The 288358-nt window shown below is 45.5% G+C and overlaps 5 protein-coding genes, 1 long non-coding RNA gene and 1 other non-coding gene across 13 annotated transcripts; 3 read left to right on the forward strand and 4 right to left on the reverse strand.

Moving 5' to 3' along the window:
* Nucleotides 1-4905: 4905 nt before the first annotated feature.
* Nucleotides 4906-28684, forward strand: LOC135375469 (ubiquitin carboxyl-terminal hydrolase 25-like). 3 transcript variants are annotated; one of them, XM_064608161.1, is made up of 18 exons: nt 4906-5292; nt 6639-6824; nt 8260-8406; nt 10149-10315; nt 11165-11449; nt 11557-11776; nt 12682-12809; nt 13420-13515; nt 14974-15087; nt 16035-16189; nt 17053-17123; nt 18839-19067; nt 20367-20545; nt 22120-22296; nt 24593-24816; nt 24883-25081; nt 26613-26805; nt 28314-28684. In XM_064608161.1, the coding sequence occupies exons 1-18, from the start codon at nt 5251-5253 to the stop codon at nt 28493-28495; spliced, it is 2994 nt and encodes a 997-aa protein (XP_064464231.1). In that variant the 5' UTR covers nt 4906-5250; the 3' UTR covers nt 28496-28684. The 3 variants fall into 3 exon arrangements, with proteins under 3 accessions (XP_064464231.1, XP_064464233.1, XP_064464232.1); XM_064608163.1 differs by having other exon boundaries at nt 4906-5284; XM_064608162.1 differs by lacking the exon at nt 4906-5292 and adding an exon at nt 5859-6073.
* A 1668-nt stretch (nt 28685-30352) lies between these two features.
* Nucleotides 30353-37120, forward strand: LOC135375467 (histone H4 transcription factor-like). The gene is made up of 5 exons (XM_064608159.1): nt 30353-30872; nt 30999-31160; nt 31854-32000; nt 32835-32966; nt 35358-37120. Exons 1-5 carry the CDS (start codon nt 30456-30458, stop codon nt 35676-35678), a joined length of 1179 nt encoding a protein of 392 aa, XP_064464229.1. The 5' UTR covers nt 30353-30455; the 3' UTR covers nt 35679-37120.
* Nucleotides 37121-45273: 8153 nt separating this feature from the next.
* Nucleotides 45274-153117, reverse strand: LOC135375477 (paired box protein Pax-6-like). 4 transcript variants are annotated; one of them, XM_064608176.1, is made up of 7 exons: nt 153001-153117; nt 92834-93060; nt 67798-67938; nt 64068-64223; nt 53124-53426; nt 49770-49969; nt 45274-48256 (listed from the first exon to the last, which is right to left on the reverse strand). In XM_064608176.1, exons 2-7 carry the CDS (start codon nt 93000-93002, stop codon nt 48017-48019), a joined length of 1209 nt encoding a protein of 402 aa, XP_064464246.1. In that variant the 5' UTR covers nt 93003-93060; nt 153001-153117; the 3' UTR covers nt 45274-48016. The 4 variants fall into 4 exon arrangements, with proteins under 4 accessions (XP_064464246.1, XP_064464245.1, XP_064464244.1 ...); XM_064608175.1 differs by having other exon boundaries at nt 53136-53426; nt 67777-67938; XM_064608174.1 differs by having other exon boundaries at nt 67777-67938.
* On the forward strand, nt 78251-237923 carry LOC135375479 (uncharacterized). The gene is made up of 3 exons (XR_010417252.1): nt 78251-78401; nt 151111-151182; nt 237836-237923. It is a non-coding gene; the product is annotated as an uncharacterized LOC135375479 (long non-coding RNA).
* Trnat-ugu (transfer RNA threonine (anticodon UGU)) lies at nt 212696-212767 on the reverse strand. Its single transcript has one exon. It is a non-coding gene; the product is annotated as a tRNA-Thr (tRNA).
* Nucleotides 237924-254996: 17073 nt separating the features above from the next.
* LOC135375475 (sodium-dependent phosphate transport protein 2B-like) lies at nt 254997-265992 on the reverse strand. Of its 2 annotated transcripts, none has more exons than XM_064608172.1 (11): nt 265904-265992; nt 264830-264911; nt 264399-264757; nt 263716-263778; nt 260864-261124; nt 260083-260274; nt 259128-259243; nt 258955-259063; nt 257074-257551; nt 256798-257014; nt 254997-255323 (listed from the first exon to the last, which is right to left on the reverse strand). In XM_064608172.1, exons 1-11 carry the CDS (start codon nt 265908-265910, stop codon nt 255180-255182), a joined length of 2028 nt encoding a protein of 675 aa, XP_064464242.1. In that variant the 5' UTR covers nt 265911-265992; the 3' UTR covers nt 254997-255179. The 2 variants fall into 2 exon arrangements, with proteins under 2 accessions (XP_064464242.1, XP_064464241.1); XM_064608171.1 differs by having other exon boundaries at nt 264399-264760.
* A 3576-nt stretch (nt 265993-269568) lies between these two features.
* On the reverse strand, nt 269569-281245 carry LOC135375462 (sodium-dependent phosphate transport protein 2B-like). The gene is made up of 7 exons (XM_064608155.1): nt 281165-281245; nt 280005-280143; nt 276636-276908; nt 275370-275561; nt 274016-274134; nt 271942-272050; nt 269569-271358 (listed from the first exon to the last, which is right to left on the reverse strand). The coding sequence occupies exons 1-7, from the start codon at nt 281243-281245 to the stop codon at nt 270352-270354; spliced, it is 1920 nt and encodes a 639-aa protein (XP_064464225.1). The 3' UTR covers nt 269569-270351.
* Between the last annotated feature and the right edge of the window lie 7113 nt (nt 281246-288358).

Below are 288358 nucleotides of genomic sequence, written 5' to 3' on the forward strand. Positions count from 1 at the left end.
TACTTTTCTTTTAGTAGGAGGCAGCGAACAAATGTCCATTCGTGGAACCCAGCTCTCCCCTTCCGACCTGTTTCGGTTTCAGTGTGTGTACCAACGTCATGATGACGTTTCTCGGATAGAGGTTTATAGGCTACGGGTCAACGTGCCGGTGCAAAGGAGGATCACTGGTCGAGAATAAAGCCGATGTGACTGGGAGGTACCCGGTTTCGAATCCCGGTGCCGGCTGTGAGTGTCTGGGGTTCTTCCCGGGTTTTCCTCAGACGCTTTCAGGCATAAGTCGGCACAGTTCCCTTAGAAGTCGGCCCAGGACGCACATTCCCCCAGGGCGTCAGTCGTGACTTTGCCTACGTCTGTGAGGCCGACATGCGGCTGCGATGAAAAACACGCCCAGTGGTCACCTTGCAGTATACATGCTAGGAAATGCGGTTGTCCACCGTTGTTGAACCTTGGCAGCCTAAATTTAGTGATGTTACACCAACTACCCCAACTTTGCGGATAAGGATAAAGACATTCAGGATAAGGATAATGGGACAGAAAAGACGCGGAAGGGGATTGTTAAGAACTGGAGACGGATGGACGAATGAAAAGGGGCAACAGAGAAGGAAGTGATCCATGGTCTCATCACACGGACAATGCGGGCAGCGAGGGGACAGCCGCGTACAGGTCCCAACAAAAGTTTACGGAATAGCGGAGTGGCGTATATCGTCATCGCAGCGACACACTTGCGGCAAACGGGAGCTGATAGACGTATACAGACAGATGACTGGGTATTCCATGCGCCTCTCGGTACATGTGTATCTACTCTAGTTCGCTGCTCGTGTGTCGCTCCGATCAAGAAATACGTCGCCCTGGTGTTCCGTAAACTTTTGTCGCGATCTGTACGCGCACGACGAAGATAGTTAAGGGGGAAACCGAAAGCGCGATGATTCTTCTTCCTTTTCCCACAGAGTATGGCCGTTGGCCACAAGTATACCACAAGGGCGATTCTTCTCCTTCTTAGAAGTCGGCCCAGGACTCACATTTCCCCAGGGCGTCAGTCGTGACGTTGCCTACCTCTGCGAGGCAGACAACGGCGAGCCCTCTCACCATCACCACCACCTTCTTCTTCGTCCCACTATGTCCCACTTAGTCCCACGAAGAATGGCCAAGATCGGCCAGGACTGAGGTTGTCTACCTGTGACATGACGATGACAATCTGGGTGGAGAATGTGGTGGTTGAAGTGATGGAGGTGGTGAATGTGGCTTGTTTTGGTTCTATGGCATAAGGGCAAGTATTGTCCATGTCCATATTATTTGCATAATTCACATGTAGAATCATTGTAGATGTATGTCTTTGTGTATTTGATGGTATAGTTTTACATTCTATGTAAGTAAGAGCTCTCAGAGTTAGATACTCTGCACTGAAATTGAGGCACCAAGTGATAGTTGGAGTAATCTAAAGCAAACAGATGCCACTGTATCCTTCGGCCACCCCTTTCAGACTTTTGCTGTTATTTCAGAGGTTCCCGAAGCTGCGGGACTCGCCTCGGGCGAGGGAGCCGCCGGAATTCCTCTGTCCTAATGAGCAGGGTTGTTAAAGTTACTTTTCATAAGTAACTAAGTTACAGTTACATATACTCAGCTTCAAAAGTAATTAAGTTACAGTTAGAGTTACTGACAGGAAAAAATACTGAGATACAGTTAAATACCTTGGAAAAGTGTATCTGAGTACGGGTGGAGTTACTTTTTGCAATTCTGTACGCTTCTTTGGATCATAATAGGTGTCACTCTAGAGCCACGGAGACACCCCACGGAGACAGGCCACGGAGACTAGTGGTTAATGGTACGTAATGGAAGGCAAAACATTGAAAGGAACGCCTAAACTGGGGGTAACCGAGACAGGGACAGGTGAGACGCTTAGAAACTTCGTCTTCGGCTCACAGTGGAGACATTTCAGCTCAAGATTCCCGTTCTCCTTCGTTCCAATGAATTTAAAGTGCTCTCGATATTGTGGCCACGGTACCTCTGACAGAACGGAGGCAACTTTGCTCGGGCGGCTCGTGTTACCTCACAGACGGCGTTCGCGCCCGAGGTGGCGTCAACGCCTTCAAACTCGGCCATTCTCGTCACTACGGCCAAGGCCGCCAAGAGAGTGGTGAGGAACAAGGAATGTCACGTGCGAGGGCGTGAGCACGTGCAGAAAGGGCGAAGCTCGTGCCTGGTGTCGGCAAAGGGGGCTAGACTAAACGCTCGACGGGTTACTGCACCTTCTCACGCGCATGAAGGATCCCAGTGTCGGCGCGCACTTCGCACGACCTCCTGCTCGGCGACGGTGTTTCGTCGTTTTTACAAAACAAAAATACAACAAAAAGACAGATACAAGTTACTGAAAAAGGTAATGAAGTTACAGTTAGAAGTGCGTGTTTGAAAATGTACCTAATATTTCCTCAAGATACACAAAAGGTATCTAAGTACACGTACTCAGATACTTTTACTAAGTTACTTAACAACCCTGCTAATGAGCTACTTCAGTGTGCGCGTGACTGTGGTGGTGCGATGACCTTCTCCTCCTTCTTCTTCTTCAAAAATGTGGCGCATAGGTAACTGGTACGGAACATGGATTGGATTTTCATTGGAAGAAGAAGAAGTAGTAGTTTCATTATAGAAGAAGAAGAAGAAGTTAAGAGGGGGTACGCGACAGCGGCAGCGTGTAAGCGCCATCCGACGCGAGCCCGAGAGGAGGGAGTCCTGGCTGCGCCAGGTGAGCTAGTTCTGGCCATGAAAGAAAGGTGGAGACCATAGACGTCCTATGACCTGTGAAGATGATCAGATCCATGGTACATCAAATAGAGCAAGTTCGTCAGCAGTTTCATTGGCGGGAATACCAGCGTGACCGGGAACCCAGGATAGAAAGATCTTACGGATGGAGGAGGGCAAAAACCGCACAATAAACGATGCTCGTAAGAATCAGGGCCGCAGTCTAGATTCGAAATTAGAGGAAGGCAGTCCCTAAAGAAGTATATACGGCAGCAAGATGATGATACAACCAGAAGGGCAGACAGAATTGCAAGTAGTCTCAGCAAAATCGATCGGGATATAATTAGGCAGACGGATACTACTACTACTACTACTTCCTCTTCTTCTTCATCGGACACTAGTGCGTATGCTAAGCACGCGCAGAATGTCCTCTTCCTCTGCGAGCGACACCAGCCCACGCCACCGGGAGAAGTGCCACTATACACTCTAAAAAGGAGTACTTTTACTCCTTTTGGGGACTAAATGCATTGCCACAAAAAATAGTCCCTTTCGGGAGTAAATGAATGTCACAGAGTGGAGGCTGCATTTCACGCGCTGTTGTAAGAGTCTCAAGTACACAATTCGTGTGCATGCATGGGAATACTTCGAAGCAAACCGCGTCAACCGTGATATATCGAGTGACATATAAAATCTTGCGCCATACATAGGGCACAACTTGCGAAGAAAGTACCGCTAACTGTTTCTTACTCTGTGTGGCTGGAAAATTGCTACGTTGGCTGAGTTATATACAGCCTTATGCCGTTCAGTTTGACCAAGGGCACATATTTACGTAGACTGTTGCATTCAGAAGGCCTTTCGCGAAGTTAAGTGACAATTTGCAGTCCTGGGGAGTAAATGCCGGGACTAAATGTCGGGTTAGGGGACTAAAATGGAGAGTAATTGCAGACTAGGGGAGTAGAAGCTGCAATTGCACCCCGTTTTACTCCTTTTTTCTTAGAGCGTAAGTAAAGTGGACAACGAAATGTACTATTTATTTTATTTCTTATTCTTAGTCAACCTCAGCTAGACTCAGTACGCAACATTCGAAATGTCGTCTGCGTGCTTTACGTGTCTCAAAGGAACCCGCAGAATTGCATAGTTGGCATAGAATTGCATAGAGTAGGCGACGTCGCCATGATGCGCTCTGGCGTATGTCCCCTAGAGACGGCCCTTGGATATCGCGTCACATATAGACAAACGATATTTTTGGGATAATATCATGTAAGGCACGTGGATCACACTGACACAAATTTCGTTTGAAGACGTAGCCATACATGTTACCTTATGTCATCACATGGGTTCCCGATGTCGTCTCGTAGAAAGATGTGCAATTTGCAGACGATGATTGCACGATCCCATATATGATGTGAATATTTTTGTGCTCGTCGCAAATACTATTTCAGGTCACATTCAAGGTATCCTGGCCTCGCGCCACAGACGTCTGTTGTGGAAAGTTTTGCTTTATTACCAGAGAGTCGGAGCAATCAGGCGATGAGCAAGCCTTGTCTGTTTGTATTGCACTAAAACCGTGATTCAGCGGCGGCTTACTAAAGCAAGCTATCGTTCTTGTAGTCGGAAGCCAAGCTCGCTTCAAGAGCTGGAACCGCGGGACGTTACGTCGATCGCTTCGGCGCCGTTTGCACCTGCGTGCACATTTTTCGTAAATTCCCTCGTGAGAAAATTGTTTGCCTCTCGCACGCATAACATTGATTGCACCGCAAAAATATCATAGTTGTTGAGTTGCAAAATTATTAACCAGATTATTCACAGTGGCGGATCCAGGGGGGGGGGGGGGAGCTGGGCGATCACTCCCCAGTTCCCCTCCTCCCCGACAAATACCTCCCCCTCAAAAAAAAAAAAAAAAAAGGGGGGGGGCTGGGTCCGCCCCTGGTTCTATGATAAATTGTATATTTTCAGAACCTTATCAATATAGCCGCGCGCGTTTACAAAGTTCCAAATTGCATGGATCATGCCACCCGCCCCTCGGATATCCAGATACATTGAGCATATTATGATATCCGTTTATTTTACTATTCTGCAGTAGCCAATGAGAAACTGGACTGTGGGCATTTCATTTGGCACTCTTGTAGGTGAAGTGCTCGAGAAAGTGTTCGATTCCCCGTCACGAAACGTGCCCACATTTGGTGCTGTTCTGGGGGCTGTTGGCAACAATTTATGTCGCGAGGATCGAAGTAACTGGTTCTCGGTTGCAGATAGTTTCGGTTCAAGAATTTGAACTGTTTCGACATGATGTATCGCGCTTCCTTCTGATTTCTGTGTGGTGATGGAACACGACGTGATTTCTGGCGTACTTCAACGTGTGGTCATTGCCGGCCGGACGCTCGGTCTCACCGCTGCCGAACTAGGTTGTACCGGTGGTCTGGAACTATGCCAGCGTTACAGCCTGTCTTAAACGCCGAATACTGGATGCACCTTAGCATATCGTGGCTGGTGAAGTGACTGACAGCCAATATCATGACCGTAGAACAGTCTCCTTTGGATAATCATTGTAAGCAGGTAAGCGTAACGGTTAGGCCTAGTGGAGGTCGGGCGAATGCATGCGATCGTAATCGATGCCCGTCGTATTTTTTCCCCCCACAAGGGTGAAGTTATGCTGAAGATTGTGAAAGACACGAAATATCACAACTAGCACTGATAAACATTAAGTTCGGTTGTCACGCTTCCAGTGCCAATAGCCACTAAATATATGAGGGATTCAGTCGAGCAACGAAATAGTGACGTTTTCCACTAGATAGGCACAGAAATTGACGATATTCCTTCCACAATGTCTTGTTTATCGCAAATGATGCAGAGTAAATAGACGATGTATTGATAAGGACGGAGAAACGCGGATTGAGTAACTGAAGTAGGTGCGGTTTCTGATGTGGAAGGGTTTGTCATTTATAGTTCCCCTCCCTCACTCTCCCCCCGATGTCATACCTGTCGCGGCATACCACAGCCGAAATAGGAAATAGCAATTATTCTCTTCCCGCACAAGAGATCACCTGACACAAAGCCTCGTGTTGACTCATCATGTCTTTAGACGCAGATGCGTTCGCTTTGGTGTGTCCGAAGAAACGACATTTAGATCTATCATCGTAGAACAGGAACTGGGGTCCGCAGCACTAGCCCCTGTACTCTAGCTTCCATACCGGTGTAGTTCCGGTAGTTCCGCGAACTGGGTCTGGTTTTTACGTAGTGGTTGTAAAGCGCTGAAACGTGAATGGAACGCGACGACGTGGTTGTAAAACACTAAAAGGTGAATGGAACGCTTTCAAAGAGACGACGTAAAAGGATGGTACGTGACACGTGTTTCAGGATACAAACTACGACTCACAAGTTGTCGGTGTCGCGTGTACGCTACCCGAGTAAACGCTGTAACATAGTTTGGGCTTTGGGAGAGGAAAATTATAATTACATTTGGCCCAATTCTTTACAATTCGGTAACAAGAACATGTGGACCTCAATATTGTGCTTCGCATAAAAATTTGCACTATTAGTTGTCTGAAGACAGTTCCTTTTCAACCAGTTTGATAGGGGATGTGACAGACCCAAAGAACCCTAGAATGACAGCTCGTGGAAGTTATAGAGCTATTCCATATTCCATGCTACCTCCAAAACTTCACATTCCAAGCATAAGAGTAGCATACACAAATGTTGCTTGTTTCTTTCTTTTTTTTTTCTTCAATGTGCGGCATTTCGAGGTAAAATGCAAGGAGAAAAGCTTCCAATGTTTCAGGTTGAATATGACCATAGTGTGTCACAGTGTGAAACAACTTGAGTAAATTTTTTTGTGGTCATAATAAACGCTGCACACACACACACACATTACCCATCACCCATCAACGGCGTTCTTCTCTTAGCCTCCTCTGGCTGAGCACGAGCAACGGCGTGGGGAAGAGCTAGTCCTGGAGCAGCTGAGAGAAATAACGGGTGTCAAGGATGAGCGGATATTAGGACAGGCTCTGGAAGCAAGTCGCACCCGGTCGGGACGTTATGATCTGTCGCATGCCATCTCTATGTTGGTGGACGAGGAGCCAGCCACCAGGGTGAGAATTGAAAAAGTTTTGAAGATGAAAGAATTAATTAATTAATTTCTTAGGCAACTTGAGGCCTTGTATGTGATTGTCCCCTCTATGTTGTTCCAGCCTCAGAACATCAGTTCTCTCATGAGAAAGTTTTGCTTTGTTGTTCTTACAAAATGCGATGAAAATCATTATGGTTATGGGGGCTGTAAAAGTCAGGTGCCACGGTATTGTACTGGTATACGTTTATTGTATCGTACATTATTGTACCTGAATTGATGGCCTAATTGATGCCAGGGACGGGTCACTCAGAGAGGGTGTCCCAACTGACATGAACGAAGATTTCAAAGAAGGCTGAACACTTTACGCTGATTAAAACAACTGAACGTTGTTAGCAGCCGTGTAGCCTAGTTGCCAGCACCTTTTTCATTGTGCCTAATTGATTAACTAGATAAGATTAATTAGCTAACTCCTAAAATATTGGTTTAATGGCTGAGGTGTCAATTCGAAAGTTGCCTCTGGAAACACCTAACCGAAGTGTTTTTAACAGGGTGTTTGTGTGGCATTTTTCTTATTTTTTATTTTTATTTTATTTTTTCAGTTTGGATATTGTGTATAAACTGTGTAAACGGGGTGGCTACCAACCTGGAAAACTGGGAATTGTCAGGGAATTTTTATGCTACTGGAAAAGTCGGGGAGTCAACTGGGAGTTTGCCAAAAAGGAGATGAAGTCAGGGAAGATTGTAGACAAGTGCTGTGACCATGCACAGCGAAGTGCGAATGCCGATCAGTGGTTGAGTGACCGCGCTGCAGCAGGCGTTGCCGCAAGTAGCAGTTCGCCAATTCGACAAGCTCAGAGGCGGAAAAGCGGGGCAGCCTCACTAATGCTCAACAAATTATCTGTTTTATGAGGGATCTGTATTAAAACATAGCAGCCGGCACCAAGTTCCCTTTTTTTTATTGGTCAGGGAATTTGCTCACAATCGTCAGTTAGAACCTGGAAAAGTCTGGGAATTTCAAGGCTGCAATTTGGTAGACACCCTGGCTTAAAGATACAACATTATGAAATAGTGTTAGAGAAACATAGATACAGAGGCATACAGGACAAGGTGTCCCCCTCTTTTCAATTCTACAATGTCTAAGGGTTCTTCTATTAGTCAGCTGACACGAGTGGTAATTGTGGCCTTTATAATGGAGAAATTAGGGTTGGTGTTGTGTGGTAAGCCTGTACTCTGTAACTTTACATGATAAGGAAGTCATGTTCCTGGACAGGTGTGACATGTGTTATGGTAATTGTGGCTGTTTTACCTTGTATTGAGTAGATCTTCCATTGGCGTCATCCTGCCTACTTCTGTGTCCATGTTTCTTTAGTGATTCTTTAGTTTCATCAGGTTGGATGTTCGCAGACTTGCTCAATTCATCACCTTCAGTGAAGGTAACTGCAGTATTTTTATTGTAGGCACCAGAGGGCTCTGGTGGTGATGCAGTGAATGGTAGTTCACCACAGAAAAGGCCCGCAAAGGTAATTGATTTGACCACTGAAGGAGATGACCTCCAGAAGGCAATTGCTCTCTCTCTTCAAGAGCAGCAGCAACAGCAGCAGCAGGTAGTGCTATCAGTATGTCACAGATTATGACTAGGGCCTGACCTTTTAGGATTATAGCCGATTATGCCCGATATTTACCCCCCCCCCCCCCGCCCCGCCCCGCCCCGCCCCGCCCCTTTTCACGAGGTCGTTAAAAAATATTTCCCGCAAAAGTCGGGCCCTAATTATGATAGGTGTAGCTGTCAGAACAGTGGAGGTTTTCTGGAAAGTAGTTCCAACAAAAATTGTTTTGTTCATTCGAACAGAAAGTCCGGTTAGAAAATCATTCATTGATGAATTTGAGGTTCCAGAAAAGCTTCACTGTCATGACGTATTCGAAAGCGCCACAAGATAGATGAGGGAAGAGACATACATGAGCACTCTTATTCATCTAGTGTGCTTTCAAATACGTATCTCATGTTATACTGACAAGACCAACCTTCGACATTATTCAACTCCACTATCATTTTATTTTGATAAATGAAAAATAGGAAATTGCTTAGCTTTCAAGTGTGTATGTGTCAAGAGTGTATGTGTCTGATGAATGTAGGTATTGTACCTTGTCCAAATAACAGATATTGTCTTTTGTTTCTGCCAATATCCTTCTACGTACTGGATGTTCGGCGAGGACACACTATTTAATTTTTAAAAATAGGCTCACTCACAAAAGTTTTTATCACGCAGTATCGTGGCTTGCGTTCGTGTCGCGCATTAAGTAAACTGACTTTGTTAATTGAAGAAAACTTGACAAATAAAAAAATTATTTGAAGTACCATAGTGTGTGGCAGGAACTTTTATGAGTTTCACCCAGGAGATTGCGAATGATTTGACATGCAACCCATTTGCAAGAACTAAATACCCTCTCTTGCCGTGGTTGTGTAGCTTGTTATTAGATTTGGTATACGTATTTCTGTAACTGAACAGCAACAATTGATTTAGTGATGAATTTACTACATGGATCAGGAACACTGTTTAAGAATGGAGGAAAAAATTTAAAACAAACAAGAAAACAGAGATGATTGTACACAAAACACCCCATGTGGAATCACATCATGAATGCCATTGTTGAACGTAGAAACAGCTGTCAGGTAACACAAGCCAGTGAAATTATAAAACAGAAATCATAACATACTCACTTAAAAAATGACTTTTGTAATGTTTACTGTGTGTTGTTACACAACATTTGTGATGTTCCACCTCTCAACTTTGCACCTGAACTCGTATGGAGTGATGTGTAGTTATGGGGCTGTACTTTTAATTTTAGCTTTTACTTTTAGATTAACCCTTAGATTTATTAGGTGTATTAGATTAGATAAACAGATACATAAATTAGATTAGAGTTATTGTTTATTAGATTTATTATTAGATATGTTCGGTTTGGGAGAAAGAGCTTTGATTCGAAATTTGAGTGCAGAATTTCATATTAGGTTTGGAATTCGATTCAAATTTTACACCTTGCTTCGGTATTCGAAAAATCCAAATATTTATACAATGGCCATTAAAAATGCGTGTAGCATGTTAACCTGGCACATAAACCATAGGATCCAATGCGCATACAGAAAATGACACGTTACCGCCTTTCTGGCATTACTCATATTTTCGATGGCCATTGGTTCGGATGATCACAGACGACTGCTGGTATAACAGCTCGGTATTATATGGCCCTAATTGTGGCCGTATTTCGATTTTTCTAGTATGTGCAGGAAGTTCCCTGGCTGAGCTACTACACTGGTTAATAAGCTAGCGGTGGCAATGTGTTTCAGGTTGTGGGAGTGTCCGTTGAGGAACAGGACATCAGTCGGGCCCTGGAACAGAGCTTGGGCACTAAGCGCAAACGGGGTGAGGCGTGGCAGGACCCTTTAGACCCCCACGAAAGGCGCCGTCAGGGGGACTGGCCCGTGGGGCTGAAAAATATCGGGAACACTTGTTGGTGAGTTATATACTGTGATTATGTAAAGGCCATATTCAAATAAAAGAAAATACCACTTAAGGAGTGCGACTTGTACTTCAAAGCCATATTTTGTGCGTGATGCCAGTAGTGTGATTTCTGCAAATCTTGGCCATCCTGAAAATTGATGGTGTTGGTGTACCCATTAAAAACATTTGACATTCGTTTGCTGTCATACGGCATTTCGCGCTACCTTAGAGTCTTGATTATAATTTAGTAGACCAGGTTTCCCGTCCGCCATGTTTGTTGTCAATGCCGCTGCCCTCCCTTTCCAGCATTCTCGCGCGTGGAGTGTGCTGATTGGTCCAGACCCGCAACTTTCCCGGCATCCTGGCAAAAGTAGAAGCAGTCTCAACCCTCGCGCCACGTTGTTTGACGCCTACGCGGCTTTCCCAGCTGTCGCGGATTGCTGTGTGGACATGAGAAGTTGCCCGGCATTTCCGTCGTCCGCGGCGTTCAGTGTCGTAGTGTGGACGTAGCATTAGCTAAGCAAGCACAACATGTTGGCACGATATTGGACCAATATTGGCCCAATATTGGACCAATATTGGGCCGGTATTGCCAATATTGGGACAACATGTTGCGCTGCTTGGGAGAGACAATGCTGTTACCATCTTAGATTGACTTAGACTTTCAGCCCACTTTGTGTGGAGCAAAGGTTGACCTCCATTCGTGGCTTTCAGAACCAGTTCGGATGCTGGCTCGAATTTGGTGGAAGGTGGCAGCAGTGCCTTTTGAAGCCTTCGTTGCCTGTGTAGTACAAATCAAGTGAAGTTGAGTTGAATTTAGAAATAGATTTGAAGGTGCACATCAATTGTACCACTCTCCTAGGTTCTCTGCAGTGATTCAGTCCCTGTTCCACCTGCGAGCTTTCCGTCGCCTTCTGCTGGCATTTGAACCAGGGGAAGGGGAAAGGCATGAGCTCATGATGGAGCTTCGTAGGCTGTTTGGGTTGCTGGGAGCTACGGAACGCAAGTACGTGGACCCATCTGGTGCCTTGGCTGTCCTGCGGGACGCCCTTCTACCCGGTGCGTCTCCAGACGGCCAGCAGGATGTCTCGGAATTCACGCATAAGCTTCTCGACTGGCTGGAAGACGCTTTTCAAACAGCTCATCGGTAGGGTTCTCGTCAGTGCCTGCGCAGATACTAAAAAACAAAAAAGAACTGCTTTTGCGGGTAGTGTGTAAAGCTTCCGGAACATGAAGTACATTCTTTTTTTGCAGTGAGAGTGAGCAGCAGGACAATCCAATGCTTAACCTTTTCTATGGACGTTACCGAAGCGAGGGCGAGAATGAAGGTCGCACTTTCAGCAATGAGGCAAAATTTGGCCAGTACCCCCTGCAGGTTAATGGCTTCAGCGACATCCACGAGAGTCTCGAGGCAGCTGTCACCCAGGAGTTTGAGTGTGCTGGTAATTCCAGGGGTGGCAAGTCAGGACAGCAGGTAACAAATGCTTACTTTCCTGCATAGTACCAGTAATTTATAGGGCCCTGTGTTTCAGGGTATATCCGGAAAAGCGCTCTTTTTTTATTTTCCACGCAATATCACCCAATTTTACCCTGTTTTACGGTTCCTGGGATCAGACCCGATTTTTACCCCCGATTTTCAAAAACACAACACAGGGCCCTTAACGGTTACGGCCGTAAATGAATACTGTCATTAATGTCTTGCCAGACGCTCAGCAATACGGCCTTTGGGACAAAACTGAGATAGAAGGCCAACAGCGTTCCCGCAAGACAGTTTATGGCATGCCATCGAAACTGCGCAAGCCTCATTACCAAGCGCCATAAGCAGGATTTTGCACATTTAATTCAATTCGAAATAAAACGTTTTTTACGCGACTTAATGTTCTGTCATCTTTTTTTTTTTTTTCAGCGCTTTTCTGATCATTTTTGCACTTTGCTTCGCTATTTATCTCGTCTGTTCAGGTGTTCAGTTTGTAGGGACCTTGAACCACAGCATGCGGCATCGCACTGTGGTGTCTGCACTCGAAAAGTAGGACGCCACTCAAAAAAACTATACAAAGCACTTCAAAGCAGATGTAGTTTGCTGTTGTATTTTCAAAATGCCACCTAAACGTTGTTTTCGTGTGTTTCTTAGTGAGAACGTGACTTCACTACATTACATTCAAGGTTCGCAGACGTGTTTACCAATGTTAACATCATCGGCAAAATGCCTTCAAGGATACTGTCTGGCAGCTTCCCAGAGCTTAAGGTCGCATCTAAGTTACGGCCATTTCTTAATGCCATAAACTTTGCCCGTCTGACATCGGTATAAGGTTAGCTTATAGTCATTAGATAAATGCGCACAGACTTTTTCCTAACATTTGTTACGTTTTTTTATCGTAGAGTTGGTTCACCCGTCTTCCCCCCGTGCTGGTATTTGAGCTGTCGAGGTTCCAGTTCAACCAGGCACTGGGAAAGCCTGAAAAAATTCACCACCGCCTGGACTTTCCTGAGCTCCTTTATATGGATCGGCAAGTGCCTACTTTGTCAGTAGCGGCCTGCAGATACTTGCATAATGTGGATGGCTCTTGCATTGCAACTTGCACCATTCATGGCTGGCTGCACTTTTGAAATGCATTTCTGGGAATGATCATGTTGCAAGCAGTCAAATGCACAATTTTTAAAAGAATGTTTGCGCAGTTCACATTGTAACGTTGGGAGAAATCAGGTTTTACCCAAATCCCTAAATCTGTGATTCGGGGAGTAAATTTGGGGAAGAATCAGGTAAAACACGAAAACGACAGACCCTCATTCTAAATTGATTATAGTAGTTGAATATGCAAATTTTGGGTATGCTCTAGCTTTGTTTTTGTACTATGCAATCTGGTGCTCGTCTGAATTTCAGCTGTGCAACACATTAGAGCTCTTGAGAATCGTACGAATTGTACACTGAATTGTACGAACAGTGGATTCCAGTGCATGTGAGATCAGACTGTCTTAACTTTGGATGGGTTGGCATGCCTCTTAGCAGCAACTGAAAGTGATTGTGACGTCACATTGTGGGAAGAGGTTTGTGTAGCTGGTTGGTGCAAATTATTTTTCGCACGTGCAGCATTCACCTTGCTTTGCTCCGACTTGCAGTTATATGGAATACAATAAGAACATCACACGTAGCAAGCGGGAGGAAGTGCGTCGTCTGCAACAGGAACGGGATCGTTTGCGGAAGCGGCTAGAAAAGTGAGTATTTTTTTGTATCCACGCCATAACACTGCCGTATAATGGAAACGTTTGTCCGTTCACATAACTGCCGGATATTTCTGGGTAAAACCCGGTTTACCCCCGATTGACGTGGCAAGTAATCTGGTTTGACCCAATTTCTACCGGTCAGTTTCGGGTTGGTGTTTTGCGTAGCTTCTGTGTGTGCTTCTGTGGTTACGCTTTGTGGTGGTCTTGTGTTGTCTGAACCACCTCGGCATCATCATGGGCTGAAAAAGGAATAATTTAGAAGAGTGGACGGCGGAACACAACGATCGGGCGATGGCGAAAACTTGCTTGCATGTCGTTTCATACTTCCCCATTGAAGAAGCCGTGTGATCGAATAAAGGCACCTCTCACCTTGGCAAGGCATGCTACGCTCAAGGAGAAGGCGAAAGGAGGGCAGTCATTATTTGACTCTTGATATTGTCAACTCGAAAGGGAGCAAAATGCAGGAAGTGCCATTCACGTCCGTGCTTGTGTTGACGAAAAGTGGAACAAGCCTCGAACAAGCCGATGTGCCCCTTGGAGATTCAGTGTGAAAGCTTTGCCCTGCTGCTAAGGCTATGCCTGGAGGGCATCCGCTTTGTCATAAGCAGCTACTGGATGTGTTAGACAAGCACATGGAGGAGATCCAAGGAAAGGTGCAAAACTAAGCCTTCTTGTCGATGAAGGAGACGACACTATGGGCTGTTCAACAGTAAATCCTGGATAAGTCTTACAGCTTCCATGACAAGTGATTTTAATGTCTGCAAAGAACAGTTTTCTATGGCCACATAATGCAGCGAGCAACTGAAATTGGAGTTTGGACAGCGCCGTGATGATCTTTTGTGCTTGACTACTGGAAAGCTGCATCCAGTACTTGCTTCTGCAGCATTGTCATTGACCCGCCTTCCAAATAGAAGTCCTGACTCAGAACAAAGTTTCAGCATATTGTCCACGAAGAACATCAGTGGATGATGAACACAGCTGAGGAACCCAGAGCACAGCTGATATTGCCAGTGATAGATTGTATACCAGTTATGTTTATACAACACCTTTCCTTTCTGCTTTTTTTTACCCATTTTGGTTGAGGGTGGGCTCCTTCCTTCAAAACCCAGATGAAAAAATTTTCACCTAATTACACCATGTTTTCCTGTCGACAACACCCAATTTCTACAATCTGAATTTTGACAAAAATAAAGCCCGTAAACATTTGGCTCTCATTATACGTTATTATTTTATTGCTGTTATGTTAATTAAACCACCTACAAACATGGCCACATGCAGGTCTTTTTCTTCTGTTTTGTTTTGTCTTATTGCATGCTTGTATTTTACTGTATTGTACTATTTGTTTCAATTGGTTTGAGTTGCCCCAAAGAGTATAATATGTGGAGGAGGACATCACCACTAGTCACTTCCATAACATTTTTGTCTTGAAGTTTGTGGTTATGCTTTCAGGTACATCAATTACGGCTCCGGACCTAAACACGTACCCCTACAAGACGTGCTCCAGTACACCCTCGAGTTCGTCGAGAGCCGAGCAGGTCAAGATGTGGAAATGGGCTCGTCCGTGTAAGATTTGTAGGCATTCTATCTCGAAATAAGATATAAATAGATGATAAAAAGATAAAATAAGAATGAAATAAGAGAAGGTACAGTCAACCCTCGATTTATGGACCTTCGATCTATGAATTTTCTCGTTTTATGAACACTAGCACGGGAAAACTTTTTACGTGCATTTTTCTCTCGTTTTGTGAACCTCGATATTGGAATAATGAACGGAATTTCTGGGAACCATCTAGGAGTTGCCCAGCGTTTTTTGCCCTCAATTTATGAACGGGTCGTTCCGAGGCTAACAAAAACCTTCATAGAGATTATTCGTGGTCTTTTGAATGACGCCTGAACAGACAAAACGTTTTCCGGGTATTGCACCCTCGGTTCTTAACCCCTCGAAATCCGAACAACAAACGGGTTTTTGCAGAAGTGTTCCTGACCTCAATTGATGAATAAGGTGTCTGCTGTCACTCGGAGATTAATAAACGTAGGTTAAAATTCCCAGAGGAAATCAGAGACCAGTTGAGAGCGAATGTGCTGACATCTCCTCTTTCCAAGATTGACACAGCGGAAGGCATGGTCCAAAGCAAAATTAAACTATTTAGTATTGCATGATAAACAGAGTGTGAATGCGCTAACATCTGTTCTTTGTGAGACTGACACAGCAGAAGGCATGGTCGAAAGCAAAATTACACGATATATTGCATTATAAACACAATCCCAACTCTGAAATACTGTTCCATTTGCTCGATAGTACTCACTTAACAGAATTTTCGATTTATGAATCCCTCGATTTATGAACGATTTTTCGGGGGAACCGAGGGTGTTCATAAATCGAGGGTTGACTGTACACGTACTAGTGACTGTACGGATAACCCCAGTATCTCTTGGTTTCTCCCTTGTTCCATTGTGAAAATGAAGGTGGTTTTCTGTCTCAACTGACATTCTACATTTTTTATGCCCAGGCTGCCGCGAGAGCCGCCCGAAAATGCAGCTGAGCCTCGCAGTGCCTCAGGAGACATGTTGCAGCCTACTCCGCGGCATGTGACAGATGCCGAGCTTCGTGTGCTCCAGAGCTGTCTCAGGAGGTGGCACCATGAGGTGGAGAATGACGTTAAAGGTGAAGTTACCTGGCGCATTCTCGTGCATATTCAAGTGGTCATTTCTGTTCTTTATGGGCTCTGCGAATGTCTAAATTCTGTGCAGTTCTGCGCATTAATTCAAACTCAAAGACGATTGAAGATTTGTTCGAATAAAAGCGTAGTTCAAACTAAATAGGCAGATGCTCGGAATAGGAACCTGAAGCGCTGGCAGCACTAGCAGAGCTAGCTGCATCGGAGACACGTCATGGCTCACTAGGCCCTGCTGTACGGTTTCGCGATGCCGGATATATCCTGAGGGTCATTGATGTTCAAAACAGCTCATGGCTAAAAATCTGTTGTACGCATTTGCATTCATATATGCAGTGGCGTCTGCATTTCTATGTTTGCAAAAGCAGCGCTGTATTTAATTAAATTTTAATTTAATTTAATCTAAATTTAATTAAGCAGTGCCAGAATTTAATTTGTGCAAGTTTGATATAAGAGTGAGTGGGCCCCAGCTGCCATGTTTTGCCATCAAGTTGCACTATAGCAAAGTGACGTAGGCAGACGTTAAAAATTAACTGTTTTCTTATTGGTCGGATACGTAAGAAGATGAGCTAAAAAATTTTGATCGTATGGTTAATGTGTACTTCATGCAGGGGCGGATTTAGTGGGGGAAGGAGGGGGTCCGAAATTTCCTGATCCCCCCTCAATTCCAGACTTGAACATAGGGTTCAGTGGTCCAATCCCAGCGTGCACCTGGCACTTGTCCATAGCGGACGCCCCCCCCCCCCCCCTCGGAAAAATCCTAGATCCGCCCCCAACTTCATGTTCACTTCATGTGAACTTGAGTAGCCTGCGTATAATTTCTTATGATGACTCACAATAACCTATGCTACAGAATTACAAGAGGGTGTGCGGCGACTGGATGTGACCATTAGGGAGATCTACAATGATGCCTCCTTGCGCAAGGTGAGCCAAAGGCTGGCTTAAATCTGCGTTTAAACATTACTGCTCAGAAGTTGAATTGCCAAAAAAGACTTGTTGCATGTTTTTGTCCAGTGTTTTTGTCGCCTGCATTTCTTGCTAAACTTTTATCTCTAAATGCCCCCCCCCCCCCCAAAAGTTAAAATATAATGCCCCAAGATATAGCTTATATTTTGCTGCGACCCTATTGGTCCCTATTATGCATGATCTATATTGACTTGTGTAACCACAAATCAATGAAGAGAGTGGGAGCTGCCAAGCATCTGCTCTGGCATCTGTGAACAACGCCATGTGACAACATGCCATTGTGCTGCGTTTGGAAAGTGTGTTGCCATGTGGGATCGTTCCATACTTCGCGGGCTTTCCTTCTAGGCTGGGTGTGTCTAGGCAGATGTTTTTCAAGGCGCTCTACAACTTTCCTATAACTTAAAGGAACTGTAAACTGAATGGCAAACCTGTAGAACCCTTCTAAGCACTCTAAACCCTTCACACTTCAGATGCATAATAGCTCTGCTGTCCATTGAGCATTCTTGCCGCAATCTAATTTCAAAGACAGCTGCGCCAAGCTGAGCTTGCGGACTTCTAGATGCGCCAACCCCGAGACAACAACTACGCCACCTATTGAAAACGCAAGCAACTAGGCAAGCCATCTAAGCGGGGTCCTGTGCATCCCAGAACACAAGGACATAAACTAGACATCTGTATAAATCGCCTGGCTGCGAGGTTTTGCAGACAGCAGCTAGCAAACGACACACTCTGTTTCCAAAAAAGGCCAACAGGTCGTGCAGATCGCACAGATATTTCTCACAGGTTACACCACTAACAGTTTAAGCCAAACTTCTCAAGAGTTGCTGCCGTTCTTCAAAACAGGTCTAATGGTAATTTGCTAAGTAGTAACCTGTCTCAAATGTGTTATGTAGTACTTCAATGTCATGTGATATCTATCCACCATTCCGTGGCCGGCTCCCACTTTGTCCTCTGCGAACATCAAGGATCACCACTGTTCAGTTTCTTGAAGTGTTCAAAATTAAATGGTACGAAAACTATAAAGAACTGAGGGGTGACGACTCGTGTGTGTGATCACACAAGTTCTACAAGATGGTGTCTTGAAACATGGTGGTGATATTCCACTTTACAGTTCCTTTAAGATATCTAGAGTGTCTTATTAATTATGTTTAGAGCCTGAAGGTTTAGGATTTTACCCGATTCTTCCCTGAATTTGCACCCCGAATTGCAGGTTGCCTCTTTAGGGTGAAACCCGATTTTTACCGGGCAAATTGCCCTCACTGGGATGTCTGTAGGAATGCATTAATTTACCTGTTTGACAGAAAAATTCAGTTACATCACCATTTGTACCAAACCACTACAGTTAGTTGAGTAACTGAGCCCGATTTCACCCCGAATTTAGCATACTGGAAGTTTTTTCACCCGAATTCACACGAATTTAGTGCACATGTTTATTTACCCGATTTTTACCCCCGAATTTAGAAAAAAATATTTCCCGAACACTTCAGGCTCTAATTTATGCTCGATTAAGAGACATGAGTGCTACGTACATTTGTTTGGTTCCACTTGTGTAGAGCGGTCCCTCATTTTCAAAACCTTTGTGCTTGTTAGTTTGGACACCCTGTAAATGGAATGGCTCTTTATGTTCCCTGCAATATTTTTTTGGGGGGGTCTTTTGTATCATGGTCCTGCAGGTCGCATACCGGCTTCATGCTGTCCTGGTACACGAAGGACAGGCCGCATCGGGCCACTACTGGGCATTCGTGTGGTGTCCCAAACGATCCGCGTGGCTAAAATTCAACGATGTCACGGTGTCGGAGACCTCCTGGAGCGACCTGCTCAAAGATTCCGTCGGGGGACGTCACTGTGCATCGGCGTATTGCCTCTTCTACGTGGATCGCAGCAACAAGGAACTGTTTGATGGTAATTTTCTAGCTAACATATCTGCATCATATTAGGTCTGGCCTCTGTAGCCTTAACTGTGCATTCACACGAGCGACGTTCCCCGCGGAAGCGGAAGACGCGAGAAACGAAAAGTCCTAGCTTTCTGGTCGCGAGCGCTCAACGTCCAGTGTTCATGTGCACTGCTAACCGCGGGGAATATCCTGCGACACAGCCACAAGATATTGCGTAGCAGACGACAGGAAAGACGCTGACGGTGTCGTCTGCTAAGCGCACAGTACGCCACTCCCGATATTCCGCGCCGTGTGAATGCTCAACACAACACGGGACGGAACTTAGTCTCTGTGAGCAGTTTTTTTTTTTTCCTTTTTCTTCCGCTAGAATCTTCCGTAAGGACGTTGCTCGTGTGAATACACAGTAAGGGTGTGGTGTCCTTTAGAAGTTGGTTCCAAACGTACACTTGAAGTGGGAAGGGGGTGCCCTTTCCTGAACGAATGTCACAAGCCTAGTTCTCACATACGACAACGGCGCACGGCAACGGCGAACGGCACGGCAAATTGCGTCGTTCCGACGCCGTAATGGCGCCGTTCTGGCCGCCGTCTCACGGCAAAAGGAAGTTGAGCCATGCTCAACTTCTGCCGTGCCGTGGTCCCGCCCACATCACATCCAACCAATGAACGGCCCGCACCAATGAAGATGGCGGCTTCTCAGCTTGATGCCGAGAAATTAATTGAACTTGTGAGAAGGTTTCCTTATTTGTATGATTTGTGGCATCCTGATTTTAAGGATACACAGAGAACACGTGCAAGGAGAACACGTGGAAATCCATCTTTGCTCGCCGCGGCTCGTGATGTTCGACATCACGTGAACACGGCAGCACGGCGAGGTGGGGCGACGGCGACACGCACAGCGGCGGCAGCGGCACGTCACCGTTGCTGTTGCCGTGCGCCGTTGTCGTATGTGAGAACTGGACTACAAGCTCCTCTTCAAGGCCACGCAGGTCTGCCGATGTGACGCAAGGAGATGAGGTCTGGTCATTGGCTGCTTCCTCCAGATATTTTTGTAAACATTATTGCGAGGCGCTCGAGGAATAAAACAGGATTATTGAGCCGTATTAAATGTCACTTCCTTGCTCCTTTAAAAATGGGTATTCACGTTACATAAAAGCTGGTGGCAAAATTGGGGTGTGCTGATGTTTGTTGTGGTGCAAAATCTGCAGGCTGTAATTTGAAATGTCATATCACTTTGTGTGTCTTTAGTTTCTTTGTAACTTTAGACAAGTCAGCATTGTAAGTGTGCATAATAATTTGTGGTCTGCAGAGGTGAAAGATGCAGAGCTGGAGCTCCCCGACGACCTTGCACGATACGTGGAGGAGGACAATGCACTGTTCCGCAGCGAAATGGAGCAGTGGGATAGAGAACAAAGGCGCGAGCAGGAACGGTCGCAGGAACAAGAGCACAGCCGAAGTACGAGATCTCATCATACCAGCATCGATACAGTAAGACTTTATTTGCACTTTATACAGTGTTTTCATAACTGGTCTTCTGCATGCCGAAGTTACAGCCCTTGCGATGGAGTGTTTTGAATTTTTTGAAAAATTTTGGGATGGTGCCATATTACCCCGTTAAGTAGAGAACAAAGTGCATAATTGAAAAAAACATTTATCTACTCTACTAGAGGCTCCTCTTTTGGTCTGCAAAATCACTCCAAACGGCCTGCAAATCTCTGCAGAAATGCATTCCTTCAAGACCTATCAAACATGTACATATCATGAAAAAGTTGCCTCACTTGTGATAAATTCTCCAGGATTCTGAAATTTCCTCTGAGGGAAACGGTGGAAATTTTAACCATGCCTTGAGCACTCCTTTAATGTGAAAAAAGGTAGATATTACATCCGATTGTATCCGTTGCATGAATTGAAGTGCATCATGGAAACCTGTAGCAGGAAAGCACATTGGGTACGCTCCCAATGCTTGTATACAGTGAAACCAGCGTATTACGATATTGACGGTAATCGCGAAATCCATCGTTATATGGGATACATCGTTAAACGAGGGATGACGAAAATAGCGTGTCCCGGAAAAGTCGCAAGTCACCCCGCGTGTAGCAAAAGAAACAAACTGATGCTAGAAAAAAACGCGAAGCTGTGTAACATCGCACTGGCTTAGGAAAACAACGATCAGAACTCGTGGAGGGAACCAGGGAGCATAGCAGGACAACTCCTGGCAACACTACACGTCACCATTCCGTAAGTCGGCTTCACCTAACGCCTGCGTGCTTTAGGAGAAGCTCGCTTTAGAACACTGTCGCGCAACTCGCGGGTGGAAAGCACGTGCTAGGCCTTTTGAATCATCTCGCGGATTTGAGCAGCATTGGCCAAATACGGAGACAAAAAAAAGCTTTACCACCTACCTCTTTCACTGACAGTATTGGAAAATGAACAGTTGCCATCTATTTTCTTGCCTCAATTTTTATTTTGGTTTAATTCTTTTGATGTGAATTTCGGATGATACGAATTTCTTCCGCAACCCCGTGAGATTCGTATCATCGAGATTCTACTGTATCTTATCGCGGCGAAAATCGCCGCGAGGTTACGCGCACGAGACAGCGTCCAACGTCGTTATACGAGTACTCGGAACTGCGGTCTCCATCGCTATACGCGGATCGTTTCCCCATAGAAACAGTGTATATTTTTACGGTAAAATCATGAATCATCGTTTTACGAGGGATATCGTTATATGTGATATCGCTATCCGCGGGTTTTACTGTACTTCTGCATGTGTATTTGACCCGGCCATTGGGACCATCATTGGAGTCTTCGCCACAGCCAGTGTTGCAAATCAGTTCCAACAGTTGGGTGCCTAATAAATTTTGCTTGTCTTGTCTGCTGTAACAAAGTTTTGTACACATGCATTTAAGTGCAACAACTGATGTGAGTGGTAGATTTTTAATGCCATATTGCAGTTGCTTTTTGCTGTTGTGGATGTTATCCATTGGTAATCACAGATCTTATAGAACTTGGTCTTAATTTGTCAGTTCTGAAATTGAAGATAGTCTCGTGCTCGTGCGCAGGAAGCTGGGGAGCTCTCTGGGCTAGAGCTGGAGCATGCCCATCTTGTGCTTGGAACTACCCAGAACCGGCTACAACAACTTGGTGGGGAGCCCAAGGCACTTGCTAAGGTTTTGGAACAGGAGGAAGCCCGTTTACAAAGGCTAGCTCGCATGCACAACACCCAACCTTTGTTGCAGGTTCGCCTTTCTTTGCATCAGAGACCTTTTGTTTGCACAACGAAATGCTGTTTATTAAATTATGTGCAGCCACGAAGGCGAGTCATGAATCGACAGGAAAGACCTCTACTGTCATTCCGTCTCATTCTCTGAGCTCTTGTTTCCCAAAGGGCCGGCCTGGAGCTGTCGACCGATTTTCAGACACATGACAAACCATGCGCAAAACCTCATTCAGCGCAGCATTTTAGTTCTTAAGAGAAACTGGAAAAATTCACACCTCTGGTTTTAGTTTTACGGCTACATACGCAATGTGCAATCACACCAGATGTCAGAAGGGTGCAGAACTGAGATGGTCACCGATCGCTGTTTCAGGAATGGTGAAATGTAATCAGCAAGCTTTCTTCTGGAATCTGTTGCTCAGTTGTTAGGAAACAAGGACCGGAATCTAGAGACAGTGACATCATATCAGTGAAAGTGCTGGCTATAAAAATTAGGGGTGTGCGAATCCGAATATTTTAAGTCGAATCGAATGGAGGAAAAAATTCCGAATACCGAATCGAATATTAGTGCAAAATTTACAATATGTGACTTTCGCACTAAAAGTTTCCATTTTGTAGCCCATGGCTTTAGTGCAATTTTTCTGGCATTAACTGTCACAAGAGAGGCATGCAATTCTTCTGCTAAAAGCCCCTACTCTTTAATTTTACATGAGAGTGCTTCCTGCTTTTCAGGTGAGCCTACACTTACTGTAGTACTGGAGTGGTTACCTTCATTTCAAAATTTTATATCAGGCAGTAGCATGTTATACAGATGATGTTGTAATGGTTTCAGACAACCGCAGGCCATTTGTGAAACAAACGAATTGGCATCCCGCCTCAGCTTTGCCATGAACATGAATTTCTTTGCACTCACCCTAGGAAGTTGCACTACTGAAATTTTAGACGTAAAGGACATCTTTAAGACACCCTTCTTGTTCGTGAGATGTAGTCATTATTCGAGAGTCCTAACTTTTTAAAGGCAACCTCACAGACATTAAATCAAAGTCACTCGTCGGCACCGCTAAACTGCATGTGGGAGGGGCGCCACCCCTCCCACAGACGATGTCTACAAAACTAACTTTGGATAATTTTATCTTAAACTAAACACTGTCCCGCAGGTGTTGGTCCTGCAGCAAGGGCAATTTCGTAAAGGAGGCTTCACCTCATGCACGGAGGCATCAGGTGAAGCCCACTTTCGGGTTGCATCGTTCATATTCGTGGAATAGTCGAATATTCGAAAAATCGAATATTGGATATTCGATTCGCGAATCGAATAGTTCGAGCGTTTGATATTCGATTCGAATTCGAGAACTCTAATATTCGCACACCCCTAATAAAATCAATGACCACGCCTTCAGTTCTGACCCCCCCCCCCCCAATGTAATGTGCAGGCTTACATAACTCCCTAAATAAAAAAAAAACAGACTCGTTGCTGATTCTGCCGCATGGATCACACACGCGCATCTCAGATGCCCAAGGCAAGCGACAACGCTCGATTCGCTTTCTGCCCACGCAGTCACCGTCCACTTAAAGTAGCACAGAAGTCATTTTTAACGCCCTGTTTTCTTCCTATAAAACTGTTAAGTAGGCCAGTAAGATGCACCATAGTAAGATGCACCATGCGAAGTAATTCGCACCACAGAGTCATAATTATCGCAAAAATTAAATTTAAAATACGCCGCAAAAAGCGACCGTGTGCGCAACGGTGGTGAAGAGCAGTACCAGCCCGTGATCTGCCTGGAACCTCGTGCTGACACTACAAGGAGAACGCTCACTGATTGGTCTAGAGAAATGTTGTCTGCTACTCCGCTGTCGTCTGCTACTCGGCTGTTCGGGGTTCCGAAAAAGCCTTTCTCCTTGTCGGTAATGCTTCAGCCGCTCCTCCTATCCCCAATTCTCCGGGAAAACTGGCAAAACTGGTTTACGGCGGCAAAGGGACAAGGCGCTGACCTCCACTGACTGGCGAATCAGAACGCGTTCTCCTTATAATATCATCGGTGACGTGGCATCATATATCCTCATCCTCGTTATACCTGGTGTGGCGAGTTAAGGGTGAACGCGTGGAGCCATATTTATGCGAGTTTTTTTTCTGGGAAACAAATTGCACACATCAAAACCTTTCGTGCTATTTGATAAAAATGAGACACACACTTTTATCAGACGTCTTAATCTGAAATTTTTTTGGATGGCCCTCTCTACTCCTTTAAAACCTGCCTTCCTAGTGAAACTACCTTTGTGTGCTTGAGAATAGTACAGTCACAGCAGAACATTGACTGCAGGACGTACGTCTGCAACATCCCGGTGTCTACCTACTCCTGAACGGAGCCAGTAGCGGCCACCTCAAAAGGTTGCTACTGGAGCAGTTCGCCCATCCGGCACTAGAGGACGACGGCCCCCAAGGTCACCACCTGCGGCAAGAGGCGCTCCAGTGCCTCGCCCACCTCAAGCGTCTCCACCCTCAGGATGACCACTACTACCACTGCTGGCACCAGGCTTATTCACGGTACTCCTCCTCCTCCTCCTCCTGTAAATATTACCAGTCCTGCATTTCCAGCCTTCCCTCTCACAGGTTCCGTAAAGTTGCTGCGACATTCGTGGCGGGAGTGGAAGAGCTCTGGGCGGGGCATGCTGCTGTGGCCCTCCCTCTGTTGGTGGACGCTTGGAACCTTAACTTGGAACTGCAGAAGAGCTCTGGGTCTCCCACTGAAAAGCGTCACCTCGCCGTGGACTCGAGGCTACTGACCCACTTCCGCAGGCAGTGCCTCTTGGTAAGTGCGTGGGCCTCTCCCGGTAGGCCGTGAGACTGCATGCCAGTTTTCTCCACCCAAAACACATATACTGAGGTGCAGGTTCTAGAAAGAGGAGAAAGAGAGATGTGCGCATATTTGCATGAGCCCCGTTGATGTACATCTCGGTTGCAATTGAATATATTTTTGTTATTGGCTCAGTTTCCAGCTACAAAAATGGCGGAGGCCCTGGATAAAAAACTACTACACTGTAGCTTGCAAGCATCAGTTTTCTCGCTTTCAAAGAGTAGCACAAGGCGCCCGCAGACAGTTCAAAGTATTTACTGCTGTGCGACAGTAAACTACTAGTGAAATTGTACAACGTAGGAAAACACTACAATTTGGGTACTATTAAAAGGGTTGTAACAGCACCCATACAAACACAGCTGTGTATTTTTGAATGAACATTGTCTTTGTAAAGATAGAAGATGGGCTGGTTCATGATTTAATAATGTTTGTAATCTGCCTGCTATTTGAGAACCTAACAAAATGGGCAGTAAACCATTTACAGTGATTAGTTCAGTCGGCTTTTTAATAGAGCTGTGTGAATTGCAAAATTTCCATTGCGAATAGTTTACGAATATTTCGCTTGCACTGCAAATCAAATTTGAATAATCAGAAAAAAAAACCAATTCGAATAATTTGGAATACCTCATGGTGAAATATTTTTTAGTGTTGTGCTCATTAGATGTTGTTCTGCTCCAAACATGTGAGCCTTTACAAACAGCAAAACATATCGTGAGAGAGATCTGTGCTGTGTATGGTAGACTGCATTGGTTGGATGAACTGCATTGAGAGTTGGTGAACATGTTCCATGCAGCCTTGCTTTGTGTGTATCTCCTCAGTTCTATGTTTAGATTGTGAATTTCCTGTATTTTTTCCTTATTTTCCTTTAATATTTATTTTCCCTTATTTTCCTTCCTTTAATTTCCTGTATTCCTGAATTTTTTGCGCTTAACGCGGCACATTCCATTTCCATCTGTTACTGAACACAGCTCTCAAAGTTACATGTACATGAGCACATTTACTGGAACCTTTAATGCCTAGAGTGTGGTGTTGACCGTGAGCTCACAAAATTTGTAGACTTTTGCGACAGAATATTGTAATCAGTGTAAAGCGTGCTTCACCTAACGCTCGAGAATGATGAGGTGAAGCCGACTTGCAGAATGGAGCTGCACACCAAACGAACAATGGCACTAATGTAAATGCTTCACCTAACTCTTGGATGTAATCAGGCGAAGCCCACTTGCAGAGTGTCGATAGCGATACCTCGTTCCAGCACTATTCGAAAAATATTCGAAAATTTATAATACTGAAAATAGGTTGCAAATACCGTTCGAATAGCATGAAATTTCGTTTCATATTCGAAATTTCGAATATTCACGCCGCTCAACTTTTTAACGAAAACCGTTGAGATACTTTGTTGAATGCAAGATATCTCAGTGTGCATGTAGATCTGCAAGGGGACGCACGTTTTGAATAGCTGTCTCTGTTTCATGCGTCTGTGTTGCAGGAGGTGAACCGGCGTTGTGTGCAGCAATTTGAGTCTGGAAACAGCGATTCACCTGATCCCCTGCAGCTGATGAGCCAGCTGGTGATCCCTTGCATGGCTCCCATGAGCGACCCCAATGCAGACTCTAGTGATGTTGCAGCTGTAGAGGAAGTACGGAATTCTTGGTGTTCAATGCTGGCCCTCAACATGCCTGGTATGACTACTGATTATGAGGAAATTCTTACTCTAGTTGGGTTGGCTAGAAGTTTTTAAAATAAGTGTTTCACTTACACAAGTGTGCATTTACACAACATTCACTTACACAAGTGCGAATTCTGTTGAAGTGTGCATATGATTTCAACGTAATGATCAATATCACACAGCATGGTGCATCACGTGAACTCAAGACGTAAGTTGGTTATAAATGGAGAAAAAGCAACAAATGTGCAACAGAAATTGATAAACTAAAAAATTTGAACTGGTTGAGAGATAAATAAAGTTGTTAAAATAACAGGAGAGTGTACTACAATTACAAAATGCCTGTGAAGTGAGTGCACCACACAAAACACTGATTGCATGCACATGTGTAGATGGAACTTTGTCCTTTAGGGTTAAACAAGTTTTTGCCTACCTGTTTTCACTGTCACACTGGGTTAAGACCAGGAAAGACCCGGAACACCCTGGTGACCAAAGTTTCCAGAGCGCAAACACAGCCATTTATGCAGGCAGGGATGAACGTTAAATATTGTATACAGTCTCCGTCGGATTTTTCGGACTCTGCGGAGATCGCGCAAAAGTCCGAATAATCGAGCAGTCCGAAAAAACAAATTTCGCTTCAAAATAAACGTTACTCAGCCCTAGTAGGCTGGAAAAACTTGTCGATGCCTTCCTAACGCACGTTCAGCTCTGCCTGATAACATCAGCTTCTATTTTCCGAAGCGACATTTCGTCAACGTACACTGTCAGAGGCACCGCCGTCATCAAGTCCGCAAGTTGGCTTCACCTAACGCATGCGTGCTTTAGGTGAAGCTCGCTTTACAGCGCTGTCACGTGACAGACCTCTTCTACTCAGAGGAATGGAAAATGAACAATCATCACTTCCTTTTTTTTTTTCCTCAATATTTTAGTTGATTGATTTCTTTTGATAGGAATTTCGGATGATACCAATGTTTTCCGTCACCCCGAGAGAGAAATGAGCTGGTTGGGCAAACAGAGTCCGAAATGTCGAGCGACTGAGCTGCACGGCGTCCGAAATTGTGGACGTTCTTATGCATCAACACTATGGGACCCGCGGGCCGTTCCGCGAACGAGTCAGAATAATCGAGCATGTCTGAAAAATCGGTCTGCAACTGTATTTACTTGGATAATCTGCACCATTGCAAGCGCCCCCCCTGCGGAGCTTGATGCCTGTGGTGCGGCCTCCGTGTGTGTCCCCCTCGCAACTAGTGGCAACGTCAGTGCATAGACGTGAGAGAATTGAGAGAACCGCTGCAAGCCGGCGGAGATCAATGGTGGGCAATTTTCCGGGTAAAAATCAGGTTTCACCCTAAAGAGGCAACCTTCAATTTGGGGCGCGAATTCGGGGAAGAATCTGGTTTGTCCCTAAAACTTCTGCCTCTATACGTGTATCATGTTCAGTATTCGTTGCACACTTTTTTTGTCAAGTATGCATCACACACATGCCCACATTTTAACCCTACATTCTACGCGTGTTTCCTCCAGCCGACAAGCAAAAGCAGTTGCAGGACTTCCTTAGTGCACTGTTGGAGCCCAATACGGCGGACACCCCCGCACGCCCCCTGGCGCCCGTCGTGCGTAATGCGGACCTCAGTGGAGCCTTTGAGAAAGTGATGCAACGGGTGGTAGCCAGCGGGCAGTGGATGGACAAGGGAACGCCGCTCTAGAGGCTCGTACGTGAGCTCTTATATAACAGTCTTGTGCAAGAAAACGTGCCTTCAGATGAATGGCTCCAATGTGGTGATGCCAAAGGAATCCAGGTTTTACTTTTTTTCTTAGTTTTTACTTTTTTACTTCTAAAGGACACCATGCAAATTCTGCTGTACAAATGTAAATAAAGATTATCTGCTGTTGGAGAGAGTTTAGATTGAAAGACTCAAGTTTTGTATTAGTCTCTTTCACGAACGTTCTACTCATCTACAGTACCCGGCAGAGTTCCTGCAGTGCTGCACCCCCTGCACGGGATAATTTTTTTAAAAATGCAGGCATCGTACAGGACTGTCGCTTCCTCGGCTGTCTGTGGCAGGTGAGTGCAGTATTAGTCGTTAATAGATGACATGGCAGCATGTTGTACCTCTCACTGCTGGAAAATCTTGTTTTAATGTGTGTATTTGGTGTTATGCTGTGGCAACACTGTTAGCCAAGGAATGCATTTCGTAGAAATCTTGTACTTTAGATGCATTATGAAGTAACGAGATGTGACATTTATTTCATGTTGAATCAAAATGTGTCCAGATGGCCTAATGGCAACGCTTCCGTGCAGTATCATTTTGAAAACTCGCCACGAAGTTCACCACGTTGCTATCAATGACAAATTTCCAACCTATCTGTGCATACACCTTTGCACAAAGTAGCAGAAGGCCTGCACTACAGAAGCACTTTTAGTGTTCCTGTTGTTACAGTGCACTTGCATCTGCAATGCAAGAATAGCACTACGATTTTGATCCTGCACCTTACACTGTTGGTGATAAATCACACTGGCATTGCTGTTCTGGCTGTGATAGTTCCTGTGGTTGATAGCTCTGAACATGAAAATGAATAGTGGCAGTTTAATAGTTGCCTAATTTACAACAACACTACATGACAATGAAATTGGCGCTACCAGGTGGGTACACTACAAAACTAGAAAATTCGACAAAGGAACTTAATTGAAAGCTTTGCTTCAGTCCAGTGCCAGAGTGGCAACAGCAATTCTCGGAGAGCTATGGTTTACTTATCGTATTTTTGAACTTTTTTTCGGACTAAATCGTCTTCAGCGTACTAAAGGTTTTCTAGTACACCGCTGAAAGTTCCTTTTGTTGCCGCTCCTGGTGTTCCTGTACTGCACGGAGCAACATTGGCTAACGTTGAAGGTGTCGGGACACTTCCATAGATGTGGTTCATTTCACTATGGACGCATTGTACCGCACGCCAGAATACGGAGGAAAAACGAACCATTCTTCTACGTGTCGTACTTATAGCGAGATGCAGGCCCTGGAACACACTCTCGAGCAAAGTGCAGACGTCACAGAGTTGCGGAGCCGTAGCCGGAGCTCCATTGGGTGCCGCAAACACGTGACTTCTCGTGCGCTGCCTCACTGACGGCAGGGGCGGCGACGAGGCCTGTGATGTCAGAGCCGCATTAGTTTCGATATTCGCTGTCTTTTACTGTACGTTTACCATATTTTACGTCTACATGGGGCAACGTATACATGGGTTTTTGCTGCAATGACATCTACATAGCAGTATGTACCTGCTAAAGGAAATTTAGGACGGCATTGCACTTTATTGGCCCTTTACAGGAGAGTAAGAAACGGGAAATGCCTGTGTGTGAATGGGACGGGCAATCAGATCAGGCCCGTTTTCTCGGTTTGGGATTTTTCGACTTATCCCCTTACTGCATACAGAGGTTCAATTTTCGACGTTTGCCAAACCGTAGGCCAAACGCAATGCCGTTTGTTCGTATGGTTTCGGTTACGATGTCTTCGGCTAAGGATCCGTGTCATATAAAATCCAATCCAAGCCAACGCGTTTCCTTATGTCATTTGCTGTGGTACGGAGTTTTGTGTCTTTCATATGTAGTGGAGTACAGTTAGAGAAATAAGCGATGGAGAATTGTTAAGCAATGTGCGTTGCCGAAAAAGGGGCATGGCATATTCCAAAGATGTTTGTGTGAGCAACGACGAAGTTTCATTGCAATGCGAGTGGGACAATTGTGAGCATGTCTCCAACGACGGCTCCGAGTACTATATGCATGTGAATGAACACCTGAAGGTAGTGCAATACACAGACAGGTGTTTATGGCGAGACTGCTGCGCATCAGTAGGAGCTCAACTGAAGCAACACGTTCTCTTCCATGCGTTTCATTGCAAACTAAAGTGCAACGGAAGGAACTGGATTCAGAAGACAGGCGCAAAATCCTGTCTCCTTGACAAGCAAACACGAAACGTCGTCCCTGACTTGCCCGAGAAATTTATCTGCCAGTGGGAAGGCTGTGACGACGATACTGAATTTCATAACCCCGAATGTTATTATGTTCACGTCTCGATCCACGCTGAAACGAAGGTAGGGTGAAAACCTTAACGTTATTTCGTCGAGTCTGAGCTAACGTGACATCACCTATATATGATGTGTGTTATCCCTTTTGTACTTTGTCTGAGGGTGAGCACATTCCCCTTTTGTTTGATGCAGGGCATACAATGCAAGTGGAAAGGATGTGACGTGGAGCTGCGCGGTGCCCCCAAGTTGCGCGAGCACTTGCGCTCGCACACGCAGGAAAAAAGGGTGGCATGTCCCACATGTGGGGGGCTCTTTGTGTCACGAACGAAGTTGGGAGACCATCTTTCCCGTCAGGTATGCCGGCTCGTCCCGTCGTTTGTGTTGTGTCAATTGGCGCACTTATAAAAGGCCCACCCCTTATTGCAAGTTATGCGAGTGGTCGTAAGTAGTATGCTTGAAGAGCTGGAGAAGTTTCCTTGCATCCCACAAGTTTCCAGTCGGGAGAACAAGCCTGACACCATGGTACCGGGATGCAAGAACATATACCTTCAGAACAGAGGCTGATGTGAAATCCTTGAGATGAACCAGAGCAACTGTAAGAGTCATATGTCGAGTTTCTTACTCATTTAATACTATTATTTTAACGCATTTTCTTTCAACTTCTGTTTTGAGGGTATGCTCAACTTCACTATATGAAGAAAATGCAAGTCTGTTAACACTGGTAAAAAAAAAATTACAACAATATACATGTATGAAAGTTATGGTGTCGGTCATTGTGCCCAACGTCAAGTGCCCAACGTCATGTTTCTTCAACTATGAAATTATTTCAATACAGTGCTTTTTCTCGGCAAATGCATGTTTTACTCAATGTGTGCACACGTATATGAAGTGCCTTTCAAACCAAAATCATTTGACACAATGTTAGCCACCCTTTTGAGGAATGTCTATTTAGTAGGTGTTAATTTTCTGGCAACAAGGGGATAACACTTAGTTGCGCCTTTCTATGTGAGCGGAAGAATTTAACATCGTTATCCTTTCCCCCATCAGCTTCCTCCAGCAGCCGAGCTTAGCTGCAGTTACTGCAGAAGAGGATTCAGCTCGGAGCGTCTTCTACGCGACCACATGCGCCATCACATCAACCACTACAAGTGCCCCAAGTGCGACATGACATGTCCTTCCCCTTCAGCTCTCAAGGTAACCAGCATGCTTTGAAAACGATTTGTCATGTGTGTGTGTGTGTGAACACTGCAGATTTTTTAATTTCTCGATGGGAGCACGTACATTTGCCTACCATGCGTGTACACTACAGGGTTATTCCAGCAAACGTTACACATTTCGATCGCATTGTAAAAACATAAGACTAGGTTTGGTCCAAACTTTGCAGACTGATAGCCATTTATCTGAAGTTTGGCCTCTATACGTCTTCCTTCTCTATTCTCTATTCTTCCTTGGAAAGGAAAGTTGGCCCAGACTTTGCAGACTGATAGCCATTTATCTGAAGTTTCATTCGAATTTTTTTGTAAGCGCTATGGTCATGCAGAAAGAAAACTTAAAGCAAAATCTCGCCCCATGCATTTTCAATGGCCTATCCCACACAAACACCGCCATTTTTTTCTTGTGTCTGCCTCACATTCACACAGGTAGCCTACAATGATGCCTGCAATGATGTGACATGCCGATTCTGATGTTATGCACCAGTCATCTTGTTCCAGTCTTGTTCTGTATGCTGGTGCCACCTGTGTGTGGCGAAATGAAAATGAAGCACACACGGTGCAGAAAATGGCGACTTCTGAGTGAGATAGGCCATAGAAAAATGCATAGAGTGATATTTTTGCTCGATTTTTAATTTTTCTTTTACGGGACCATAATGCTCACAAAAATTTCCGACAAAACTTCACACAAATGGCTACCGGTCGGCAAAGTTTGGTGTCGGATAAAACCCGTCTTCCATTTTTACGACGAGATCGAAATGTGTGACGTTTGCTAGACTAACCCCGTAGATAAACAATGAAACCTTCAATGGCGCAGTACCACATTCAGTGCCGCCACACTCAGCTGCGACCCTTTGTCTGCCAACTGTGTGACTATTCAACCAAACTGGTGGGCGACTTCCGCAAGCATCACGAATTGCACCACTCGGAGGAGGTCAAACAGTGCCAGGTGAGTTTGATACGATAGCCCAGTTCAGTAGCCAAACAAAGCTTCAGACTTCAGCTCATCCCCACTCATCATCATTTAAATAAAATTGTTGTCGTTGTTGGCATCAGCTCAGATTAGAGTGACACTACGAACTAAATCTTGTGTCTTCTGTATCCTATTTTATTACTCATGTTGTTTTCTCCTTAAACGTAATTTCTCTATGTGGTACGTAAGGATTATAAATTAATATGATAAATTTATATGATATGATGATTTATGATAATGATAATTTATGATAAATTTATATGATATGATGATTTATGATGATAATGATAATTTATGATATATTTATATGATATATATAACATGATATGATAAAATTAAGATGCTATAAAGTATGATATGATGCAGGACACTGTAAAGTTGTCTTGCAGAACGGCGTTGTCAAAATTAAAACCGAGAGACTGTTGCGCTGCTCTGCGACATTGTAAGGCCCTGGTTTTCAGCTGCGGCAAATTCAAAATTCTGCGGCACTGACTTGTAAATACTGCGATTTTCTGAGGCATGCAATCAACGGATGCTTGAAATGAGAAGCACTTATTTTCTCGAATAATGTGGAAACAAAAAGTATTTGATAACAGATAAAATTATAGATTCGAGGAACTCTTGTGACTCAGCATTACATACATGGTATTTTGTGTTCTGCTCTGACAAAGAATGCCGTCTGTCGCCTGCAATCATTTTATACTTGCTGAAAGATCTTTCGGCATCTACAGAATTTATAGGAACTTTATATGAAGATTATAGGAAGGAGCTTACAATACACGCCTTGTTGAAGTCACATCTTTAGGACACCCTTTTTGTTTCCGGGCTGTAGGCATTATTTAAGAGCCTTTAAAGGCAAACTCCCAAACATCAAATCAAAATCCCCAACTGCCACCGCTAAACTGCACACGGGAGGGACGCCGCCCCTTCCTCAGGAGGAGTATGCACAATGTTGGTCCCGCAACATGGGCAGTTCGTAAAGCATGCTTCACCTCATGCAGGGAAGCGTCAGGTGAAGCCCACCTTCTGGAGGTGTCGTTCATATTCTGCGAATAGTCGGATATTCGGAAATCCGAATATGGGGTATTCGATTCGCGAATTAAACACTTCGAATGATTGATATTTGATTCGAATTCACCCCCCCCCCCCCCGACAAAAAAAAAAAAAAAAAGGATTCCGTGAAATTCTGTCGCGGAAAACCGCGGAAATCGCGGAAAACCCGGGGCCTTACTCCTGTTCTATTCTTCTTAAACATAATTTCCCTATGTGATACGTAAGGATTATCAAATTAAGATGCAATAAAGTATGATATGATTAAGGCCCTTCGTTTTCCGCGATTGCGTGATTCCGCGAGATGTCGCGGTGTTCGGAATTAATCGCGGAATCCTTCGTTTGGCACAGAGTTTCACGGAATTCTTTATTTTTAAGGGTGTGTAGAAATTAGGGTTCTCAAATTCGAATCGAATATCAATCACTCGAAGTATCCGATTCGCGAATTGAAATACCCAATATTCTGGTTTCCGGATAATTTGACTATTCGCCGAATACGAACGACGCCTCCCGAAAGTGGGCTTCACCTGATGCTTCCCTGCATGAGGTGAAGCCGCCCCTACAAAATTGAAGCCTGCTTTACGAAATTGTTTATGCCGCAGGACAACACAGACAGATTGTAGTTTAGCTTTGGATAACATTAGCCCAAGTTTATTGTGTATACTTCACCTGAGGAAGGGGCGGCGTCCCTCCCTTGTGCAGTTTAACGGTAGCAGTGGCGGATTTTGATTTGATATCTGGGAGGTTGCCTTCAAGAAGTTAAGACCTTTAAATAATGGCTACAGTCCAAGAACAAAAAGGGGTGTACTAAAAATGTAACTTCCCCAGGGCATATATTATAAACTCCTTCCTATAAATTTCCGATGAACTCTGTACATTGCTGAAGGTTCTCTCAGCAGGTATAAAATGATTTCAGGCGACAGACCGCATCAGATGAGAACGCAAGATATCATGTATGTAATGCTGAGCCACAACAGTGCTTTGAATCTGTAATTTTATAACATATATTTTTGTTCCCACATTATCCAAGAAAATAAAGTGTCTCCCATTTCACGGGAGTCCGTCGACTGCTCGCCGTGGAAAATCGCGGAATTTACGAGTCACTGCCGCGGAATTTTGAATTTGCCGCAGCAGAAAACAGAGGGCCTTAGATATGATGCAGGACACTGTAAAGTTGTCCTGCAGAACGGCGGTGCCAAAATTAAAACAGAGAGACCGTTCGTTGCGCTCCTCTGCGACACGGACTGCAGGACAACCTTTCCGGAGGACCGCACTGGCCTTAGAGAGTTTCTGGGAATATTTCTTTCTTTATTGCAGAGCTGTCAGTACGTCGCCAGCAACGCTTCCGAACTACGCAAGCACTTGCGTTCGGTGCACACGGTGGATGCGGAGCGCAGTGTTTACGCGTGTCACCTTTGCTCGAAACAGTACTCCAAGGGCCACACGCTGTCTCGCCACCTAGTCTCCCAGCACCATTTCCAGTGGCCGTCCGGACACAAACGTTTCACGTACTGCCGTGGAAAGGACAACGTGTTCACATTGCAGACGGTCCGTTACGAGAGCCTCGAGCTCACCGAAGGTGTCGTGCGCGATGATGGCCCTGCCGTCGAGGAGCGAGAGATGGAAACTGTGTCTTGAGAATATTTAAGTTTGCAGATAAACCCGCGGTTCAGCTTTGTAGATATACATCTTCCATGGCGTTGAACGTACAGGTTCGTGGAATGCAAACAGGGTGGGGTAGGTGCGAATAAGGTTACAGTTCCTCGAGTTTCAGGTGAAACAGACGCATTGCAGTCTGTAGGATGAGACTGATATATATATACATGGTCTGTTTTGTAGTGATGGCCAGTAGTTAACTACATGTAGTTAAACTACCTGATTGTAGTTAAAAAGTAGTTATCAACTACTTGCAGAAATGTAGTGTGCAACTACTAGTTAAACTACTATTTCGAGTAGTTAACTACAGTAGTTAGGTTACTGCGGGTGCCAACCACTTCCGATTTTGCCGCAAGCTTCACGGCAGGATTGTGTTTCCGACTTTTACCTTGAGCTACTTGTCTGATGAGAATGGAGGTGCAGAGCAATTGTGCCGTGCATGTGTACTAAATCTTCACTTTTATCACTGCTTGTGATTCATATTTAGGTGCCCAAGAACACTATAGAATGGGATTGCTGTTGATGGACAATGTTAAGTAGTTATAGATGTAGTTAAAATACCGTACATTGCAGTAGTAAAAGAAGTAGTCTTAACAACCTCCCCTCAAAAGTAGTTGAACTACTAGTTAAACTACTCCATCGCGAAGTAGTTAGTAGTTATAGTTAAACTACTGTAGAAGTAGTTAGTGGCCATCACTGCTGTTTTGTGTCCCTCTTTTTCATGAAACTCACTGGAATGTTATTCCACATTACCTTATTCCATGTACGTGTTCAGTCACATTTTGTGAGTGTTTGGACATTTTGATCGTTGGGAAGAAACCTCTCAAGCGCTTGTCACCGTGACATTCTGGAAGTCACATTTGTCCAACACGTTGGTGCAGTTCCCTTTGCTGCGGCTATAGAGATATGATTAGAAGCACATATCTTCTAAGTTGTGACTGGTGAAATGAAAGGTGAGCTGTTATATCAGGCTATGACTTGCATAACCTTGCATTTAGATGCTACATGAACTTCTGGGCAAATGTAAGTGATACTGCCTTACTTCGTACCATTACAATCTGGGATGGCGCCCCGTGGGACCCAAGGCCTGTAGTAACCATATAAAGAAGTGCTTGGACTGTGTTATCAAGACGTGAGGAGGGGTCCAGGGCATGGCCCATCCCCGGGGGGTTCGAAGAATTTCCAGGGAAAATTGGCACTGTACATTGTTTTGCCACGGTCGAGATGAAAATATTCTTGTGTTTTAGACGAACAACCCAGAATCGCTAGCGATAGCGATAAGAACAAGTTTTCTTTCCTTTTTTTTCTTTCTTTCTACCGTGATTATTGTCCAGGTGAGCCAAGGGCTTAAATATGACATGACCCCATGTTTTGTAGGTGTGGAAAAGGCAGAAAATGATAGGTACGTAATAAAATATTAGAAAATTAAACGTCGTATTTCTTCAATGGGCAGCCATGACGTGCACAAAAAGAGGCATATGGCAACATCCAAATGCAAGGAAGTGATGAACACGTGCACTTTAGTGAAACCTGTTACGCTGTCACATACCTCTCTCTTTTGATGCTATTTACAGCACTTGACACACACTCTTGATTTTATAATCTCTGTGCCCTCAGCACTCTGGTACCTTAGCTGAAATTGCTGTTGGAGCCATGTCTCCCTTCCTTCAGCTGTACATGGCCTTCTCATGTCTTACGAAGTGGTGAGGATGGGAGAGGATCTGTTTCGATCTTTCACATATTTTGTCACAGCAAAGCCGTACACCATCATCATCATCATGACTTTCAATGTCTTTAATTGTTTGTGCACTAGCCTAATCTAACACACTATGTGGAATCTCGCTAAACAGAAATCGCTTAAATGGAACAGCAGCACAAGGTTGTTTGGATTCGTGTTTATGCAATGCAAAAATTTTCTCGTTAAACGGAACCAAAATTTTTACACCACTGGGTAAATGGAATAGAAAACGGGACTGGCTAAACATTTCAGAGCATCATCGCTACGCGCATCGCAACGTGAACTCTTCGCTTCCGGTACGGCATCGCAGAAGTGCACACATCATACTTCATCATCTTCAAAGCGAGGTCGAAGTTATCAACAATTTTGAGAGTGGTTGCTACGCTAAAATGCCGATTTGGATGAAGTAAGGGATGCCGAAAAGTCCACTAAGAAGAACTCTTATGGCGAATTCGGGTGGTCATTTCGGAGCAACTTTTTTTGCCAGATTTCGAGCAGTCATGTTCGCTTGGTCAAAATGAAGCAAATCTCGCATGTTCGCGTGGCGCTTTCCGAGCGCTCGGAATTTGCTAGCTAGCACTTTTTTTGCCCGGTCTCAAAACGGTCGAGCAGCAGATTGCTCAACTGTATCCGCGGTGTCGTCACATCCGCACTGCAACGGTGGCGAGTGCCCTCATTGGCCCGCATGTTGAAATCACGTGGTTTAGCAGACGACAGAACTCGAAGACTTGCGACCGCGACGCCCCTAGCGTGATCCAAGTACCTAAAACCGCTAGATTCCTAGCAATCATGTTCGGGTGGCAACGGTCACGTGATCCAGCTCGGTCCCCGACCTAGCAATTTCCGAGCGCTCGGCCGTTTTGCTACGAAATGACCACCCGAATTCGCTATTAGCGAAAAGTACAAGCTGCGCGACGCCTTTAGGGCTTCAAGATTTAGACCGCAAAGAAGACGGAGTTGAGGACGACGAGGAGGACGATGAGCCGAGCGGGGAACTCGCGTGCAGAGCGGAGCTACTCAGTCTGGAGCTCGGAGCTGCTGCAAGCGGATGTTCTCTGATGCGATCAGTCACGGGATGATGTATCCTGTCGATGGATCCTGGATGGATGTCAATGGATCCTGTCGAAGTGCGTTCCTGTCCTTCCGTTATGAATTCCTCCTTCTTGTGGATTCCGATCCACCCATCCTGTTGACCGCACCAGTCAAGATTCAAGGAGCCAGTCAAGATTCAGGGACCCAATCTGCAATAACAAGAACGCTTTATCATCAGAGAACATCCGCTCGCACCAGCTCCGAGCTCCAGACTGACGTTGCTCCGCTCTGCACGCGAGTTCCCCGCTCGGCTCCTGGTCCTCCTCGTCGTCCTCAACTGACTGCCTGGACTCGGTGACTACAGAGTGCTTGAAAAATGCTTGCTACTGTGGATAAAGCGTGCACAAAGTCTGAACATCCCATGAATGGGCCAATTGTTTGTGTGGAGGTGGAACATCTCAATGAGGACTGGAATAAAGTTAAAAATTGTGTGTGTATTCCTAGCCTTTGATGCAGTACTGTGCATAAAGAGTGCTTGCAGCTTCTGCACGCCTGGAAATTATGCCATTTAACATCTCGCACACAACCCAGTAAATGGAACTCCTGATAAATGGAACAGATTTTCCAGGTCCCTTGAGGTTCCAAAAATTTTCTAGTTTGTCAAATATTTTGGAGTTTGACAGTCAGTTGCAGCTGTGTACCTTCATCAGCCTATAGGGGCTACAGCATGGCTGTTACGCTCGCCCCTTGCCACGGAGGAAGGCAAGGTAAAGTTTGAAGGATTGGTATGTCCAGGACATTCTGTATAAAAATAAATAGATAAAATGAAAACACAAACAATCAAAACGTAGTAATGTGACGCGTGCTACACACAGTGCAGAATTACTCGAAATATGCTGCTGTGAAAAACAGCTTCACCTTACTGCATTCAGTTACTTAGGCAATGGCCAGTCTTTATATCTGATTCAGATGATTTGAACCAGATATATACATATTTGGTTTGGAATGTGCTTTGTGTCAGGTGTAGTGGTGCTACTTGTAAATATATTCGTGGCTAAGTAAAAAAAAAAAAAAAATCTCAATACAAGATGTTACCTGCAGTAATCAAAGTTTCTGGAGGTGAACATGCAACTCATGTAAAAATATACCTTATAAGGGTCTTACCCTTTAACCCGGGAGGACCACTTTAATAATGTACACCTAGCTTCATTCTCAAGCGGACTATAAGGAGCACAGTATTTTCGCTGAACGGCGGTGTCTTACCACAGCGCAGTTGACTGCGCAGAAGTGCCCTGAGAAAGCAGCCGCGAGCAATGCGGCTCCAACTTGGAGGCCCGGCCCCGCGTGCCCATCCCCAGGAAGACCATCGCCCTCTACATTTGGTGACCCAGACGAAGAACATCACGTCCGGGTCACCAAATGTAGAGGACGATGGTCTTCCTCTACATGAGTTCCACCGGCGCGGCCATGGAGATAGGCCACCGTCATCGCCTCTCCGTGGCATACCATCATCATCGGTTGGGACTCATGTAGAGGAAGACCATCGTCCTCTACATCGTAGCTTAGTAGCTGCGACGTCTCACTTCTCACTGAAAATTCGTCGGCTACGGGCACGGCGCGGCCTACTTGCGGGGGACTCTCTACGTCATAGAGTGACGTCGGCCCCACTCGGGCTTTCCGAAGGAGTTGAGAGATTTCCAGAGAGTGCACACATCAAAGACCTTGCGTGCGCTCTACAGGTCAGCCAGGATCGTTCTTGTGGAAGAACACGTTATTTGTTTCGCAATAAGGCACAAAAAAGAAAAAAAAAAAAAAAACCCGGCGGAGTCTCTTAATGCGTTTTAAAGATGTGTTTCCACGCTATTCAATCGTGATATCTGGCTGTATATAGCTGCCGACTTGATTGCGTGAATTTCGATCATTCTAAACGTGGCTACTCAACGTTCGTCTTAGCCTCAAGAGTTATGCGTGACTGCATTAGTCGTTCCTTTCCTCCTCTCTGCATCGCGTGCACGCTTTTGTGCTCTATGGAATCGAATTCCTCGACTGTTGTTGCATGATTGGGGTTTCTAAAACTAACTATACTAACAAAGTCAACAGCGTTATTCGAATTACCAAGAGGCAAACATTGCAGTCTCGAGCACTATTCTTCTCGCCAGGGTATACTCGTGAATTTCGAATACGAAACGCAGCAAACGCGTGCGCGCGCTGCGTGTGAGCAAACGCTTAGCTGTCGATACTACGACAGTCTATGGTGCTAACATGCTAGCCATCAAGATGTCCGACACAGACAAACATAGCGCGTGACAGATGACTTCCACCTACCTTTCTGCTACCAGGCGAGGTCGAATATGCAATAGACCTCTCTGTTTGTAAACAAATGACGTCATAGTGTTCGACAGCGCCACCGGTTTGGTAGAGCAGAACTATGCTCGAAGCTATGGGGCGAACAAGGTCGCGCCCGAAAACCGCGGTCTTGAGAGGATTACGATGATCCTTGAAAGGGGCGCGACCTTCGGTCCTACTTTTCTTTCAATAGGAGGCAGCGAACAAGTGTCCAGTCGTGGAACCGAGCTTTCCCCTTCCGATCTGCTTCGGTTCCAGTCTGTCTACCAACGTCATGATGACGTTTCTCGGGTAGAGGTCTCCCTGAATCCCAAGTTGGAAGTCGTGTACCTGCACCCGAGTGCCACACGAGCGGCAGGCGTGTTGTCGGACACTCGAGTGCGAAAGAGGGCAACGTCAGAGTTAGTTGGTGACACCAGCCGTCGCCCTGCGCCTCTGGAAGATTCTGTCCGCTCCATCACCAGAACAGTATTCCTTCCAGTGGCGTAGCCACACCTCCATGGGAGAGGGGGGGGGGGGGGGTTCATACGAAAACCCGCTTTCCGCCACGCACCTGCTGATTGAGCATTAATTAAGACTGAACCCATTACGGACTTAATGGCTTCAGTCTTAATACCTTTTTCAATAACTTGTACTCATTTTCAATGACACTTCTCTGTGCGTGACATGGAGGTCGAGCGAAACGTTCTATTTTTGTCTCGCTAGGTGTTCGAGGGGCTTCAGGCTACGGTTCCCTTGGGAAGGGGTAGCGTCTCGGGTTTGGGAGCATGCATGAGGCGATGTGTTGTCCTGAAAGGGGGTATGCAGGTAAACCATTGAGACCCCTCTCAGGCAGGATAGAAGACCCGTGGCGAAAGCCGTAGCGAGAGAGGGTACGTAAAATATTAATAACTCTTTGTGAGCTTAAGGCGGACTCATGCGGTCTAGTTAACGTTCGCTTGCGGAGAGAGTTGGCTGCACCGTCACAAAACTGTTTTATTCGCTTTGCTTTCCTCCCGCGCTTTAGGGAAGTAATGTAGTCGGAGCCAGCGTGTAGAACATGATAGCCAACGACAAAGCCATCATTTACATTCGCAGGGATCTCGAAAACTGCAGTAAGCTTGTTGAATTTGTTGAGTGCAATCAATTCCCCGAATGTTACTTTAGGTAATGAAATCATTTTGAACCAAATATCGCGAGCGGGCGTGCCGACAGAAGTGATTTTGTTGCATCTCCCATTGACTCCCATGTATTGAAAATTGGACAAGCTTTAATTCGCCAAAAATCGGTGGATCGCGGCAGGCCTTTAAAAATTATGTCATTCCCTATATAAACTCGAGGGGAACACGCCTGTACCTGTTTCGTGTAGAAATTTAGTGGGGTGCACGAGAACCCTACGAACAAAAATTCCCCGTAGATTTTCTTAAGAATTGAGTCCGCCTTAAAGCAACGATATAAAGAGAAAAACGGCAGAAAATTCTGTCGCTTCTGTAGAGCATCCGTTCCCATCTGTAGAGCGCCTGTTCAGTATTGGGGGTAATGTGTTAAAAAAAAAAAAGAACCGCGACAGGATATCGGATAGTAATTTTTAGAAGCAGTCGTTCCTGCGAGCTAATAAAGCGTTTTGGTAATGCAATTTTCAACTTCACGCTCCTCGTATTTCTTTGATAGCGAATTCCAACTCTGACGTCAAAGTATCTTGAAAGTAACGAGTTACTTTTAAGAGTATTTAATATTCTATCTTAAAATATTCTTCGAGATTGCACGAACGCAAGAAAAGTGCTACGCATCCGATCTTCTGTTTCAAATGTACGCGGATGTAGGAAGTGGTTTGTATGTAAATGCTTTTTGTGAGTATCTTGTAGGCGCCTAGCCCACACACACATAGTCGCTCATACAGCGATACGAGACATGAAAATGTGGAATATTTGAACTTTTAATAATGCGATTACATATGGTGTGTCATGACCCGGTGAGGCTAGTCACGAGATTGGAAGTAGCTCGAAGAGCTCATAATTTCAAAACTACTCAAGAATCCTGTTTGGGTAAACGCCGGCAACCACAAGAACTTTCGCGACCGTCACGCTGGACCCTTCATAATCCATACAGATGTGAATTTCTCCTCGGATTTGCACGATTTCTGGGGGTCTACCCGTGGCAGGTAAGAGGGGGGGGGGGCTTTACTTCAAAGAACGCAACGTGACAAGAACACGAGAGACAGCTGAGGATGAATTGAGTTAAGACGCTCTTGTATGTAAATTTTAAACACGCTCTTCTTAGAAGAGAACGAGGTTCGCTTCGCCCCAATTGTTGTATCAGAAATCGTTTTGAAATCATTTAATTTCCTTGTGCCCTGCACAGTGCTGGTGTCTGTCAGCCAGACGCTTCCTTTCAAGTGCTACATCCTCTTATAATGCTTCAACATTAAAGTAGCACAGAAGTCATTTTTAACACCCAGTTTTCTTCCTATAAAACTGTTAAGTAGGCCAGTAAGATGCACCATGCGCCGCTGTCGTCTGCTACTCGACTGTTCGGGGTTCTGATAAAGCCTTTCTCCTTGCTCGGTAATGCTTCGGCCGCTCCTTCTATCCCCAATTCTCCGGGAGATCAAGGCGCTGACCCCCACTGACCGGCGAACCAGAACGAGTTCTCCTTATACCGTCATCGGTGACGTAGCATCATACCTCCTCATCCTCGTTATAGATGGAGTGGCGAGTTAAGGGTGAACGCGCGGAGCCATGTTTATGTGAGTTTTTTTCTGGGAAACAAATTAACATCAAAACCTTTCGCGCTATTCGGTATAATGACGCACACACTTTCATCAGATGTCTTAATCTGAAATTTTTTTGATGGCCCTCTGTACTCCTTTAAGCTTCTCTCTCGCCCACATATGGAGGTCTCTATTATAGGTGTGGGAATTTGACTCCCCAGAACTCGATGCAAGTTGCCTATTCCCTTATCATGAATCAGGTACTGCAAGATTCTTGCTTCAGTTCGGCCACGCGTCAATAGATAGAAAAAAAGAAAAAAAAAGCGAGGTATACACTTTTCCCACTTGACGCCACCTATTAGACCCTCCAAAACATTGAAGAAAAAATATTTTGAACTGAGACCTGCAAAATTACGTACACCCTCTACTTGCACAATGCTTTATTTTGTTTAGAAATATTGACGGTAGACGAGCGCCCTGTTTGGATCACGTGGCATGGAATGACCCTCGTGCGAATTCCCGGTAATCTGGGCGTCGGGTGTGTGAGTCAGCAACCTTGCCAGATACAGCGCATTGCAGTCTTGGCAAGCGAGATAAGACGCTGCTTATCAAGTGTAGGTGGAAGAAGTAAAACGAAGAAATATACGTGGCGTTGCCCTGGTATCAAATGTATTGCGTAGTTTCGTCGGTGCGCGTCAAAATGTGTTTGTGGTGGTCCGTGTTTGCAATAACGTTAATTTTGTTTGTGCCCCGTGACTTACTTGTGTGAGGACGAGGTGACTCTTCGGTGAAGACGCACAGGCATCACGAGCTTTACTAGCGGTGAGTGCATGGTCCTTGATTCGCAGTCTGTTGTCTCTTCTCCTAACACTGGTCTCACATCCAACCCAATAATCTCGCCAATGCTCGCGGCCTAGTTTGAAATTTTAATATGAGAGGTTATGTTCCGAAGCACATTTCTAAGTGTGCGTCAACTAGCGTTTGCGGTCTGACATGATGATTATGGCGCGTCTTCAGTGCGAGTCTCCATTGGAGCTGATATGCGGTTCCAAACCTCTATGCCAGCAGGCAGATATGTGCATATATTAAGAACCTTGAGATGGGGAGACAGGAGGAGCACGGGATTGCCTAGGATGTTCGCAATAAGACACATTCGAAACGATTTTCATGTAACCTTCACAGCCGTGAAAGAATGAATACAACCCCAGCACAGAAGAGGTATTTCTGCATGGATGTTTTCAGACGCACACTGCCTTATCAAAGCACAGAATACAATCTTAACATTCCAACGAGTGTTAACTCGAAACAGGGAAAGACGTAATGTAGACGGTTTTAACAGGATTTTTGCGAAAACCATTGCAGAACGTATCTGGCACCTTCGAAACTCTACTTGGAAAGGTTATTGTCGTATTGTCGTAAAGGTTATTGTGTATGTTGCGTCGGGATGACACACTACCTGGGAGCCATTTTGACACGACTAGAAGCAGTCCCTACCCTTTTTGATAAGTTACGGGCAGTTGGAAGGTTATACATACCCCCGTCGCTCATTGAAACCAACTGCCATTGAATCAGAGCCGTGTATCTTGAATACCCATCGTGTACGCGCATGTGGAATGACAGGGGTATAACACCTATAAAAAAATTAGTAGTGACGTCACATGGCTGGATTCCAGTCTTACCTTGACCTTTTGGAAGAGTAGGGCACCTTCTGTCATTCCTTCATGCTGCGAGGGAAGGAACGCACATATCAAAAAACGGAGACAAAGTGATTGTCTGTGTAGCTTTATTGCCTCAAGTCATGTCACCGGAGATCATTGGAGGAGTATTTCCACACGTCGTCTTAACTGGCAAATATAACGATGCGAGTTCCTGCCGCAAGGTGGAGAACAAAATGGAATATAAAACAGGGAACTGTTGTGGAAGTATCTGAAACAGATCATATGCACTCCACATCTGACACTTTCAAGTTTCGCCGCGCTTGCCACTGCACCGACTGCGGTACAACATACATGTCACGTATACGCATACCGTCGTGATGAGAACGGGTTGTTGGAATTGGAAATGAGAGAAAAATATGGAGATGTTAGTCCCGACCCAGTCAGGACTGGCTGGCTACTCCAAAACGCGTTTGCGGGTGGGAAAAATAGAGCCAGAAAAAGGAGAAAAACAAACAAACAGGAAAGAGGTAGAGGAACGGGTTGTTAAGGACGGAAGGATGTTATTAGGACATTTTAGTAGATCGGAAACACTGTACAAAACAATACAACGGAGGAAGTCGTCAAAACATTCGACAGCAACGTGCTTTCAACCGCTGCGAAGCGATTGGCTTATCAAGAAACTCGGAGCCGTGTTCGTGAACACCTTCTGATCTACTAAAGCTCCTTAGTATTTCTATTTATTTTGACAGGAAAAGTCAGCCAGAAAGGACAGCTTGCTATTCCTCGTTAAATAATTCCTTCGTATTTCGAGGCATTGATGCGTTCCGTGGGCGATGCACTGTTCAGATTATACAGACGTTCGGTACGTACGGACTGTGAGAAACGCCATATAGTGAAGGTGGCAGTCCGGACGGAGTATATTAAATAAACAGTAAGCTATTATTTTTTTCGCAGTTAATTTATGAAAGCTTAACTCTGCGTGCAAGTTTTCTCCTTTTAAAGTTAAATGCCTATGGCTTGATCTCCGAATCCCGTTCTTTCCTGTTTCTTCTTTTTTGGACCAAGATGACATAACAGCCGTGAAATTGAGTGTCTGCTCCCAAGAGAGCCAAAGAGTAACATGATTAGTAATGCGGGAAATTAAAGCGAACACTTTCTAGTACTATTTCTGGGAAGTGTTCACGGGTTATTCCCATAGAGAACACGTGTCCTAATCAGCGTCAAAGGGACAGCCAGATGAGTCCGTGCTTAAAATAATGACGATTGCGAGTTCATTGCGAACCAATACTGACATGGAATTTCCCAGGCCTGCATGCTTAGAACAAATCTCCGCTTAGAGCCATAGTAAACTTTGTGAAATCTCAATTTCGGTGAATGCTGCGCACTTTTCACATAGAGATAGTGAACACAGCTCAGTCTTTAAGAGCCTCAGAAATTGTGGCAAGAGCAAAATTTGAAAAAACAAAAACAAAAACAAACGGTGTATTTTTAAAGACTCGTGACGTGTACAGCGCAGAACGTTTTTTTTTAAAGGGAAAGACATTCGTTTTACTATGCTTAAAGTACCACTCCGTACTAAGTCTAATTTATGCGATTGCAATTTCCGTGCCTCACGTTATGATTCTCGGTAATTTCGGTATTTTATATTATAATATTATGATTTAGTTAATATACATTTTATTAATTTATTTTGGTATTATTTCCCTATGTGGCGGGGAAGGAACATCAAATTAGTTGCAAATTTTGAGAAGTATGAGAAAAAAAAAAAAAAGACGTGTGAATTGTGTCTCCCACGTAATGACATTTCTGCCTCCAAGGCCAGAGACACGGATCGGGGAAATGCTTGCGCCGTTGCTAGGAGACGAACGCGCGGCGCATGATGACGTCATTTTCTCTTGCAGAAACTGAAACTACAGTTCCTTCAAAAATTTAGTGGAAATGCGCTCACTGACAGCATTTACGGAATCAAATGAATAAGAGACTTCAGTTCAGAGTGGCACTTTAATCAACATTCAAGTTCCTTTCCTTGACTCTGAGTTGCAGCCTAAGTTTTCCGCAGGAAATACATACCTACTATTTACACATATGAGGCGTGATAGTAAAGAATTAAAAAAAAGAACACGAACGCCTCATATAGTCACACATACTCACGCACACACATATAAAGACACTTCGGTGAGAAATATACGTCGGTGCAGTGGAGGGATGAAGGGATACCACGCAGATTGCGGATTGTAGATCACCGGTAACAGTGTCAACAACGGGTTTAAAAGAGTAATTAATAAATAGAGGAGCAACAATGTCTAGTCCTGTTCCAAAGCACGCACGAGCGTTTGCACCAGCACATCACACTCGATTCTTTGGTCTGTGTCTGTAGATGACGACACTGCTCTGTGGCGTTGCGGTTATTTAGCGAGTGTCCACGACAGAGTCAGTATTAGGTGGGGTCACTGCGTGTTGTGGTTCCTTAAATCCAAAAGGTGCAAAAGACGGCGCCACAGATTCGTAGCGTCATTAGCAGTTTCGGCCATTTCGAGTGTACACTGAAGATAGAGTCACTGGCTGTTGTCGCCGTTTAGCTGAAAACGAACGTCCACAAGGGATGCCTTCACAACTTCTGTTGGGTTGTAGTTCTGCCCAGCACTAGTGCCCGAAGCTTTTTAAAATGGTGAGCTTGTGGCTTTCTGGAAGCAGAGGTGTGTCAAAGACGGCGTCCCTGTGGCTTGTGGCTGTCCAGCACATGACGAATATCCACTGGATGGCACCACTGAAGACTGCGTAGCTGACTGTCCCAAAAACGAGAGTGCCTAGCTCCAGCTAGACGGCGCATACCTCTGCAGGGTTGTGCCCGGTTGTCCTAAGAAGTGTGACCAGTCTGCTGCCTGCAGTGTGAGAAGGCTGAGTTTTCGCCTCCCATCCGTATCGCTGGCGGCTGAACTGGTGTTGAAGCCGGCGGCGAGGGGCTAGCGCGGGGAAGCTCTGGCGAAGACGGGGGCGAACTGCTCAGGGGCGAGCAACTTGCCGCTGTTGGATCGGGCTTGAGGAGGTGCATGCGCTGATGGCGACGCCACTTGGCGCGTCTGTTGGAAAACCACACCTGTTGTCAAACAACCAAGCGTTGATCTCCACTCTGCGGAAGCACAGCCATCAGTACAGTGTCCCTCGAGCCAACGGTCCGAGATAAGACTGCTTGGCAAGAGGGACATCCAATATACAAGATGTAACACTAGAAGGTTCCAGGCCCCTTACCATTGATGTTCCTTTTTAAGTTTAAAGTGTGTGCCACACTTCGTCCCGAATTATTCCACCATGAATGTGAGAGACTATAATTTGTATCGATGTGAACCTGCACAAGTTGTACAGCAAAGGGGTAGTAGAAGCGCCGGAAATGGGCATCACGAACGCCAAAACTCATCAGACACTGACGTCATTGCAGGAGCACCCACTAGTGGGGGAGCCCCGATGAAATCACGTGCTTACGGCTACCAATGGGAGTGGCCATAGCTCTCGCTCTTCTTACATCAAAGCTTGTCGCGTACGCATGTTCGAGGGTTTATATCTCGCCAAGTACGACACGTAGAAAAATAACTGCCCCATTCTTAAACAATCCTGGACTCGACACTCCGCATCTACTCCAACGAGTGGAGGAAAGAAGCTTCCACTTGAGGAGCCATTGGGCTTCAAGGAAACGGCGGCGCAACCGAGCACTACTCGAGGAGAGCACGAAGGATTTCACGGAGGACACGTTTGAAGGAGGACACGTTTTGTGTCAAGTTCCAATTTTGAAGCACAATATCGGCCACCAGGTGCAGCCCGAGTGGAAGGCCTATAGTCGGGGGCCGTTTAAAAATACGACTCAAATTCTTTTTTCATCAGGGACTGTCACAACCCCTTTCACGTCTTTGATTGGCGGATGTTGGTTCTTTATAGCGTGATATCGTGTTTGGGAGAAGATCCAGCTAATGTAAAGGGATCGTTTCACTAATGAAGGGGCCGGGAACTTCCAAATGACACACCCTACATACAGAGTGAGAGAAACAGGGCTCGATGCGCATAATAGAATTTCCCCACTTGGAAATCAGTAGTTCTCTTTCAAGTGTTAAGAGCAAACTACTTCAACAGAAGGGACTACTTACACGTTAAATTAAACTGTTTTTTTTTTCATCCACGCAACGTGCGCAAGACACGAAGTCGTTATTGGCATCGGGGCAAAGCACGTGTTTCTGTCAACTCTTAAAGTTGCTGCTCGGTTAATGAGCACCATTAAGCATGTACAAGCAGTGCGATCTACCTCTTCTCGCATCACTTAAGTTCAGAGGCATCGTATAAACACAGGGTACAGCACTTTTTATGTGTACGTGGTTTCGTGTGACCCTCATGCATAGTTAGTAGTAACATCACGCTCATCATAGCTTCTTTGTGCTATCTCCTCCAAAGCTAGTGCATACTGACAAGCTGTAACAGCGCTGAACGAGATGTTCCCATAGCGTCACTTCATAAGGAAGCCGATCTTTCTTGCACCTTTGGCAAGTACCGCTATGAATGTACGGACGCCTCTGACCACGATGCACGAGCTCACCGGGCATGCGAAGACTAAACGTGAACCGTACCTGCACGCGTGCTTCCGACAAATTAGTCTTTGAAGCCAGCCGTTCTCTTGTGCTGACACAGGGGTAGTGGCTCTTTTCGAACTCTTCCTCCAGCACTTCCAGCTGTTCCGGACTGAAGGTGGTGCGGTTACGACGGAACTTGGGTCGGTCTCCTCCGACCGATTCTCCTTCATCACCAGGGTACACAGCGTCCTGTTCCACTGCAAAGTAAAAGCGGTGCACAATGAACAGGGCGTGTGGACAGCATAGGAAGCAGCACGAGAAAAGATCTCCGTGTAAAAGGGCAACCCGTACTATCCCGCGGGAGAGAGAGAGAGAGAGAAATACATGATGACAATGATATCCCGCGGGAGTTGCTTACCGTGACCTATGATTTCGAGAAACGTCCACATGTGGCGCCATGTTTGTGGTATGGCTGGTGTCTGTCCATTACTTCGCATGGTATTCAAGTACAAAAAGGCAGTTGTCTGAGTACGTTCGTATCTCGCGTTTCCTCGCATGTGGGTGCACCACGATGTGGAAATAATTGCGCGTAGAGGATTTGCTGCAAGCAGGTGGAGAAATTCCTATAAGCGTTACAATGCTGCTTTTACGAAGCGTCCCTTATGGGACAGCATGACACCTGCTGCCATGCTCCTCTCTGCTATCGTTCGTTCTATGAAGAACTGCGATGCAAGGAGATACGTTGTTAGTAAAGACACGTAAAAAGTGCTGAAGGTCCACCGTGATCTGCACCATAGAGTGGTTGGTCTGTGGATTAACTTTGACGAGGGTTCCTTAATGTGCGCCGAAATCTCGGGCCACCATATTTAAACGTCGAAATTTCAAAACTTGCGGAAAACGACGTGTCCGAGCCACGACCTACTAGATTATAACGACCATGTCGTGGGCACCCCTTCCCAGCGCCGCATTTTTGGAAGCTAGCGATGGCGCTTCTCATCGTCCCAGTTATTGCTTCCTCAACTTCTACAATACTTTGTACTTCAGCTTACCTTAGTATTTCTGTACAAGCGGTGGACGTTCCACGGATGTTTTATTCTGAGGTTGATTATCATCATCATTCTACGCGTTTTCATAGGAGCTATCGCTGTCGTCTGCTACGGTAGTCGTACATACGCTTCTACGCGTTCAGAATTCAAATTTCCGTCGTCCAATCGTGGCGTGCCGATGAGTAGCGCCCCTAGCGGATCGTGCGAACGGACTCCTGATAGGGGTTGCTGATTGTGACATGGTCGTTATAATCTAGTAGGTCGTGGTCCGAGCAACGTTTACCCTGGAACCAAGTTGCTAGCGTTCTTGGCCGAATTCGATCCCACAGCCTCGGAATCAATTGGTGGACGTCCCAGCGACTCATCTGTACCGAGGAAGGTGTCACGCTCGGTATACACAAGAGGAGAAGTTTGAACTACCCGTCCACCCCCGTGGCGTCGCACTTCCAGCACCTTGTGCTGACATCTACGGATAGAGGGGGCGAACAGCAGTGTATTTTAACTTTTCGTCTTTCTGCCGCCTCTTTCCCTCACCCATACATTCTGAGATCGTATGATCGTATATCTATCGCTCCGTAGTCAAACAATGAATGACCTTGGTACATCAAGACGGATGACAGTGCGACTTTCCTCGTGGGACCTGACGCAGTTGACATCGTATGACGGAGGATATTCCGTGAAATCGTATCGTACAGGAAATATTGGAACTGCGTGGAATTAACTAAGGAGTTTATTGATTACGCGAGGCAGGCGCGTTCTTTCCGTTTTTGCATGTATTGCGCGGGCTTAGCTTGGCGTTGGGGAAATACACGTAATAATGAATATGGCATGCAGATCGTTGAGATGAGCGGCATTCGCATCCTGCTCTGTGTGCGGTGCTGTAATCTCGTATGCTGTTGTCTGGTTGTTTTAGATGGCAAGCGTTCACGCGTAACGTGCTACACGGCGACTTGGTATGGATATAGGTTATCGTATAACAGGTGTTACCACGATGTGGATACTAGTGATCATCATGAGACACCTGCCGAGACCTGAGAATGTATACAGGGTGTTTCAGTTAAATCCCCGGGCTAAATAATTCGCGAACGGGTGCACCAATCCACGAGCTTTCTTTTTTACAAGTATCTGTCCGATACCACGTACAAGCTGCATACCGTGTGAATGAGTGGGAGGCGCTCATTATTAAAATAACAATGCAAATGAGTTTCGTAAAAAAGCGTAACTTCTAAAGCAGGGCGCTGTCGGCATTAAAATGGGTACTACCCCTTTTGGGACCTTCAGTGGACACCTTTTAGAGAAAAATCTGCCACCTAAGCGGGTCATTTGTTGCAGTAATTAATTGGTTTCGGTTTACGTATTTTTTTTTGCGGCTGGTCGTGGCGAAGCGCAAAAGGGCGTATTTCATTGGTGTAATTCATTGGTGTAAGTACGTAATTCATTGATGGATAAGGGAGTGAAAGAGCGTCCTTTTGCGCTTCGCAGCCACAAGCCGCGACAAAGATACGTAAACCGAAACTAATTAATTACTGCAACAAATGACCCGCTTCGGTGGCAGATTTTTCTCTAAAAGGTGTCCACTGAAGGTCCCCAAAGGGGTAGTACCCATTTTAATACCGACAGCGCCCTGCTTTAGAAGTTACGCTTTTTTACTTAACTCATTTGCATTTTTATCTTAATAATGAGCGCCTCCCACTAATCCACACGGTGTGCAGCTTGTAGGTGGTATCGGACAGATACTTGTAAAAAAGAAAGCTCGTGGATTGGTGCACCCGTTCGCGAATTATTTAGCCCGGGGATTTAACTGAAACACCCGGTATATAGGTTGCTAGATGCGGCAGATGTCCATGGCCAAATCTAAAACCGTTCTGTATATGACTGTAGATTGCTACTGATTGTAGGTTGCTATTGTAGTATTCAGAAGCCGTCTTGTGCAGACATTCGTCTAGAGTTCCTCTGAACAGTCCCTGTTGAGAAGAACGGTCTCTGTTGGAAATATCGGCGGTTCCCAACCTGAGTCTCTTACTTTAATCTACCTTTGCTGGATAGCTGGACTTTCCAGCGAAAATCTAGTTTGTGGGGTTCACCCCTCTGTTGGTTCTCATCTCATGCAGTGCCTTCGTCACTCCGCAAAGCAGAACTACTTCGCTCCCTCAGCTTTCTGTTACAGTTGGGATGCTAAGTGACTTACTATATGTATATCCACGACACAAGACATACGATAAGTTTAACTGGGTTATTGTGTATTTGGAGCTAGGTGGCTGTCCTAAAAGCGCCTGCATGCTACAAGACCATGCTGCAAGTCAACGACTGGGCACGTGATCGTTAGGTATGGGCTCGAGCCCTGTCAGAGCTCGAGAATACTAACCGTCTAACTTACGTTCTTCGCTGGCTGGTCGAGGCTCCCTGAGGGCTGCCAACGTCGGGTCCAGCGCCGGGTTGACGGCAGGTCCCGGTGCTGTGGCCAGAAACGGGGACCAGATGTGAGGGGTGCCCGGGGTCACCGTCGGGGGAGGAGGGGCACCGGCACCCCAGGGAAAGGCGTATGGGTGGTAGATGCCGGCGTAGCCCGCAGCACGAGCGAATTCGGCGGCTGCACGTTCGGCGGCGCGGTTTCGCAGGATGCGGTTGATGGAGGACACGCTGGGTGCAGTACTGTTGCTACATACTCCTGCGCGGTGAACAGAAATAACACGATGTTGGTTAAATGGTTTCACATATTCCATTTCTACAGGCTATCGCGTTTCGTATGTGAAAGACATGCGAAGTGAAACAAGTTTTATTGAAGAGCAATGGGGCAGACAAGGAATATTTCACGACCTTCCCGTTTGACTTCGCAAGCAGAACTTGTCATGTTTTCTGGCGACTTTGGTGATCGGCGCACTGCTTGTCTTTCTCTATGACGCTTAAAGGGACAGTCTGCTGCTGCCAACTGATTGTAACATTACAATTTCATTTGACTGCAAGTTACGTGTAGATATGTCATATGTCAAACTTGGTTCAACAGAGCGTTGCAGTCTTTGAGACAAAAGAGAAAAAAGGGGATTGAGGACTGCTTTGAGGAACCGTTCCTCAAAGCAATCCTCAATCCCCTTTTTTCTTGTTTGGCGTTTTTTTTTTCGTGTTTGGAAAAAGAGAAATTGGAAGCTATTTAAAGTGACGTCACGACAGGTAAAGTGATTTCTATAAATTCCACTAAAATTCCAAATTCTATAGATCCCAAAATTCTATTCCACTATAAATAACTGACTGCGAATTTAATTGAAATATATATATATATATATATATATATATATATATATATTTTTGCGCGGTGAATCTGAGCATCATAAGAAAGCCTGTGGTAGTGTTTGCTTAGCTTTTGGTCTGGGCTATCAGTTTAACTCTATACTACAACTACATCCAAGAAGCTGCTGAGGTATCCTTGAATCCTCCACCAAATCTTGCTGCCATGTCCACAACACCCCCAACCCGGGATTCCGCTTTCCTCTCGATATTTATCTTATCTTTCACTCTTTTTGAGACTGCACTGAAAACCGGTTAACAGAAAGCGCAACCGTACTTTCGTCAGTTAATCGCGAGCGTTAATTGAGAAATTTCGCAACTCTGATACGTCTTCGGTACCACCTTCCAATTAGCACGGCTTAGATCCCAAGCAGATAGAGGGTGTACGGAGCGAATGGGCGGAAGAGATCTGAGTTTGTTCGCACAATGGAACACTTTGGCACATCGATGCATGAGGAGATTGAGATCGAATTTAGATGTTTTCACTTATCGTCGCTTGACGCTAACTCTGTGACGTTAAACGACGCAAGGTTGACGCAAACTTCGGCGTATGGGACACCTTTGTGATAAACACAGATTATATCTGTGACGTTTTTTTTGTTTTTTTTTTTTCAGCAACAGGCATGCCTTCGTCGGAACGGGAAATGAAGTGCTGCATGTGATTAAAAAAAAAAGAAAAAGAAAATTAGTGTAGGGGAAAAGTGGGTGACTAGATGTACGCAGGTTGTCATCAGTATAGAGAGCGACTGACGCAGATGTGAATCACATGTGTGAATCGGTTATCAGAAGAGATAGATCACACAATGGTAATTAGCACTCGCGCCTATCTGCTTCTTCTTCAGCCTATCTTTTAGCGATTGATCAATCGAAACAAAACAAAAAAAGTTACAAAGTGGCACAATATGGAGATTAAATAGGTTGCAGTTTGCAAGGGTGAGTCTTAATACATAGTCTGACCAATCCCCAAAGAAGAAAGGATGGAATGGAAATAGGAATTGCGAGCTACACGCTTGGATGGCATTTCAATTCAAGATGAAGACGAATTTGTACTCCAAAACGGTTTTATGTTCGTTTTAGACTACAATATTAGAAAATCGAAGTAATATTACCGATCTTATTGCCGCTATACTAGGAAGATGTGCGTCTTTGCAGAATTCCAGATCTGCCTCTCAGATCTTTCGCGAGGATCGTAGCTTTATTCATTCTCTATTATCTGTTCATTAATTCCGGTAACTGAACTGCACAGGCATAACGGAAATAGCGTTAGCAAAATGTTTGCTAGATGCGTCGTATCCAGCGCGGTCTATCCACAGTCAGAATCTTGGGGAAGCCGTCCCTATTAAAAATATATTTTGGACGTCGCTGGAGCGGCTAAACCTTCTACAATCATCTGTCACAAGATTTCAGTTTCTCGCGTCTCAGAGCCAATGATTTATCCAGACACCCCTTACATCCCACCAACACGCCCCTCCCCCCTCCCCCCCAAACACACACAAATGTTCAGCGATACCTCCTTCCTTTCTTTTCAGTGCGCCTCTACAGGGGGATCTTTGCTGTTTCAGCTTTGGACGCATGGCGGCAGCACATACATAAAGCTGGTGCAGCCTAACTGCAATAATGACATCCCACGTGCTTATAGGGTGTAGATAAACTACAACGGAGAGCTCACCAGTTCCATGAAAGAATTCGCGACCCGTATCTTGACTATACGTGCTCACGACTAAAGACTAATACCTAAATAATCTCCATATCCTACACCATTCAAGTAAATACCGAGCAACGATAATTTTTAGCGAGAAAATGCAAGGTAAAACGCGCTTCGAAATCGGCATCTTTCTTTCGCTATCCTGCCATTTCGCAAAGGGACAGAAACAAAGAAACGAACAGGACAACGCAAGGACTGCCTACGTCAAATACACGCTATAACTCACTCGCGTACTATACTTCATTGCTGAACGTAAATCATTTGCAGAGCTTCACACATCACGAGCAAGTACACCGTAAACTTTTTCACACCTTTAAAGGTGTGCGCTATGCACATTCAACCTGGTTGCGTAACATTGCATCTCCAGGATGATATTTTACAAAATTAGGAAAGCATTACTAAAGATCAAATGTTAGTGCAAATCTTGCTTTCAATATGTCTTGGATATTGTCAGTACGTGCTATTGCATACATGCATCGCTACCGATAATCGAGCACGCGCAAGTGTCTACAATACTGTTCAACAATGTTGAGATGTTGCAAGACTGCATTTTTGGAGGACAGACAACACTCGAGTAAAGAAAATTTGTGCGAAACCGTGCTCCATTATGATGTTACCAAAATTACACCTAAAAAGGCGTGCGCCATGCACGTTATTACACCTTTAAAGGTGTGAAAAGATTTAGAGTGTAGAGCATGAACAGAAAACAGGAACATGCCTTTCGTGGTTTAAATATCGGTATACGGCAACGTACTCGCAAATGTTCTCCCCAAGTTGAACGTGCCTCCAGATAAATGACTTGGTTGCGCCAATGCGGCTGACACGTTTACTTGGGACAGGCAGGACGAAGTTAACGTGCCAAGGGTGTCGCGTTGCGGGCGCGTGCACGACTCGCTGCTGGTGATGGCGGATGTTTGGCAAGGGAGTAGGTGCCACTCATTGGGCCGTAGCTGCGAAGACGCCCAGTAGCAACACAGCCACCGGGGACGAGGACCGCTGGATCGAACCCTTCATAAAGAATATACCGAGCAATTCCGGTTGGTAAACAGCTCCTGTATAGACGACGAGCAGGAAAACAGTTCAGTGGGCAATAAAAATGTTTGTGCTTGGGCTTCACGAGCAGTCGTATGGTGTGTGCGTGGCTGATGCCGTGACGTGGCGCAAGGCCTCTACACGCAGTAATTCTTTAGCACGAGTCTCCTATATATACCCCTAAAATCGTTGATAAGCACGCTGGCAATGTTCGCCGGTATAGCACAACGTACTTATCGGTTTAGTCCTAATATATAGTGCGACCTTGATCAATATATCTTCCGTCACTACGGGTATGGGTGCAGTGCTTGCTCGCGTAGGATTTGAAGCTTATAAAAGAACTTGACTGAAACAAACCACAACGGCGTTTTTCTTTATAGCGTAGTTCCGCTTGTTATGGCTATGTTGTTTTTTTTATCAAGATATCGATCATGTGAACCTTCACATGGAGATGCACTGAAAAGAGGGAGACACCCCGCCATCAATCGAACTTTACCGAGAGCTCAAGCGAACTCATTTCGCTGCCAAGTCTGGTTGGATGTTGTACTTGCTCTCACGGTTCAGTTATGTAAAAAGGGTGCTGGTTCGTATCTCGTCTGCGGAGCTTTATGTCAGCGAGCTCTGTTTCGCAAACCTTGCGCTCTGAATCCATGGAACTGTAACAGAGCACCGCTGAAATGTGCACTGGCTAAACTCTAGGTTGCTTCTTCCTGCTCGTGCAACATATTATTATATATATATAGCGCGCTCGATCTGACGAGTAATGGAACGTCGATGTCATGAACGACGGACCCGTGGTGCCGTTAGGTGGCTCACTGGCATTTACACCAAGTATCCAAATCCTACCGAGTACAGGTGTAAACGGAGAGGTAGCTTTCTATCGCCACTTACTTTATAGGAACGGCAAAGAGTGCCTGTATCCAGCCGGCTAGATCAGAAAGTCTGGTCGAATTCGGTTGGCACCTGGACGAACGCCGACATTAGCTTATACTTAATGGTTACCCACGCCCATCTTAATATGTATAAGAGGTCGACACTTCTGAGTCGTGCTCAGTCATGCTCGCTCACTCCCTGCTGAGATAGCATGAGTGAGCATGACTGAGCATGCTCTTGAGTGAGTTTTGCTGAGGTATGATTATGACACCATAGTACACTCTTAAAAAAAAGGGTGTACTTTACCTCCTTTTCTTGCCACATATATAACACCCTTTTGGAGAGTACAATTACGCTCAAAAGGGTGTCTCCTCACTCCCTCAAGGGAGTTGCATAACACCTTCTCCCTGCCGGGGAGTAATATCACGCTCCAGTAGGGAGAAAGGTGTTATGCTACTCCCTTGAGGGAGTGAGGAAACACCCTTTTGAGCGTAACTATACTCTCAAAAGGGTGTTATATATGTGGCAAAAAAATGAGGTAAAGTACACCCTTTTTTAGAAGTGTAGGCGAGGCAACATGGCGACCACCGCGAGTTTCGAATTGGATTTTTAATTCGACAAAAATGAGTAAGGCCACGTGCGGTAAATAATTTGTTTCTGATACAGTTTTGTATAATCTCCCGAAATATCGCACTATAGCCTCGAAGTTTCAGAATAATGGCGGATCGGAGCGCCGGACAAGGACCCTGGTTACGCGGATGTCCGTGCTGTAGGGAGATGCTTCACTATATAGTAGCGGAAAGCGCTCCAAACAATCCGGCGGTGTCCGCCTCACCCAGGGTACGAGTAAGCTGAAGTAATGGGACGCCTTTGGTGTGACTTTCCGTCAAGTGTGTCTTGTCGGGTGTGTCGTTTCCTGTCGCAATTACACAGACTGCCGACGACGCGAGCAAACACGTGCACCCAGCCATAGAACAGCAGCCGTGTTTCCTGTCTCACCCCGCGCGCCCAGCGAAGCGGTCAGCTGTGCATGGTGTCATTTCGGCACTCACAAATCGCCCTTTGTGCGCCATTGAGATAAAGAAACCATTTGGGCTCGCCCCAGACTTAGTGAATCTGGGCATCTCAGCTATCGTAAAGCTTTGTCTCTGCGCTGTAAGAGAGACCGCGGGGTCATGATCTCTATTGAGAAGTGATTCTGCGGGACGAGTCGGTTGATGGTGTCGACCCAGAAAGACTGCGCATGTGGGAAATGTAACGGGATACAACATTGATGCGGTATTGTTGCGTATTACGGAGGTGTACGTATGTATCAAGAGGTTTTCAATTTGAAGGCGGTAATCTGTGAGAAGAAACGGAATGATTTTGGACTTTATGGGAACCGCAGTTGCATTGCCGCAACCATTATAGTCACATACTAGGTAGCGCAATCAACGAAATGCATGGAGTTACATGAACTGGACTACATTTCACGATTTGTCATGACAGTGCTACGTACCTCATCAATGTACATTAATAAAAATACTTTGGCTTTGAATCAAACTGCTATGCCAGTTTTATTCAGAGATTTGATTCAGATTCACTTCTGGTGACTGTTGCATTCAGGGGACATTTTGTGAAGTTTAGAGAATATTTGCAGCAGTGGGCAGTAAATTTCAAATTTAGGGAAACTGCAATCTGTAAATGAGATCCTCTATTACGCATAATTGCGCACACAAGTCAGTACGCTGAGTTACACAAATGGGTTCTCCGTTTCCGTAAATGGTGTATTAATTCACCGAATATTGTAATATAAATAAATTCGTTAGTTACTATTATGAATTAAGGAAACAGCTTTTTCTTTGGGCAGAATGAGGCGAACGAGCTGGTGTGTAGACGAAGCGAACATCATTTCTTTGAGTCTGGGACAGGATGAGGGACGGACAACGGACAAATAAGTCTCCGTGTCAACTTATATTTGTCCGTTGTCCCTCGTACTGTCCTCGAACTGGAGGACATGCTGTTCGCCTATATCTTACTGAGCCTGACACAGTATGCACGATTTGGATTCCGCATTATATGTGATTTCTCATGTCACATAACTTTATTTCGTAAGCGATGTCAGCAAATTACTGCATTACAGAAGCAGTTTTCCTAATTCAGTTGATTAGTTCCCTAGCTCCGACCTGTCGTCTCTTCAATCTCACCATAATTCATCCTCTCATATTAACCACTGTGAAGTGGGGTAGGGTCCTATGGCTACCACGGGGAAACATCCCATGTCATCATCACTTCTTCATTTATTGTTGTTGTTGTTGTTGTCCTAGCTCCGTATGTTCAGCAAACAAGGGACTGAAACGCCGCAGTACAGACTAACCTCGTTATAACGAAGTTCCTGGGGAATTACGAATTTGTTCGTTATATCCGAATTTCGTTGTAAGAGAAGAGCCAAAAGAAAAACGCACACTTTATTGTGGCACTTGCGATAGCGATGGTTATACATGACGTCAATATGCGCGAAGGCCCTTACAAACACGCTTATGTAAAAAAAAGTCCGTGTATTACGAACTCTCGGCGTAATATACCATTCGGAATCGTACCCGCCGGCGCAGCAACACGTGGTCGGTCTCTGCAGCGGCAGAAATCAATCGTCCCCCCGAAAAAGGATCCATGGGGCTCACCGGAGCGCGTCCACCCATCCCGGGACAAAGCGACTCTCTTACGGCGCGTACACATGCGCTCCGCATGAATGAACCGTCGTAAGCTGATCATCACAATGTCCTTCTATTCCTTCCTCTAATGAACCCCAACAGCGCAGACGAAGAAAAAGAAAAGAACTTCATTGTTACCGTCGATACGAGACCATCGTGGAGTTACGGAGGATAGCCACACTGACAACCGTCTGCAAAGTATCCGCGGTCGAGTTAGATGGGCGGGAGGGCTTTTTTTCCCCCTTCTCTTCGGTGTAACCGCAATAAAGTAAGCGGGCGGTGCGAGATTTTTTTTATGGTAGTGGTCGTACTTGGGCAAACTCACGCTGCTCCTTTCCTCATGTTTTTTTTCTTTATTGTGTACCTTATACAGGTACATTTCTACGTAGTGGCCGTAGTGCTTCGTTTGGCGTTCGTTATACGGGAGCTCTACACTCTTAAAGCATAATTTGAGGACACAGCAACGCTGAAGGCAAACTATTCTAGATAATGATACCATTATCATCTTCTTACTTGTAGAAAACGCGGTGCGTACGCTCTTCCATGACAGTCAACGTAAATACGTAAGTATCACAAAAAGACGTGCGCTTCTCGTTTTCAACGAATTGGGGGAGAGAACGATGACCTTCGGGATGATGGTCGGCTACGAGCGCGTCACTCGGTTACAGCCTTAACCGGTGTAGCCTAAATCGGCTTGTACGTTGTTTTATCTGACAATGACTTGCAGAAAATCACACACGTTTTTTGCTCACGTGGGTGGCGAACTATGCTAGGACCGAGGCCTGTTCTCAGTGAGTAAAATATCGTATTTCCTCGTAAAATATTTTTCTAATTCAAGCCATATGCTTCCTACGTGCGTGTTGTAAACTAATGAAGCCCTCGTGTTTCCGAAAAGTGTGCCAAGACGTTTTTTTTAAATAAATAAATATGTATATATAATCCTCAACTCAAACCCGTGTCGAGACGTCTGATGTGTTGGAGACTCCCTAAATAGGTTCAAAACTCTTCGCAAGCTTGGTAAGGTAACCTGAAGAAGTGCAGTCTCGTGCACGGAAGTCTCGTTACTATGTGTAAATAAATAAGTTGCTCCTACCGTTTAATATCACTCCAAGAGCTTTATGACTAAGATTTTCGTTATTCGTTATACACGAACACGGCTTATAACGGCTAGAGACTCGTACAAAGTCGTGGTAGTGTGCGTGTCTCGCTTGTATGTGTGAGTGCTGGGGGTGGAGGGGGTGTCGAAATTTGCAAAGTCTAGAAGTTGTTACTGCGCAGATACGAATACGTTTAGCATCCATGCATTACGCAACAAAATATAAGTTTCGTATTTAAAAAGGAAGCGGACCGAAACGTCACATATATGCTTTTGTCACTTTTGGAAAATGTTCCAAAACTACAAACTTTGTGTTCCAAGTTGAGTGTCTGGCCTGTCTAGGTTTTTATGCTGCACACTTTCGAGCTTTTTAGATAAAGGAATACCATCCTGAAATCGAGCTTTCGCTCACGAGTATATCGGAGTGCGAAGTGCATGCCTCGCGAATTAATCCGTTGTAAAAACACTGCACAGGGTTGTACAAACACTCCTCCGGCGTGTAATGCTCGGTGAGAGGACGCCATGTTCGATAAGGATCTTTCATTAGCGGCGCGAGTTAATCGGCTGAGGAGCGATGACCGCGCCAGTTAATTGGCCGGTGTGCGCATCGCTCATAAACACACACTGCCGACAACGGGCATGAAGCAATTATCAAACTGGGGCTGCGCCATCCACTGACGACATGCGAGTATATGTATAGAACTTATTTTTTTGCAGCAAGTACGGATTATAAATGAGCAATCTCGAGCGAGGTTCACTCTGAAATTTTTTTATCGCCCTTCTGACATGTTGATGGAGTTCGCGGCAGAAGTCATAAATTACTAGAAATTCGAATATGGAGATAATTTTTGTGGACGGGTGATACTGTCGGTAGCCCAAAGTAACGGTGAGATATTGCAGAAGCTATCTGGAGTTTCACTAGAGCGTAGAGTGCTCTACGACAACGATATACGATAAAGGAAACTTCAGCGAGTTTGAGCCAAAAGTCAGCCATTTCAAGGGATTAAAGCGATTGGCTTATGTTATCGGAATCGTTACTTTCCGATCTACTAAAACTCGACACTTTCTTCGACGTTGATGTGCTCGGCGAGAATGGTCTGCCCGAAATGAACAGCTCGGTGGCGCAGCTTGTCAACAAATACGGGCATGATTTGCAAAGTTTAAACTGTCCTAGCTATTTCTTGCAATCAATCGACAGAGTTACGATACATTTTCAGGAAATGTCCAAATTGAAGTCTGTTGAGGAAGGTCTAACGACGCCTCCTGAAGAGTTACTTCAAAGGCATACGAAATACTATTAGTGTTTATTTATAGTTTATGCCAGACAAAGTTTACAGCGGCACTTTCTTTTACCTTAGCGTTTCAAATGTGACCCTATAGGTGTAGACAGGCTGCATCCTGGTGCGTATCGTATCAAGCACCTTCAAACGTGTGTGAAGGACATTCAGGAGTGACGGTCAGAAATATTTCTTGAAGGACTCAATACGTGTTGGACTCCAAATAAGCGGAGTTGCAATGAAACTAGCAAAAATAAAGGGGGGTATTGTTCCCGTGTGAATATTTTTGTCTGTTAAAGGAGAATTTGTTAACACTCTAAAACATCAATTGGCTAGTTATGCTATTGTGACTGCAATGACTACTAACACATATAATATGCAGTACAAATATGTATAAACATATGTGTACATTATCTACAAGACTAGATATATACACAAGGTATTACGTATGTATGTACACTAGATATTCTGTACAGTCAATATCTGCAGCCATGTTGGTGACTGTCTACAAATGAAAAGAGAGAAGACATATGAGAAGAAACGGGTTTCTTCACTGCAGCACCAGAGTGCTGTCCCTCTTTTTGGCATCGATAATATTTGACACATTCCATATGTAGGTTAGAGATATACGGACAAGAAAGACACTAGTAGTTTTTCATTTCTGTCATTTAAACGCGAAAAAAGGAAGTACAAGAACGCGAAAAAGAAGAATAAAAAAAAGTAGAGGAGTAGAAAATCCAGTGAGCCGGCAAGGAAATGTTAAGGAAAGTGCCTCAGGACGAGCGCCGCCGTTATTTCGAACAGCCGATATTTCGAACTGTTCGAAATATCTGCGTCTCTCGTCCTGAGGCACTTCCTTTAGTAACAATGCGAAAAAGTAATGGGAAAATTGTGGGTTCAAGACAGGAGGGGTCCCCCATTGATGCTGCACTTAAATGCGCAGTATCTCTGCGACAACAACAAAAATTGTCTGTCGGGTTTGTTGGTAAGGTATACTTGTGACTATAAGGGGCGACCATAACCAGAACACACTACACACAAGCAGCACAACGCCTTGGGCCAATGTTGGCAATACCGGCACAATATTGGCCCAATCTTGGATCAGTATTGACCCAATCTTGAGTGAATATTGGCCCAATCCTGGATGAATATTGGTCCAATCTTGGATCAATATTGGGCCGGTATTGGCAATATTGGGCCAAGATGTTGTGCTGCGTGGGTCAGAGATAAACACAGAGACACGAAACGCTTCGTGCCTCGGTGTTTGTTTCTCTCTTCTGTTGCGTTCCTGGTTGCGGCTTAGTTAGAAGTATGTCTGAGGAAATAGTTATGGAGTATTCCACGAGCATCATACCTTCCGAGATGAGCCGCTCACGTATCTCCCAGGCGAAGATGGTTGGATTTTCTCTCTTGTACTGCTCGATCTTGGCGACGACGACCGGCGTTGCCACCTTGGGTTTACTACCGCCAATAACTCCGGGTCGAAGCGATCCGGTCTCGTAGTAACGCCCTGAAAAGCCAGTACGACACAGTGCGAAACAACGTCATACAAGGATATGTCTGCTGGTTGCTGTCTCGAAACGAGGACAGAAATAGAATATTGTCAAGTGTGACGAACGTTCGCCGTCTTCTGATACAACGATCAAAACTACAACCAAGGCTAGGCTAAGTTAGGCTACAGGTGGTCGAACACAATTACCATTGTCTAGGAACAACAAATTTCTCGTCTCGCAATACATTTCCCTGCAAAATTTCTTTGCCGTATGACTTCCTTCTTCTCGATGGTGTCTTCAAATGACATGTGATTTATAGAACACACACCCTATTATTAAGCGTCCAGTTTGTGCAAGAGTTCTTCAGTACACACGAGGATCGACTTTCGCATGCGTTACGGCCATGACTTGCACTAAAAAATTCTCACTTTGGGGGATTCAGGAGTTTAACTATTTGTGACACTTTTGCCCGAGTTATAGCAGTTATAACCGACCAAATACAAAACATTGTTAATTGCATGGATGTGAACCTGCATTCTAAGTCTTACAGCAAAGCGGGGAATAGACGCTGAGAAAATCGGCGCCACGAATACTGAAACCCATCCGGCTCACGAATACTGAAACTCATCACTGCAGGCGCTTCCGCCAGTGACGCGGCGCGAAACAGGTCACGTGTCTACGAGAACCAATGAGAATGGGCGCAGCTCTCGCTCCTTTGACATCCGCGTATGTGTTCACAGGGCACGTGTTCGAGGGTCTGCTTCTCACCAACCACGACGGGAAGAAGAATTCTTTCTTCCCAATAACTGTGGCGCGTATTACAATGCGTGCATAATATAATATACCACACGTACGAAAATGTCACAGCCATCTCTTTAATAATCTATGCGTCCAAAAGTTTCTGCTAAGAAGGCTTCCATTCCATTCCTCGTTTCTGATTCAGCGCAATAAAACCCTCAAAACACTACGCAGTAAAGGAGTGCTGTCGCCCAAATCGTCGAAGGCGTTAAACCCATCAGGGCTCGTTATTACCTCTTCACACTCAACCTATCATCCCGGCACCCATATAATCACACCGCAATAAAGTCTTTCACCTTTTTGGTAGACCTAAACACACCGTCCACCGAATAGGCCTCAACCCATCGCATAGATCACGGACGCTCTCCGAAAGCTCGCCGCCGAAGAAAATATGCGCCCTTCAATATTACCGTATCAAGTAGCCGACAACGAAATAAGTCTTCTTCTTTTAAATGTGCGAGCATCCGTCGAGGGCTCCACCCACCGTATCACAGATACGGGTCTACCGGGAGCCTGCACAAAGTAGCCCATTCATTGCCCTGCACGGGGGAGACGGATATGAATGACAGCTTTTAAAAAGGAGTCGACCGTGAATTGAGACGTTTCTTTCTGGCCAAACTGAAGAGCTGGAAGGTGTCTATTAGGAGGGGCTTCACGGAGATGAGCACAGGCAGCTTTGCGAAGATAATATCACGTGCAAGGAACCGTCCCTTTGTTGTGTAACTCGTTCCGGGTGGATGGTGGTACACATTCGTGATTTCTTTTTTTTTTTTACGTTGTGTTTGAAAATGAGGCAAGATTATGATGTAACTGAAACGCACCATGGTTAGCTAATTGCATTCGTGCGTATTCACCTGCATTTGGAGGTCTACTAGAACGCATATTCCACAGTAAATATCATTTCAGGAGGGGGGGAGGGGGGCGTATACTGTAAACGTATTTTTATTCGCGATGCATCAATTTTCGCGAATCGCGCGCTCCGTCATTTGGGAAGTTATTCGCGTGTATTTAATTTCGCGATTAAAGGGCCTGTGTCCGTTCGTGGGATAAACATCAAGCTATGTTCGCGAGTACAATTTTTCGCGATTTTTTTTCAGAGGTCGCGAAATTCACGAAAATTATTACATAGCGAATACGTTTGCAGTATTCTGTTTAGAGACAATGCTGCAGAGGGGTGTTTTTCAAGCGCCGTTTTTCTTTTTTTTTTTTCAAAACTGTTATGGGACCTTTCAGCTGAGCCTGACAAATAAAAAAGAGGGCTATTCGAAGAAAAAAAAAAAAAAAGAAAACACCCTTTTACATGCTGAACGGTGTAAAAAAAAAATCATGACTGCGCATCCATAGCTTGATCGAGGCATTTCGGAAAGTGGTTGCATTCAGTGCTTCTTTTCACTGCTCCGAAAGAGAGTCATCAAAGGCGACGTGGACGGTTTCGCCCAATGCCGCGACATGCATTCGGTATATGTTTCACGTGAGTGCTCTCTAAATGATGTTCGTTTTTAATATAAAGCATTGCTCCTGCGATCTGTGGTGATAAAGCGTGCTTCAGAGTCCAACTGTGGTGGCATCGATTCACTCTCGCAATCGGTTGCGCGGTCAGATGACAGAATTCATCAATCTCATGCCAGCGCTGTCGATTTACTGACTCTATAGGGTCAGATACGACGGGAGAGCCGAGTGATAACTGAGATACGACTTGTGATCTATATAGTGTGCAGCAAAGCTGCGTCTATCTTCAGTCTACCTGGAATCTATCCTTAATAGATGCATGCGAAAAACAGTCGACACACAAATGCAGGCTGACTCAATACGTGTAAATCTGCTCCCAGTTAGTATTATTAGGGAAAAAAAAGGGAAGCCGGAGCCCTTTGTCTGCACGTCATATGCAAGTTCATAACTCAGACGTCACCATATACCAGCACTGGACAGCTGTTTCGGACTTATTGGACCATCGTCAGCAGTAGGCTGGTGACGTTTGGGGTCGGGCGAGTCGGGCCGTCAGAAGGTCACGTCGAATGTGATGTCCTGCCGTCGGGGCGAGAACATGGGAAACTGAAGGCCCCAGTACAAATCCAGAGAAGTACACGAGGAAAAAGAAACCGAAACTATTTGGCTGCACCTGTTGCAGCATGCGATTCACTGCCTTTGCACTATGGCTTTCAGCTGGGTAGACTCTCACCCTAACGAGAGGAAATCACGTTCCACGTGATCTATACTGACGCCACCTCCTCAACGTCATCAACGCATTAGAATATGAGACGACGTTATTGTTTATGACGGGTGGCCAGAAGAGTGTAACCAGGTGGATCTATCTTTTAGCACGCCCGTGAAGACACTAGCTGTATAATCTCTCCCACTGCGGAATGTACCATGGTTCCCGCAGCTACATGCGACTGCTATCTTTCTAAGGTCTCTGGAGATAAACGATTTGGTTGCTACACGCAGTTGAGCACACTGATGGGTCACGCGGCTTCTAACAGGTAAACGCTTTCGAAATCCGCATTCTCATGGTGGCCCGCAACAATAGGGTCGTCGATGAAGCGTTGCTATCGGCACGGATGCTCAGTGGGCTTTGCCAGTACATCGCAGGTACGCTTGTACGGGAAGCTCCTGGTTTCCGGGCTCTGTTTTCTCTCTTCAGGAAGCGCTGTGTCTTGGCGTGTCACGGGCAAAAACTGATCGAGACTGACGCTACCCGGATTCTACCTTCCGTTTGGTTGTATGTCTAACTTAACGCTCTACTGAAGGACAAGTTCTCAAGTTATAGCGTACCCAATGAATCTGGAGACGTACCGAGTATCTTGCTGACTGCGCTCTGGGACGAGAGTAGGTGCCTGGCGAAGTCGTACGGCCTGAGTGCGTACGGAGACAGGTCGGCGCCTCCGAGGCGTGGAGGGCTCAGGTACAAGGGGCTTGTCTGCTGACCTCCGCGACCTGCAACAATGCACGCAATGTCAGCAATGACGATAGACACATATTTTAGTGGACACGAGTCAATCTATACCGTCCAGGAATTGTGCAGTATTAGGCAGTGACATCTGGCGAAGATTTACGAATCCCGGACAATATTCGCTGGACAAGATCCTTGTCGGTTAACATCTTCTAAGAACCACCAGAACGTAACGTCTGGTTAACATGAGCGTGGACGATAAAGTTCCTCCTGTTTAGGACGTAGGCCCATATAGGTCTCACAACCCCATAACGCCCTAAAGAAAGTGCAAAAGGTAATGGCGCATATATTTGCAATGCAAAGCCAAATAGCATCCATCCCAGAAAAGCCCACTCACTATAAATGTCGATAAACATTCAAGATCTCGGACTCGATACATTCTACTCATTTCGGGAATTTCCCAGCTACTTTAAGCAAGAATTTCGGGGGGATAAGAAGACTGCATCATTATGCATGATGATGATGATGATGATGATACAATTCAGTTATCAACTGGGAACTCAAGTCCACGCAAGTTATCAACCGGGGTATATGGGAATCCGCGAAATCCACGTGTATCCGCGTGTGTCTTCCCTCTAACTTTAGGTAGGTAGTCTTAAAGCACAGCAGTTGTAAAAACAAAAAAAAAAAAAAAAAAACTGAACTGCCTCTTGTAAGTCTGGTGAGTATGCTTGGACGTACAAACACTGAGTGCTCATCCGATCCGTGGATCCGTAACATTTTGTTATTCCGTTGTTGATATTCCATTACTACAATTCCGCAGCTTATTCAGAAAGTGTCTTGCGCCATAAACGTCAACAATTGTGAAACGGAAGTAGTTAAAAAGGTGCGGAGTAGTGGAATCGAAGTAATAACCGTCAGCTTGTTCAATATCTAATGTCCATTATGTCGCACCGACCAGCTCTTCATTTAAGATAATAGTATACTATAGAGTATCCAGTCCCGATCTTCCAGGACTAACATCTCCAATTCAGATTCCTCACTATTCCTTGGAATGTTCATTCCCACCCCAGTATAGGACCACTGAAACGCTGCCTTATCGCATCCGCAGAGCATTACAAAAAAGAACACTTTCTTTCCTTCGCAAAGACTACCTTTAAAGCAGGGATAAATCAACCGGATACGTCAATGACACAGGAGCGACTCTATTGTCAATCAGGCACAAATACCAGCAAAAAAAAGAAAAAAACTGCATGAAATCGCCGTAGAATAAAACAAAGTCGATCACCTCATGTTTGACGAAGCAGAGCACAACACTATTCGGACGACTCAATACTGTAAGGAGAAAAAAAAAAAAGAAAGCAGGAGTTGAGAGTTTTTTTTGCGGAAGACGAGGTCCTTAAGGAGGAACATTTGGTCGTCGAAGAATCAATTGTGGTCCGCAACGGAAGTGGCAAATGATCGGCCGCCGAAAACTCTTTGATGAGGCGGAAACGCTGCCACTGGTTGGGCGTGGTTCAGGGGAGACGCTAAGGTACTGCTTAGTTCTGCTTGATGCGTGATGAAAATGTGGTGAAGCTGCTCTCGGTACAGAGATCACCCGCGCTTCACTGACCATGTGGTTGGTCACTGGTGGACATTATAGTTGTGCGTATGATGGGACGAGGTCACGCGCCGGCCGTCGTCTGTATATACGAGGAGCCGAGAATGGGTCGTTAAGCGCGACTTCTGCAGGGACCTGCTTCAGAGCGGGAAGAGACTTCGGAAAGTGTGCGAGGATCCGTATTCTGATTGTACGGACTACGGAGTGATGCGGGAATGCTTTTGAATACATTGTACTGGGGAGCAGTGTAGGGCAACAACAACAACAACATAGATGAATGGATGATGATGATGTGGGATATTTCCCTGCGTTGGGTGCAGGACCCTACCCCATTCCAAAAAGGTTCATATGAGAGGATGACGAGGGAAGGAAATCCCTACAGTTCGTGAAGGAGGCCGGTGGCCCTCAGAAAGGAAAGAAAAGCGCCAAGTGCCCGGCACTGATGTCCAGGGTTACTCCATGGGCCGAGAACTTTGCAGATGTTGATTGGCCTCTGATCGAGCATTTCAAGTTGACATTTAAAGGCCCGTCGCTCGCATGCGTACTGGCTGCAGTCTTCTAAAATGTGTCTGTGTGTGTCGGCAGTGTAGGAACACATGCTGATTGGACTGAGAAAATAAGTAACGAAGCATGATACTAATTTTCGGTTTGGTTTAACTGTCTTTCAACCTTTGGGGAACAATTTCTGTACTAAGAGTAGTCGGGAGGTACGATCTTACTGGGTTGAGGACTACGTTGAAGAAACTGGCAGTTGCCGGGGGAAGACACTGCCCTTTGCTCAGGTACGACATTTCAGACGCCCACATTATTCGACAGATCGACAATTGTGATTTCGCAAATGATCATTGTTGTTTCACAACGAGTAAAGTATCAGTATTCGTACTATTAGTTAGCATGAGTCTAAGCCCCTCATGTGACTCTTGAGGCTGAGGCGAACACGAAAACACATACACGAAAAAAAAAAAATATATATATCGGTAAAATTATTAGGACTGCGGAAGACAATGTAGATATATTTCTTCTATAACTATACCGCCGTTGCACATAAATGTAGAGTAGCTTGCACTGGTTCTGACTGTTCTAATGTTTTTGTGAGATGAGGTTGTGACCAACATCTCTGCATAACCTTCTTTACATATTCTCCCATTTGCCCCTCGTTTTCTTCAACCAAAATTTTTGGGGTGTATCTTTGTATGTGTGTAAGAGACAGTTACTTGCACAGTACAGTGACGGTACTGTGGTAGTAACTCCCCATTCATCCCAATTAATCCCCAATAAAGTTGTTGTTGTTACTTGCACAGACATCAACCTGAATTCCAGGCTTTACAGCAGATGAGTCGCGTAGAAAATCGACACCGCGAATACTGAAGCTTATCCGGCTGTGATATCGCGGCAAACATCTCCGCCAGTGAGGCGGCTACAGGACAGGTCACGTGCTTGCACGAACCAATAGCGTGCGCGGCCCGTAAAACGGTCGTCGGGGCAACATCGCTTGCGGTGTTGTTTCCGGGAAGATTTTTTCTAAAGACCAATAGGAAGGTAAAGGGGTCTACCTCCATAGGTAGATGCTTGATGACAATACACAATAGGATTGTGCTTGTACGTAGGAATGGCCGAGGCTGTCTCTTCTCTGAGGTCAGAGTTCAAACGGGAAGTTTGTTCGAGGGTTAATTTGTATCTAGCCATTTAGGCCATGTGGAAAAAGTAATTCTCTTGCCCTCAACACCAGTGCGTACATTTACAGTGTCAATACGTCACAACTCTTTAAGCTTGGCATAAGGATGACGAACACCGCTGCAGCTCCAGACGCCACCCGACCCATATACTGTCCAGACCCATAGGGTTGGTACTACCCCCCCCCCCCCCTTCACAATCCCATCAAAGCGTTCCTAACCTTGTAGGCTTTCGCAACATCTATGTACTCGGTTCGCAGTGCATATATTTCAACGAAACTCCGCACCTTTGCATTTTGACGGTCAGTATCTGGTGCCGACCTAATACAATCATGTATAGCCAATTGCGTGGCTGGTCTTAATTGATCGTTTAATTAACAAAATTGGTGATCGTCGACAGACTGAGGCCACGGACACCTTTCGACCACTTTCCGTTTGCTAAGTGACTGAAATCTAATTAAGCGGCTCGGGGTGCGGCTGCCGGTCTCTATGGACGAGTCCAATCTGTTTTTAAGTCAGCAGCGATGTTCGCCAATAAAGCTCGTGGTAATTTATTGGCGACGACATGGTTCACTTAGTGGGGCGAAGGGGAAGTGCAATGGAACAGGGGAATAAATTGAGAGAAGGCAATGATTTCCGAATAAGATACAGTACAAGTCTTTAACTGTGCCACATCATGTCGATGCCGGCGCAGTGTATTTTGGTTGTATCACACCAACCCAACACCACTGCTTTCATTTTTGTAGCGCCTGGCCTATTTGCTACAGATAACAGCCCATGAATGCAGAATGGCACGTCCTAACCTTTTGTGACCAACCTCTCTGCGTAACCATCTTTACATATTCCTCCAATTCGTTTGCAGAGCTAAATTAACTGCGTGCTCTGTATACTGTAACTGCTCAATACAGAACAGCTTTACTTTTGCAGTGTTGTCTCCAACCCTTCACCCTCCATCCCGCCATTCCCATGTGGCCAACAGCGGCGAACCAGTATTGATGTCCTCCCCAGTGTTGTTGTTTGTGGGTTGGGTACCCCCCTTTTCCCCCGTCTTCCTATACTATATAACCCATATTGTCTTACCCATACAATTGTACGCTTATGTTTGTTTTAAGTGCGTTTTTTTCGAAATGAATAATTAGCAAAAAGAAGGGACTGCTTGTGCTCTTTTGGCCTGAATGAACGAATTTTGCTGAAATAGACATGCTTGTTGGTGATAACGTATAATTGAGAACGGTAAAGACGTGAAAGTTGACGAAGAGCATTGATAGGACCACATACGTGCAAAATTTCAAGAAGCATATACTGGTGGGTTTTTTCGAGCAATGTGAGCTCAAAAACTTTCTGGCAGATTAAGTATATTTCACGTCACTTCGGCAGAGTTCAGTTATACACGGTGTTTGCTCTAACGTGTCCAGAAATTATATTTAAAGCGAGCGATAAAAGAAAAGCAAGTGGTACTTTTCTGCTACTTGAGTAAGAAACAGGTACTGCTTCACTAGTAGCACCTGTTTCTTAGTCAAGTAGCTCAAAAGTAGCGCTCGTTTCTCTTTTATCGCTCGCTTTAAATACAATTTCTGGACACGTTAGAGCAAACACCCTGTATAGTGGACCATGAATCGTACATCAGCTTATAGAGCATTCTTTTCTGTACACGTTGATATCACTTTTGCGTTGCTGGCTCGAACAGAAGCCTTGCGACAGCGTCGGAAGTGCAAGCGAAAACTGCCGTGAACGCCGATGTTTGCCAATTTTTATCAACCAAACAAAAATACGCACCGCGATTCAACTCAGCTACGATAGAAGCCTGTATACTCGACATCTTGAAAAAAATAAGTTAATGTTGCCTGGACGCGTTGATGAGAAATAAAATCTAAAAATCGATGTTGCGGAAAATGTAGCGCTGCTCAGCGCCACGCTCAGTGTTTTCTCGATTTTTTTTTTCTCGACAGCCATGGCACCTAGAATAAACATAATTCCTGTTCCGTTCTAAGCTGGTGGCAGGCTGCAGCATATATGTTTTCAGAAAAAAATCGTCGATGACGTCCCGACGACCTTGCCTGAGTTGAGATGGAATCACCCAACAGGACTATAGGTCTCCGAACACGGTGCACATCGTCAACTGCTCGCCCCCCTCATTTAGCAACCGTTCAGAGGACGGTACAATATGCAGGGGTACACGAAGGTCTTGTTTCCCCTTAATGGTATGTACGGCGATTGGAAGGTTGCGAATGCGTCTACCACGCCTCTTCGTGCGGCACAAATGGCCTGAGTATATACTCGCCCCACCGCAATCAATCGCACACCGACTCGCTTCCCGTTTGAGCACCTCTAACGATCATGCTGCATTACGTCTATTAAGGCCCGACGCACTGTATGGCTCGATGAATAGGTATACGTAACTTTTATTGAGGGCTGGAGTATATGGGACAAAGCGCAGTGCTTCAGCACATCGCGCATACACGCTATACCGTGTTCGCCACGAACGGTTAACCGTATACACGTAAATGCCGAGTTTACTAGGAAGCCGGAACCGAAGCTGACGGGCGTTGTAGCATCGAACATAAGTGAACTATACCTCTAAGGACTAATCGTATTGCAGTTACTCTGGTGAAAATAGTAATTTATATGACAGAGTTGAGAAGCTATGAATGAGAGAAGACGGTTGCTGCGGTCTATACTCCACAAAACACTAAGTTGCAGTGATCGTTACTCGTTGCCTGGCCGCAGTGACAACAGAGAGAGAACATGCATGGGCCACATGTTCGCGGCTCAACGTCGAAACATAAGCTTATGACGTTAACCGCATAGATCGAGTATGGTTCAATATATTCCTATGATACTCCGGGAAGTGTCTGTCCTCCTACAGTTCGCAATACAATACAAATTTCTACGGATAGCAAGGGGTACCCATGATAATTTTTCTTTATTATCATATATTATTATTATTATTATTATTTTTAAATCCTAGTAAGCACACTAGAACAGTACTGCCCTCCGTAGCGACTCTTCCGGAGTCTCAGGATTGTTCGCGTCGTATATGGCACCTACAAAAAAACAATCTCCCCTTGGGAGCGTTGTTATCTGGTATACTTAAGACAGTGTTTTCGTCTGCGTGAAGGAGACTATACCTCCATAGGCAGTTCTCCTACATGATGACAATACACACGCGATAATTTTTGGGAGCTGAACTGCCGGGGAGTCGATACGGGACCATTGCATCATTTGACGTGGAACGATCCAACACGGAGAGCAAATTTCGAGCACAGGTGGCTGCCAAAAGTTACGCTCATGACATGTACACACAATGAGACCCTCGGAGACCGCACGTGCTCTCGACGGGGGCCCGGTGAAGGCGCAGCAGGGACCCAGAGAGCAAACATTCGGTCTGACTCCCGGAGTTCCGCTCTCCGAAGCCATCACAGACCACTCCTGCAGCTTCCTTAGCACGTGCTACAAGTCTACCAGCCGTCTCCGTCAAGTGGACCGCTCGATGCACGGCGCCCTCTCAACGGGAGTTTGGCAAATACTCGTCGACGTGGTTGCAAGAAGACTGCCCTCGCTATTGACCACGACTTTGGCTACGACCTTGGCTAAGAGAATGGAATGGTAACAGGCATCGCGTGTTGTGACAGCGCGATAAACATCATTCAGGGTCCTCAAAGATCACTTCGAGAAAGAAACTGTGTAATGAATGATAGAGAAGGAAAGTATACTGAGAGATTGAGGAATGCATAGACGTGAACTCTGGAAAGTTGACTGTGAGGCCCTTAATGTCTCCGCAGGCCAGCGCCAGTATAGTTTTTAAACGATCTATTACGTATGGTAAAGAAAAAAAGTAAAGTAAATGAAGTAAAAAGAAACGAGGCAACGGAAAAGATGGAAAAGATGGAGTGACCTGTAGGTTCTGTTATGAAGTCTGACAATGCCTCCCGACGGTACAACTTCAATCAGAACTCTTTGGCTGTCCGCAGATTTATATTATACAAAATGGATCTTAAATACGATGCTATGAGCTTTAAGGTTATGAAACGAGTGTTAAAATATTAAATATAATATAACGGTACAATAAAATGGAAAGCGTTGACGCTCATTAAGAGGGCCGGCTACTCCAGTTCTCGTAACTGGAAGAGGAAAAAAGTAAATGAAAGAAGATAAAGGCAAGTGTGGACCTCAGAAATGCAAGTTTGAAAGCTAAAAAGTGGGCATATATCGACGTAGCCGCATGGAAGCACATTGACAAGAAAACAGCACAAAAAATATGTCACTATATAATTTATTCTGTTCCTTGCAATTCTTTTTTCTATTACGTACGGTTTTGACTAGAACAGTGCTTTGAGAACACGTCGTGAGGCCAACTGGGCGTGAGGGCTCTGTAAGTTAGAAGCTGTAAAACAAGGATGAAAATCGGCACTTTTCGAGGTGTTGCACGTTCTTTTCGCTCTATAAGCATTCAGTGTCCCCCCAAAATTACACGAAGAACGGCTCCGAACCGTTCGAACTGCTTCTGGAATGCTTCACTTGTCCAACCACCACATCAAGTCCTACTAACGACATTTAGTGGCTCAATGGCGAATGGGTCACTTATCCGACGTTGCGGCTTGCCGGAGACTTCATGGAGTGGTACAAATTGTGCATGTACACCGCCAGCCGAGAGGCACATTAAAGGGACACTGTGGGGCTGTTGACTGATCTTGACGTAAGAGGTTGTATTCGATTGTAAGTTACGTGCGGATGCCAAATGTGAACATTCACCCAGCAAATGGTCGAAGTTCTAAGATTCAGCTTTAATTTCAACGGTGATGTGAGCATGGACCGTCGCACCATGGCGGACATGACAATGGTGTGCGACCGAGATAAAGGTGACGGAGGACTGCTTTGGGACATGGTAAAACGTAACCCGGCTAAGCTTTGTCTGGAATCGGTTGCTTGACTGCCGGAAGTTACTGACAATGACGTCACGGCTACGTCACTGCACGGTTGTACTATTCCATCGTAAATAACTGGTTGCGAAGTTAATTGAAATATTTTGCGCGGTGCACATTGAGCATCAGAAGGAACCTTGAGACAGCGTATGTTTAGCTATATGGCTTGGGAACGTACTGTTGCCTGAAAATGTACTTGCTGTGTGGACGAACCAACCACATGAGTGTTTATGGTACACAGTGCACTTTATTCTGTCCAACAAGCAGCTGTCAAACTATTACTTCTGAGACAGCCTCAACGGGATGGCATTTCATGTAATATCCCAGTCACACGGAAAACTGGACGTCATTCCCAGCGAAAGACATTCGCACTGAATGACATTCGTTCTGTGTCACACGTTGAAACCAAATGACAATACGTGCGAATGGCATTCGCTGAGCAAATGAGTTCGGGGAACTCATTCGCTTTTTCCTCTCGCACCGACTGCGTACCCTACCAGGAGAGATGTAGCAAAAACAACGACGGTAAACCGTTTGAAGAAATCAAACACGAATGAAAACTTGTAATCCACTATTTTATCACGAATTTTATAACTTTCGACACGAAGGAAGGAAGGCTTAACACTGTTTCTCGGAGAACTACCCTCGTTTCCAGTCACCATGTTGTTAAGTACGGTGCAGATGGGCTTCTTACTTGTCTTGGCTTCTGATACTTAGCCAACAAACGCTCGGTTGCCGATTAACATTTGAACCGAGATCAACCGTGTCCTTTAACTTGAATTTAACGCCAAACTCTGCTTTACTAAAGGGAGTTATTGGCACTGAAACATTCATCACGTCACGAACTAATGGCCGGGCCTTAGTGTCGTCGGAAGAGCAACGATTTTGCGAAATAATCTAATGTTCCGTTAGTTTCGAGGAAAATATACATAAAAACACAACTAATGTACCTTTATCATGCTTCGTGTGTTCGGCCCTGGGGTCTCAATCACCGACATTGACATCATTTGCGAATGACCTTCTGTTTCTTCGTGTATTGGCGCCGAGAAGTTTGGGTGACGCCCCCTGGTGTTCACTGAACGAACCTTGTCGTGGGGATGTCCCCGGGCAGTATTCGCATATTGCATTGCGTATCAAGGCATTGCACGTGTAAGAGGCTGTCCAGCGTTGATATTTCCTGGTGATTCATGACGAAAACGACATATGTGTTCCAAGTAAGTCGCATTTTCGTTCCAATATGCCAGTTTTTACTGTGAGTAACAGAAACGAAACCGAAACGGGGATCCCCACCAAGAGGCGGCACAGTGGCGCCCCTAGTGAGGGTCTCGCCGCCAATAGCTCGAATGAAGACAAGCGAATGGCATTCGTTTTCGACTGCCATTCCCTGGGAATGCCGTTCAGTTTGCCGTGTAAAGCGCGGACCCCATAACAAGCGACACGCGACGCGCTGCAGAATTTGTCGCTGTCGCGTCTGGTCATGGCGCGACTTCCTGGTCCATTTGAGCAGCGACATTTCGTCACCGAGAAATGATGTTTTTGGAGAAGCAATGCTTATTTTATTCGAGCTAAGCTCTAAATTGCCATAAATATACCAAAAATAGTATTTCATTCGTCAAAACGAGGAGAAATTGTAATGAAGTTGCTATGTAATATTCGCCGTAACGCAGTGGCGCTGCGGTTGAAGTACCCAACGCCCCGCCCACTTCTTCGTCTGCTAGTTTTGTTGGTTGCCCTCTCCACCCTCTCCCTTGCCCACGCGTTCAGTTCTTGTTTCACGCCGCCAAATCTAGCTGGTTTTGTCAAACAACAGGCAACGAACTCAGCGACATGCTACAAATATCTACTGGGAGTAGATGCAGAAATATTGAGCCGCGACAAAGCTTTTTTGACGCTCGTGTGGCGGCAGTGACGTCGATTTTGTCGCTTCTCGCGTGTATCTGCCGCGTGTCGCTTGTTATGGGATTCGGGCTTAACAGAGGTATAACTCGACGCAGGTGAGTCGACCCGTTGACAGGAAAGTCGTTCTGAAACAGAGAACCTCTGTTGTCGTACACGGAAGCCTTCTCTCGCCGCGGTCGAGGTCGCTCCGCAGCAGGGGACACACCAGTTGTCCGATAAGGCGTCGCCAGAAACGCATGTCGGTGTGTCTGTGCACGGAGGGACGAATCTTATCTGTTCCCCGGAGGTGCCGTGCTTAATCTCGAATGGCCAGAAACTGAAGAAGCGCACATTTATTGGACAGCGCACATTCTGCTGCTCATGAATCTAGATAGATCTGCCTGGAAGTGATATCCGTTCGGACGAAACCAGTAAGTCGACATTTTCTATCGCTGGCCCGTGTTTTTGTAGGCACGACCGAGTGAGTATATAAAGTGTTTCTTCTAGCAGGTAAAAAAAAAAAATGAAGTCTTTAAGGAAGAAGATACAGCAGGCGCGATCAATCTAGAGCAGGTTACAGAAGTACTTGAATGCGTGGATTAAAGAAGAAAAAAAACAAGTTGAGATTAATTATGCGTGGCGCAAAATGAGATAGAAGGAAAGATAGCAAAGCAGAACAGAGGAGACAGGTTTACAAAGAATAGAAGGTAGGTCTTTTTTTTTCTTGCTCGTGACAACGTATCACACACTCACACACACACGGATTTATTGCTGCAGGTGGACTTTACGAAAAAAAAAAAAGAATTACATAGTCTGCTTTTCCTTAAGCGATAACGAGGAAGATGAACTTCGCTTGTGCCAATATCTGATTACGGAAGCGGTTCAGGACTTTGTTCCGCAACGGGGCTAAACACGTATACGTAACATACGTAGGCTTATGACTAAAACTAGTCTCTCAAACTAACCAGCAGGACAACAGCGTTAAGAGGAGTGATTGAGAACTCTTCAAGGTCTCGATCTAAACTTGCTCGTCGTCCTAGTTTTTTTATTTATTATTGCGTGTTAGCGCCGCGAAGCAACTGTGGCTATGAGCTGCGTACAGATGTGGACAGATGGAGAGAGGACAGCAGGAAGGAGTGGGGGACAGGGGGATTAGTATGCGTCCTGGGCCGACTTCAGGGGGAACTGTGCCGACATTCACCTGGAAACTCTACCGGAAAACCCAGGGAAAACCTCAGACAGCGCTGCCGGAGGTAGATTCGAACCCATCACCTCACAGTCTTCAGCACGACGTCCTTCTAGTCCTTCAATGATTGGTTGGCTGCTTGCCTGTCGATATGGCAGGTATGTTGCTCAGAGGGGAATCTACTGTCCTTGGCCGACTTCGTAGTGAAGTATTTGCCTTACAGCGTCCGAGGGAAACCCATAGTGTAACCCAGGGAAAAACCAGGGTTGTACTGGAGAAACACCCATATCAAGCATGATAGCAGTCGGGATTCGAATACGGGTCACCTCTCGGTCTCGGCGTGGAAGGCAGTCATCTTTGCTGTGTGACAGCAATGACGACAGGTGGCACGAGTGTCCTCTGCATTTTGTGGCGTTCATGGCATTACTACGTAGAAGCATGTGCGTAACAAACTGCGGACTGCAGATTACGAGGCGAGTCATGTGTATTGGTGTCAAAGTAAATATAAAAAAGCGTCAGACGACCAGTCGGCGTCCTACTACATAAAGTAGTTCACCTTGCATGACAAAATGACACATCTGAGCTTATCTAAAACCAAACTTCCGTGCAATAATTTATATCCGGCCAAGAAAAAAAAAAGTAGTGCACGTGATAGCCATAGAAAGGCTACAGTCCATAGCTACAGAAAGTTGATACGGGATGACAGCTCCAGCTCCAGAACTGCATGAAAGTGGACCGACTGCGCACAATGAGCAGTCACCTCAGCACGTTGAACTCTACTTTGGAGCGTCTCCGTTCGAAATGAAGATACTAGGCACTTTAAAAGTAGCTCTAAGCCACGCAACCTGCAAGCAACGGTATACAGTGCAAGAGAAAAAAAAAGACTGCCCATCCTATCCACCTATCAACAATCTATCACACACGCTATATATCTATACCTGTAACTCCACGCTTGGATGGAGTGTACAGCACGAACAATACCACAAGCAACAATAGTACGAAACATGCAGCCAAAGAATCTCATTCGAAGAATCACATCGTCGAAGATGTGCTGTACAATCTGTCAAAACGCGAAAACGAAGAAGGGTGCCACGTAGAAATATTAAGGTAGAATTGTAAGGGACATTGAAACTCTTTCGGCACATATGCGACAGTGTGAAGTACCGTTGACAGCGCAATTATCTACAATGTACTTCGCTCCATTGTGATCCGTTGACAGGCTAGGCGTTGAGCAGCTCGCACTGACTCCACGTCATTGGTCAATGCTTCTACGCGAGGGAACTGTGATGCCTTGGTATAGCTGTCATTCGGAGGAGCTGTTCCCACGCCTAAGTGCTCCAGTCCCTTTCTGTCTTCTCTCAGGCACCTGCCAGTTATAGGAAGTGCTATACTTATGAAGAAAGGGCGGCGCAAATGTGAACATGACCACATGCGGTTGTGGGAGGTTCGCGCGCATACAAGTTTGCGCAACATGGTACATCAGTAACAGCAGGTTTAAAGTCTCCAACTTCGTATAATATTTCGGACGGAGATACTAGCAGAGCAACCTCTCCTTGTGAACCAATAGGCAAACAGCAAATAAAGGTATATACTGGATAATTCAGGCGCATCATGATGTTTTTTGAAAAATGTTCTCAACATTTTCTTTCTCCCGGCGGCAGCAGTACGTGGGGAAACGCTTAAAAAGGGTGGGGAGTTCCTTTTTCCTAGAGGAAAGTTCGGTGATTCGCATTGTTGAGATATTGTCCTAGTTCATGCGTACTCTCATAACAATCAGGATTACGCGAAACAAACTACGGTAAATTGCCTTTTTTGTTTTTCATATCGTTTGCGAATGAAAGGGAACTTCCAGCAGAAACTGAACAAATAATTAAATCGTTTGTAGATCTCTAATACTTACTACTCAGTAATGCACGCGTTTCTTATCCGTTCATTCCTCACGAGGCTTTTCAACCGGGAACCTTCTGCTCCATCCACCCAATCATAATGTATATTTTTAGCACAAATAAACGTGCTCTTTCTCACTCTCAAAAAAAGAAGAAAAGCCAGGGTTCCGAATGGTATTGTACAGGTACGTTGAAACTATAGTGACAACAGAGACTGGACCCTGTCAGCTTTTCCATGGACATCATTTGTCGCACAAGGACGCGCACCCTGCTTTCCCAGAAAATCTGAAGACATTCTCTAGTCAATTTTTCTGTGCTCCAGGGAGCAGGATATGTCATTAGACGAAGGATTGTCCCAACGAACGCGCTTCGACCCCGGCTGATTGATGCTAACCCTGTGGACGACGTCTTCCATACGGCAGCGCCGCAGAGTGAGGCGACTTGAGTTCCGATCGGCAAGTGGTGGCTTCTTCGGTGATCGTGAGTCCTGCGGCGGTTCCATCTGCCACCGGCGCGTTCGTGCGGTTCAATTAGCGCTGGCCGACGTTGCGTGAGGCATTCCATCGAAGCGGGGGATGTCTTCACGACCTCGCAGGTCGCGACCCGAGCACCCGGCGACTGACTGCACCTGCAGTCATTGAGGTATGCCGACGCATGCTCACTCAAGTCACTTTATATCCATTGTCTTTTTTTTTTCTTTGCTTTTCTTGCAACCTTTCCGCGTTAATCGCCATGGTGTTTAGCTCCTATTGAGGGGGATCTCTGTGCGGTTGCTTTTAAAACGGTTAACGTGTGCTGTTTGGTTGGATGCACGGGCTTTCGCCTATTAAAGTGTAGGAGTACGGCAGGTGCACCGCTTTGATACAGGCTTTTTCTTCCCTGCCGGGTTAGGCTTCTAGATGATACAACCGTGACACAAGGATCCACAAAAGTGTGTTTTCATCCGTTGTATATGTCATTGGGCCACAGGGTACCGTATTCGCCATACTTCTTAGAGGTAAGTATTAGATATACATGTATTGAACAATTTGGGCAATAGGGAAGACATATAGCTCCAGAACCCTTCTAACTACCCCGAAATGGACTACGCAACGCGCGTCTTCCGGCGGGGTGATCATGCTAGCCTCTCCTTATCATGTGTGGAGAACGTCACAGCGTCTCTTCTCTATTCTCTGACGCGTTGCAACGAAGATGGACCACGGACACTGAAACTCTCCTGAGGCGACAGCTGTTGCAGCGGATGCCTTTCAATTCATCAAGACCTGCTGGACACGATGATGTGTGGACACGATTCTGGCGTTCACCTTTAAACAATATGAAACTGCTTGTTACACTGAAAATTAGTTTACGTAGGTACCACAAGGGGTACATGACCTATGTGGAATCGCAAATTTTGGGAAAATCTTGTAAAATATACGACCCCAGAAGATGGCTCCAGGGTCTGCAGATTTGCGGGACATGACTTACTTTGCAGGTTTTTGTGAATTTCAGTGTAAAGATTGTTGGCTCAATGTCCCAACTTACAGCCAGTATCCTGTGACAGGAGCGGTTTGAATGTCTTCGAGTGGTAATATTGGAATTCAGGTCTCGCATGTCGATACATTCTCTTTCTCCTTTCTTTTTTTTTTCTTCTTACAAACAACAACAATAAATGAAAAAGTGATGACGACATGGGATGTTTCCACATGGGACGTGGTAGCCATAGGACCCTACCCCACTTCAATGTGGTTAACATGAGAGGATGAATTATGGTGAGAGTGAAGCGACGACAGGTCGGAGTTCTGTTTAGAGCTCTTCGAGGAGTCCAGTGGCTTGCATGAAAGCATAAAGGGAGCGAAGAGCCCGGCACTGATGCGCAGGGGAGCTCCATGGGCCAAGTACTTTGGACAGGCTGAATGGTCTATGGTCGAGGAGTTCAAGTTGGCATCGAAGTACCCGGCGTTCACACGTGTACCGCTCACAGTCCTCGATGATATGGAGGATCGTAGCTGATCGTAGGGGAGGATCTTACAAACAAACAAACAAACATTCTCTTGTTTTACAAGCAAGGAAGTGCCTCGTAGAAGAAGGTCGAGGCATTTTGACTCTTTTTGTTCTTGAGTTGAGCTTTAGGGTTCTCTCTTCCTTAAGTGACTTTTCGTCACTCTTTTCGCTCTCAGTTTGTCTCCAGGGTCGCATAAGTATATCTTTCTACACTTATTTTTTTTTATATTCTCTTTGCTCCACTACACTTCATTAGCATGCAGCGCGCGCAGCTGCGAGTGATACGGAGCTGCTGGCATCCACGTTCATGAATCCTACATGTCAATGTTTTTCTTTTTAAAATTTCCAATACAATATAATATAGAGATAATAAACGAGAAGGACCTCCATCTACCGGCATTTGAGACGGACACCTGCACGTGCAAAGAAAGCAATCATTTTTAGTTCGCTTTGCGCCACTCCGCTCAAATGACCGACGCAAACCGCTTTCGATGCCAAACCGAACCGCATATACAGTGGCTGAACGCTACAACGTCCATATCATTTTTGCCCGCACCGGAAAGGTCTGCATATGAAAGGCCGAGGCGTCCGTGCCGCGACTGCTCATGAAGTCCATCAGGTATGCATGAAGAGAATGCGCATGCGCGGTCGTGGCCGCACATCGGTCGGCTAACGAGACGCTCTCTTTTGTTGTGCTAATCAATTGTCGTTGGCCATCCGACGTCGCTGCGGCGTTAATGAGCGGTCGCGTGTGCGCACATCTAACGAGCTGACGCCGCCCCGTTCGCCGCTGGCGCGTGACGCGCACGCGGACGGACGCTGCTGCGTCTTTTGCGAATGCGCGCGCGGACAAAAACAACGCCATGAATAATTATCGATACAAGAAGCGGCTCTTTCTCGATATGCGCGTGCATGTGTGTGTGTGTGGTTGTGTCACAGAAACCCGGATGCGGATGGTTAAAGATTTCCGGTACGATTGTCGTTGTTTGAAACGCGCGCTGCATGCGCTCAAATTGGGATGAAGGAGATATTTCGGAAGGCGGTGTTGGAGTTCAGTGCTTTCTGCGAGTTCCGCCGAGTATAAGCCACGTAGACAGAAAGAGCTTCCAGAAAAAATAAAAAAAAAAAAATAAAAAAAAGAGAATAAGAAAAAGAGCGAACGACAAGAAAGGAGCAACAACACAAACTAATTCGTGCATTATCGTAACGAAGGTCGTGCTGCACGGTCGCCGAGAATAAAACCCGAATAAATTTTTATCCCGAGCGTGATTTCGGTCCGAAAACCTCTGAAATACGACTTTATATTTCGCAGCATATGCAGGCATTTTTATCTATGGCTGCGGAAGACACTTATATGCGTATACGGACAACATTATGAAACGTGATATCACATCGAATATTCACCAAATTAATACGACTTAGTAGTACTTATTTAGACCGTACAAGCTAGTACAAGCAAGCTCTCACCAAATGAACGCCAGATTATCAACTCGAAGCTACCAGCAAACTATACAACCGAAACATTTTTTATAGATAGGCTACAGGCTATACACCAAGAACCTAACACGCGGAGAGACGTACCTTTATGCTCCGGAAGAAAGAACCTCGAAGAATCGAGGTGACAACACGTTACCTCCATAGCCACTCTTTTTTTTTCTCGCTCACCGACTTATTCATGCGGATGCCAGCTTCGTAATTGAAACGACAGAAGCTCGACACGAATACATATAGAAGAGTTTGTCTGTCTGCTTGCCTTTCTACCGAATGTGTCTTGCCTTGACAGAAGTGAATCCGGGGGGCCGTTATCGCGTTTTCAATCTACGCCTATCTCATTTCAATAAGATCACGAATATTTGATGATTCCTGCGCGAAAGCTCTCGCATATCATGTCGCGCTCTGAATTTATCGCTCCCTCACTCGCGGCGTTCTCATTGTACGTTAAAGACGGACGCGACGTTCTCGCTTAAGACGTTAAGGTTGACGTCGTAATTTTTGGTGGGGCGAGGGGAGTTTTAATAGAGTCGCGAAGATTTAAATCGATTTGACTTTTATTCACCTTTTGGTATAGCTGTTCAATGTGGTAGCGAGCTTTCCCTGTGCCGTTATTTATGACGGCTACTGGCATGTGTTTCTATTTTGTCTTTTATCTTGATAGGCTCGATTGGAAGTTTGCTGTGATTGGACGATTCAGATTCGTTCGGGTCGTTACATAGTGGGGAAATGAGAGAGAGAGAGAGATGGGAGGGGCAAGAAGAAAAGAAGAGAAAACGAACGTACAGGCAAGCGGCAGAAAATACTTGACTACTACTACCACTACTACTAATAATAATAATAAACCAGCTCCCGTGGCATAGTGGTTAGGATGATCGCTTCCCACGCCGAGACTGGGAGGTGACACGGGTTCGAATCCTGTCACCGCCTGTGGTCTCCGAGGTTTTCCCTGGGTTTTCCCGAAGACTTTCCAGAAGAACGTCGGCATAGTTCCCCCTGAGGTCGGCCCAGGGCGCATACTAACACCCCTGTCCCCCGCACTCCTTCCTGCTGTACTCTCTCCATCTGTCCACGTCTGTACGTCGCTCATAGCCAAAGTTGCTTCGCGGCGCTAACACGGAGTTTAAACAAAAATAATAATAAAAATTCGGGGGCTTTACGTCGCGAGACAACCGCGAATACCTGACTAAACGGTTACTGGAATAAGACAGAAGCTAGAGACAATAGGAACTCTAAATTTAGATTCACGGGACAACCTGCAACAGCGCGCGATGTTCGTTCGCGCCACAACCTGTTTGAAGCTTTAGCGCCGATGCAATCGCACGCCTCTTAAATACGGAACGAGGCAGTCAGTTGTTTGAGCATAAAAACGAATTAAAGAGAACGTATTGTACGTAATTGAACCTCCTTCCGCAGATATTCATTTTCCCCAAGCAGGCACGGTCGAACCGAAATGGTTTGAAGGGAGGGGAGGTGGGGGGGGGGGAGAGGGAGACGTTTCGACCCCAACGGCGCCATATTCCGGTTTCCATTGATGCGCGAAAATGATGGTAGCAATAGAGCTCCCGTCGAGGGAGATATAGGCCTATAAAAATCCGACGACCGGTTGCGTCGGAATGCGGGACACGTCCGAAACGGGAGCTCTCCTCAACCTTGTCACGGCGCGGGGACCTGACATCCAGCATGCCGTAAAAGTTTTCACACCGCGTGCTCCCTGATTTCGACAGGGCCGCTCAGTTGAGCAGGGTCGTGTGAAAGTGTCGTCGAGAAGTTCATCGTGTGCAGATATAAGTTGGGAGTCGGGTGACTCTTGAGGAGATGCAATCGATTAGTATTTTATATACCTGGTATCGATAAAAAAAAGGAGGACTTCGTCGAATGAGAAATCGTGACGAAACGGCACGGTATGGTTATCTTTCCACGAAAGCCAACGAATGTTTTGGCATTGAAGAAAATTGATGGGTCTTTCTCATTTTTTTTATGTTGTTGTTGTTGTTTTATGGAAAAGAGATGAAACGGCACGGAGCATACCTACATTTATATGAAATAAGCTTTCGTGCATGAAGCTGCACTTCTTCCGCGTTTCTGTCACCTTCAGACGCGCAGTTTCATGCGCGTGAGCTTGGGTTAAATAAGCGCAGATGCTCCTGACCGTTTAATCGCTTTTTTAACCTTACTCACCTTCGTGATCATTTGTTGAGCATTTGTTCTTTTTATGAATATAAAATATTCAAAAATCACGCCAGAATTTTCTTCGAGTGCCTCTCTCTCAGTGCTAAGTTACGTAAATGATGTAACATGCCCGCTTTCAAACTCTGCAGGGTGGGACCTCGTAAAACCCGCCCTTATTCCTCTTCCATCGCGTTATGGAGCATCTCCAGTACACCATGGTTGTTTGCGGTTCGGGTCTTATTCGTATTGTGCACTCAAGAATGCACTTATGTACTTTATTTGATAAACAATAAGTAAGAGAGCGATACTGGGATTATCAATTAATTATTTTTTTATTGCTGCGACTATACGAAACCAATGCCTGTGTCACTAACGTAATATATTTCTGCCACAAACAGTAAACATTCCATAGATGGGGCGCATATGTACGCCCGTCATATAAGTGATATAAAAATATCAGCGCGATCAAGCAAGGACAAGAAGAAACGCTGCAGCGATTCTTGTCCTTTGATTGTGGGAATAGTTTATATCACGGATGCTTTCCAATAACCTCTCATCGACCCAGTATATGACACGCCTTTTACTTGCAGTAATAAAGTTGTTGTTTTTTTGTCGCTGATATAGACGCAGGTAATGTGGTCTGCGAAACGTCGTGAATTGCGGGCATCTTTGTGCATTTTGGCGTTCTACTAAATATTTATCGAAAGCCTTTAAATGTTTTGTGATCGTATAACTCTCTTTGCATTGTTTCTATGGTAGTTCCATTAATCGACCCCTTATCCGTTCCCAATGTGCAATATGGCAGTGAATCTCCCACCTCATTATCATCCAATGTATGTGTATGTGTCAGTAATCACGTGGTGTAGACAGTGTCACGTGACCCCGTAAAGCTACAGACGGACCTACACAGTGGTTGGCGCAATCAAGCTGTCACTTTAAAGCGAAAGAAAGACGGGACCATCAGGGCCATAACGCACCGTTCACGACATTTTCATGGCCAATCAAACCTTGTTCTACTATTCATTCCGTGCACTATCGAAAATAGCGCACAAATAACAGTAAGATTGCGGTGAATAGCAATAAAATTAAAGGGACGAACTTTTTAAGATGAAGATAACACGCAGTATGTGGTGGAATTTGCGACACTTCAAGCATGGTGATATGAAGACAGGACTCGAGAATTCAGATCTTATCGACACCCATGCGGGTTTGGATGTGCATAATCTGTCGCTGCAAATGATTGCCGGCATTCCGCTCCTTCCTCGTTGCACGCACACGCAAAAGAGCATCCATACACTACAATTAAAGGTGACGATGAGGAGACATCGTGTTAGCAGGTGGCAACAGAAAAGTGTTCGGGAATGGCAGACGTGAAGATAATGTTCCAGCTAATGTAACACTCTTTGCGTTGTAAGTGCGGAAAATTATCCCCGCGGGATACCAGACTGATTTGGGATCTAATGAGTGCATAGTTGTCGCCTAGGTAACGAGATAGCGTTCTGTGCCCGTGAAGACGGCGGCGAGCCTGCGGACTGCATGGATGTATGGGGAAAAAAAGAAATCTGGTTGTTTATTTCGGCTTGCAAAGTCATCCGTAGAAATTCGGCGGAAGGATTAGACCTTCAGCATGCTTAAGAAAACCGAGGAATGGGGGGGGGGTATATTTATTAGAAAAAAGAAAGAAAAAAAAAGAAAGGTCAGCCAAACGGTATGTCGGCTTGCTACTCCGGAAGAAAATAGAAATAAAAGAGAAGAATTAGGAAATAAAGGATAAGCTAACAAAAGGTGAAACAAGGATGAATATATTAAAGACAAATATTTTTTTTATAAAAAAAGATGAGGGTAATAGGTGTGAGGGCGAGAGGTGAGGGTGGGGCACTGACGAATGAGATGACAAGACTTGAGCTCACAGGATGTGCATGAGGTCTGTGTCGCTGAGGAAAACTGCTCGGCTGAGAGAGTCTAGCTGTACTAAGCAAGGCCATGTAGGGGCAAGGAGCACGGAAAGGAGTTCCGTTAACCGTAACACCAACACCGTAAAAGGAGTAATTTTAGTCATTTGGGAGAGTAGACATTGCGACAAGCATTAGATGCTTGCGGGATTAAATGCTTTAAAAAAAAATATTTGTAGTGCGTAAGAGTAAATATCAGTGTCAGGGCAATAAAATGGGGTGTATCAGGGGCACTAAACGCTTTAATCGCTCCCCAGTTGACTCCCCCGTTTTGTTGTTGAAGTGTCCTAATTATGTCAGTAATCATTTTGCCCCCAAAATACATTATATGATACTTTAACGGTGGAATATCCGTTTACTTGAATGAATGAATACTTGTCAAAGGTGTGGTGTGCCATTTGTTCATGAAGTGGTCCATGTTTGCTGGTGGTCTGCAGCGGTAAGTTGCTTGTTCCTAACATACTACCACTCCGTTCATAAATGGGTAGAAATCCAGCAGAACCGGTAGAATGTAGGAAGGGAGTTGTCTCAGGACAGAAGCCGCCGATATTTCGAACAGAGACTGGCCCAGAAGAAGAACAGTCTCTGTTCGAAATTTCGGCGGCTTCTGTCCTGAGTCAACTCCCTTCCTACCACTCCGTTCAGTAAGCTCTCCTTACGGTTCTCTTTAGAGGTACCTCGATGAGATGCGGGTCTCCGGTAATACAGTGCAAATTTGCAAGTACCCACATCTATGAAAATTTGCTCCCAAAATACTACGAATTATAATTTGGGTACAGTTTTTCGCATTACATAAAGCCAGATACGTAGTGAAATTGTTAGGCACACTTCCGTAAGAGTGTATTCACATTCCGATTTCACGAAGCACGAAATAGGTGACGGAGACCAGTTTCTGTTAAAGTGGCTTCTCCGCAATGTGTTGCAAGCGTGCTAAATGATGCCCACAGGTCGGACTTCCCAGATTAATGGTTTTGACGCGTCGCGGTGACGAGGGTAATGAAACCTGTGTACAGCCGCTGCGTGGATCTCGTGTAGCAGCTTGACAGGAAAACATAAAAGCTGCATCCATCCTTGGTTGGCTCAACTTCTTTAAAAATACACGCTACTCGCATCCTCTTTAAGCTTCAGTGTCGAACCGTCAGATGGCACAAAAGAGGCGTGTCCACCGAAGTGTTTCAACGGCGATAATCGGGAAGCCTACTAAATCATCCCGTGGATAACATCCACCGAGGCTAGGGTGTCCCGGGGGAAGATGATGTTCTTTCAACGCTACAAGTAATATTTCTGCCTCTGTCCGCAGATGGCGCTTTCTGCGTACGTTCGTGTCGTCTGCTAACGCTCTCGCCTCCAATTGTGACTTGCTTAGGAAGGAATACATTCAAGTTCATACAGTGAAGGTCTTGCAACGTGCACAAAGACACTGACGCCATTAATGCTATAGCAACAGCTCACGATCTTTCAGAGTTAATTTGCCTCTTTTAGATTCCTGCCGATTGAACTGTTTGTTTTGCGCCGTAATGTTTGACGTGTTTACATTGTATCTGCCAAACATAGTCCCGGAAGGAACGGAGTGCCGTTTTAATCATGAGCAATGTTAAATTCACATCGATTGAAAGACTCGTGCGAACGCGACGCCTGAAAATTGCATGGGCACAGAGCGATCGCGCAGTCAATGTCCCTCCTCAACCTTCCTCCTCGCCCTTCTCGTATAAGTCGCATTTTGTCACGCGATACTTCCACTGAGATATAGAGGAGCTATTAAAGCCGACGAATTAGTAGGCTGGAGAGAGACACGCTAAAAATTAACGACCTGCGCTTGGTCATCCCAGGGTTATTGGCTGATTCCAGCTTGCACAAGTCAACTGCCCCTGGCCTTTAAGTTTTTTTTTTTTCAATGAGCGCTGTGAAATTTGTGCAGCCGTTGCAAAAAGCAGAAGTAGACTTCTTGCTTCACAAACGCTAACATACGTTCACGAAATACTTAGAAAATATTGAGCGGATATCGGAAACGAACGAGGATAATGCGGTAAGCCGTGTCACGTGAACAACAGTGAACCTTTAAAGTGAAATAAGGACGTTTCGGGGTACTCTCTAGGTATACAGGAAATTGAACTGCATTTTTCACTGCACACGTTATACCCATTCCTCAATTAAGTTATCTTTCGACGAGCACGGACGGCGTCAAACTAACGTTTTAAAGTTCAGGGTTTCGACACCAAGGGGTCACTGTCATCGTATAGGTGTGGACCGTGTGAAGGCGCATCAGCAGAATGCTTCCATAAACTAAAGGGCTCATTTGTTTTTTGCGCAGCGATTTGTACTCTTCGGGCCGTTATCTGTTCTCCAATAACGTATATGTGCATATCTGCATGAACATCGCGACTACATGGCGCTTTCGGTTGGATGGTTAGGCTTAGGCTCTTGCCTATTATGACGTTTTTGGATATGTCTTAGAGAATCACACCACTTGCGATGAGCGTGAACGAGTTGTGAGGTTTAGTGCCGTAAATTAACTGTCATTTTCGAAATTCTGAACAATAACCACAACGACAACAATAATAATTAAATGATGAATGATGATGCCATCAGATTTTGAAAGTCACATATTATCTGAGCACCACTGCTCATCCACGGTAAAACAAAAACAACGCATCAGGAGCAGACGAGCGCGGGAGTGATTGTCTTCGACTTTTTTTAACTTATTCTCCAACTTCTGAATATAATTTTCAAGGGCCAAATATAGTGCCAAAACTCGAAGTTGAAAAAATATTCCAACCTTTACCAAGTGAGTGAAACATCGCCTGGTGCAATTGAAAATTCACTGGCGGTGACAAAACATTAAAATCCCGTGGTCAGAAAACTGCGTTGCTAGGAGACCCTTATTACTTAAATACTTCGTAGTTCAAAAAAGTTTCCTATGCTGTCCGGAATATATACATAATACAAATGCGGACACACCACGATACATCGTTCTCGTGCGTTACATTACGATACGAGCAGCACTAATGCTAGTCCAACACAACAAGGAATAGTTAGAGAATGCTAAGTTCAAGGCGCAGAACAACACCACTAACGGAAACCAATTCGGAAATGTATCGCGTAGAGACCAACGCCGCAGAAGCTGTCTCTCTGCGAGAAGCACCAGTTGTGTCGTCAAATGAATGATGAATTGCTTCTCTTATCACACTTTTTTGGACACTGTATGTACACTTAATTTCATATTATCTTATAGTTGTAGCGTTGAAGCAATTCTACAAACGTGCTAATTCACTATATTACTAACAAGGAATGCTCAGTCTCTCTTACCGATGCACCGCATGTTTTTGTGGAGGGAGCTTTATTTTTTATTTCTTTTTGTTGTCGTTGACTGTTTAGATAAGACACGAAAAAAGTGAGCGATCTTCCTTTAATGTGTTAGCAAACCACGTCCTAGATTTAGCTCATTCAGACCGTACAGCTTCGTGTGTATTGTCATCAAGTTTGGGAACTACCTGTGGAGGTAGTCCACAGCTTCCCCAGTCTACACGAATGTATTGGCATCTGAGCGGAAGACCAGTAGCACAGACTGTGCGTGTTGTCATCAAGTAAGAGAACTACCTATGGAGCTAGCCAGACTGGTGCACTGTAGAGCATTTCCACGACGACACCACAACCGTTGCATTCACCGTTGCTCCTTCATTGACTGCAGTATTTTTTTCATGGTGCGCTTGACTTTTGTACCTACCTCCATAGGTAGGTTCCCTGCTTGATGACAGTACACCCGTTACCTCAAATATACCTCCGGATAGGTAATTCTTCTTTATGATGATAATACACATAATGTTCGCATGTGTCCTTTTTTTTTGTATGGACAGTGCTCGCAGAGTCGGTGGTCAACACATTGAGCCTGCGAGGGAAGTATGTTCGAAACACGATGAGGTCACACAGGCGTTTGGGAGCGAATGTCATCCGGTATGCGAGATAAATTTTCTTTTCTGTTCTGCTCCCTAGTTCTCCTATACCTGATGACTGTACACACTGCCATACCCCTAGACACTTGGTCCTTCACAGGTCCTTGATAACAATACACTCTCGTAGGTATAGGTTCTCTATACTTGATGACCACACATACCCTAATAAGCGCTACTCCGTGACAACCATCTACCGAGAATCAACGTCACGATCACTGCAACGTACACGAAAACACTTCTTACCTTGAAGAGGCGTAGTCTCCGGCCCGAACGTAACCTGCGGAGGCGACGGAGGCAACATCGCGACGGCTGCGGCGGCGGCTGTGCTAGCTGGAACCACGGGGGCAAACGGACGGGCTGTCGTGGTCGGTGCAGCCGGCTGCGCCGCTCGCTTGGCCACACTCAGGTCCATGCGAGCAGCATCCCGTCACGGCTGCTGCTGCTGCTCCTGCCTGCCTGCCTTCCACAGTCTGCGTAAGAAACGTCACCGCTCACGTCATCCAGGGAGGCGGACCAATAGCTGCTCATGCCTGCCCTTTTTCAGCGACTCCTTCGGTAAACGGTGTGCTGGCAAAAGCGCTTGTTTTGCGCGGCGGCGCTTACTGATTGTTTTGTGCGAGCGACACATAGTGAGGAAAGTTCGCTAAAGTGAGACGCTTTTAAAAAGGCAGACAGGTGCATTATATGAAAACTAACAAACATGATGGTGAAGAAACGAGCAATTTGTGTACGATCGGAATGTTTTGTCGCCACAGGTGATATTCTTGCCCATTGGATGTGGTAATTTTGTGGAGCAATAATGATGAGCCTTATAATGAGGACAAAAAGTCCTTCGTTTACCAGAAATGTCACTTAGTGCTCCTAGGGCAGAGTGCTAGCGGGCTTGATTTGACCGTGGATATAATTTTGTTACCTACATGCCATGGTCAGGCATGTATCAATTGTTGTCGTTGTTGTTCCACTAGGTAACTACAAAAATAACCACATTGCAACGCAACTCACGAATGTTTAATTTGATTATAATTATAATTACCAAGTATATATTATAGGTTACCATCGTAGCCGACAGTATAACTGGCACAATCTTGTGGAAGCGGTAAATTGTGGAAAGGAAAAAGAGCATCTCCATTGGCGTACACTCTAAGAAAAAACTGAGTACTTTTACTCCTTTTGGAGACTAAACGCATTGCCACAAAAAATAGTCCCTTTCGGGAGTAAATGAATGTCACAGAGTGGAAACTGCAATTCACGCGCTGTTGTAAGGGTCTCAAGCACTTTGCAAACACTTTGAATCAAATCATCAACCGTGATATAACGAGTGATATAAAGTCTTGCGCCATACATAGGGCACAATTTGCGAAGAAAGATGCGCTAACTGTTTCTTACTCTGTGTGGCTGGAAAATTGCTACGTTGGCTGAGTTATATAGCCTTATGCCCTTCAAATTGACCAAGGGCACATATTTACGTAGACTGTTACATTCAGGAGACCATTCGCGAAGTTCAGTGACAATTTGCAGTCCTGGGGAGTAAATGTCGGGACTAAATGTCGGGTTAGGGGACTAAAATGGGGAGTAATTGCAGACTAGGGGAGTAGAAGCTGCAATTACTCCCCGTTTTACTCCGTTTTTTCTTAGAGTGTATACGCAACCATCTCAACGACGCTGCTTTGATCAGGCTAACATCTACTACTAGCTTTCAAACATCTATTGGCATCAAAGTGGAAGTTCATAGTCACACGGACTGGCTCCGTCTAACATTTCAAACTGACTTGACTACAACTAGCCGAGTTCCAAGTACTATATAAGGACGTCAAGGATTAAGGCTTTCAGAACTGTGCCGTAACTGTATTTTTAGCATATTAGTTTTTGTTTTATACTAATTTCTATCATACTCTAATAGGTGCTGTGTGTGACACAGGTTTAACTGTGTCTCTTTCCTGATGAGGAAATGTGGACCGAATTTTAAAATCTTTTCGTTTTTCATTTTAGCTTCCTCGGTTTGATCTATTTACAGTTTTGCATAAGGTAATCCTGACTAATGACCCCCGCCGGCTGCTCTGATACAAGTTGAACAGTTTTGCATAGAGAGAGGATTTCTATTTTGTTTGTTTTTTTGTTCTGCAAAGTGCCGTCAGACTGGAAATCGTGGCTTCTCATTCAAGAGAATGCAAAATAGGGCAGGTAAATTTCAAAATTACATTTCCTTTGTGGAGCGGGAGACAGCTGTACTCAATTGTGCTGCATAACAAACCTTCAGGGATATGATATGCATTGTCCTATTATTGTCAGGTCCCTAACTGTGCAGGCATAACGGTGCCGGATAACTGGGGAATAACTGTACACGAAGTTTACAATCTCGAACAATACCGAATATCCTCTGGATGCACGAATTATGTCCCAACAGGTCTGTGCATCCAGAGGATATCCGGTGTTGTTGATGATGAAGACAATACATTCAGGCCGACTATCGCACCACGAGTCCACGACCAATGGACGCATGAAATCCTTAATCCCTCCACCAGCTGTATTTGGTTCGTGTTTTCCTGCAAATGTTCCGATGGTCTCCTCAAACAATCTTTCCCCGGACGCCGTTGTATAGGACCACACAATGACGGCCTGTGTAACCCATCACAGTAAATTTTCGACATCTTTCGGGTGCTATTTGTCGAGAGATATGGAACACAACTTTTTGGTGTATAGGTTTCACACCCCAGGAAGGAGTTTCTGAAATACTTCTCTAAATAGCGCGCACCACGAAAACACAATTTCATGGGGATGTATTATGCTCAAGACACTATTTCAAGACACTATCGAGGGTGTTCTAATAACACCTTTTTCAGCTTTCAGTTGAGTCTATACGGAATAAAAAAACGAGCGTTTACTTTGCAGAACGCATTTTTTACGCGCCGAATGTTGTACGAAATTACTAAACCGCGCGTAGCCACAGTTACATGGCTGTGCAATCCAGAATGTAAACCTTATTTAGTTGCATATTATTTTATGTAACAGTTAGCGCTATTACAAACACCATACCGAAGTCCCAACATAGTTTCTTGTCACGTGGTAACAAACGCGAAGACACGCGTTTCTTCTCGTTCGTTAATGTTACGTAACCAACACGCTCTACGTCTTCTCGCACTTCAATAGATTCTTGTTTGTGTCGACTCTATGCTCTGCTCTCGCTGTACTGTTTTGGCGGATACCAAGCATGTGCTCCTCGACTGCCATCTTTACACTTCCCAAAGAGCGCTCTGCAGTGCCGCCTGCAGTCCATCACGGCCGCTCCATTCACATTGGCAACCATTCTCGCGGCTCCTGGTCTATAACCAGATCGACCATGGCCAAGCTCTTGAGTATTTCAAGATTTTTCTCCGGGACACTGGTCTCCTCTCTGCCCTATGATGTGCCTGCGTATACCTGTGTGCTCTGTGTGTGTTTTTGTGTGCTGCGGTTTTGCCTATACCGTTCTGATGTCGTACTGAGTCCACTGACTATCAACCCTATTTAGCATCGTTCATCACCTCATCATCAGGACACCCCAAGCAGCACAACATGTTGGCCCAATATTGGACCAATATTGGCAATACCGGCCCAATATTGGCCCAATCTTGTGCCAATATTGGGCCAACATGCTGTGCTGCTTGGGATATCTGGTCCTGCCCCATCGTGCCTTGGGGTAGTGGGCCGCACCTTATGTGGCGAATTTCCCCATTCATTATCATTAATTTATTTGTTGGTGAGCGGAAGTCATCCCCATATCATCGTCATCATGTATATATCTCTCTCTCTCTTCCTTATTCGTTGTTGTACTCTAACGATACGTAACCGTGGCTTGCACTCTACGAAAGTGCTCAACCTTTAACACGGATAGCTCTCGACGAGAGTGTGTGGCAAGGAGGAATTCCCACGTGATGTGTGGGAACTCGGTAACATATAGTGCGTCCCTTTTGTCCATCGCGAGGGATACCTCGTTTTGTGGAGCATCGTGAGAAGTACCTGCCACCCTTGACTGGGAACGGATGAGCATAGTCACCGAATATAAGACGAGCAAGTGCGTGATACCTGCCGACGGTGCAACAATGGCGCTCCCCCACAAGAGGATGGCGCCTCAATCAGTGCTTCTCACATTCTATGCATACAGTAATATGACAGCATCGTGAACGGAGGTACATGCTCGTGCGTGGGCTTGACTCGTCGGTGCTTGGACTGCTGATTGAAACTGTCTTTTTTTCATTTCGTGGAGACCTTTGTGGAACACAGGAGGGCGTATCCGGTTTTCGAAACGCACAAGCTATGGATGAAGCGTCGTATGTCTTAAAGTACCTTAAGAATCTTGAGGTTCACGCTAGGAAGTTTTCGTGGATACCAGCCTGTGACGGTACTAGTGTTTAAACCAGTAACCGGGTGTACAAGATTATGGCTAGTGGCACAGCTTTGTGCGCAGCAATGCGACTAAGAAGTCCAGTTGAGGAACAGTGCCTGTCTGAAATGTCGGCGTATCACAACCTAAGGATTTTGCCTCAAAGTAATGGTGATGGTGATGTAGTAAAAATAAAAAAGGATGCGCGTCACGACAAAGTCGAACTGGCTACCCCAGGACGCCTATACACATGGTAAATACAAGCAGATGAACGGGTTAAAGTGATGGAGTGCAGCATGGCAGTTAAAAAGTTTCAAACGAGTGAGTGTAAAATGACAAACAAGAAGAGGAAACACTGGGAGCACACACAGCACACAGTTAGCAAGTCATAGAGCATCCATGAGCCCAGTTGTACGTATAGAAAATCTTCAAGTGCCCTCAGCGCCTTCTCGGACGACTGAGGACCTAACAGTTTCGCGATGTCGAAGGCTCGGGAGTCCACACGAGACAGGCTTGCATCTAAAACCGTTCGAGTGTTGTCAACATATTTTCGACACCTGAGAAGGGTGTGTTCTGCGTCCTCTGTACAACGCCACACTCACTGCAGTTCGGAGAGTGACGCTTGCCCAGTTTGAAGAGAAGACGTGCGGTGTACCGCACATTGAGTCGTATATAGCCTATGTGGGACACCGTTTGCCTCAAAGTACCTTCCTTTTCCATCCAACTAGTCAGTCAAGTTATGTTGCTGTGTATTAGGGTCGTATTTTTACACAAATGTAGTAACCTTTACAACCTCTGTCTGCGCCTTCACCCGGTTATATGTGTTATATGTTGTGTTTCCTCCTATTTATTTATGTGTGCTTATACAGGGTGTTTCAGTTAAATCCCCGGGCTAAATAATTCGCGAACCGGTGCACCAATCGAATAACTTTCTTTTTTACAAGTATCTGTCCAATACCGCCTACAAGATGCGCACCGCGTGAATGAGCGGGAGGCGCTCATTATTTAAATAAAAATGCAAATGAGTTTCGTAAAAAAGCGTAACTTCTAAAGCAGGGCGCTGTCGGTATTAAAATGGGTACTACCCCTTTTGGGACCTTCAGTGGACACCTTTCAGAGAAAAATCTGCCACCGAAGCGGGTCATTTGTTGCAGTAATTAATTGGTTTCGGTTTACGCATTTTTGTCGCGGCTGGTCGCGGCGAAGCGCAAAAAGACGCTCTTTCACTCCCTTATCCATCAATGAATTACGTCCTTACACCAATGAATTACACCAATGAATTACACCAATGAATTACGTCCTTTTGCGCTTCGCCGCGACCAGCCGCGACAAAAATACGTAAACCGAAACCAATTAATTACTGCAACAAATGACCCGCTTCGGTGGCAGATTTTTCTCTGAAAGGTGTCCACTGAAGGTCCCAAAAGGGGTAGTACCCATTTTAATACCGACAGCGCCCTGCTTTAGAAGTTACGCTTTTTTACGAAACTCATTTGCATTTTTATTTAAATAATGAGCGCCTGCCGCTCATTCACGCGGTGCGCATCTTGTAGGCGGTATTGGACAGATACTTGTAAAAAAGAAAGTTATTCGATTGGTGCACCGGTTCGCGAATTATTTAGCCCGGGGATTTAACTGAAACACCCTGTATAGACTGGGCATGGAAGCGAACTAATGTTAAGGTCACCAAAATCCTCACATTACGCCCTCCACCCACTTGAATACTTCACGTGGAAAGATGTGGAAACACTGGTGTACCACGCATCATTACGCTTCTCACGCGTGACTTTTCTCGTAAGGAAGCATCTTTATTTATAACAGTTCTTCCGTAAAAAGATAAATTACTACGTGCTGTCACCACTCGTCCCCAGTAAAGCACAACACGTAAGGCGATACCCAGGGCGATAAGAATATCGCATTAGCATATAACATCGAGAAATATTCCCGAAACGCAACAAGCATGCAAGATGGAATCCTCCAAATTCTTCGCAGTTAAATTTATGCTATTGGGTGCATACGTGCACGATCATAAGCGATAGAGCTTGTACGGGAACGATTATATCGAAGCACCTCGACCTTCTACCTCGGGGCTTCTTTTTCGGCTTTGTCCAAGAGTCCACGAGCTATATTCCGGAAAAGGAGAAACTTACTGTTCAGGATATTTAATACGACCAAGTAAACTGTGCACAAGCTGGAACTGACATCAGTTTGTTTCGCAGTGATGGATTCGGTGCTTTTACTGTAGCGGTTTTCGGAACTGAAAATATTTTATACTATATACTGACAGTAATTATATAATAGAGAAATTAATTCGGTAACGCTGCTATTTATGTGATACGAAATTGAATACTGAGCATGACAAATAACTTATTTTCTATTTCGTCAAATAGTCAAAAATTCATCATCGTGTAAGAGCACATTGGAGGTGACGGTGTTGCCAGTGTTGCTCGCATAGCGGAAGTTTCCGTCAATTTTGGAGTCTTCGAAAATCTTAACTCTTGGAGGAGGGGAGGGATATGTAAAATATTCATAGAGGGCTTCGCGCCAAGTGGAAATTGTGTCCCTGGCGAGGTCGCACGAGTGAGGTCCTTTGAATGGGTCCTCGGAAAAGACTTAACTTATGGAAGTTATACTTGGAGCAGTTTCAAAGAACCAAACAGTGCAAATCGACCAAAATTAAAATCCACCCACATACTTCCGTGACAGTCGTTGTCCAGTCTTGTGCAGAACGATTTAAAAATGAATTTTTTAAATAGTTTAAATGTCTTATTTTCTTTCTTGTTATGCTAATTTACTTGTTAGGCGCTACGACTGGCGGACCCAAGGGGCTGGGGCGGTTCCTTCACGACGGGGAAAAAAAAAAAAAAAAAGAAAAGTTTTTCTAGTCGAATTTTCATCTCTCAGTGTAATCTCACTACTGAGACACGTGGTCGAAAACATCACGAGGCGTTACAATACGTAGGGGTAAGCAAATTTTGCTTTCAGTTCAACGTCCAAGGGTTATGACTAGAGCCTGAAGTTTTAGGGTTTTACCCGATTCTTCCCCGAATTTGCACCCCGAATTGAAGGTAGTCTCTTTAGGGTGAAACCCGATATTTACCAGGCAAATTGCCCTCACTGGGATGTCTGCAGGATGCAATAATTTACATGTTTGGCAGAAAAATTCAGTTAGATCACCGTTTGTACCAAACCACTACAGTTAGTTTGAGCAACTGAGCCTGATTTCACCCCGAATTTAGCATACTGGCAGTTTTTTTCACCCGAATCCACATGAATTTAGTGCACATGTTTATTTACCCGATTTTTACCCCCCGAATTTAGAAAAAAATATTTCCCGAAAACTTCAGGCTCTAGTTATGACGTGGCGATGTCGTCGCTTTTGCTCTAAACGTATATGGGCTCCACACTGTTTTAATGTGCCCTTATGTATTGCTTTGCTAATTAACTGACGTACATCTTTGAATTTTCTGCCAATAATCACCAATGCGCGGTTGCAATCGGATGATTTGCGCATTTTGGAAAAATAATTTTGTGTACACGGAATCGGCCGTCCGCACACCCTCAAAGAAGTTTCCTATAGGAATGCTGTACTGGACACCATTTACAAAGCGACATCACGTTCTCAAATATTTTTCATCCGCCTGTGTTCAGTACCCCACGAAAAGTTTTTGAGAGTATATATGCCTTCCGCGTACGTGGCAAACACAGCTGTTTCTGCGAGCCATTGTGCAAAATTGCTTCCACCATTAACAAAATGTCTCTCTCTCTCTCCGTGGAACTGTGGAAGTGGCACGTGCGCTAAATGCTGTTCGTGCTCGTGTTGGCGCGAGATCCTTATCTCTGTTTGGTTGAACTGCGTGACAGCTCGCGAAACACAGGAAGTGGTTCTCCGCGGGAGCGGCACGCGACCGAAACCATATAACTGCGGGGGCAGTTCTATCGAGGCTTTAATGAGTTTATAGGAAAAAAAAAAAGCTTAGCTATATGGATTGTTGGTCCCGTTATACCGCGCACCCTGCGCCGTACAACGCCATTTATTGGAGCACTGTCTCGTCCGTCTTTTTTAGGCGCCATCGGTCACACCCCCTATACGGCCTTGGGTATCTAAGTTACAATACTGTAAGGAAAAAAAGAAGAAGAAGAAGAAGAAGAAAAAAGAAGCTATTGGGGTCCAGATGCATTGCCACGACAATTAATCCCTTTCGGGACAAAATGACTGAGACTGTGAGGGAATTTGTGGAGTAATTGCAGGGGGCTACTACACTGCTGAAGAGCAGACTTAAAGCACACGGGTCAAAACTAGGGTGTAATTGCAATCTAGACAACTAGACGCAGTAATTGCTGCTCAATTTACTCCTTTTTTTTCTTCTTAAACTGTATATACCGCACTTTTCTGTGTTGTTCATATAGTTTTATAGTTTATATAGTTGCTATATAGTTTTGGCAATGGAGCAGGTAGGACCCCTGGTGGGTTGCTGAAAGCTCCAAGGTTTACTTTATTTGTCTAATTTATTAACTAACTAACTACTACGGTTGCGTATAACACTACCTTGTTTAGAACGAGACTGTATAGTGTTACTAGACCGTGTAGACTGCCTTATTCTGCGGCGAGTTGCACCCGCACGACTTCACCTATACGAACGAAACACAAATTGCAAACGAAATACCACGAAATCTCCGCTGCCCCAAATTTGACAAAAACAGTGAACTCACAAAAGTAGAGTCCCATATCCCTACCACGCTCCAGCTAGCACACCTTCTTCCAATGAAACAGCCCCCTTCTCCAAGTCCTCACGACACACACACACACACGCAAAAAAAGTTCTATAGTTGAGGTAATAATTTGTGCCTATGCATAGCATACACTATGTAACATCAGTCGGTTCGCGCTTTGATAAAAGACGGAAGGTGTGTGTGTCCCGCGACACAACGTGACGTACCTTGCAATCAAGGAGGCGTTTGGCACTTCGATCGGAGAAATCCGATCGGAGTCCCCCTCGTTAGAGGCGACAGCCGCCCGTCACAATCGATGTGGGCGGTCAAGATTCGGCGGCGACGCTGTTTTTAATAACCGACCGCGCTTGACACGAGAACATCTTTGTATTGGCAGGCGTGCGGTCATGCCAGCCTCCGTGCGATGTATCTCTATTATGGGTAGCCTTGCACGCCAAGTGGGATCTGGGGGGATCCGAGCAAAAAGCAGGTAGTAATATAGCTGTATAGTTGTACGGACCGTCTCTGTTCGAGCATTGACGGTTGTTGTTGCGTCTTCTCATGGTGGCGGTTGTGTTGGAGAGATTCTTTTGAAACGAATGCTGGGCAAACATTGGATGGGTCGAAGCCAGTTTCTCTGACGGCAAAATGATAAACGTAGTGGAAAGTAAGGGGTCTGTGGATGAGTGTTTTCGAGAACATGCGAAACAACATTTTTTTTTCACATTCTTTTGTTGCTACGGGTCAGTTGTTAGTCAGTTGAAGTAATTAATTAATTAACTAACTAGTAAGTTAAATTAATTCGTGGCTGTACGTCGCGAGACAACTCGAAAGACGGAAGCGAAACAGAACAGCAACAAATACATCAATCTGTTGATACGAGGTGTCTCTAACCTGCTGGGTAGTAGTGGACAGTTATTGTTGTTTTTAAGTGCTGAGAGAGGTCAGCCACTATTTGGCTTGCTACTCTTCAAAAAAGAAAAAAAAAACAAAGAAAAGAAAAGGTTCACCCGGACAAAACAGTGGACAGTGTAGGTAGCCAAGGACGATGGTATTAAATCTGCAGCAAAACGACCTGTGCAGCCTATATATATACTATTTAGTCGTCTTATTGTGTCTATATAATCAGTGTTTTTCTTTTTCACCTTGCATGATCAGCCAGTACTATTTTTTATTTTTCAGTGTTACACACTCAGTACTTACAATAACAGTAGGTCACAATTCCCGTGACCCCCCCCCCCCCTTTAAAACGCGCCTTATGTGTGTTAAAATCGCAGAAATGTGCCTTCCGCCTCTAGTACTTTCATGTCTCTTGTTTTTCCCATTCATTAATTACGCATGACTACTAACTGCACCACCTAGTTGCTTCGCAGCGCTAACACGGAACTAACAAAAAAAAAGTAATAACTACACCACCTGCTCACTTTGGTGTGGTTCCCTCTTCTCAGCTAGAGGTCACTGCCAGTACTTCCGATTGCAACACCGCCAAGTTGCGATAAGAAATTATATCAGACAACCCGCAATCTTCGTCTTTGCGGCACAGCATCCTCCTTTTATCAATGTATCTCCACATGAGGGCTGCTCTGATAAGGTATTTCACTTCATTACGATGAAAAATGGTGACGGACTGCATACATATGGAACATACAAATGGCGCCACTCACCTCGACCGGCGCTGCGCGATTTTATCTATAAGGCATACGTTCCAAATAGTCTATTGAGCACGGCACAGAAAAAAAAAGTTATCGAAAAGAAAGCGCGATTGTGGGCATCAGCACTCGGACAGCTTGTGGACCCGTTATCGTCTTAAAACTAATCCGACAGGTATGCAAAAATATGCCATTCTATAAAGAACATCTTAGTTTCCGGCTTTAGATCCATAAATAGAAGCTTTGGGGCTGTTTCACTGCCTTATGGGAATTGAGCAGTCTTTATAAAAAAAAAAAAAAAAGGAAGATATATCGGTTGTTTAGATATCTGGGTAGAGTTGAACAGCAACTGACGCAAAGAAGAATACAGGGTTGCCCGATTCTTCACGGACTGATTTCGGGGTTACACCGCTTGCTTTGCCTTGCATATTGGTGTCACCTGCATATAGGCGCTGGAGAAAAGAGCGACTTATGATACAGACGCCTTTACGTAAGTTGTCTTGCAAAGTATTATCATGATTCTGACCAATCTGACCACGCCTCGTATGTTGTTCAGATAATAACGCTTTATAGCCTATCTGACGCCATGTTCATCGTCCAGGAATCGAACCTCCGAAACGGTTTGGTCCCCTCTTGTAACGTGATGGGATGTGTTAAAGAAAAAATGGGGATGGTCTCCTCTTAACGATTGCAGATTGATTGATTGGTAAAAGAAAAAAAAATGGGGAAAATAGACGATTGGAGAAGTAGATACCGAACAGTCTTCTCCTACCTATCACCTGGGGCACTGCAGATAAATCTGAGCATTTGTAGTCCAGATGACGCGAGATTTGACCGCTGTGTGGTGGGTGTACTTAGTCTGGGCCACATGGGGTCTATCGCGGCGTAATTTACGGTGCGTGCACGCTTGTCTTATACAGTGAACCCTCGTTATTATGACCATGGTCGTTGCCGAAAATTTTGGTCATAACGCGGAATTGTCATATTAACGGGGGGGGGGGGATTTGCAGAGGTTTCACTGCATTGTTCCCGAGGAGTATGGTCGTAAAGCGCGTATGTCAGATTATCGGGGGTCATATTAACGAGGGTTCACTGTACAGTGAACCCTGGTTATTATGACCATGGTCGTTGCCGAAAATTTTGGTCATAACCCGGAATAGTCATATTAACGGGGGGGGGGGATTTGCAGAGGTTTCACTGCATTGTTCCCGAGGAGTATGGTCGTAAAGCGCGTATGTCAGATTATCGGGGGTCATATTAACGAGGGTTCACTGTATTGGGGACACTGAGGTACAGTCTTCCTGCGCTACGCAGGATCGTCCGGACGAGCGAAAGAGAGCTAAGGTCCTATACCACCAGCCTCGGGGTCTGTTTGGGCGCCCTTTAAGATGGCGGAGACTAACGCTGTTATTGCTGAAGGTAACGAGTAGGCAGCACCTGTTCTCCGTATCACCGATACTTTTCGTGTCCATCTCCTAAATGATGAGCACTGCCTGTCCTTCCTACTGCCTGTCCTTCTCCGCATGTCACTATATGGTCTAAGGTGCTGGGCGGTTCCAATATAATAACACTCCCAAAAATACTGATACGTGCACTCTAAAAAAAAAAAGGGAGTAACGGGGGAGTAACTGCTCACTTTTGCTCCCCCTTCAAGTTACTCCATTTAATTTCTGTTACTCCCGACATTCGAAATTCACTCCGTCGCCCAGAATTCTTACTCCTTGCCCTTATTCCATTTTGCGGTGTTACTCCGCACACTTAGAACTTACTCCTTTGCCTAGGATTCTGATGGCTACTCCATTTTGTGCCTGTTACCCTCCCCACTTGGAAGTCACTCCCATGCACTATATATTCCCACTCCCCTGTACTCCGACTCTGAACTGCAATGGGTGTTACCGTTACACCCCCACACAAATGAAGTAGCGTGTTACTCCCCTTAGGGGGTGTAACTTTTTCTCCAAAAGGGACTGTTGCTTGGGACAAGCTATTTACTCCCTTAAGGGAGCTGTGACGCCAACCTTTGTTTTTTCCACAGTGTAGCGCCACGGGGACCTCTTGGACTAACTTGTTGGTCCCTTCTTATCCCACGTTGAGGAGTGATAACAAATGTCAAAGTGCAAAGTGAAGAGCACCTCAACTCTTTCTAGAACCGAAGAAATTGCTGTAGTCTCTTCAATTGCATATTCGTCTGCCTTCTGAATGTGCGCTCAATGACTCGCACGTTCCAGGTAAAGGTTTGATAGAACATTGCAACCCGACCGAAGAGGCGTCTCAAACCACCTCGTTGTTGCTTCCGCTCTTTGCTTTCGACGACATTGAAAGGAGGGTATCTCCTTCAACGTGTACGCTGCGCCCGTCCGGCAGTTGCGTGGGCGCTGGTGGTTCCGTTGGTCGCACCTGGCCGCTGCGCCCATGGGTGTTCAACAATAACCGTCATGACATTCTAGTCCAACAGAGAGAAATGCACGCGTGTTCGCACCGTAGTCATCAGCACAGCTGATGCGGAAACGCGATAAAGTGGCAAGTCCGGCCACAGCTGTCGATTGGTATGCACGCTCCACTGCGGCCACCTTCTGCTTGTGACCACAGTGGGGCTGCCTGCCCATCGTGTATCGTAGCGTACCCGACACTTAAATATGTCGCCGGGCATGTAGACAATGTGTTGCAGTGAGAAGGCAGAAAAGAGGCTCAAAGTCAACTTCCGGAGTAGTCTTGAGGTGCTTATATGGGAGTAGGTGTAGTGTCGGTGTCATTGTTGCTCGTTCTGGGCCTCGAGGCACATCCTGTACCCTTTCTCGCCTTCGCGCTCATGGCTCCTGTATAGGCGGCTGCGGCTTTTATAAATATGAATACGCAATAAAACGTCATCAACACAAAAACAGTATGCCTTGTATATAGTCACACGGCGATGTCCCACGTCAATAGTTCGCTCGTTCTAAACAGTGAGACAAGACGAGTGTGTGTGTGCGGGATGTAAGTGGAATTTCATGCCCACTTGTGTCTCGTACCTGCATCTTGAGCTTTTTGCGAGCACCGTGAAACTTCGTCACAATATTCTTCGCGCCTGAACTCACGTGCAACATCACATGAACCTCGAGCCGCAGCCCGCACGGCGTCGTTCTCTGTTGCTGTACCGCATAGAAGGAACGAGCTGTGAGGTGAGACAACATATATGTGCCTTCAAAGGCGTTCTTCACATCTCCTATCACATCACATTGTCCCTCCCCTCCCCCACACCCCCCTGCTACACAGAGCGAGAGCAGGGGGAGAGAGAGAGAGAGAGAGAACGGAGTTGTTAGTCTGTATACGTAATTGAGAACGGCTACTGTGGTACACTTGCAGTCTGAGGATAGTGTCCAAAACTAGTCCAGAAGGACTAGAAGCCCAGAAATGATTGACTAATACACAGAAGCAACTTAGAGCTATCCATGAAGCGCCGGTGGGAATAGACCTTTCCCTGTTTGTAAACAAATGACGTCATAGTGTTCGACAGCGCCACCAATTTGGTAGAGTTGAACTACGCTCGAAGCTAGCGGCGAACAAGGTGGCGTCCGAAAGCCACGGTCTTGAGGGGATTACGATGGTCTCTGAAAGGGACGCGACCTTCGGTCCTACTTTTCTTTCAGTAGGAGGCAGCGAGCAAGTGCCCATTCGTGGAACCCAGGCCTCCCCTTCGACTTGTTTCGGTATCAGTCTGTCCACCAACGTCATGATGACGTTTCTCGGGTAGAGGTCTATTGATCTAAACATTGACAGCGTGAACGTAATCAAGTAATTTGCAGTTATACAGGTGTCTACATGTATGTGTAAAGTACGTATGTGTCTACATGTGTAAAGAAAATGTATTACGTTAACCTGATGATATGTGCAGTGTAAGCAGTGAATAACAGTGGTATATACAGTGAAACCAGTTAATAACATACAACGAATGACAGTGGTATATACAGAGAAACCAGTGGATAACATAGAATGAATAACAGTGGTATATACGGAAAAAGCAGTTAATGACACACAATGAATAACATGATTGGTACATATGATAGGGCAGGAATATCCGGCGATTTTGGCCTCCCTACGTCAGAATGCGTCATTTCGACGAGCGTTTCGATTTTCGTCGATAGTAAACTGTGCAGCGTAGGCTGCTTTGAGCATGCCTGAGCAAACAGCGTCGGTGCAACATTGGAAAGCTTTCTGTCCTTCCGTGCTCCGGGTCAATTTGCATGGGCCAAGCTCATTGGCGCTCTCGCGTGCTGCCAGCGTTTGCTTGCTTCACACAGCGCATACAGGATCGATGGCCTGCCGTTCCAAGAATCATTGCCAGCAATGGTTTGGATGTGTTTGCCACCGCACTTAGCGTCTGCAGTCGCAGGTCCTCCATCACCCGCGATACCCTCAAAGATGAGAGGTGACCACAGAGTTATCGCTGTTTCTAGAAACACAGCGACCATGGACCGGCTTCACTTTTTGTTTCTGTAAGGTTCTTATAGGAAGTTCGTCGTTTGCTCATCTTAGAGTGCTCCCATAGGGAGTGACGCTGCTGGTGTGAACACCACTTGCGGGGGAATGCGAAAGGACGCGCTGCTTGCACGGTAGTGGGGTAGGAATGGTGCAAGCAACATTCACCTCACGTATACTACCCTCCAGAACGTGCTTTCTACACTATAGTCTGTATACGATCAGAACTTCAAAATAAACGCCAAGACATGCGCTCCTTAAACAGCATCAATCTGAAGTTTTTTTTTAATTGAACACCATGTAACATCTTAAAGAAATGATCTCTTCACATTGATCAATCGATAAGTTCCTCAGAGTGCACGACACTGAACTGCACTTGATTGATTAGTTATGGTGTAAACATTATAGACAGAAATCGGTCATGTCACATCGCGCCACGTCACTGAGCCAGAAACCTTTCATCGAGCCCCTCTTGCGCGTGAGAAAACTTCTATTCTTACAAAAGTTTAAATAGTGTACCTGGTCTCCGTGGACCTGGTGCGCACTGGCTGCGCCGACGAGTGGCAGCCAGACACTTGACTTTTCTCTGTTTTTGCTTTCATGCCTGTCTATATTGGCGTAAGCGTCACGAGGTACAGCGACCTGCGTCTTCGTCGAAGGCATTGTTTGTGCTTTGACAGCCCGGAGAAATCCCGTGCGATGTACATGTAGGAGACGACACTTCTTTTTGAAGGCAAAACCATTCAAAGGCGGTTTTCAGCACATTATAGGTTTATGCATAAGTAAATTATGTCTCAGGCTGATATCCATCAAAGTGCGTCTTGCATTCTTGGACTTTTGGAATTGCAAATTTGGCGGAACTGATAGAGAACAAGGCTAGGAATAAAGGTCTTGAACTCTTCATTTATTTATTTAATTTTCTATCTGTGGTTTTCAGAAGGTTTGGTGTTCAAGCTATCTTTCTTGTATTTTCCTGTCTGTGTACATTTTCCCAGTCCACGAGTATTGGAGCAGCCAGTCCCCGTCCACACCACCAACTTCTTTCTTGTGCTTATATTTTTTTTTTCTGTTTGTACGCTTCCCAGTTTTTGTTTTCCTTTTTCACTTACGCTAGGTTTTAATTATAATCCTTCCTTAAATAATCCGTAATCGGCAAAGTAGTGGACACGAAAGCTCCTTGAAGACATACTCGTCTTTTACGATGGTTTTGTATCATCGGCGGACTTGGAACGCGTGACTAGCGTGATCGCATGAAGTCCCAGACGATCAAGAAGTGCAAGCTTGCGACGGTGTTAGAAAATATTGTACACGCAAAAAAAAAAAAAAAAAAAAACGAAGAAAGGAAAAATAAAAAACCTCCTAAGGACACACAACTCTGTAACGGACGTGTATGGCACAAACACTTCCACTTCTCACACAGTCACACTGAAAGCCTTAAGGCCGAACCCGGAAATCTTACTCCGACATACTTTTACATAGTTCGACAGAGAAACAAGAAACCAATGACGTCAAGTGACGACAAACTCATCGCTTCGTTTCCCTTGTATCTGTCAACGCAGCAACAGGACTCAGTGTGACAGGGACCGGCATGTTGGTTGAAGAAGGCGAGCCATCGTCGAGCGCCGACAAATTTGGCACGGCGTAGTACTTAACCGTTTATTTCTTTTTTGAGTTGCAAAGACAAGATACGGTACGTGTTGACGTACAAAGTCCCGACGATACGTTGGGAAGGACAAGAAAATCTGCAAGCTTCTGTCTTTCCACCCTTTGTTGCTCGTGGTGATACACGGAACTCAACACTGTCAATAATTACCATCGTTTACCACGAGCGAGCGCTGTACATCATGTCTTTTCTTGCACTGCTAACCGTGGAGGATATCTTGCGGAGCGTCTACACGATATTCCGTTGCAGACGACAGGTGAGGACGCAGAAGACGGCGTCTGCGAAGAGCGCAAAGCGCCACATTCCGGTGTGGATGCACAAAATGACACGTGGCCCAGTGGTCTTCGGAGCAGTACTTTGCCGCTATAGAACGATAACGATCTCTGTGTGAAAATCGAAGATCGGGGTCCGTCCCCGGTCTTCAACTTTCACATAGCGATCGTTATCGTTATACTTAAACTTCGCGCGCTCCAAAGCCGCTGTGGTAGGCTCGCTCAAGAGCTCCTGGCGAATCACAGACCGAAGTCTTGCATTTAACGCGCGTTATGGAATATACCGCCTCCCGTGGCTCAGTGGTTAGCGTGCTGGCCACATCACGGCGAGACTGGGAGGTACCCGGGTTCGAATGCCGGTGCCGGCTGTGCTGTCTGGGGGTTTTCCTGGGTTGTCCTCAGACGCTTTGAGACATATGTCTGCACAGTTCCCCTAGAAGTCGGCCCATGACGCACATTCCCCCAGGGCATCAGTCATGATGTTACCCACCTCTCTGAGGCCGACAGTGGCGAGCCTTTTCACCACCACCACTGATTTTACTCGGAGATAATTTGCAGTCCAGCGCAGGGATCGTCTATCTATAGTGCACCTGCGCTTACCAAATCCAGACATAAATTTTGCAAACAATGTGTCTCTCTCTACGACCCAGGGTATTGAACGTTTCCCACGTAATTGCTTACGCAGCTCGATAGGCCCATCGAATGAGTACAGTATTCGCAACTAAAAGAGTATTTGAAAACATTCGATTCGAAAATTGATTCACTTTGGAAACGACACGAAGTTCGAAAGCTCAGAGACCTCAGTGAAGCAACGTGAAACTTATCCAACTTCCTCGCTTTATAGTCTCTTACGCTCCCGTGACAGTAATTTCACTCTGTCTTTATGTTTTCTGATTTGTTCTTCACATCTCAATTTTCCTCATTCGTTTCTCCATCAATCCCACGCGGTTGCTTAACAAATCTGATGAAGTGGCAGAATGCACATATATGGAACGACGTGCTGCTTGCGACACCGCTGTCTGAAATCAGCACCTCGTGATTTAAACCATATCAGATCTCTAGGTGATGCAAGGTCATTTATTTTGAGCGAGAAACACGTGCAGCATACGGTCCACCTTTAAATAGAATATTGGAACAATATAAGCTGCATAACTACTGACAGGCGATTTCACACACACAACCGTGTCGCGTGCAGTACCTTCTGCTTATTTTTCTTTATAGATCCATTCAATCGCTTTTAAAATTTCGAAGTTCTCGGATTATCCCGATTTTTTTTTTTACTACGAGTGAAGCATTATGAGAGCATATCACATTAAAGCATCACATGTTCTATGGTGCGTGCTCACTTTGTAGAACACTTCTAACTCGCTAAATTTAGCAACACTGGCGCTTATATAGTTCTAAGCACAGCTGTACCCACAGCAACGCGGTGGGAATGTCACGTACTACGAAAGGTGTTGAGGAGAGCAAATAGGTCGCTAAGTGTCCTTATTTACACCTTGTTACTCCAATCTTCGACGCTTTCCAGCGTACGCTGAGGCCCGTCGCTTCCTGGAGCAGGTTTCCCTACCTTTCAGCACGAGGAAATTAGTCAGGTGAGGCGTTCAAATGACGATGATGATGTGCTAGAGTACGTGTTAACTGCCTTAACGAGATTTCGCTGTGTGGGCCACAGGCAATGGTCGCACCTTATCTCCTCAACATATTTATGCGCATATATTAGCGGACGACAGTACATCATGCAAAGTGATGCGCTGCCCTTCATACGCAAAGGTATGTCTTGTTCGACATTTTCGACGTCGGACGTTCTTTGTCGCATTCGGATGATGTCCTCAGTAAGCATGTGATGTGCGCTGATTATAGTATCGCATGTTAGCGGCAGTGGGAAGAGAAAAGTTCTAAGTCCGAGAAGGCTTGGATATCAGGTCGTATTCGACACGACCCCAAGTCCGTTAGGTGTATATGATAGCACGGCTTTATCCAGCACTGTCACCACAGTGAGAAACGACTGCAGTGATCATGCCCGTGGTCGACAGTCAATACCGCGGTATCGATGACTATCGCGATCGGGATCAGCAGTACCGTAAGTGCGTCAACCGATCGATAGACTGTCACCGTGATCCGAAGCAAGGTGTCAACCGTAAAGAACAGCGTGACGACGCCCGACATCTAGTTGGAGAAGTGGGATCTTCCAGCACTTCCTTTCCTGTGAGACAAAATAGCATAAGTGCAGGTAGGCTGGTGGACTATATCCATGATTGGGGAAGCCTGAGCTTATAGGCACAGAAGGGGCACGTTAAGTGTCGTGACTTGTCCTTTTATGTGACCAAGCTCTTGCTTCCCCCGAACCGTAAGCAAGCTAGGCCCAATACTTCGATCATCATCATCGTCGTCGTCATCATCATCATTATGGCAATAATTTAGATTGATTTGATTCTGTGCTAGCGCCGCGAAGCAGCTGTGGCTATGGGAAACGTGAACCGATGGAGAGCAGGAAGGAGGAGGAGGAGGAGGAGGAAGAGTCATGGATGTTAGTGTGCGTCTTACGAGCGGATCCTGCTGGTCACCATGGCAATGGCTGTGCTGGATCATTGTATCTTGGCCATTACGATGACCTGTACGAAGCCATTGAGCTTGCCAGCGTATAGTGCCAAGGTGAATCCTGGAGAATATATAACAGCGCGTGCGTTCTACAGCCTCATGTGCTACGACGCAGACATTGCGTTGCTGTTGTTTATGCTGTATCTGTCAGGTTGTTTGAGATCCCGAAAGCTGACGTTTCGCGCTCGTGCTTCCAGGCTCGCTTTGGATAAACGCTTGTCCGTCCGCTGCATCAGTCTTCCCGTCATTGTGCTTCCTAAAAGAATTCAGTCAATGTACATGTCAATAGGGGTGTCCAGTCCCATATGTCATCCATTCGATATCTCTCAAGTGTATGCGCATTTGAAGATGCGCTGGGTGGAAGCATTCGGAACTCTCGAGGGGGACATCCAGCCGAATGAGCAGGACGCAGTGAAGCAGGTCGTTCGTGGACAGCGACCACGACAGTGGCAGTCGTCGAGGTGTCGCCCGGGGCATAGGGATGCAGTCCGATCGGAGCTGCTGATAGGCGACGCATTCCGCCTGTTTAATTGCCTGCCTGACCGCGATCGCCCTTGCCAAGGTTATCATTAGCGACTGCTTTTTTTCAGCCCCCCCTCCCTGTGCGTTTCAAGTGCCTTCGTCGCCTCGCTGACGACACTGCGCCTTTTTTCACGGCTCCGTTTGATGAACGTCTTTTATGACCGACCGTCTAGTTCACTCTCTGGTGTGCGCTTGAGTGGAGGTAATCGACAAACACGTTTGCGTGCCACGACCATTGCTATCGGGCTAGTAACATGTTATGGGCTCTCCGCGCGAAAATGCGACTGGTCTTTTTTAAGTCGTTTTTTTCCCGGATTTAAAAAAGGGACAGAGTTAAAAAGATGAGCCTCATTGTAAGAGTAATTAGATCATAATATTTATGTTATAAAGGAATCTAATTAGAATACTTTTTTCTCGGACATGATGGCATATTAGAACTATAGACGAAGTCAGCCATTCGTGCTGACTGACCGCCTTCGGGAGCAATGTTTGCTTCTTTACGTGTAAGTTTTAAATTCAGGAAATATTTAGAAAAAGTGTTTTCTTACGTCGCTTTGTTCTAACTTGGTGGAGACGAAAATGCAATAGAGAGTCTAGGGAGTCCGCCTTGCTGAGTCTGCTGTTGCTGTAGGGCACAACGTCGTGATGCCGGTCAACCCGGTGCAGAAGAGAAAACCGAACCACGCCAGCGAGCAGCTGTTCCTTAGAGTTGTTCCTTATAACCACTCGTTCCTTATAGTCACTTGGTGACACAGAACTAGGGACACTCTTATGCGGCTCCTGGCTCTACCTACATGGTATTTACCAATCGCTGACTGTTGTCACATTGGGCATAGGGGCATTGGGCATTGGGCACCGATTGGGCATTGGGCAAAAGCACCGATGCACGCGCTGAAACACACATTGGGCATTGGGACTGTTGGCACAATGAGAAACGATATATACTGGACAGGGTTTGATCGTGCGAAGACAAAGCTATAGACTGATTTATTGATTATTTAATAGAAAACCAGGGAGAAAACAAAGCTATAGAGTTACTTGTGTCTTAACTTACTTTGTCGTTAAATACATTAGCAGTAAAGGCATTAATTCGTACTTTTTCTTCATCTAGCTGAATGTGCATAACATTCATTATCATATTAAGCTTTATTTTATGTTACATTAACCTTTGTGTTTGGATAAACTCTGTAGCCGTGAAGCGCCGTTCTTTATGGTCGACTGGATATACAGCTTTCGCTCCTCTGCAATAGCTCCAAGGTCACGCTGAAGATCTGGAGGTAGTGGGTTCGAATCCTTCCACCGTTTTTAGCGTCTGAGGCTGTGCAGCACGCTTTCCAGATGGGAGTTGGCACGGCTCTCTCTGAAGTCTGCCCATGACGCATAATATAACCCCTGCGTGCTATCCATTCTTTCTGTCCTCTCTCCACATGACGTCTGTATGCCGCTGATAGCCACAGGTGCTTCGCGGTGCTAGTGCCGAATAAAAGATAAGTACTTATCTACGCAATGAGTTGATCTGGTCCCAGCTGAACCAACTGCGAACACTGACCGGATATTATTGACAAAACACTGCACGGTTTACCCGTATGTTCACCTCCTTGCTTCCGCGATGAGACAGTTCGCCGGCGATAATCTTGAAAAGGTCCCTTGCCCCAGCTTTGTGGAAGGACGTAGAAAACCGGTTGTCCTCCTCATTGAAATTAATCACTGGACACGCTCAAATTGGTTAGCGCTAAAATTAATTGACCAATTATGTGCAAGGAAAGGGTTGCTCTTTTAGGGCTTCCGTGGAATCTGTAAAGTCGTGGTCTTTTACCGCAACCTATATAAATAAATAGAAATGAAAGGGAGTGTCCGGAGTGAGATCTGTAGATAAGCCACTGCTGAGCCCATGCAGCAGGAAATCAAAGACTGGACGCTGCTTCGCGGTTACCGTGATAGTAGGTTGTCTTACGGGGGTTGAGACGGCAAGCCGGTCTCGTCACCACTAACACCACCACCACGACCACCACGACCACCACCACCACCACCACCAGGTAGTCTTTATCATAATAGTCCATCCCACTGTTGCAGAGGAAAGAAGATAGCAGTGTCACAAGGACGCAATGACATCACAGGTGAACTCCAGGGAGGGAATGTAAGAGAGGTACACCAAAATGGAGGAGTCGACTTCTTGTCGTCCCTCCAGAGTCTGTTCTGGAAACCGTCCTCGTAAAGGAACGGATCCTGAACATCCTTATCGATTAACCCTAAGAACGGGTTCCATTTTTTAATCTTGTGATATTTGAACCTTTCGAATCTCTCTTTTGTGTCGTCTCTGGGATGTCAGTGTCCTTCGTGATGTCGGACTCATTTCTACGCCCATTCTCTTCGACAATGCCATCGGGCCTATTTCCAACAACTCTTCCAATTCACGGTTCGCTAGCGATTAGAGAAGTTATGCTGGACACCTGATTCCTGAGGTCTAGGCAGCGGAAACAGCAACATTGATACGTACATTACGGTGATGACGTAATAATTACGTAACGTAATAGGCGCGAACCAGTTTGTGTGTGGTAAGATTCCGTGCGCGCAGTGGATCTCATATGCGCTTCTTAAAGGGGCACTAAAATGCAAAAACTACTTGCTCTCAAATGAAAGTCTGCGTTTCAGTTAGAACAATGCAAGCAAAATTGGTTCACACAGCGCTACCACTTAGAAGAAAACGCAATGAAAACAGAGTCTTCTTTTGCGGCAACGAATGGTATCCCCAGGAGGCAAAGATTGGCAGCATCCAATGAGACAGCAGGAGAAGCGCCCGAATACCTATCGTGGGCATCGTGGTTTGGAACGGGTCCCATCGTAGTGTTCCGTATATGCGCGGCATGATACGCACTACTGCATTTTTGAATACCGATTCACTCAATCGTAGCCCACGACAGTTCTCGCGAATGTTCCACTGACAACATTTATCTTCACGTCCATCGGACAGTGACGCCAGTCTGCTTCGCAACGCGCACTATGTTTTGCAGCGGGACTGCTTCATGGCGTGGCACGCGCAGTATGGATTAAAAGCACCGATGCACGCGCTGAAACGACGTTCTTCGCTTAGCGCCGAAGCAAGAAAGAGTCCGGTATAATTTCGATTTTGGCTCCGTAACGGAATCAAAGTTTCAAATTATGATAACAAGTACGAAATTATTAACATAGCGTGTAACGTAATTTGAAGTGAACTTGTTTTTGCATTTTAGTGCTCCTTTAAGCTCCTATTTGGGACTCAATGCAGACTTTTACGTCACACAGTGGAGGTGAGGAAGCGCGCCGAAATGAGTGGGCGTGTATTGTAGTATTTTGCGTGTAAATCTCATTATGTAAATATCATGCTCGGTCAGCTACCGCAGTTGAACACAAGGTAAGGGAGCGGACGACAATGCTGTTTAGCCGGGAAATCCCCCCCTTACAGAGAGAGTGATAATAAGGGTACAGCTTTCACCCAAGGAAACTTCCACGATAAACAGTCCGACATAAACACAAACTGGACGCTTTAGAGACACTGATCTTTTTTCCGGGTATATATACGCCTACATGCAACGCTATCTCCTCTGGAAACATGCAGAGGAGCGCTCGAACTACAAATTACGCAGATACGAGCGCTGTGGCGCCGGCGGCAAGGTGCGGACGGCAAACGCATTACACAACCTCTGGTCCGTGTTGCATTGACGGAAACACGTCAATACGAAAGGAGCCGCGGGTGCTAGGCAGAGCCACCCTGGTTAAGCACCTCTGGTCATGAAAGTTTCATATAGCTCTCCTGCCTGACGCTTTACTTTATCCTCACTCAAAATGCGCTACTTCGCATTAGGGGTGTGATGGCGTGTGCCGGATAATTGCCTTTGAATAATAAATAGTGGGCCCTCACGCAACCGCCTCTACACCACGTCCGCGTATTATGTATTGGAAAGGCTACCTGTTTAGTAAAAAGAATGGAAGTGGCCGCCCGGCGCATTCAAATTATTTTGCCGGGTCATTAATGCGGTCAATCGTGGAAAGAGAAGCAATGTGTTCTGTGGTTACTTCGCTGTGACATTTCGAACCGTTCTTCGTGCTATACACTTGGGAAAATATTTGTAGGGTGCGTGCTAAGCAGGGTGCATGTAAAAGGAACAAGGTGGTCAGAGGTGGTGGACAAAGGAACAACATTAGGCTGCAGTACCTTTGTGAGAGTCCTGGTCCAGACTCGAAAAAGAGGCGAGGGTTCTCGAGGGATTCCACTGCTGCTGCCTCTTCGTTGACTATACTATCCTTTCGTCACAATTAAATTCATTTCGGAACTCTTTTCTCGAGGTAAGACTCGAGATAGAGGTGCTGTCCTGTGTGTGTCGTACGCGTCTGTTCTTTCGTGCTCCTCAAAGCCCAGATCGAGACTTCGTTGAGTGCAGTAGTAGCAGAGTAGTAGTAATAATAATAATCATAATGTGGGGAGGAAGATGTACTGGCGACAACCGCGTCATCATCGTCATCAAGAGTCCCGCTTCTGTTTGAAATAGTCCGAACACAATAAATCCTCCGCTTCAGTCTGGTATTTGGTCTGCGTCGCAATTCTTTACATTAGGTAGAGATGCCATACTTCCGCATCCTGTCAGTCAGCAGCCCCTAGTGCCTTGGCCCTGGCCCTGGAACTTCGCTCCGGACTATTATTCCTAGCAACACCGATGTTCAAGCATCTACCCCGTGGCCGACAGCGCCAACCCCTCTGCACCCTCTTTCATACCTGCATTCACGCTTCGTCCAACGGGACCCTCTTCTTTTGTGGGACCGACTCTAACGACATCGATAACTGGCTCCCTGCACTTGAACGCGTATGCAAACATAGCACCTGGGACGATAACCTGAACGTCAACAATGTCTCATTTTACCTTACGGATCTCGCTGAAAACCTGGTACCTCAACCACGAGGCTGACCTTAGTACCTGGCCAGTGTTTTGCCAACGTGCTCAGGAGCTCTTCGGACGACCAGCGTACAAGAAGTCCCATGCTCAGCACAAACTGTCCCAACGTGTCCAACACACCAGCGAGACCTATACGTCGTACATCTAAGGCGTACTAAGCCTCTGTGCTAAAGTCCATCCGTATATGACCGATACCCCGACAAGTTCAAGCACATCCTGCGCGGCATCGCTGATGACTCGTGTCAGCTCCTCATCACGAAGTCCCCTGTTCGCGTTGAGGATGCCGTGCAGCTCTGTCGCAACCTGCAGCATGCCCGGACGTCCACATATACGTCATGTCCATTCCACCTGTGCTCGTGGAATCACTTCGCTGAACGACACCGCTACTATTGATACTCTCCGGGCAATGATTTGTGACACGATCCGCGAAGAATTGGCTCAAGCTCACAGTCTGTCCTACATGACATCTCCCGCTACAGTTCCATCACCTCCTGCGCTTTCAATGCCTGCACTGAGGGACCTCGTCCAATACCATTCGAATTCAAATTTTATTTGAATTCACTATTGCCAAATAAAAGCGACAAAAGGCTAGGCCGCCTAAGCCAGAACGAACTTGTGGCCTACAGGCCCGACAGTCAGTAGGCACAACACTGATTGTCCGGCAAAGTAACCATAAATAATAGATCCAAGTGCAACAAAAAACAAACAAAAAAAAAACGTAGGGAATAAGTCATATACTCATATCACTCGCTCACTACTGACCTTTTGTAAGTTGGTAGCAAGGTACTTGGTATTCAAAAACTACATCGACAGTATAGTTGGTAGCTTTCTTGGTAGTGCTTGACTTGGGAGTTCGTTGGAAGTTCTGACTACGCAGTACAAAACGGAGGAGAATCAAGAAGCTCTTTGCTAGCATTGTTGCCTCGAGGTCATTGCGAAGGCATTGTTACCCCTCGTTCAATAACGTACTTACGCATGCAACGCCTTAGAGCTGATTCGCACGGAAACTGCCTGGAAATTGGCTTTATTCGTTTGTGTGTCTGTCTGAATTTCGGTGTACTGGGCTGGTTGTTGAGAGGAAGAATAGCAAACGCCGGTTTTCAGCGAACAGCTGGGTACCTACAGGTGTTGGCTTCAGTGCATTTGAAAAGTTACCCAGCTCGCTTTTCATATTGCGCGGCAGGCGCACAAACGGAATTCTAGAGTGATGTTTTCCCAATTAAGCGGTGAAGCGACTAAGCTTCTTCGTGGTATGGCCATGCGTTTAATGATTTTAACCCCATCCATCGAAAGGTTTCTGGATGTTAAACAGATTATGGAACTGTTTCCAGGGTGCTTATCTATACACCGGAAAAAGCTGTGCATTTGAAGGCTGTGCATTTTTGTGCATTTAGCACCTGCCTTCGGTGCGTCTCCCCATCGTCTGTGCCGTATAGTAATACAGCACTGACGTCAGCTTGATACAACGCTATCATAACGTTACCCCTCGACGTTACCAACGACGACGCGATGACAGAAAGTAAAACATGGAGAGCACAACTAGGAACTCGATAACACACTCCTGGCACACGAGCCTATATAATAGACTGTCTGCATAGCGCAAGTCACTATGAAGTACTCCCACACTGGTTTGTTTGTTGTCGTTTGGTGGAATATAAAATGGAGCGAACAATGGTGCTCATTGTCAACTATATAGACAAGCTTTTATTCGTATAGTGCACACGATGAAAGAATGCGGTTTTCCTAACTGAATCAGATACATTCTATACGCGAACTACATTATTTCCAGCTACCTTCAGTTTCAACTAACCAGCTACGCAAACTGCAGAGGTCGAACGAACAATTGTCGTGACCACGGGATCCGATCCCTAGTACTGAATCAATCGCTACATGCGAATCATTAATCGTACCATTAATCAGTCCCACTTTAAGAGCACCAGGCAATCCTACCCTGTGGCACGTGGAGGATGTCGCCACACAAGTGTTGGATGACTCATCTTACGTGTAAAATCTGCTCCTGATTATCTCCAACACATTCGCCTATGCGGTAATGGCAAAGGAAGACGACCCATAAGCTGTTTTCGTGGCTTTCGTTGAATTCGATGCGAACTAGATAACCTTGGCAAGTGCTTGCCCTTGATGATTTAGGAAACACCCTATTGGCATCCTCGGCAAGTTGCGTCATATTTCTGCATATTTCTCATGGAAATTTTCGGCTTATCTGCAAAATTATCTGTTTTATCCGGGGAGCGCTAGGTATCGGCTGCGCTTCGGAAGCTGTCCTCTTTTGATCCGCCTACAGGCTGCGACGGGAAAAATACATAGCACGGGGGGTAAAATCTGATGTAGGTACCAGTCAGATAACAGCATGGCTGTACTCGTTGCTCTGGTGGGATGACCAATTGAACGTGCCATCATGGGGAGGAGGGGGGATATGTTTATTTTAAAAAAAAGAACGCAAAAGTCAGCCCAGACAGAGGTCGGCTTACCTGTTTCTTCTTGAACTTTTTTTTTATTATTCAATTTGATCTTGTTTTGCCACAAAAATGTTTCAGGATCTATATGTTACCCGCGTGAACTTTTCGTTGAGTAATTCACGAAAAAATGTCAAGGACCCGATTTTTGGTCATAGTTGCTACCGTATAGAATAGAATAGAAATAGAAAGAAGAAATCGAAACTTAGGTCGCACTGCTGCGACCAGCTGTTTTGAATTTGAATTTATTTAAACTTTACAATGCTTGAAATGTTCCATGACGGTTGATGTTCATCGTGTTGTATCGTATCGTATCGTATCTGCATCCGTTTTCCATCCTTCTGTTGTCCAAATAGACGGAGCTTGTTAAAGCTCTGGATTGACTCAAGGGGCTTTACTACGTATCCTTCGTTGCAATAATGTTTTGCTGCCGCAAAGATTATACACTGCTAACTGATAATAACGTCTTTCGAACATTAGGCTAAAGACCACTTTGTCGAATGCGTAAACTTTTTTGAATTATAAGGAACAGACGCGCGACTATATTACGTGAGAATATTCGAGTCTGTGCCACGTGTGCAGACGTTGAGGCTCACAGACATCAGGGTCTTACAGCCATCTCAAGCAACTTCACTGCGATGACAGTTTGTAATATTACCGCTAAGGAATATTACGCTTGTATTATACCTCACGGCCTCATTTGGCCCCCCCTATCATGCCTGCATAATCAAGGTCCTGTCGAACGCGAACGCAATTAATCAATCACTCCGCGAGCAACCACGCACCAGGCGAGCAAATGGAATCTCAGACAGGGTCCTTATTGTCTGACTACAACACAAAACCAGATCGTGGCCTTTTTATCCGCAGCCGTGATGCAGTTACATGGGCAATTGTGGACGGTCCATTGGTTGCGCTTGTCGAGGGAGCACAATAGGGACCGCTGCTCCCGGATTTGGCATGTTTCGCACGCCAACGGATTTGTCCAATTTGGCCACCGCACAAGGCACTGGTGCTTGTCACGACGTTACATATTCAGCGCCTGAGATGCACTCAACTGGCATGGGAAAATTCCTTCCGGCCTCGTAGGTTTCACGCGACAGCTCTCTTTGCCGAATTGGGGGGGGGGGGGGATATGTTTAATAGAGTGCAAGAAAAAAGGAAGAAAAGACAAAAAAGGAAATGTCAGCCATGCTATTGCCAGCTTGCTATTCCGAAATAGATAAATAAAGCAAAAGATAAAGCAAAAGATAAAGAAAGAAACTGAAAATAAACAAAAACAAAGAAGGAAAATGAAAGAAGAACAGGTGGTGGTGGTGGTGGTGGTGATAGGGCTTGCCGTTGTCGGCCTCACGTATGTGGGCAACGTCACGACTCACGCCCTGGGGGAATGTGCGTCCTGGGCCGACTTCTAAGGGAACTGTGCCGACATATGTCTGAAAGCGTCTGAGGAAAACCCAGGAAAAACCCCAGACAGCAGAAAAAACCCAGAAAGAAGAACAGGCGTGGCAGTGCAGTACAGCACGAATGTCCAGTCAGAGGGCAGACGCAAGGCCCGAGTCTTTCAAGAAGCGGAGCAGGGGGGGGGGGGGGGGGGAATTATTTATTAGACGAAAAGGAAAAAAAAAACGGGGGAAAGGTCAGCCAAACGAGACGTCGGCTTGCTATTCCAGAAATAAATAAATAAATAAATAAAGAAAGAAAATGAAGAAATAAGAAATAAATAAAAAGAATTAGTAAATAAAGGATAAACTAACAAATGATGAAAGAACGATGAGGTAGATTAAAGACAAAGATGACAAAAAGAAAGATGACTAACAAACGGTGAAAGAATAATGATGAGATGGATCACAGAAGATGACTTTAAAAGGAAAGCATGAGGTTAATGCGTTGAGGGTGAGAGTGGGGCACAGAAGAATGAGATTGCACGACTGACTTCACAGGGCCACCCCCATTGCACTCGACTTTCAGTACATTGTGCTGCTTGGGGTATTTATAAAAGGGACACCGGGCTCTATTGAAAACAGTTGGTACTTTTCGGAGATACTCTTGTTACGATGAATCTTAAACGAGAATTAAAACGGTGTAAGACCCATGGTACTGTAAGGCATAGAGCAAATCCTTATTGTGAATGGGCTCATTATTTCATTCCCCACAATCACGAGCAGCATTGGGGTAGAGTATCGCCCCTGGGGATGAAACTCCCCACTCATTAGCTCAAAATAAAGTTGTTGTTGTTGTTGTAGAGCAATTCCTCAGTAAAACTACATCACAAGGGCAATATATGACCGTTTCGTGTAGTTTCTTATCGATTTAGCGGACGAAGACACGATAAATGGCAGTCACCAAGCACTATATCAGGATAGATATTATCAACGAATATCAGCTATAGCTCAGCGCTTGTACGTCACCCGTCTAAAACATGCTATACGGGTGACGTTTGTATTTAGCTTTTATAAGTGGTATTCGTTGATTAAATCTTTGTGGGTAATTAGAGCTTTGTACTTGTCGTATATCATTTCTTTTTCCCTGTTCTTTCGCTCCAGCCTGAGAGATTGCAAAAAATACACGTACACGATTCAACGGATACTAAGTATAACGCCGTATATATACGCACACGTGACTTAAATCGCCGAATGATCCGATCATTATAGTCCAACGAAGCGCGGCGATACTTAATGGGAACCGATTACGAAGGAAGGAGCCGTAATTTGCCAAATCGAAATAATTTCCCTTGGCAAGGATATAGTTTGTTTTTCCCACTTTCAGGGCACATAGACATATAAATTTGTTTTGCACGTCGCGGCTCTATCTTTGGGTGGAAGTCGATCGGCGATAGATAAGGCATCGAAGGTGAACCGCTAGATGGGAATCAATTAATTGCGTAAGTGCAAGCTGCTCATAGACTATACGAAGTTGTCGCACGTGTCACGTTCTGTCCGGTGTCTGTAATCCATGCATGTCAAGTGCCAAGTGCAGCACGCCGCTTGTGCTCGCCTTGGTCGCGTCGGTACACGAAAACCCAGACAGTACAAGATACTCAAAAATGTATTTACAATAAGATAAGAAATGCTGACGTTAGAATGTAATTAACGTAGAGTATAAATACATGAAAATTACAGTAATTAAGATAGAGTACGAAATACTTCAAAAAGTATTTGAAATACTGGTCAATGCGTCGAGTCGCCGCAATGTGACATGAATCACCTAAAAACCCCGCATACTATCACGGCACACATAGTAGAACCCTCACTCACCAAGGAGTAGTACACACGGGGCAAGATCTCTAAATGGAGACTTCCAAGAAGGGCCAATGTCCGGGTCAAGTCCGAGGGACTCAGGAAATTTCCACTGAACAAGCAAGATAGTGGAAAGACGAGACACAGAAGGTTTGAGAGGGAGATTCAAAATATGTAATTGGAGTATTGAGTAGAAAATACAATAAAATTTATTTAAAAAGAGTACACAAAACAAAAAGTATTGAGTAGAGTACCAAAATCCCGCAAATTGTATTTAAACTATAGTAATTTAAATACAATACTGTAAATACGTACAAGACTGCGAAAGACATACGATGTAAAGTTGTATTGGTCCCAGTGAACTCACGAGCACATTCTACGAATGAACCATTTACGACAACTCCGTATGAAATTCGTGTCAGTCGCTAAAGAGGCCCCAGGGCCTACGTATCCTTTGCCTTCCAAAGGTGTCAAAGGACGATTTTGCTGCCGCCTTGCGACCAGTGTGGGCAATTTTGGTCGAAATTGCCCACAATCCTCGGAGAATCCTCGATCGAAAGTCCTAGGTTGATGTGACCCTGGAATTCAGGTTTCACAGAAACAGAAGGAAACGAAGGGAACTTCCGGGAGAAGAAAAGAATCCGGCAGCACGGGGATTGAGAGACACGGTGCACAGGACGAAGGCAGAAAGCACCGGTAGGCAATGGCAGAAGAAGCACTGCAAGTAAGCAACCTCTCCGTATTATTTTTAGTCCGTCCAACTCCAACTCCAAGAAGCACTGAACTGAACTTTTCCCGTGAATCCTTCAGGTAACCTTTCCATGTAGTTTCAGTACATGATGTAGCGTGCCTTCGTTCCACGAATTTCGGCAGAGGATTCGGGACCACAGGGTGAGAGTTTTGCCACAAACCGCGTAGAAGACCTGCACCGGGAATACCGACTCTCGTCTCGCTGCGACATCTTCACGGCAATGAGGCAGCCGCTGGAGAGGTCACGTGGTTACGAGAACCAGTGGAAGATGCCGAGGCGTTCGCTCCTCTGACGTCAGACTCCGACGCGCAAGTAGGTTCAAGGCAACGCCACCAGGATGCAGAAAGCCCGCTTAATGTCTCCTCTCACTCCTTCGTACGTAGACATATAAGATCAGTCAATCGTCGCAGCCAGCCAAGAGGTCAGCCAATCACCGTAGACAATTTTGAAACACAGGCTTTCTCTGGCTACCAGTGGCTACCCATGTGACTGATGGTGGCTCGTTTCCATAGCCACTGCCGCTGAAAGCACAGACGTGATTGGCGGACTCTTAATCGTTACGTCACGGCCGCTCAAGCGATCAGGCTTTGTATAGGTGGTGTTGGTTCAAGGACATCAACTACGACACGTAGAAAAACAATTTCCTCGACATTCTCTGGTGCAGTACAATGCGTACATGATGCAGTATACGGAACCACATGCAACCCCTTTCAGCTACCGTTTGAAGACCCGTAATTAAAAAGAAAAAAAAAGGAAAGGGAAATGAAGTAACAATGAAGCCAAATAGCCCCACACGCGTAAAATCAAAAAGAGGGAAATTTAGTTTCAATTAAGGGGCCGTATACTTTACAATCTCCCTTCACATAGCGTATTTTCATGGACCTCCGGAGAGCACGCAGCCGTGCACACAGTGCAGGAAGCACTTTCGCATCTTTCTCAGTCGACACAAGCATACACAATACACTTGTACTGTATAGTCATCATAATCATAATCTTTATGTCCACAAGCATTGCAATTATAGCCATTGAAGGAGCATTAATTATAGTGATTCTATAATGATCATCACAAACGCGGGCATTAGCTTGCATAAAATCGTATGCAGATACCTTGTCTAAAGGCAGCTTCTGAGTTGTCGCTTTGTTTGCTATAATTACGTGGTGGCTGTTATACGACGCTGATATATTCGTACTCACGTTTCATGTCCTGTATAGGAGGAGGAAGAGGAGGAGGAGGGGGAAGGGGAAGGAGAAGGAGAAGGAGGGGAAAGAGGGGAAATGACGTTAAAGGGACTATCGCATCCATCGCTATCGATTCCGAAACTACAGTGCCATTCTGGTCCTCGTTCATCACCGACAATGACGCCGAAAATCCGACGCGGATTAGTGGAGTTGTTCCTGTGCAATATGATGTAACGCACGACAAGGGCAGACGACGGATATTGAGAGCATTCCGGAATTCCCTCTCTGCAAACGTCACTTGGAAAAAAAGCCAATGAGTGTGCGCCCTTTGACGCGGACTAGGCCAATCAGGGAGCGGCAGAGAGACCTTGGCGTCCGACCGCGGGGTGGAAGTGATGGATGGCGGCCGCGGGTCGTGGAGAGGTCAGGGATCGGTTCGTGGAATGCTGTTTCTGTTTAGCGTCGTACGTGTTCGCGCTGCGCTCCTATTCGTGTGCCCGGCTGACGTCATTCTGGCTTAGCTGCAGAGGGAGTACGAATCTTTAAAGCTCGTTTACTTAATAAGTACGCTGCTTTCGGAAGAGAAACTTGGTCAAGTAGACTGTGAAACCATGCCGAACATTACCGCAAGGCTCTCACACACACCTTTCCGGACGCTCTAGTCCCTTTCATAAAACAGAAAAAAGGAGTCCTATGACGTGATTGTTTTAAACCTTGCTTTGTGCAGCATTTGATTGCGTACTGCGCTTATCTGTGCTTGCCAAGAGAGCGCGCTGATTTCTGATTTGCACGAAGTATACGTATACGAAATAAAAAAAAGAAAGAAAAGAGAGAGAGAGAGAGAGAAAGAACTGTAAATGCAGTAGTTTCGTATGACCATCTTTCGGACCTGCGGACGTCCGCACCCGTTCCAGTGGAATTGTATAACCTATTTCTCTCTTTTTTATTTTGTCTTCCTTCTTTCAGCATCTGTTACGGACGGACCTACACGGTGGCAGACGTTGACAGATCCTATAAAGCTACCGCTTTAAAACGTCATTGTATATTGGTTAATAAACGTAACTACAACACAGCATAATAGCCCTTGACTTATCCCAACGGCGTCTTTCATTAGGGAGTTTTAGAGAATCGCAAGCGCCCTCAATTCCGACTCCGTATTGCTCTCAGTCAATCAGATATCAGCAACGTGACGGCAGCCACTCCAAAGGAATCCGGCGATTGGCTTGTCAGGTTTTCGGAAACGTTATCGTAAAACTTATAGACCACTTTACTGTTCACAAACAAGAGGCACCACCTGCGCATGCGCGGGGTTGGTGTGGGCAAAACACACTGAACGCAACCGTGCGAATGCTTTCCACAGGTGCGACGTCGACTGTGTTGCACTGCTACACCGCTTTCGACCGTCTCTTTCTACAACACCCGAAATAATTTAGAGCTCTGAAGAAATGAGACAAGTCTTGCTACAAGACAAAGTTGTTTATGAACGGTATGCAACATGACGATGACACTTTGCGCTCAACATCGACAACTGGACAGCCCGATAGACCTGCCTGGACAGAAACTGATGAAAAATGATTTCGCCACCCTTTCCTAATCAAGTTGTGTACCCGAAGGGTACACAGCTTTGCGGCATGCCCACTTTGGATGAAAACGATCACTCCAATCACTCCAATTGATTGCTGTTTTGCCCACACCAAGCAGACGATCTGCTGATTGCAGCGCCGCCGCAAGCAGTGACGTCACGCGCGCAAATTGGGCTATACGTCCTCCTAAAACCCGGTACTGAAGCAGTCATAAACGTGAACTATTCAGTCTACCAATACGCGACAAAGCAAGCGGTTCAAAAATAGATTTGTAAGTGACTAAGGCCATATTGCTTTCACTGATGTTTTAAACGTGCTCGAGAATTAGTTTCGATTTCGCTCCCCGTCCGGGTCACGCGATAGAAGGCAGCCTCTCGTCTCATGCAGTTATGGACAGCGCGCAGGAAAGATGCAGGGGAGGGGAGTCGTGACGTCACGTTTTCCCTCCACTCGATGCCGGGCGAAAGCGGCGACGACGCTGAAGTACAAAGAGCTTTTGCTTTCTTATTAATTCCATGTGTTCTGCGTGAAGATAGCGATGTTTAGCGTTTCTTATGAACTCAATTACAAACAAAGGTTACAGTTTTCCGGAGTAACTGCAACTGAATATGCGATAACTCATATATTCTGCTGACCACTCCTTATATTTAATTCAATTCAGCGTTTTTATGTGACAGTGTGAGTGTTACTTTGAGTGAGTGAACTTTTAGCTTCGCGAAATAACAAAACTTCGCAAAAACTACCGCTAGCAGTGTGGGACCACAATAAACCTAATAAAGGCAACGGCCATTGAATTGAGTACAATAGAAATGAAATCGGTACATGTAATAGCGCAAATTAGGATATAAGGAGACAAATATATCAGATAAATACAAGGAAGAAATTGTTACCATGATATGGAGGATGGGAGATAGAAGAAAAGCGAAAGGTATGGCAATAATACGTATATACGACAGGAAACAATAGCGAGTTTTTGTTTCTTCGGCTAACGGTTCCGAGAACATGATAAGCGAATCAGTATGCGTCCTGGGCAGACTTCAAGGGGAACTGTACGGACATTAGTCTCGTAACGTTTTCGTGGATTGCTCACGATCTGCTGAACACGTAACCAATAACATTACGTGCGTATAGCTACGGTGAGCACACACTTGCGATATAGGATGCGACTTCATTTAAATTCCCTTTCTTTCCCTTTCTTAATAGCGCGTCCTGGAGTAGCCAGTCCCGAGTGGCTCGAGACTAACATCTCCATTTTCTTTCTTTTAAAAATCTAATCAATCAATCAATCCACGAAACAACTTCTTCGTTAAGGCGTCTCGCTCGTTGGCGTCGTGCTGAGTGGGAGGTGGTGGGTTAGAAATTCTGGTTCGACACTTTCGATTACTACATGTAAGTTCATTTAATTAACCTTTCATTAGCCTCAATTACCCTTTAATTACCGACGGTCACCGCAGGATACCAGAGGTAACACTGAATTTCATTTAGTTGCCTTGAATTTCTCGCTTACTTGCTCTAATTACTCTCAATTCCTCTTTAATTGGCGTTAATTACGTTTAATCACATTTAATTACCTTCGGTAATCTTTTTATTTCATTTCATCTTTCTCCTAATTACATATATCTTACATTCATTACCTTTCGACTCAACTTTCTCGCTTTAATTGCCTTTAATTACCTCTAATTACTGTCAGCTACTCTTACCTCTTAATGTTAATTACCTTCGACTGCTTCAATTTCAAATCACTTACCTCCACGGGTTTTCCGAAGACTTTCCAGCCGAATGTCGGCACAGTTCTCCCTGAAGTCGGCCCAGGACGCACACTAACCCCCCTTCCCTGTCCCCCACTCCTTCCTATACTGTCCTCTCTCCACCTGTCCTCATCTGTACTCCACTCACATAGCCACAGTTGCTTCGAGGCGCTAACACGGAATTTCTCTCACGGATCTCTCATGCAGTTTTGCACTGATGATGTCTGTCGCATAACGGACGAAACGTCCGAGTAAACCTTGTTATTTTGTTAGTTTAAGTTTGAAGTTACTCTACGACGATAAAACCGGAGACACGGAATAAACAAAAAAAACGACAACACGACACATTCTGTTCCGTGTCTCCGGTTTTATCGTCGTTTTACAATGTACCAGCTCGCCTGCACCCTTGCACCGTTTCTTTACCTTCTTTCCTTCACCCTCTACCATCGTTTCTATACTTATTTTGTCCAGTTATGTCGTCTCCCGGCTTTTGGAGTATTTTTTGCGCGGAATTAAAATAAAATTATTATCCTTCATATCAAACATCGTTCTTCGAATCAACGTATATTTTGAGTTCGTTGCATAGTAAAAAAAACAATGCCCGTTCTGCGAATATTCCCCCTTTACCGCGAACAAATCCCTCCTGTGACGTCCTCCATTGTATAAACCACCAGAGAAACTCTTTTTTTTTTCGTGCCGCAGCAGATGAGCGCATCAAGATCCCGATGGAGCTTTAACTTAAGCTAGTGTAGATGATTGGTGCAATATGGCTTGTCTCCTTGGTGCGCACGCTCACCGACGCGGGGGTGTTCTTACACCTGTCGAAGGGGGGGTCACGCACAAGCGCGGCACGACGATCACGACGACCGCCCAAGACCACGCATCGCCGGAACCCTCGGCGATTAAGCGCTCAATTCTCCCTCTTTCGTATATATAGGTTCGCCAATGATCCAGTTGTGGGACGCGATATATTGGAAGATGGTTAAAACAAACAGCGTTGCGCTGTCGCCGAGTTTGGAGCCCACCAATGCGCATGCGTCGTTCGCGAAGACGATGACGCGAATGCAGTGTAGCCGTTATACTGCCGGATAATTGCCGTGACTCGAACCCGGATCTTCGAATGTGTGTGTGTGTCGTGCTGTTGTATATCGGATGCGATGGTATATAGAGAGAGATTCGGTGGAACGACAGATATACGCAACTAAGATATATAATTAGTATAAAACTTCATATAAAATTTAGTCGGTATAAAATTTACGGAAAGACTGACAAGATTTCCATGAAACGAGGTTAGCATTTAACTAACCGACTACTACTACTAAATCATGGCTATGGCCTGGGGTGACTCACCGCTTGAGAGCAGTACACTACCCCATTACACGAGAAGAGTGAGATGTGAAATATGAAAATGAAGTTATGTGTGTAACTAACCGAAACTTACGAGCTCGTTGGTGTTTTCTGATCACGTGACACGCGATGACACTGGTCGGCCATTTTCAACGTGCGATTTCTTTCCCAATGACAGATCACTGCTTTGAAGTGAACCATGAATATTTTTTACAGTCCTATACTTAGAGCCTATATATACAGCCCTGCGGCTGTAATTCCGTAAGTGAGCGATACGACTAGCCACACTGGCCATATCGCTTCAGGAAACCGCCTGGAGCCAGGAGCCAGGAAACAGCCTCGGAGATGCAGGTGTGCACCCCTTGTAACGATGTTCGCCACGTTCCCCTACAGCGTCAACAATCGATGACCGCAGAAAAACAAAAAAAGAGACCAGTTTTTAAAACAGGAAATGATACGATATAGCTCAAACCGTGCCATTGAAACTAGATTCTCCGCACTGATGATAGTAATCGGCAGAGTGGCAACAACCTGCCATATTAGGCAGGAACGTGTCACGTATAGGGTGAGGTCTCTCTTGGATAATCGCTCTTCTCCTAATGGGGTATTGCCACTGAGAGCCGCGTTGGCGAAATAGCACCGCACAAATCCCGTATACGATCTTAAAGGCACAGTAGGTGCACGAACAAATGTTTAAAAGACGCTGCCAACACGCATTGCACACACACACACATGTGTCTTATAGGGTACTCAGTCACCGCGCGACGTGTTTCCATGAAATTCGCTTATTTATAATTGAATTAATTTGATAGCGAACGTCTTCGATGCCGTGCCGTCCTGAACTCCGGATTTTCTCATGGTGCAGGTTTTCCAGAGAGTTGTTACCCTCGAAGTTACCCTCGAAGTCCTCCCAGGACGCTTAGCAACCCCCCTGCTTCCTTCTCGTTGCCCTCCCTATATTTAGCCACGTCCTTATGTCACTCCTTAGCCACAGTTAGTCCACAGTGTCAGTACCTTAGCACTTGGAAAGTATTACTATGGTAACCATATAGTAATACACATGGTATATTACACAGCGAAGATGCGGCATTACAAAACCTGCCTTCGCATCCTATAATGTACTATAAGGAGAACAAGGATGCTTTTCCACACGTCTCTTCTGCAGCAGTGCCACGTCAGATAAAGTAGCGTTAACCGCAGGCAAGCTGGCGGTGGACAAGATGGAAAGTAATTGTTCTGAGGCTGGAACACTAAAAGGAACAAACACAACATAAGCCTCAAGTTGCCTGGGGACAGAATAGTTGAAATACGGTAGCCGCCGAGAAAGTCACACGGCGGTCGGATTGTGAGCAAGATCCATGAAGTCTCATGCTCATGAAAGCTCATGAAGTCAAGTCAACGCTCAAGAAGTTGGACAGCATTGACACAACTTTAAAACGCGAAATTTTGACCTTCCCAGGCACAACCGCCTGCAAGGGGCTTCTGAGTCCGAATTTTCCCGTCAAACTTGATGCCTTCTCAAACAGTCCCACATCATCGTCATCATCATCTCTGCGTGTCCTGCTCCCGCACTTTTTCAAATAATCATAACATCTAAATAAGTCACCCACGCAACTTTCTCATCGACAGCGAGAGCGTCCCAGAGTGCCGGACGCACGAAGGGACAGCGCAGGCGTCAAGACGCCGCGATAAGAGAATGCGTATAAGGGGTGTATAGTATATGGACGGCATGAATGGATTCTTCTCCCCCCTTTCGAGGGGTCACGATCGCGGATCTGTCGGCATGCGGCAGGATACCAGGTGCGCGCGGGACAAGCGTAAACCACGAAGCAAGTAATCAATTGGCGCGCTCAAAGAGGATCTCCCTCCTTTGTCTTCAGGTTGGCTAGCGTTCGCCTCTTGGCACTAATATTGTGACGTTAAACGATTTACATGATTCTTCATTGAACTGGTAACCGTGTGCTCTCTCTTCATCCGTGACCGAACCAATATTTGTTTATTTCCTGCCTTTTTTCGTCACTTATCTAAGGACATTTAGAAGAAAAAGGAAGGGGCTAACGGGATAGTGATGAAATCTTGGATTCTGCGGTCTGAATATAGTGTATGAGTCTGTTGGTGTTTGGTGCGGCCGGTGGTCTTTGTTTCTGTTCTGCGTCCTCTAGGCTCTGTCAAGCTTAATAAAGGGGATGTGACGCCTTAATAGATGTGGTTCACTGCATCATGCACCAATTATAAATGCACGTCAACGTATTGAGGAAATCTCGGACATCACGCAGGAACAAAAGGTCACTCTTATTGACTCTCGTAATCACGTGACCACTGCTTCGGTGACATCATCCGCGAAGATGCCTTACGATTAAATTGGGAGCAGATTTACACCAAAAGTGAGTGAGCAAGATGGCTTCCGTGGTATCAGAGAAAGATGAGTTTCGACATTGGCGATGCCCATGCCCTTTACATTTATGGGGCATACCTCGGGGGCGAATGTGTCGTGATCCATTAAATAAATTTCATTTCAGATCAGACATATCTTGGAACATAATGCGTTTTTACCAATATTTTCATAGATGGTGTCAGCTGTGCATGGATACTGGATATCTCCAGGAAACTCCCGCGACAAAGTACTTTAGGGTAAAAGCCTTTGTTTTCTACAGATTGTAGTCTTGCTCCGGGAATGGTGCTCTATTCTTCGTCGTCTGCGTCGCTTCTAGGTATAACAAATTATACGGGTTGTTACGTACGTGTGAAACTTAAAAGAAGGTCTGAGAAAGCTCCGCGGAGCTTTAAAATGCCTTTAAAATATGCCTTAAAATATATATATACAGGGTGTTCAAAATTAAGCTTTCACTAGCACTTTATAAATAGGCGAACAAAAGAAAACTGGCTGCATTTTTTTCTGTTCCTTGAGTAAGAAACAGGTGTTACATAATTAGCAGCACCTGTTTCTTACACAAGCAGCGTAAAGTTATCATCCGGTTTCCTGTCATCGCTGTGTTTGCGTAGCGCTCGTGAAAGCTTAATTTTGAACACCCTGTATATGTATACCTTAAAATATGCCTTTAAAATATGGCAGTTACGCTGTATCAAGTATACTTGATACAACGTAACTGCCATATATTTAAGGCATGCTCGCCATTCGTCATTGTCAATGTCCTGACGTTCTTATTGGGCAGACGTACAAACGTGTACCTATACGCTCATTGGCTGTTGAATTTTCGCTCCATCAGCTTTCCACCTTTTCCAACAATACAGCGACATTTATCTCCCGCCGTGCATATACGCGAAATATAAGGGAAGAAAATCTGCCGAACGCGCCCATAGTGCCAATCAAGCTCGTGTCCCATTGTTGGACAGGGCTGGGACCGCGCGGAAAGACGAGAGCTGTCAGTGGGGGTCGACAGCTTCTCGTGCGCACTTGCGCCTCGCGCATTTGCATGTCAGCATCTCGTATATCACCGTATGCGTATAGCGAGAGTCAAAATCGGCGCATATGTCCAGACATTGAAGAGGAAACGTCGCCCCTTCCGACCGATGATCGACGAGTTATCCAAGCGCCCGGGTATTATTATGCGAACGTATACGGTTCGCTATAACACGGTGACCTATACAACCGATTTGAATCGCGCGAGCTCAAATCGCAAACATATTCATCCCCCCCCCTCCCTTGCTTTCGTATACGCACGAGCCAATCAGGTATTTAATGTTAGTCAAAGGTCAGCCATGTCTGGGCTGCTCGCAGTCGAGGCACGGGAGAAACATGACGATGGAACTGCATATTGTTATATGATGTGTGCAACGTAGTTTTTAAAGTGTAAACTGATAATGGAAGGTCATCACCGGAGCGCGAGTTAGAAAACTGAATGTTAAGTGCCATCCTTTATTCCTTAGCTTTATTTCTTTATTTTTTTAAATAAAATTTGCATGGATTTCGCAGTACATGTTAATAAGGAACACGCGCGCATATGTGGAGCATGAACTTTCAGCGGATGCAAAGTTGCATAAAAGTTCATTTTACGTGCCATTGTTTGCAGACGCATACTCACGTACCCTCTGATGAATACAAAATGTCGAATTAATTTGAGAGAAAGGGCAGTTAGTTTGGAAGCAGCTTTGCTTGCGACATTCGCACGTGCCGGAAGAGATACTCGAGAAAATGTTAGCCGAGATCTGTCGGAGCAGGTGGCTTGCCTATACTGATGAACATATATATAGCGAGGGTATCTCGTTGTCGTTCTAAAATACGTAATGTTCGTGTTATCGCGGTCATTTAAGTTAAATTGTCGAGCATTGTGCCAACCTTTAGGCAGCGTTCACACGGGGCAACTTTTTGCAGCAACTATGAGCAACTTTGGAGTTGCTGTCAGCCGGCAACCTCCAGCAACTCGAGTTGCTCCGAGTTGCTGCGAATCGCTCCCGGACCGAAAACTTGAGAAGTTGCTCGTGCATCGGCCAATCAGAGAGGGAAGCATTGCCACGTGACTCCCGATGGCGTTGTCGATTTCGTTCGTGGGTTCATAGGTTCAAATCCTGGAGGTGCAGCTAAAAAATAACTTTTTCTTTTTTACGAACTTCACGGAAACATATCAGTTGCCACTTCTGGACGGCAATAATGATCTATTGGAGCAATAAAACTGACTGAAAGTTGATAAACAGCAGCTAAAGAAAAGATTCCACCAGTTCGATTCGAACCCACATTGTCCGGTCGCCATAAGGTTGCTTGTGGGTGGAGCTACAGAGTTGCTGCGTGTGAACGCGGACTAGAAATTGCTCAAAAGACGTTGGTTTGAGTTGCTTCGAGTTGCTGGGAAAAGTTGCCCCGTGTGAACGCCGGCTTAGCCTTAAATGGAACTTACGTTTCAATTTGTTTTTCCTATAAGCCGTTGAAGGAAGATCTGAAAACCGGTAAGGCTTTTCTAATAACCTTGTCACACGGGCAGTCTTCAACGACCATTGAAACCAATGACCATTGGAAATGCACGTAGCGCCACCAAGCGTGTAACGCGTCAACTTATCCAAGAGCATTGGATCGAATGTTTCCTGACTGGTTAACACATTACACGCTAGGTGGTGCCACCTGCATTTTCAATGGTAATTGATCTCAATGGTCCTTGAAGACTGCCCGTGTGACAAGGGTATAAGACAGTGTTGTCGAGCACTGATCGGGGATAGGTCCCATTCTCCAGACGTCAGCTGTACACTCTAAGAAAAAAAAAGGTAGAATTTTCTACCCAAAGTTGCAGCAGGACGGTACTTCTACCATTTCGTGCCAATCCTCACGTGACTTCTCCCTCGTGGGTATATGCGGTGGCGTCCCTTTCCCTTCCTCCTCTCTCTCACGTTTGCTCTATAAAATAAAATGGTAGAATTTCCTAACCCAAGCTGGTGGACCGACAGTTTCTACTCTGCAGTTATACCCAAAAGGTAAAACATGTTGGAATAGAAATGTGGTTGCAATGCAGCTCTACCGAAACGGGTAGAAAATCGTACCTTTTTCTCTTATAGAGTGTAGACGTTATGTTGTCGAGGCACTGCGCATTCGCACATGCTCCACAAGTTGTGGTGCGCTGAAAATCTTACATTTCAGAACGAATTTTTTTAGAACGTGTTGATGAGTTCGCAGTGTGCCATAGAAAATGCGTCAAAAAGTTTGAGCACACCGGAAGCGCTCTACAAAAATCTTGCGATAAAACAAGCCATCACGCGCCATCATCAAAGAACAGCAACATGATGTCAACACGTCGAACACCATCACATCAAAGGATTAGGGCGATCGGCTTATCATGATTACGGAAAGGTTGTCGTGATATGCAAACACTCTACTACTACTACAAGATAATGCCAGGAGCACACTGTTGCATTTTCATGCATAACGGCTGCGGCGCGGTTGTCACGGCAACGGAGCACGGCGAACCAAAAAGCCTACGCATACTGCAAGAGTTATAGGCTCGACCGAGCTCAGTGGCGTTCCCGGTTGCGGCATGTCGACTCTCCCGGATGCTGTCACTGCGGTGCTCCAGAAGATCTAGAGCACATTCCTCTTCTTTGCCCACACTACCAACCTCCCCACACCGCACTCTCCGGGTCTCTTAATCCGCTGCACATTCGCGCCCTCTCTCTCTCAAAATTGCTTGGTCCCTGGCCACATCCAGCCCACCAATGCTCTGCCCTCAAAGCTCTTTTGACATTTTTTTTGGACACCATCGGACTTGGATCCTAATAGACGATTTTAAAAAGATGCGCGCGCCACCAAGCGCGCGCGTAAAGCAGCATGGGAACTTTGAGGGACACTGCTCCATCGACTGCTTCGGTTATGGTTTACACCAGCAGACGCTTCCGCTGTGCACACCGGGAATGTTGTTGTTCTTCTTCTACCTCCGCCTCTGGTCATCTCGTAATGCTCTAGGACGCTCCAAGTTCCCATGAGCCCTTGCGTGCCACAGGTGGCGCTTGCTTTTTTAAAAAGGTCTATTGTGAAGGGGCTCGTTATTTCATACCCCACATCACCACCAGCATTGGGGGTAGCGCATCGCCGCTGGCGATGAAACTCCCTGTTCATTATCTCAAAATAAAGTTGCTGTTGTTGTTGTTGTTGTTGTTGGACTCGGCCGCACTCCATGCGGTACGGATTACTGGGAGGTGATGCAGGTTCGAATCCCGACACCGCTGTCTGAGGTTTTCTCCAGGTTTTCCGGCAGATTACCCAGACGAATGTCGGCACAGTTCCCCCTGAAGTCGGCCCAGGACGCATACTAACCTCCCCGCCCCCTGTCTCCCACTCCTTCCTGCTGTCCTCTCTTTGCATCTGTCCACCTCTGTACGCTGCTCATAGGCACAGTTGCTACGCGGTGCTAACACGGAATGAAAAAGAAAAAAAAAAGCAACGGGTTACCTTCGGCTATATATACGCAGCTGACCAAAGAGCGAAGGCGCACCAGAGAGTGGAAATAGATCGCTAGATAAATAGACGTAAAGCAAGAGTGGAGTGTCATGGTGGAGGGGAGAGGAGGAATTATTACTCAAACACAGGCGTTTTTCGTATCAAAAACCCATGTGTCTGAAAAGATTATCGTAAAACACAACAACCGCATCGGCACTCGATTCGAGTTGCAGTGTAAACTACACTGTAAAAAAAAATAATAAAAATAAAAGAAAGAAAAAGATGTACAGTAACTCCTTTTTGGGGTGTACACCCTTGCCACATATATTACTCCCTTTGCAGCGTACAATTACTCTCCAGTAGGAAGTCAAAGGGTCTCCTCGCTCCCTGAAGGGAGTGAGGAAACTACGTTTTGAGAGTATAATTGTACTTCTCCATAAGAGAGTGATATACTCGTATGTGGCAAGGAAAAGGAGTTAAAGGACACCCTTTCTTTTAATAGTGTAGGCATAATACTTCATGATTAGTACCGTGACGATTCACACAGATTTTGGTCAATCATTTTGTTATATGGCTGTTATCAGGGTAACCCGGGCCAAAGGCTGCGTGTCGTCGAGAACCGCGACGAACGTAAGCATGACGTCACGTCGCAGTATATGCGCGTCATGCGAGCACACGAGACGACAATTTGAACTAATTTCGCTGCAGTCACGTGGTGTTTGGCTGCCGAGGTGAATGTCCCCGCACCTGCACTTCCTGAGCTCTGGTAAATAATGACATGACAAGCTTGTGTACAGCTGGAGAATACATGGTCTCTCGATTACAGTGTACCTCAAACGCCTCTCCCATGCGTTTATGTGGTACCGATACGTGTACTTTTAGCCGCAGCCTTAAAGCACGTGCGCATGTTATGTCACAATGGGCAAACAGTACATATTCGACATAAGTTGTAAAAGCGGGATCTATGTACAGGGTGCGTCATTAAAAACTGACCGCAATTTTTAAAAATACAAGCCGCACTTTTTCCTGCGCAAATTGTGGTGCCTGTATCTATTTCTTGCATGGCCTACTCAATATTCGTTTTAATTCGGCTCATATAGTGCCGTCATTAATGAGTTACCATAATTAATTAGCTTAATTAATGGGAATTGGTGCCTAGTGTAAATTACAGTGTTGTAGCGCATAGTCATGCGATGTGCTTTCCATCAAAGTTCAACTTCCAGAGACATTCTGTAAGGCAATAAAAATTATTGAAAAAAACGAGCCTATGACGTGCGGCCGCTTTTTCGGGTTCCTCTCGCATTGCTCCCTCTCTCAGTTCTTCTGGCTGGCGTGTGTTATTTGGTGAAACGATTGATTGATTGATTGATTGATTATTTAAAAGAAAACCAGGGAGAAATTGAACTTGGTGAAACGTATATCCACGATAAGACTAAACTATATAATTTAGTTTGACTCCTAAGGTTTATGGTTATAGTTTGCTGCACTTTGCATGCATAACATTTACACAACCTGCATAGGAACAGCCCAAGACAGGTCTGGGACAAACCTCAACCAGTCTCAGGTTCTGTTCAATGCTTAACGTAATATGTTATATTCAATTAAATGCGAACAATATTTTTTTAAAGATGAGACGTGAGGCTTAGACGCAGAAATGCGAACTTGAATTTTTGATGTTCTGCAGGCAACTTCGTAACGGCGTCAATAAACTGTTCGCAGAACCCTTCGTTTGTTTATTATTATTATTTTTTTAATGATGCATGTTTAAAAAAAATCAAGTTTACGTAAAAAAGAAAGAAAGAAAAGCATACCACTCTTGTGGCGTTTGATCAGTGATGGTGATAACAGTAACACTTTAGTACCTGATTAACAGCTTGTGGGAACCGCTGCCTTACCCTGGGGCCCGTTGGCAGTGTATAGCTGTATACTTTATAAGTAAGTGGCGTCTCAACGCTCCGCGTCCTATTAATTGCATGGTAATGAAACGGGGTGGCCTTCCCCGCAGAAAGTGCACTGATAAGGGATGAACGTTTTGCTGTAAACAGTTAATATCGGCTTACTGATAACTGGGGCGGGTTAAAATTCGCGAAAAGCTCGCTGCATCTTGTATGAGAAGTGACCGTGCTTGAACCTCCCATGAAACCTCCTTAGGGTATATAATGTAAGCGCAGAGAAGTGTCAAAAACAAAGAAAAGTATCTGTGCATAACGACTAGTAGAAAGCTGCAACAAAAAAAAAGAAAAAAGAAAAAAAAGATTCAATTTTATGTCGCATCTTGATAGTCAAGATAATTTTTTTTACGCTATAGTAAGCGTTGTAGAGATGTTTTTTCTGCCTTCTCTGGCAGCAGAAGGTCTGTTAGGTGTGTTTTCCTGTTTTTGACGTCTGAAAATTTCTACCACTGCTTTTATTAGCCATGCAGAGGCGCAAATGGACGATAGACGAGCCTCGTCAACATGACGCCATTGACTATGACGCCGCCGCCAGACGGCAGCAGCGTATAGCGCGGTATTTGTGTATGTAACACGCTGCGCTCCGCGAAGAAACGTCAGTGAAGTTTCGACACTTTCGTGCAGACTGCGCTCACTTTACGGAATATGACGCGAGAAAAAAAGAATAAATAAAAAAAATGAATAAAAAGACGAGTGTCTAAGAAAGAACACAACCCAGAAAACCTGCCTGCCTCTTCACGGCTTCTTGTATATGCGAACTGATTCAATTAAGAGGGAGCCGTCGTTCATCAAAAACCTAAACACAATATTTTACGCGATAGATTCAACTTGTCTTTGAGCGCAATATCCTCGCACCCGGCGCAACTCCTGTTGGCGCCAATAAAAACTTATTAAACGGTGAATGGTCGTGACGCGCGAGTGCCGCTACCCCTGCCGCCGTATATCTTCTCCAGTGTGACAAGACAAGCGAGCTTCAAAAGTTGTTTGCCCCCCACTTTTTTTCTTTCTTTCTTTTTTTTCTTGCACGCGTTCTTCCTCAGTGGCAAAAAGTGAGACCGCTTCACGAAGCTGTTATTCATCGGGTGGATCCGCAGAATAGGAGTCTCGCTCTTGCTGATTCATAGATGGCTGTTAAAGTCACCATTCTGGAGCAACGCAGTTATGAATTATAGCTACCTTTCTTACAAGGAGGTAATTAAGTTAGGCGGGAGAATGTTTTGCCCTGAGCGCGTGCGCGAAGCATTTGGAAGTGAGACAGGGAACCATCTTGTTTGTTACCGGCGTGAAAGAAAGAGAACGACTCGTGGCATATACGACGACGCAACGAGAACTTATCATATAGTGTTGTCTGCCGCTAATCAGCAAGCTCAAAAGCAGGCGATATTGGTGTCGAAGAAGTGACGATCAGGAGAGCGGCGGTAACTCTTCTGAAAGTTAGGACCCAACAGATCCTACGACCCAAGCGAATCTCGACTACCTTCTATAATAGCTGTTTAAAAGCGAGCAACGCGTGCAATAGACGAGTTCAGAAAATCTCAGTGCTCTTTGCGCACGCATTGCATCCTGGGCGCTTGCTGAGCGAGGAACGAAGAATAATCCTTCACATTTCGCTTTCGCTGACATTGACACGTCGTGGACAATGGACTGGTAGGGGAGAAATCGGGACAGTTTGGAGGCCACCCGTTTTTCGTATTAGTAAACTCCCACAGTTCAAAGCGGTGCTAAGCACTCTGGGATTTTCTGAACTCGTCTATTGGTAACATTACACTTTGCGAAAACTGTACACCGTACTTTCCAACCCACGGCGTATACTGGATGCAAGACAGCTATTTACGTGTAAACTGACCTTGGGAATCCTGCGTGTGTATATAAATTAAATCATTCTCCCTGTTTGGCAAAGCATTGCACGAATGTTGTAATCAATTTGAACTGCAGCATAGACTGCATTCTCGCACGAATTGTTGCCAACAATGAACTCTAAATAATGGAACAGTGTGCACTATACTGTTGACGTTCAATCAATTTCCTCAAACAATGCCTACGATGGAAAATACCAGAATTGTTGAATGAATACCCAATTATTTTTGAGCTTTTGCAAAGCAATGCTTCCAGACACAAAGCTTTTTTTGTGTGTGTCCGTGTTATCACCGTGAAGCAGCTGTGGCTATGAGCGGAATACAGACGTGGACAGAGGGAGAGAGGACAGCCAGGAAGAAGTTGGGGACAGGGGGTTAGTATGCGCGCCTTGGGCCGACTTCAGAGGTAATTATATGCCGACATTCGTCTGGAAAGTCTTCGGAAAGCCCCAGACAGGGGGTCTTAAGAAACAACAAGGGGGGGGGGGGGGAGGGGTCTTAAGAAAATTTCGTGCATTGCGGCACAGCAAATTCCAGAAGACAGGGTTTTTACCTCGGACACAAAGTAATTAAAACGACTAAAGCTGCTTTAGTAGACGTAACGTAGTAAACTAAAGCAAAGAATGGGAGAAGTCTAGCACTCGCAAGTGAATGAAATAAGTATTTAATGAGATTGAAACATTTATTTTACTGAAAAACACGTCCTTCATCAGGTGCGATGCATTGACCACTTGGTAGAGATATTTATACTAATGTGCATCAGAGAAAGGGGACAAAGGAGGTGGTGGAGGAAATACAAATTCTTATCAGGACTGAAGGCGCGAAAAAGAAAATACAAAAGAAGACGATGTACACTAGGAGTGTTACAGGAGACAAAAACCGTTGAGAGACCTCAGGTGAGCGAACATGGTAAAGAAGACCGCTGGGAGCAATATTACACTGCTGGGGTTTCAGAAAAGATGAACAACGGCAGCACTCTTGTTCTGCTTCTCGTAGCATGCATTCTAACGTAAAGAAGCTGAGAAAAGGCTATAGGTTATTAGGAGTTTTGCAGAAGTAGTGCATTCTTAAAATGGGTAAAAAAAAGATAAAAAAGTATTAAGCGAAGGAAAATACAATCTGGAGGAATTGTAACATGTCTCTTGAGAACCGGTAGTACCATAATTTCCAGTAATGTGGTGTAGAGATGGTATGCCACTTATGGTCTCATTGATTCATTGTCACCTCCTAGAGAAGTTCATGTTGTTACATGTTCATGTTCATATTGTTACATGTTGTTACATGCATAATGTAAAAACCCGAAACTATAGGGAACACGAAGGGACAGACACAACACGAAGTCTCACCCTTCGTGTTGCCTAGTCTTCGGGTTCTACATTGTGCATCAACGTCACCAGCTCACTTGCTTCTTAGCCATCTTTTCATTGTAATTGTTAAACTGACATGTATTAGTACTGTAAATTGCTCTATATGATACAACTATTAATCTGCGGGTGTGTATTTTTATTCAATGTTTTGATATGTTGATTCCTGTTTTGTACTGCTATTTGCATTTTTTAGGGTGGCACATGGCCTCGTCAGGCACCCTGTGCCCTTTGCAGTGCCCTCCAAGACAAAACCGTCTTCGACAAATAAATACAAACTAAAATTGTTAGTACAAGTAATGGTGGACAGTAATATATTTTACACTTTTCAGCGTGTGTCAGGAGCTGTTTCTTTTGTTTTTGTTTTTTGGTCTTTTGAAAAAAGAAAAAGAAAAAACAGTCTCTTTTGTATTCCGTAGGGGCAGCCGAAAGGTGTAATGACGGCGTTGGAAAATGTGTCTATATGTGGAAACCTACATGAAATATTGTTTTAAGCACAATACATCTCCTGAAATGGTGTTTTCCGTAATATAATTAGGGCCTGACTTTTTAGGGTTAAACCCGTATCCGCCCGATATTTACCCCCCGAACAAAATCTGTAAAATTCGGGTTTAACCTGAATCTACCCGAAAACATCCGGGTCGCGTGGCACACTCATAAGCGTGCATTAAAATAAAGTTTGATAACATTGCTAAACATTAGTTCCATGTTACGACAAATTTTTATTAAACAAAAAAAAATCACCCGAATGCACCCGAATTCCTGACGACAGAATATGCCGTAACGGGATTTAACCCGAATACACCCGAATTTTCGAATGAAAAATATCACCCGATATTTACCCCCCGAATTTGGCCAAAAATAAAACCCGAAAAAGTCAAGCCCTAAATATAATCTGTCATACAGCTTGTGCTTTGTGTATAGAATGCGCTGTTTAGAAAAGCTTTACACAAACGCCGTTTCGTATGACGTGAACTGAGAAGGTATGTACATTATTAGACGAGACATTTACTCCGAAAATGTGTTTAAAAAAACACACAAAACTCAGTGTGGATATTGAGAGAATCCGCACATTCCCTTTAAGGCTTTGAGGAGAATGCACGTAGAAAAGAAACACAAAGAATGTGATTCAAAAACATTATCCGCCTCCGCATGACGCCGCACACACAAGGAGTACCATGCCGTGCGGTGTCTTTATGACACGAGAGATAATTTGATAATTTGAAGTTAATGGCACATGTACGGCTCGCTTCAACGTTAACTTGAACACAGCTCGAGCCTGTGCTGGAGGGGGGGGGGGGAGGGCACTCCAGCCTGCGAAGCGGGAAAAGGTCCATCCTGGAAGCGCCTAGCAGAAAACAACGTCTTCATATAACGACGGTCACACCTCTAAGTGTAAACAGATGAACAAAAAACACCCCTCCGACGTTACTTCTACTAAACACCACCAGGGTCCGCAGGGCCGGAATGACGTTCAAGTTAACACTGATGCGAGCTGTACCGCTGTGTTAGGGCTGAAGAGTGAGATATAGTGTTCATCATTAACACGTATATAGAAGCAGTTAGAAAAGTGGTATTCGAAGGGTCATGATAGACCCACGAAATTCAAACAGTATATTGGCAGGGCCTCTGTTCTGGTTGTGTGTGTGTGTGCGGGGGGCGGGATATGTTTATGAAAAGAGAAAACAGTAGAGGTTAGCCATGCAAAGAACCGGCTGGCTATTAAAAAAAGGCATCCAAGCAATGTCGTCACAATGTTTCACAGGCTATTCATGAGTCTGCTCTGGTTGTGATGGAATTGTCGATCGCTGTAGGTAACGTTCTCACACAAGAGATACGAGCGCAGAACAAGAGCACCCTGAACAGTAGACGTTTGCTCTCCACGCGCACGCTCTCCTTCCTTCCTAGAGGTCGCGTCACAGGTCACGAGTGTGTATACGTCACGATGTGAAGGAAGAGGTGAACGCAGCAGCAAGCGCGTGCCGAGCAGCCTACGTCATGGAGGTGACGTAGAGAGAACTCCGTGAGAGAACCGTGACATATCGCACGCCGTACAAGTCCGTTACTTTAGCGGCAGCAGTTTATCGTTAGATAACGCCCTGATAATCTTTAATATCCGAGAGTTTTACTGCATTATACACTATAGCCTTTGCATACATAAGGGGTAGTGTTTGTGGTTCTGCGCACGCGCAAAACAAGCTTCGTACATTGCGCATGAATCACGACGTTATCGCTCCTAAATAGGTATGCAAAGGCGATAGCGTACGTTGTACTAAAACTCACTGATCTCGGATAATACAGGCTACCCAAGTGCCTTTAAGCCCCAAAGAGATGAGTCGTCACTGCGCATTCTGCACACACACACACACACACACACACAAAAAAAAAAAAAAAAACTTTTGGGATCCAACGAGTCAAGAGATCCATCGATGGATCTCTTGACTCGGTGGATCTCTTGAACAGGAATCTTTGGATTCCGGGCAGGCGGAATGACGACCCTTGTTTCTTTAGGAGCACCTAAAGAGCTTACATTAATAACTATACCCGATAGAGAGTTTTAGCAAACCGTTGATAACGTGGCTTGCGTCGAACCGTATCAACCGGAACCAATCAGTGGATAAGAACCTGAGTCACACACGACTGCGATTGGTTCGGATAGGCACGATAACCTTGCCAACGCTTTGCTAAACCTGCATTAGCCAGTTTTGAGTGAATCGTTTTCTCGCAAGCGGTTCGCGATCGGTTTTGCCACGAACCAATCAGATGATTACGTTTTGAGTCACTCCGCCACAACCATTGGCCATTCGCGAAATCGTTCGCGAACCGTTTGAAGAAAAACGATTCACTAAAACTGGCTAATATCTCGCGCGGAATGTCGCGATATGCGCGTATGTGATTCGGTATTGATGTTTTTGACTGGAAATTAGAATCCGCCACACAGCTCCTTCAATTGAGTCTTCGAAAAAGACTCGGGTTTTCATTGCTCAATTTCACTGAAGAACGAAATGGTGAAAAAACATGCGATACACCATTGGAGGTGGTTAATAGCGGTGTATAGCTCAGCAAGCCTTCCGAGGATATATACTTACGTTAACGCTCAATGCAGATACCATGGAAACATGTTTCCCACTGAACTTTCAATTTTTTAATTACTAACGTTATCGGCTCGATTGCAGAGAAGAAAGATGACATGCATGACATGATGCGACAAATGAACTATAGAAACATTTCAATAAAAAGGTCTGCATTGCAATGGCTATGAAAGCGAAAGTATATTAGTCTATAGCTCTTGCAGCGCATCTGGATGCAACGCTGTCCATTGCACAGCCGCTGCTATACAGAATAATGGAGGACACCAGGGCATGAGTAATGAAAATCTAACGAAACTTAATGTTGATCCATAGTAAGTAAAAAAAAAAACAAAAAAAAACCGAATACGTGACGGGCAAGTTGTGTAATTCTATTGTCCCCTTACAGATGTCTCCTGCTTAACGTCTTTTTTAAAGACTTTATGAGCTTGCGAAGATGCCTTCATCATCTTGATATTCGTTGGACCGTCATTATCGAGACCCTTGACAGATTTTCAGTAGCGATTCATTAGAAAAGAACATGCTCGCGCACGTCTCGCTTGTGGATGTACGGCATAGTTGTTCGAACGTTGCAATTGCTTATTACCGGCTCTAACCTGATGAAACTGCGTGATGCAACATTGATTGGCCAGATTCTTCGTTTTCTACCTATGTATGATGCGCACTTCTGGTGTTGTTCCCTATTGTTGTTGTCAGCGACACGACTCCCATAATTAAACATCTCCAGACTGCCCCTCACGACTTCCAGCCGAGAAATTCTATTTTGGTTATCCTTCCAGTTAATTTCGACATATAGGGTAGAGGCAACCCTACTGGCCGTCATGAGTCAAGCACGTACTCGTTCTCGTAAAAAAATTAACTCTTGCCTCTAAACGTGGCAAACGGCAGGGAAACAGTACAGCTGTACTGGCCTATGTAAACGTGCACTAAAAGGATTCTCATGGCGCTTTTACATGTTAGTGTCCCTCTATAAGACGAATGTTGCCGTAAGGTCGCATTCTTTTTGGAGCATCTTGCTGGTTTTGTATTCTTTGAAGAGGCTCTGCTATATTGAGGCAGAGGAAATAACATCAAATTCGCGCGGCAATTCACTCGCGGCCAGAAATAAAAGGCACTATGTAGGAGAGGCCGACAACTAACGTTTTGACGTAATGTGTCTTTAGCGACTGCGGCCACTCATATGATGGTGATGATAATAAGCGTCTTTTAAAGCAACATCAGTTTCGCTACAGACATCCCTTCCGCTACATAGACGTCCTGAGCGCACTGGAAAACCTATCTACATAGAACATAACCATATAACGTACGCCGTGGCTAGCAACGTTGTTTAAGGACATTTCTACATTATTGACGCTGTATTCGATATGCAACCAAGCATCCGCTAAGAAGTTCATTTCATTTACCATCACTGTAAACTGAAAAACACCCTTATGGGTGTAAAATGGCTTGTCCTATAACTCACACCACTTTTTACAACCGTATGGTCCTGGAACACACTCTGTAGATGGTGCATTCTGTGTTAACAACACCCTTTGAAAAGATGTGTTTTCGTCGAAAATGCCTTCTTTAGCACCCCTTAAAAGCCCATTCAGGAGGGTGTATAAGATTGTTAAACACCATCCTAAAAGGGTGTATAAAAGGGTGCAAAAGACAGCGCTTTCAAGGAAAAGCACCCCTCTCAAATGGTGTTTTACACAGAGTACATCCCTCTAAAAAGTGTGTTCCAGACCATACGGTGTAAAAAGTTGGTGTGAGATTATAGGACAAGCCATTAACACCCATAAGGGTGTTTTTCAGTTTACAGTGATGGTTGGAACCATGAAACGGTCTGTGTGAGTCGGACAGCTCCGCTGCGAAGTCGGACTTCGGATGCACTATACCCTGCCAGAATGTCGTCATGTCGACAAGCAAACTCTTCGCACTCGCTTCAAACTCCTCTAAAGTTTCAACTAACTTCGGTTGATAAAAATCCAAAGGTCGCGGGTTCGAAGCGTGTCGACACGACGCCCAATTTGGTTGGGCATCCTGTTCTAAAGCTCTGTTTTGTCTCACGACGTATATAAAGCCACGGGTTATGATCATCTTTATTATCACACCTCAAATCAGCGTGTATCTCGCAAAAGGAATGACGCAGTATATACTTAACGTACCCCCCCAACTCGGAACACCCAACGTCCACTCAAACACCGCACAAGAGTTACAGCGTTTTTTGCAGACCACAATCTTCACTCAAGTGAAACCTTCGATTTCTATATGCACGGACCCGCAATCTGTTTACATCAACCACGTGCGGGCACCAACTACTCTAATGAATCATCGCACGCTTAACGCAGTTTCCGAGCAGGGCTTTTTTTCTTTTTCTTCCTACTTTTCCCCTATATATTCCAATGTGACTGCTGTCTCTATATAGAGTGTCTCGTTATTGGAGAGCTGGCAAGCATTGGAAACCCTTATCAAAGCTAGTGCAGGTCATGAATCGATGCCTGCCCCCCACAAATCGTGATCTTAGGATAACCCGAGATCGAAGAACAGAGCGCGCAGCCTCACCTGTCTGCCCCCTGTATATTTGTCGATGTGGGAAACAGATAACAGCGACGACGAGCGGACAAATGAGAGAGGGCACGTGCACTTTCAACTGCGTCGCATTAAACTGTCGATACGCACGCGTGGTATACGACAGGCTTTTTGGGGGAAGTGTTCCCATTAATGAGTGCCCATTTTGTGCGGGAGTAATATGTCTTCGCGTGCGCGTTGGAGTGGTTTCGTATTCCCGAGATGTCGATTGTGTTAGAAAAGGTCCCGAAAGTATAAGCAGTCTCCTTTTGTTTTTCTGATTGTCCCGTGTGCAAAACAGAAGTTCACTGCATAATATACACCCAAGAATCCTGGATATTATACCTGAAAGCTGTCAATGTGATCTCGATGGGACAGGTCTTCCGAGAAATATTCCTCAACGCTCACCCAACGCGTCCTGAGGGATATTGAGCACACCAGGATGATGTGATGTGATAAAGGAAAAAAAAAGAAAGGAAAAAGAAAAATGGGGATGTGAGGGGAAGAACGAAATGCGCGTGCCAGCCCAGAATCTCGTGAAAGGGGTCTGCATGGAAACCTTGTGATGTTTCCAGGGGACAAGGTTGATTGATTGATTGATTGATTTTTTAAAAGAAAAAAAATGGAGATGTTAGTCTCTGAGCCACTCGGGACTGGCTACTCCAGTACGCGTTATAAAGAAAAGAAAAGGGGAAGACTACACGAAAAACTCGACGCTTTTGAAACGGGAATGAAAGGTTGAAATTTGACATATACTCGGTAGTATTGGTCAACCGTCGATCCTAATCCCCTATATACAACATCATCCTATAGTCTAAAGACTGGGGTGTTACTCCACGTAAGGAGCAGTATACCATGGAAAAGGAAGAGAAGGGAAAGGATATGCTAAGAAGCGAAAGGTATAGAAATGATTCATCGTAACAGATATAAACTGCGTCCCAGCTATAGGGCCAATCTCTATACGCATTGTCCTCCACTTGCGTTTCGAAACCGTCACTGAAGTGTGAATTCGCTTTCACGAATATTTCGTTTGTGTACCAATGCGCCGACGACTTCTTTCGTGCTTTCCTATAGTTATTTGAGAAAACTGTCCTAAGTGCTAGTGCAACTAGCTGCTGATCAGTTTAGAGATGCGGAGAGGTTTCGGTTGCTCCATGGTAAAAACCCTGAGTTTGGGCAAAGAAGAACGAACGACTCAGAGACGTCTCAAAACGAGCAACAACATTTATGTCGTCCGTTCTCCTTAGCCCGAACTGAGGCTCGTTTTATTTTGGAGTTCCCTCGTCCGCATTTATGCTATGCAGTCACTCCTTTACAACGGAACTCAGGGGACAGCAAAAAAAAAATTGCAGTAAAGGTATTTTCGCTAAAAAGGATGTTCATTATTGGACCTATAGGGCTCCAGCGGGACCGCAAAAAAAAAAAAAAAATTGCTGTAGTGGTATTTTCGTTAAAAAGGTGTTCGCTATAAAGGAGTTTGACTGTATTTGATATAGATTTCGGTTCTTCTTTTTGCATTCTGTGGTGGTTCTCGTGAAAGAGTTCACCGTTGTCGGCCTCACAGAGGTGGGTGACGTCACGACTAACGCTCCGCGCGGAATGCGCGTCCTGGGCCGACTTCTAAAGGAACTGTGCCGACGTATCTCTGACAGCGTCTGTCGAAAACTCGGGAAAAACACCACAGACAGCACAGCTGGCACCAGGATTTCTTTTTCCATTCCGTGCTATATAGCGACGCCGAGCAACTGTACTTATCAGCAGGGTGCAGATGTGAACAGGGTGGAAAGAGGACAGAAGTGGTATAGACGAGGGGGGAGGGGTCAGAACGCCTCCTGGGCGCCGGCTTCATCATGGGACTGTCCGTATAACCCACCTTGAAAATCTGCCGGTTCCAGTATATATATATATATTCTGGATATATAAATCAATGTATATAATGTATGTAATGTAATGTAATGTAATGTAATGTATGTTCTTCACTGGTTCATTGTATGCGCTGTTCTTCTCGCTGTCTCTTTTTATCTACCACTGTTTATTCATTGTATGTTATCAACTGGTTTTCTACAGGTATATACCACTGTCCATCCGTTGCATGTTATTAACCGGCTTCACTGTTATATTGCCACTGTTATTTACTACTTGCACTGTACATATCATCAGGTTAATGTAATAAATTTTCTTTATATAAATAAATATTGCACGGTATAGCGACGGAACGAATGAAACAATGAGGCAAAATAGAGAGTTTTAGTATACCGATACGCTATCGCCTTTACGTACGTATAAGGGATAGCGTACGATGTACTAAAACCCTATATCAAGTCGTACATCTTATACCGTTGGGTTTTACAGCGGTCACAACCGAATCGTTCGAGCAACAACTTGAAGGGACAGGTGTACCTCGCCGCATTGCGCCATTTAACTATAATGTTTGTTCCTGCGTGTAACAGGCACACTCCAAATTTTCCGACGTTGAAATTCGGAATATGGTGCACACAGAAACAATTTTACACTTTTTAGCGTGTAAACACGGAGTTTTTTTTAAATTATAACCGCTTTTTTCTTGCCCACACTTTATCCGTAATAACAGCGCTGAAAAAAAAACCGATCTGAAAGCCTGTTTTAAACAATATACAGCATTGCATTACCAATATGGCTTATGCTGTGCGCGCCAATATACTATGGCCCTTGTGGCCGTTCTTGAGCAGCAATAAAACTTATTATTATTATGAAACTACGTAATTTGTAGAATGTGTCATTTGAAACAGTGCTTTACGTATACAGGGTGTCCCAGAAAACGTGTCATTGAATTATAATTAAAAAACTACGCCACCTAGAATCATGCGGTCAACGACATTTGTTCTTATTAGGTTTTTGCCACCTTCTAAAGTTAATGTCATGCACCCCAAGTTTAATATGTAAATATTTGCGAACTGAACTCGGAAATTTGCCAAGTAAAGGTCACTTTTTTACCCCACCAATATGAAGAGCGTGCCAAATTCACTCAAATTCATGATAATTGACAGTGATATTCACGAGCTATCCCATCCGAAAGAATAGCCGAATATCATGCTTTTCGGAGCACCGGACCATAACGCGCGATGACTTTTTGAGCCCCAGCAAGAACAAATGCCATTGACCGCATGACTCTAGGTGGTGTAGTTTTTTTATTATAATTCAATGGCACGTTTTTTGCCATTTGCCAGATTTGCCATTGAACTCCGTTTTGGATGATGTGAAACCTATACACCAGGGAGACACCGTGTAACCTGGGAACCTACACCGCACAGGACAAGACATTACACTCGAAATGTGTAACAATATTCACTGTGTATCTGTCTCTCGCAGGATCGCGCGGGAAACCAGAACTGCCTCATCCCTTCTGCGTACTTCAGTGACATATATGGAACTGCATCAGAGGTATGTGAATTCCCGATGCATTGGATTCTGAACTGTTATATATTCAGCCACTTGCAGGCAACAATGTCGTATATAGCTCTGCTTGGAATAGCCAATGTAGGGTGCACGTTTGATTTTGGATTGTATACTATACAATATACATCTATACACACTACAAAAAAAAAAAAAAACAAAAAAAAACCAGTCATTTGGGAAGTAGATAGATGACAGTTTATACGCAGTTTATAGACTATCTTGCAGTGCTGGGGAGTTAATTTCAAAGTCCGAAGTGTATAAATGGACCATCGTCTTATATAAGCTGTAATTAATTCCTAATTTACTTCCTTTTTTTTTCTTTTTAGAGCGAGGGAAAGCTATAACGACACGTTATATTGCTGTCTATAGTTTCAGTTGAGACGACTTAATTTAGACGACAAAATTTTACAACTTGTGGATGCTGCCATCTCGTGGTGACCGCGCGATTCGAAATATACACAACAATACTTCGAAGTACAGATACTTTCGATTCGAGATATCTCGAACTGTCGTCGAAGCCAAAGTGGTGCTTACGGGTATATATAATGGGTAATGCTCTTTGTCAGTACTAATCGTCCACCATCGCTTTTAAATAGCAGGTCCCTTTTCCTATATATAGTCATTTGGCAACGCGTGAAAAGTGACGAGATTGTGTCTGTTGAGGGTGTTTTCAAACCGCTTCTCTGTTGTATTGCCCTATATATAGCAAGCCGCGCCACTGGTCAGTGGTGGGGATACAATGTTAGAACGACCGGGCCTATACAGCCGAACGCGCGACATTTTAGCCGGTCGCTAATGCGTCCACTTCATTTCTTCGGTTAAAATAATATGTATCGTGCAGGACAACACACCGGCACGATACGGGCGTTTGGCGGTCAAAGGTACAGCGTAAAATAAGGACGTGCACCTTCTTAGGTACCCCTTCAGCTGTTGGTTACATAAATCCTTATTATGAATTAAAAATACAAATCACCGTAAGGTCCCGAATTATGAATGAACGGAACAAAATTACGAAGGAACGGGTGGAGATTATGAATAGAAAGGAGTCCATAAATAAGACCCGAATCTTCGGAAAAAAATAATTACGTCGAAGGAGTTAAAGCACGCTTATCCGTGTTATGATCAGGTTATATCACACACTTCCGAACTTACGAGAACGAATCGTTCCGTAATATACGTTCCAGTAAATCATCAATTTAGATTCTTTCAGGCCTTGCGGCGACACGCCTATACATTCTGCACAACGCCTGTCTGCAGAGGCGATAACATCGCGCTCATGATCCCGGGAGCACATACGTTTCAAGAAAGGCAGAAAAGCCATTTCTCTCATCGACAGTCGAAACACACGTTCGGCCTTCTCGGCCGGGGAGCGCGGCGGCACCGCTAAAAAACACTCCCGTCAAACATGCGGAAGTATATACACACTCTGAGAGTTCACACACTTTAAACGGGAACGTGTTGGCCATTTTCCACACATAAGACGATTGTCGAACACACGCGAAATGTGACGGTACAGCAGCAGCGCTGAAACGAGGAGACGTTTTGCGCTCTCGACGTTGACTGAAACGCTCAGGAAAATATTGAGTTGACCACAAGACGAGAAACATATAGTCGATCACGCTAACAGTTTCTGCGGGCGTATACAATGCCTCGCTATAACAGAGCCTGCACTTAAAACGAGCTTCAAGCGACGCGACCGCAACGACAAACTTGTTTTCTCGCCGAAGCTCAGATGACATTGAAACCAGGGCGTAGTCCCTAAACTCCGGCGGAGCAATTCGTCACAAGGTTACAATGTCTTACCTCAAGAGCACACACACACTGTCCGGTGTCGTCCGAGTCTCAGTCGCGCCGGTCACTGTTGGGTCAGCGGTCGTCCAGACTCTTGGTGAACGGTCGAATGCGTGCGATCGGGGCAGTGCGCGCGGACGCAGTGAACTGCGCGACTGTGTGCGCGCATTGACCGCGCGACGCGCGTGCGCGCTCATTGGACGCCCGCGGGCCAATGGCCGCTGTAGGGTAACGCCTTCGGGGCAGAGGGCGGAGCCAAGCAATTTGGTTTCGGTTTTGAGTGTGGTGAGTGACGCGTATCTGCCGGCGGCGGATTACTTTTTTTTTTCTTCTCTGCGTTGCCTTCTCCCCTCTCGTCTCGCGGAGGAAGGAACCGTTGTGTGGAATATCGTTAGGAATGGTGCAGGCGGTTCTCAATGGTTGTCTGGTGTGATTTTTCGAACGGTGGTTCCCTTCTTTCTATTTGTTTTTCTTTTTCTGTGGCGCGTTTTGACAGCGGCTGTTTAACATAAATGACTGTGTCTCCTTCTGCACCGGTTTTAACGGTATAACGAATCTGGTCTCGCTGCCATGATTGCTTTTCGGAATTCTGCCCAACACATGTGTGAGTTCTGTTCTTTGATGCCAGTGTTCATTGCCGCGCCTACCCGGTGCTAAGAAAGAAGGTTTCGGACGCGAAAATATCCGAAATATCGACTGATTTGTCAATTTCTTTGTGGTGTAGAAGAACACAATTACAACACATTCGTAGCTTATTGAATAATTCACGGCACAGTGGAAACCTTTGTCCTTTCCGTGACGTATTCGTTGGATACGTGAGTTCGTAGGGAAATGGTGCATTTACTTTTATGGTTCGCTGTGTGTTAAAGCTAGAAGTCTTATTTTTTGTGTTGCCTTTCGAAACCCTTATTTCGCTCTCATTTTGTTATCGAAGCATTTAGTTACACGAAATGCTCGCGCTGTCCTTATCGGGTTTATTCACGTGCTGTCACCCGCAGGAGAGCGGGTTTTAGCGAAGCTGACTGACTGTTCCAGCCCCAGAACATCGATTTTCCATCCTGTAGACTTTCTGTTGCGTCATGTTACGTGTTGACGGGAGCACAATGTCAACGCCTTCTCCATAGCAGTGGTGAAAAAGAAACATTTGCATGGTGCAGTTGGTATAGTGCAGTCGACGGCAGAGATGTACGTGGGTTCGAGTCACATACGACTACGATACGTTTCCAATTCGTCCACTGACATATTTACATTCTACGTGACAGGGGGATATGTAACGAGAAATACTTTCATTTAAGATACATTTAAAGCTAACCTATAGTGTAGTTTAACTCAATCTAGACTTGTGGTGGGTGTAAGGTTTCCGAGATTCCCAATTCACACCCCACGCGAAGAGTATATAGCGTAGTAGTATATATATTTTAATAGTGTATTTAGTGTACGGATAAGCCTGCATAAATCGCCCGCAAATAAACGTGCGTAAATTACACCACACGAATTCTCTGGGACACGGTCTTTTGTCCATCACACACTGCGCAGTATAGCGTTATGCTTCTCTACAGCTGCGAAGAACTTCAACACAATTCTGGATATCGAGAAACGATTCTATAACATGCCGCGATTTGTCAGCGATATCATCAAAGCAATCGCTTTCACAGTATAGATGGAAACACGATACTCCATCCTCTTCGACCGGCTTAAACTTCCTCATCATACACAGTGGACGCTTATTACGCGGGAAAACGAACCCCCCCCCCCCCCACAAAAAAACAAAAAACAAAAAAAGAAACAGCAAAACAGAAAAAAAATCTGCCTTCGAGTGATGTTATGGAGCGCGTGCATCACATCGTAGTGTCATGTAAACGCTAAAACAAAGCCCCATTGCATCTTGCGCTCGGAGTCTGCAGCGCTGGACACACTGTAAACGTATCTGTATTCGCGATGTATTAATTTTCGCGAATTGCGTTTAGGAAGTTATTCGCGTATATTTAATTTCGCGATTCCAGATCTGTTTCCTTTCCGCGGGATCAACGTGAAGCTGCGTTCGCGAGTTCAATTTTTCGAGATTTTTTTTTTTAGCGGTCGCGATAGTCGCGAAAATTAATTCGTCGCGAATAAAAATACGTTTACAGGATAGGCCTTGCAGTGCCCTTAATACGGCAATACGGCACGGCACGTACTATAGGAAGTGTTTTTGTTTTTTCGCCTGGAAAATATTTTCGCGTTTTCGAACAAAGCTGGTTTGAGGAGTGATTCGCGAGAACTTCGCGACACAGGATTCCGGGAGTGCTTTGCTCTTGCCTATCGTGCCGCGGTCAATCCTCGGGCATATTTCTTGACGTACCAAGACATCCGTTGTTCACGGGGATGGCAGCGTCAATTCCTTTCCTCCCTAAGATGACACTGTATACAATGGCCCTTAGGGACCATGCACAGGAGGCCATATGCAGGAGGCTGTGTGCAGATGAGCCAATTCATTTTAGCAGTTCTCGTTCAATACCGTTCGGGGCAGTATGAATTACAGGTCGGTTGAGATGTCGTACTATCATACAAGCAGGTTTTGAGAAGGCGGGGAAAGGCATAATTCGTAGGCAATGGCTTCGTGGTATAGTGCTATATATATGTACAGTGGAATGCGTTTGCAGGAGTAACAAAAACGTGATCAATTTTCATTTCTTTACATCTTGCATGATGCATGGGATAAGACAGTCTTCTGCGGTTTGCTTAAACTACCTATATACGCTGTATGGAGTATAGAAAGGGTCAAGGTATAGTCACGGCATATAGCGTCGAGCGCCGTACGATTTTTGCCCTCATATGGCCAGACTTATTCGCGGGAACTTAAATTCGCGACTTCGGAGGAATGCGCGAGAAACGCGAAAAATAATTCCACGCGAAAAAAACAAACAAAAAAAAAACACTTCTACAGTATACTCGAGTAGAGCATATGAGAAGTATTTTTAAGAAAAGGTGGGTGGGTGGGTGGGGGGGGGGGTGAGAATTTATGTTAGGAGTAGCAGAACAAGTCGAGAGACGAGTTCAATCTCTCCTCCCTTTTTTTCGGTACAAACAAACAAACAATTGCGCCGTTTTAAACTATTTCCGAGTTATCCAAGAGGACATCATATTTTGACGCATATAGCGAGATATCACGAAGAAGGTGTAACTTATAATAGCTATATAGCGGTACGTTAGTAGTCTCGCACACGCATGAAATATCCCAGCTCTTTTCTCTTTTTCATTCGTTCATTTTCTTTCCAAACACTAATTCTTCATTAACCCCACAGATCCCTATATATACTGGTGTTGCACAATCAGCTGCAAGCGATTCCGCTGGGGTATATAGTCTGGTTCACATTCGTTGAACCACGCATCTACATATAATGTTTTTGTTTCTTCCCAATGGCGATGCAATAATAAAAAATATTGGGTTGTGTCCATGCAGGTGAACAAGAGTAATGTTGAGTTGGTATGGGAAAATTTCTTATGAACGTGATGCATAAGCTGTACTCAACGCAAATGAATTCCATAGTAGCAGTAAAGGACTATAATATACGGCACGCAGAAACACAGGCACTGTACACACTATGCAATTATATAACTATATGCACACTATATACATATAAAATTTTTTGTCATATAGTCTGTAGGCTATATGTCCAGGTCTGAATGTACGAAGTGAAATAATTATACACTATGTACACTATGTACAATGTGCAATGTATACTATGTTGTTGAGTTTCTAGCACGGCATGTTCTACAATGCACCTGTGAAACGGGATTACATTTACTGCATGTCTGTCTACGTGCCAAGGACATATACTGTGCGTGTGCATAAATATGGTCCTTGTATATGGAGTATATCTATGTATCACTGTAAAATGACAGCAGCATATCTGTATGTGTTATGCCTCAACTGTGCAAATAGCACAATACAAGTTCAAGTTGTTCTTCTAAAATCGATAAGACTCCGGTGCGGCTGAGGTAAAAAATGGACAAATGACGGCACAAGTAACGAGAAACAACGACTGCGTTACGTCGCTGGTACAACGTCCTTTGACCCTTTGTTATCCAGCACTGGGGTTTTATCGATTTTAAAGTGAAAACCAGGGATCGGAACCGAAACTGAACCCGAACCGAAAACCGAAAAAAAACCCCGTTATTTTCTGACGAACCCGAACCGAACCCGAACGATTTTTTTACTTGTCCTGAGCCGAACCGGAACTGAACCAAAAAAAATTGATACGGTTACCGGTTCGGGAATCGGTTCAGAGGTGAATTAATTGTACTACTGACCGACCTTTTTTTTGCTCACCTGAACGGTTATCTCACACCTTTCTCTTACAATCGTGTACGGTGAGCGTAAGCTTGCTTGCATGTAGCGAAATTACTGCCCGTGGTCCGGTTAAATCGATGCCGAAAAAAGTAACTGTTCCAATCCCTGTAAATGCCCCGACCGCTGACAGATTTTTTTTTTGTCTGTGTATGTGCGGGGGTGGGGTGGGTGGGGGGTTCTCCCTGAGCCGAACCCGAACCGAACTGAACCGATATACCTGAACCGGTTCAAGCTGATAATTTCGGTTCAGCGGAGCTAAACCCGAACCGAACCAATATGCCTGAACCTGAACCTGAACCCGAACCGGACCGAAAAAAATACCGGTTCCGATCCCTGGTGAAAACCAACCTTCCCAGATATTGACCTTGTTCAGGTTGTTGTGGCTTGGATTATAGTGTTCGTAGCGTACGTTTTTCGAGTGTTTCAAGTGTTTCCTTCTGCACAATATAGGCACCCAGTAATTTTTTTAAGCATCTTTAGGATCTAAAATATCTGATCCTATATATAACACACACGTTTCTGGTGGAGCTTTCAAACCACGCAGAAGGCAGCTTTTATTTTCGAAATACGGCACTTTTTTTTCTTCTTTTCTCTGTCTCAGATGAGTGATGGCTTGCAATTTTTTCGTGACACTCTTTCCAACACCCTTTTCCCAACACTTTTCAGTTCAGTGTGAGAGATAATGGAGAGGATGGCGTTTATTCGCAAATTCACCTCCTTTTACACGAAAGAAAATGTAAACAGAATTACCGTGCATTCCACAGAGTTTTCCTCACAAGGCACTACAATACGCTTTACAGTCTGCCAAACCGCAAGTATTCTCGAGTGGAGACGCAGGATATATGCGGCTTTTCCATCGAATACAGTGAACTCTCGTTATTATGACCATGGTCGTTCCCGAAAAATTTGGTCATAATGCGGAATTGTCATATTAACGGGGGGATTTGCAGAGGTTTCACTGCATTGTTCCCCAGGAGTATGGTCGTAAAGCGCGCATATGTCAGATTATCGGGGGTCATATCAGCGAGGGTTTACTACTCGGAGAATTTGCAAAAAGGCTATCAGTGCTTGTTGAATACAGAGCACAGGAAGCATTATGTCCGTCACCGGCGTCCGACGTGTTTAGATAATAATTGATCGAATTGATTAAAAAATATAAATAATCTAGTTATTTCGATTAAGCTCTTACCCTCCGTTCGAGTTTGTCCAAAATCAACGGAACGTCTGTCCGGAAATATTGTTCCGTTAACCATCCCCCGTTTCTTTTCCGTAACACTTCTATAGTGAATTAACGAGAAGAAGCGTTAATTTAGCAACGATGGAAGCAAAAGCACAGGCATTTGCGATCCTCGTGACCTCGTTTGAGCGAGCCTCATTCACGTTCTCGTTCGATCGAGTTGTAGTTGAACTTAAATTGACATCCTTGACGTCTTCTATACAGTCACATTAAGCAAGTATCGTTAAATAATTCCTTTCCTTTATCCTTAAAAATAATTGCCTCGGCTATACTACTGCGTCCTTTTTTATTGCCGTCTTTCGTTGTATAACGACCTCCTCCTTTAGACTTCTGTGAATGTCATCATATATTTTCTAGAATCGGTCGAAAACTCGATGAATTCGCTGCAAGAAGCGCTGACACACGAAGTGTCTTTGATGTTTAGACGAAAGAAGTATAGAAAATGGCTCTTGGAGGCAAACTGCATGGATACACCGTTCTAGAGATTAAATGCAGGAGTGCTGAGTCTTCCGCGATCACAAGTCAGCTGAGGTGGTAAAAAGTAAGCCTCGAATCACCCTGCACGGTGACGTCATTCATGATTATAGTTGTCAAACGGCGTCCAATCCCGAATAAGTCTTTGAATGAGGTCTTCTTGCTGAATATTTTCCTTTATACGTATAGTTCATTGAATCGAATTAAATTTTATTTAACCGTTGACATTGATGCGGAAAATGGGAGAAAAAGCTGCAAAAAACAACTTGACACGCTGTCCCCCCCCCCCCCCCCCCCCTCCCCATGACCAGAAGCAGCATATATGAAATACGAACATTGTAACTATACACATATACATATATAACAGCCAAAATCTAAACTCTGATTGCTACCCAAAAAAATTATTGGCTTCAAGTTTAATGCGATTGTTACAGAATTTATTTAAAAGCGAAGGCATACTAATAAGAAAGAGATTGTTCATCTTTAAGTTCATGTTTTGGATGAACGCTCCACGTCTGCAGTATACAGTCAACCCTCGATTTATGAACCTTCGATTTATGAATTCCCTCGTTTTATGAACACGAGCACCGGGAACCAAACTTTTTCCATTCATTTTTCCCTCGTTTTATGAACCTCGATGTTCGAATAATGAACGGAATTTCTGGGAACCAACTAGGAGTTGCCAGCGTTTTTGCCCTCAATTTATGAACGGATCGTTCCGAGGTCAACAGAAACCTTCAAAGGGATAATTCCGTGGTCTTATGAATGACGCCTGAACGGACAAAACGCTTTCCAGGTATTGCACCCTCGGTTCTTAAACCCTCGAAATCCGAACAACAAACGGGTTTTCCGGGGTCGCACAAGGTGCGACCAAGTGTTCCTGACCTCAGTTGATGAATAAGGTGGTCGCTGTCACCCGGATATTAATAAACGGAGGTTAAAAATCCCGGAGGAAATCCGAGACCAGTCCAGTGCGAATGTGGTGACATCTCTTATTTCCAAGATTGACACAGCGAAAGGCATGGTCCAAAGCAAAATTAAACAATTTAGTATTGCATAATAAACAGAGTGTGAATGCGCAAACGTCTGTTCTTTGTGAGATTGATACAGCGGAAGGCATGGTCAAAAGCAAAATTACACAATATATGGCATTATAAACACAATCCCAACTCGGAAATACTGTTGCATTTGCTCGATAGTACTCAGTTAACTGAATTTTCGATTTATGAATCCCTCGATTTATGAACGATTTTTCGGGGAACCGAGGGTGTTCATAAATCGAGGGTTGACTGTATACACTTAGTCAGTTCACGTTTGCACACACACACACACACACACACAGCGTGTTGTATATACACACAGCGCTCACTGATTATAACATGCGACTCAAAGACAGCAGGGTAGCATTCTGTGTCATGTGCGCTGCCATGTCCCCCGTAGTGCACATAACACCTGCATATATAGGATTGTATACAGTGGCGGCAGCGGCAACGATATTAAGCGCGTTGACGCCGTCCGTGAACTAGCTCGCGCGGACGGACGCGTGTCGTTTCACACGTCGTTGATCACAGCTGGGACCGACTGAAGCCTGCGCTTGGCAGTCGCTGCGCTTGTAACCCTACGAGCACGTCCTCCATGTACATAGCGTATGGAGTCAAAGAGAGGGAAGTCGACAGAAGTCTCGGCCATGAATTGCGATGTCGCACGCTGAATTTTGCTTGCATGGAAAAAGTATATGGCCCGTAATCGCTTGTGTAGGATTGGTTAAGGAGGTGACGTGGAAATGTTTGTACGTATATAAGGGGGCTCCCAGCTGGCACGACGTAATTGCTATTGTTGACTGTGAGTTATGTGGTGAAGTATGTATATGAGTCGTGGTGAAGTAAAATGAGGTTTGCCTGTGAGGATGTATGAAATGCCTTTTCGGTTCCGTCGTTTATTTCATCCGAGATGAAGTTTTGTTTCTCCCGCTGCAAATTACCTGTCAGAAGTTTAGAGACATTTTCACTACGCAGGGACAGCTTGTTATTGAGTGCTATGGAATTGCTACCGCTCACCATACAGTATGGATCTGAGAAATGGCGACAAATGCTATAGACTGATTCCTAAATATATGCTCAATATAAAATACGAGTATACCAGGATTTGTAATATTAACTGTAAGAGCAAGAAATCGCATTACGTGTAATGAAAGTGTCGTATAATTGTATGCAAGGATTTATTGCACAGGAGCACATGTTCAAAATGGGTTACAATCTATAAGCATTCATGGCGGTAAATAGTTGAAGCTGCAATAGCAGAGGCGAATAAGCGGAGATTACAGACTTTCACTGGAAAGCCTGCTGCACTCTAAAAAAAAAGGGTGTACTTCAACTCCTTTCCTTGCCACATATATAACACCCTTTTGGGGAGTACAATTACGCTCAAAAGGGTGTCTCCTCACTCCCTCAAGGGAGCAGTATAACACCTTCTCCCTGCCGGGGAGTTTATATTACTCTCCAGTAGGGAGAAAGATGTTATGCTACTCCCTTAAGGGAGTGAGGAGACACCCTTTTGAGCGCAATTGTACTCTCCAAAAGGGTGTTATATATGTGGCAAAAGAAGGAGTTAAAGTACACCCTTTTTTTAACAGTGTGGGGTATACTTCCAACAAAAGATCGGCTGGTCAAATGGGAAACTATACAATGAATTCTACTTACCCTAACTGTGGTGGAAATGAAACAAATGCGCATGTTTTACATGAATGCGTTGTAGTGTCGACATTGTGGACCTTAGTGCGCCGCCGCTTTGCTGTAAGGCGTGACGTCGCAGTGAGTGTCCGAAGACCGTCCGTTTCCGAAGACTGTCCGTTTGACCATCTAATCATATTAATTGAGTCATATATACGTACTCTGGAAGCTCCGATGTCGGGCTGTAGCTCAGAATCGCCGTATTCGAGCAATGCACCCGATACTTACTCTTGTTATGTGTTTGCTCCGTGACTATACCTTGAGCACAGTCTCTTTTCGTAGGTGTGAGCAGGAACTCCTGCGTCAATGGTTTATAATCGGTACATATCGGTGAAGCATGGGCACGTTGCTCTGAGGAACCTCGTTTTCTAACAAGGGATTCGGACTATGTAAATAGTGTAAATAATCGCAACCAAATTTTCAGTCGAATTTTACTCTGATATGTGTACATACGAATAGATTGTACATATTTTTAGCAGTTGACATATACTTGTAACGATAGTTTGCACGCAGAGAGAGAGAGAGAAATACATGATGACGATGATATGGGGATGACTGCACGCAGAACACTTACGTTGTTATAGTGTTAGCGAAAAGCAAAGTGTATAATCCGGGCAGTTACTTGTGCAATTAGATAATTATGTTAATTAAATATTCTGAACAGCTTCTACGAAGCGGTTACACTATTTTGAAGTACATCAACAGGGTTCAGAACGCCGTGGCTTATGCAGGAGACCTAAACAGGCTCCAGGTATATTTCGCCATCAATAATAACAATAATGGCCGGTTGGTTGCGTGTTACTGTCGAGCGATCTGCCTGCCTGTGTGACCGCATATTGCATGGGGGAGGGGGAAAGTGCGTCCTGGGCCGACTTCATAGGGAACTGTGCCGACATTTTGCCTTAAAGCGTATTTGGAAAACCCAGTGAAATCACTCAGACAGCAGGATTCCGTGTTGTGTGTGTTCATGCGATATCTCAACGCATTATAACATATGTTTTTTTTATATATATATTCCGTATTACGGTGTTAGCACCGCGAAGCGACTGTGGCTATGAGCAGCGCGTACAGATGTTGACAGATGGAGAGAGGACAGCAGGAAGGAGTTGGGGACAGGGGGTTATTGTGCGTCCTGGGCCGACTTCGGGGGTAACTGTGCCGCCATGCGTCTGGAAAGTCTTCGGAAAACCCAGGGAAAAACCTGAGACAGCACAGCCGGCGGTAGGATTCGAACCCACCACCTTCCAGTCTTCAGCGCGACCTTGGCTAACCACTAACGAGAGGGACGTCTTAACCAGCTCGGCAATGCCGGCCATGCCGCTGGTATATATATATATATATATAAATAACATTAGCACTCTTAGAATTAGAAAAATTCGGTGTAATATGTTTAATGTCGCTGATGATGATGATGATGGTGGTGCTGGTGTTGCTAGGTGCAAATATGGAAATGCACACTCTTAAAAATGAACTTCATCTCATAGCACGCTCCTAGCCAACCACTATCTCGAATGATATCGTTATCTGCCCTGATTTGTTAAAAACGGGAGGCGTACGCCTTTTTTGTGACACTTGTGCGGTTCATAATTGTCACAAAAAAGGCGTACGCCTCCCGTTTTCAACGAACCGGGGCAGATAACGATATCATTTGAGATTATGCTTGGCTAGGAGCGTGCTATGCGGTGAAGTTCATTTTTAAGAGTGCAGGGCCCCACTTAGCCTGACACTGGCTGTTCGAGAACGATGATGTTCAAACACGCGGCTATAATACAGTGCTACAGGTCGATGTGTCTCCCTGTATATGACACCCAGAAAATATACTGGGCGTTTTTTTAGCCCTTACAGATTTTTACCTTTACATATTTTTTTATAGAAGCTATGAGAGTAGGATAGAGTAGTGTATATATAAGATAGATAATATAGATGTAAAATAGATAGATAACATAGATGTAAGATAGATAAGAATATATATATATAACATAGAGTAGTTGTTATACGGCCATATAGGCGGACATCCTCGCGAAGGGAGTACACGACTATATACAAGGTGATTAATTACCTAAAGTTCATGAATTAACTATTTAATTAGCGGTTATCGGACAAAAGCGAGATAGCAGAGTGGGAGGCAATCCTTGTTCAAAGCCGTTCCATGTTTAAGAAATCCTGAAACGCGCACGTGCGTTGAAATATCCATCGCCGAATTTTGATACGGTGAACCCTCTTTATTATGACCATGGTCGTTCCCGAAAATTTTGGTCACAATGCGGAATTGTCATATCAACAGGGGGGGAGGGGGGGACTTGGAGAGGTTTCACTGCATTGTTCTCCAGGAGTATAGTCGTAAAACGCGTATGTCAGATTATCGGGGGTCATATTAACGAGGGTTCACTGTATGTACAAATGAACCGAAACCGCGTCGATCGGGAACGCACCAGGGAGCGCAGCGCTTCATTCTAGAGCGCTAGAAAAAACAAGTTTCAAACTTTCAACAAGTTCAAAACTTATTTTTCTAGTGTCCTATACTTTGTTCCACATCAGAGGGCCACGCGCTTTGGAGCAGCAGGGATGACTGTCAGAGTAGGTGCTGATCTGCTGGCCATATAAAACGCTATCCGGCACAGATAAGCCTCCGTCGGTGAAGGTGATGCGCTCCTGAGGCGCTCTGTTTTGGTTTCGGTCATTTGCATAGCGAACGCTCGTTTCAGGATTTTTAAAAGGGAGAATGGCTTTCAACAAGATTTTTCCCCTCTTCTGGAGCAGCCTGTCTCGACTTTGTCGGGACTGATATGTCCATGTTTTTTTCCCAATCAATCAATCAATCAATCTGCTATCTCGCTTCCCCAAAAATTTCGTAATTAAAGAGTGATTAATGAATTTTATGCAATTTTTCATCTCGTATTTACGTAAGTACTCACTTCGAGCGGATGGCCGTATATAAACTCAGTTGCAAAAACGACATCTATTAGAACCTTCGCAGTTTTTAAAGAACAATTTTGTAAAGGATAAAAAAATAACGATCTGTGTATACCACATATCTGAATGCTAAGTGTGCGGTCTGTCGATGGACAGCTGCCAATCACCCAACACTTTCACCTCATCACGAGGTCAATTCTGCTGCATCTTGTCCAGTCACTGTTGGGATGGTGTGCGGGTATTCCAACAACAGTCCTGCTAGGAAGCTATTCTTAAAAAGAAAAGTAAAAAGAAATGAAGTATTTGAAAGTGTGCACTTCGCTACTTTCCACGTTATGTATTATTCGCTTTCGATGGATTTACAATTTTTTCTTCGTTCTTTCTGTAGCCACATTGAGTATGAGGAACTCCATGCGCAAGCGACTTTTGAATTTTGATAACAGGTAATTGGAGCAGATTTACAACGTTTAGTGTGTAGGTATTTTTGAAATTACGCACCCTCTTTTCTATTAACCGAGAAAGAGAGAGAGAGAGAGAGAAGTAAAAAGGAGTGAGGTGCTATTTCCGAGCGATCTCCCTGCCTGTCGATGTGACGGCATATTGCTGGGGGAGGACCTTACGTCCTGGGCCGGCTTCAAAGGGAACTGCGTCGACATTTCTCTGAAACTGCGACTCAGGAAAAACTCGGGAAAAACACCCAATCAGCGCAGCCGGCGTCCGGATTCTAACCCGGGTTCACCTCCGGGTCTCGGCGTGGAAAAAAAGAAGTGAAAGCACGCAAGTAAGTAAGTAAGTATTATCTAAAAAAAGAAAAAAAGAAAATAAAAATAAAGGAGTGAAAGGAAACTACATATACACACGCAGTACGCGGGAAGGTAAGGTGCAGGCAGTGCACTGTTCGGTAGCCAAGGTCGTGCTCAAGACTGTGAGGTAGTGCGTTCGAATCCTATATACCACCGGCTGTGCTGTCTCAGGCTTTTCCCTGGGCTTTCCTGCTGTCCTCTCTCCATCTGTCCACATCTGTGCGCCGCTCATATAGCCACAGTTGCTTCGCGGCGTTAACACGGAATGTAAAACAGTGCAATGTTCACGCGTGTTTGGTTGGTTTATGATCTTAAGTCGATCACCGTTTAGTTGACTGTGTGCGAATTTTCCCGTCGCCTCTCGGGGACTTCTATGAGGTCCCCTTATGAAGTCTGTCCCCATTTTTTTCTTTCAATAATAATAATAATCATCATCATCATCATCTATCCTCTATAGTGTCGTCTGCGTGACGTAGAGCTGCTCTATATAGCAGGGAAAAGCGCGCAAATGTTAATGACAAATTACAAGAATACACTATCCACTCGCAATTATCGGTTCTAGGGTTAAGCTGACGCCAACGACCTTGGAGTCGTTTCGCAGTAAGGGAAGGGCGGTGCTCATTTGGGAGACTCGACCCAGCGGAACGACGCATCGTCATTTCCTGAGCTAACCGATGGACCGAAAACAATGCAACCTCTATGGTTATGAATCACTGCCTCAAGCCACTCACGGATCATCGACAGCACGATTATGAGCAGACGATATGCCACGCAATAGTCAGACGGTGCAGCCTTTCATGCGTATTGCCTATATATCCGTTGCTCCTTTGTCAGTGAACTGGCACCTGAAAGTGCGTAGCCCTGAAACAACACACTCTCATATATATACAGGGTGTTTCACCTTACGCGTCACAAAAATATACTTAAAAATGGACTTCTCTGAAAATTATGGGGCAAACGGAGTTTATCCTCGGCGAACTTTTGCCATGACGTACGAGCACTTTGATCCATTTTCAGCCGCGAGAAATTGAATTTTCTGGATTGAACTCAGAAATTTGCCAAATTAATGTGACTTTTTGCTTTAATGCAAGAAGGGGTGGAAGAAAAAGGTGACCCCCACCCCCTTTAGTTTCCTTTTCCAGGCTTCTGCTGATAACAGCAGAGAGGAGGTGAAGAGAAGAGGCACAGAAGAGAGAGCAGGAGAGAGAGAGAGAGAGAGAGAGAAAGAGAGGAGAGAGAGAAGAGGTCCACCTCTTCCTATTTCCTCCTCGCTCTTGTCTCAGATAACGGTAGTGCTTCGAACCTTGTTGCTGATAGCAGAAGCATGGAAAAGGAAACTGAAGAGGGGGGGGGGGGGGGGGGTCACCTTATTCTTCCACCGCCTCTTGCGTTAATTTGACGGAAAACTGAGCAAGGCAGACAATATGCGCGTCTCGAAATGCGTTTTCGCAGTTTTTTTAAACACTACCATTGCAGTAGGGAATGTATCTGGTGATGGCGTGGGCTGCAACGTGCAAAATCTAACATGCGCTTTCTGTTTCTCGCAAAGGGGAAAAAAAAGAAAAAAAGAAAAAAACGCGTGACATTAGCTTGGAAAATTTCGGACTTCAATTCAGAAAATTCTGTTTCTCGAAATTTTACCGTTTCAAATCTCAAAATTTCAGGAAATTCATCAAAGTCTTCGTACGTCATGGCAGGAGTTCGCCGAAGTTAATCGGCGTTGGTCCCATAATTTTCAGACGAGTCGATTTTTAAATTTATTTTTGTGACACGTTAGGTGAAACACCCTGTATAGCATATCCACGCAACCTGGTAAGGAGACGACTTATATTTGCTGTCGTTGCCAGAATGCTGCTGCTGCTGATGATGATGATGGCGGTGGTGATCTATCATCATCCCCATGTTCTTTGCTATCATTGCTATTAGTAAAGAGAAATATCAAGGTGGAGGCCTCTTTTTGCCAGAAAACTTGTCGCGCAAAAGACATATGGGACACTCTTCGTCGAATCACAACGAATTTATTGTCATTTTCACAAAGTCAACCGTAATAAACAAAAGTAAGCAAGTGGGAGGCATTTCTTCTGCGTGCAACACCATTAACAAAATATGCAGAAACGCGCATTTCAAGTTCAAAATATCAAAGTGCATTCACATGCGTAAGCTCGCTCAAAACATATCGCAATGCAGCTTTGTGTACGCCGGATGCGAAATCCCGTTTTGATTTAATGGCAGAAGAAGTTGAAAGACAATGGCCCGGTTTCATCATCAACGCTGGCTAACCTTTAACCGTGATAAGGCGTTGCTAAAACTTGAAGTTAACGCTCAATTCTTTTTGGCAAACGTTAGTTGGTAACGTGGTGAATGTTTCAGTAACAGTAACTCCCTTTAGTGAAGCACAGTTAAGCGTTATATTCAAGTTAAGGGACCGTTGATCTCGGTTCAAGTGTTATCGGCGTCCGTGAAACCGGGCCAATGAGGATCGGATCGGATCGGATCGGATCGGATTGGATCGGATTGGATTGGCTGTGAATCTTGGAATCTTCGAATCCTTGGCAGGCGGTATTCGGGAATCCGAATCCCAGTGCCCAAAAAGGCGAATCGAAACTTTCGAATCCACTAACCGCGTTTGTTTGTTTCTTTCTAAAATGAACAAAAATATGCATTGATTTAAAACTTTCACTGCGTTTTCCCTCTTTGTTAGTTTACATTGCTCTGGACTGAAAGAGTTCAAGCAGGAACTCTTACATTACAAGTTTAAAAGTAACATGGTTTCGCTTTTGATTGTTTGTTAGTTTTATGGAAAGAATTGAGACTCGAGAGTTTATGTATTTCTCGTAGTCGATGAACAACTCGTTAAATAAATTGCATTTGAGAACTTTATCGGTATGTTTTCTCCTGAAAGTGAACTATTATTTAATTTTCGGTTTTCATTAAACAAAGATATCAAATTTTGCTTCAAAACACCTTTCAGCAGGGGCTTTTTAAACTCCTTTTTTTTAAGAAAAGGAGTTTAGGGAGGAGTTTTTTTATGAAGTTCTTCCTTTAAAGTTCTTTTAAAAAGGAGTTTTTTTAAAAGGAGTTTAAAAAAGTAGGACTTTAGAAAAAAAAGAAAAGAAATGATTCGTAAGATTCGTGGATTCGCAGAACCCTCATTGAATTCGGATTCGGAAAATTCTGGATTTGTCCAATTTCTAATAATTATAATTCGTGATCATAAGCGACGGCTCCTCAAAAAAAGAAAAAAAATGTTATGCCAGGTTACCTTTATACTATACCCCTTTACCTTGCGCCGTATAGTATATACGTTAGATCCATGGCACAACTCACCACGAAGGTTATATACTTTCAGTTCACAAATGCTGAATGCACAGCCACCCTGGCTCCCAGACTCATCGCACCTTGTTCTCCCCACTATAACCTCGTACCCGACTAACCTTTTGTGGTTTTTCTAATATAAAGTACCATTGCTGGTTCTCAGTTTGTCTCGTGTCCCTTCCGTGTTTTTCGTGTTCCCCTATAGTCTGTGTCCCTGCGCTGGCTCCTCAAACTCAAGGAGACGTTTTCCTCATCGCATCCGCACCAGCTAGCTTGCCTTCTATTTCGCTGTTCCAGCTTCGCGATATCGAAATTTCAGCAACCCTGGCGGTCGAGAGAACGACGACAATAATTAAACGGGGAATGATAATGTCATGAGGTGTGGTCGAGAAAACAACAACAACTTTATTTTTTTAAGATGATGAATGGGGAGTTTCATCGCCAGGGGGCGATACTCTACCCCATTGCTGGTGGTGATGTGGGGAATGGAATAATGAGCTCCTTCAGAGAAAGATTTCAAGTCGTCGAGAAAAGATTTCAAACTACTCCTTTGGTATGCGTGTCCTGTGCTGTGCAAAACAATCAGCTATAAAATAGCCAATGTGATGCAAGTGCCAGGAAAAGTAACCCTTGGCACCTATACTTGACTGTATGACCAATATTGAACGAAGACAACAACAACAACATAGATGAATGGATGATGATGATGATATGGGATGAACGAAGACGCAAGTGAATAACCGGCTTGGAAATAACGTTCTACGTGCGTTTCGACAGGCGAGCTACAACGCAAGAAGAGACGAAAATAATGTTTATAAGGGGAGGGGAATTTATTGGCAGAAAAAAATAAGAAAAAAAAAAGAAAGAGGGAAAGGTCAGCCATACAGCACGCCGGCTTCCTATTCCCTAAAAAAAAGAAAGGAGGGAAAAATATAAACATGAGAAAAGGAAATAACAAAAAGCTAAATAAATAAATGAAAACAAGTTTATAGGATTCAAGCTGGGACCACGACGTTGACGCTATCTCCATGTTGTATCGCTCAGACCACTTCTGATGTGTCGAGCATCATATTAGTATACATGCATTGCCTCTTTCGACTGTTTTCGTGTTGCGTGTTTGCGCGTTCTGTGACATATCAGTGTGTGTGTGCAATTGTTTTCTGTCGAACTTAACACCACTCATCATCATCATCATCATCATTGCAGGAGTTTTCCACCGAAGTAACTCGTGCAAGTGATGTGGAGTTGCGGGCCTCGCACTATAGTGAAGCCAAAATCTCCATTTTATTTTTTCTCAAAACCAAGCAACCAAGCATTGCCTCTATAATTTGTTCCATACACTCTTAAAAATGAACTTCACCGCATAGCACGCTCCTAGCCAACCATTATCTCGAATGATAACGTTATCTGCCCTGATTTGTTGAAAAACGGGGCGTACGCCTTTTCTGTGACAATTATGAACAGCATAAGTGTCACAGAAATGGCGTACGCCCCCCGTTTTCAACAAATCAGGGCAGATAACCATATCATTCGAGATAATGGTTGGCTAAGAGCGTGCTATGAGGTGAAGTTCATTTTTAAGAGTGTATCATTCCTTTCTATCGCGGCATTATATACAGTGTGCACGTCTCTTCGCAGGTTATATCATTAGATCTTAACTTAATAATTAATAACAAAAATAAGTTGCGGATATATAACTTCAGCGCTGTATAGTATAAAGGTTGCCTCTGTGAAAGCAGAAGGTGCACACTGTAGCAGTAAAGCTGCCGCAAGGCAGATTGGCAAGATGGATTCTACGCGTAATACATAATCGGGCGCAGTACAGGTCGTGTATATAGTGGAACGAAGAATGTCCGCAGCTGAAAGTGGCTGGATCTCCTCCAAGACGATGGAGCAGGTGAATAGAACAGCGGGCCCCTAACGGAACCTGCGCGGCAGGCGAAGGCCAAGGAGACATCGTCTTCTCCGTATCGGTTTCGCATCTGACCGCACCCAGCTGCTCAAGCATGGACTAAATCACGTGACGTCACCTAACGTCATGTTTATAGCTCTCCCATCCTGAGCGACCTTCTATATATCGATGTAACTGCGGCGCGCGTGGCTGGTTACTGTTTATCGGGGCTGGTGATCGGCTGATTGCGTATATATCGGAGACCACCTGTCTCTTCCCCTGAACTTGATCTTGAAAGAGTTCAACTGTGTGGCTGCTTGAATCGCGGGTCTTTAGCCACTGCAGTTTCTGCGGCGGGGAGAGGAGGAGGAGGAAAGAAAATGGTGTCTCTTTCCATTGGGAAGGTCTGTAAGGTTTTGGACGTAGAATTTACATAATTTCGTTCCACTAACTAAATTAGTTCGTGATTAACTAGATAAATTTGAGGACATTAATTTCGTTAATTTAACCGAACATCCAAGCGAAACGCCAAAACGTTACATGTAATTTCTCCAGTGTCAGCCAATAAACGGTCGGAAAGAAATCAATTCTACGTAAAAAGAGCCGAATTTATTGCGATTTCACAAATGTGCGTACTTTGCATAAATGCCCGAATCAAAAATACGCACGTTCGTTCTGTAGGCTGGTTCCAGGAACAACGAGCTATGCCTGGGCACTTGGAATTGTTTATTAACGTTCGCTTGCACGATGATCGGGCGTATTGTTCAGTTTTTTCTTGTTTTGTGTGTGTACGAGTCATCGTCGTATTGCCATTGTGAACGCCAATAAGAATAATAAACAGTAAGAATCCCAAAGCGTTCAACGCTTACAATGCCCGCCAGAGGGACTTCTTGGGGCCCGTTCTCCCCTACAGAGCCTTGCTTCAGAGTGCTGGAAAACAGCGTGCTGGCAACCAAGCGCTGTTTTCTACCCTCGTGTTCTGACAGAGCGCACAGCGCTGGGCAGGGTTGGCAGCTCAGTTCTCACGAAACCTCATTGGCGACGCGATGCTGCGCCGTTTCGTCTTGTGTTGATTCTTGTAAGCTACGCGGACGCACATGCCCAATTATAGTTGGACAAACGGGAAATTCGACGCCATGTTCAGTTGCCAATCGTAATCGAATCGTAATCATAAAGTTCTTTGTTTGTTACCACGACACCAACACAGCGCCGCAAAACCAGGAAGCAAAACAGTCTCACAGCTTCCGTGACGTCATGGGTAAAACAGCCACTTGATTGGCCAGTCACAAATCAGCGCTAGAAATGAGCGCTGAAAAGTTTACAGGAACTGAACTCTGACAAGCGCTGTTTTCCAGTGGTTCATAGCAGTGCGAGAAGGAAGAAATAGCGTTGTTTCGTATCAGCTTATCGCAACAAATCGTTTCCGACAGGGCCACATCAACCAGTCCACTGATCGGGACAGGTGCGAGGAGGTGCGATAACTCGACACGATGCGCTTCTGTCACAATAGCTGCGATTACGTAAATGCGACAGAAACTCATCGTATCGAGTTATCGCAACCCTATCTCGACAGTTGCATTGGTCGACTTGGCCCTGTCTGGGAGGAGGAGGTCTGCCTGTAGTCTTTGTCAGTGATGGCCAGTAGTTAACTACATGTAGTTAAACTACCTGATTGTAGTTAAAAAGTAGTTATCAACTACTTGCTGAAATGTAGTGTGCAACTACTAGTTAACTAGTGCTAACTAGTTAGTGCAACTACTATTTCGAGTAGTTAACTACAGTAGTTAGGTTACTGCAGGCGCCAACTACTTCCGATTTTGCCGCAAGCTTTACAGCACGATTGTGCTTCCTTGAGCTATACTTGTTTGATGAGAACGGAAGTGCAGAGCAATTGTGCCGTCCATGTGTACTAAATCTTCTCGTTTATCACTGCTTGTGATTCATATTTAGGTGTTCAAGAACACTATAGAATGGGATTGGTGTTGATGGACAACGTTAAGTAGTTAGAGATGTAGTTAAAATACATTGCAGTAGTTATCGAAGTAGTTCTAACTACCTCCCCTGAAAAGTAGTTGAACTACTAGTTAAACTACTCCATCACGAAGTAGTTAGTAGTTATAGTTAAACTACACTCTTAGAAATGAACTTCACCGCATAGCACGCTCCTAGCCAACCGTCATCTCGAATGATATCGTTATCTGTCCTGATTTGGTGAAAACGGGAGGCGTACGCCTTCTTTGTGACACTTATGCTGTTCATAATTGTCACAAAAAAGGCGTACGCCTCCCGTTTTCAACAAATGAGAGCACATAACGATATCATTCGAGATGATGGTTGGCTAGGAGCATGCTATGCGGTGAAGTTCATTTTTAAGAGTGTACTGTAGAAGTAGTTAGTGGCATCACTGGTATTTGTTGCGATAAGTCGATACGATATGCTATTTGTCGCATTCATGTAAACGCAGCTATTGTAACCACGGCTAGTCTATGTCGCTCAAAGTTTTTTATGCCCCTGTGTGCCCCCCCCCCCCCCCAACACGCGAATTCCATTTCTATGCAATGTCCTCGTCTCTGAGCCATGTGGTCCAGCAGCCCACGTTGCCATATACGAGAGAGGCGGCAGACGCGGAGCGAACAACAACTAAGAGATCAAATTAACAACTTGCCTTATCTGTAAAGTGGGGGGAAGTGGCTGGCACGTGTGCCCTGGGTGCAGGTATTGGAATGGGCGTGCTTCGGGACAGGTGCCCCGAGCCACCTGCACGCGGTATACGGCCGCAATCTCTCGCTCCCGTAACGGGTCTCTGCCATTAGGGCCTGTATTAGGGATCATCGTGCATTCCGCTCGCATTGCCACCGACCAGCGTTTCCAATCGCGGCCCCTGATTACGAGGCTCATTACGAGGACGCTGCTTCCGATCTACTCCGGGGGAATAGGAAGCAGACCCCCACTTGTTTGACGATCCTCCAGATGCATGAGGAATTGGTATCTTTTTATTCCTTGCCGTCTCTGCGGGAAGAAGCGTAGACCTGGAAACTGTCTCCACAAAAACATGTGCCGCGTGAAATGCGACAGTGCAGATGATCGTTGATTGATTGATTTTTAGTCGTTAGTCGTTGATGAGTTGTTGAGCAGATGATCGTTGTTTGGTATCGTTTCCTCCCGACACACCATTATGCGACAACTCCGAACACCAGCGTTGAGGTTTTCGGTCACTCTTCGACCAGGGGCGGTGGCGGAAGGGGGGGTATACAGGGGCTACTGTAGACCCCCTGAATTTGTAAAGGGGGCGCGAAATTGCCATGGTGGTGAGGCGCCAAAGTGTTATCTCAGGTGCCGCGTGCGAATAAAATGCCGTAACCCCTTTTCCTGAATCGATCAAACAAGACAAAAACAATAAAGCATTTCCCAGTTTTTGTCATTCAGACTGCCTCGAATTTTTGGGACCAGGGCATGAATTGGTGGTGCCGGGGGGGGGGGGGTAGCTGGGGGCGCCGGTGGTCCCCCTGAATTCTGGACGTTGCGCCGCCACAGCTTACGACCTTTCCATCAGGCACTGGCCTATTGGGTGAACTGTAAGCCTTTGCCGTGCTATACAGGGTGGGTGCAGATAAAGTAACCCCACAACGCCATACGTGCGTAATGTCGGGCTACTTCTCCTGCACCCACCCTGTACATTCGCGTGCCTGTCATGCTTACTCATACAATAGGGGTAGGGCGCCATAGGGGTATTACAGGGGTAGGGTTTTTTTTCTTACAAACAAACAAACAAACAGGGCTAGGGTCGCGCAGCGTAAGCGTGGAAACACCCCATGACATCACCGTTCCTCATTCAATTGTTGTTGTTGCTTACAACGTACACACCTACACATTTAGCGCTGTAGGATTCCGAAATTAAATTGACAGCAAAGACGCATTTGTGATAACTGGCGGTTTTACGTCGCGAGACAGCGCCCTTCATAATCGATGCCACAGTGGCCGGTTCGTGAATTAATTTTGCCACTTCAGGGTGGAGTCCGAGCATCCCGTGTTTCACGGAGAATGATGATTTTTTTAAGCGAGTGGTAGCATGCAACCGAGTTATTGCCGGCCTCGGCCGGGGGGGGGGGGATATGTTTATTACAAAAAACAAAACAAAGAGAGAGGCAAAAAGGAAAGGTCAGCCTCGGCCGGGTTCTAACTCTCGACCATCAGTTCCGTCGGCGGACACGTTGTCAACAGATCCAGTAAGAACGCTTCAACTGATTATACCATAACATATATCAGTTTTCCAAATCCACATAAAACCGGTTTCAATTCTATACTTAATATTATATGTACTAAATAATAATAATATTGTAATTGTAATATCTAATAATAATAATATTGTATGTACTTAACATTATCCAGAAATGTTATAAATTACCCTTGGCGTACTATTTTATTGAGTGGCTGACTTCGTGCTACAGCAGGGATAGATCTTTCATATCCTGCACATTAATGTATAACGTTCACTTGGACGAAATGATGATGTTGATGAGGTGCACACGAAAAAAACAGGTTGGGTGGGGGGAGCTTGACTCGGACCTTTTGGCTACGCTGTGGGAATCCCCGAGGGCACCCATGCACCAATGGCTTTCATGAAGCAGCCTCCCATGTCACCACAAGTGTCACGGACGGCTGCGGATGCCGTTTCCGACTTTTCGTCCTGGGTTAGACAATGGCAGTCATTATCGCCAGTTTCCCCTCATTAAAAGGCAAAACATCGATATCGCTTCATCAGCAATACCGCGTTAATGAACGCTGCGATGGGGGAGTCCGTCCGAGACCAAAATGCCTGGACCGGAAGTGCTCCTTTTAACGGTAAGAGGTCGCCGGTTAAAATGACAAACACGCACGCGTCACACTCCGCGTATTGTGAAGATAAGTGGGCGGCAAGTAACTTTAAATGGTAAAACTTAATTCTCCGGCTTGTTATTGCTCCTTAGACTGCAGAACAACACGGAGAGTACACAGGGTGTCCCAGAAAACGTTTCATTGAATTCAAAAAAAAAAAAAAAAACTACGCCACCTAGAATCATGCGGTCAAGGGCATTTCTTCTTACTAGGTTTTTTTCCACCTCCTGATGTGCATGTCATGTAACCTAAGTTTAATTATGTAAATTTTTGCAAACGAAACTCGGAAATTTGCCAAGTAAAGGTCACTTTTTTACCCCACCAACATGAAGAGCGTGCCGAATTTACTCAAATTCATGATAATTGACAGTGATATTCAGGATCTATCCTATCGGGAAAACTAGGCGAACATCATGCTTCTCGGGGCACTTGAGTATAACGCGCGAGGATATTTTTAACGCAATCGGTGTCAGTCCGACGAAAGGAGGTTTGAAACCCAGCCCACAGAGTGATAGTATAGAAAAAGTGGCAGTTCCTGAAATTGGTAGAGGGAAGTTATGGTCTCATCCGAGGCCGGACGCGATAAGCTATGTCTGTGTTACCTCTTTCTACCATGCCGGTGTGGGCTGGGTTTCCAACCTCCTTTCGCCGGACTGACAATAATTTCGCTGAAAAATTCGTCGCGCGCTATCCTCTGCGAGCACACTAGAGCATGATTTTCGGCAATTTTTTTCGTTACGATAGCTCCTCAATATTCCTGTCAATTATCATAAATCTGAGTAAATTGTGCACGCTCTTCACATTGGTGAGGTAAAAAAGTGACCTTTACTTGGCAGATTTCCGAGTTCAGTTAGCAAAAATTTACATAATTAAACTTATGTTACATGACATGTACATCTTGAGGTGGCAAAAACCTAGTGAGAACAAATGCCGTTGACCGCATGATTGTAGGTGGCGTATAGTTTCTTTTATTAAAATTCAATGACACGTTTTCTGGGACACCTTGTATAGTCGACCGGCTGAAAAGGGATGCGACACGTCGCCCAAAGTTACGCCGCGGATAAATGTGAAAGACAGTTACGCGCATCTAATAGGTGTGAAACTACAATCCAACAACTACAACAACAACACAAACAACTACAATCCAGAAGTTTTACAGCAAAGGGTGTATAATAGACGCGTTAAAAATGGGCACCGCGTATAGACGACCGGCGCATCCTACGTCATTGATTACGTAACGCCACCGCGCAAAGCATGCTGGTAGGCAATACCAGCTTAATCAGCCTATCAGCCGACGCGTTTTTCCCGCTTCTTGCCCACCACAGCAAAATATAACCTCGAACCGGTCTTCTCGTGACGTGTGACGTGAATCGTGACGGATAGCAGCGCCGCCGCATCGCTATGACGTCACGCACTGAAGGGAGTCTACAAGGAAACTCATGTTGCTCCGACATCACTGAAGGCATATCCCCACAAGTGAGGCAGCGCGGGAGAGGTCACGTGCTTAATTATGAGGTGAGCCCGGGTGCGGTTACACCCGCGGCTACCCACAAGTTCCCGCACAGTTTCGCTACATTGCGGGTAAAAATTAAGCGTCGCTGCAGGTCGCGGGTAATGCGGGTGCAAAGGGCGTTCGCGCGCGTAGTGCAGGTAGACAATTTGCCACCTTAACTTGCTCATAAAACATGACATTGTCCCAGTTTCCATCACGAAAAATACATGAAAAAGAAAACTTCTTTTTTTTTTCACATATCCCATGGTCATTCGACTTATCGGTGGAGCCCCTGTGGCTTTCACTCGAATAATTGACAAAGTCGACATCGAACGCTGTGCGAAACTGCGCGCGTGCGTGGAAATACCCATGGTTCCTTTCAACTCAACTCTATCCGCCAACGCACGAGCTGATCATCTTACAATTTACTTAGCTGTACTGACCTCTATACTTAAGAGCGCCATTGAGAAAGGCTACAGCCCTCGTTCCTGGTGCTATGACTCGTAATGAAACAGCTTCTTTTTTTGTTTTTTTTTTAAATCTTAGTACACTGGCAACCACATGATGTGGTGATTAAAAGAACGAAAAACCGAGAGACACGGGACACGTTTTTCGTTCTTTTTAACCATCATGCACCAGTTAGTCTGCGCCCTCTCCCTTTTGATGATGTAATGAACCACACATATGAACAGTGCCACAATCCCTTCAATATCGCATTGTATAATATCACAAACCCGCAAACGAGTACAACGGGCGAAAAAGGTAAGATATATCAGTTCGTTTTTTAAAAGAATAATTTTAGTTACAAAAAGAAAATAGATCAAGAAATTTCGGTAGCGTTTTAGCAACATTCCGTTGATGCAATTGGATGGAAATAATATCCTTTACAAGATAGAGGATGTGATATGTTGAATACCACGGCATGGAAAAATCATGTGTTTGTCCTTTCTATGTTGTTCCAGCCTCAGAACATCAGTTCTCCCTTGTTAACGACGATGCTTTCATTTGTTCGAAACATTCACATGCTTATGTGAATGTTTCGAACAAATTCACATGCTTATGTGAATGTTTCGAACAAATGAAAGCATCGTCGTTAACAAGGGAGAACTGATGTTCTGAGGCTGGAACAACATAGAAAGGACAAACACATACAATTCAGATGACGCACCCTGGAAGTCGCTGAGAAGGCGTGTTAGCTTAGCTCAATTGGTAAAGCTCTGGACCGGCAATCCAGAAGATGGGGGTTCGAGTCCTACAGCTGGCTAACCTTTTCAGTGACTTTCATGTTTCATCGTCGTTAAACTGGAAATTTGGGCGAGTCGGTGAGGCATATTTGCAACATAAGACACACACGAACGGGACTAGTTGTTAGCTCAAAGCAGCATGATGCAAGAATTTGAAATAGCGACGACTAAAAACATTGACTTTATGCGACGCGTCGCTAAATACGGAGTGACTATAAACGACTGCACGGTTGTCTTCCATTGCATTGTATCTGCTCGTCTGACTGTATATGGCTGCCAATAAGTGTGCCCTCAATGCATGGGCCGTTTCTGTTTTCAAGGAGTCTTTTGTCTAGGTAGAGATAAGGCTTAATTACGGGTGGATAATCATCAGGGATGTAGGTATGTGTTGTCATGGTGTCTTTGTGCCGCGATTGTTGCATTTACTGTATGCATAGCACCTGTATCAATGATGCAATCAACGCCTCGCGTATTAACAATAAGTTGTCATTTAACACTTCAGGTACAACATATCGCTTGCAATCACACGTGCCTGAGCCGATGAGCCGCCTTGTCCTCTCCCATAATACTCATGCTACAAGAGAAAGGGATGGTCAAAGAGATGATTAGCAGTTCCTTATGATTTTATCATGCTCAAGGAACAGCTACATATGAATAATAATGCGCTTCATGATAACTCATTTTCCCTCAACTTGCTATGAAACAGAGATGGGCATAACTACATTTTTTGAGTATTTAAATATAAATACAAAATATTTTATAAAAGGGGTATTTAATTACTCTTCATCAATACTTTACAGTATGAGTATTTAAATACAAAATATAAATACAGTATTTAAATACCGTAACTACTACCATAAATACTGTGAGGAGGATGTCATCTGGAATTACAGAAATAACGATGATCATAACAACAAATCAGCAAAGGACAAGAACATTTATTTGTTAGCTTATCATGGCAGCCTTTAATATTAGACGTTTCTCGAAGACTGCATCTTTTAGACATCTTTTATTCTGCCGTATACAGTCAGATTTGCAGAGGAGAACGGTATCTCCACAGGATCCGATGAACAAAGGCTCGTATTAAATTCGAAGATGATGTCTGGTACAAGAAGGTAATCGGCCGTGACCATTGTCACAACAACAGCGAGAAACTTGCCGTCTAAAATGGTTTGTCGCATGCATGCAAACACTGCGCCCCAAACTCTCCCTTCTTCCCGAAAGATCAAATGCACAGCAACTTTAAGATACGAGTCAGTATATTCGGTATTTAGAAGGATTTACAAAGTATATACAAAAATAAATACCCAAAAATTCGTATTTAAATACATTTATAAGTATATTTTTCGACCAGCGGCATGGCCGAGTGGGCTAAGGCGTCCGCTCGTTGGTGATAACCAAGGTCGTGCTGTAGACTGGGAGGTGGTGGGTTCGAATCCTACCGCCGGCTGTGCTGTCTGAGGTTTTCCCTGGGTTTTCCGAAGACTTTCCAGACGAATGTCGGCACAGTTCCCCCTGAAGTCGGCCCAGGACGCATACTAATCCCCCTGTCCCCCACTCCTTCCTGCTGTCCTCTCTCCGTCTGTCCACATCTGTACGTCGCTCATAGCCACAGTTGCTTCGCGGCGCTAACACGCAATAAAAAAAAATATTTTTCGAGTCTGCATTTAAATACAGAATATAAATACATGTATTGTCGCAACAACAGCGAGAAACTTGCTGTCTAAAATGGTTTGTCGCATGCATGCAAAGACTGCGCCCCAAACTCTCCCTTCTTCCCGAAAGATCAAATGCAGAGCAACTTTAAGACACGAGTCAATATATTCGGTATTTAGAAGGATTTACAAAGTATATACAAAAATAAATACCCAAAAATTGGTATTTAAATATATTTATAAGTATATTTTTCGAGTCTGTATTTAAATACAGGATATAAATACATGTATTTATATTTTAAATAGTATTTGAATTACAAGGTATCTAAATACTGCCCATCCCAGCCATGGAACGCCCACACTGACTGCAATGACGTCAGAGATAATGGCATTAACCACCGAGCTTCAACAATGCGTAAAACATCCTCCTTCCACTGGGGAAGAGGGAGGCTGAGCTAGGGTTGCCACCAGGCCGGTATTATACCGGCACGGCCGGTTATTTGCGCGATCTGCCGGTTGGAAGGTGATACCGGCAGCCTTTTGCCGGTATTTGTGGCTCAAGACCTTTCATAGGGGCTTTTACGGGGTTTTCCCTTCAACATTCCACTGCAGCTTGAATAAATCTGGAGCACAGACCCAACTCCACAGTCACCAGTCGTTTTCTTAGTTATTCATTATTATGATTATTCATTGTTATTATTATTTTTCATTGTTATTCATTACATCTTGTGTTCGGAGGGGACAAGAGCAGTGGTTGTGCAAAGCTGTTGGTGGTGTGTCGAGCCAGCTAGAACGTCCCTCACCCACTTTTCCTTTCCCACGAGCCTTTCCTCCTTTCCATCTATTCCACCTCCTCTCCCCCAGCTGGTATTTTTCACTCCGAAAGGTGGCAACCCTAGGCTGAGCACGTCTTTTGCTTTGGTCAGTTGTTTCAAGTAACTGCTTCTGCTGTTCTGCTGGTAATAGTCCTGATATGCTGCGAAAGAACGGCAAAGCGCGACTTACCATCTGCTTTTGGTCCCAGTTAGACAGCCCTATGATTCTGTCCTTTTAAAGCGTCCCGAAATATTTTGAGCGGTGTACGAGGCATGAAAACAACACAGTACAAGTCCAGTAAGGTTTGGAAGCGGGGTAGGTGGTATGCCATCCTATAGAGGTGCTCAACGCAGCAAGGGGTAAAACAAGGGACAGAGAGGAATTGTGTGGTGTTTCTAATCTTTCTGTACCTTGTTTGGCCCCTTGCTGCGTTTAACATCTCAGGAACACAAGTCCCCGAGGAGAAGGAGGAGGAGGAGGAGTGTCGTTGGGAGGAACCCGAGAGGTCTGCCTGCCTGATTAGGCGGCATGTTTCTCGGGAAGGGAAAGGTGGTGGAGAGGAGGAGAGGAAAGGGTGAAGTGGAAGACCGAGCGGAATCCGCTCGGGGGGAGGATAGCTGCGTCCATGGGCCGACTTCAGGGGAACTGTGCCGGCATACGCCTATTACACATCTGAGGGAAACCCAGGAAAAACCCCAGACGGCACAGCCGGCCCGCGGATTCGAACCGCGGACCTCCCAGTCTCCAAGCGCACGCGTTACCGCTGCGCCACCGGAGCTGGTAACACAAGTCCCCCCGTACAATAATGGAAGCATTTTTTCTTTCAGAGCCAGAAAGTTACTTAGCCTACTTCATGAAACCCTCCCATGTCACTGAAAAAGTCGGCATTGCGCCCTTTTCGTGACGTGTGCAAAACAGGAAGTGTCTGAGATCATGTATATCTCCAACGAACGAAACTATTACAACAGGCAGAATTGGAAGTACACTCTTAAAAAAAAAAAGTGTACTTTAATGATGATGATAATTGGGGGCTTACGTCGCGAGACAACTGAGATCATGAGCGACGGGTGTACTTTAACTCGTTTTTCTTGCCACACATATCACTCCCTCTTGGTGAGTACAGTTACTCTCAAAAAGGAGTTTCCTCACTCCCTCAAGGGAGTAACATTACTCCTTACTCCCTAAAGAGAGTTAGACGCCTTTTTGAGAGTAATTGTACTCTCCAAAACGGCGTGATATATGTGGCAAGAAAAGGGAGTTAAAGTACACCGTTTTTTTTTTAAAGAGTGTAGATTTACAGCGAAACTATTACAGCCAAAGAGACTAAGGAGTGCTACGCTTTTGTTGCCTTTGTTGCGTTCTGTCCACATGAACGCCTAGAACAACTAATGCCATAACCGGTGTATAGGCAAGGGAGAAAGGACATCAGCCAGAAGTGAAAGATAAGGGCGCTGATATGCTTCCATGGTCAATTTCCGTGGAACTATGCTGACGCTAGCCTATCACACTAAATTTCAAAACACCCTTTTTGGTGTAATTCGGCGGTATCATAACTGACTCCCTTTTTGGTGTATATCAACACCCTTTGGAAAAGTTACACCCCTCAGAAAAGGTGTATTCCTTACACCCAAATTGGTGTATTTCAACGGTATCATAACTGACTCCCTTTTTGGTGTAATCCTACACCCAGTGGAATTTGTACACCCTTCTGGAAAGGGTGTAAATGGAGTGCACCATGTGTCGTATATGAGACACGGCGAAATGAAGTCCGCGAACGCGTCTGAGGAATGTACCATACATACCATTTACGTACCATTTACACCATATTTACACCAAAATGTGATAACACGTTGGAAAGAGGGTGTTTCGAAACACTAACACCCCATTAACACCACTTCTGGTGACTGTTTTTTCCATACAAGGTGTAATAGGGGAGTATATGCAATGTTACACCCTAATTACACCTCAAACACACCAAAAAAGGTGTTCTGAAATTTACAGTGTAGGAAGGCAGACTGCTGGTCTGCCCAACGTTATCCCCGCTATGCTGACGTCGAAAATCTAGACGGCACTGCAATGGTGGGATTTGATCTGGTGCTGTAGGCACTGAGCTTCGTCGTTGTTATGTTTCCTACGTGATAACAATAAGTAACAATCAACTGCGTGTTCATATCTATATATGAGGGAGGGGGCAAGGTAGTCAGCCTTCGAATTGCAGCGTAAAAGCCGAGGACAACTGGAGCAAGATGAGCCCGTCCAATCTGAACGCAAGGTCAATGCCACTGTTACATTCTCAATAGTTCTCCTTCGATGAGTTCTGTGGAACTTTGTGTAACTCAACGCAAACCTATATCGCGGAGACTACTTTTATAAGACCACTAACTGCTGCGATCTTGAGCAGCGCTACAGTTGTGCATAATTTTGGAATAATGTGGATTAACGTTAATTTGTACGTATACTCTGTGCGCAAATCGATGCACAAACTCTTTTGTAGCTCTACAGCACGAGGCGATGGTACCCTTGACGGGATTCGAATCCACAAGCTCCGTGCAACCAGACTTGTACGTATTTGGAGTATTGTATTTAAAATACTGTATTTTAAATACAATTTGCGGTATTTTGGTACTCTACTCAATACTTTTTGTTTTGTGTATTTGTACTTTATTTAAAATACATTTTATGGTATTTTCTACTCAATACTCTAATTACATATTTTGGATCTCCTTCTCAAATTTCTGTGTCTCGTCTTTCCATTATCTTGCTTGTTCAGTGGAAACTCTAGAAATTTCCTGAGTCCCTCGGACTTGATCTGAACATTTGCCCTTCTTGGAAGTCTCCATTTAGAGATCTTGCTCCGTGTGTACTAATCCTTGGCCAGTGAGGGTTCTATTATGTGTGCCCTGACGCGGTGACGCCGAATTCTGACCTCGCCGAGGAGGGACCTGCTAGAAGTTTGCTGTGTTCTGGGTCACATATACTTAGTGGAGTTATGTGGTATCTCTTTGTCATCTTTTTGGGACTTGTGTTTAGATGACTCCTATCACACAGCGGCTGCTAGCGTAGTGCGCGGGGTTTCGGTGATTCATGTGACATAGCGGCGACTTGCCGCATTGACCAGTGACCGGTGACTTTTTGCGTTCAAGGATAAATAGTATCTTAATTGTATTTCAAATACTTTTTGAAGTATTTTGTACTCTATCTTAATTACATTCTAACGTTAGTATTTATTATCTTATCTTAAATACATTTTTGAGTATCTTGTACATGTCTGCGTGCAACCATGTCCATTACGCCACAGAAGGTGAGATCTATTCCGCCTCAACTATAGCTCCGGCAACACACTGGCTTATCGATCCCTTCAGAAACTCTATCCTTACATATATTTTGTCAACTTGACACAACCATCGCGAATCACATTTTTAATCTCCTCCGCTCTCTCCCTCTCTATAAAAAAAGAAGTAAGTAAATAAATAAAAGGGAGAAGAAAACTTCCTTCATGTCCATCCGAGAAGATGCCACTGGAATTCGCAATCGAAGCCCAAGTCGGAAAGCAGCGACAGAGCTGGTAAAGCGGTAGCGTGCGCGGTCTTGGGATCGAAAAAACCTGTCGTTGTGGGAAGATTTATAACTGGAGCGCGTAACGATCGCTGCTATCGGGTCTCTTCTGCTCGCCTCTTATCGTTCGAAGCGCGCTTTTAACGCGACCCGGTCCTCGCCCTTCATGCGTTCCGTGCCTCGGGCGAGAGATGCCACAAGTGGATTAGCTCGTCTTCGTCGACCTTGCGCATTCGCCTGTCGAGGAGGTCTCCGCTGAGCGTCGCGGTGATTTGTTTAAAGGGATTCTAGTTTTTTTTATGCCCGATGTATTTGTTATCGGTGACTTGATGGGAGGCTGTAATGTTTACCGCGTTCTGCAAGAAAGAAAGAAGAAAAGAGAGAGGGAGAGATGCCTGAAGAAGTCGTGGTTATGTTCTTCGTGAAAAATTGCAGTGCGCCCCGTATTTTGGGACATTTAAAAGAGCTTATAGGCATTGAATATATGTCTTAGAAGATTAGCGAAGTCGTGAATATCAAGTCGAAAGGCGCCGTCGGTTCGTTATATCCGTCCAAAAGGGTTACGTGTGCGGGGCCTTTCTTCGGATATTCCTTGTCAGGCGAGTCTTCACACGCTCTGGAGCGTTTTTGTAGGGAACTGTTTTGGGGACACAAGAATAGGACATGAATGGGATTGACGAATTAATAGGAATAATAAGGAAAACAAGGGGAGGGCATCGGGGGCATTAACCGTGCTACGGAGAATAATATGTGGCACATTTTCTTCACAATCAAGCATAGCTGATGGTTAGGCCGTCCGTCTCCCCTGTTTCTGATGAGTGCATAGTTTATTTCAGTCGTGTTTACGTGTATATTTGCACGCAGTACCATTGTTCCGTCCCAAGCAGCACAATGTACTGAAAGTCGAGTGCAATAGGGGTGAACGGTATGTGTCTTATCAATGTCCTTTAGTTTCACGAGTGTGTTCAAGGCCTTTCACCTACCCGTCCACCCCTGTTGCACTCGACTTTCAGTACATTGTGCTGCCTGGGGTAACAAACCCTAATATAAAATACAATTAAAGGCCTAAGAAATCGGTAAGACTTATCAGTATTAGTAGATCACAATCAGACCGAAATCGGTACGATAAAAGCAGCTCCAAACCAAAGATCAGCAAGGGAATGAAGCGATTGACTTATCATGCTTTCGGAACCGTTATGGTGAACACCTTCCGATAATAAACCGATGGTGCAGCGAGGAGGAAATCCCGCGGAAGGAACACCGCGGAAGCAGATCGCTCTTCCGTTTTTTTTTTTCGCACGAGGAAGATTGTAAAAAAAACCGTGGCTCTCACAACGCAGTTGTTAACTTGTTATTGGCAGCGCTAATTGGCGTGGTTGTCGTTTTGTTACCGCTCGATAGGAATCTTGTTAACGGCGGTTCGCAACCCGCCGTGTAGCCGTGAGGAGTTGCGGGTCTCTCCCGTGTGTAGTCGAACACCACCGCGCGAGGTGGGGTGATGGATGACCAACGCTTGCGCCCCACTGGGCATGTCGCCGCCTTCCCAGCCGCATGGGCTCGTGTATATATTGTTTAGGTGCGGAAGACAAAACCGTAGGAATCTCACCGCTGTTGACGGGCGCGTACAGGGCTTACTTATTTCACTATATAGCTTTCAGGGGTGTAATGTGTAGAGAAACACACGATCGCTGCTCCATTGTTTCGTTCACGCGAGGGCGACAAACGAGAGGAAGGAACCCGTGATTACATGTTGGTGACGATAACTGGCCACGTCACAAGGCTGCTTAACGAGCCTTTTGTGCTTCTTTCGTGTGTGTTTTTTTTTCTTCTTTTCTTCTTTTTCTTCTCCTTCCTTTTTGTGGCGTAGCGCAGCGCACTGTAAACTGAAAAACACCATTATGGGTGTAAATATATATAAAGAAAATTTATTACATTAACCTGATGATATGTACAGTGCAAGCAGTAAATAACAGTGGTATATACAGTGAAGCCGGTTAATAACATGCAACGGATGACAGTGGTATATACAGAGAAACCAGTTGATAACATAGAATGAATAACGGGTGAATGAATGGGTGTAAATGGCTTGTCCTATAGCTGACACCACGTTTTACACCGTCAAGGTCTGGAACACCCTTTTTAGAGGGCGTATTATGTGTAAAACACCCTTTGAAAGGGTGCTTTTCCTTAAAAATGCCGTCTTTTGCACCCTTTAAACACCCTATTAGGAGGGTGTAAGATTGTTAAACACCCTCCTAAAAGGGTGTATAAAGGGTGCAAAAGAAGGCATTTTTCAAGAAAAAAGCGTCCTTTCTAAAAGTTGTTTTACACAGAATACACCCTCTAATATGGGTGTTCCAGACCATATGGTGTAAAAAGAGGTGTCAGTTATAGGACAAGTCATTTACACTCATAAGGGTGTTTTTCAGTTTACAGTGTGCAGACAGTGGAGGAGAGCTCAATCGTTGTCCTTGCACATAACTTTAACTTTTATTCTGATATCTCACATCTAATGTTTCGCGTGTAATGGGGTAGTGTAATGCTCTCCAGTGGTGAATCAAAGAGTGACAGAGAGAACACCAGCCGAACACGTTGTACCATCAAGAAGGAAATAAATAGTAATTAAACAACTATATCATACATTAATAGAGCTTGGACTTCGGAAGCTGGCTTGTTTTTATTTTCCTCTCAATCAGGCCGTTTCAGTGCGTTTTAGCGCAATGTCGTACACGCTACTTAATAGAAAGTAACTGTTCTGAGGCTGAAATACAAACAGACGAACACGACGACTGCCCTATTTCACGTTGCCTACTAATGATCTCCCATCGCTCGTAAATGATTTCGAGAGGAAATGAATATTTTTTTGTGCACTAAGAGCTTTTTTTTTTTTACGGAGTGATTGACTTTCATAATTATAGTGGTAAGAGGCTAAGACTCAGAAAAGACTCAGATACTATGCCGATTTAATGGGCCACCGAGGTTACCAAGATGATGCAAAGACCATGCTCCCAAAACAAAGATAATATGGTTCTCGAAAGGGTGATGGCGATGGATCGTCCTCACAACTTTGTTAAGGAAAATGGGGAGATAAAAATTAATATATATATTTATTTACAAAATCTATAGACGAGCGATGAGGAAGCAATATTCAGTCTGTATGGTCGCAATTTACCAATTGTAATATAGATTCAATTATTTTACAATTTTACAGTTAAATGGAGAATTCACTTTTTAGTTTGCACTTTTATACCCAAAGCTCTAATAACACACACAAGGGTTGCGGAGTTGCCACTCCGGAGTTGGAATGATTCCGGAATCATTCCAGATTTATCAGAGCCCGGAATGGAATTTGAATGGAATGACGGAAACTGTCCTGGGAATGGAATGGGAATGGAATTAGGCATTTTTTTCGCAGACTGAATGGAATTGGAATGTAATGGTCTGGGTACCACACGGTCAAGGGCGCTGGTTTGGTTTGGTTTTAAGAAAAAATAAAATGGGGATTTTTGGCTTCACTAGTGTGAGGCCAGCAAACCCCACATCACTTGCACCAGTTATTTTAGTGGGAAAACTCCTGTAATGATGATGCCAATGAAGAGGAGGAGGAGGAGGAGAGGAGGAGGGCGAAATAACCTTGTCTTTGTGCTTTTTCCGTGCTGGGTAATGTCAGTCTCTCTATAGCACTGCTGGGCTAGCTAGTACGGTTACCGGTCCTAATTCTTTTACTGGTGGAATTAGAGGAATGGAATGGGGTTGCCAAGCCCATTCCAGGAGTGGGAATTGACCGTACCTTTTCATTCCGAGGAATTGAAAGGAATGGGATTATTACAAATCTTCATTCCTCGGAATGGAATGGAATGGGTGATTCCATTCCGCAACCCTGACACACACACACACACGTTCCCACTTGAAAAGACACCCCAGGCGTTCGGTCACTTTAAAGGTGTCCCATTACGATGCAATAGCGTGCGCATCCTATAGCACGCACCTATAAAATCGATTAATGCTCACGCAATTGGCATTCTACAAATAAAATCGTAATAACGTAACAAAAGGTGATGCACGCAAAACTCCAACGCCGACAAGCGATTGGAAAAGGAGAAAGCAGAAAAGTATTATGCCAGCGAGGTGGTGTAAACTTGACGTATGCAACATACACCTGAGTTAGAGAGAGAGAGTACTTTTTATTTCCATAACAAATTTGCACAGTGCCGAAAATACTCAGAAGTAAAGGAAAAATAATTGACGTAGGGCTTTAAGATAAAGAGATCAAACGCTATTCGCGTGTAATTGATCCGACTAAATCTGAATAAGAGTTACTAACATACGGCATAATAACAGAACAGCAGGTAACCGACACAACTTCCTGCAGATCACTGTCAAAAATACAAGAAAACAAGACCGGAACGATTAAAGAACGGCAGCAATGCAACGACCTCAGCATACAGAACGAACTACACTCTTAAAAATGAACTTCACCGCATAGCGCGCTCCTAGCCAACCATCATCTCGAATGATATCGTTATCTGCCCCGATTTGCTGAAAACGGGAGGCGTACGCCTTTTTTGTGACAATTATGAACAGCATAAGTGTCACAAAAAGGCGTACGCCTCCCGTTTGCAACAAATCGGGTCAGATAACGATATCATTCGAGATGATGGTTGGCTAGGAGCGTGCTATGCGGTGAAGTTCATTTTTAAGAGTGTACAGTAAATAAACAATGTAACATACGAGATGAAGACGACGAACAAACAAACGTTGTCCCCGTGTTGTGCTTTTCCTTGTCTTCACCGCAAGCTTAGGGATATGTTGCCTATATATATACCAATCGCTTAAAGTGCCACCTGCGAGCTGTCTTCATGGATGTATGGAAGGAAAATTACGATCAGTAGAGCGCATCCCTTTTTTTTTAAAGCGAGCTAGGCCTGAAAAATGGTTGGAAGGAAGAAATCGATCAGTGAGACCACAGGCATCGTGCCAGGAACCGCAGGAAGCCCGCCGCGGGAATGCAGGTGAAAACGACCAGACGAACGGTGTTGCCTGTTTGTCGTATATTATTGCTAGACGTGAAACAAGCACGTGCGTCTGCCGACCGAAGGGATTGTAAACGGCTTCGTGCAGCCATTTGCATAATTGCTTTCGGATTAAATGCATGCTGGCAGTAAATAAATGTGCGCTAAATTTCGTGCGTCGGATTACGGCGTCTATGTGATCCCCAAAACTTGCTAATGCTTCGTAAATAATGTCCTTCCAGCATTACCGTTTCCTGCTATACTCTCGGACTGAAATTTGTATCGCTCCGATATTTATCACGATTCAATTTACTATATATACAGAATTTCAGGCGCGTACGTAAGTTACGAGAGTAAAAAGTGCAGAGCCGTATATACGAAACAGTCTGAATTTCGTAGAGCTGTTTGTAGACCAGTTTGTACGCGGACGACGAAGACTGCCGTTTTTTTTTTTCTGTTGACGAGCAAGTGGCACAGACAAGCCGGCGGAAGTGGTTGGTGGTGCTTCTCGTCCGGGAGGTTGCTTGCGCTTTTTGCGTTCGTACACTCTTGAAGCAGAACTTCACCGCGTAGCGCGCCCCTATCAAACGTCACCCCGAATGATGACACCGTCCTCTCCTTTGAGTGTCTATATCAGCTGGGTAGACTTCCCGAAGCCCCCCCCCCTCCCCGGGAAAGTTTCGAGAGGGCTCAGGCCCCCCTCCCCGCTCCCCTTTCCCAGAGTCGGCGCCTCTGAGTGACATCATTCTGCGGAGTAGTTGACTTTGAGCGTGTTATATGGTGCAGCTCTCTTTTTAAGCATAGAAATCATAAGTAGAAAGGCTAGAAGAAAAGCTGGGAGAGAGAGAGAGTGATGTGGGAGAGCAAAGGAGTTGTACCGAGGCAATACCCTCTCCCAATGTCTAAGTCCGTGAGGCGCCATGATCGATATTTTGGATTGGGTCGGATTCCGCCACAGCCTTTCCTCGTGTGAAGACCAGGCACGTTCGGCGCAATAGTATCCAATCCAATGCAAGTCGTTTCCGCTTCCGCTCTGCTCCGCGTGCCATGCCGTGTGCGAAGTGTGTTTTTTTGTCTACCATCATCTGTGCGCTTGGATTCTCTACGGAACGAGTATCGTACGGTTTAAACCTTGTGCTCTAACATGAAACAACAGCGCAGGGAACTCGTAGGTTCCACCGTTCGTAACACGCTAGGCCTACCGTCTCGATCACGGCGGCTCACATGTTGAGATGCTCATCTTCGCTGGCTTGGTTTCTGGTTATTATGAGAGTTCTATACTTTTAAGCAGGGATGGGCAGTATTTAAATACATTGTATTTAAAATAGTATTTAAAATATAAATACCTGTATTTAAAATACGTATTTAAATACAGGCAAGAAAAATGTATTTATATTTATATTGAAATACCGTTTTAGGCGTATGTATATTTAAAATACGCTTAAATACACATATCTCATCCTCCCGTCTTTGTGGGCTTTTCTGGAGTTCCACATTGTTAGCCTCCAGCGATGAAGGGTATTTTGGTTAGAGGCTACAGGTCACTCATCCCATGTGTTCGGGGATTTCCGTCCTTCTAGAAAACTGCACAATGTGCGAATGAGGGCATCGCCACCACAGTTGCTTCAGCCCTGGAAGCTGGGAGAGAAATGAGAATACCAATTTGGGAGAGATGTCATTCGTAACTCTCTTGCGTTACTTCATAATGCCTGGTGTCTAAACCGTTAGCGGCAATTCTACTCGGCCAATCACTGGGAACTCAGGGCAATGGCTGCAGCGCACCAGACAGTTTTTGACGGGGAGTTTTTCACTGTCGTCGCTGAAGATGGAAAGTCGAAGGAGGCAGGCAAGCTGGTGTATACGATTGAACGGAAACATCTCCTTGAGTCCTTGGAGCAGTCGGGGGGGGGGGGGGGGGGCTGGACAGGACAGACAGGAGACAAGAACCGCCAATGGCGACTCACAACCAGCAAATGAACAAATTAACACTTTATTCAACATAGAGAAAGTGGAAGAAGCGATAACGAGTTCATTAGCTGGTTTTGAGTCGTCGTCGGTTCTTGTCCCGTTACCGTCCTGTCTAGACCCCCCTCTCTGCTCCTGAGACTCAAGGAGACGTTTCCGTTCAATGGAAAGTCTGTCCACGCAAGATGCTGAAATAATCACACTGCATCACGGAAAAATAAGTAAATATGTGGGCATCGTGTGCAGCAGAGATGCATCCACAAGCGGCTCCATTTATTATATAATTTAAAAGAATAATGTGCCTGGACGGCTCAAAGTATTTACAGAAGTAGTTACAGTATTTAAATACTGTCTTAATGTATTTATATTTTGTATTTAATTACTTTCATCATAAAGTATTTATAGGCAGTATTTAAATACATGAAAACATGCAGTATTTTGTATTTATATTTAAATACCCGAAAAGTGTATTTATGCCCATCCCTGCTTTTAAGGGTGTTCTATTTCAAATAGCGTTGAAACCGAGGCCGTTTGTATGTGAGCCATCGGTCATCGTACGGGCGTGGAAAATTTCACACTTGCCTGTTTCGTAATCGCTGTACCGGATTACCCGGTACCCAGGGCTCAGAGTACCCGGTGCCATGAATCGCACCTTGTATATTTGTTACCCTTGCGTACTCGAACGAGTTCAACAACAGTTCCCCTTGTATAGTCGGCAGCATACTAACGCAAGTAAAAATAAATAAAATTCCCTCTCTCTCCCACTCCTTTCTGCTGGCCTCTCTCATCAGGCAGAATCTGTCCACTGCTCGTATAGTCGCAGTTGCTTCGCGGTGTCAACACGGAATAAAAAGAACTGCAGAGTACGCAATCGGACTCCAGAATGGTGCCGCAGCACGACAACGAAATATTCATTGACGTGGGGAGTCTTCATATTTGCTTGAAATTCCCGTGTCATGTGTAACAATAAAGTACCGTTGGGGATACGGTTGTCTAAAATCTCCAGCCCGTGGCGGAGCGATCCCCTATCGGCGATGTAGCGCACGAAGGAACTAGACCAATACCCTCCCCGAGGGGAGGCCGCGCTGAACTGCTCTCCCTAGCAGACGACGCTAAGAATGCGATGGTACTCTCTACCGACAGGCGGCGCTGGGTGGCCTTACCTCGGAGACTGTAATGGTATAGTTCCTTCGTGCACGACATCACCGATAGGGGACTGGTCGGGCACGGGCTGGAGATTTTAGACAACCGTGTCCCCAACAGTACATACGGTGCAGATATATGTAGTTACGAGATATTCGCGAGATTGACAAGCTGACATAGTAATTTTTTGCACCTTTCGGGTGCAAATGCTCAGTCCTGTGAGACACTTTTTGTAAACTGTTATTACACATTTCAGTTGAGTCCGCGGAATAAAAAGGAGCATTTATTTACAAACAACACGCTGAAAGGTATATAAAATCTTTCTGTGTACAAGCATACACGTAAATAAGAATCGCAGGCTTAATATTGTTTGAAACTGCAATGCGGGAACGGCAACAGCTGAGGTCAGGTATACCAAGCATGAACGATAATCAAGAAGCTCATACCATCATATTGCCGCCTGTTGTACTACGAATCGCAAGAACAGGATATTCGTAACTGATTAGGGCTACGATAGTTGATCTATTACGAAAGCACAGATGAGCGAACGATTAACCTTCCGTAATTTCCTGAACATGTTGAGCACGTGGCAACCTCCGGCAATCCTCGATGCAACATTAGCGTATACAAACCGCTTGCTCGACTGGTTCTGCTTACGTATCTGCAGTGATGGCCACTAACTACTTCTACAGTAGTTTAACTATAACTACTAACTACTTCGTGATGGAGTAGTTTAACTAGTAGTTCAACTACTTTTCAGGGGAGTAGTTAAAACTACTTCTTTAACTACTGCATTGTAGTTTCACTACACCTATAACTACTTAACGTTGTCCATCAACACCAATCCCTTGTAGTGTTCTTGGACTCCTAAATATGAATCACAAGCAATGATAAGCTTTGGCTCAAGCCACTGCTACGACCGTGAAATACAAAGCTTGCGGCGGGATTCTTTCTGTGCCTACGCGATAAACTGAGTTGCGTAATTTTTCACAGCAAATGAGGCTTCACTGGACAACGGTGTTGCGGATTTAAATCCGGGGATTTGATTTAAATCCATCAAAGGGCTTGTGAATTTGATTTGGGATTTGGTTTACGGAGAAAATATGGCGACGATTTGAATTCGGATTGAATCACATTTTTGACAGATGATTTGGATCTGGAGTGAATAACAATTTTGGCAGATGATTTGGATTTGGAGTTTTTGTTGTTGTTTTTTTTCGACAGAATTGGATGTGTATTTGGTCAAGCTCCTGAATGGAAATGGTTGGATTTTGACTGCTACGAAACTTGACGTTGACGGGCGGGCAGATTCTTTGTCAGTCGTAACTGAGGCCGTCTCTGTAATTACGTTTTTACAAGACATTTGGCTGAATTGCATTTCACATATGTTTACACATGATGCAATGCAACTCTTAATCAGGAGAAGGTCTAAAAAGTGTTTGGATTTGAGATGGCTTGCCTTGCATCCCGCCATCTCGGTTCCCAGTGTCCCGCTAAAAGTTGTGTTTCGTTTAAAAAGAAATGCCACGACTTTTTGATTGCGTGAAGCAGTCTACGGACACTGTTTGTAGACTGTTTCAAGTTTAAGAGGTGGTTTGTCTGTCAGACAGACCACCTCTAAGGCCTATAGCCATCTTCCCTTCCGAGCAAGGTACGTCATGCAATACTCTCACACATAATCACATGGGCAGTTCGACGTCTAATTCACAACGGTATCACAGCTTTCTATGATTTCTTAGAAATGGAACGCATTGGAGAAAGCGCACCACTGGTCCACTGAGCTCAGACAATGTACGTTCGAGAAAAGGACTACCATACACGTATTTTGTCTGTTTTATTGGCTCTGAACTGCGACTGATGTCGCGTTCTGGTGTCCCAGAGATTGCTAAAATAAGTCCCAAAATGTCCACATGAGAACCAGTCGTATGAGGTCATTGTGTCCAGGAACAGGAATGTGAATGTTGGTTGCCCTTTTTCATAGAGGCTTGCTTATGGTCAACTTGGTGCCACCGCAGAACTCGTACCGCAAAAACGAACGACGAAATCCTCTATTTAAGCGAGTGTACAGTAAAGGATGATGTTGTTTCGCCTCTCTGCTATTGGATGTCCGCAGTGGCCCGCTACCCGCTGCTTTCGGAAGGAGCGAAACATGTATTTGCAGTACCTGCAAGTTCTGGAGCAGTTGTACGAGTGCTCTCTGCAGCCAGCCTGATCAAGACCACGAAAAGAAACAGGCTGCACCAAGCTACATTGGAGTAAAGCTGGTCTTTCTAAACAAGAACTTGAGAGAATACTTAGACTGCTTAGGCGTGTTGGGCGGATGTACTACTGAGTTTGTTATAACACAACTGCGGTGTGCAGCACGCAGCCGTCACATTTAACACAACATAATTCCCGGCAGTATTTGACAAATATGTTACTCCGATATCCACGTGAAAATAAAATGTCAGTGTCAACCTTTGCATCGCTATGTGGGCTGTTCATACTCTTCGCTGCAGGTGAGATTTATATGTGTTTATACCATGTCACGGGTCTTATCCAGCGAATGCATTCAGTAATTGTACCTTGTAGACATGGTCAGCTGCATGCTACAGTTATTCCGGGAACTTTAGCCCCCGGATTCGTTGACGGATTTGATGAATCCTGATTTAAAACCGGATTTGATTTAGCACACCAAAAACAAATCCGGATTTAAAATGATATTTGTCGCCTCAAGTTTAAATCCGGACTTGATTTGGATTTGATTTGCAGTGTTCCGAAAAACATGGATTCGATTTAAATCCGATTTGACTCGTTAAATCCGCAACACTGCTGGACAAGCATTAAAAGCGAAGATTTAGTACACATGCACGACACAATTGCTCTGCACCTCCGTTCTCATCAAACAAGTAACTCAAGGTAAAAGTCGGAAGCACAAGCTTGCGGCAAAATCGGAAGTAGTTCGCGCCTTCAGTAACCTAACTACTGTAGTTAACTACTTAAAATAGTAGTTTAACTAGTAGTTGCCACTACATTTCTGCAAGTAGTTGGTAACTACTTTTTAACTACAATCTGGTAGTTTAACTAGTAGTTTAACTACATGTAGTTAACTACTGGCCATCACTGCGTATCTGTGACTGCAACTCTTTACGACCGCTATCTCTCTCATTTCTCAAACGACTGTATACAGATCCCATGAAGCGGTAATAATAGAGAGTTTTAGTGTTCCGTTACCGGAATCCCCGTAGCATACCGTATCTACCGCACCCAATCAAGAGGTAAGATTCTGAGTCACGCACGCTGTCATCGGTTACGGTATAGGTGCGGTAACTTGACGGTACGTTACCAACGGTATACCTTATTCGTTAAGAAGTTTTAGAAGAACGTAGACGTTTAAAGAGAACGTTTTCGAAAATATGATAAGCCAATCACCCGCTTCCTTTGGAGTGGCTGACATCACCTTGCCGATATCTGATTAACTGACAGCGATATGTACTCTGAATCGTAGGGCGCTTACGATTTCATAAAACTCCCTATTGATTGGGTGTGGTAAATATAGTGCTTCGAAGGCCACGTTGTCTGCGGTCTACCAACACTTGATAACGTGGCTTCCGAAGTACCGTATCTACCGCACCCAACCAACGAATAATAAAGAGTTTTAGCAGATCGTTGATACCATGGCTTGCGTCGAACCGTATCAGCCGGAACCAATCGGGGGATAAGATTCTGAGTCACGAATCACTGCGATTGGTTCCGATAGGCACGATAACCTTATCAACGGTATACTAAAACTCACAAATAGTAAGTTTTAGTATATCTTACGCTATCGCCTTTGCGTACGTAAGGGATAGCGTGGTGGTTCTGCGCAATGCGCAAAGCTCTGTTTATGCATTGCGCGTGCGCAGAACCACCAACGCTATCCCTTACGTACGCAAAGACGATAGCGCACGATATACTAAAACTCACTATTATTCCGAGTCGTGAAGACTATCATTGGTTTCTGTATTGGGAACGTACCTTGAGATATAAATTCCCGAATTTTGCTACGTAAAGGAACCGAAACCAGAACTATACGCACTATTCGAGCGCGGAAAGAGCGACAGGCATTCCACGCGAGAGGGCCACGCGTGCTTCGAAGCGATAGGGCTGACCGTAATAGGCGGTAGAGTCAATAAATAAGCTTATTTAGGGACTCTAGTATACATGCGCTAATCTGTTGGCCAGATAGACCGCTCTCCGGCCAAGATAAGGCCGAGGTTGTGTCGTTTCTGCGCTAGAGAAGTGCGTAGTTCTGGTTTCGGCTCATTTGCATAGCGAAAATCGGGAATTAATATCTCAAGGTACGTTCACTTCTCAGGGTGTTTAATAAGGACGGTCGATTTGAATAATGACTAGCTCCAATTCTGCTATCTCGAAATTCGCAGAAAACATATAATTAATAAGTTAAGTAATCAATTTCAGCTAATTAGTCGTCCAGTAGTTGCGTACGCTGTCCTACAGGATGTCCGCCTGGCCGTATAACCCACACGAGAAAACGAAATATATGTAGCTCTAATAGCTTATCGTTTTAAAAATATAAAATCTGGGTCGAATAAAAAAATAAATAAAAAAACTGTGTAAGGTGTACTTCTTTTCGTCTACCTGATGGAATGCCTGGCCGCGATATGTCGCTCCCTTGCCTTGTTTACCCTGGAAACCAGGAATCACAACTGTCATTAGAACTGTCAACCTGAAGACGCTGAACATATTCTGTCACAAGGCGTTACAGCGCTATCACTATGGCTGATTCGCAAGCGTTCTTCCAATACTAGCCATATTTTAATTCCATACATTAGCACCGCGAAGCAACTGCAGCCACTGGGGGTGTAAAGACGCGCGTGAACAGATGGAAAAGGGTACAACAGGAAGTGGAGAGAGACAGGAGGGTTAGTGTGTGTTCCTCTGAGCCGATTTCAGGAAGAATTGTGCCGACAAACGACAGGCAAATAATACGCCGGAAAACCCGGAGAAACCCTAAGACGCGCAGTCAGGATTCGAACCCCCACACTTCTCAGTCTCTAGCACGTTCTTGGAGGTAGCACCAACGAACGGTTGCTGTATCCGCTCGACTGCGCCGCCTGCGTTCAAAAAGTGTAATGATGTAAATGAACGGAATGGATATTATCTTGAACTTTAGTGTTGTTCTCCTTCAATACGTTCATGAACTGGGGCCATCAAAATCTTAGATTGATTGTGTTCTTATGCGCCAAATTCATACTAATAAGAGCCCGGGCGTGGGCACACAAAACAGTTGAGCTTGTATATACAGGGTGTTTGCTCTAACGTGTCCAGAAATTATATTTAAAGCGAGCCATAAAAGAAAAGCGAGATTTACTGTTCTGCTACTTGAGTAAGAAACAGGTACTACTTCACTATAGTAGCACCTGTTTCTTAGTCAAGTACCTGAAAAGTAGCGCTTGTTTCTCTTTTATCGCTGGCTTTAAATAAAATTTCTGGACACGTTAGAGCAAATACCCTGTATACTAAAAAAAAAGCAACATATTTTTAGTAATGCGTAGGTTGTACACAAACTAGCTCACAAATACGCCGTTTCATATAGGCTTGAACTTACTGGAAAACAATGAGTAAGCATACTTCCAACGCATAGAGAATGACGAACGCAGAAACCCCTGCATCAAAGCGGGATACATACCAAATAAGGGAACGTAACACATATACACATTTGATTGAAACGCAACCACGAGACAAGTGATTCTCTTCCTGAGGCAGGATTGTCGATATGGGCGCTTCCTCCAGAAGCCAGTCGTAACGCACTGCATGAAGCAATTTGCTGTTGGCTCAGTTGACGTCTCCTCATCCATCTTTTCTCGGTGGCAGCAGCTCTGATGAAGTGCGACCAGGTCCCCGCTGTTGCTCTTAAGATGAAGTCGTCCTTTGCTCTTGCACAGCGAGACATAAACGTAAATAGAAAAGGGGAGGGTATGCTCACAGATTTGTTCACAAGGGCGTAAGCTACTTAGCAATGTGCATGCATGCCACTGCAAGCGGTTTTGTCGGCTGATTAATTTTTTCGCTTTATCTTCCCGCCTGGTATGCACGTACGAACACTGTGTACAGAACAGTCCACAGTGCACCTAAAGTCTCAAATATTCTACAAGTGTGGTTCTCGTATTCCGCACAGTGTGCCGGTTTAACCTGTGCGAAATTGAAGCTAGAAGCAGGTACCTTATACCAACTGGTTTATCGAGGCTTGTGAGCGTAATTGAAACGTGTCGATGTACAATGAAAAACAAACAAACAAAGAAAAAGGTCAAGAAGTATCCTGAAATGGAACGTGCACGGGGCAGGAATTTTGCAAGGGCGTCTGAGGTATTCAGGCTTCAGTGCACTTCTTAGTGCATGATATGAACCTGGCTGAAAGTATCAGGAAGCAGTCCAAATGTCTTCCAAACATAAACTCGATGTCGCCTACTCTCGTCCTGCATCGATTTTTCTACAGGTCGGTATCACGTTTTGAAATACTTTCGCAAATCTCAAGAATGCATCAACAACTCTATCACTCCATTTTCTGCATATTATTGAATGTCTCTGTGACACCACAGCGATTTATCGTATACAGAATTAGAGCATGACCTTCGCTGCCAAAGGTGTGAGTAAGAATGGGGAGGGACGTTTGCATGATCGCATAGAAATATACTTTTCAGTCATGTATGACTACCGATGTTAAACTGCTACTTATAAGGCTGCTACTGCTGCTTACACTGCACATATCATCAGGTTAATGTAATAAATTTTCTTTATATATAGTTATAAGGAGACACACATAGATCTTAATTTTGGCTGAGCAAGGAAGCATAATTACACAATCACTACCTGTGTCGAAGCAACGCAGTGCCCCCTTGTGCCCAAGTACACTCTAAAAAAAAAAAGGACTAATAAAACGGGGAGTAATTGCAGCTTCTACTCCCCTAGTCTGCCAATTACTCCCCATTTTAGTCCCCTAACCCAACATTTAGTCCCGACATTTACTCCCCGTGACTGCAAATTATCACTTAACTTCGCGAATGGTCTCCTGAATGCAACAGTCTACGTAAATATGTGCCCTTGGTCAATTTGAACGACATAAGGCTGCATAACTCAGCCAACGCAGCAATTTTCCAACCACACAGAGTAAGAAACAGTTAGCGCATCTTTCTTCGCAAATTGTGTCCTAGTATGGCGCAAGATTTTATATCACTCGATATATTACGGTTGACGGTTTGCTTCAAAGTATTTTCATGCACCAATTATGTACCTGGGACTCTTACAACAACGCGTGAAATGCGGTCTTCACTCTGTGACATTCATTTACTCCCGAAAGGGACTATTTTTTGTGGCAATGCAATTACTCCCCAAAAGGAGTAAAAATACTCCTTTTTTTTCTTAGAGTGTATAGCCCTCTTGCTTCTCCCCTATTAGTTACTCTCTCTTATCTGTTTAGAGCTTGCGCTACCACACTTTCATTGAATCTAATCTAATCGAACCCACCGGACATGGTGAAAGTCGTATTCAGTGTCCTGCTTCTACATCAACAACAACAACATAGATGAATGGATGATGATGATGATGCTTCTACAGAGAGTAGCAGAATCTCTGGTTTTTCTGCTCCTTCCTCTGTCGCGATGATATATATATATCTATATATATATTTTTTAAACTCTTGCTCACCCTCTCTCTCTTGTAAATGCCACGTATGACAACAAACACTAGTGCGTCACAAGTGTTGTCAAGCTACCGCCAGTCGAGGCTATGTGCTACCACTCAAAGGAAAACATGGCCAGGAAAACAACGCTGACTCACGGGGGGCGTGACTCGACAGAAAGTCCCAGACCTTCCGTGTCGTGGCACGCGAGTTAAGAGGTTACTCCGTTCACACCATTTTCACAGAGCATCACTCTCACCGCTTCATTGATTTCCTTTCACGCACAGCCGTGTGTACCTTCCTCATGAATGAACGGCGAACGTATATATCGCGTTTTAATGTGACAAGCAGACCTTTTGACACTGACCACTATCCACTACTAAACAGGGCATGTGCGCTTTTTTTTTTCTTGCCGGTTCCTCCTGTGATCGGGAGGTGCGTCGCTTTCCGTTGGGAATAGCCAGTTCCTCCCGCGTCCTTGAATGCGATTCCCACGAGATCGTGGCTTCCAGAGTCGCTTCCGCTGAAGTGAGCAACCTGACTGCTGCCCACTATGTCTGCCCCGGGGCCGTTTCTCCAGTGACCAGGGATTCGTTTAGCGTGCGATTTACTTCATTCCCAAATTGATGGGAAGACGCTTCGGTGGCGGGCGGATGAGATATATCTGGGAAGTCACTCGCACATTAGCACTGTTCGGTACCGGAAGGGCGCTATGTAATTGAGTGTATTCACATTAATTGTACATTCAGAGTGCATTCACATTTGCGAAAGGAATTCCAAGGAGCCCATAAGCAAGCAAGGCAGTTTACCCGTAGTTTGCGATGTATAACGCGTACCCCGTAATATTAGCGGAATTTGAAAAATGTCGGATGCATAATACCCCTGTCACACGGGCATTTCGATCCTTGTCGAATCCGATCTGCATCGAACTTCCTGAGCACGCTCGAGTTTTGACGCTGCTACACGGCCACTTTCAATGCGCATTGAATGGTTGACCTGTGCAAATGAATAAACGGAATTCATTAATTTCGCGTTTCCTATATAACAGCGATATTAGTGGTAATTTATCGTATACCGATGAGAGCATCATTTGTAGCTTCGCGCGCATGTCCGTCTTAAGTTATGACAGTTCACCGGGGTCGAGGATGCAAATGGCGGCCATCGAGCCGTATTGAAATTCTCAATCCTGTTATGGGAACTGTCTCGAGTCAAGCAGGATCAAAGTTCGATCCTGCTTGGAAGCGGCTGTGTAGCACCATCCGATCTGCATTGGGTTCAAGCAGGTTCGGTCGAGCAGGATCGAAAATGCCCGTGTGACAGGGGTATAACGCGCACCACGGGGGTGAAAATACCGGCACTATTATAGTGCACGGAAACCGTAAACTGTACCTCACCGTGTCCACAGTAATCGAAATCCGTGCGGCGACTGAGTACTATTTATTGCACTCATCGCAGAGCAGGCACAAACGAACTTAATGCTTACTTGAAGGCATCGGAGTTTGTGTTGGAGAAGAGTTCGGGTTCAGCAGTCTCACATGCCTTCTCAACAGCGCTAGCTTTATGAAATGAGTTTAAGATCACTGACACTTCGATTTCGTCCCACCCTTCTCCGACCGACTTCGCTACCTCGGCAAGCCTGTCCGCTCGTCGTGTACCCGTGTTTGCCTGTCTATTACTCCCCCCCCCCCCCCCCCACACACACCTCCCAATTTTTCCTGAACATGGCTCATAAACGAACGATTTACGCCCATAGCACGCCAGTGGACCAAGGCTATAAAGAACAGGAGTTGAACGGCATCTCTGAACGGCTTTTCCGGGACAAACTCCGATGTCTATATATAACGCGGTTGGTGATTGATGTCTGCAAGACACAAATTCGCTCATGGGTCGACACCTTTACGTTTCCAAATCAAGGTGTGTGCGATATCGCATAAAATGAAACGAATCCATTATTATCGATTAAATGTTTTCAGTGATTTATGAATGGATGGATGGATGAATCTTTAAGGTAAAAGAAATGATGGATTCTCCTACAGACTTGGACCTGCTACGGCTACATAAAAGCGCTAGCACATGTTTCGTGCAGCTCGGATAATTGCATTTTGTGATGATGTAGTGTTTAAAAGAATTTCTTTGTAGTGCTCAAAGGGCGTCGCAAAGTATTTTCAAAATATGGAGGCATCTTGCAGCAGTTTTTTGAAAATCATTCTGGAGGGTTTATAGTAGTCTCACAGATCCAGAAGAGTCGCCTACCTCTTGATACCAGTCTCTTTTCAACATTACACTCATTTCAATATAGGCACACACACGTAATTTTTGCGTAGGCACTTTTCTAAAGCAACTAGCAAACAACAACAACAAATAAATTAATGATAATGAATGGCGAAATTCGCCACATAAGGTGCGGCCCACTACCCCAAGGCACAATGGGCAGGATGAGACGTGTCCTGATGACGAGGTGATGAACGATGCTAAATAGGGTCGATAGTCAGTGGAGTCAGTAAGACATCAGAACGGTAGGCAAAACCACAGCACACAAAAACACACACACAGCACACTGGTACGCAGGCACATCATAGGGTAGAGAGGAGACCTGTGTCCCGGACAAAAATCTTAAAATACTCAAGAGCTTGACGATGGCCGATGGCGATGGCCGAGAATGGTAATGCAACTAGTACGAACCCATTTTCTATGTCAGAAGTATAGTCTGGTACAGTACCGCTTGGGAAAAGTCACAGCAACCGAAAACGAGAAATCGGCTACCCCAATGGCAATGTCTCCACGATGCCGTGGGCGGCGGTTTTTGAACGATATTGCCCATAGAAATAGATCTGGCACGGAAAACAGGCTCTTTGTGATTGCTTTGTTTGTTTTGCTAGAGGCTTTAGAAAGGTGCATACGCAAAAAAAATCCGCGGCGAATAACAAGAAGGAAGTGACTCTTCTAAGCTTGAGAGTCTACCTGTGAGATTACCTAGGAAGCTACTGAGATACAACTATAGAATGGTTATACATAAAAAATAATAAGCAAAATAAAACTGGCGACGCCTAAAGGTACGTAACGAGGAAGTTAGAACTTGTCTCCTATTCATGTTCGTATCGCTGTTTTACAGCAATCGTACATTGATGAAATTAAAGGAACGGAATGGGGTTGCCAAGCCATTCCAGGAGTGGGAATTGACCATACCTTTTCATTCCGAGGAATTGAAAGGAATGGAATTATCACAAATCTCCATTCCTCGGAATGGAATAGGAATGGAATGGGCGATTCCATTCCGCAACCCTGCTGTCTACTGATAGGTGTTCCAAAGTTCTCTGTGGTCCGGACGAATTTTCAACGCACGGGCCCTGCATCAACCTAGTTGGGATAGAACGAAAAGTTCTCCCGTGCTGCCCCCACTTATTTATTGTCGTCTCAATGCTGACATTTGTCACTATATTGGTCTGCCCTTATTGGCAAGTATCCGAGCATCCAACTGGGTGCGAGAAGGCCAGGCAGTACTTTTACGGTACTTTCCTTTGCCGTGAATGCCCATAATCGGTTCATTGCTCACTCCTGTGAATAAAACATGATAGTTCTTATCGAAATATTGATGGTTGTTGAGCTGGACATTTAGAACTTGGAATGCCGCCAGCACCATCTTGTGACGACGCGGAAAGAGTAAACAGGCGTTTCTTGTAAGTACAAGGCATGAAACACAAGCGTATCAACGTGTACTAGATAACGTTTCAAATGTGTCCGCTACAGGCGATTAAAATAATCACGAAGGAATTACAAGGTCAGTGGCACCGCGGTCGTATACCGTTACGAATCAGGAGGTCACAAGGGCGCTGGTTTCGTCGGTTGACTAGACACTTAACTACAACTGAATCAACATTCGGAGGTATAACCTGTCCCTCACTGCTTGTATGGATATTCGACAAATCATAACGCAGAGTGCAACGCGCTTTTTCGAGCGCATTTGAATATGGCAGGCGGTTGCTGTCCAGAGGCCAGCATCAAATGCAGCCGCGTACGGCCTTATACGCACGACCTACATCTCATGAGTTGAGTTGATTTGAGTTGGGTTGATAAGAAAAAAAAAAAGAAGAAGAAAAAAGGAGGAAATAAGCACTCATTACGAAAGCCAGCTATTCCAGATCACTTCGAGAAACGAAAATGGCTAACTACAATAAGGACAATCAGTGACAAAGACACTCAGTCAGTCAGTCACTCACTCACTCACACACACACACTATATCTCCTCATCCTCACCCTATAGCGCACTTTGCATAGAAGCGGGTGGGGATATGTTTATTATATAGAAAAATAGGAGGAAAAGGTTAGCTTGCGCTACCGCGGCTTGCTATTCCCTGAAAAAAACAAAAAAACAAAGAAAGACAAAAGAAAAACAAACAAACAATATGGAAAACAAACACTAACTTTTCTAACACTAAGAGCCGAGCAAACAACCAAACCTCATAATAGCTTCGAAATTAAGGCAACACCTGTTAGATAACGTATACACTGTCTACAATATCTCGAATTACGCGACAAATGACGCACTGTATACCTGATTGCCCAGGGCAGGAGACAATCAAGATCAACATGACCTTGCAACGAGCCACAGTTATCTTGGCTGGAGATCGATGCGATTGCACACGGACCGCTGCTTTAAAGGAGGGGAGGTGGGGGGGGGGGGTCGCAATTTCCAGTTGGGCATATAGCGGTAGCGCATTTGAAAGGCGCTCCCATTACGGGAATTGCTTAGAGCCAATTACGCTCCCGGTGGTCTTTATGACCTCTGTTTACTCAGCCGTTATACATTGCCGTTGCGTTTAAAGTAAACGGAGAAGGAAAACGTTACGGCGGAATGCGAACATGCGTTTCGACTATTTGCAGTGCCGTGCAGTAAATTTCAGGGTCAGGGTTTTCCTCCATACATTTTTTTAAAATTTACTTATCAACTTATCAGGGTCAGGAGACTGGGATGGGGAGTAATGGAGTAATGGCAATCTAAGGGACTAGAATTTCAACAGATTTACTCTTTTCTTTTTTTTGTAGAGTGTAAAGGAGCAAAACGAGTCTTGAGACTCAGGATCTGTAGTATGGAGGCTTACAACCTTTGAACGCCTTCCCGCACTGGTATTAGTCAGTTAGTTAGTAATCTAAGAGAATAAAGTAAACCTTGGAGCTATCAGCGACCCACCATGGGTGCAGCTCGCTTGGCTTTCTCACTGGTATTATAATGTCTACTTTCATATACAGAAACACAATTCATAAAATAAAAAAAAGACGTTGAACACATATCTTCCGTATTTTTTCTATAATCAAACTCAACGTTAAACACAAGCAAGGCTTACCTCTTATCACGTGCTACTTATCATTGTTCAGTGTCTGACGTAAATGCTGCTGCCGCGAGCACCTAAAAAAATAAATAAATCGCTATAAAGAGATCACTGCTCAATGAATAGTGTGCGATGCTAAAGCACATTTACGCCTGGTTCACGAAAATTATAGGGTTGCGTGTTGCCCAACTCATGGAGCGGCGATACGTGCGCCATATAATAATGCTGCCCACCAGTTATCGGGGACATTGCGGGCGAAGTAGCGCGATAAGTAACCATGATACCGGAATTAAAGCGAGGAAAGGACAGCTTTATGACCGAGCACCAATTTATGAGACCAGCTTCCTCACACAAAGGAATCCTGGTATCTCCTCGTCTATCTTGGGTGTTTTTGAGATTTGTTTTCTATTTTTTGCATTTTTAGTCCTCACGGCCATTCTGCGTTCGTTTGGTTCGGCGCAAATCGCGACGCGGTTGTACAGGCTTCTAGATAAAATTTTAAAAAAAAAGGAAGAGAAAGAGAAAAAAAAAGAAAAACGTATTGCGGTTATTTCTAGGAAGAACTCTCTTTCATGATTTTTGGTGTCGTTTTCTTTTCTTTTTAGGCGAACAGTGGACGGAATTTGGGGAGTCTCAACTTTGTGAGCTTCGAACGTCCTGGGATGAGAAAGCCGCTGAGAGAGAGAGAGAGAGAGAGAGAGAGAGAGATTTGTGCCTCCGTTACCCTATGCACTTTCGAGCTGCAAGAATGCACGTTTGTCACACTTCGGTTTACTAAAACAATTCGATGATTCTCGCTTATTCACAAGCACCGTTCTGCCAGCTCCCGTGGCATAGTGGTTAGGATGATCGCTTTCCACGCCGAGACTGGGAGGTGACCCGGGTTCGAATCCTGTCACCGGCTGTGCTGTCTGAGGTTTTCCCTGGGGTTTTCCGAAGACTTTCCAGACGAATGTCGGCACAGTTCTCCCTGAAGTCTGCCCAGGACGCATACTAACCCCCCTGTCCCCCACTCCTGCTGCTGTATACTCTCTCAATCTCTCCACGTCTGTACGCGGCTCATAGCCACAGTTGCTTCGCGGCGCTAACACGGAATTAAGAAAAGGTACTGTTCGTATTATTGTATTATATTGGCAAAGGAATGACAAGGGGGTGTAAGCCCTCATCAACATAAATGCCTGCTACTCTATACAGCGCTTATGAGGTAATGAAGTAACTGAATAAAGCAAGCTGACTGCCTAAAGGCCGACGAAACGTAACTTAATACCTACGTTGTCACATGGGCAATCTTCAATGATCATTGAAACCAACGGTCATTGAACATGTGTGCAGCGCCATCAAGCGCGTACCGTGTCAACCTGTCATAGAGCATTCGATCGAATGCGCTTGCAGAAGTTGAAACGTTGCACGCTTGGTGGCGCTACGCGTATGTTCGATGGTCATTGGTTTCAATGATCATTGAAGATTGCCAGTGTCACAGCCTGGGTATAACAAAGCGAGAACTGAAGAGCCCAAGCCCGAAGAGTGAAAATACATTGCCTGCCCCCGACGTCTCGAAGGAAGGATATCAGTGGATGGGCAATCCAGTTTACTGTGGTGAACTCGTTCATTCAGTTCAGTTCGGTTCACTGAGTCGTTCAAAAGAACCGTTCACGTCTCCGTGACGTCGTAACATCATGAGACCAACTGCAACGGCGAGGTCGGCGGCCAGCTCACTGAAGTTGCGTGAGATTTCTACGGCGCGCCAAGCCTGCGCCTTTCGGAATACGTCGTCTGATACCTGATTGTGTATGTTTTCTGGAACTATATTGTGACGGCAGCTACATCTTTCAAACTTTCAAGGCATCCGCTTTTATTTGCCTGTGTACAGGGCTGAACACGTCCGACGTGTCATTGATGTGGGCATATTATGTAAAAATGTGAACTGAATTGATGAACACGCCGACATGTTTGCTCAATGAATACTGCGCTAAATCTGACAGTCACATGCCGGCCATATTGGGGGGGGGGGGTTATATTTATTAGACGAAAAGGAAAAGGAAAAAAAAACTGGGAAAGGTCAGCCAAACGGGACGTCGGCTTGCTATTCCAGAAATAAGAAATAATAATAAATAAATAAAATGAAAAGATAAGAATTAAAGAAAGAAAGAAATAGGAAGGAATAAGAAAGAATTAAAGGAAGAAAATTAAGAAATAAGAAATAAAGAAAAATAATTTGGAAATAATGAAAAACTAACAGATGATCAAAGAAGGATGAGGTAGATTAATGGCCATATTGGTCATATATGGTAATAAGTGACAAGCGAATGTAGGTTTGGGACCGTGTCTCGCTGTCTCACGAAGAAAAGAAACCATTCATTCGGTTGCACTGTAATTATCTCGTTGTGTACATGTTTTCAGACCACTTCGTACATATTCGCCCCGAGATCGAATGGTGTCGGCGCGTTGCGCAGAAACGATGAACTACCGTAGTGTTCTTTTAGACGTTTATTTTCCGCGTTCAGTGCAGTAAGTGGAGCATTGGATAACTGAACAGTATCGTACCATCGTGGCACAAGTCATCTTCCGGTGAATATACACAAGAATTACGGAAAAGAACTATCAACTGCGAACATCGGCCGGCGTGTTATCCACACTAGAAGGCTGTATATTGAAACAACCCATTCTCGTTTGTACCCTCCGAAATGTATGTCCCAATGGACAGTGTCGCCCCCTATAGGTCGATCTCGCAGCGAATATCCCTCGCCCTCTTGAGCCGACGCCTAACTAGCTTAGCTCCTGCGCATGTGTTCAACACTGCTTTGCCAGTCTTACAGCGGCGAATGGCCACACGCCAACTGGAGAAAGTAGAAACGGTGAAACGCGGCGAAATGGAGAAGTATCGTTGGTATCGTGCGTGGACTGTTGTGAACTGGTGAACGAGTACACTCGTCGACAATGAACAAGTTCACTAGTTCTGAGTGTCGTGACAGACTTGTAGCCGCGTTAGGCCGGGTTGACAATCGACCCTTCGGAGTGCCGAAGGTGCTGGGCCCATGGCCAATGAGCACTAAACTGCCAGCTTTGCGAGCCGTTACACAGTTTTTAAGGGACACCAAGCTGTTAGATGGGCTATGACCTGTCTGTGGCGTTCGTCGCCGCTTCGCGACATCTCCAGTGGGTGATGGTGGATGTGTCTGGAACTCCTTTCCTTAGGTGATCTGGGGTAGCCGGCCCTCGTGATGAGGGCTACAATCCCCATTTTTTTCTTTCTTTCAATCAATCAATCAGCAAGCTCATACAGTTTATCCCGATGATTCGTTCGGTCTGAAGTGTTCATTCACGAACGACACATTCTGTGTCCCGCTGATTCAGTGCATCCAGAGCACGCTGCGCATGGAGTGGGAAGCAATCGCCAAAAATCGGCAAATTGTTAGAGGGACGTCTATTCGGTGCTTAGAGCTAGGACTTTTCGTTGAGCCTTTTGTTATGTTTATGAGCGAATATTGTGAAGCTCCGCAAACGTATCTTTCGTATTAAATTGATACAGTTCGAAACAACATAGACAACGCATACACATGGTATAGTACTCATAGCATTTTATACACACAAGTAACAATAGTCCGTAGAATAGGTTTGTAGATGCTGTGCCATTGGCAGTTCAAAGCGTAATTAGGTTCATAGAATGATTCTGATGAACACTGTTCATTTTCAAACAACCGAGGGGAAAGTGTCTGTGCCGTCCCTAATGGTGGTCTGCCTCGGCCAGTTCTCGTTGTGTATGCACGGTTTGGTAAGGCATCATAGTTGCGCGTGACGTATACCACGCCCTTCACGTATCGCGCGAAGAGCGCCGTGCACGTGTTTTATCACGTGGCCTTCTCGACGTGTGCCCCGCCCCCTCGTTAGCTCGTAACGCGTGCAAGCGATTAAGCCTCCCTGGTTCTTTATGCTACCCACGTGGGTTTGTTTTGGCGCGCGCCCAGGGTGGTTCGCTGTAGAGCCGCTATAGGATACGACACGAATGTGAAAAATGACCATTACCAACAATGCAGTTACTCCCCATTTCAATATCTTGATGCGACACGCGCTTCTCAGTACCGAAAATAGCCACTCAACTAAGACTAAATATTCATGTATTTAGTCTCAAAAGGGACTAATGATTGTGGCAGTGCATCTGCTCCCGAATAGGACCGAAATTATTTTTTTTTTTTTTATTAGAACGGATAGACGATTTTAAAAAGATGCGCGCGCCATCAAGCGCGCGGCGCGAAGCAGCATGGGAACTTTGAGGGACATTGCTCTGTCGTCTACTTTGGTAATGGTTTACCGTGGCTGACGCTGCTGCTGCGCACACCGGGAATGTTGTAGTTCTTCCTCTACCTCCGCCTCTGTGGCCGTCTCATAATGCTTTAAGGCTCTCTAAGTTCCCATGAGCCCTTGCGTACCACAGGTGGCGCTTGCATAGGTAGCTCTCCTGCTTGATGACAATACACAGGTGGCGCTTGCGATCCCAATGAAGGCTTCTGAGGGATCTCAGGCGGTTGCTGTTTCGTGGTCTATTTTTGACGCGTGTGTATCGTCATCAACCAGGAGAGCGGTAGTCTCATTTGGACAGACAATAACTTTACGTTGCAGTCCTACAAGCTAGATAACAACACTCTCTAGGAGAGTTTGGCTTTTCGTACTGACCCCCATACCAAGCGAACGATCCAAACACGGGAGAGCCGCTGCAGAGTGCAGTACGGTCCTAGCGTGCTGGCTAGAACATGATCGAAGCTCGATGTGTGAACGCTTGTCCCATCCTTACAGTTGGCGATACAAGTCTATTCGCGCCGCAAGAAACGCTTCCTTCGTACAAAGTTGTTGGTGTGGGCAATAACTCGTTGATGCGGAGCGCCACGGAAGGATTTTGATCCCGTCGGTGTCTGTGTGGGAGAACCCGATAGCGTCGACCTGCAACTATTGTTATTCAAACTGTTTATTGAAAGCTTGACAAGGCGGGTTCGCCGGGAAACCGTGCACCGGGGTACGTTCACCGATATCCGTCGGAAGCCGTCTATCACAGTCGTCTTCGCAGCCTAGAATTTGGCGTCACAGCGGAGGACTTTCCGGGTCATGGCTATGCGTCTCGGTGTAAGCTACTTCCTAAGTGTAATGGATATCCCGAATGCCCCATAATGAAATGTAGCTACGTTACAATATATACGTCAAACTCCTTTATAGCGAACACCTTTTTAACGAAAATTCCACTACAGCAAATTTTTTTGCGGTCCCGCTGGAGCCTATAGGTCCAATAATGGACATCCTTTTTAACGAAAATACCTTTACTGCGATTTTTTTTTGCTGTCCCCTGAGTTTCGTTGTAAAGGAGTTTGACTGTATTCCTGGTATGTGGTATGGGGTAATAACAAGAACATCAACAATTAAATGATGAAAAACGATGTCATGGGATGTTTCGGCGCTTAGGATGCGGGACTCAGTTCATGTGGCTTGATGTGATTTGATTAGATAGCCCGACATGAACGGCGAATGTAGCCGGGCAAAGTCTTACGGTAGGCACTGCGCTGCAAAACGATCAGCGCAGGTCGTTTTCGTGCAGTACACCAGTGTGAGTTCAGTGTAGAAACGAGCGGAACGGCCAATGAAACGTGATGCATATTGCACTAAAGCGTCCACTGTAACATGCATACTTAAGGGGGTGTACACCTTTCTGCACTACAGCGACTAGTGGAATTCACCATTAGAGTTCGTTCAGTAGGCCTGTGACTGTTAAAAAAGTCATAAGTGAACGAAGAGACAAGCGATGATGTGTGGGATTGCGCCAAAGTCCAATAATTTTGGAATCACTGAACGGCGTGATGTCGATGTTTTCGAAGGTGTATCGTATGGGTAGTAAAGTGAACAAATGTTCCGCATGTTTCCTCTTGACCACGAAGAACTCACCCGTCGCTCCTTCTAAATTACAGACACAACAATTCAGGCACATATGTGAACACTGCGAGGTCATGAATGCGTGTAGTTAAGGTGTGTCAAACCGAAACTGTCACAGTATGTACTGTATGAACTCTGTTGGTTGCGCCCGTGACATATGCGTAAACGATGTTGTAATGTACCCATGTATATAAAATAATAATTAATAAGCTCCGGGTATTGGTCTACAGTATTTTGTTCTACATTATACAGCTGAGTCTTTGAAGCTCATTTCGTAATTGACTGACAATTTCTTGTATCTTGTGAGTGAACACGGTTACGTTTTGTTGTTACACTTCCAGGTGTATCGATGATTTTTGAGTGGGACACTATCACACTACTCTAACGATAATTAGTAGTAATGCGATCATAATTATTGCTTCGGGAGACGTCTCACCATGTCGAAGGGACGAGCTGTCAAATATTTTCTCCCACTTCGTGTTTGATTACTAGGCCATGTAAGTAGGCCCGGAAGAAACAGATAAATAAAATGACCTGTGTGACAGCATGATTACAGCTTGCTTTCTGGCGCCTGAAGCAGTTTATTTCTCTTTCCTTCGTGCTTTTATATTCATGCGAAGCATTTTTTACCTGTGAGATAATTAAAGAACTGGTAGGCAACATTTACACGTAAGCTGAGTCTGTTATACTTTACATTCAGACCTTCCTGTACTTGTTACGCCTAAACGTCCCGTAAATGGCCGGCAACTTCATTGTAACTTTGGGATGGCTGACTCTGCAAATCGTTTACTGAAACCAACAGTGGAGAAAACGAAACACATCCTCATGCATTACATAAGATATGCGCCTCAGAGAGCTAAATTGATATCCGTCCTCGACCATTTGGACAACAGAAATTTTGTCATCATGATGGTGCTGGGCGTTTGGGAACCCAAGAAGACGGGGTCGCAGAGTTTTCGGCACTTGTAACATTTATACTGAGCTGTGCTATAGAGACACTGTATTAGATTCGTGTGCAAGGTATTACCGAGTTCCTTGTTCAGCTTTCCATATTTTACACTTGGCCATGGTGATTCGTTGGACATGCGACAGCTTTGGGAGTCGTATATGCGTCAGGGGGAAGATGCTGTGTTAGGATACCGTTGTAGCTTTCCCTTTTTGGGAGACGGGAGTGTGGTTCAGTCTGAGAGTAGCACAATTCGGGTGACGCGTTGTGTCTCAATCGTTCTTTTCTCTCAACGTAATTCAATTCAGTTAAGATCTCTCTTACCCATTCTTACAGGTGTATTCTTTTTCTCCGTCTTAGTCTAATGAGATCTATCTTTCCTTGTACGTCAAGCGAAATCACTCGTCCTTGCCACCAGTGAGGATTGAACTCACGACCCCTGGTTGACAAGACCAGTGCTCTGCCACTGAGCTATAGCGGCGCACCACGCCACCATGCGGTAACCTCGCCAATCATTTTGGCGGTCACTGTGGTACAGGGATCATCTTAATGAAGGCTACTGAAAGATGCTCGGACGTTTTTTTTTTTTTGTGGAGGGTACTTTTGTGGGGCCACTCACTCCAATCCAAGAGCAAGAGAGACTGCACACCCCTCCCTCTCCTGTACCGACGCCATCTTTCCCCTCCCTCTTTCACTTTCCATTTTCTCACTCACCCAGATGCACCGAGCCGTCACTCATAAGCAGGCCGACCGTATCACCCCTAGAGTGACTCCTAGTGACTCTAATCACCCCCAAACACTTCCAGCCAAGTGATCGGCCTTATGCCGTGTTTGCATCCAAAAAGGCAGACGGAACGCGTGCAGGGGACAGCACACCAGTGAATCTATACCATGACGACATCATCTAGTCAAGTCACCGATGAAGATGTTTTCGTGTTGTAGTATCAAATAAACGTTTATTACACGTCATTTTATAAATGCTTCTGGTCGACTTTGTCCCGTCCTTTGACTATCCTTTTCAATAGCTGCTTGGCGGGCGGTCTCTTGTGTCCTTCCATGCGCGAGAGCGTTATTATCTTGCTCTGCAAAGACGAGTCTCGCAGGCTCGATCGGAACGCTTATAGGCCCGTGTCTCTATTGAATACGGACTATAAGATTATTTCTAACGCGCTATTGCAACGAATTTCTCCTGTTTTGGGCCTTGTTATTCCTCCTTGGCAGGCCTGCGCTGTCCCCGGACGGTCCCTCCAGCTCCACGCTTCTGCGTTGCGTGACGCCCTTTATTGGGCTCATAGTCGCATCCAACCTGCAGTTTTGGCCTCTTTTGACCAAGAGAAGGCTTTCGACAGGGTGCACGGGTGCACCACGGGTGCACCACGGGTGCACCACGGGTACATGTACCAGGTCCTGCACGCTTTTGGTTTCCCTGTTACGGTTATTGACTGGGTCAGAACTCTGTACGCCGGAGCTTCAGCTACGATTGGGCTAAATGGGGCTCTGTCTGACCGTTTTCCAATAAAGTCCGGTGTGCGGCAAGGTTGCCCTTTGTCTCCTGCTCTCTACGCCATGGTCTTTAGCCCACTTTTGGAGTCTCTTGCAACTTTCCTCCCTTCACGTATGCTCAAACTACCTGGCTCTACAGCTCTTCCGCTTTTTGCGTACGCGGATGACCTATCTCTAATACTTAGAGGTGAAGCTTCTGTTGCCGCTGTCCTAGGTGTTCTAGATGCCTATGGCAACGTATCAAATGCGCGCATTAATCGGGCGAAGAGTGTTTTGCTCTTCCTTAATGCTACCCCTTCGTGCCCTACGCCCTTTGGCATTCCTGTTAAAGAGGATGTTCGCATACTAGGATATAACTTTAATAGTTGCGGGCTGTCGCCGTCCTCATGGCTGAGGGTGCACCAGCGCAGTGTCCCCGTTCTTGCTGATCTCAGAGGTTTGGTGCTCCCTATCACGTGTCGAGCCCGTCTTGCCGCCTCATGGTTTTTCAGTAAGTACTGGTACCATGGCAGTGTCGTTATTCCCCCGCGTCAGATCTTGGTAGCTGCTACTCGCATAGCTTTTCGTTTCATCTGGGGTGGCAGCGTGGAATGGGTGTCACGCGCCCGCATGTGCTTGCAGCGGGAGTTAGGTGGCCTATGGGTTCCACATATGAAGACCAAGTGTCTCGCCCTTGGTCTTAAAGGTATTTTTGATGCGCTCATGGAGCCGTGCCACCCTGCCCATGATCTGTTACAGTTCCTCCTGGGTCCTGATGTCAGGTTTTTTTCGGCTTTTTCGCTGAGTAGGCCTCGGTCTGAGTTTGTCGCACCCCACCTCAGGGAGTATGCCTCCTCCATGCGGCGCCTGCGCGAGTCCTACCCAGGTGAACGCATTTCTACCTGGACTGTGAAGCGACTGTACAAATCTCTCTTGGAGCTTCTTGCCATGCCTCCGCCGGCTGTGGGCCTTGGCGTACCCCGGCAGGTTGCTTGGCGTCTTGTCACCGCGGGCTGGTTCGACGCACGTCGGGCTAGCCTGCAATGGCGCTTGGCACACGGCGTTTTACCGCTTCGGGACCGTCTGGCTCGGTACGGAGTCACCACTCCTTTCTGTCCATTCTGTGCTTGTCACGAAACTGCGGAACACGCGTTTCATCAGTGCCTTGTGCCTGATACTCTATGGCACAAAGTTGAAGTCCTGTTCGGTGTGTCACGCATTCGGTGGGCTGTCATTCAAACGCTCTTTCAGCCTCCCGTCCCGCATCGCGATAGGAAACAGTTCCTCCTTCTGGCAGTTGAGATTAACTACCAGGTGTGGATTTCTCGCTGCATTGCAGCACAGGGCGGCCGCATCCGTAGTGTAGCAGAAGTGCTAAATCTTGTTCGAGCAGGGGTTCGTCGCGCTCTTCGTAGAGAGAGAGCTGTGCTGGGAGCTGTGCACTTTGCAAGACGGTGGCAGACATCTTCGGTCCTCTTTGAAGATGATAGAGGTACGTATGTGCTTCACTTTTAGGTGGCCAAGTACAGTGTGCCGTTGTCACGTTCGCAGCTTTCCGCGAGTCTTCGTTCGTTGCATGGTGACGTCCAGCACACATATTAATCTAGAGATCATATTGCTCTAGAGTTGGCATCTACGTAGCCTTAGTTTAGTCCGTGTGAAACGTTAGAGGGAGCCAGTCTGTGTGGCTGGTCTTCCGCTCTGATGCCAATACAGTGTGGTAGTGGCTGGTCTTCCGCTCTGATGCCAATACAGAGAGGTAGTGGCAGTTCAGATTAACTACCAGGTAAAAGGTAAGGAAGATGGGCTCACTAATTTTGTGACTCATCTAATCAGTCAACAATACAAACTACCAGGTGTGATTTCTCGCTGCATTGCAGCACAGGGTGGCCGCATCCGTAGTGTAGCAGAAGTGCTAAATCTTGTTCGAGCAGGGGTTCGTCGCGCTCTTCGTAGAGAGAGAGCTGTGCTGGGAGCTGTGGACTTTGCAAGACGGTGGCAGACATCTTCGGTCCTCTTTGAAGATGATAGAGGTATACGTATGTGCTTCACCTTTAGGTGGCCAAGTAGAGTGTGCCGTTGTCACGTTCGCAGCTTTCCGCGAGTATTCGTTCGTTGCAGGGTGACGTCCAGCACACATATTAATCTAGAGTTGGCATCTACGTAGCCTTAGCCTTAGTTTAGTCCGTGTGAAACGTTAAAGGGAGCCAGTCTGTGTGGCTGGTCTTCCGCTCCGATGCCAATACAGAGAGAGTGTTAGGATCCGGGATCCAACAACAACAGTTGACGATACAAGGTTTATTACTTGTTCGATGTGTAGACAACTAGCTGCTGGAACCCAGCGCTTTTAAACAAACCGACCGGAAACTGATGTCACTTTTACATAATGACAGTCGCGCTCGTGCGTCAGGTCCGGTCCACCATATCCTTGGGAAGAAGGCCACGTCTCTCTTGTTTCGGCTGCCAATGTCTGTCTGCAGCAAATGTTCTAATGAATGTGTATTAATGTGCGACAGAGAGGGCGATTTAGTTTGATGCAGTGGTCTAGTCGTCATGAGATGTGTACTACAGAAGTTAGGAATTCAGGCTGTGATGGGCAAACTAAAAATAACTTGTACAACGAGCACAAACGTGCTACCGCACGTCTGTCTGAAAGGCTCCAAGGCTGAAAGGCTCCACTCGAAGGCCCCATAGCAGTTGAGGAAATGGAGGCAGTGGTGAAGGACCTGCGTTCCGGGTCAGCTCCTGGGCAAGATGGGCTGCCGAATCTTTTTTTTACAAGCGATTTTCGCCGAAACGACAAACTTTTTTTTCCTGAAAATGTTTCGGGAAACGATGGACACGCGTGATTGGGGGAATATTTGACTGGAAGCTACGTGGTGCACATTCCTAAAAGGATTGCTCCTTAGAGATGAACCATCGTCCTGGGGTCCAATCTCACTTGTAAACATTGTCTACAGGATTATTATAGGGCTGCTAATAAGGGGATTGAGAAGGGTTATGCCTAGTGTAACACGCCAATCCGAAGTGGAATGGGGAGCAGGAGAGAAGCATGGGCACATGTCAGAAGTACGCGATCTGCTCATGTTCTCCAAAGCATGGACTAAGCCGTGTCCTTCCGGGACCCGAAACAAGCCTTTGACGAGATAACACACGGCTATCTCTTCGAATTGTCCACGATGTATGAATTTCCCACGACTGTTGTGCAATTCATTCAGAAGGCATAAAGAAGACAGCGAGCAATGCTTCTCTTTGGGACACAGATTGGAACAACTTTCGACATTATAAAAGAGGAGACAGGGTTGTCCCTTGTGGCATGTGTAGCCACACAATTGTTTGCGGACTCACCTGAACTGTGAACTACTTCCAATTATATATGCTTACGTAGACGTGACAACTTCGAGAACCTGTATTAGTTCACGTGGCCTTCTCTGTCTCTCTCCCCCCAGCGTTTTTTTTTTCGGCGAAGGATAGTTGCATCTACAATAGCCACATAAGCATTTTCAGTGACAGCAGATGCATTCGCTTGTTGACCGCGACAGGTTTGTTTATAAATAAAAAGGTTCCCTCGTATCAGTAATAATCGGGAATTAACTGAAAGCTTAGGAGTGCAGACTTTTCAGTCGTGCCGGGAACTGCGACTTCATGGTAATGACTGGGGTGCGGGTGGAATCGGATACCACCACTAACTAGGTTCTCTGAGGTTCGCCCTTGGTTTCCACGCGTACTTCCCCGACTGATGTCAACACAGTTTTCCTTCACGTCTGCCAGGGACGACTACCAGCGTAGGGGCTTCCCCCTGCTTCCCACTCCTCTCTCAATCTGCCCTGCTGCGTTATGATTTGAAGACAGACCATGTGTTATGATTTATAGGGCGTACTTCATGAACACCACTCTGGCAAAATATGAGAGAGAGAGAGAGAGAGAGAGAGAGAGAAAAAAACGAAAGTACGACAGTGGTGTTTACTAGAGGTATGCCAGCAGAAGTAGGAGTACCAAAAGAAGTGCCACGAAGACTTGGCCGTTGTTGCGTTTTACTTATCTGAATTATTTTTCCTTTGAAAAAACTTTTAGACACCTAATTTCTTGCTCGAATTTGCACAAAAACGACGTTCTGAAAAGGTGGTTGGTCAAAGGAAGCTTTGTCAGGTGACTGGCCAAGCAAGTTTTCTGTGACCGAAAATAATTTTTTTTATATGTCCCGCTACACATTCCCCACTCTCACCAAATAAAAAGAATATTTCTACGTACCCTACGATAAAAAAAAAACAAAAAAAAAAAAAAAAAAAGGCGGAAGCTGCAACCTCTGTTTTTTGTTTTATTCCTCCGTGTCTTAAGACCGTCTCTTCGCAACGGCATACCTGCCATCTTGCGTGGCATGAGCACACAGCCAAGTCGGTAATGACGGCTTTACGAAACGACTGGCAACTCCTGAATCACACCCATTCTTCACCGACACATATTGTAGTGGGTCAAAACAACAAGGCTAGATGAATCGTTCCTTGGCACACCATTGAGAGAGAGAGAAAAAAAAAAAAGACGTCGAGAACCCATCCATTGATTGATTCTCCGAGCTGACGTTCAGTCCTAATCAATCACATCTCGTGCGATCAGAAACAGTGGCGGCGGCAGACGCGGTTACCTTTAGAGTAACTTGCTCGTTGGAACCCGATCCAAGTGTTGTGGACCGGTTCTGAAAGCGATGTGCAGCGGTGGCATGCGGTGCCTAGCTGTACCGCAGGGGGGGCATTTCGATCTCGGTAAGCCCCTCGCGCCCTCGGCAGCTGTCGGTTTGGATGTAAATGCCAGCTTTTACACCTGCGGGTTAACTCATTGATGGCAAACAACTTTGGCTTTCGCGTCGCATGGAACTTGCTGCGCTCTTTGAATATTAGTCATGGTCACCCTTGGAAATGCGTTCGTGCAATTCTGTCATCGCACTTCTGAACGAATTTTTCATGGCACATTTCAACCCTTTAACTATACGCAGGACTATATTTTGCGTATCTGTTCAGTGTTAGGGTGATAATATTATGACCAACACTAAAGAGATTATGCAGACGATATCTCTATATTGGCCTCTGTGAATATTCGGATTTTTTTTAAAATACAGAAGCGAATACTTCTTTACGAAATTGATTGATTGATTTTTAAAAGAAAAAAATGATATGTTAGTCTCGAGCTATTCGGGACTGGCTACTCCAGGACGCGTTATTGAGAAAAGGGAGGGAAACTACACAAAAAACATACTACAGTTTTGAAGCAAAGCGTTGTTTCTTTCAAGCCGAATATATTCGAACTGTTGCGAAGCTGCTCGCTTGAACCCACGCGATTGAAAGTGAGTTAACTACTTCATACGGAGATCTGTGTGCATATATCACGTATTTCAGTATATGATGCATATCCGTGCATTTGGTGCATGTGTGTTTGGTTCGGTAATGGGACTGCTTGCTTCGTATTCGATTCAGTTACATAACTGTCCGCTTCGATTTTGAAATGACTAAACCTCTCCATGCAGTGTGGTCACGCAGTTTTTTTTTTTTTTTCTTGTTGTTGTTGTCCAGATTTCTTGTCCTCTGAAGGAAGGCAACCGTACACGAAATATATTGATGTAAGAGCATTGAAGCTTGCCGGGGGGAAATCCAGCTGTCCGCTGTAGGGGAGTGTCTGTCTAGGAGAGGTGTCCGTAATGGGAAGCTTCACTGCATTCACACAGCTATATAGACATCTTCATGAAGCTGGTAGTTTAGGCGAACCCCCTATTTGGACGCGTTGGTACAAACATGCTGCATGTGCGTTTCAAAGGGTAATGGCTTCTTGTGGTTACACGCTAGCCGTCCTGAATAACGTATAAATAGTAACCGTACCCGCTTGCTATGTGTAGGAGCTTTGTCTTTTATGCCACCACCAAGTCTTCAGCGGCACTTGTCGATGTCTCAGAGGGATTCTGGGTACGCTCAGTATGCAAGACACCTGAGTACGCTCCAACTGCTGTGGACACAGACCCCCGAGTCGCTGTATAGATAAGGGCTGCTTTATTAATGATTCACCATCTTTAATTTAGTGTCTACAAGACGATCTCTATGAACAACGTCAAAAGTTTTGCAGCGTTTTACGTCAAGGCACGGTAACAGTGAGTTGCTGTGTATCGTATGTATTTTTCCAGGAGGCGGACGCAGGTGAAGAATGTAGGAAATACACCCTTCCTTGACTCTTGTTTTATTTTCTAAACGTTCCGTGTCTGACCGGACGAGATCGTTAAAGCAGGAGTTGGAATCTCGGAAGTTGAGAAGGCGTCGCAGCAACAGCACGCCGTGCGATGTGAGGTTAAATATCTGCCTGTAGAACACTACTGCTTTCGTACATTTCGTTTATGTTTGGAAGGGTAAAAAAAGAACAAGTTATTGCGTGGGTATATATGCGCTCGCTGTACCATACGCGCCGGCTCACAGTGTAAAGGCACGTCGTTTGGTTGGTGACGATTTTATTCCGGAGCTGTCTGCCTGCCAATGTCGCGGCGATCGTGTGTCGTGGACCGACTTCACAGCGAAATGAGCCTACATTCCCCATACTGCGTTTGATGAAAACAAAATGGGACACCCAGACAGCTCAGTCAGTGCTGGGATTCGAACCTGGGTCACCTACCACACACTCGGCGAGGGAGGCGGTCATCCTAAATTCTAAAAACGGTAAAACCATCAGTGCAGGGGAAAAACGAACACAAGACAAAAATGAGACGAAGTGTCGTCTCGCTTTTGTCTTGTGTTTGTTTTTTGCCTGCACTGGGGGCTTTATCGTGTTTAGAATGTATCACCAACCTGCCCGGATTTTAACCTTATTTCATCAGGTGATGAACGAAGGGCGTTCAAGTCACACCGGGACTTTTCATTTTTCGCAAAAGTAAAATGAACTTACAGGCGAGAAATTAGTTTTATTTTTCAACGTAATCTCCAGCTGCACTAATGCACTTGTCCCAGCGTTTCACGAGGGCTTGGATGCCAGCAGCGTAGCAATCCTTACCGGCGCGTAGCAGCCATGATCGGACCGCATTCTTGACCTCGTCGTCGCAGCTGAAGTGGCGGCCCCCAAGGAACGCCTTCAGTGGCCCGAAGAGATGGAAATCGCTGGGGGCGAGGTCTGGACTGTAAGGGGGATGTGGCAGCACCTCCCAGCCAAGTTCCTGTAAGGTGCGTGTCGTGAGATGCGCGGTATGCGGGCGTGCATTGTCCTGTAAGGAGGACTGTTTTGGTGATGAGGTCCGGCTTTCCGAAACTGGATGTGTTCACGAATGATAGTGTTCAACGTTCCCACAGAAAGGTCCGTCTTTCGAGCCAGTTCGAGACATGTTATCCATCGGTCCTTAGGCGCTCCACAAGTTGGATGTTCTCAGGAACTCTGACACTGGGCTCTGAGCCGGGATCGTCCTGCACTGATGTACGGCCGTCTCGGAACCGTTTGCACCACTCAAACGCTTTGCTGCGGCTAAGTGTATCGTGGCCGTACTGAGCCTGAAGTCTTCTGTGAATTTCAGATGACTTTACGCCTTCATTCACGAGAAACTTCATGACAATTCGCTGTTCGATGTGCGCGCTCACCTCGTTGTCGGCCATCTTGTCTAGCACGTGTCTTCTGTTTTGCACAAACTTTGGACCACTACGTGGTGAACGCGGAGGCCTGTCGCGTGTAAAAATGATGAAAAAGAAGTAGCGGGAGCCATTTGTACTCTCAGGAGACAGAAAGTCCCGGTTTGACTTGAACGTCCCTCGTACATGTTTTTTTTTGGTGCTATCCTCGCTAGTCTCTTGTCCAGATTTTTCTTTGCCAAGAGAACGTCACAATGGTTGGCTCCGCTGAGGTAATGCATGCTCCACATGACTGCTGGTCTTGACAGCCGCGGACCTCGCAGCATCGGCTTTGCTGCCTTTTTATCTGGCCGTGACATCGCTGGTATTGTAGCCATGAGCTGCTAAGGGACAAACCACTACATAAACACATATTCTTGCAATGTTGGGTCTCGGCAAACCAATGTTCAATCCTCAGACACACTCATAGAGATGAACTTCACCGCGTAGCACGTTCTTAGCCAGCCATCATCCCGAATGACATGGTTTTCACACCATGATTTGTTGAAAACTGGAGCCGTGCGGCTTTTCGAACCAATCATGTACTGTATAATTAGCACCAAAAAAGGTGTACCCCTGTAGGTGGTTTCAACAAATCGGGCGTGAACGATGTCATTCAGGATGAAGGTTGGCTCGGAGCGTGCTAGGCGGTGAAGTTCTCACCAATCCTGGCGGTGACCAGCTTATATCTTAACTTTCGGCCGTCATCATTCGAACATCTGTTATCATAGCATATCATATCATATATCATATCTCATCCTGGCTACAGTCGTGACGCTGCCCACATAAGTGAAGCCAACAACGGTAAACGGGTTACGTCACCACCACCACCACCACCACCACCACCACCAGCGTGCAGCTGTTGGTGCAGCCTTATTGGCAAAGTGCCCAACAAGCTGAGCACCAATAACGCAGTAAAGTATCGCAATGTCTAAAAGGGAAGGAATCGTTTCTGTGCAGTACATAGTGCAGTATAACGTCCTATCTTTTTATCTCCGTCCGTACAAAAAAACAAAAAAGAAAGAAAAAGAAGAAAAAGAAAAGGCTCGTTCATTGTACCGTCGCATGTGATATACGGTGGCGTCACATCCGTAGGTGGCCCCCAGGGGACGCTGGTTCTTTTTACAAATCTCACCCAAATGTCGCGAAAATTGATCGCAAATGACCGCTCCGAAGATACGCAAAACGGGATCTGAGCTCAGCAGATAATGCCTTCTTTTTTTTTACTCCTCGTTGAGCATTTCCGTGGTGTGTCGAAGACCGGTTCCTTAATGCTGGGTCATGTTTGTAATCAAACAAGATGAACGCGGACGAGTTTAAAAAAAAAACAGTTTATTTTGAATCGTTGTAAATGAAGAAAGAAAAAACTTGCAATAACTGGTGGCGATCTGGTTTCCTTTTCGACGGGCTTTGGTGCGTGGGTAATATTTGGTGGTGGTGTTTGGTGCGTCTGCTGGTGTAATGGACGACTAATTAGCTAAAATTCATTTGTTAACTTTATTATTATATTTTGATTCCGTGTTAGTGCCGCGAAGCAACTGTGGCTATGAGCGGCGTACAGGTGTGGACAGATGGAGAGAGGACATCAGGAAGGAGTGGATGACAGAGGGGGTTAGTGCGCGTTTTAATAAAAAAATCTGTGTGGGATAAAAAAAAGTACATCCTGTTTATGTATTATGTTGAGGTGACAGGCCCACGAAAAACATACAAGTTTTTTTTTCTTTATCCTTTACTGGTTTTCCACAAAAAAGCTTGGACAGCAGATGTTGTTAGATGATAGACGACGAGGCAACCGACGAGAGTATATCTCGTTTTTGCAGTTGCGTTCTACAACGAGGATGATATGCTCTCTAAGAGAATACGTAACTGCAAGATGACAAATTACCTACAATTAATTAACTCTTTAATTAACGGACTTCGGGACAAAGCGAGATAGCAAAATGGGAGACATTCCTCGTTGAAAGTCATTCCATTAAAAAAAAAAAATACTGAAACACGCACGTACGTTGAAGTATCCACCGCCGGATTTCTTTATGCAACTGAGTTGTAACTGAGTTGTAACCGAAGACGCACCAATCGGGAACCCAGGGAGGACAGCGCTCATCCCACGTCAGAGGGCCACGTGCTTTTGAGCGATGGAGATGATTGGAGTACGTGCTGATATGCTGGCCAGATCAACCCCTTTGCGGCCAAGATAAGCCTCCCCGCGTGGCTCACTGGTTAACGCGCTGGCCGTGTGGGCTGACCAGACTGGGAGGTACACGGGTTCGAATCCCGGTGCCGGTTGTGCTGTTTGGGGATTTTCCTCAGTTTTCCTCGGACGCTTTCAGACATATGTCGGCACAGTTCCGTTGGCAGTCTGGCCAGGACGCACATCCCCAGGGCGTCAGTCGCGATGTTGCCCACCTCGGTGAGCCCTTTCACCATCATCACCGCTACCGTCACCTCCGTCGCCGAAGGTCATGCGCTCCTGAAGCGCGTGGCTTTGGTTTCGGCTTATTTGCATAGCGAAATTCCGAAATGAATATTTCACGGCACGCACTCATCTTAAGATTTTTGAAAGATAGAATGGCTTTCAACGAGGATTGTCTCCCATTCTGTTATCTCGCTTTTGCCCGAAATTCCCTAATTGAAGAGTAAATGAATGAATTTTAGGTAATTACCGTAATTTCACGCGTATAAGCCGCACCGCAGATAAGCCGCAGGACGCGTTTTTAGGAACGTTTTGAAAATTTTCTGACAGATAAGCCGCACCCGCAGATAAGCCGCGGTAAATACGATACGACTGACTCGTGCGAGAAAGGAGACCATAGAGAAGGCCATAAACCCTGTGGTCCATACTCCGGGATCGGCATAGTGTACAACAAAGGAGGTCAGTTCTAGAGTTCTACCAAGATCGGATTGTGCCCTTGTTGGGCGCTTTTCGTGGACTGACAGGTCAATGGTCTTCCAGAAGACGTGAATCACTGTCACCACTTTCATTAAAGCTGCTTGGGGGAACGCACCAGGAAGATTAATCTACTCGAATACGGACCTGTCCCTGTTATGCACTGTTCATGCGTCGGCAGGGCAGTGCTGTTCCAGAGACACTGTCGGCCCTTTCATTAATGAAAGGGCGGAAAAGGCCGGAAAATACCTGGGAAAAATAGACATCAGATAAGCCGCACCGGCGGATAAGCCGCAGAGCGCCCGTGAGAAAAAAATCGCGCATAAGCCGCGGCTTATAGGCGTGAAATTACGGTAGTCATCTTGTGGTTACATACTCTCTTTGATAGGATGTCCGCTTGGCCGTATAGCTCGACCGTATAACTCAAAAGCGACGCTGCACTCGTAGCTTTTTGTAAAAGGAACCCGTAAAAAATAAAAAAAGACACCCTGTGTACATGTCATATACAGGTGGTGTGTACATGGGGTCGTGTAAAAAAAAGCAATTGCCTGACCCTAACGTTCTGCTATGCTGTGTGGGCCAGCTGCTGAGACTGCCAACAGTCTTCAGGAGACACCAATCCCTCCGAGCATTCAAGATACCAAAAGCCTCTCACTTTTGCAAGAGATCGTCACTGGACGAGTGTTCTTCCTGGAGCTTTTTAACCACACCGTTGTAGTGGACTAGACAATTCACAGTTCTTAGCCATAAGAAACAGGCAGCTCCTAACCATAAGATAGCTTGCCTGCTGCATGAGTAACAGGACTGGAACATTTGGCGGTCGACATGCTGTTAGGAAGACATGCATATGGTCATCACTTGAACCCAGACGAGATAGTCTTGCTGAATTGGTCACCCGTAGATTCTTTATCGTGAGTTCAGATGTTGACACGCAGCACGCGCAGCAGCATCTCGTGGAAGGCCTCGTTCCTAAGCGTATCTGCCATGTCACTATCTGAAGTGCACAATGTACAATGTACAAGTGCACAATGTTGCACAATGTACTGAAAGTGCGAGTGCATTGAAGTGGACGGGAATCCCTTGGCATAATGGTTAGGATGATCGCTTTCCACGCCGAGACTGGGAGGTGAGGCGGGTCCGAATCCTGTCACGGGCTCTGCTTTCTGAGGTTTTCCCTGGGTTTTCCGAAGACTTTCCAGACGAATGTCGCCGCAGTTCCCCCTGAAGTCGGCCTAGGACGCATACTAACCCCCTGTCCCCACTCCTTCCTGCTCATATCCGCAGTTGCTTCTCGGCACTTACACGAAAAAAAAAAAAAACAAACAAAAAAAAAACACTGGGGTGGGCGGTACAGATCGAGGTTGTTTCCTTCTTGGGCACCTCTGTGGAATGAAGTACCGCAGTGATAAGACGACTCCCGGTCACATTTGAACTTTCAGTACATTGTGCAGATTGCGATATTGCTAGTGTCCTCTAGCGTGTTCGAACCCGGTACAGCGTGGGGTTGCTTCACTGTTGAGCAATCAAGGAAAGTTTGTGTAGTTATTGACGGACATATCAACGTTCCCTGGTTAACACGCGCATTGTGAAACACTAATTTATCTAATCAGCAATGTTTACTGTTTGTATAGTTTGTGAATACAGGCTACATACTACTTATACGGTGTAGAATCAGCTACGTAAACAACTAATTAGGATGCGCTTTGGATGCCACTAGTTCGGGATGTTTGTCTCCCGGCCCCCAATTACTGGGTTTTCTCCTTCTTTCTATTGATGTCTCTATTTCTTTTTATTTATTTCGACTAATTGCGGCTAAGTGGTCTCGGGTAGCCAGTCTGACTTTGTCGGGACTTAAATCCCCATTTTTTTTTCTTTTTCTATCACATCACATCACATAGGATGTGCTTATTTTAAGCAGCAACGAGGCTGTATAAGGGAGGGAGTTCTGTTCCCGCTGCTTAAAGTGGGGTGGTAATCCAGGAGGAATGCCTCCACTGGATGCGCCGACTGTGATTGTTCCTAGGTAGTGTTTTTTCACTAAACAAGACCCCCCCCCCCCCCTGAAGATGGTAGAGGGCGCAAACTGACGGCGTATATGGCACCTTTTTTCGGCAAATGGGGAGGAACTAAACACTGAGAAAGAAATTGGCTCGACAAGGAACCCTAAAACGGCTGGACTTTTCCCTGATGAAAGTGGCTTTTTTCCAAAGCTCATAGCTACCACGACATTCTGCATGAAATAATCTCTCTGCAACGCATATCGTGAGCAACATGTCTACGAATACAATGTTACCGCGAACAGGGCCGGCGAGAAGAAATCACGGGCCATGAGGACGGGTCATGCCCGGGCCCCCTCCTCACATCTCGTTAACATAGTCCAATTATTTCTTCTTTATACGATTACAACGTACCTTAAGTCGTGCGGTTCCCTGAAGAGGCCCGACCTGGGGCGTCACCCCCCAAGTGCCTCTCCCCCCCCCTCTCGCCGGCCCTGACCGCCAAAGCATCGCAACTTTGCCAAATACCCAGGTGTGCACGTGGCATTGCTCTCTCTCCAACGCCTTCTACTCGTTGGTCTTTAGCTGCTACAACTACTCAGAGGCTCTATTCACTCCAGGATACTCCAAGGCCCGTATTCTTGAACGATACTCGAATCGAAGCTCCGCCTCGACTCATACGAGTGGAAGAAGTAGCACTCCTCCACTCAAGGAGCCGATGGCTTTCTTGGATGTGCCTCGGGAATCCCTCCGTCAAGGGGCTTCTCGAGGAACCGTCCTCAACTCAAGTTGTGCCCTTGTCCTCTCCTCAGCCGTCTTTCGAGATCCCTCGGAAACATTGTTTTTTATGTGAAAGGGAGTGCCGCATCCGTCCCGGTTGATTCGGAAACCATAGCGCTGCTGTACGCCTGGTTCATCATCGACGATAACTGGGGAAACCCGACGCGAATTAGGGCAGTTCTGTGTAATTTGGTGCAATTCTTGGCAAGAGCAGATATCGGATGATGCCGAGTTTCCCCCTCTGGAAACCGGAGAAAACGTGAATCGGACATGTCCAATCAGGGGAGCCCTTGGTCGACCGGCGGGCGTCTGCAGGCCGCAGAGAGTCTGTGACCATGCCATCGAATGGCATTTGTGCGTTAGCGTCGGACGTGCAGCCGGGAACGTAGCATCTTGTTCCACACGACATGGTCGCGTTAGAACTCACACTCATAAGTAAAACTAGGCGTATTTACCGAGGACTGTTCACTTAGTACATTGCGGTCCGGAGGCGTTGCAAACGAGCTCAAGGACAGTAGCCTACGCTGCGCCCTCATTCGTGTGCCTGATCCGCGTCATCATGAAGTTACTATCGCTGGGGCTTCCTTGGTTGCTGAGGTCCATTTTACTGTCCGCGTTGTAAAAACCCTTTCAAGAAGATATTGGTATGTCATGTGTGCCTTCCTCTACACTTTCAGGAGGAGGGGAAGAATGTTTTCCGCAAAAAAAAAAGAAAAGGAAATGAATGCCTTAGACACACACATACATTGGATGATGATGATGAGGTGGGCGATTCGCCGTCGCTGAGGCGGTACACTGCCTTATTGCACATTGAGAACGGATGAGGGGATGATAGGGGGAGCATTTTCAGAGATCCGTCACCAGACCGGTGGCGCGCAAGTCCGCAAGAAGACGAAGGCCTTGAGTCTGGTGGGCAGCGTTCGACCACGGTCCGAGGATCTTCGCGAGGTTGAACGCCCGTTTTGTCAATATGTTGCATAGAAACTTCCATCAGTGCACGCTCGTGGTGATATTGCCCACAAGCCAGGATGACGTGGGAGAGGTCGGCGTGCACTCCACAAGTGGGGCAGAGGGAAGACGAGGTGGAGCCGAGACAGTGTTTAAAGGCTGGTGTAAATTCAACGTTGAGTCTCATGCGGTGGACCAGTGCAGTAAAGGGGCGCGGTAGTCGCGGAGGAATTTCGAGAGAAAGCGCGTGGTCTACATTCGAAAGAAGGGAGTCGGTTATGTCGTGTTGCCATTGAGCCTGCATCTTGGAGTGTCGAAAAGAGGTGTCTTCGGTCGCCCGGAGACATTATCAGGGAAAAGGTTGAGGAAAAGGGCTTGGCACATACCATGGAGGGGCGCCGGGGGCCACTGTATTCACCACAAAACGCGGGACGCTAGGCTTCAGCTGAGCAATCACCGAGTGGACCTTGCAGTGCTTGCGTCTCAGAATCTTTGATACGAGCGGGTGCCGCTGATGATGGGATCAAAGGCGGAGGAAAGGTCGGCAGGTCTCGCCGTAGCGAAGAACATCCAGCGCGGTCTAATAACTGCGGTCTAACAACGCGGTCTAATAACTGATAACTGTTCGGGTCTCCGGTTCTCGTGGGACGCCAAGGCACACACGAATGCTTCGCACCAGGAGGCACTGCAACCTATGATCTGAAGATGTCGGGAAGGCATTAGGCACCGGCAAACTATACGCACCAATGCCCTGTGGATGGCCAACAGAGAGCTCTCGTCAGTGCCCATCTTGTGCCTGTCAAGCGACGGATCACCGCAGTCCAACGGTGGATCTTGATCTCCAGGCTTGTCATATGCTTCCGCCGAGATAGCCCAGCATGGACAGTAAAACCGAGGAACCTATGGTGAGACACGTGCTTCAGTGGTATGCCAGCAACCGAAAGCTGCAAGAGCAGCATGTTTCGCCTCGTAACAGGGAGCATTACTGTCTTTTCCGTCGAGATGTTCATGTCCGTCAGTGACAGGTACTGCAGGATAGCGTCTAGAGCGAGTTGAAGGCGTGGCTGGAGGGCAGGACGGGATTTGCCGCTGATCCAGGGACAAATGTCATCAGCATAGATGGCAATTACCAATTTCCTGCCGACGCAACCCCAAAGACCAGCCATAATAATGTTAAATAAGATGGGGCTGAGAACGCTCCCCTGGGGCACACCATGGGTCAACGTGACAAGGTCTGTATCACCCTGGCTTGTGCGGACGAACAGTTCGCGCCCATGGAGAAAATCAGTCAGCCATGAGAGTGCTCTGGATAGTAGGGCTGCATCAACAAGTCCACGGAGGACAGAAGCGTGGCGCTTACAGTGTCGTAGGCTTGCTCAACACCGAGGAAGGTTGTCAGTACCGTCTCCTTCTGCACATTTTCCTCTTCCACAGAAGTGATTAAATCCAGAAACGAATCTATTGCTGACTCTGTGCCGACGAAAGCCTGACAGTCCTTTCGAGAAAACGCAACGATGTTCGAGCCACCACTCCAGTCTGGCCAGTACCATGCGCTCCATTAACTACTTTTCAAGGCAGCTAGTCAGGCTCACTGGTCCAAAGGAGGAGAGCTGCCATGGCGATTAACCTGGCTTCAACAGCGGAATAACACGTGCACGCTTCCAACTGTCAGGTACTTTCCCTGACTTCGATTGGGGGGGGGGGGGGGAGTGATTACATACCTCCAGCAGATACTTCACACATTTCTGATCGAGGCTGCGGAGAGCCGTATATGTGACGTTATCCGCACCGGGAGAGGACCGAACCCGAGACAGCAGCATTGAACTCCTGAACTCGCCCAGCGAAATCCATATCGGTGTCCGGGTTATTGACTGTGGACGCAGCTTAAATCAGTTCGACTAAGGCAGTCACATGGGAGGAAAAGTACCTTGTACTTGCAACCTTCGAAGGAGCGACAATAGTGTTGCAAAAGGCCTGGGGGGCCACCTCAGCTTTGGACTTGGAGGAGGATAACGCAAGCGCACCTAAGGGACGCTGGTTCGTGACAGGTTCGCTTAAACTTTTTGCCACACGCCACATCTTCGCAGGGCTGTCAAAAGGTGACAACGATCCGCAGAACTGCCTCCAGCGCTTATGGTCAACCGCCGCCAGCTCCTAAGCCCGCCGCGTAAGCAAGGCAGTCACTAAGTAGTGACTGCCTTGCTTACGCGGCGGGCTTTTTGAATGTCTTTGAGCAACCCAGTTCGACAGGCTGTGCGCTCCGCACGTCGACGCTATGCCCGCAGCTGCTCAACTCTAGGGTTTGCGCCGAGAAGTCCAGGGACAACTTTAACATCCTTGCTTGATGAACGAAGGGCCTCCTTGATGCCTCCTGCCATCTCGTCCTCCGAAAGGTCATGCCGGGTGCTGTAGGAACACAAGGCGCGACAGGCTGACCAATCCGTAATCGTTAGACGTTTTCCAAGCAGACCTGGGAAATGACGGAAATGACCTCAAAATTCCCTCATATCAAGTAGAATCACCAAATCGGTACACTGTTCAGTGGCACCAATGGGAAGGTACCTCTAGGTACAGATGGAGAGGGAGTCACTCTTCCTTGTCGCGAAGGCTGGTAACCCGCGATGCGGGGCAATCTCGACGCCAAAGGAAAATGACCCCTGTAACCAATCATCAGGATATGGCTTTTCTTGCTGACCTCTCGGTTACTGGGACACCCCAAAAAACGGAGGTTTTCGTATATACCGGATTTACTTCAAATTTTACGTGTGTATATTTTCGTATTTTTCGGATAAATTCGAAAACCCTTGCTACCTTGCACAGAACACAATCTGACGTGCGGGAATGCGATGCAGTTATGAACCTCCCAGTGCAGGAGAAACATAAGACAGGACGTACCAGTACCAGTGCTGTGTGGCGTCCTGTCTTTTATGTTTCCCCTGCACTAAGGGTACTTATAGTTTTTATAATAATAATTGGGGGTTTACGTCGCGAGACAACTGAGATCATGGGCGACGCTATCATTTTTATATGAGTCACCAAACTTCGCGAGTTTTTACCTTATATTATCGAATTTGTGTTAGACCCCATGCAAATTGTTAAATCTTTCCTGATGAGGACGACGACGCCACCTCGTGCTTCACTCATTTTTTTTCCTAGCCTTTGTCACCTCTGTTCCTCCGTTGTACTGTCTTCTACAAAGTGAAAAGGCGATATCGGATTCTGGTGTATATTCCATGATCGTGATGGTCATGCAACAATGAGCTCGGATGGGTGATTACGTTCCGTTGCTGTCCACTTGAAATGATTGAAGCCAGGGTGGTCCTTTGCGCACCAGGTGACGTTCCATTGACATACAAGGTCGTATTCTTTGGAAGAGGACAGCGGAGCTCCTGTCAGTTTCAGTGTTCTCTTGTGCTGTGCCTCGTCGCATCTGTCGTATTCCGATGGCTCTCCTGCTCTGTGACCCTCGCCAATTGGCAGTACTTTTAGCAGCATCGCACAGCCAAGACCTGGTGTCCCTCACGTGGTATTGGTATGCTGTCATCAAGCCTGTATCTGCGGTCGGTGATATACAGGTACTTTCTCAAGAAGTCGTTACGTCTCACGCGTAGGAAGCCGCTCTCTTTTCATGTCAGCAGGATTCGGTGCGTGGCACTGCGGCGGCGTATGGATTGAGTTCGTGTTCTTGTTCGAGTCTTATCCACGCTTTCCTGTTCCTCTCATTGGCTGTTTAGAAGAGCGGTCAGTGTGATGCGGTCCTTCTGTTTGCGTATCGTCTTCTTTCAATAGCGGTTCGACGACCCCCTGATTAGTCGTATATGGTGGCTGTACGTGAGCCGGGTTCAAGTCGTCAGTCATTTTAGACGTGCTTTTTTCGGTTCCTGCTGAGGTATGAGCATCGGGTGTGAAAGTCGTAATGGTCCAGCAACTGTTTCATGTGGTTTCGTGTGGAATTGATCGCTTGCAGGTTGAGAGAAAAGTCTGTTGGTTGCAAAACTTCACATGACACAATACCTGTCCTTGTCGTGGGCAGTGCAGCGGCGCCAGAACGTTCAGCCACAGGAGCGTCGTTCGGGAATGCGGTACTATCGTGCGCTGCCTCCTGATATTTAGCGTTCTGTTGTTGAGTGACACGTGCTAGAGTCTGAGATGACACCTCGATCTTATGAATTCCACTTGTTGAATCGTTGATGTTCGGCACTGAAGTGGTAGCAGATGTCGTGATGAATTCAGCGTTGTATCTCTTTATGTACTCGTTGGCGTAGGAAAGCGCCGTCAAGATGATCATTTGCATTTCGACCTGCTTTGTATATTAGTCTTCAAATTCTTCGTTGTTAAGAATTGGCCCTATCTGACTGTCGAGTTGTTGTATACACACTTTAAAGTTTCGAAAACGATCCGTCTTTTCTTTGAAGTCTTGAAAGTCATAACGTTCTTCTGCAGTTCGTCGCCGTTCTTAGATCTTTCGTTAACGCCGTCATCTCCGCTCGTAGAAATCTGCGTTGATCGATCAGTTGAATCCCCTCATTTTGTTCGTTCAGATTGCTGTCAGTGCCCGCTGCAGTCTTCTCGGTCAGGTCGGTACAGTCGTTCAGGGACGTGCAAATGAAAGTTCAGTATATCCTGGCCACGACACCACTTTGTAGAAGACAGTAGAACGGAGCAACAGAGGTGACAATGTGTAATGGAAGGGCTAGAGAAGAATGAGTCAAGCAAAAGGTGGCGCCGTCGTCCTCATCAGGAAATATTTAACACAACTCAAGAACGAAGCTTGATAATTTATAGACTGCCTTAATTATGCGTTGCCTCGTTTTACCGGTACTCTGTTTAAAATTATCAAATACGGATACACGGAAAATTTTTCAGATAAGCTACGCCGAACATTTTCGGCCCCAGATTTATAGCTTGCTAGCTGAAACGCTTATTTAGATGACACACTCTATTAAAAATGATGGTGGTGGTACTTGAGAGAGCTCGCCGTCGTCGGCCTCACCACATGAATCTCACCACATAGCACGCTCCATGCCAACCATCATCCTGAGTGGCATCGTTCCTTCCTCTGATTTGCTCACAACGGTGGGCGTACACGATTTTGTGACATTATGCAGTTCATAATCGCCACAAAAATGGCGTACGCCTCCATTTTCAGCGAGTCAATGGAAAGAACGATGTTGCTCGGGATGGTGGTTGACTAGAAGCGTGACATGTGGTGAAGCTCTGTTTTTGAGAGGTCACATCGAGACTGGCAGGTACCCGTTTCGAATCCAGGTGCCGGCTGTGCTGTCTGGGGTTATTCCTGGGCTTTCCTCGGACGCTTTCGGGCATATGTCGGCACAGTTCCCTTAGAAGTCGGCCCAGGACGCACATTCCGCAAGGGCGTTAGTCGTGATGTTGCTCACCTCTGTGAAGCCGACGACTGCGAGCCCTTTCACAACCTCCTCCTCCTTCTCTGTTTTTATAGTGTAGGACGAGCTTCCTCCTCCTCCTCCTCTGTTTTTAGAGTGTTGGACGAGCTTGCTTACCCTTCGCAGTCTCCTTTTGGACATTTTCATCTGTGGGTGCTACTACCGAGCCCCATGGCACAGGCCAGTCAGTTCTGTGGGCGACGTCCTGGAGTGAAGCCACGGGTTGAGAAATTCCCCAGCGCATTCCGGCCCTCCGAGACACTCCATCATCGTCGATAAGGACTCCTGTAGGGTATCAGTTAACCGGCTCACTAACGTATGTCTGTTCCGCGTGTACCTGTGCTGACTGAAAGATACTACATCTCACCGAAACGTCCGTGCACCGAACGACCCTTGCTCCAAGATGTCTGTGGTCCGAAACGCCCTCAGCGAAATGCCTGCAGCGAAATGTCCGTTTCGCATTTCGACTAACTATTCCGGTAAGTGTAGGCTGCTGTACGATCGTCTTGTTCACAATAAAGTTTCGCACGTTTCGGACCGTTGTGAGTTTTTCCAGTGGATCAAGTTAGCGTTAGAGCTAGTAAGTGCCTTGTTTTTTTTTTTTTTCCTTTTAGGCTTTTCAAGTGGTGGTGATAATGTTGTGGAACAGTTAAGGCACGCTCTGAGGTTTTCCCTGGGTTTTCCGGCAGACTTTCCGGACAAAAGTCGGAACAGTTCCCCTTAAAATCGGCCTAGGACGCATATTAACCCCTTCCCCCACTCCTTTCTGCTGTCCTCTCTTCATCTGTTCACGTCTGTACGCCGCTCATCGCCACGGTTGCTTCGCGGCCCTAACAAGGAATTGAAAAGAAAGTCGAGGCACGTGATGTGTGTCGTCTGTTTCCATTTACAGTGTTCGTACATCTCTGCTCATTGCTCAAAGCATACTAGAAAGAGCAGCCTGAAGCATATGATATTCAAGCAACCCCACATCTGAAGAACTCCACATGGCGACGAAAGAAATGCAACAGATGCATACGTAACGGGCAGCAATGTGGGGTTAGCCAGATTGCTCCACGTGACGCAGCATTCATTAATGTCGGTTAACTGCAGTTCATTGTCGTACCAATGCAGGTGTGGCGCGGGCAAGCTAAGCGCACCGGAGGAGGAGGAGCAAGCCCCACAGATGAGTCGTTCAGCGCACAGGGATTTTTCATTGTATTTCCGTACATGAGACCTAGGGCTTCATGAAACCATTGTTCCTAGAACGAGCAACACTCTCGCAGAGTTATGAGAAAACTCAAACGTGCATGTCTACCATCAGCTCTCAGGTGCTCTCGATCGTCATATCCAGCACAGCACTATTTGGATTCAGTATTCTTCCCCTTGACAGCCGTCCGCAGGCAATAGTAATTTGTAATACTTGTTTGCAACAATTCACGTGCGTGCTCTTCTTTAGTATTATTTCTTCTTTTCTTTCTATTATTTGTTCTTTTCTTTTCATTATAACGTACAACAGGTTCGGTAAAGGAGCAGCAAAATCCACTACAGTTCTCCTGGAGAACGTGCCCCAAATACTGTTTATTCCTGTCTCATCTTTTCCTTCCCCTGTTCCCTTCCTCTTCAACCTCTACATTCATGTAGAAAATAAGATAATGTAACTCTGTTTTATGAATCATCGATAAATATTTTGCATTCAGACCTCTGGAGTATCGCGGCAGAGATAGTTTGTCGCTTGTGCAGGTACGATCGTGGCACCCGCTGCGATTCTAAACCGGGCATATTGCTTTCTTACGGCAAGTATCAGTTGACTAAATTTCTCCGAAAGCACCCTATAGCAAACCGCGTGATAGGCCCCGTTTCAAGACGCAGCGCATAAAAAACGATTCTCGCTGAGCCCTTTAGGCCATCGAGTATTTTGTCATGAACCAAACGATGACAGTCTGCCATTGGCTGTTGGGCAGCATTTTACGGAGCGCCATTTCACACATTGCGCCCCGAACGAGCTCTTCATTGCTGAGCGCGGGTGCTGTACGGGACGCAGCCGAAAAGCGTTGGTTCCTCCCGCTGCGCCAATTTATCGCGCCACGCATAAGCGGGGGCGTCTCAAGGACGGTCGAAGCAGCAGCACAATGGCGCAAAGATTTACGGCCTCCCTGCCGGGCCGTAAACGGCCGTGGGAAAGGTACGCCTGCAAGATGCTGCTGCTGCGAAAGACGATGATGTGCAGCCTGTCTCGTTCCTGGTAGCTCAAGGGTTCGCCTGCATGCCCAGGGGCGCCTTAATATCGCGCATCACGGAGGGCCAGGCGCCGTCGGATTGAGAGTCCAACGAATTCTTCACACATCTGCGTGTATGTGTGTGTGTGTGACGGCAGAGCGGATGCTGTACTAGCGTGAAAGAAAGCACGAAGCAGAACACACGAACAACAAAACGGACATTCAGCTCGACTGACAACCTTCCAAATAGCTGTCAGATGAGACATGTGATCAGATCTGTGTGCTTTCTCTACGTCAGGAGAAAGACGTGTTAGATCGAGCATGTGATCATGGACTGTGGTCTGTATCGTAATGCAAGGGAAGTTCTACGAGACCGGGTGGACAACATTACTGAGGTAGAATCCATAGCCCAATTTTGTGCAGCACCGACAAAACAACTGTTTTCATTAATGGACTTTCTAAGGGACATTAGTCTTCGCGACACGCTTCAGCTCTACTCAAATTATATAAACAAATCAGGAGGGTGCAAGTGAGATGGTGGAACGGTGAGAGCGGCAACATTTCCTTGAGTCTGAGGAAGGACAAAACACAGAAGGAACACGGAACAGAATGGACGACACGGGACTCAAGTCTCAAGACTCATTGAGTCTCGTGTCGTCCACTCCGTTCCGTGTTCCTTCTGCGTTTTGTCCTTCCTCAGACTTAAGGAAATGTTGCCGCTTTCAAATTATGTCGTGACTTTTCTGCCTTGTGCAGTGACATTACCTGGTCATGAGGGGTTCAGTGATTTTTTAAGTTAGTGATATGAATGTTACAATGATGTGACTAGTGAGCCACAAACTAAATATCAAATCTCTTCATTCACCGTCACTAGACGTATCTGTTTCCCGCATTAGCCTTTTAAACATCAACCGTTGCGAAGTAAGAACAGTTGTATACTCCTTCGAAAACCACGATGCTGATTGTATACCAAACGAGCTGTGTAGTATACTGGAAAGTAAAGTACTGGACCTGTTTCTGTAACACGAATGGCATTACCATGCACGAACATAGTGAAAGAGCATCGCGGGTGCGATCAATACTGAGGACGGTATAGCAACGTAGGGTAGCTTTAAACCTTGATTCCAGCACCGTCCGTTTGTGACTTCCGGCGCTCGCTAAAGGACCCCAGGTGGTTGAAATTATCCGCTGTACTACCCTGCGGCACGTGCGACATGTAGCCGCACACGTGTAAATCGGCTCCACATTATTATTGTTGTTTTAGTAAAGAGCTTCGCTCCCATGAGCGCACGAGGGGCTCGATTAAGCAAGCTCTGTATAAGGGTTGTAAGGGTGACACAAAGCACGTGGTGCTGCCCCTGATTGAATACATAAAAGGCACGCATAAAAGTTTTTTTTTAGAACTAATGTCTGCCACAGATCCACTCCCACGTGAATATGCGCGTAAGGAACAAAATGCCGGAATCTCCTTGTGTGCCCTGATGTTACCCAAGCCCTGAAAGGCTCACCTTTTGGAAGCTTCGAAGGACGTATCTGTTGTCTGCATAAGATACTCGAAAGCTATAGACGGTGTATGAGTTACACTCGGTGTCGCCAGCGAACACTGCCCAGGAGCACATGTAAATATGATGTGATAATTGTTATCTCCTGACTTCACGTCGCGATACAACATATATGGTCTGGGGTACATTTCAATAGTGCCACTGGGAACTCGAAAATTGCACACAAACAATTTTTGTTTGCAGCAGCCACAGCAACAGGGCGCTGTGTACAAATTGTGGTTTCCCGGCAACAATCCGACACATTATAGAAGACTGTAGCCAATACGTACGCGAGCGACGGGCCTTTAAATGTCAACTGGAAATGCTGGATCAGAGGCCATTCAACATCTGCAAAGTTCTCGGCCCATGGAATAACCCTGGGCATCAGTGCGGTGCACTTGGCGCTTTTCTTTCCTTTGTGAGGGCTACCGGACTCCGTCAAGAACTGTAGGGATTTCCTTCCCTCGTCATCCTTTCATGTGAACCTTTTTGGAATGGGGTAGGGTCCTGCACTCAACGCAGGGAAACATCTCACATCATCATCATCATCCATTCATCTATGTTGTTGTTGTTGTTGTTGCAGCGAATGGAGTTGGACGGACTAAAAATAATACGGAGAGGTTGCAGCGAATGTTTTCACATTGGCCTACACATAGTAGCTTAATCGAAACGCCAATTTTCTATTGCAGGGGCCATGCACATGTACCCTAGTTGTGGCAGCCTGTTGCTGAAATATTGGAGCCCACAACCTACAACAGCCAGCCCACAAGAGCACAGGATGCCCCACCATAAAGGATGCGCATGGGCTTAGGTAAGCCACGCCGCATATATGACCAAAGAACAAACAAAATCAGAATGCGTATTTGTTGTGCACAATGCATATGCGTCTTATCTTAAGTCCCACTGCTCTGGATTACCGGAGTAGCTGTATAGTGCGTATACGAATTTGTACAACTCCTTTTATCTCATGGGTTCACGGTTTGCAGCACCCTGCAATCGCACCTATACAGTGTTTGGCCAATGGGTAACGGGACTTTGGACGCGCCAGTGCGCTTGGTATTTCGCCTGTCCATCATCAACCGCCCGCATTGCACGATTGTTCCAGTGAAAAATCGTACTGAGGCACAGTTTCTGAGCGTACCGTGAGATGGTGTACTATATTCCTTGTAACTGGGGTTCAAGAGTCCGGTGGTGTTTTGTCTCGCTCTGGCGGTACGACGTCTTCTTCATTTGGTACTTATTATTTCCGTTTCTTCACTGGCTTAGCCAGAGGGGGGTTTAGGGGGTTCAAACCCCTCCCAAATCGTATTTCTGGTAGTGCGTATGGGAAATAGAAACGATGGGAAATACTCCTCTCCCACGTTGAGTCCCCAAAGAACCCCTCCCAAAATATTTTTCTGGCTATACGCCGCTGCGTTTCATGCTATTTCATCCTGTCCACAGTATTTACAGTTCCTCATCAATACTAACATGACGGTACGAAAGGAGAAAAGAGCGTTGTCACGAATTGAATTGAGTTGTGAGAAAAAGAAGAGAGCGAAATTTAACGAGTCACCAGACGAATGACTCCCCCCCCCCCTTTCCACAAAAAAATAAATAAAAAATAAGTAAATAAGGAAGGAAAAAGAAAGCCGCAAAGCTCCCAAGCACTATCCCTCCCCCGTCTTGTGTCTACCGCAAAATCTTAGTTATGATACGTCTATCTATCGGAGCTCAGCGTAAGCCCTGTCAATCACCAATTTTACTGTCTTCACACGGACCCCTCAAAGTGAAAACTGAACTGGCGGTGCACACAGCGTTGCAAACGAGAAACTACTAAAGGCTGCGCGAAAGAAAACGGGGAAATGACACGACGATGGATCTCTTTGGACGCATGCAGAGTTTGAGAAACGCAGGCAGGAGAGTTCTCAGGGGTTCGTACTCAATTTATGTCTGCTTCATATGTCTGCCCCCTATGTTCTAAACAACCCATTAAAAAAGAAAAAGAAAAAATATAGGAGGCGATCCGAGTACTTCCCGCGCGGCGCATATTTCTGTTTGAAATGCTTTCCTCGTAAGCCTCTACACCTGAGATTATATTCGTGCGAAAACTAAAGATTATGCGGTTACAAACGTAAATTTTCAACTTTATATCGAATTTCACTGGTCGTTGTAGTTCAGAAAAGCTTTCACTGGCTTGAGTATGTCACAGTAGTTGTCACATGTTGAGTAGTGGTCAAAGCAGGTCATAAATCATGCCAGTAGTCTCATACCATCCTATAGGGGTGCATATAGTAGGTACAGTCGTACAAAAGCCAGTTTATACCCATAAACATGGAGATAGTCATATCAGGCATTAAATAGTTCAGATACTCCCTCACTATCCCACGGTAGTTTAGGAAGAATTAAAGCTACATTCTTTAATGTAGCTTTAATGTAGCATCGATTTCGTGCATTCAACCAAGCATGTACATTGCTTGGTTGAATGCAACGCGTCTCGCTGGTCGTCCCAGAACGACGTACACTGACGAGTGTAACACTACTGTTGCTATCACTACACCGACAATATCTGCGGTGTAGGATGGAGCACGCACTCATTTAGTTCGACTCTCTGTAGTTTCCTTTCACTGGCATTCTAAACAGTACACTAAAATGGTTGCCAGAGAATCGCTCAATCTTCTGGAAGCGCTTGTTGACGAATGAAGTTTATGTACGATTGTGGTAGGCCCTCATCTGAGGGTCCTTGAGGTATAAACAAATGAAATGAAATGAAAAGTTTGATAGGCTCATGTGCAAAACGGTGCAGAATGTTGGACAGACGGGGAACTGCGAAATGGTTTCGGTTTTCAGTTTTCGGTCGAAGCCTGGCATGTTCGGCTGGGCGAGCCAGTGTACAGTTTACACTGACACGATTTTCTTATGCTTAATCCACACCGACACACTGCGATGCACGAAAACGACCAGCCGAATTCGCCATAATGGCGAATTCCTCTGATCACCTTTCATCGTTTCATTTTAGTGCGCTGTTCTTTCTCCTAAGTATTTAGCATCATGAACTGTTTCCGTTCCGCCTATGTCCTATCCAGTTTACCCCTACTTTAATAAAGTTACGACAACGTTTAGCAGGTAAAAGAAAAAAACGGATTTCGACCAACATGCATCGAACATAATGTTGTATTTCGCGCATGAAGAGTTCGTGTCCCAGGGAACAGGCGTTGACCAGTTACGAAGCTTGAAGGTACTGCAAAGCAGCAGACAGGCCGTTCATGTTGGTGGCGTAAGTTTGCAGTATATTGCTTGTAAACCTGGCGCAACAAGTTATACACGTGACAGATCGCTCTTAATATTTTTCATTTGCTAGCAGAACTGAGACAAAAGGGCAAAACAATCCTCAATTCGTCAAGCAACGGTGTACTACGTTTCCGAGAATGATTAGCTGCTCCTGACGGCTATTTAGGCGACACGTAGCCCAGTTGTCTTTTCTCTTTATTTGATATTTTAGACTGAGTGTTATGCGCCTGCAATGTACGTAGTTTTACCGTCGTGCTACTTGACGAGCAATGCGAAGTTAGTGGGAACTTCGACACAGTATTGACCGTAGTTTTCACTTTCAATTTTCAAAAAAATAAGACTGCAATTGGGAAAAAATTGTGACGTCAGAATAGTGACGGCACATGCTATCGGTGCCTCTAAAAATACTATAATATTTTGTCGATTCCATCTTTTCATCTTCGCCTTATATTCGTCATATTCTTTTTTGTCACGAAATGACGCATAGTGGATGCATAATGCCTTGGAGACCATGCACAGCGTAGAGTTCTGCTTCCCCACTTGACACGGTTCATTCAGTAAGAACTGCAGCTTATTTCCCCTTACCTGCACTAGGGGACGGCGTTCCTACTCCATTACAAAATTATGTTTGTCCATGACCCAGAAGAGATGCTGTAGGTACTGCTCGAAGGTTTGCGTGAAAGCCTTCACTAAGAACCTAGTAGAGGAGAACCAACGATTCTGCATCATGTCGGAGCACCGCACCTGCCACGATATCTGCTCAGTTCAAGCCCTAAGGAGCACTCTCACAGCCCGTTGTTTTGTGTTGTCCAGTCCCGAGATTGGCACCCGGCAGGGAGCCGATGTGTTCTACATTGCGACAATGTTGCACGAGCCATTCGGCATTCGCGGTACACATGCTGGATACATTCTGTACCTGCGCAATAAACGCGTTCATCTGGACGAGTGATTCCAAAGCGTACCAGTCGACCCCGCGTAGTCAGAACTTCCCAAACTTCCTTCCAGGCCTTCCTCTAGTTTGCACCTTGCCAAGAAGCCACGACGCCGCGACCCCCGTCCCATTGTGCTGTCGTCGTTCACTGTCTCCCGACGCCTCGTGAAGCAATGTCTTCCTCAACCGTGCGGGCGGCGTCCGAACAAGATCAACGTCTATGTAGGCCCATGGCCTTCATTTTCCTGCAAGTCTGAACAAGCACAGCTGAGTATTTCTCTGTTACTTGAACATTTAGAGCATTTCGCGCGACCAGGCATAAAAGCACAGCTCACCAAGTTTTATCACGTCGTTGGGGCAGACGGACCGAGTGAAGCAGCCGAACTGCGGAATGTCATCATGGCCCCACAATCAGACAACCAGTACGACGTTCTGGAAAGTGCATGAACCAGGCGCACAACCTGCCTAGGAGCAGGAGCGACTGCAGCTGCTACAGCGGAGATCGCAAACCGTCACAACTGCTTCACCAAGTGCAGCAGTTGTTGCGTGACAACGCTTTGGTGCTCGACGAGTCCATTCTGCACAAACTGTTCCTCCAGCGCCTTCCGAACACCGAGCGCATGGTCTTGACGACGTCCAGCAGCGTATCGCTCGAAGCCTTGGCGGAGATGGCCGACAAAATGATGGTATTGCGTACCCCCCATCTCTGCTGTTTTACCTCCATCTGATTCATCGTCATCATTGGAAGTTCGGGCTTTGCGAGATGAAGTGGCCCGGATATCCGACTTGGTCACTTCGAGCCTCCGCATCAACCATTCGCGGAGCCCGCGCCATCGTAGAACTCCTCGCACTAATCGTCGCAGCCCTTCAGAGCGCATCCCTTCCCCTCAGAGCCAGTCAGCTAACCCCCTCGACTGCTGGTGCTATCAGGATATCGGTGACCGTGCCCGGAATTGCCAGCACCCCGTATGCTCGTCAGGGAAACGGGACCGTCAACAACTGACGACAACCAGTCTTGTTGACAACGTGCCCAGTCATCTTCGCCTTTCCTTTCTTACTGACCGCAACTCCGGCGTGCGTTTCTTGGTGAGCACTGGCGCCGAGGTGTGTGTTATCCCTGCTTCCCCTGATGACCAAAAGCGCCTCAAGCCAATGAGGACGCTTCAAGCGGTAAACATGGCACCCACACCTACTTACGGTGAAAAATTCGAGACACTCAACTTTGGGCTTCACCGGGTTACCCAGTGGATTTTCGTCGTCGCAAAGTGCTGCATGCCATCATAGGAGCGGATTTCTTGGCGCATTTCGGGCTTCTTGTCGACATGAGCCCGAGAAAGCTTATCGATAGCGCCACCAATCTCGCGGTCTAGGGCATATTCATTTCAGCACCCATGCTGGGACCTACTCTCCGGCGACCTGAGAGTACAAAGACATTGTGCAGGGATTGCCGGCCCTGACTCAACCTCCCAACTGGAAGCAACAGGTGCAGGACGATGTTCCCAACATCATATCGTGACCACTGGACCACCGACACACGTACGCCCACGTCGACTAGCCTCGGAGAAATTAGAGGTGGGAAGAGATGAGTTCGATCATACTCGGATTAATCAGATCATCTTCAAGCAATTGGTCTTCAGCCCTCCACATGGTACCGAAGAAGACAGGGGTTGGCGGCCATGGAGATGGGACATACGTCGTACCATACGGGACAACCCTCGGACTATCCGGCGAGTTTCTGACTACGGTAAAGGCCAGCGGCTTCTCCGACGCCACGGAATACGTCAGCCGTCTTAAAATGATTATCAGCAATCCTCAATCCGCTCCATCCCGCCATACCGATGGCCAACGAAATTATATATTCATCAAGACCACCATACATGTACGCACGTTTCCGAGCGCGTTGACAACAATGGTGCCTACCTGGTCGTCAACCACACGCCTAAGCACTTCACGCTCTCATTCAACGGAAGACCGCATACAAATCCGGCAGTTCCGAGCGGACTCTACCTCATATGTTCATTTCTTACGTCTCATTGACCCCCTGCAGGACTTTACTATTGTCTGTCGTTGCAATTGAGCTGAAGGGTCACTTCTCCATCGTCTTCGAGTGAATGTTGCACGCACACCCTCACTCCTGTATAAAATGCGCCAGGCAAAGTCCCCCAATTGCACAACTTGTTGCTTGGAAGCCGACATTGAGCACTACCTATTATCCTGCAACCGGTATCTCTCTCAAAACTCACACACGCACACATACATTGGATGATGATGAGGTGGGCGATTCACCACCGCTGAGGCGACGGTACACTGACCTATTGCTCGTTGGGAACGGATGAGGGGATGATGATGGGGGCTTTCAGAGAGCCGTCACCAGACCGTTGGAGCGCAAGTACTCCGCAAGTCGACGAAGGCCTTGCATCTGGTGGGCAGCGTTCGACCAAGGTCCGAGGATTTTTGCGAGATTGAAGCGGCCGCTTGTCAATGCGTTGCATAGAAACTTCCATTAGTGCACGCTCGTGGTGATATTGCCCACAAGCGAGGGTGACGTGGCAGAGGTCGCCGTGCACTCCACAAGCGGGGCAGAGGGAAGACGAGGGGGAGCCGAGACGGTGTTGAAAGGCAGGTGTAAAGGTAACGTTGAGCTTCATGCGGTGGAAGAGTGCAGTAAAAGAGCGCGGCAGTTGCGGAGGAAGTACGACAGAAAGCGTGGGGTCTACATCCGAGAGAAAGGAGTGAGCTATATCGTGTTCCCACTGAGCCTGCATCTTGGGGCCGGTGAGTGTCGAAAGGAGGTGTCTTCGGTCGCCCGGAGACACCGGGGAAATTATTATCGGGGAAAAAGCTGCGTGCTGATGGGCGCTCAAGGCGGCTCTGTCTACTTCATTGCCGCTGATGCCGACATGTCCAGGGATCCATACGACAGTTTGCCCTGCAATGGCCGCCTTCTTATAAACTTGCAGGATGTCAAAGACAACAGGACCGAGGGACCCACGTATCCCCAAGTTGGTGATGCCCATATCTGCTGCTCTTGTGGCGTTTTCCGTCTTTCTCGCTGGTATATTGGGTGGTGTTGCAAAATATTTGGGGTATTGGCGGGGTGCAGTAGGTGCTGGGAAAATCTCTGCTCACCCCGCAACCGTCACAAAGCGCCTTAAAGTTCGTTTTGCACGCGCTCTGAGGACATTTCACTCCCACACTTCGCTGCTCGCAGGGGCGGGGGCGAGGGGGCGGGGGGGGGGGGAGTAGTGTAATGAACTCTATCACAAACGTAATGCACCGCGTGCAGAGCTACGGCCTGCACGGACAATACAGTATAAACCAGTTCACTTTAGCTCGTTCCAGATGAAGGTTGTCTGCTCGTAGATCCCATCAAAACTAAGCCTAGCACCAGGAGCTCGACCGAGACCGTCCTCTTCACTCACACTTTTTTCTTCTCTTTCTTCTTCTTGCTTCTGTTATCCTCTTATTATTGATTACTGGAGGATGGGACTACTACTACTTCTACTTCTTGGTGTGACGAACAGCTAAAGGACAACAAGCAGTGCTTTACCACACTGCGCCAGCTCCCGGGGCTTAGTGGCTACTGTGATGGCGTTCCAGACCGGAAGGTGACCTGGTTTCGGAAACCGGGTTCGGGTTACTCCAATTACCTTTACCCGGGTTCGAATCCTAGCGCCGGCTGTGCTGTCTCGGTGTTTTCCTTGGGTTTTCCTCAGACGCTTTAATGTCGTCCAAGACGAATATCAGAATGGTTCCCTGTGAAGTCAGCCCAGGACGCACAATCCACACCAGCGACATGCCACCAGGCGGGCTCGAAAATAGTACCCTACTACACCCATCGCGTCACAAAAATTATTCCTCTTCTCTTTCTCCTATAGGGGGATCGTCCAGAATATTTTATTGACATATAACTGCACTCCCGAATAAGCAACTGACCTAATTATACTTTGCTTTACACCCGCATTATAAGGGAGGTAAGAGAAACAACTCCAACAACAACTCTACTACTCTACTACTACTCTACTACTCTCTACTCTACTCTCTACTACTACTCTACAACAACTCTACTACTACTACTACTACCGTCCGACCAACCAACCGCATTTTTGCATGCGGTTCTCGCGGTGTACATAAATCTGAAACAGCGGCGATGGTGTGCGTATAGCAGGACGTGTCTATAGTGCTGTTTAGCCGTGTGGAGTCAATTCGGGCCTTGGAGTGACAACAGGTGGGAGATAAGTGACCCAATGTTCGTAAAGACAGTAAGTGATCCTTACGAAATTTGTATCGTTTACATTTGATGCCTGATTAGATTTTCCTCCTAGTCCGTCGTACAATATAGGACGAGAATGTTATTTATAAGAGGGTAGAGATAACTGCACAGAAAACAACAACAACAACAAAAAAAGGAATGACCGGTGAAAACAGAGGCGCTTCATGACACTTACTGACCCTACTGACTGAACTGAACAGGCGTTGCTGTACTGGCGTGCAGACGAGAATTTTGACTAAGATGTGGGCTGTTTCTGTCATGTCACATCAACACCAAATGCCCCCTCGACAGAGCAGAACACACTGTAATTCACGGAAAAAAGCGCGTTTGTGGCGGGGGTCGCGACAAAGGTGGTCTCTCTTTTGGCTTTCAGTGCCCATTTCCTACCGCCATGTTGGGTCGATCATTTTTTCTAAAAATGTAGGGAAGGGAACATGGGAACCAACAAAGGAACATGGATGATGGCATTAGGCCCAACTGCTGTCTTTCGTAACTAAAAAGCTCGTTTGTGAAAATTAATGGGGGCAACGCTTCACGCAACCCACCTGACATGACCAATATTATATCGCCAACTATTGTAAAATGGCCATTTCTCTACTTTTTAAAAAAAAAAGAAATCTGACTACGGTTGGCGTGGACACCCTGTATTTGAACCGCCTGTGTAAGTCGCACCGCGTTATCGTTCTATTTTTGAGTAGGTGCAGTCGAGATAATAGAGAGTTTGAAAAAGTACATCGTACGCTATCGCCTCTGCGTACGTAAGGTAGAGCGTTGGTGGTTCTGCGCATGCGCAAAAGATAAAGAGAGCTTCGCGCAGTGCGCAGAACCATAACGCTATCCCTTATGTACGCAAAGGCGACAGTGTACTAAAACTCTCTATTGGCAACTACAAAAAACTAATGCTAACTAAGCGACGCAAGTGCTGCTCCAATATTCTGAGTAGTCCATGTGTCTTCTGCTAACAGAACTGAGCCTGCCTATTCACGCTCAAAAGAGGGCGCCAGTTAAAAATCGCGTTATGTGCATTAGTGAGGGCGTTCTACAATTACTCCGTCTTTCTTTATTTGTATGCCTATTAGTACGTGCAGGAGACATCCCCCCCTGGTATAAGAAAGGCTCACCGTATTCATACCTTGTTTGTCTGCACCGTAGAACGGAGAGAGAGAGTGTGATTTGTCGTCAGTTACGGAACGCTTCATCGAGCAAGCCGATGCCCGCGGAGGACCCAGCGCTCGTTAGCGGAGTTGCGAGTAATTGCATTGTCTCGTATGCGACGGAACGGAAACAGGTGTGAGTCAGGTTCCCCGCCGAGCTAATCCATCTCGACAATCCAACCGACGGCAATACTCCCAATCGGATTCATCCGTCTGGTTGCTTCTCAAGCCTCCCTTCAATGGCTGCAGAAGAGAAACAAGTTTATGGGGCACCGGGAACGTGGCCATTCTAAAGTACAGGTCTCAAACAAAGGCGTCTCGCTAAGCACACCTGGGGAATATAGATTCGGATATTCGAAATACGAGGAGTGTTCGCTATAAAAAAATAAATAAATAGATTGATACGCATATAGTGACGTTTAGTTGATGTGCTCTCCTCTTTGAAACGCGTGGGTGAAACAAGCACGATGTACAGGGTGTTTTGTAATTCTTTTCAGAGTTTTTTGTTTTATTAAACCGTTTTTACCGTTTTTGTGAGCTTCAGGTGAGCTTTACCGCTAGGCGGACAGTCTCTCGAAGAGAGTATACGTAACTATTGTATGACTAGTTACTTAAAATTCATTAAGTAAGTCTTTAATTACGGGCTTTTGCGCAAATGTGAGATAGCGGAATAGGTTGTCAATACTCGTTGCAAGCATTTCAATTCAAAAAGGCACGCGCGTTGAAATATCGATCGCCGAATTCGGCTGTACAAATAAGTCCGAAACCAAATCGCGCGCATCGGAAGCGCGGCGAGGGATGCGTTCAAAACACGTCAGAAGGCCACGTGCTTTGGAGCGATGGAGATGATTGGAGTAGGTGCTGCTCGGCTGGGCCAATCAAATGATGCGCGGCTCAGATGAGCCGACGGTGCCGAAGGTCATGCGCTCCTGAGGCGCGCAGTTTTGGTTTCGGCTCATTTGTATAATAATTAATATTCCGGAATATTTAAACATAAGTGCTCGTTTCACGATTTTTTTAAAAAAAACGGAAATGCTTTCGTCGGGGATTGTCTCCCACGCTGCCATCGCACATTTACCCCATAGCTCCTAATTAACGAGTTAATTAATTTATTTATTTAGGTACTTAAGTCATGTACTAGTTGAATACTCTCTTCGAAAGGGTCTCCATATTTTTCTTTTTTTCCAATCCAATCCAATCTCTTCGAAGGGATGTCCGCCTGGCGTATTAATTCAACTGTAAAAACGGCATCAATGCTGCTCACAAAGTTTTTGTTTTTATAAAACATCTGTAAAGAGAGAGAGCCAGAGAAAAGAACATCCCGTATAAGATGATTAAGGTGTGAGGGGACAAAGCGGTTGTGGTGTTAGTAGTACGCTTTTCGTGCCTTTGTATTGTAGCGACCCAAACATATTTCAAGTAAAGATGCAAAAAGCGGTAAAAACGGGACTGTTTGCTGGTACATTTTAAAAGCGATAAAACCCCAGTGCAGGCGACAATGCATTAAAGTCTGTTTGTCAGTCAATGCTTCGTGTTCGTCTCGTCATTTCGTGCAATGAGATGCGAGAGAGAGAGAGAGAGAGATGCTAAACTTCTGGAAATTTTGGATTGCTAAAAAAAAGTGTTTTTGTCCCGGAAAATTAGAATTAAAACCCATTTTCACTCTTGTACCATTTAGGTTTATTAGCGGATGTTAAAGAACAAAACATAGCGTAACACAACTTATAAACATAAGTTTGATTTGTTTGGCGAAAAGTACGGAATGCCTTAAGTTTAAGTCACTGTGACCACTAGTGTAAGGTCTGACGAGAACTACTAAACACATAAAGTTACGTGGAGATGCAAAATGTTCCGTAATTTTCACTTGCTGAAATAGCAGAACGGCTTTGTCAGATTTACTTTTGTGGAATAATTTAAGAAAAACGTGATAAACAAAGTTTTCATTATTAAGTGACAGCGGAGAGATGTGGTAAAATGAAGCCACGTCCTCAATGGTGCAGATACAATTGAGTATCAAACAATGAAGCTTAATATGTACATGCTTTCGTGGAGGAAATTACATTTCTTCAGGTGCCAAAGAACCCGAAGAAATGTAGTCTCCTGCATGAAAGCTTGTGCATATTAAACAGACAACCAGACCGGGCTAATATTATTCTAAACAATTGCACTCGCTAGCTTTCGCGGGTATAACATATTCTGCAAGTGTTAATTCTTGGAGCCTGGTCATTAGCACCGGGCGTACTTTCGCGAAATATACATCTAGTTCACCAGAATCATTATTATTTTTTCTCGTTGTCTGTCTGTGTTTCCTGGGCGTACATGCGCAAACAATACTGCTATGTTTTGCCCTTAGTTGACGGTCCCTATTTGCCCGGAGTGACACAAGAGTTTCAGATATAAAGCGCACGCACGCAACATTACATTCTTTTTGGAAAAAAATGTGACGCTTATTGGAGAGAATTTCGGTTGGTTTCATTCATAAATATGTTAAATATCATAGAATCTCGAACTGGACCCGTTGGGATTCCATCCAGTACCAAAAGCGCTAAAAAGACACTGAAAGACCGACACACACAGGTAGCGTAACGTTCTTGTCTCGACCATCCTGTGCGTTTTTAGCGCTTTAGTACTCCTTCATTCGTGAACTACATCAATTAATAATAATAATAATAATAATTATTATTATTATTGTTTATTAACGTGCCCAAGAACAGCCAAAGCCTTGGTATTGGCGCACTAATTGGCGCAATAATAGTAATAATAATAATAATAAATATATAAATTTCGAGCGTTGATCACCTTGTTGTCCAATAACGTTTCACGCACGGGAGTATACCGCTTCAAATGTCACAACGATCCGCGTGACATGTATCCAACCATATGTATATCTCAATATGTCCACCTATAAATAACTGTCTCTATCTATATCTAAACATCTACAGGGTGTCCCAGAAAACGTGTCATTGAATTATAATAAAAAAACTACACCGCCTGGAGTCATGCGGTCAATGACATTTGTTCTTACTGGGTTTTTGCCACCTCCTCGTGTGAATGTCGTGTAAAGTAAGTTTAATTATGTAAATTTTTGCGACCTTAAGTCGGAAATTTGCCTAGTAAAGGTCACTTTTTTACCCCACCAATGTGACGAGCGTGTCTAATTTAGTCAAATTAATGATAATTGACAGGGATATTCAGGAGCTATCCCACCGGAAAAGATAGCCGAACATCATACTCTACGGAGGTCTCACAGAATAGCGCACGATGAATTTTTCAGCGCAATCTTTGTCAGTCCGACGAAAGGAGGTTGGAAACCCAGCCCTCCCCGACACCGCAGAAAGAGATAAAACAGGCACGGCTTATCACGTCCGACTTTCGCTGGGATAATGCTTTCCCTCTCCCAGTTTTAGGAACTGTTACTTTTTCTACTATCACTCTGTGGGCTGGCTTCGGAACCTCCTTTCGTCGCACTGCGAGCGATTGCGCTCAAAAAGTCATCGCGCGCTATGGTCCGGTGCTCCGAAAAGCATGATATTCGGCTATTTTTTCCGATGGGATAGCTCGTGAGTATCACTGTGAATTATCATGAATTTGAGTGAATTCGGCACGCTCTTCATATTATTGGGGTAAAAAAGTGACCTTCACTTGGCAAATTTCCGAGTTTAGTTCGCCAATATTTACATAATTAAACTTGGAGTACATGGCATTCACATTAGGAGGTGGCAAAAACCTAATAAGAACAAATGCTGTTGACCGCATGATTCTAGGTGGCGTAGTTTTTTTATTATAATTCAATGACACGTTTTCTGGGACACCCTGTATATGATCTAGACATCTATATAAACAATCTAAGTGTCCCTGTCACCTCACTAGTTATGTCAGTGCCATGACAAAACTGTGGTGCAAAGAGATGCAACAGTGAACGGATATTTTTGTGTACTGAGAGTCACTGACTTATCGAAAAGCGTTTTCTATTCATACTGCACGCGACACACACGATTTCACTACGCCATATCTCCTGCATAGAGTGAAAGAGAGGTGATAGCATATAATGAAGTGCGTCTGCAGTTAAATAATTGCGGTGCCTTGAATTCGTTTGCAGTCTAAACGCTACGGCTGTAGCATGTCCCGCAATATCCTATTCTGCCGCTGTTTGAGACTCTTGGTCGTCTCACCGTGTGCTATACTCTACCATTTTGGCCTCCAATGTGCCCGCAGAAAAATATTGGATCCGCCTCTGAATGTGCCCCAGAGGTGTAATGTCAAGGTTTAAGCCCAAACTTCAAATACAAAGCAGTTAACAAAGCTTGATTCCAGCCCGTAGAAATCAAGCCAGTACACCTCCTGCCATCTGTCGCGTCTCGCGCGTTCAATGCAGAGTACTTCGCGATTTTGGCAGTAGGTGGCCGCACAGGCCCGCTGCGCAATTCGCAGCTTCCAATGTAGTGCTAGTGCCATCTCGTCGATTTCCATGAAAGCCGTGACTGACGAGTGTTGCCGTTCAGACAGATTTAGCGACTTTCGGGGTAGGTCAGTGACCAAATCAACGTGTCTGGAGCCTAGCGAGAAATCCGGCGACTTGAGCGGTCAACCGCTGAACGCGGCCTCGATCAAACCAATGCCCTCTGGAACGTTCTAAAGGGCTTCTAAATCATGGGAAAACTTCCACTTGTCGTCAAAAGTAGTTTCAAAAATATTTTAGGGACATGTGGCTGTGTACGTCTCGGAGATATGGGATGCGAACACCGAGTTTCTGGGACTGCATATAATTCCATTGCCTTTGGAGGCAAAGGATGGAGTATGTCACGAAAAAGGTAATCTCAACAGTGTAGAAAGGGTTTGCTGACCAGTGTTCATAATTTGCTCAGTTCTACTTTTCGGCAAAAGCAGTGAATGTAGCCGAAAAAGCTGACGCCGACACCAAACTTTTTATTGCTTTGAGTCTTCAGAACACACCACACATTATAGACGTGTTTTGCATTAACGTTCTCATCCTCACATGAGGTCCCTTGCTCATGCAACTCCATCTAGTAACAAAAAGCACTTGCAGTCGAGCTGGAACTATGACCGACATCAAACCATAAAACTGGAATTGGCAAATATCCCGCTTGGATTTAAAAATATTAAGCAGAAACTTCGGAAATGGTGACAGCATAATCCCCTACACGGGTTCCAGGAAAAAAATATTGGCATTAAAAAATGTTTCGTGAAAATTTCAAATCTGGAGACATTCTCTAGCGACATTACAAATTCATCTAGCGACTTTTTGAGGTCTCCCTAGCGAGATTTCAGCCGGGCAGTCCGGCAACACTGGCCGTGACTGGTGCCCAGGCCGTCGCTGTGACAACTAATACCTTGCTTCGCGAAGCCAATATGTTGCCAAACATCGTGCGAGGACAAACGCAAGGGACGATTTTCTCCCAAGGGGATGTTGCGCAATGTCTAGCTGATAAATGTGGGGTGCATGGGGAAATCTTCCACGTGTCAACAGAGTCGTACTGCTAAAGAACTGGGTTTTTGCGTCCCCCACAAAGAATCGGGTTGTATTGCGTTTGAAGATGGTTATGACTCGTTTGTCATAGTAAGCAATCCACAGACCGACCGCTGTGGCGTCGCTCATGATCTCAGTTGTCTCACGACGTAAACCCCCAATTATTAATTAATTAGTTTGTCATAGTATGACAAATGATTCACAAATGACAATGAATCGTATGACATCAGGTGAAAGGTTTGAACAAAGTAGGCCAGTTAGCTGGCCGGCTGGCCGGCGTCGACCTTCCCTCGAGGCGTTTTCGTGTCGGGTAGACGGACAGGGAGTGTGTCCAGTCTAGTTCATTGTGCTACCGGTAATTAGTCCAAGCTCAAAGAGGTTATGTCCTTTCATCCGCTGCAACTTGGGCTTGCTTCTACGGTATTAATCGTTTTTGTGGAGTTTTTTGTGCCACCATTCGAAGAGTTGCGACAGCAAATATACTCTGTATAGAATGCAGCGGATGAATAAAGGGCAGATACAGGGTGCGTAACGTAAGCCTGACCAGAATTTTTATAGCAAAGCTACGAGTTCTGCATAGATGTTTTTGCAGTTGAGTTCTACGGCCAGGCGGACATCTTCTCGAAGAAAGTGTGCTAACTTTTTAATTAGGGGATTTCGGGCAAAAGCGAGATGACAGATTGAGAGACTATCCTAGTTGCAAGCCATTTCACGTTAAGTAATCCTGAAACCTGTACGTGCGTTAAAATATCAATTTTGATATGCAAGTGAACCGAAACCGAAACCGAGGCGACCGGTAACGCGGAGAGTACATCGCTCATTTCACGTCAGGGGGCCACGTGATCTCGAGCGGTGGAGATAACTGAAGTAGGTGCCGCTCATCTGGCCGCTTTCCGGCACATTTTAGCCCACGTGCTTGTTTCAGGATGATTTAAACGTGGAATGGCGCACTCCGTTATGTAATACCCCCTGGGAGTCTTTAACGTACTTAAATAAATAAATGAATTTCAGGCAGTCATATAGTAGTTACATACTCCCTTCCAGAGGATGTCCGCCTTCTGATGATTCTAAAAAGCTATGAGAGCAGCATAGCTCTCGTAGCTTTTTAGCAAAATTCTGGCCAGTATTACGTGACGCACCTCGGCCTCGGTGTATCAGGTGGCAGCGTGTCCACCTACTGGTCCCAGAGCTGTGGTTGCTGAGCTTTCTGCGCATGTTTATGGAACCCAATTAATTCGCAGGTCGACCGCTTGTGGCGTCGCTCATGATCATACTTGTCTCGCGACGTAAATCCACGTCTCATCCACGAGACGGTTAGAATATTCATTCTGTTGAATTTTATGTGGAAGGAAGTAGACAGTCCATACACATTTTTCCGCAATTCTATACAGTTAGTACACCTCGAATATTTTGGTACGAAAAAAGTTCTTAGGCGCCTATAATGGGCAGCAAAAATATCGATTTCAGCAAGTTGTGTTATAGGCTCCATAAACTAACCAGTTTCTAATGAAGGCCGAATGAATTAAGTTAGCAAAAAGTGAGATAAAATTCATGTCATGTTTCTGTCTGTCATTCTGTCATGAGATATTTCTCGAAAGGACCATGAATATTTGTGGGAACACGAGGCACCCCGATGGAGACACTGACTCAACATAAGCATCCGTCGCATCGCCTCATGTTTCAATGCATCAACCAACACGCTCTACACCTCGTATTTTTGTCGCATCGTAGTCACCCCCAGCGGACAGACGGAATTGAACTCGGCCGAAGAACACTTCGTTTAAACCAAGTTTACTGGATTGGGGGAGACTATAGAAATGTAACTCCTAGAATGGAATGACCTTCCGAGCAACATCGCTACAATACAAACTCAATAACCCCATAATGTTATGTTAACTCTGTTATGTTCTCGTGGTTAATATCTGGTTACCTTCCTATGAGTTTTCCTTGTGTACAGTACCTCCACTTTCATTGTAGCTGATGTACCACGTTCAAATTCTTCGTGCATAAATTTCGTTGTATGTGTCACATTATCACGAGGTCATATTTTCTTTCTATTTTTCTGTACTAAAAGTTATATACTCGCGATGCTGTAACCCTTTGTTTTACCCCCCCCCCCCCCCATGTAATATCCCTCAAGGGACCTATGGAGCTATCTTGAAATAAATAGCGCACTAGCACTATTTAGCACTAGTCGCCCGCTAATTCTTTTCAACGTGGTGTCAGCTAAGCTGGTGCCGTTTGCATGCGCTGCTCACACCATCCAGACATCACCAAACTCCGGGCGTTCCACTCAAATGCAAATGCTCCACTCAAATGCAAATGCTCCTCTCAAATGCATACACTTTGCACAGTGTGCACTTTTTCAGGTGTAGGCGCGTGGACGCACTATGTTAAACAATCTGGCGAACGGATGGATATGATTCTCAGTTATGATATATACGAAGAAGCACAAGTTTTCCTATAGGGAAAATTTTTGTCAATCAGGCACGAGGACGGAAATGCTCAGGTCCGTTAGTCGCGTAAAATGGAGTTTTATGTAATCTTAGCCTGCTAAAATGCAATTTTACGCAATATTGAAAGAAACAATAAAAATGAAGAGCGCGTTTTAGGCATTTGCAACAAAATAGACACTAACACCGAAATAAGCACTTATAGGCGCAATATAAAATCAATGTTCCTATGTTCCCCAACACCCAAGTCGTGCCCCTGAACTGAAAATACACTATTAGGACTACACACGAACAAAGGCACAGTATATTCTTAGGACTACAGGAACAAAATAGGCATTTTCCTTGAAATCAGTGTTCTAATGATTAGTGGAATATGGACAACTGGTGCTGGTATCACTGACGAATACACGGTGATACGATTCAATTGATTCTATTGATGATACTTCGGGTTGCAGCTATAGGACTCAAGTTATGTAGGAGCATTCGTTGAGAAACATCTGCAGGCACTTGACGTTCTCCAAGTGGGCGGTGAAGAATTTGTCCATTGGACGGAGGGATCGCATCCATAGTGGAAGGAAATCCCACGTGCGCAGTACTGATGGAAGCACCTGGAGAGCCAGAAAGACATAACGCATATGCTTCACTCAACGTTACTCAATAATTTGTTAAATTGACTGCACATTATCAGTGTTCCAAACGTGAATTAGAGCTGGAAAAATTACACTGCGGCGCCGCCAGGTGTCTGGCCATTAATGGGACCTGCCTGTACCTGAGGCTCCACCCACTTTTTAAGGTATCGAGCCAATCACAGGTCGAAATAGAGCTGTCTATTATTACATCCGTCCAGTACTTAACCTCACCCTTATTTATTGGGTGCCACCATTTTGGAGAAATTCGATTGATTCGCATTGAAACAGATACCACCGGTGGTAGACCAAAACAAGGGATTTTACGCCCACTTTTATCAACGCCATCTGCATGGAAGAGGCATGTTGGGAAGGCTCAGGATTGCAGAAATGGTTGCTGGCAGAAGTGATTGGCCAGGAGAGCGGTGCAACCGCTTCTTCGTAGCAGACGACTGCCACTATGAAGTTTTAAATTACGTAATGCAAGTAGATGGAATCAAAAATGAGCAAAGATGTATGTATACATAAAACGCAAATGCAAAATCCTACGTATAAGGGTCGTCCTTCTTACTATTTTCTTGGTATCACGGTACCAACTAAGCCTAACGTTAGCGATGAAACATCCCATTTTCGTGTGAATAATGATGGCGGAGCGAAAGTTGAAGCTGATTTTGCGCATGCGTACATGAGGATATATACTCATAGTATGAAATTAAAGTACTCTGAATTTTTTGTCACGAAATCTCCGCTTCGCCGTTCCAAGCACCATCCTCCATGTTGGAGAAAATTTTGTCATTGCCAGACTCCTCCTAATGGCCAGACTCCCTTCGACATACACACTATAACGTACCTGAGGAGTTTGTACGTAATACTTTCGATGAGTTTCGGTGACTGCGGCCGCGACTCAGTGATGAGGCTGGCTATTGCAGCCAATTACAACAAATCCGGGGCGGGGCTAAAACGTGACTTACCCTATCCTAGGTTAAGACCTCCGCAGGTATTATGGAACAAGAATACACGAGACAGGTTATGAAGATTTTTCGCGTTTTCGAAAGGTTGTTTTGCTGGTGCGCCTGACATGCATTAAGAAAAAATAAACGAATAAAGGAAAACTGCACGCCCTGCGCTGAAAGTAAATTACCTCGAAGGAACTTATTGCGTTTGTGACATGAAGGGGGTTACCCTTTTATCTTTTAAGGTACGATCTCCAAAGTTGAGTTCAATGTCCTGAAACCGCCTATGTAAGCCATACTGAAAACTGAGATGTACTTTCCTACAGCTGCCTGCTACAGCGACGTAAAGAAATCTCGTAAGGGAATACTGTTTCGAACGATTTTCGAAGTTGGATCTTCCAAGACAGGCCGTACCACCTCAGTTGGAACTATTCTTTACCTATCCACTCTACAAATATGCCCGCTTGTGCTCTAATTACGACGGGCAGCAACTCAAAACTGACCCACGGATATTTGTCCTGGAGTACATTGATGAGTAGAACCAGGCAAAATAGCGAGATGGCAGTGACCATTGTGAGTACCAGGACGACGTCTCCGAGCAAAGAAATGAGGAGTACCGTGATAGGGAACACGAGGAACATGAGCAACAAGTAGAGGAGCACGAACCACCGGTAACGTCCACTCGTGCTCCCCATGCGCCTCGCCAGGAAGATTGGAACCCTGCATGTATGATGTGCATGAACATCAGACACCCGCGAAACCACACTAACGCTCGGTACCTGAGACATGGCAGAGGGTAGAATATGAGGATGCCGATGACGTTGAAGAAAGTGTGGCACAGTGCTATCTGAATAGCATCCTGCCGGTGGACTGGCGACCCTGCCATTGCGGCTATCAAACCCGTTGCCGTCGTGCCGACGTTCGAGCCCAGCGTGAGCGGATACACCCTCGTTATGTCCAGCAAGCCCAGGGCAGCGAATGGTAGCAGTGCGGATGTGAAGGCCGAACTGCTCTGGAAGATGAAAGTGATGCCACAGCCGAGAGCGATGCTCAGGTAGCCCACCAGCATAGACATGGGAAACGCGAAGTCCTTGTTGATGAACTGAGTGAGGACGCGTACCAATGGGGAGCGCGTCAATTTCGTCAGCACCTTGACTATGAAGTAGAAGGCGAGGAGGATGCTCGTCACAGAGAGCAGAAAGCACAGGATTCCAGTTGTAGTGTCGCCCAGGGCAAGCAGATTGAACAAGGACATGCCTGCGGCAGAAACATTTCACGTGTTAAATTCGCTCGGTCAGCCAGGATGGCGTAGTCACATGGAATCGCATCTCTCAAACGAGAATTGTGTAAAACGACATTATCATGGGTTGGGAAGGGTGCCGAGCCCGTAACGCCGGCCACAGCAGTCATGGCTTACACAGGGTGTCCCACCTAGCATTAACCAAAATTTTCAAAAAACAACTGAGTGCTGTAAGCAGTCGCGCATCGTAGTCGTGCATCCTAACACTCGCTGCTAAAATAGGAGTGAATAACGAACACAGCTCCTGAGATACACTAGAACAGTACCTGCTATGTTGACACGATACAGGGTGTTTCACCTAAAGTGATAAATAATTCTAACTGGCGACGTACTCGTCGCCATGCCAGTACTGGACAGCGGTTTCGGCCTTGTTGAGCCATCCGTTGAGTAGTACGGAGGCAGGTAACATTTGAGCGGGTGCCGTCAGGTAACCCGTGATTCCTCCTGTCAGGGTGAGTGACTCACCACTGAAAGCCCAGTGCAAAGCCAGTGAAGCGTGCGAGAAAAAAAAATAGCCGGAGCTCTTTGGCTGCACGTAGAGTATGTTTGTAAGTGCTGAAACGTCGCCATGCCAGTACTGGACAGCTGTGTCGGCCTTATAGGGCCATCGTCAGCAGTACGCAGGCAGCAACGATCGAGCGGGTGACGTCAGTCATGCAGTCATCATACACCAGTTTCCGCGGGTGACGTGACAAGGCCGGTGTGGGCAAAACAAATTAACAGAGAGTCCGGGACAATGAGAATAATGGGACACAGTTTGCCAGAAGTTACCATTCGACAACACCTGAATCAATCTGCAATTACATACGGCAATCGGGAGTCGCGTTCGTGTGGTTGCCCACACAACAATGGCGTCTTTTGTTTGTAAACGGAAAGAGGCCTTAGGCCTGAGTCGGTTCAGTGGCTCAGTCGGTAGCGCGTGCGACTGCTGATCTCTTGTAGAAGATCGCGGGTTCAAACCCGGCCGAGGACGGTGGCAACTTGGTGGAAAGGTACAAGTTGCTCAGACACGCAGTCTCCCGCGAGGGACGTTAAATGTGGTGTGCCGTGTGTAGAGATTTTTCGTCGCACGTTAAAAGAACCCTCACCCAGAACAGGAAGGGACCCAGACCTTGTAGGGAGGTCCCTAGGATATTAATGGTTTGTTGGGCAGGTGGGCAAAGGGAATCCACAGACTCGACCACCGTGACGTCCCTCATGACCACAGTTGTCTCGCGACGTAAAGCACCGAATTATTATTCTCTATTTAAAAAAAAAAAAGTCTAATGAGCCTGGACACCTTGAATATACAACTTGTAGCGACCCCATAAAACGCACATTAGTGCTTTCTACATCACATTATGTGACGATGTACACTCACATTTCTGTAAGCACTCTGTTCCATTTTTCTTGCAGCACTCCAAAAGGATGGTTCTGTTATTTGCTGCTGGATCTCCCAAAGCGATCAGTTCAAGTGTCTTCTTGTCAATCTGAAAATTGAATGAATACGATAAGGCGAGGTTTGTCCCAAATTCAGGAAAGTATATGACTTACCCGCACGATCAGCTTGACCAGCGGCTTGGTGAGGACTGACAAAAATTCTGCCTTCTGCACGCCACCCTTGTCCGCTATGAGCAGCAAGAACTTGGCCGAGATGACTTCTAACACATCTGCACAAATCGTCAGGGGAGGGGGTAAACAGCGCATGGAAGTGCAACCAGTTTTACTACTCAGTTGCGTTATCGTTTGCTACCAGAGCTCTCTCACAGCTGCCGTCCCTGTGGTTATTTGGAAAAACTTTGGCATATCCTCCTCCATTTCCTGTAGTGCGAAGTCTCATTATCTGTAAATCAGCAAGACTCTGGCCTTTACATTTACGAAGAAATTATCTGGTCCATGGTCAGATCCAGCTCGCCATGCCTTAAAAGCACAGCTCACCCTTCTGGCCACTGTAGCAGTTTCTGTAAAGCCCTGATTATATTTTCACAAATGACGCGAGAAGTCGGGTAGAATGTCGCCTATCGCGGTGAAACAGCCCCACACATTATCCAAACAAAGCGTTGTAGATTTGGTGCTGGCAGTTAACGGTCCTGCTATTGTGTCTGTGGAAGCGGATGCACGAGGTACACTCCAGGCAGCCAAGTGTTATCTAATCAACGAATACGGCTGAATCGAAGCAAATATATGGGAGTGGCATGAGAGAGCATGCTTAACATCTTCAGCACTGGGTCTAATAGCGGACGCTATATGTCCAAGCAAGCTACCGCGTGTATCGGCGACGTTTCGTGAATATTTGATGCCTTGAAGTGCAAGGGAACAAAACCTCTTTCACTTTCGAGCACCAGTGAGCGGCGATAAAGCTTTCTCTGCAGCGACCGCTATCAGGCAGTCTCCTATCCCATGAGTCACTCAAGTCGTAACACCCATGCGATGTCTGTTACTTAGAAGACCGCGCAGTCATGGTGCCATTTTGAGGGCCCTCACCTTGTTGCCTCCATTGTATACTTACGGAAAGCCACTTCGCACGGCAGGATGACGATGACTGTGAGCCAGTTGAATATATCATGAACTGTAGCTGCGGCAAAGCCCCGGCAAAACTCGTCTCGCCTCTTCACGTGCATCAGAGACACCATGGTGTTGGTTACGGACGTGCCCACATTGGCTCCCATGATGATAGGAACGGCATGACGCACAGAGAGCACTGTTTACAGAATTGTGATGAGCGTGAAGCTTTTCTTGGGTGCTCATCTTCCGTTTTGCGCTGTACCCCTCCCGCTTAGTGTGAAGCTCGACGTCATGGATTATGTGTATCGAAGAGCTTCATTGATAGTAATGTGCATTAAATGTTCGCAGTATGACACACATATAGCTACGGTCATACGTTTGTAACCTTGGATTAGTGGTAACGATAGCGAGCTTGTAGCGCAACAGCTAATGTGGGCATGATGAGGTAACCAGCATCAATGATACAATGTTGCAATGTCACGCGGCGCGGTGTTTAGACATTTGAAAAGGGGCAACTTACGCTTGTATAGTTTGACTGACAACTGTGCTTTAAAAACGATGAAATCCCCGTGCCGGGAAACAAACAAAAATACGACACAAGACACAGCACAGAGTGACGGTGACTCGGGGGTTTTTAGAGACACTCGGGTTTTGCTTTATCGTTTTTAAAGATGAAATATCGAGCAGCCCAATTTTAACCACTTTTCATAACGGTGTGCGTGGACAACTTGCCACGGCCAAATGAAAGTAGCCTCCCAATGGAAGGACGAGCCACAGACACTCACAGTTAGAGCCAACCATAGAGACCGTAAGTGATGTGGAAGACGATGAGCTCTGTATTAGTACAGTCACCAGGACGCCGGTCATGAGACCCACGATAGGGTTCTTGAGGAGCTGGGAATCTGACAGAGCACGTCCCGCCGTGCGGCCTCCAATCAGCTTGAATGATGCGCTTAACAGGTCAAGGGCCACCAGGAGACCGTAGATGGCGGCCACCAGGATCAACACGGATGTAAAGATAGTGACGTACCTCAGTTCTCGTACCTCTGCAACGGTGGAAGAACATTCGATGCCTCGTGCGCAGAGTTTCAAGCCGTGCAGTACAATACCCCATTCACACGGGCTAATTTAGTGTCACTTTCGTAGAGTGCACTCGCCGCAACCGAATGTCACTTTCGCTATGCATGCTTGGAAGAACACATGTAGGAAGGAAACACAGGAGCTACCGTTCCGCCTCTTTTCCGTTGGGACGGGCGTGCCAGTGACAGGGGTGCCCTCCGGTACCGGCGTCTACTTTGCGCCTCCAGGGGGACAAGTGGGAAATTTGCGCCCCCATGGTATTTTTGCTCACCGAAAGGTCTATTATGCGCACCTTTAGACGGGCTGAGGGGGAGCAGTTTGCCCCCCCCCCCCGTAAACGCCGGCACTGGTGCCCTCCGATAATTTATTGCTCCGTAGACGAAAGTGCGCTGGACGAACGCAATGCATTCTGGACATGTCATGGTCACACCTCACAGCAAATGTTAACGCACACGTGACCTTAAGTCTAAACCACATGCAACGATTTTTGAGAGCGATCGTCGCTCACGGCGACGTCGCAACAAGCGCGACGAGAGCTTGTCGCGTCCCGAACCACAAGGTGCGACAACGCGATGTCGCGTACACTGTACCCAGGCGCACGAGCCGTATGCCTGCTAACACGACGTTGATAAACGTGTACAAAAGAACTAAATATGATGACATGTTGGCTCATACATTCCTTATTACAAAAGCACGCCTTGTGCCGACAGGAATTGGGGGGGGGGGGCGTATTCAATACTGACAGAACAAGAAAGCAGCATGTCTGTCGGTGCCGTAATGGGCATCATGACTAGTTCACCATATCATGATTGCGTACCCCACTTCGGTTTCTTCTTCGTTTGACGCGTCATAGCCTTTGTCGCCGCTTTCAGTTTTTTTAGAATCTTTTTTATTTTTGTACAATCGTGTTCTTATTTGAGGCCGACATTACTCTGCAGAACGCCATGATTGCACAGATTGACGTTTTTGCCAACACCTTTTTGCCAACAACTTTTCGAAAGAAGCGCGTTCCTGACGCCACTGACGGTATGTCGTGATTGGTTCCCTGCGCTCTGCTTTCCGTGTGGCGCGAAGCGACCACGACAGAAATCTGGCCGAGACGGTCACTTTCGACGTCGCGAAGGAAGCACAGCGTTCGGCAACAGATCCGTCGCGCGACGCGAAAATCGCGCTAGTTGTCGCTCCATGTGGTTTAGTCTTAAAAAAGATGGTGGCGCTCGTGACCGCCGGCCAAACCGTTTCTGATCCATGTCACCCCTGTGGTGCCAGCCTCCGCGTTGCATTTTGCGATGCTCCTCTGTACCATGTGACCGCTCATGTGACCCCAAAAGCATGGCGGCTCCCATCTTAAAAAGCATACGACGCGAGCTGCGGTTACCGTTCAGGTATCAGCGTTGTGTTGGAGTTTTATTTCTGTGTGTTCGGAGGTTTACTCTATTACAAGACCAGCCATGGTCTCCAGGACGAGTATGCAGGACCAGAAACATCACGCGTGGCAGCGGTGACCACGTTTGTGTTTGTTACTCAAGCGGTAAAGAATACCATTAATCAATCTCGTACAGCAATGAAGGAAATCAAATGAATCTCACTCTCGGATCGCAAACGAATGACTCAAGGTCATTCAACCATGCACAGAGGACCGAAACTTACGAATGCAATGTTATTACCCGACAGAGCAGCTTTCGGTTGAACGAGAGCCGCGGCCGGGACAGGACCACGTTACCGTTACGTTGGTTCCGCGATGGTGCTCACATTTTAACCGAAACTGCAAAACCGAAACTTTAGAGAGGGTCACGTGGTGGACAAGTAATGGCGGCTTTCACTCGAGCGACCGCCAGAGGGGTCATAATGAACGGTGGCAAGATTTCTAGGCATGCGCCACAATTCTGTCATACGAATGTTTTTCTTTCGTTAAGGACCTTCCCGCAATTCTTCCGATGTTAAACCAACTAAACAATTGGCCTTAAATATGTGCCACAACAAACATGGCCGCAGCCATATCGCCAGCCTGTGGAGTTTTCACAGAGTGTTAACGAGAGTAATTTCATTTTCTTTCCTTAAATCAAATAAATAAAATACTTAATAAAATAAAAATAAACACCACTAACATACTTAATAATAACACTAATAAACACTTATTAAAATAGTTAAATAAATAAAATAAGCACGATGTTGAAAGTACCTCTTTAAAAATATTGTGGTTCCCAGGGGCTTTTGCTTTATCTCTTTTTGCCTGTACCTCTCAGAGCCTGCCTTCCAGGCTACACACTCTGTCCGTAGAAGTGGAGCGAAGCGAAGTCAAGTGAGTTCCCCAAACTCAATAAATCGTTTGTGCACGTACTGCAAAGTGTCACTGATGCCGTGTAACAGCACACGAATGACACTGCACTCACAATGCAATGTGTCACTTGTTGAAAGTGACAAATTACTCCGTGTGACAGGGGTGTTATATCATGACAGGTAAAACGTGCGCAACAGATGGCAGCTAGAGACGAATGTAAAGTAACTGTATTATGCGCTTCGCTTCGCTTTCCAAAATAAAATATATAGGACATACCAGGCACCGTAACAGATGGAACATCCTCCAAGGCGGGGCGGGGCGAAGTCTTTATGGGCACGACTAAAAATTAGAAACAGACACATCAGTGATATCGTTATACACAGCTGCTGAACATCGGACGGCAGTGCTGAATGACGATGAGTAGCTTAGCTTATGAATCTTGGAAGATCACACGCAGGAGAGCCCCGCATTTTGAACACCGTTTGATGCTGTTCTAGTGCCAGGAGCGTGTGGCATAAACGCTACACCAGGTCATATGGGGATGTGTATGACATGACAGCGCTAGCTTCACACTTCATGACTGATGATGTACATCACTGCGAAGGGTTGCGCCACAAAATACTCTCGGCACACCATGCTGACCAGCAGGATTCAACAGACTTTCAACAGAGAAAACACAGGATGATGTGCTGTCCTTGTTGAGTGCCTCGTTTGGTTGTTTTAGCATTTTTTAAGATTGCGTAACCGTTCGTGGCATCAATGATGCTTGCTACCACTTGAACTGCTGGTTTCTTTCGGGGACTGGATGCGTGCTCTAAACAGTAATAGGAAGGATTTAGGTTTGTTATGGCTTTGGGGTGCTGAGCTTAGAGTAGTTAAAATAGCAAAGAAAAGACGTGGCGAGTTCCATCGTGAAACTCTCTACAACCGTTCCCTGCAGCAAACGACCTTCTACTTACCATCAGAATTAAGAGTAGTAGCCGACGGCGCCGGTGCTAGCTCAAGTCCCGTCGGTGACCCCACAGCCTCTTTTGTTCCTGGCACCCCACGCGCACTTGAGTCCCGTCGTGGCTCCTCCGCGCCCTGTAGTTCTTGTGACCCTCGTGCATTCTGTGCCCTCTCGGCACATGAAGCCTCTCGTGGTTCTTCGGTACCTTGTGGTCGTAGTCCACCTGCTATCTTGGGTGTTCCTGGGGACTCTTCAGCCATTACGATTCCTTTCGATCCTTGTGCTCCTGGACCTGGTGCGCTTTCTGCACTTTGAGGGCACCCTATAGCTTCAGAGCCTTGTGGTCCTCGAATGCCCGACACATCCTTCCTGCTTAAATCACATGCATATGATTTTGTACGTAATCCTCGCATATTTGGGTCTGAAGCATTTACTACTTACCTTGCAGCTTCTTGCTGAACTTGTCCAGCATCTTCTGAACTTCCGGGTTGAAGCTCGTGAACTTCATCTTTTCGTTGCGTTTCTGCGGGACAAGGCATATATTTGTTTGTTCATTGGATAACGCTTGCCCTGCCATTAAACCTAATCATCGCTCATACTTTTCTGCTCAAGAGGGAAAGCTTGGGCGTTCTGTTCTGTGGAGATTTCCCACATCCTTTATGAAGAACCTCAAACGTCTTTTCGGTAGTTACACAATGCCCAGCGGTATTGTCGACGTCAGTTATTTCTTGTGCACTACGGCCACACACTTTTACCATAATGATTTCGAAAAACAAACGAGGATTCTCTTTCCTCCACCCCGCCATGCACAGATGATCTGCGCAGGAATGGCGTACTGTGTGACACCTGATGGAAACTTGCGAAGCCCAAGACTTTGGTGCTCTTCTATGTCTTCACCGCAACGTGACCCATAGGCTAGTCACAAATGACGGGAAGAAAACTCCTATCAACGTAAAAATGCCGCGTGCGTAGCTCATGTACCTGAGGAACACACTAAACATTATGGCCCATGGATTATGTATAAAAAAAGAGGAAAAGCGCACGAACAAACGAAACGAAACGAAATACGAACGAGGTACGGATGAAGCCTGGTTTCTCATGCCCGTGGGTGACGTTTTTGATATTCTGCTATGGTTTTGATCGGAGGCTAATGCTTTAGAAAACTACTTTATGGACTGGCATTAAGTGGCATATTAAAATTAAAACGAAACCATAAAATGGATTGGCGGTATCGTCTATACGTTTCCTCGAAGCGCGGTTATGAACTCCTGGAGCGGCAGCGTTTCAAAAAGAGGTCCACCCTAGACGGTGGTCAGAATACAAACATCTGACAAACTTAGCGTCCCTCCATAGCTTCGCCCTTTACTGACTGACCTTAATAACTAGCGTAGTACTGGTGCCGATAGCGTTCCGTACCTTTACGACATCATTGTACCACTGATGGAGAAATGCAGCACAGTGGGGCCCGTACGATGCGAGAGAGTTTGAAAATGAAACAATGATTGGAAAACTTACCTGCCATTCTCCTTTCACTGTGGTATCTGGAAACCACAATCGAACGAGAGAACCACTACAATGAAACGCTAGCACGCACAGCACGCACGGCCTCCTCCTCCTCATTCTTCTTCTTCAGCCAGGAGGGCAGTGGCCGCTAGCCACAAGGGGCGATTGGCCAGGGCAGGTGATGGTGTTGCAGTGCGTATGCGTGTGACAACGGCGAGCCTTTTCACCGTCACCACCACCATCACCGCGTGTGGTAGTGCTTAAAGGAGTACAGAGGGCCATCAAAAAAAAAAAAAAAAAAAAAACAGATTAAGGCGTCAGATGAAAGTGTGTGTGTCATTATACGGAATAGCGCGACAGGTTTTGATGTGTGCAGTTCGTTTCCCAGAAAAAAACTCACATAAACATGGCTCCGCGAGTTCACCCTTAACTCGCCACTCCAGGTATAACGAGAATGAGGAGGTATGATGCCACGTCACCGATGACGGTATAAGGAGAACTCGTTCTGGTTCGCCGGTCAGTGGGAGTCAGCGCCTTGTCCGTTTGCAGCCTTAAACCAAGTTTGCCAGTTGTCCCGGAGAATTGGGGATAGAAGGAGCGGCCGAATCAATACCCAGCCAGGAGAAAGGCTTTTTCAGAACGCCGAACAGCCGAGTAGCAGACAACATTTCTCTAAGGCAATCAGCGAGCGTTCCCCTTATAGCGTCAGCCCGAGCTTCCAGGCAGATCACAGGCCAGGGGCACATTTAGGGGGGCGGGGGGGCGACCGCCCCCATACGGTCGTGTTCCCTATGTAAAAACCCTATCTCCTGGACGATGCTGCGCCACAAAGCACGAAATTTCCTTAAGACCCCCGTGACACACCCTTAAATCCGCCCCTGTCACAGGCTGGTATACTGCTCTTCACCACCGTTGCGCATGGTCGCTTTTTGCGGCGTATTTTAAATTCAATTTCTGCGATAATTATGACTCTGTGGTCTGAATTACTTCGCATGGTGCATCTTACTGGCCTACTTAACAGTTTTATAGGAAGAAAACAGGGTGTTAAAACTGACTTCTGTGCTACTTTAAAGGGCTAGCGGCGAGTCAGGCAGGCGTTCGTCATCACAGGTACGGCCTGCACCGTGCATTCCACATAATCTCTTCTTCCACGACTGATCAACGGGACTTCAGCACGTTTCTTGCCTGGCACTTATTTTGCGTTTTTTTGGTGGGGGGCATCTATCTTTTGTTATCGTCTAAATGCGGAGCAGCTGCGCAAACGAGTGATTTCTCTCTTTATGTTCTTAAATTTGAATTTACTGTTTTTGTGCACCACCTGGAACGTATCCAAGGAAAGCGAGTGGCGGTGAGGTAGTATAGTTACTTCATCGAGAGCTTCTTGCTGGCTGATACGGCTTCATGCTGCTCGATGGTTTCGTAGTATAGGATTGCGATTAAAGTAGACCAAGTACGATTCTTCATAATGTCGCACATTAAACGATGTTATTTTTACTTTTCTTGGTAGGGCCCGCAATGCTACACGATGGCACCCGGGAAACATGTACAGAAGGAGGGAGAGTATGGCTCCGTGATAATGAAATAAGAGAAGTTAGTCCCCTAAACTTGGGTCTGCTGCTCCCATAGCGCAGGCGTGCTGTCCTCTAGAAATAGGTAAGTGTACAATAATACCGTTGTTCATCATTTTTGTACTAACTCTTATACTATTGTTACACTGCTTGCATGCGGGAATATGCTGTAGCTGAAGTGTGGCACATTAAGATGTATTAAGTGCACCGAGAAATTAAAATCAATAACAGTGATCTGGTATAACAAACCCCGCATATGTTGAATTAATCTGGATGTCTCCGGTTGCAGTATGGATATATCTTTTTTGGTATTTCTTGGAACGAGCCTAATGTACCCGCACCATTAGCTGCTGTTTACTGCGAATACCTGCGCCCGCCATTAAGTGTCTGACTAAAAACACGCTTTAAATATCATTATGTTAACGGAGTGACCAATGGCGCAACCAAAACTCAAATACCGATGGTTCATAGGGGAGACAGGTGAACTGAGAACTTGAAAGCGTGATAGTGCGAAGCGAAACTAGACCATAGATACAGTGAAGATAAGCACCGTTCTCTTATCGGTAGAGCAAGTTCCAGTTTTATAGAGCGAGCAAATCACAGCGCACTTGTCATGACCTGTTGGGCTTGAGATGTTCGCAACTGTACGGTAATTAAGCAAATTAAAAAAATAAAGGCAAAGCCACATAAATCATCAGGATGATTTCTATGCAAAGCAATAAAGTAAAGTAATGGAGCACCAACACCATGTTTTGGGTATGGAAAGAACACGTCTCTTTAGTTTTCCAGATTTTTTTCTGTGCTTTGTTCGTTTTTTTTTTCCATTGTATCTTGCTCTCAAAGGAACCAAAACTACATCAGTGGCACATTGCACGATATTCAACAGTCACGTAGCAAACGTGCCGTCTTTCTGTGCTATTATCTTCGTGAGTGGCATACGAAAGAGGTTTATATTGAGCACGACCACTGTATAAGGCACAGACACAGGAGTGTCTTTGCGTTACTTTTGCGTCCTTGCTGTTTGCTCCTTGCTGAGCAAGGATTCCAGCGCTCTGAACAGAGCAGATCCCCCTACGTATCCTTCCTGTTCAGTTGTTAAAAATAGATAATTCTACACATTACTACAAAACTTTGCTGACTGGTTGTGCTACTACTACTTGGTAGTGGCGAATAAAATTTGACTACCAAAAACTCCGTAAGCTGGATAACATCTTGGAAATCTTGTTTACTAAGCTGATTATAAAAGTAGTTAGAAGAAATACGACAGTAAAAAAAACTATAAAAGGAAAAAAGAATTCTAAAAAGTATCTCAACACTGGTTAGATACATTCGTCCAGGAAAATAAACTGAAACGATCAGCGAAGTCGCAGAAAGAAAACGAAACATCAGTGGTGAGTCTGCAGTAGCTGAGCTGTTGTTCCCATCATGCGGGGAAAGCTGTGATACTTTTTTAAGTTCCGTGTTAGCGCCGCGAAGCAACTGTGGCTATCAGCGGCGTACAGACGTGGACAGGTGGAGAGAGGACAGCAGGAAGGAGTGGGCAGCAGAGGGGTTAGTATGCGTCCTGGGCCGACTTCAGGGGGAACTGCGCAGACATTCGTCTAGAAAGGCCTTCGGGAAAACCCAGGGAAAACCTCAGACAGCACAGTCGGCGACAGGATTCGAACCCGTGTCACCTCCCAGTCTCTGCGTGAAAAGCGGCCGCCCTAACCACTACGCCATGCGAGCTGGTTGCTCTGATACGTAACTGTCGTCTGTACCGTAGTGTCGATGTCAGATACATCTCTGAACGTTTACGTGGTATAAATAGTAAGCACGAGAAAGTCATCAACGTGTGGGTCACATGAACATCACCTCTGCAAGCAGCAACTGATGCAGTAAACCTTGCATGACATACATGGATTGTGTAATCTCTATTAACAAACTACGATGTGATGTATGCTAGCAAGTATATGGTGCGTACATGCCGCCGTGACATGGTGACAGCAGACGCTCTAAGGAAGTATGTTAATAAAAGTCAGGCGCTTTCATGAAGCAACGCATGGCGATATGCACCGCCAGAGTGACGATCACGTCTGATCACGTTTATTGTAATTCACTTTGGCGCTTGCTTTTCATGATTTACACGGTGGTGGTGATGATGATGATGATGATGGTGGTGATGGTGATGGTGAAAGGGCTCGCCGTTGTCGGCCTCAGGGGTGGCCAACGTCACGACTGACACCCTTGGGACCGTCCTGGGACGACTTCTAATGGAACTGCGCCGATATGTGTGTGAAAGCGTCTGAAGAAAACCGCATCAATCAACACCCAATGAAATCAAGTACGCGAACGTGGCACAGGTACCACCAGTGCCGGATTTAGCGGAGGGCAGACGGGGCACTTGCCCCGGGGCCCCCACCAGTAAAGGTCTTGTCCAAGAGAAATCTATTTTGCATGCCTGAAACGCATCCCTGAAACTGAAACTTGGTAAAAATCTGTCCTCGTCCACGCATATCGACCCCGAATAACACATTGGATAGACGTAGAATACACGAGGGAGCCCCCACCACTGAAAATCCGGCACTGGGTACCACGACAATTATTTCGCATAGTTTCCCGGTTTTCGCATATGTTTACCTGAGCAGCCCGTAGGAACGCCTCCGATCACCGCACCCCAATCGACGTGCGCGCCACCTAGCGTAAGAGGTGGGCCCTAGAACAAACTTTCGACGGAGTTGCACGACCATAGAAGGACCATGGTTCAGCGTTGTGCCACTAGTTCAGCGGAGTATAGGAGGACCATGACAGCACCAAACGCTTTCACACATTCGCTAAGTGCCACCAACGTTCTCGATAAAAAGATCAGTCTATTTACATCTGACTATTTACAATCACAACCCTTCCCGAGGGTTATAACTGCGTTGTGGAGGTGACACTGTTCTGTTTGTCTATAGTCACGTCAAATGCAGAATTGTCAAACCCTTGGAGATCAGACTGCCAGTCGCCTGTAGAATACGACGACCTTCTGGACTCGACGAAGTTCATTTGAGAAGGCTCTTCCCGGATGGGCAAGATGGTCCCATTATGGGCATTTTGCGGAGGACATATCTTCTGACAGCAGGCGATTTTTCCCACGCAGGAGTGGACGATTCTATCGAGGGGATCCAACGATCTCATCCACTCTGGTAGCCACATCCAAGTCCTCATACACTCTGGAAGGAACCGAGGTGCCTTCCTCTGAAGCACGTTGATGACGATCACAGCCACTAAGAGCAGGAACACCGGTATGAGCACCGCCATGAAGACAACCATGCCAGCCATAGACAACCCGAACACGGCTGCTGGGAACAGGATGAACATGCAGATAAGGTACATGAGGGAAAACCACCTGTACTCGGCAATCGTGTTGCCGAGCATCTTGGCGAGGTGGATGGGCAAACGCGTATAGGGGATGGGGTAGAACACCAGGATGCCAATCAAGTTGAAGAACAGGTGGCAGAAGGCGATCTGCAGTGTATGCCGGATCTGTCCTGCGTCTGCTGCGAGGGCTGCCAGGATACCTGTAGTGGTGGTCCCGACGTTGGCCCCCAGTGTGAGCGGGTAGATGCGCTCGAGGCTTATGACACCTATGCCCGCCAGAGGGGTGAGCGCGGAGGTGAAGAGGGAGGAGCTCTGTACCAGGATGGTCATAAAACAACCGATGCCGATGCCGATGTAGCCCACCAGGATGGAGTACGGGAAGCGGTACTCGGCGTTCACGGTGGTCTTAATTATGACAGCGATGCGACCGCCTAACATGGAGTGCAGCAGCTTCACCATAAGGATTAGACATGTGCAGAGTGTAAGGAGGCTGATGCCTAGCAGAAGCATGCCGATGAAGCTGTCTTGCCACTGCAAGCTCTGTAGTGCGAACTCGCCTGGATAGGAAAACGAGCACTTATTATCATATCAAGGTTGGTAGTGTCTAACGTGGAAATATAATTAGAAATGGTCAAGTTATGCAAAAGTAGAATTGTATTCAATGCGTGGCATAACAAGAATGATTTGGGGTCTGTCAGTGGATAATTTTTCTCAACACATCAGTACATATTTACAGTAAATGCTCCACAGGTAAAACACGACTAAGGGGCCAGGGTGCCAGAGTGTTGATGGGGTGTTACCTCAAAAAGCACTGCCGACAAAAGCAAGCTCAAAATGACTACGGCCCGTTTCAGCAACGCCGATTAACATTTAACCGAAATCAACGGTCGCTTAACTTACATTTAACTCCTAGATCTACTTCACTAAAGGGAGCTATGACACTGAAACATTCATCATGTCACCAACTAACATTTGTAAAATGTAGTGTTAACTTCAACTTTTGGCAACCCTTAATCTCGGTTCAACGATAACCAACGTTGGTGAAACTGGGCCTAAGTAATTTATAGACTTGTCTCCACCATGCTAAGCGAATATAGTTTTGTGGTGTGCGTGCAGAAGTGTACGGGGCTGGTTACTCACAGGGCTCAATGCATCCATCAGCAGTCTTTTTGCAACATCGTTTGATGAGAGAACGGTTGTAGTAGCTTTCGTCACCAATAGCAATCTGCTGAATCACCTTCTTGTCCAGCTGGAGGAAGAGAGAAAAGTATAATGTAAAGGCTGGGGGGAAAACGCGCTGAGATGGGACGAAGGAGGATACGCACACACGGAGCACTGCCTTGACATAACCCCTGCCCATACCCCTATTTTGACATGTATCAACTTCCCCAAACCATTAGGAAGATCCATTGGTGAATCCTTTGGAAATGCGTTAGCATAAGCCTTTGATTTCTTCTTTTGCTTCCTCCTTTCGGTTCACTGGAGCATTTCTTGCATTTCTGGTGTCCACATGCAGTCTACGACTTCTTTTGGGGGAGGATCCTTATGGAGAGACACCAGAAGGGCTTTGTGGTCGGTGGAGTGGCACGCTATGTACAGCACCTCGTCCACCAGAGGCGTCGTTTGGTAGACATGATCCACACACGTTCCTCGCTCAGTGGAGATGGAACCTCTGGGAACGGCAGAACACACAAAGCGCAGAGAATGCATATCTAAGGCGAACTGGAAGTCTTTCACATCGTCTTAGTTGAAGTCTCCTACCAGGGCTACCCACTCCTGAGTAAGCATAACGCAGTCCATCATGCCGTTTACAGCTGTTGCGGCTTGCCTGTGTGTAATCCCTGGCTGCAGGTACACAGCAACGACGTTGAGATCTGTGGGAAGGCGTACGGCACAGGACTCGCCGTATTCCCGTGAATGTTGCTGCGAATCTCTCGACGTGTTAAGCCCGAATCCCATAACGAGCGACACGCGGCAGATACATGCGAGAAGCGACAAAATCGACGTCACTGCCGCCACACGAGCGTCAAGAAAGCTTTGTCGCGGCTGAATATTTCTGCATCGACTCCCAGTAGATATTTGTAGCATGTCGCTGAGTTCGTTGCCTGTTGTTTGACAAAACCAGCTAGATTTGGCGGCGTGAAACAAGAACTGAACGCGTGGGCAAGGGAAATGGTGGAGAGGGCAACCAACAAAACTAGCAGACGAAGAAGTGGGCGGGGCGTTGGGAACTTCAACCGCAGCGCCACTGCGTTACGGCGAATATTACATAGCACCTTTATTACAAGTTCTCCTCGTTTTTATCAATGAAATACTATTTTTGGTATATTTATGGCAATTTACAACTTAGCTAGAATAAAATAAGCATTGCTTCTCCAAAAAAAAAATCATTTCTCGGCGACGAAATGTCGCTGCTCAAATGGACCAGGAAGTCGCGCCATGACCAGACGCGACAGCGACAAATTCTGCAGCGCGTCGCGTGTCGCTTGTTATGGGGTCCGCGCTTAACGCTGATGCTTAGCCCTGTCGCTTAGCCCTCTTGGCTGCAGCCTCCGCTTCTCGAAGTGTCTGGTTTGCATCCCATATCGAGCTCGTTTTGCCCCTGCTTCCGTCGCGCGAGGTTCGGCGTCTGCTTGACGCTTCTTGCGGCGCAATTGAGCTTGACGTTCAAGCTGCTGCTTTCGTTTGCGCGCTTTCGGCGTTGAGCCGAGGCGTCCGAAGACAGGCGTTGCTTACGTTGCTGTTCAGTCTCGGCAGTCTGTCGCTGTCGATCGCATTCTGTTTTCCTCTGTCGCCTATTTGGTCCGGCACTCATACTTCATTCGCACTCCATTGTATACTTCTTCATGACGCTTCTAATGCTAGCGCATTAAAATTCGCCGCCGTTTCACGCTGTCTTCGTTGTTTTCGATCAAGCTACTTTTTCCTTCCGTCTCGTTTCTTTCTCGTGTCCGCATATGGACACCGACGTTTTTCCTTTGACAAGAGTCTTCTAATGCTAACGCATTAAAATGTAAGTCATGCCGTCTCATGATGGCATCTCTTCAAAACAGCTACTGGGTAACTAAGCACCTAAAGCAAGAGCAACAATAACATCAACAAAACTTTATTTGAACGATGATGATTGGGGCATTTAATCGCCAGTGGGCATACTCTACTCCATTGCTCGCTGGAATTTGGGTTCATGTACCCACCCGAAAACCGTCATTCTTACCTTAATTATGAGGCCAGTGAAGGGCTTGGTTATCACTTGCAAGAAGTCTCTGTTGGCATGTTTGTTGGTGGTCCACTCTGTGGAATCCACAATTGCGCTTGTCAAGTGGTACAGAAGCCCTGCGGACGGAAGTGCAAGACGTGTTAGCAATTGTTATCCAGAGTGCTGCTAGCTTTAAATTTTGTTTTTATTTTTTCTTCGTTCAGTTTTATATTTGAAGGAGGTGATAATGGTCTTGGTACAGAGTTCCAGTTTTGAGGATACACCATCATCCAGCACTACACCATCTATACCAGCACGTGCCCTTAGGGCCTTTGTACTACATTTACAGAGACGTTATCAAAAATAGGTCTGGCTAAGGGGTAGCTGCATCAAGTTCGTACAATAAAGTCGGGAAGGGTATGCAACGAATAGCGAAACGCAGAGACGAAACCGTGCTGGGCGATGGGGCTATACACAGAAGGCGTACAAAGCGAAGATTAAATTTAGTTTTTGTTTACATGGGACATATGATGCTGTGAAATATGTTTCTCGATATGTTGCAAAGCATATTGTATTCATTTAGATATTGTCCTTTAACGGACTAGATGACTCACGATCGATTTCAACACAAGAAGTCATTCCCGTTGAAACATGAACGACGCTAAAAGGAGTGCCAACGGTTTCTGCTCGGGTACATTTCCGTATACTAATACCCCTGTCACATGGCAAACCGAATGGCATTCCCAGCGAATGACAGTCGCACCGAATGGCATTCGTTTGTCTTGCATTGAGCTACACGAAGAAACAGAATGTCATTCGCAAATGATGTCAGCGTCGATAATTAAGACACCAGGGCCGAACATATGAAGTAGTATACGGGTACATTAGTCATACTTTTATTTCTTTTGCTCGGAACTAGCGAAAGATCGTATTATTTCACAAAATCGTTGCTTCTTCAAAGATACTTAAATTGCAAAGTACCACAAGTAAAGACAAATAAGAAGCCCATCTCTCAACGCACTTGGCAACGTGGCGACTGGGAACGAGGTTATTTCTCCGAAAATCAATATTTAGCCTTCCTTCCTTCGTGTCAAAAGTTATCAAATTCGTAATAAAATATTGGAGTACAACTCTTCTTCGAACGGTTTATCGTTGTTGTTTTTGCGAGGGTACGCAGTCGGTGCGAGAAGGAAAAGTGAATGCGTTCCCCGAACTCATTCGCTGGGTGATATCATTCGCATGTATTGCCATTTCATTTCGCCGTGTGACACGATATGAATGTCATTCAGTGCGAATGTCATTCACCGGGAATGACATTCGATTTGCCGTGTGACAGGGGTATCAGAACGTAAAAATGATGCGTTCCACTTACCGAAGGCAGCCTCCAGTGGCAACAGTATGATGACCGTGAGCCAGTTGAACATGTCGTGGACGGTGGCCGCTGCGAACGCTCGGCGAAATTCGTTGCGTTCGCTGCTCTGCATGAGCGACACGATGGTGTTGGTCACCGAAGTCCCGATGTTTGCGCCCATGATGATTGGGATCGCGTCTCGGACTTCCACCACTGTAGTGGGAAGAGAACATTGTGTATTTATGTACTCGTACTCTCGGTCGTGTGGTTAGCATTTGTCGTAATAGAGGTCATAAAAATACATGGATGAGGAAGACAATACGGTATGCAACCATTACACTTATACTTGGCATGACTTGGCACCAGACTTGTACGTAACGCGTTACAAGTAATTGCGTTACTTGTAATCAATTACATTTTTGAGTAATTTTTCGAGTAATCAATTACATTTTTGAACCAGGAATTTTTCGAGTAATCAATTACATTTTTGAACAAGTAATTTTTCATGCAATTGGATTACAATTTTGAGTAATCAATTACCGAGTAATCAATTACTTTTGAAGTAGAGTCTGACTCAAAATAACAATGCTCTGACAAATTTCCTATGCCTTTGTTGGGCTATTCTAATGCAGTAAGCGGAAAATATTATTGCTACTTCTCACTCGCAAGTCTTTCGCGCTATTTTAGCTGTCCCAATCACTTGGGAGTTGGGGATTTTCTTTTTTTTTTCGATGCACACAGGGGCGGAAATTTTTGCATAAATTCAAAGTAACGGCCCGAGTAACGCGCTACTTTTATACTCGTTGATCAATTACATTTTGAGTCGAGTAACTTGCAACGGTAATAAATTACTTTAGCTATAAGAGTAACGGTAATGAATTACTTTTTTGGAGTAACGGGCACGAGTTTGCTTGGCACATATAATGCTTCGTGCGTCATCAAAAGCGAAGAAACACATTTGAATATATTTATCACCATATACACAAGGAACTGGCTTGTACCGTTACAGCATCAGCCTGTACGCATTACAGCAAAGCAGCTGGAACGAGCATATAGGATTGACGTCTAGCATTGATGCTTATCTACCCTCTCATGATTAGTTTTTGCAGTATTGCTACAGAAGAGGGAACCCAGGTCCCTGATCAACTCACTCGAATTAATGCTCCAGTGACCAAGCTATCAGTTCTCAGTCTTAACCAGTAAAAAAAAAAAAAAAAAAGCGGAGAAGCAGTTTTAACTACTCTAAAGCAGAGTGAGTAGAAAACGTATGTTATGAGAGATACTTACGTCCAGCTCCGACCATCGTGATGATGATTGAGGACGATGTGGAAGAACTCTGAACGAGTACGGTTGATAAGAGTCCGATCATGAGTCCAACGACAGGGTTTTTGAGGACCTCGTTCTGGGACATCACCTTGCCGGCAGTCTTGCCACCCACAAGGCGAAAGGCACTGCTCAGGAAGTCCAAGGAACAGATGAATAAATAAAGAAGTGCGAGAAGCGCCAGCGCCTTCGCCAAGCCCAGGAACACCCGCTGAAATTTCTGGGCACAACCCAGGTCTGAAAAAGATGATCATGTCGAAGGTTATTGCACTGATTCGACGTCCCATAGAAGAGCGACCTTTTGTCGCGTGTGATTGGTCATGTTGGTCGCCGTGGTCGCGACTATCAATTTCCGAGTCGTAAGAATCCAACTGCCACGGCGTTCGTTTAAGACTTTCAATCGTGTGAGGTCACACAATTATTAAATATTTTGAGCTGCGTACAATAGAATACAGTAATACAGGGCTCGGGGCCACAAAGCGAAAAGTCGCAGCATTCACTTCGGAACGTCCTGAGAGAGTTTTAAAAATGTGCCACATAAACTGTCCACATAAGCTAAAATAGACGGATACGGTGAGATTGTGCCATAAAAAGAAGAAAAGAAAAACAAAAGAGAAAGAAAGAAAGAAGAAACAAACAAACAAAAAGAATAAACTGAATAGAAATCAATTTCCGTTGTCGCATCCATCATCAGGGTTTGCAATGACCTCGAATGTGAAACAAATCATTTTCTCTCTCTCTCTCTCTTCTTTTTTTGTCTGTTGCTCCGTACTAGTGCGTTTTGCGTACCCGAGCCATTCCAGCTAGTATTTCTAGACGTTGACAAATATACAACTAGCACACAGTGCAAAACATGACAAGCACATGAACGTCGGTAACACATGCAAGGAACATGTAAGAGAAAATAAAGCACCTCATAATGGTTAAAGCCGCTCGCACGGGTACGTGATCATCACGTGTATTGCTCGTTTCGAAAACTGCGAAACATAACCGCTCATCACAGTCAGCGACGGAGCGAAAAAAATGGTATACGCGATGCAATAAGGACGTTCGAATCGGGCGTCACGAGTATGTGCGAGGTTATATTTTGATGTGGTGAGCAAGAAGCGGAAAAAACCGCGTCGGCTGATAAAGCTGATAGTGGCCACCAGCATGCTTTGCGCGTCGTCGTCACGTAATCAATGACGTAAGGGCACAGGTCGTCTATGGGCCTGTTGCACTACAGTTTCGTCCGGCGACCGCAGCGCCAACTGTCCTCCTCTAGCGTAGAGCGCCCTTACTAGACGGTCGTGTCCGGCGTGTCCCGTGCCTTTCCACCGTACCAGGAACGTCATCTCTGTTGTGGAAATACTTCTGCCACGATTTTTCAGAGCCGCAGTGTAAGCGATACATGCCTGTGTACGGAAAAACCTCCACATACACGACCGCAAATGGCGCTGCAGAATACGGTTCGGAGCGCCCCCAAACGTTGTGAAACAGGCCCATAGAAAATGCACATGGTGCGCAACGCCATCATTCATTCAACGCATTCATCACTCCTCAGCAGCATAAACTGAGCTGGATGGATGGATAAATGGATATATCAGTAAATTAAAGAAAACTGAACTGTCATTCATATTTTGGTATATTGATTGTAATGCTGAAAGTCAAATCAAGGATACTGTGTTGGCTGAGGACATCCAAACCGAGCAGGGATGCCACAATGGGATTTGATGAAGCTGAACGTAACAAATTTGAATCTAGGGTGTCCTCCCCAAAAGCTACGCGTCATACAAAGACCACTTGATAATCCTTAGTAGTTACAAGTTAATTTAGTGGCATCCTGTTAGTATCCTTGCTGGTATCTTTGCAGTATCCGCTTGCTAACAGGTAAACCTTGATTGCAAAGCACATGGAAATTAAAAAAAAGGGGGAGGGGGGGCAGTGTGGTAACAGCTTTGCGTTATGTTATCTGAGCTACGTACTCGACACACCTCCTCTCCTGACCATAGGGATGGTCAGAAAGACGTGACATAGTGTTGCTCCAGTATTTTCCCACAGTAAGTTACTCTAATCCTCACCACGAGGCAGTACTGCCACTTCTCTGCACTTTTGTGCATCCCTTTGAGAGATTAACCCGAAGGCTACAGGAGAATTCAGCGTCACGTTCAGCAACCCAGAGCATAGTGTATCGCGTTGCAGCCGCGAAACGAATCTTAATGCTTTCTAAAGAGTGACCTGACAAATGAAGTGCTTTCGGTTCAATCTCCAACCCCGTATCGATCTACTCTCCTTTCTGCATTTACGCATCTTTCGCAAGCTATCAACAAACAGCACCATATTGGTTCTGAGAAACGGAAGAAACAGACTTCGTTGTGGCGTTTCCCGCAAATTTACTGGCGCTGGCGGAAACTCCCTGCGTCTGCAAAGCAAAGAAAGAGGTGGACTGTGGGAGCGCAGGAGCATAGGTCCGCGGATTCACTCATGATGACCATCACCGGCATCATTCACCTTAACATCACCCAGAATGATGTGATGTTGAGTGATGGGCAATGGTGGGACCTGTCCGAAAAATGCGTTCGGTTTGCGGTAAACGAAAGGTAGTTCGGATATCCGGACATCTGACTTGTAGTTTTCTTCCGTTGAGATACATTCATGGCTGCACAGCGATGTTCCTTGTAAATACATTACAGAATGAGATACATTCAAAACTACATAAAGATGTGATTCCTCTACAATATTATCGGTTTTTGACTACGTACGTCGCGTGACTAAATCGTCATGTCCGGGAAACAATACAACGAAGTTACAGTAGTTCGCCCCGCCTATGGCGCATCGCTCAAGCAATAACACAACGTTTCGGCCATCAGTGAGCGCTATCACATGGCTAAAAGCGTGGAAGAGAGGAAGAAACAAGTGAGAGGAGACGTGTACAATCTGGACACAAATTGGGCAAGAGAAAGCTCGCTAAAAGAAACATGCTCTGTTGGAAATCAAAGCAAGGAAAGCGACAAGAGAATTATTAGCTCATTCCCTACGCCTGCATTATTCGAAACTATGAGCGACGACATAGGAATGCGGCTCGTGTTCAGTTTTGATTCAGTGTGTCATACGAAATCGTAAAAGCAAAAGAACGAACAGACACATTTGTAAATACAATGTTCTCCCTCAAGATTCTGTACAAGTAGTGCTCGGTTCCCGATCAATGAATTATAGCAATCAGCACGGAGACACAAAAAATCATTGACAAAATCATTGATTTCGATCGTGCACAGCTCTTGTGTACAGCTGTCGATCAACACAGGACGATATGATAAAACAATGGGCACCCCCTGAGGCGGGTCCGGTGTTTACCTGACCACTTGACCCCCTGGTCTTGTAGTTCGGGCAGGGCCCAGGGGTCTTGCGGCTTCAAGCAGGGCGATGCACCCACAGCGGCACCGTTAATGTCCGCCTTTTTCTCAGACCCCAGATCGCCCATTTTGATCTTGACCTGCGCCGGAGTATAAGCTCCGTGAATGGCCTATATATTACCTGCACCCTTAGCCTCCGGTTCACGTCCACCTGCCTCCTATAACGTCGTTGCTCGTGTCGAGACGTCACACTGAACGCCATCTTTGTGGTCGGGAACCACGTAGTCGAAGTGTGTGACTACTTCCAACGGATGTCACCACCAGGAGCTGGTGTCAGAGACGACGGGTGCGAAATTCGGAACACTGACCAGGGTTTGTAGGAGGGATACGGGAATGCCAAAAAGCAGCGTGGACAGGTTCTTGCTAGGACAGTGCGCGTATTGAGGGCCCGATACGTTTTATTTTTATTTTATATTATTTTTTTGCTGTTGAGGGAGGACCCGTATCGCGGTAATGTGAACGCACTGTTTTGCAAAGACGTGGAAGCGGGCAGCAATTTTGATTGGCTGAGGAGTTGGTGGAGCTGTATTGCTCCCTCGAGTAGCACACCACCACACAAGCAACAGAAAACGGTGAACCTGGTTTTGCCTGCTCCGTCTTATGTCACATGAGTCATGGGCAGGGGACTAAACCGTCATCATTCATTCAGTTTCAAATATATGGCTCTCCCATATAATGACACAAGCTGGAAAACATATCAACGTTCACATCTCTACTAATCCCCCCCCTTCTTAATAGTAATATTTTCTTTTTCCTGCTGCGCTGATATCCAAAAAGGACAAAAAAGCTCAATCCGCCATGAGGTGGACATTCCATCCCCATAACACTGTGCACACTTTCTCACTCCGCCGCCGCGCAATGTCTATCCGTATCAGCATCCCCGTGCCTCAATTTTCAGTATCCTCCACACACGCACACACACATAAAAAAAGGAAAAGAATAGCAATAAACTAGCGTCTCATCCTGACCAGCACCTAGTTCGCACTCGTCGCCTCCCGCACGTGGTGACCTTTTGAACGGTCAAACCCGACAACAAAAAAAAAAAAAAAAAAAAGAAGAAGGAAAAAGGCGTTCCGCACAGACCAAATAAACCACGCTTACCTCAACATCCAGCGTGTCGGGTCGTGCCACTATGGCGGCACTCTTGAGATCCGTGCACGTGGTGCAGTTCTTAGCCGGCATTTTGTCGCTCAAGCTCCGCGGAGACGCGGCTCTGCACCTATATAGATCCGATGACGTCACGAGCTTCACGTGCGACCTAGTAGAGGTGGATAACCCCAGAAGAAATTTTTTCGTTGTCCCCTTGGCGGCGTTGCAAGAAAGGGAGCGGCTAGAGCAACACCTTCTAGATAACGGAAGATAACGTTATCTAGAAGGTGTGGGCTAGACGCACCGACGTTGGCTCCTTTCCTATTGGCTCTCTGTAGCTGTGCACGTGGCGGGATCGTGAAGGTAGCGAGCATAGTTCGCCATTTGGGATCGAGAAGCTCACGATACAATCATCTGATAAGGCATGAGCTCAGCCACGCGCTACGAACTCACGTGAAGGCCGACATGGAGTATCGCTGAGCTCGATCATGCTGCATAAGTATTAGCGCATTCACCAGGTAACCAGCTGTGACCAAAGATCGGCAAAATACCCATGGTGTGGTCGCAAGTGTGACGTTATCCAGTAAGTGCGCTAATATGCGGCATGATCGGGCTCAGCGACACGTCATGTCAACCTTCACGTGAGTTTGGAGCCTGCGGCTGAGCTCACGCCTTATCAGATGATTGTGATCGTGAATTCCGTGGCCCAAAATGCCCAACTATACCAGCGTGGGAAGCTAGACGGCGCTCGAGACCAGGGATTGGTATTTTTTTCGGTGCGGTTCGTGTTCAGGTTCAGGATAGTGAATTTTGATCGGATTGCCATGGGTCAAAAGCAAGCACATCCGTACGATTCAAAAGTAACACAAATGTGCTTTTGTTGTTGATGTTGTTGCTGGCACAGGAGTGGTTTCTCAATGGTTTCCCCGCATACCTTTCAGGACAACGCATCGCCTCCTGCATAATGTGAGCAGACGCCCTGATTTAGTAGGGACAATCCCGCTTGTCCGCCTGTGGTCCCGCTGTCCCTCCAGCCTACTTGGGGACGGCGTTTTGTTTCGTTTTCGGCTGAAACAATTCCCGAATGCAAAAAAAAAAAAGGCAAAGAAACGTCGCAAAACAAGGTTTTCTACTCCCACGTTGCCCTTATGTGGCTCAAATCTTTCCACGATCAAGCCACTGGCTGATAAGCTATCCATATGTCAGGACTTTGAGGGCAAAAAAGATCGTGTGTGCGCCCTTTGTTCACCAGGCGGTCTCCGTTGGAGGCGAATTGTCTTGGTATAGTGAACAACCATGGCAACGATCACGATAATAACGAAATGGAAGTTCAGCGATTCAGCAAGTGCTCGCGAGACTTTCCGTTCATATTCGTACAAGCATGAGGACACAGTAAACAGAATATATTATGGTCGAAGTATTTTATATGCGCGCTAGGCAGTACGAAAATTGCCAAACTGTAATGATGGTTGAACCCTCCACGCCGCGAGCGAAATACGAAAGACAGAACACAATCTGGCATAAGAATACAGACTCGTGACCAGTCGCGCACACCTCTTACATCGGCCTGGTTTAGTGTTCAGCTAGGTACACTTCAAACAACAACAACAGATAAATCAATAATGATGAATTGGGAAATTCGCCACATGAGGTGCGGCCCATGCACTACCCCAGTAATGAACAGGATGAGATGTGTCCTGATGATGAGATGATGAACGGCGCTGAATAGGGGTGATAGTCAGTGTGTGATAGTCAAAAGTTACTACACACACAATAGATAAATAATAATAAAAATAATACAAATTAAAATACAAGGAAACATAACAGCTCTGGTAATTGGCGAAGTGAAACGTATTTGATTTGCTGACCTCTCCATTTCCCGCCTGATTACTCATGCATGCTCCCAAACCCGAAGCGCTACAGGCTACCCCTTCCCAAGAGGGACGCGGATGTCCCGAATATCCCAGATGATAAAGCATATGTACAGCACAAAGCGCATTGCCGAGAGAAAAGATAATGGTTTTCAAAGTATTTTCAGAGAAGTATTTCAAGAGAAGTCTTTTAAAAGTAGCGTGAAAAATATACGTTGAGCTTATTGAAACAATACTCAAGTTAGATTAGTAAATGCTGAACTTTGAAAGTATCAACACGATACCGAGTTACTCGCAAAAGCATTTAAGATACGTAACTTAAATATTCTACTCGTACAAATATGGATGACGTTAACCGTCAAACATGACGACATGTCTAAGGGCAATAAAATCGGCAATTGTGACACGCATTCTAAAGAATTTCATTCTAGAAATAACTGAACTCATGCAGATACTCACATGCGCGTGTAATAGAAAAAACAGAAAAAGTGTGGAATGACGGTTAGCGTCTTCTGCTATATGATCATCTGCTGGCGCAGAACGTGCTGGCCGGTGTCCAGCATTTAGATTACTTCACGTTCGTATTCTACATCAAAGTTCAACAGGTATAACGTTTACAGGATGACACAGCGGTAACGAACTACGCGTGAGCGGTGCACAGTGCAGGGTATATGTAAAATGGTAGCGTAAGTCCCATAAGTCACTGCATCTTCAAATCTACTCCCTCTATTGACAGTCAGCGCCATCCATCCGTTGTGCGGACCACTATAAGTATGACGTCATTCATGACATCCGGTGATGTCGGTTGGCTTCCCTTTCCCCCCTCACCCACACGCGCTTCGTTTTCCTTTGCTTCCATCGCCACATCGAACAGTTGTTCGAAGCCCGATGGATCGCCTGTTTGACCATGAAAGTAGCCCACTGGAGACAGCAACGAAATACAAGACACATAAAACTTCATGTAAGAGTGTACTCTTACTGGTGATGCCATGCTGGTAGCAAGTTTAATGACAAATCACATTTAGTAACATATGGCAACTCGTGGGAACATTAATTGGGAGGTTTGTGTGTGTGGTAGCCTGCCGTTTACAGGATCAGCGATCAGCATACACACACACTTATGATCTCATAAGGGACGGGCCCAAGATTGGATTACGAGAAAGCTTCAAAAGAGGCTAGTCAATTCCACCATCACACGTCACTGCAACACAACGTCTACGATCTGTGGGAGTGCATTATATGCCACTGTGGTATGGCATGCTGGCATCACAAACAGTAACTCTCAATATACATGCTGTGTATGACCTGTAACATCCACACGCAAATCACAAGTGAACGTAGGACACAACAAGGCAGCACTGGAAAGGGCACGGAGGGTTACTTCATCCTGCGCATTTTCATAATGCTGTGTGGATTGCTTCACCTTTTTAAAAAGAATTGGGTAATTCAAGGTAGCAATTCTCAGAGGATGAGAGAGGGCAAAAAGCAGCAAGGTGTGCATGGCTTCTTGCACGTGGCCTATGTACATGGCAGTCAACCTGAGACAGTCAAAATAACAGAATGCGAAGCGCAAAAGGCACATTAATAAGCATCATGCCACACTATATTACTTAGTGAAACAGTACGTATACTACGAACACTGCTTCTAGGCTCTCCAAAAGCATTTACGTAGTTTTCATGGACACAGAGAACTCTTTATGCAATAAGGAGATAATAAGTCGACTTATCCCCTTTTTATTATTTTTGCTGCAATGACATCTACACTCTTAGGATAGTATTTCAATTTATTGGTCCGCTACAGGAGATTAAGAAACGGGAAGAGCATGTACTCGTATGTCAATGGGACGGACAATGAGATCAGGCCCCTCTTCTCGGTTTGGGAGTCTTCTACTTCTCCCCTTATTTCATACAGAGGTTCAATTATCAAAGAGGTTAAACAGGTATGTACAAAAAGCAGCCCAACAATTACGACTTCAGCCTTGCTACTTGCAGTGCTGTCCTCAGATGCATTGTACAGTCCTTCAACTCTGCATTTTTCGTCCTGGCGTACCAGAACAAACGCACTCGAAGAAAGATATTGAACACGCCAGCACTGGAACTCAATTCCTGGTGCTAACAGCACTATTCCTGCGAAGGATTTTCTCCATACCAAGCAAGCCTGCTCCTGCCATAGCCTTAACGAGGCTGCAATATGAAAAGAAAAAAATAAAAGGAAATACAACGCTGTCTTGGCCGTACATAAGCATACTCAGATGACGTTCAACATAGCGACGAGCTGTGTACATATAATGACAGGGTGCACTGTGTACCAATATCAAAACTTGGCGTGGCATACGAAATGCCCGTATAGAAGACTGACCATGGAACCTAGACGCATGGAACCAAACTAATATTATTGAACGGTCAAGAAGCAGAGAATTCTATATTAGGCAGGAAGCAAGGTAAAAGTAAGTCGTTACTCTACCAAAGTAGCTCATGAACTTCGTTTCATTTTCATTTTCAGGAAGGTCTTGTTCCATTACCAGTAACTTCGTTAGTACCTTAGTTATTTTTTTTTTCACAATAACTTAACTGGTAACGAGTTCCTTTTGCGGAGTAATTTCGTCAACTCTGATTGAAACCATTCTTCTTATATTTGAGAATTACACCGCTTACAGACTCTGAGTACGTATTTGTTTCATTCAGGACATATAGAGGTCCTAGGTTGCTCGGGGCACGGGGGAAAAACCCGTTTCCGAGCCCGCCCTCGGTTGTTTTTCTCAACAGTATTTGTTGTGCTTGCGCGGTCGCACGGAATCAGTGGTCCGATAAAGCTCTCGAGAGATATGTGAGCTTCTCGACCATCTATACAGGGATGTCTCGAGCACAACCTTTGGAGCTCTCCGCTGGGGAATACCAGTCATCCGGGCAAAACGTGTGACTCTCAAATGCAAGCCGGTGTGTTACAGAAGCCTGCTTCTGTAAATGGTGGCAGTGCAAGTGTTTCAGTGTACGTCGAAAGTATGTTGTATTCGTGCCTGGTGCGCTGCACTCTTCTGGTGGCAACCTGGTATTCGTACCATTCCCCGCATCATTACCAGCAATGGGGTAGAGTATCGCCCCTGGTGATGAAACTTTCCAATCATCATCTCGAAATAAAGTTGTTGTTGTTGTTGTTGTTTCAGTATGGGGGTGGTTACATTTTATTGTTGTATGTAGAAGGTATTTCTGGGATCTGTTGTATAGAGAACAATTCTGTTTCACAACTGCTGACTGCTTTCTACGCGTGTTTCCAAGTTTAGGTGTGGTTAGGTATGCTTCTATTTCCGGAGTGCGTCTAAATGTACAATCCACACGACGCAGATGGAGGTGTTGGTCTCTCACGACTACGGTAACGATACATTCAGAAAATGTTGGTTTATTTCACATTTTCACGGCATCCGTTAATTTGGATGATGAGTCTAAAAGATCCCTTACTTCTGAGATGTTCGTGCGCGAATCGGTCGTAAAAATGCTTACAACCCGTGATGTCAAGTGCGGTCATTGACTTAGGAGCGCATTTCTACAGCTGCTTATACACACATAGTTTTATGTAGTTCATGAATCTGTAAAAAAAATAATAATAATAAAAGCACCAGCTTGACGTAAAGTGAAACACAGGCCTCGCTGATGTACCATCACCTGAGACAGGGCATTATAAATTTCAGTACACTGTGCAGCTTCCTCGGGAGGAACTTCTACAATCATCTGGTAATGAGACTATGCGTCGATGCTTGAATCAATCAATGCTTCACCTCAATGAGGCTCTTGCTCACTCAACGACAAAATGTATAAATGATAGGGAACCAAGGGAAGGGCGTTTCATCCCGTGCTTCGGTGTGTCCTACACAGTGACGTCATTCTCTTTCCCGCCAGGGGCGAACAGGAGCAGTGGAAACACTGGGCAGGTGGACGCCGCCTGACCCAGTTTTCCTGTGCCATTCAGGAAGAAGTGTACGCATTTCACAGGTATGCAGATAAACTCAAAGGTTATTTTTTGTCTGTCGGTTCCGGGACTTCCTCTTGCATTACGAGGGCGATTGTACGAACAAGCCAACGTAAGGGGCTTATCTTTCTTGGAATGCGAAGACAAATATTGACGAGCACCTATCGAAGCTTGGCGCTTTAGAGAGGTGCTCTTGAGATTAGCAGGGTGTGTTGTGATTGCATCAAATTCACTTTTCAACCTTTTTAGGGAGTAAAAAAAAGTAGGACTGTGCGAATAGTAAGCTTGAAAGCTAAGTGAATACGAAGGAAATGGTTAATCAGAACTATATATGCAAGGTATACAGGGTGCTTCACTTAAGAGTGACCTCTAATTATTAAGAAAAAAAGTACTTGAGATAAAAATTAGAAACCGTCTGCGTCATACTTGTGAAGGATTTTGCCGCCAAAACAGGTGGTTTTCATCAGTGTACCTCATCAATTTGTCTAATTAGCTTAATTGAACTCAAATTCTCAAGGAAAGGTAACGTTTTTTTCGCGCTAATTAGAAAGCCCATGGCCGCAACACCCCATGTCAGTCACAATTACAGGATCTTTCACGATCTTTCCACAAACATTCGACACCCAAAAACTTGCCATCTCTGCACCCGTTTTCAGATTTCATCAGTGGCGGCGCTATCAGCAAGGCCCGAACAGAGCCGTATATTAAAAGGGAGTCTGGCCATTGAGAGGAGTCACAAAAAGAGGCTCGACTTGTCAATCACAGTTTCGCTCTACTGATTGGTTTGCTCTTTATCAAGGGGGTCGCCATGACACCTCACTGCCACCTAAAATGGCGACGAAAACAAACACAGTGAAGCGGGGATTTCGTGACAAAAAATTTTCACAGACTTCTCTGATTTTACGCTGCAAATGTACATCCTCATATACGTTTCTTGGAAATCAGTTTCAACTGATGCTCATCCATCGATATCTAACCGAAAATAATTCGTTTTGTCGCCGGTATTAGGCCTAGTGAACACGGCGATCACAACGAAATCGTAACAAAAACGGCGCTGTGCTGTACAATCTTATATTTAATTGCTGGATTTCATGGATATAAACATTCTTGCCTCTTATATTCCAACTATTCATGTAGATTTGATTAAAAATCATACCGACAACAGAGTGTGTCCCAGCAGGTGGTTGTGCCGGCAGCGGTACAACGACGGAAGCAGACGACAATTCCCGACGTGCCTTACGCTCCCTACGTGGCGCTCATCAAATTGGCACCAAAAATCCACCAATTTTGCAGATTGCGAGAGCTATCCGTTTCAATCCCATCCAATCCACTTCCCACCCAAGATGGCGCTGCCCATGTTGGATAGGGGGC

The sequence above is a fragment of the Ornithodoros turicata genome, unplaced genomic scaffold, assembly GCF_037126465.1.
Source record: "Ornithodoros turicata isolate Travis unplaced genomic scaffold, ASM3712646v1 ctg00000864.1, whole genome shotgun sequence".
NCBI lineage: Eukaryota > Metazoa > Arthropoda > Arachnida > Ixodida > Argasidae > Ornithodoros > Ornithodoros turicata.

Excerpts from the sequence above, each read along its gene's own strand:
- LOC135375469 (XM_064608161.1), top strand. The coding sequence starts at position 5,251 with ATGACCGTAGAACAGTCTCCTTTGGATAATCATTGTAAGCAG. Across the intron at positions 8,407-10,148 it reads AGCAGCAACAGCAGCAGCAG|GTTGTGGGAGTGTCCGTTGA; the intron begins GTAGTGCTATCA and ends AATGTGTTTCAG. Across the intron at positions 13,516-14,973 it reads TTGCGGAAGCGGCTAGAAAA|GTACATCAATTACGGCTCCG; the intron begins GTGAGTATTTTT and ends TTATGCTTTCAG.
- LOC135375467 (XM_064608159.1), top strand. The coding sequence starts at position 30,456 with ATGGCATATTCCAAAGATGTTTGTGTGAGCAACGACGAAGTTTCATTG. Across the intron at positions 32,001-32,834 it reads CTTCCCCTTCAGCTCTCAAG|TACCACATTCAGTGCCGCCA; the intron begins GTAACCAGCATG and ends TCAATGGCGCAG. Across the intron at positions 32,967-35,357 it reads AGGAGGTCAAACAGTGCCAG|AGCTGTCAGTACGTCGCCAG; the intron begins GTGAGTTTGATA and ends TCTTTATTGCAG.
- LOC135375462 (XM_064608155.1), bottom strand. The coding sequence starts at position 281,245 with ATGCCGGCTAAGAACTGCACCACGTGCACGGATCTCAAGAGTGCCGCC. Across the intron at positions 276,909-280,004 it reads CCAGGGGGTCAAGTGGTCAG|ACCTGGGTTGTGCCCAGAAA; the intron begins GTAAACACCGGA and ends CATCTTTTTCAG. Across the intron at positions 275,562-276,635 it reads CACGATGGTCGGAGCTGGAC|TGGTGGAAGTCCGAGACGCG; the intron begins GTAAGTATCTCT and ends TTCCCACTACAG.
- LOC135375475 (XM_064608171.1), bottom strand. Across the intron at positions 259,244-260,082 it reads GCCGTGCGAAGTGGCTTTCC|ATGTGTTAGAAGTCATCTCG; the intron begins GTAAGTATACAA and ends CGATTTGTGCAG. Across the intron at positions 257,552-258,954 it reads AACAGAGTGCTTACAGAAAT|GCATGTCCTTGTTCAATCTG; the intron begins GTGAGTGTACAT and ends TTTCTGCCGCAG.
- LOC135375477 (XM_064608174.1), bottom strand. The coding sequence starts at position 93,002 with ATGGACCTGAGTGTGGCCAAGCGAGCGGCGCAGCCGGCTGCACCGACC. Across the intron at positions 64,224-67,776 it reads TACGTCTCCAGATTCATTGG|GGCGTTACTACGAGACCGGA; the intron begins GTACGCTATAAC and ends CTGGCTTTTCAG. Across the intron at positions 48,257-49,769 it reads TGTCGGAAGCACGCGTGCAG|GTGTGGTTTTCCAACAGACG; the intron begins GTACGGTTCACG and ends GTTTGACAACAG.